The 277,248-nt window shown below is 51.1% G+C and overlaps 13 protein-coding genes and 1 non-coding gene across 28 annotated transcripts in view; 8 read left to right on the top strand and 6 right to left on the bottom strand.

Moving 5' to 3' along the window:
* Positions 1 to 5,030, top strand: part of ZDHHC4 (zinc finger DHHC-type palmitoyltransferase 4) — a 10,700-nt gene extending 5,670 nt beyond the window's left edge. The window contains exons 6-7 of the mRNA XM_042864109.1: positions 1 to 238; positions 3,502 to 5,030. The exon at positions 1 to 238 is cut by the window's left edge and continues 759 nt beyond it. The gene's annotated coding sequence lies outside the window, so the exon portion shown is untranslated. The remainder of the gene's footprint in view (positions 239 to 3,501) is intronic.
* E4F1 (E4F transcription factor 1) lies at positions 1,116 to 8,668 on the bottom strand. Its single transcript, XM_042864108.1, has 14 exons — positions 8,521 to 8,668; positions 8,251 to 8,381; positions 8,056 to 8,152; positions 7,503 to 7,708; positions 7,182 to 7,302; positions 6,745 to 6,897; positions 6,250 to 6,416; positions 5,601 to 5,828; positions 5,195 to 5,300; positions 4,652 to 4,869; positions 4,119 to 4,317; positions 3,531 to 3,691; positions 2,836 to 2,898; positions 1,116 to 2,205 (listed from the first exon to the last, which is right to left on the bottom strand). Exons 1-14 carry the CDS (start codon positions 8,666 to 8,668, stop codon positions 1,858 to 1,860), a joined length of 2,346 nt encoding a protein of 781 aa, XP_042720042.1. The 3' UTR covers positions 1,116 to 1,857.
* Positions 8,669 to 9,135: 467 nt separating this feature from the next.
* On the top strand, positions 9,136 to 12,440 carry LOC122176001 (phosphoglycolate phosphatase). The gene is made up of 2 exons (XM_042864110.1): positions 9,136 to 9,748; positions 10,150 to 12,440. Exons 1-2 carry the CDS (start codon positions 9,136 to 9,138, stop codon positions 10,473 to 10,475), a joined length of 939 nt encoding a protein of 312 aa, XP_042720044.1. The 3' UTR covers positions 10,476 to 12,440.
* Positions 12,441 to 13,849: 1,409 nt separating this feature from the next.
* On the top strand, positions 13,850 to 17,812 carry BRICD5 (BRICHOS domain containing 5). Its single transcript, XM_042864779.1, has 6 exons — positions 13,850 to 14,176; positions 15,069 to 15,200; positions 15,551 to 15,703; positions 15,950 to 16,057; positions 16,752 to 16,905; positions 17,348 to 17,812. The coding sequence occupies exons 1-6, from the start codon at positions 14,138 to 14,140 to the stop codon at positions 17,440 to 17,442; spliced, it is 681 nt and encodes a 226-aa protein (XP_042720713.1). The 5' UTR covers positions 13,850 to 14,137; the 3' UTR covers positions 17,443 to 17,812.
* Positions 17,611 to 22,429, bottom strand: MLST8 (MTOR associated protein, LST8 homolog). Of its 3 annotated transcripts, XM_042864776.1 has the most exons (8): positions 22,255 to 22,429; positions 21,974 to 22,025; positions 21,745 to 21,907; positions 21,593 to 21,668; positions 19,486 to 19,638; positions 19,192 to 19,316; positions 18,843 to 19,006; positions 17,611 to 18,327 (listed from the first exon to the last, which is right to left on the bottom strand). In XM_042864776.1, exons 1-8 carry the CDS (start codon positions 22,381 to 22,383, stop codon positions 18,209 to 18,211), a joined length of 981 nt encoding a protein of 326 aa, XP_042720710.1. In that variant the 5' UTR covers positions 22,384 to 22,429; the 3' UTR covers positions 17,611 to 18,208. The 3 variants fall into 3 exon arrangements, with proteins under 3 accessions (XP_042720710.1, XP_042720712.1, XP_042720711.1); XM_042864778.1 differs by lacking the exon at positions 21,974 to 22,025 and having other exon boundaries at positions 22,328 to 22,387; XM_042864777.1 differs by lacking the exon at positions 21,974 to 22,025 and having other exon boundaries at positions 22,315 to 22,386.
* An 829-nt stretch (positions 22,430 to 23,258) lies between these two features.
* On the top strand, positions 23,259 to 28,519 carry LOC122176209 (hexosaminidase D-like). Its single transcript, XM_042864551.1, has 15 exons — positions 23,259 to 23,280; positions 24,788 to 25,096; positions 25,263 to 25,359; positions 25,467 to 25,692; positions 25,778 to 25,887; positions 26,167 to 26,254; positions 26,450 to 26,614; positions 26,690 to 26,873; positions 26,970 to 27,041; positions 27,168 to 27,372; positions 27,450 to 27,532; positions 27,614 to 27,692; positions 27,785 to 27,886; positions 27,989 to 28,078; positions 28,180 to 28,519. Exons 3-15 carry the CDS (start codon positions 25,265 to 25,267, stop codon positions 28,361 to 28,363), a joined length of 1,683 nt encoding a protein of 560 aa, XP_042720485.1. The 5' UTR covers positions 23,259 to 23,280; positions 24,788 to 25,096; positions 25,263 to 25,264; the 3' UTR covers positions 28,364 to 28,519.
* Positions 28,520 to 30,925: 2,406 nt separating this feature from the next.
* Positions 30,926 to 59,944, top strand: CASKIN1 (CASK interacting protein 1). The gene is given in 22 exon segments (XM_042864750.1): positions 30,926 to 31,048; positions 44,130 to 44,181; positions 45,792 to 45,889; positions 46,123 to 46,268; positions 46,403 to 46,498; positions 46,747 to 46,877; positions 46,956 to 47,064; positions 47,264 to 47,372; positions 47,486 to 47,580; positions 47,662 to 47,779; positions 49,093 to 49,308; positions 51,082 to 51,189; positions 51,297 to 51,415; positions 52,430 to 52,517; positions 54,112 to 54,209; positions 54,530 to 54,640; positions 54,715 to 54,816; positions 55,220 to 55,358; positions 55,433 to 57,535; positions 57,642 to 57,712; positions 57,714 to 58,036; positions 58,309 to 59,944. Coding segments are annotated over 22 exon segments (4,623 nt in total). The 5' UTR covers positions 30,926 to 30,954; the 3' UTR covers positions 58,406 to 59,944.
* A 665-nt stretch (positions 59,945 to 60,609) lies between these two features.
* TRAF7 (TNF receptor associated factor 7) lies at positions 60,610 to 89,162 on the bottom strand. 7 transcript variants are annotated; one of them, XM_042864318.1, is made up of 22 exons: positions 89,051 to 89,161; positions 86,275 to 86,336; positions 79,874 to 79,992; positions 79,563 to 79,620; positions 78,391 to 78,482; positions 74,718 to 74,834; positions 73,314 to 73,406; positions 71,621 to 71,654; positions 70,210 to 70,393; positions 69,390 to 69,524; positions 68,355 to 68,572; positions 67,884 to 67,957; positions 66,796 to 66,844; positions 66,203 to 66,330; positions 65,029 to 65,111; positions 64,512 to 64,551; positions 64,069 to 64,185; positions 62,939 to 63,061; positions 62,062 to 62,181; positions 61,772 to 61,903; positions 61,530 to 61,649; positions 60,610 to 61,283 (listed from the first exon to the last, which is right to left on the bottom strand). In XM_042864318.1, exons 3-22 carry the CDS (start codon positions 79,952 to 79,954, stop codon positions 61,269 to 61,271), a joined length of 2,013 nt encoding a protein of 670 aa, XP_042720252.1. In that variant the 5' UTR covers positions 79,955 to 79,992; positions 86,275 to 86,336; positions 89,051 to 89,161; the 3' UTR covers positions 60,610 to 61,268. The 7 variants fall into 7 exon arrangements, with proteins under 7 accessions (XP_042720252.1, XP_042720253.1, XP_042720251.1 ...); XM_042864319.1 differs by lacking the exon at positions 89,051 to 89,161 and adding an exon at positions 87,322 to 87,371; XM_042864317.1 differs by lacking the exon at positions 86,275 to 86,336.
* A 439-nt stretch (positions 89,163 to 89,601) lies between these two features.
* On the top strand, positions 89,602 to 89,688 carry LOC122176399. The gene has a single exon (XR_006177733.1). It is a non-coding gene; the product is annotated as a small nucleolar RNA SNORD60 (small nucleolar RNA).
* Positions 89,689 to 91,652: 1,964 nt separating this feature from the next.
* Positions 91,653 to 110,562, bottom strand: RAB26 (RAB26, member RAS oncogene family). Its single transcript, XM_042864406.1, has 9 exons — positions 110,377 to 110,562; positions 108,519 to 108,629; positions 95,269 to 95,310; positions 94,613 to 94,679; positions 94,479 to 94,531; positions 93,658 to 93,723; positions 93,181 to 93,237; positions 92,889 to 92,965; positions 91,653 to 92,761 (listed from the first exon to the last, which is right to left on the bottom strand). The coding sequence occupies exons 1-9, from the start codon at positions 110,560 to 110,562 to the stop codon at positions 92,659 to 92,661; spliced, it is 762 nt and encodes a 253-aa protein (XP_042720340.1). The 3' UTR covers positions 91,653 to 92,658.
* An 11,069-nt stretch (positions 110,563 to 121,631) lies between these two features.
* PKD1 (polycystin 1, transient receptor potential channel interacting) lies at positions 121,632 to 207,679 on the top strand. The gene is made up of 46 exons (XM_042864009.1): positions 121,632 to 121,894; positions 155,210 to 155,281; positions 156,367 to 156,438; positions 158,121 to 158,290; positions 159,761 to 160,429; positions 160,730 to 160,913; positions 164,636 to 164,850; positions 166,185 to 166,297; positions 166,380 to 166,506; positions 168,110 to 168,387; positions 168,889 to 169,638; positions 170,725 to 170,856; positions 171,858 to 172,033; positions 172,447 to 172,580; positions 172,892 to 176,514; positions 177,497 to 177,643; positions 179,710 to 179,853; positions 180,823 to 181,102; positions 182,012 to 182,228; positions 183,272 to 183,422; positions 184,122 to 184,274; positions 186,456 to 186,600; positions 187,451 to 188,053; positions 188,534 to 188,690; positions 189,986 to 190,238; positions 190,894 to 191,089; positions 192,127 to 192,297; positions 192,483 to 192,626; positions 192,938 to 193,148; positions 193,499 to 193,625; positions 194,485 to 194,601; positions 195,026 to 195,075; positions 195,501 to 195,703; positions 196,271 to 196,376; positions 196,532 to 196,650; positions 197,761 to 197,963; positions 198,274 to 198,468; positions 199,258 to 199,397; positions 200,240 to 200,367; positions 200,735 to 200,903; positions 201,050 to 201,175; positions 201,352 to 201,526; positions 201,876 to 202,163; positions 202,821 to 202,955; positions 203,280 to 203,594; positions 203,987 to 207,679. The coding sequence occupies exons 1-46, from the start codon at positions 121,632 to 121,634 to the stop codon at positions 204,587 to 204,589; spliced, it is 13,149 nt and encodes a 4,382-aa protein (XP_042719943.1). The 3' UTR covers positions 204,590 to 207,679.
* On the bottom strand, positions 207,173 to 238,507 carry TSC2 (TSC complex subunit 2). Of its 6 annotated transcripts, none has more exons than XM_042864010.1 (42): positions 238,481 to 238,507; positions 237,540 to 237,704; positions 236,606 to 236,692; positions 235,852 to 235,962; positions 234,989 to 235,133; positions 234,739 to 234,856; positions 234,248 to 234,296; positions 233,718 to 233,843; positions 233,324 to 233,397; positions 232,878 to 233,004; positions 232,095 to 232,238; positions 231,735 to 231,872; positions 231,420 to 231,523; positions 230,527 to 230,608; positions 229,491 to 229,646; positions 229,064 to 229,180; positions 228,424 to 228,546; positions 228,087 to 228,193; positions 227,490 to 227,643; positions 226,701 to 226,823; positions 226,237 to 226,371; positions 225,558 to 225,747; positions 225,040 to 225,133; positions 224,612 to 224,714; positions 224,319 to 224,413; positions 221,661 to 221,792; positions 219,775 to 219,939; positions 219,021 to 219,173; positions 218,724 to 218,836; positions 218,027 to 218,248; positions 216,992 to 217,207; positions 215,796 to 215,864; positions 213,772 to 213,932; positions 213,111 to 213,613; positions 212,210 to 212,285; positions 211,987 to 212,073; positions 211,563 to 211,749; positions 210,935 to 211,074; positions 210,654 to 210,732; positions 210,206 to 210,297; positions 209,842 to 209,940; positions 207,173 to 209,474 (listed from the first exon to the last, which is right to left on the bottom strand). In XM_042864010.1, exons 2-42 carry the CDS (start codon positions 237,675 to 237,677, stop codon positions 209,307 to 209,309), a joined length of 5,502 nt encoding a protein of 1,833 aa, XP_042719944.1. In that variant the 5' UTR covers positions 237,678 to 237,704; positions 238,481 to 238,507; the 3' UTR covers positions 207,173 to 209,306. The 6 variants fall into 6 exon arrangements, with proteins under 6 accessions (XP_042719944.1, XP_042719945.1, XP_042719949.1 ...); XM_042864011.1 differs by having other exon boundaries at positions 221,661 to 221,789; XM_042864015.1 differs by lacking the exon at positions 221,661 to 221,792.
* Positions 238,508 to 238,627: 120 nt separating this feature from the next.
* Positions 238,628 to 243,711, top strand: NTHL1 (nth like DNA glycosylase 1). Its single transcript, XM_042864756.1, has 6 exons — positions 238,628 to 238,691; positions 239,069 to 239,289; positions 240,167 to 240,337; positions 240,872 to 241,031; positions 242,486 to 242,591; positions 243,229 to 243,711. The coding sequence occupies exons 1-6, from the start codon at positions 238,628 to 238,630 to the stop codon at positions 243,350 to 243,352; spliced, it is 846 nt and encodes a 281-aa protein (XP_042720690.1). The 3' UTR covers positions 243,353 to 243,711.
* Positions 243,712 to 244,261: 550 nt separating this feature from the next.
* Positions 244,262 to 272,448, bottom strand: SLC9A3R2 (SLC9A3 regulator 2). 2 transcript variants are annotated; one of them, XM_042864753.1, is made up of 7 exons: positions 272,172 to 272,448; positions 267,418 to 267,675; positions 251,864 to 252,040; positions 250,284 to 250,437; positions 248,395 to 248,438; positions 248,014 to 248,076; positions 244,262 to 246,553 (listed from the first exon to the last, which is right to left on the bottom strand). In XM_042864753.1, the coding sequence occupies exons 1-7, from the start codon at positions 272,379 to 272,381 to the stop codon at positions 246,395 to 246,397; spliced, it is 1,065 nt and encodes a 354-aa protein (XP_042720687.1). In that variant the 5' UTR covers positions 272,382 to 272,448; the 3' UTR covers positions 244,262 to 246,394. The 2 variants fall into 2 exon arrangements, with proteins under 2 accessions (XP_042720687.1, XP_042720688.1); XM_042864754.1 differs by lacking the exon at positions 272,172 to 272,448 and adding an exon at positions 269,877 to 269,944.
* Between the last annotated feature and the right edge of the window lie 4,800 nt (positions 272,449 to 277,248).

The following is a 277,248-nucleotide window of genomic DNA, read 5'->3' as shown; positions in this document are numbered from 1 at the left end:
TTACACTGTGTTTGCCCTGCAGAGAGATCACAGCTGACAGCAATATTCTAATTAACAGTACCTCAGCAGAACTCTATTTTAAAGTTACTCAGTGAGAAGCTGTTAGAAGTCCTGGTAACAAACTTGCTGACAGGAGGTGCAAGTGTGGACCAACAGACTGCAGTGAATCTCTCCATGCAGGAACAAGGGGAGAGCTAACAAAGAGCTGCTGTGAGCTCTGAGGAAGCTTCATCTTTTTGTGAGTACCTTTGGCCAATGTTTAACCTATTAACAGTATGTAGGAGTTGCATATATTCAGCTAAAAAACAGGAATACTCACATTCAGCAGTTTGCAGAACCAGTGTTACACTGCAAATTTGAGTGAGTATGGAACTCCTTATTTTCAGAAAGGAAGCTACAAGTGCTGCTGAATCTCTTTTGATGCCCGTTCTCAGCAATTTCACAAGGTGTTGCTTTAGCATTACTAAAATGGTGGACTTCTGTTAAAATTTCAGCATCCTGAAAGAGTATTAAAAATGGTGGTTGAGCTCTGGAGATGCAGATTCTGGCAGATTACAAACTTAATCCTTCTGGCATTTTTCATTTTCATTCTGCTGTTTGAAATTCTAACCCTGCTGTAGGGATTTCTTTGCATTTCTGGCATTTTTCTGCAAGGGAAATTAACAGCAGCTGAAGCTGTTTCTTGGGCTGCCCTCCTGCGTTCACAAAATGGACCCCATCAGAAGTACAGCAGTAATATGGGTTTCCACTTCTGTACTGGAAATTCTCTAGGTGAACTCTGAAGGGCACCTTATCAGTGGGCTTCCAAAAAAAAAAAACCAAAAAAACCCAAAAGCACACCCTGTGACTTAAGTATCAAAGAGAGAAGTAAATTTATGGCCATGAAAGTAACCTATAATCCCTCTGACTGGAATTTTGCTGTAGATCACTTGAAAGATCTCTAAAAGCAGACAGGCACAAATCTGAGCTTGTAGAGATTTGCTAGGGGTGAAAACTTGTTTTTGACTCACCAAAGGATGAGGGTTTCTTAAGCATAATGTTACATGCCTTGTTCTTTTTTCCTTCCAGAAATTCTTCTGAGTGATAAGAGAGCAGAAATAATAGGAAAAGCGTAGTAAGAACTTTAAATAACTTTATTTTTAAAAATGTATTTACATGCCTAATCTGTACAGTATGCAATTACAAATCCATACATGGCTGTAAAAAATTAATGTACAATATGGCTTTACACACCAACAGACTAGCTCTCAGAGTAGCCTGTCTGGCTTTGCAAGGGTTGCATTCTTTATAGACCAGTACATAAGGCTACTTGTCCAGGATATAAAATACTTTAAAAATATATATATATACTGCAGTACCATGCCTTAGGAGGAGTAAAGTAGTGAGGTTAAAGGCATGAAAGCGTTTGACTGGTGGTAAATGCACACCAGAACTCCTTAGGTTTGGTTTTCTTGGTTTGTTTTAAATGCATATGATTAATTTTAGTCATCTCTCATGAGACCTACATACTTGCTTCACTTTCTGAATCCTCTTAAACACCAAGATGCTACTGTTCTGTGGTCAGAGGTAAATGCTTTGCAAAGGAATTTCCTTTATTTGAGGGAGCTGCACAAAAAACAGACTGTCAAATATGGCATAGTGGTCACTTTCAGAGTAAACCCATGCAGAGGGCTTTAACTACTGTCATTTCCATTTTAAACAGAAAACACCTCAGGGCTGTACCACCCTGTTAAGCCATTTACTTATAGAAGCACTCCTGCTCTGAACAACTGTAATGGCAAACCTAGGACTGATCAAACTCCCCAGCCTGGAGGCACACAGTAAGTGTAACGTCTGTCAGTAGCTGCATGCTGTTCATTACACAATCACAGTCTGGACTTCCACCTCCCCTTCCTGGGAGGCAATAACAAACTCTCCTGTATGTTCCATTATTTCAATGTCCTCTGATGCCACCATTGTCACTGTTGCTTCTTCTGTCTCGATGCTGCCTTCTGTTGTCAGCACTGCTCCTTCTCCAATGGCAGAAGCCAGGGTCATAGCGACCTGCTCTGTGAGGCTTTCGGGGGTTGCAATGGTGATGGTGTCTGCAGCATCTGTGGTTACTTCAGAGTTTTCTGCTACAGTGACGTTCTGTACGATGATCTGGTGACCAGAGTTTGCTTGATTTACTATTTGTTGCACAACCTTCATAATGTGACTGTCAACCTACATTATGAGAAAAGTGGCCGTGTTATTTCCTGATGTGTTGCACTGTTAGAAGTACAGTCGTCATCATAGCTGAAAACCATGTCTGCTGATCAGCAGTGCAGTACAGCAAGCAGCATTTAGTTCCCATTTCTTCCAGCTGCTCCCTGAAGCTCTCATGAACCCAAGAAAAGCAGAGTCTTATAACACGTACCTTGTGTTACTGAAGGTGTTTTGCCAACAGGGTACTTCCTGGACTTAAAGTACTGTTTGTGGCAAAATCTTAACAGTGCACACTTAGTTGTTCAAGACAGGCTGGCTACAAGTGAGGAGTCTCTGATTTTGCAACAGCCCCTATTTCTAGCCTTCAGGAATTCATAAAGAGGATAATTTCTCAAGGCTGAAGTGGCATTGTACAATTCTACTTAGCAGCTTCAGTCTCATGTACTAAGAACTACAGGTTACTAGCCTCCATCACTGAGAGGATCTGGGGTTAGACTGAGCTTTGTTCAAACTCGGTATGGTCACTGTTATTATTTTATACAGACAGGTCTGCAGAACTGCTTGTTTAGCATGACTTCCAGACACTCAGAGGAGCTCATAACACTCAGAGGGGAGTCACAGAAAGAACAGTTTAAGTAGCTGCTTTACCTCATGTCTTGTTCCCTCCATTATTTCAGTAGCTTCACTGGTCTCCATATCTTCAGCAGCAGTCTTGAAAGACAAAATAGCATGATTCCTTTTTTAGATTATTAGGTTGTTGCTGTTGTTGTTGTTTTTTTTTAATTCCAAGATAAAAAATATCAAGATCTTTTATAAAATCATCCTGTTTCCCCCCACAATGCAGTAACTACTCTAGAGACAACTCCTTAAATTTTTCTCCAAATCCCATTATAAATGGCTACTTCACAGTAATGCAGAGTGCTCAGAAATAGCTGAAAGAGGACATCCTCTCTCAGCAGGATTCTGCCAACTGGCAGATTTTTCTCCAATTAGTAGCAGCCCCAATGTTTACTATGGCAGCACTAAACAGACTCAATGAATGGACTGTTATTCTGCATAGATAAGAGCTGGCTCCCTGTCACAAAGAAGGAGAAAGTGAAGTGCATCAATTGTTGTTTTTTGATGGTCACAAAAACTGTTTCAGACAAAATAAGCTAACTAGAAATGGGAGAATAAACTGAAGTTGAAGGAAAGCTGAAGCAAGTGTGAGAGGTCAGAAGATCTTGAATAGTCAGAAGTTCTTAGTTTCAGCCTTCTAATTAACTACTGCCAGCCTTCCCCACATCCTCATTTTCCTGCCTCAATTATGTGCAGGACAACAAGGCTGCTTGCTCGCTTCTTACCTCAATGATGTATTCCTGAGTGTCTGCCACCACTGAAGAAAACTCTACCAAAACAGTATGAGGATCTTCAGAGATGACTGTTGCAGCTAAATTGTCAGCTGACTGGCTTTCCTCAGACACCATCACTTCCTCCACCTCTTTCAAAGCCAGAAGGCAGCCACCTGAGTGGAATTCCAAAAATGCCGTAAAAAGACAATTTACATAACCAACACAAATATGGGGATACCTGGCAAATGCTATGCAATACTAATGAGACCCCTTTAACAGGATACCACTGACAAATGGCCAGCAATCAGCAGGCTTTAATCCCACCAAGCCAATTAATGATTTAGAAGAGGTCCATGCTTCATTACTGATTAATGTAGATTGGGAAATAACAAAAAACCAACAAGTCTGCATCCCCTCTTTTGATGCAACAGAGATGCAGATAAATAAATGGCCTTTGATGAAGATCATTAGAACCACTCTGAATGTTTTGCACCCAGAACAATCATCATCATTCTGCCAAGAATCAGCTCATCCAAACCTGATCCCAGAAGAAACGTGCATCTGCCCTCACTGCAACAGAGATAAACCTGGCCATCCCACCTTTGGTCTTTAAGTGCCTGTTGAGCGTGCCGTGCTCTGCGAAGCCTCGCCCGCACTTGTAACACTTGAAAGGCTTTTCCCCCGTGTGATGGCGGATGTGGCGGACCAGGGAGCCCTTTTCCCTAAAGCCCCGGCTGCAGTACTGGCACACGTAAGGCTTGTCCTCCAGATGCGTACGGAAGTGAACTTGCTGAGCGTTCTGTAGAGAGAGAAGTACCAGTTAAAGGGAATGCCTAAATCAAGCAAGCAGTGTTTTAGCTTTCAACGTGAAAGTCAGCGTGTTTGAGGACTTCTCACCTAAGGCACGATAAAGATGTTTGTATTATTTGTTTTCATACGTGAAGGAACAGTTTCCTCAGAACTAGGAATTAAGACTGCCTTTCTTGTCCCTACTGATACAAAAGTGTCTTCTGCTCTTGTAAGAGGAGAGGAGCTGGCATTTGTTTGTTCAGCAGTGAAGCCTCCTAGCTTATCCCAAACCCAAGCTCTGGGAAGGAAACTCTCAGGGCGAGCCTGACACAAGGCAGACACACCTTGGTTTTGTACCGCTTGCCACACTTTGGACAGGAATACGGTCTCTCATCAGAATGCACCCTTCGATGCCCCTTGACGTGTGCAATAGTCTTGTAGAGCTTGCCACACTCTCCGCAGCGGAAACGCCGTTCGTTGACGTGCACCTCCTGGTGCTTTTTTAACAGGTAGCCCTTAGTGAACTCTTTGCCGCATTCTTCGCACTTAAAAGGCTTGTAATCTAGAGAGAGAAAAGCATTTCTGTCATTAACAGTCATTAATCTGTCATTACTTTTCACAAAACTCTATTTCTGCAGATGCCAGGCAGGTCCGGAAGCATGGAGCCTTTTTGTTAAGCTCTAGAACAAAGTGTAAAAGAATAACAAAAACCATTGCTCTGAACTTTTCATGTTTTGTGTTAAGCATCAACAGAATTTGTATGGCTGAGGTTTGTCTAAAAGCAAAGAATGTGAAACAGTGAAAACTACATTGTGTTCAAGATCACAAGATCTTGAGAGAGTAAGAGAGGATGCATTTGAGACGATAGCTGGGCGTTACAGCCTTACCTAAATGTCCTTTGATATGCGTTTCAAGGGAAGCAGCTTCACTGAAAGCTTCAGTACAGTGAGGACAAATGTAACTTCTGTAGCCATTTGTTCTTTCTGCATCTGTCTATTGGAAAGAAAATGGCACGGTATATATCTTTTTTACTGCTCTGTAATTATTTGTAACTAAATTCCCAATTAAATATTCCAGCTTTCACCCCCATCCCTCCCCAAAAAAGACTGATATTGATAACAGGAGCTTGCACTAACATGCATGAAAAGCATGCAATAAAAGTTGGCACAAAGACAAAGGGACAGGGAGAGGTGCATGGAAGATAATGTGCAGGGTGGTCAGGATTACACTACTGTTCATAACCAAGTGCAGGCACAGAAGATTAAGAAATTAATCTACAAAGTGCAAACATACAGGCTCTGATGGTTCTACTTCAGCATGCTGTTCCCCACATGGCTCCTCTTCTGCTTCCACCACTTCATTTTTTATTTCTTCTGTAACAGCTACAGCGGGCTCATCTGCCTTCTGCATTTCTTCCACAGCAACTCTCTCTATCACAATGCCAGAATTCCTCATGGCCTGCCTTAGCAGATTCTCACTGTTTGTTTCCCCCTCACATGGCAGCTCCTTAGGATGTGACTGCTAGAGGAATAAATAGTCCAAAACTTGGTACAACAAATGCACAGGCTGCTTTTGACATATTTGGATGAAAAATCAAAAAGAGAATGATCTTCAACTGGGAAGATGAGACCAATCTGTACTCTTAAAACATTCAAGGAAAAGCTTTAGCTTCTGTCAGCATCCTGCAGCAGTGCACGATCAATGTAAACAGCTTCTCACATTTTGCATCATCCAGTAAGGGACCCTATGCATCTCAATGTATGCTCCACACTCAAACAAGGTCAAAGCAGAGTTTGCCTTCTTTGCTTTCAGATGAGAGAGGAGCTAATTATCCATTTATTTTTCACTGCACAGATTTACACTTAGCACCTAAGAAAAGGGTAAAACCCTTCAAACTACTTCTTGCATAAAATACACGATATTCAAGAGAAATAACACTCACATCTTCATCCAGAGATTTTGCATCTACAACAGGAAGCTCCTGCATTTGGACATGGACTTCATGAAGAACGTTGCCTTTTGCATCTGTCACTAGATGAATCACAGGTGACGTCTCAATGGATTCACTCGCTATTGATGGAACAGTTTCTGAGTTTGAACTACAGGATCCTTCAAGAAAAGTAGAATGCATCACCTGATGTACTGCCCACCCCTCATCCGTTTACTGCACCCCACAATAAATGTGTTTTAGAATACAAAGTGCCTGTTAAAACCATCCTTGTAACGGATTCTCGAACATTCTTTATAGCCTGGCATCAACTATGTGCACTTTGGGTTAATAGTTTTCATCTATATAAAAAAGGACTTTTTCTGGTGTAAAAGAGAAACTGACTATCAATGCAAAATGTTTCTTAAAAGAAAAACAACGTATAGTTCAAATGCCAGGAGCATGCTTGGTTTTATCAGACACAAGGCAGTTATTCACAGCATCACTGACCTGCGGGCAGATCATCTTTATTGACTACTATTTCCTTGTTCATGTTGAAGCGAATTTTTTCAGTGCAAGGTGTCAGAGATTTCAGATGCCGAGTCAACGCTCCTGATTCCCGGAAGCTTTTCCCACATTTTTTACATTTGTAAGGTCTTTCATCTGGGAATGACGAGAATCAAAATAACAGTATTAAACCAACAGCTGCCAGTTTAAGTTCTGTGTGACGGACTTACAGAAGAGTGCTTTCAACTACTTACAGCAAGCAGATTACGCTTATCTCACAACCCTGCACTGCCTCCCAGCATCCCAGACATTGGGGAACTCAACAGCCTCAACTCAGCTCAGTGGAAGATGGAAAGCAGCAATAAACTCCATTCTAAAGTATGCTGGATAACAACACACAGTGCGCCCCAGCAACAAGGGGCAATTTGAAGTTCTCTTACCAGTATGACGCCGATGGTGTCGAATCAGAGACCCCTTTGTCCTAAAGGAAGTTCCACAGAGTTTACATTCATAGTCCTTTCTGCTGCTGTGAGTGATCATGTGAGCTTTGAGGATGCTTGCCTGGGATAGAAATCACACTTTGAAAGAAGTCTCAACAAATTAAACATTTCTGTGATAAAGAGCAAAAGTGTTCTTTTTCAAAGGTTCTAATCTCAAAGTATATCACACTGTAGAAAAGCATGTCGTTATCAAATCTTGTCTTACTATAACAGCTAGCCTCAATTTAGTGCTAACCCAAACAGCGTAGAAGTTACACTTACTGTTTTAAATGTCTTCTGGCACAGCTCACACACATACCGCCCTTCTTTGTTGACCAGAAGCTTAACCTTTATCAGCTCTGTGGCAATATCCTGCTCCTGATCATCGGGGTTGCCTTGTTCTTCAGTGACATCGCCATCAACGTGACCATTTGGGTTTTCAAAAACGTGGTCTCCTGCCACGATGACTTCTTTTATGTGCCCGCTACCTGGGAAAAGGACACAGACCGTTCTGTACAAAAGGCAGCTTTACATGCCTACCTAGGATCAATGTATTGCTCCAGAATTTCAAGTGGTAGGAAAGGAAGGAAAAAACAGATGCTTTAACCCCGGAACGCTTGTCTTTGTAAAGTTTGTATTATTGATATTATAATAGACATTTTGGAGTGAAAGCTTAAATCTAAGGATGGCTTTTGCATCTTGAAAATAATGCCCAGCCCCGAGAGCATAACACAGAAATGTCATTTATGGGCCACAGCACAGACAACACAGGGAAGGATGCTGGAAAAGCGAACCACCCCCTAACACTGGGCCACAAAGGCAGCACCACGCTCACCTACGATAGCTGATGCATTGCCGATCTCCTCTGCTATCGAGGATGCTTCAACAACGATATGAGCAACGGTTATGGACTCCTCGACCGCGGGAACGACCTGTAGGGGCGGAGATGGTGTCAGCAGGAGGGGCAGAGCCCTCCGAAGTCACAGCGCTGCCCTCAGCCCTCGGGACGGGCACCGGTACCCGCTGTCACCTTCGGTCCCTCGGGGCCCAGGGCCGGCTCCGGGCCGCGCTGGCAGCGCTTCTGGATCTTGTGCTGCACGAACTCCTCCAGGGAGGTGAACTCCGCTTGGCAGCGCCCGCACTTGTGCACGTCATCCTCGTCTGCAACGTAAATTCGGTCGGCGGGTTCGGATATCGCGGGGATCGCGCCCAAACCGGAGCTGCGGGTGCTCCTACCGGGCCCGTAACGGCCGGGCCCCCGCCGCCCCCCGGCCCCACTCCGCCCGGGCCCCTCCGGTACCTTCCTCGCCGAAAGGCGCCGGGAGGCCGAGGAAGGCGCCGGACGCGGCGCCGGGCCCGGAGCCCGCGGCCGCCGCCCCCTCCCGCTCCTCGGCCGCGGCTGCCGTAAGCGCCGCCGGCCCCGCGCTCGTTGCCACCGCGGCCTCCATGTCGCAACGCGCCGCACCGCCAAGATGGCGGCTTTACGGCCGTGTCGTCATAACAACGGGCCGCGTGCCGCGGGACGGCGGCCACAGGGGCTCGGCAGGGAACGCGGCCCCGAACGGGGGTTCCGGGAGCGCTGTCGGTCCGACGGCCTTCGGGCGGCGCCTCCGCGTGCCCCCCGCTGACCTTTGACCCCGCGCCCCCATGAACCTGAGCCTAACGAGTTACTAGGCGAGGCGGCGGGGCCGCCCAACGGGCTCGGATGACCACCCGCTGCCGGCCAACCGCGGCGCGTGGGGGGCGAGGCCGCAAGGAGGGTGCCCAGTAAGAGCGGACGGAGGCGGCCGCGCGGAGAGGCGGGGAAAGGTTCGGGAGGCCGGTTCTGTCCAATGGGAGCGAGGGCCGGGCGGAGCGCGGCCAATGGGAGCGGCGGGGGGGGGCGGGCATCGCTCCGAAGCGCGGTGAGGCGGCCATGGCGGCGACGGGCGGGCGGCAGTGCCGGCGGCTGGAGGGCGAGACGGCCCGGGCTGTGCTGGCCAACGTCGACACGCTGCTGTTCGACTGCGACGGCGTGCTGTGGCGCGGCGAGGCGGCGCTGAGCGGCGCGCCGACAGCCCTGAGCCGTTTGGCGGCGGCGGGCAAGCGGCTGTGCTACGTGACCAACAACAGCAGCCGCACGCGGGTCGCTTACACCGAGAAGCTGCGGCGCCTCGGCTTCCCGCCCGCCGAGCCCCGCCACGTTTTCGGCTCGGCCTTCTGCGCCGCCCGCTACCTCCGCCAGGCCCTGCCGCCCGGCGCCTCCGCCTACGTGCTGGGCAGCCCCGCGCTCGCCGCCGAGCTGGAGGCCGCCGGGATCCCGCACTTCGGGCCCGGCCCCGCCGACCTGCCCGGCCCCGCGCCCGCAGACTGGGCCCAGGCGCCGCTGGAGCCGGCGGTGCGCGCCGTGCTGGTGGGCTTCGACGAGCACTTCAGCTACGCCAAGCTGTGCCAGGCGCTGCGCTACCTCCTGCGCGGCCCCGACTGCCTCCTCGTCGGCACCAACCGCGACCACCGCCTGCCGCTGGAGGGCGGCTCCGCCATCCCCGGTACCGGGCGCGGGGATCGGGGTGGGGGGTGGCGCCCGGACGGAGAGAGCCGCTCCTGTCTGCGGCTTTGCTTTGGGGCGGCGGCTCCTCGCCGTGCTTCTTGGTCTGGTTGTTGAGTGTTCCTGCGGGGAGCCATGCGTTGGACTCGATGATCCGTACGGGTCCCTTCCAGCCCGGGCTGTTTTGTGATTTATTTTCTTACGGGCGTGGCGGTCCCTGCTTTATTTCGGTGCGAGTTGTCCCTCCCCTCCTAGCAGGCTTTCAATTACTGGGAGCCAAGTCCTGAAGCCCTCTGTGCAAACCTGGGTTTTTGAAGTACCCCACATGATTTTAACCGGGTGCCATCTCCTGCGGGTGCTGAGAGTCCTTTGCAGTCCTTAATCGATATTTCTCCTCACCAGGGACCGGTTGCCTGGTAAAAGCCGTGGAGACAGCAGCAGAGCGCGAGGCTTTCATCGTCGGGAAGCCCAGCCGTTATATATTTGACTGCGTGGCCAGCGAGTTTGACATCGACCCTGCACGCACCATCATGGTGGGGGATCGGCTGGACACGGACATCCTCATGGGCAACACCTGCGGCCTCACCACCCTGCTGACACTCACCGGGGTCAGCACGCTGGAGGAAGTGAGAGGGCACCAGGAGAGTGACTGCCCTGCCCGGCAGAGCCTGGTGCCTGATTACTATGTTGATAGCATAGCCGACCTTCTTCCGGCACTCGAGCATTAATAGAGCAGAACGCTGGCAGTCTTGGGAGCCGTACCCCGAGGAGGGCCCCAATTAATCATCTCGTGACAGTAACGTACTTGCTATGATACCACCTGAAATTAGCAGCCCTTAGCATTTTAACCCTTTTGTCCTCTTGGTATGATTTTGTTTACATCTCGGTCTTTTAAAATGCACTTTGAAACAAAGAGGGCATTATGGTGTCACCCAAGTCTTGTGGGTTTGGAGTTTTTTTTGTTTGTTTGTTTGTTTTTTTTAAATGATAAGCAACACGTATAGCCAAACATTTGTGATACTCAGTGTCATGTTGTCCTCTGGACTGAGTTGGTGAAAGCAGAGCCAATAGAGCTGAGGAAGAGAACCCAGCAACTTGCAGCATGTCCTCCTGGACAGACTGTGGCTCAGTCTGACTTATTCAGGGAAATGACTTTTGGAGTGTCTAGTAACTTAGCAGCTGTGCTTGGAAATGCTTGCAGTGGCTGACAGAATTAGTATTTGGCCTTTGGATTGATTTATTTTTTTTTCCAGATTGGGTCTGTTCTGCAGTATGGCCCACTCTACGTGTGACTTAGGAACTGAAAATGGTCTCCTTTATGTGGCCGTTACAAATTGCACTTGTAATGCAGATTAGGGTGATTCCACATGCAAAATACGAGTGGTGTCTTCTGTATACTGTAGTTGTCCGGGTGTTGGGTGTATGTGTAAAGTACATGTACATACAAGAACTACCCTAATCCTAACTCTATATCAGAATATATTTAAAATATAAATTTAAGTATAGTATATGATAATATATCTTCTTTCCCAGAAGGGAAGCTATGAGGAATGTACTTCACTGATCACAAAAGTTTTAACTCTCATTAGCTTATGCATTTGGTAATGCAGAAAATATGTAACCATATAGGACTGTCCTTCACTCCTGCTGTCCCCAGCAGTAACTGGATTGATCAGACTCCAGGTTCGCTCCCGTTCTTCCCTCAGTGAGTCACAGCTCAGTCTACATCTGTTGAACCCCCCATTCCAACTCTCCACTGAAATAAACCTGGAAGAGAACCAACTATACATGACGACAGCACGTGCTTCCTTTAAATAGCTAAATTTAATATCTTCCTTGTGTGGCTGGTGTGGGGGCCTGGCACAAGCTGCTTGGCTGAAGAGTTTGCTTGCTCAGGTAATGATTTTATTTTGATCCCTAGGTAGCTTTTGTGTGATGCATAGCTCAGGCTATGGGACAGATTTTTATGCAGGCTAACTTGAAGGCTACGGTTCCAAGCTTTTGTATTGCAGAATCAAGTGAAAAATTATATATGCAAATAATGTTATTTTATGTATAGATTCAACTGTTGTTAGTTAAATTTAAGCACTGACCTTCCTTCATTTCCCATTGTTGGGTTGAATAGCTCTGGCTGTATCAATGCCATTTCCCTCCACTCAGACACTAGAAATGAGTAGATTTACCACCTTGTTGGTACAGCAATAACTGTGCAGCCCATATTGTCTTTCATTGTTATGAAAGTATTAGCTGGATCTTGTAAAAGACTTCCATAATTCAGAGTTGTGTAAGGAAGCACAAATAACCTCTTCCCTGTTCTCGTCTCTATCCAAGAAGGCTTGCAAAAGTCAGGAAAACTTTCATGTTACCTGGGTTACACAGAAATGGACATTGTGGGTTTACTGCAGGTAGGATCCGACTCGATGTGTTCTTCAGTTCACTTCCTGCATTTGGTGCTTCTAATTTCAGAATATGTCAAGTAAACCAGTACATGCCAGGTGAGGTGTTCAGCCTCTTGGTGCAGCACGCTGTCCCTGTTGAGCACTGTTCACTGTACAACCCATACCTCGATTCCCTTATGCTGAAATGTATTCTTGAAGGTGTCAGTTGTGCTTCAGAACTCTGTATCAACTTCCCAACAGTTTTTAAGCCTCTACTTCAGTTCACATTAAACTTGCAAACCTGCTTTTCCCTTGCATTGTCTTATTTTGTAGTCTCTTTTGTGTGCTCTGGTGGAAATTCTGGGAGTTAAGGAGATGTTTGTGTTGACTGTCTCTGCTCCTTATGTAGAGTATCAGTGAATAAAGCCAGCCCTCCAGTACATAGCTTCTGTTTGAGTGCCTGGAGCTGTATGGGACTCTTAGCATTGGCTTGAATCACATTTGTTCAGCACAGAGCTGAATGATTCCTCTTCATGCTGATGTTTTCACCACGTTTTGTAGATATTGTTTCATTCCTGTGCCTTAGATTAGGCATGGTATAAACTTCTTTGCTGCCTGGACATGGAAAGTCTCAGTATGGGGATCATGCTGTTTCTGTGTTGCAATTTGGGGTGCTAAGCTTTGCAGCAGAAGCTTTGCAGCAGAAGCAGCTGGTGGACTGCAGTGGGAGGTCTGCTTTGTGTCTTCTCTAACATCTCCATTTGCAGAAGAACTGGTGGTCAGACTGTTTCAGCATCGTTCCTGTTTGCATCAGAGAAAACAGCAGCACAGGACACCAAGTGTCTGAGATGGCTGGTTGGGACACGCTGACCTAGTGTTTGATTGCACCTGAGCAGTCACGTCCCCCAGAAGCAGCGTGCTAGGAGATTGTGCTGCTCTCTTCTCAAATAGGCTTTGACTTGCAGAAGGAAGCACAGAAAGCACGAGCAGAAGGGAGTGCATGGCTGTTGCTGCAGTGGTGAGAAGCTCAGGGCTAAGTCCTCTTGACTGTGACCCACCCTGGGCCATGCTTTTAAGGTGTCCAAAAGCTGTCATCCCGTTCAGTGCCACACGGAGGAGTTCTGTTGGGATTTCCCTTGCCTCCTTGGCTTTGGTTATTCATAGAATCATAGAATGGCTTGGATTGAAAGGGACCTCAAGGATCATCAAGCTCCAACCGCCCTGCTTCAGGCAGGGCTGCCAACGTCCACATTTAATACTAGACCAGGTATTCCTGGCTGGCAGCTCAGAAATACCAACCTCTCACAGGAGTTTCTGAACTGCCCAGGGAAACTGATCTGAGCTGGGAGCTCTTGTGAGGTATTTCCCATCACAGAAGTGTGTTTGCATGAGCACAGCTCATGTGATGGTGACTTTGCAGCTCATGTCTGGGATCAAGGCAAGTAAAGAATCGTATATGGAACACAAATGTGTGTGCAGCCAAGGCTTGCAGTGCAGCAGTCTGCAGGATAAACAGTTGGCTTCAGCCCATGGGGATCTGGCAGCACAGAGTTCATGCTGAAATATAGAAATAACTGATGACAAGGGCAGGCTGCCACTTTTCTCTATTCATTTTATCTCTTAATGAGACTCACCCAGTCCTGCTACTGGGGACTGCCAGCAGGGAGGCCCTGCACAAAGCCCTCAATTATGTTCCACCTGCATGCCTCCAGCTGGCTCACAAGGTAAGCAGGAAGAGTGCTTCTCTACCACTGACAGTATAACTCTGCACCCCTGGCTGTCCCCCCTCCTTCCTCCTCTCCCCTGGCTGCAGCTCTAAGGTTTCATCCTCCTCGCAGGTCTGAGCTGAAGAGCACCTGGCTGGAACTCCTTTGGCAACAAGGATCGCGCATTCACGTTTTGCAGGTGTGTGCTTAAGTTTCCTGAGCACGTTTGGAGCTCAAGATCATGCCCAGTCTGTGCATCAGCAGGACGCAGAGCTGCAGGAGCAAGGTTGTCATCTGAAGTGGAGGATGGAGGGTGGGAACAGCCCCAGCGACGCTGTCTCTGCAGTGAGTATCCCTGGTCCCTAAAGGATCACACAGGGCTCTCGTTCAGTGCTTGCTCAGTAACTATGCCTCTTCTCAGGGAGCTGAGTGTCTGCCTGCCCCTGTGCTCATTCGCTGGTTTCCCACTTGGGGGAAATCTGCTGGCTGTTGAGAATCTCCCCATTACTGTGGGCTTTGAGGCACAATTGCATTTGGATTGATGAGCCTCCAGCTGTGCACAGCTCTAACTTGATTACTGCTCGCTGCTGTCCTGGTGGAATATATCTGGGAATCACACAGTGCTGAGAACGATCAGTTGCAGGCATGGAGGCTGCAGAGCCCATATATGGGCCCGCAACAAATCTAACCCTGCAAATTGACTGAATTTCTCTGTTCTTCGGAGTATTTAAACTTCTTTTCTTTTTAAAAGCACAGTTGTGGTTTGCTGAAAGCACATTTCTTCCGCTTTGTAAAAATGATTTTGTGTGCCATTAAGTTAAATGGTTTAAATATAAAAATTAAAGTGATTCTTATACCAAGACATGGGAAGTGCTAGCATGACCACCAAGCTGTTTTGCTTCAAGTAACTGCTTGCTTTGCATCACTCTGTCTGTGGCCACGTCCTCCTCCAGCCTCCTGCAGGGTTTTTGGGTGCTGTGCATTCCTGGCTGCTGGGATGCTGTTTTGCCAGCATGGCACAACACACAGCAGGACCTAAATCACGTCCTGGGGGCTGAAGGCAGCCTTAGCACAGGGCTGTGCTGCAAAACTGCAGTTCTGCTCTCAAGCAACCCCAGCTGATTGCACAGTGATTTCTTTTGTGAGCAAGGAATTGTGTTTTGAATTTGGGAAGGATAAAAGCGGCAGAAGCTTTAATTTTAATTCCTGTTCTTTCCCTGTTTTCCTTGGCTCCTAGGGCAGGAGGCTTGCAGCACGATTCACAAACCCTCCCAGGACATTCTGGATCATCTTGTCCATCACATTGCTTTTTGCAGCTGTTGGCATCAGCGTTGGGGGGATTCTTGGCTTCTCCCACAGCTCTGCCCAGGTAAGGATCTCACCCAGGGCAGAGAGCTTCCTCCTGCCCACAGCCCACTCTGTGTCTGGCAGCTCCTGCAGCCTGCAGAGCGCTGCGAGCAGCAAGCTGAGCAGCTGCTGCTCACCCTGCAGCATTGCTGCCAGGAACCATTGCTTAAATTAGAGGAACTTCCACGCTTCATTTGTAAACCTAGACCCAAGCTGGCATTTTGCTAAGCACGCAGCTCCCAGCATGTTGCTGTATTTGCTAATGGACTCTGCCAGGCAGTATAGAACAGCAAAAGATTCAGGGTGGGTATGCAGGATGGTGTATGTGGGTGCTGAACATCTGATGGCACCACTGCCCTCTCTCTGTGCCAGGCTGGACCACAGCTCAGCCGGATCACACTGCACGGAGAGCAGGACGTGCCGAGGAACCAAACAGCCACGGTTGATGTGTCCAGGAGCACTGTCACCTATTACATCACCTCACGGAGTAACCGCAGTGCCATTGTGCTGTACGACAGCCAGCATGTGAGTGTGCTGCGTCGCGTCCTGCTGCTGGGGTCTGGGTGCAAAGCAGGAAAGCACAACCTGCTGCTGTTCTGTCTGCATCCCCAGCACCGTGCAGAGCTGCAGGATCACATTGGAGATAAGCAGCCACAGTCTGCTCGGGATGCACTGGGCACAGCATGGCCACAGCAGTTGATGCTTTGTTAGGGGGGAAATAATGCTCCTGGGCAGCACTGCTTGCTGTAGTAAGACACATCTGTCTCACAGGGCTACGTGTGCTACAGACCTGCAGAGCAGCATGCCTGCTACCTGCGCACAATGGACCCTGAGGACCGTGAAACCGCACAGGTGATGCTGAGTGCAACTGAGCAGAGGGTGAGCGATGGGCAGCACGAGTTGCTTGGGCAGAAGTGGGGACTTGCACAGAGCCCTGGCATGCTGACTGCCCTCCCTGCCAAGGACAGTGCCTTTTGGGCAATGCTTTGATTCCCACAGGGCTCTGAGGAAGGATGCAGACAGCTCCCAGTGTTGTTGAGAGCCCATCTGTGAGAAAGAGCAGAGCTGCGGGTTGGGGAAGGGGGCTATGTCCCACAGATGTGAATAGCAGAACTTTCACAGAACCCAATCCCACTGTATTTGGTTACCTGCTCAAAATTCTGGGGAAAAGGAAACAAAAAGGTTTTGTTAGCAGTGTGCAGGGAAGAAAATTGGAGTCGATCACGTATACAGACCCTCTGAGCAAACTGCTAATGGATGCATGGAGGGGGCAGAGCTCCTGTTTCAAGCAGCCAGATGCCTGCTTTGTGCCCCTGCCAGCTGCTCCCTTTCCTCAGACCAGGACTGCCCCAACCCAGCCGGGACAGAGAAACATAGGAACTGCCAGCTCTGAGTTCTAAAAGGGATGGATGGGGACGGAAGCAGCTGCCAGAAACTGGGGCTCCTTAATGAGTGCTTTCGCTTAATGTGAGGCACTTTTTGGGTGAGTTGGAAGTGGGAGCCGGGCTGGGGCTGAAGGAGCAATTAGGAGCTTGGGGGACATAACAGGGCTTTTTTTTTTTTTTTTTTCCAGGGTGACAAACTGCTACTCCGGAATAACCAGACCAAGTACTACAGGGAGTTCCTGGGCATTGTGGCAGGGAAACAAGTGGACCCCAACGGCCTGGGTGAGGCCATCCAAGCTCTCTGTGAGCAGACGTCCATCTTCTGGGTCCAGAGAGCAGATGGTAAGCTGCATCTCCTTTTGCAGAAGAGGAAAGCACCTTTGGTTGAGGACCTCAATAAGAGCAGGGCTGTGCTGCACAAAAGTGAATGGGCTGCCAAGGCAGGGACAGGTGACCTCTGCTTCAAAATCAGGCCATTGTTCAGCCATTGCTGAACTGCTGGCTCACACCCACAACCCGCAGTGAGATGCAGTGCTGCTTGGAGGCTCTGCGCCCCTTCCCTGAGCAGCACGGCTCTGGCTCTCAGCGATGCTGTTGGCTTAACACCTGTCACCTTCACTTTCCCTAGAGGCAATCTGCAGCTCTCACCCTGGCCTTTCTCCTGCTTTAACGAGAAAGGTCATTCCCTGAGGCATTCCACGAGTTTGGCTCTCTGGAGACTCATAGCTACAGGGCTGCAAAAGCATTCCTCTCACCATGTTTCTTGTCCTCGCTCATTTGGCAGGTCCAGGGAAGCAGCGGTTGATCTACCTTTGCATTGACATATGTTTTCCAAGCAATATTTGTGTGTCTATCTGCTTCTATTACCTTCCTGATTAAGCCCTGCAGCCACAGATGCCCTCTCACTGCTCTACATACTTGAACTGTATTCCTGAAAAGCCTCTGATTTCAGCAAGGAAGGTAACATCTACAACACTGCCTAAAAGCTTCCTACTGATTTCATGCTGCCGTTCAGGAGAATTTAGGTAAAGCAACTCTGCTCAGCGCTGTTGGTACAGAACTTTATTTGCCACTGCAACCCAGGGCTGCATCTTGTATGTAGGCAGTAGATCTAGACAGAGGAACCACATGGAGTAGCTTGTGTTTTGTGGCCACGTGCCCTGTTCAATACTGGGTTGTTATACTTGCTGGGGGTGGTGGTTTTCTAAGAGAGCAGATCTCCAAGAAAGTCTGTGAAATACATATTTGAATAAAGGGACTGCAAAACAAGAAAGCAGCCGCCTTTCCTCTCTGTTCAGCCCATTCCATCATTTAGAAAGGCTGATTTTTTCCACAAAAATCACAAGGCTGTCAACAGCAGAAGCCGCAGGGATGTCTCCAGCAGCTGCTCTGCACCCAGCTCCCCTCAGTGGCACTGTGCCTCCCATTCCCTTTTGTCCCAGCAGCCTCCCTGGGAGGCCAAACACGTTTCAGTAATGGTCTGCCTGAAGCTGAAGTCTGGTGTTGCTCCAGGCAGCTGCCAGAGTGAGTCCTCTCCACCAGGGGAATGGGGATGGCTATAAGCACATCTCAGGGTCCAGAGAGGGTGCTGGCTGTTTTCAGACAAGGGAAAACAAGCAGAGGTCCTTTTGTTCCAATACAATCGTTATCCCAACACGCTGTCATTGAAAGCAAGACAGACGACTGCTTTTTGGTGCCCACTGTATTCTCTCTTGATCTCTCCAGTCTCCACACACCACAGTCTGGCCAAGTTATCTGAAGAGGCTGGAACAGAATGAGAAAAGAGGAGGGAGAGATATTGTTACACTTCAAGTTTTTTGTTTTTTTTTTTCTTAGAAGAAATACTGTCCTCTTGCTTCATTCAACAGTTATGAGCATTGATGGTGACAGGCAAGGGAGCTGTGCAGAGCAAGAAACCTGGTGTTTCTGTATTGGGATTTTCAGTAATTCAGAGAGAAATTATAACGTTTTGAAAGAGCTATTGTACTGCAAATGCTGCAAGCAGCATGTCTACCAGGTGAAATGAACTGCACAAGAGGATCATCTCTCCAGTTTTAACAGAGCATCTGTTGCCTCCTATTATAGCACAGGCTGAAAGCTGAAGGGATTTCATACAGTGCAGTGGGCGTGAGACTGGGTGCTCTAACAGAGGAGTCTTCTTTTCTTACATACACGGGTGCTCTAGGGTTTGGCAGTGTTCCACCAAGAGAACCTGCTAGGTCCTGTGTCACCATCCAGCATTGCCCCACCAGGCTGCAGGCAGGAAAGGAGGGTCTCACCTGTGACAATGTACTGTGAGTCTCCAGAGAAAGCACAGTCCCACATCCAGCCACGAGAGGTTTCCCCTGGGTTATTGCTCTTAATGCTCAGCTCTGTCATCAAAGAGAAGTTTGAAGTCCTCCAGATCTTACATGTCTGATCTGCAGAACAGGTAGCCAAGAGCCTGCAAGGATAAGATAGGCACAGGTAATCTTATTAGTCATGCTGTACATTTAAAGGCCTCATTAATGCAGGCCTGGAACAATAATGAACTGAAGCCCTGTGTACTTAGTAATCAGATTTCTTTACCCCGTATCATCTGCCTTACGAGATTCAAGCTGAACTGATCTGGTGGAGGAGCACACTCACGTGGAGTCGGGGCTGAATTTGCACTGCAGGGCGTAGCGGTTGTGCGCTGGGATTTTGGTCTTGGGGATCAGCTGGGTTACCTCCTCTCCGATGCCACCTGTCAGGTTCCACACGTAGCAGTTTCCCTGGGAGGAGATGCGAGGTCTGTGGCTGGCTTTGTGGCCCTCAGCCAAAAGCAGCCCAGACTCTGCGTCCCATCACAGCAGAGCAAAACTCTGTAGTGCATGGAAACTGGCTGCTCTGCCCCACAAGAACAACCCAGAACTGTAAATCCCATCCCATGCCCAAGCTCACCGAGCTGTTAACAGCTGCCATGTAGCTGGCATCAGGGTCAATGTGCACAGAGTTCACGGAGACTTCAGGCTCTGGAATCAGCTGCTCATTGTGGTCTGTTTTCAGGTCCCAGATGTGAATGGCCCCACTCTGGTCACCCACAATTAGCTCAGCCTGCAAGAAAACAGTGACTGTGTCCCTCTGGGAAGAACCTCCCAAACAGCAGCCTTGGAGCCGAGGTCCAGAATCAGCCCATCCAGCACCAGAGCCCTGCTCTGCTTTAAAGCACTGGGGTCCCCTTCCAATGGACTACTCCATAGCAGAGCTGGGCCTCTGCTTGCTGCTGGGAATAGTTTCAAAGCTCCTGCTCGTAGGCAAACTGCAGCCTGCTGAGCTTCCCATGCGCTGACAGCAAACCAGGCATCAGTCTTACCTTGCACTGTGCAAAAAGGCTGTTTAACTTAACAGAAGCGTTTGCTAATTTTATAAACCCCACTGCAGAGAACAGGTGCCTGGTTTCCAGAACTGTTGTTTGGAGCAGAAGCTAAACAACATCAGCAAAGGCCAAATGATTTACAGCATGTCTGAGCAGAGAGCATGAGGATGTAGCTTGGCCAGTAAACAGCTGAAGCACTCAAGAGCATACAGATAACTAAAGAACACAAGCCTAAGTGGGTTTTTCTCTCTCTCCCCTGCTCCAGGAGCCAGCTGAAGGGCAGCAGCTCTGGCTCCAATCCCTGCTGCTCAGAGCAGCAGACAATGCTGGCAGCTCTCCATTAAAACCAGGACGTTTTATCGACAGACTTACACTGTCCATAATTTTAGCAGAATCCCTAGAGGAGATCAGGTCATCAGGTGCAGCTAATCCTGTACCTGTGACCAACGGCTTGCTTCTGGGGAAGACAATCATCCCTTGATATATTTAGCTGACCGTGTAGTGCAGAGGCATCTCCTGGGCATCTCCTACTCCACTCTTAGCAGCAGTTGCAAGAACAATTCTAACATTGCCATGGCTTTACCCAGGCCATGAGAAATCCCTCCGAGAGTCATCAGCTCCGCAGCATGAATTGCACAGACAGGACGGAGTTATCTGATTAAATACTGCCACCTCTGGGCTAACTAACTGTTCTGTTCACAAGCCATTGCTCCTTCAGTAACACAGCCATAGTGATTATTTTGCATGCATGATTTATGTACAATATTTGTTTTAATGCAACACATTCTGAGTCCTATGGTGCTGCAGCAGCAACATTTGGCTGAAGTCCGTTCCAAATGACCAATCTCACATTTAGTGCAGAACTCAGCATTCTGAGCTTTTATAAAAATCAAAAGCAAAGAAACATTCCTATTATTCATTTTTTAAAAAGGTTTGCTTTGAGAAAAAAAACAACCTTATGCTGCTTTGTCTGCAGCTCCCACCCTGCAGTACCATGGATACAAAATGGACCACATGCATTACAAACACTGCAATGATACGCATCGATTTTCACCACCATGCCCACTAATGCATCCCCACCACCCCCATTAGCTTCATTTCCTTAGCCTGAGCGACCTCTCTGACAGCTTCTGAACTGAGTGGTGGATCTCCAGCAAACCCTGAAGACACCACAGACCTAAATGGGGCTCTTGGCCTCTGCTTTTTTCTGCTGGCAGTGCTATCCCCTCTCATGCCACCTGCTGCCCTCCCATCACATCTGGTTTTATTCATGAGATGGTCTCAAAGGGATGAGAGTGGGACGAGAGGCACTGCGCTGTCTCCGTCCAACAGCCAGCAGGTTAATTAGCACAAACAAGCTCAGCAAAGTCCCATGGCTGCAGCACGCGTGCAGAATGAGCCGGACACAAGCCAGGGACATCTGCTGGCTGCCAGCCCTACTCGGGGATGTTTGCTCCCTGACAGGGGTAGGGACACACTCTACCTGCACCAAGCCTGGTCATGCAGCAGCCGCTCTGCAAGGGAGCAGATGGACGTGCAGCTGGAGCTGCTGCTGCTGATCCTGCAAAGCCACCAAGAGCTGAGTTCACGCAACCAAGACCATCAGCCTTCCCATGGGCTCAGTAATGCTTCAGACTCCCAAGCATTTAGCGAGCATCACGTTTTCCAGGAAAGACAGTGACAAATGCGTACCTGGTTGGGGTGCAGGCAGACGCAGTTAATGGGAGCATTCACTTGGAAGATCCGCTGGCACTGCAGGTTACGAGACCTGCAACAAGAAGACACTGAATGAGCCCACATGAGCCTGCAGAGGATCGTCCCCTTCCAGCAAGCCCTGTCCTCACCTGAGGTCCCATATCCGTGCCATGCAGTCCTCCCCACCCGTGTACATCCAGCGGCCGTCCTCGTGGAAGCCGACGGAGGTGATATTCTTGCTCACACCGTCGTAGTTGATGACGGGGTTGGGGTTGTTGGAGTTGAGGTCGTACATGCGGATGTGTTGGTACCCTGCGGCGGCAAACGGGGCTCAGCGGTGCGGGGGGTACCAGTGACCCCCAGCACCCCGGGGCTCACCTGCAGCCGCAATCATGCTGCGGTCGGGCGTGATCTCCAGGGCGTTCACCTGCTGCCGGCGGTGCTAAGGGCAGCAGCGGGACCCCACAGCAGGAATCCCTTGTCACACAAACACTCCCTCTCCCATCACACAGAGATCCCACTGCAGCACCACGACCACCCAAACCGGGCCCCTGTCTCAAGCCGGGACCCTCCCGTGTCACACCCTAACCCCGTGTCACACCGGACTCCCCCCTCCCCAGGTACGTCCCCTCCCTCGCGCCCGCCCCGTGGCAGGATACGGAGTCCTGGTGCTGCACGGTGCGGGTGCAGATGCCGCTGTGCGCCTGCCAGAAGCGCACCGTGTGGTCGTACCCCGCGGTGGCCAGAATGACGGGATCGCTGCCCACCGTGCCCTGTGCCGGGTTCATGGCGGCGGCGCCGCGAGGAGCCGCTCAGGGCTCCCGGCCCGGTGGCGGCCGGCGCGGAGGGCACGGGAGGCTCTGCGCATGCGCCAGGCAGCCGGCGGCCGCTTTGCGCGAGCGCGGGGCACTTTTCCTCAGGGCGCAGGCGCGCGATCGGTGACGTAAGAAGGAGCATGCGCAGAGAGCCGAGCGGTGAGCGCTATGCGCAGGGCGCGGGGGGGTTGAGGCGGGACTGCGGGGTGTAGTCAGCAGTGAGTTACCTGCTCAGCGCTGCCGCCAGGGGGCGCTGTGCTGGAAACGGCCTCGTCGCACCGAGCAGAATGGAGGGAGGGTGGCGGCTGTATGGGGATGCGGAGCACCGGGATGCGGGGTGGGGGCACGCGGGGCGCACGCAGGAAGCACACGGGGCACACACGGGGCACACGTCTCGGGGCCGGCAGGGCTCTGAGCCAGCGCGGAGTCGGGCCCCGCCGTGCCGGTGCCGGTGCAGCGGTGCTGTCGGGCCCTTTAAGGGCGGCAGCGGCGGCCGTGGGGCAGTGCTCGTACCCGCGGCCGTGCTCGCGCCCGAGGGCTGCCCGCCCGGTACCGCACCTACCGGTAAGGGGCGCGCTCCGGGGACTGGGGCTGTCCGGTGGGTACCAGGGATGCCATGTGGGCACCGCACCGGGAGGCGCAGCCGTTCCCCGAGGCGGGCGGTGCATCCATCTCCCGACACGGCGGGATTCGGGGGGACCGGGACCGGGCGCGGCGGTACCGGGGCTGAGGCGGGGATGCGCCGGGAGCGGGGCTGAGGGCTGGGCTCGGCGCCGTCGCCCCCGCACGCACCGCCGCGCTGCGGCAGCGTGGGCTTCGCATGGCAACGGCGGCGGGACGGCCGGGTACAGCGCTGCGCGGCTCCGGGAGGTAAGCGAGGAGCGGGGCCGGGCGCTGCGGGTGTGCGGTACGCGGCAGGTGGCCCCGAGGTGCGCGCAGCCATGCGCGGGAGCCGCGGCTGCCCTCGGTGCTGCTGTCCGGCACCAGCAGGATCTGATCCGGACAACCTGCGCTCAATTCGAGTTAGATAACGTATATTATAAACGCCCAGTCTTGGCGAACTGACAGCCTCTGTCCAAATATTTATACGCGCTCTGATCAGGAGCTGTGTTGCCATGGCAGTGCAATTAGCACTTGGTCTATTAACGGCCTTCCTGCGGCCAAGAGGTGCTGAGCTCCCCGTACCGCGGGGTCTCAGAGCCCCATGCCCTCCCGCACCCGCACTGCTCCTCCCACGAGGGCTGACGCATCGCTGCCGGGAGCATCCATCGCCAGGCGGGATGGAAATGGTGCAGGGATGGGATGGCACAGAGCGAGTGCCGCCGTTGTCCCCTGTGGCACACCAGGAGCATCACAAAACGCATCCATGCCACACACGAGGCACATCACACGAGCGCAGGGCACAACCTGCGGCGACGGGCTCAAGGATGCTCAGCACACACCCGCACGTTGCTGCCCTGCCCTGCCCTGTGCCAGGGCCTCGTGCTCTGGGCACAGCGCACCCCGTGCTGCCCTGCGGGATACGCTGGGTCCGGGTGCAGCGCTGCCCTGCGCTGTGCTGTGCGGGAGGAGGTGTCGGCAGGGATTAGGGTTGCATCTAGAAAAGGGCTAATTCGGAGCCCACGGCGCTGGGCGGATCGCAGCAGCTCTCCCCTGGTGCCACCGTTCTGGCAGCACAAACAAAACCTCACAGTCAGCTGAGCGGCTCTGCAGCAGCAGCGACCAAAATCTTTTTTTTTTTTTTTTTTTTTTTTTTCAGTTTCCAAATGCAGTCAGTGCTGAATTTAACCCTAAAAGGGGCCACTTGCAGCTGCCTCACTGCTGGGGGGTCTGATGGTTATGTGCAGGAATGGGTGCATGGGATGTGCTCTGCTTCCCCAAGGAAGTGCATTGGAGCTGCAGGTGTATGTGGGTCCTAGAGTGGTTCATGCAATGCCAGCTATATGGGAACCGATGTGACTCTGTGTCAGAGCTGGCAGCATCCTCCAGAGTGAGGAGGTGGCACCGTGGGGTCCAAGCACTGTGCCGTGGGTCCAAGCACTGTGCCGTGGGTCCAAGCACTGTGCCGTGGGTCCAAGCACTGTGCTGTTCCTCTCTGTGAACACAGAGGGGGCCGGGCAAGGGGAACCTGCTGTTTCCTGCATCGCAAAGGCTGCCTTTTCTTTGGGATCATTTTCACAGGGTTTAGTGGATCACCATCTCAGGAGTTCTTCCAAGTGGTCTGGGGAGAGGGCATGGAAAGACATAAAATGCATTTTTATGAATCTTAATGGTGACAGCTCTTTGGAAGGAACTCTTCCCTGTACCTCTCGTGTCCTACATGTCTCATGAGAGATCCAACATCGGTTTAATCCACCATATCTCTCCCACTCCGCAGTGCGTCCTGCAGACCCTGGACAGCACAAGGTGGTTGTGCTGTCAACCTTCTGCCTTCTGTGAGGAAAGCACTGCTCCTCCCACCGGGCTCAGACCTGAGGGTGTTTGCTCCTGCCTCGCTCAGAAGCTGAGCACAGGTCCTGGAGGTGCCATGCCTGCCCCGTGATGCAGCCCTGATCCCATCACTCTCAGCGGTGGCACAGGAGCACACAGTAACAGGACCTGCCTCACTGCTGCTGCCTTGTTTGCATTGGTGGAGCATAAGGAGGCTGTGCTCACAGGCAGAGACAAAGGCACTGGGGCGCACAAGGTAGGAGGGACATGGGATGGCTCCAAGTATGGCCCTGATGAGGACCAGGGTGGCTGAAGGGGTGTCCCCCTGTCCCTTTTCTCTATGTGCCCTGTGCTTGGGGTCTCTCTATGGCTGCCCAGCCTGGGTGTTGTGGCATGACCAAACCTCTTGTGTGTGCATGCAGCGATGGCCTTCCAGCGGAGCCACAAGCTGAACCTGCTGCGCATTGTTGTGCTGCTCCTTGTGGCCTTGGCTGGCATCAAGTTCCTCTTCCGTGACAGGTGAGGTGGGAGCAGGAGTGGGACACAAAATGGTGTCCCAGTCCTGTGGGGGCTTGGTGCTGGGGATATACCTCTGTGCCTCCCCGGCTCTACTCTGCCCCATGCAGCTTAACCCTGCAGCTTCACAAGCACATCAGCAAGGACAGCACATTCTGGGGGGATGCGCAGGACTCTGGCCCCCAAAGCCAGGCTGTGGAGGTCCAACCTGCAAAGATCACGGCCCCAAGGCAGGGACCTAAGCAGCAGTTCCCCAAAGACCTCAGTGCCACCGAGATGAGGCTCGTCCACCTGGACCTGAAGGGAGCTGCTCCCAGGGTCTCCTATCTGGAGCAGGTGAGGGTGCCTGGGGACTGGGCAGTCCTGGGGTCAGACTGACCAGGCTGTGCCTGCTTGCTGAGCTCACTTTGCCATCCCACAGCTGTTCCCACTCCTGTCCCAGCTGGGAGCCAATGGGATCCTGATTGAATACGAGGATATGTTCCCCTTCAAGGGGGAGCTGGAGGTCCTGAAGTCCCCCTATGCTTACAGGTGAGCGGGGCTGGTGCTGGTGGGGAGATGGCAGCACCACTGGTGGTAGTGCTGGGTGTGACTTGCGTGGGCTGTGCCCAAGATAGTCGTGCTGGAGCTGCATTCCTGCCTATTTCCTGCTGTACGGTGTCAATATTTGGGTCTTTAGTTCAGGCATGGAAATCCAGGAGGTGTGGGGTGGAGCAGGGCATCTGGGGCAAGGCAGGGCAGGGTGCTGCAGAAGGAGGGAATGTTCCCATACACTCTTGCCCCCATTGAGGCTGTCCCTGCCCTCCCCAGTGAGGAGGACGTTGAGTGGATCCAGCAGCTGGCAGAGCTCCACAAGCTGGAGGTGGTTCCCCTGGTGCAGACCTTCGGTCATGTGGAGGTAGGGGCCAGGAGTGCTTGAGGGGGGGCTGAGGGGTGGGATGGGGACCCCGAGTAGTGGAGACACTTCCAGGGTTGGGGCAGCCACAGCACAAAGTGGCTTGGGGCTGTGTCCCGAGTCCCCAGCACCTGTCTTGGGGATGGAGCCCTGGTTCTTGTCCTGCTCCCCCCCATGGTGGTTTTCCTCCCCACACAGTTCATCCTCAAACACACCAAGTATCAGCACCTGCGGGAGGTGGAGCGCTTCCCCAACAGCTTCAACCCCCATGTCCCGGACACCCTGGCATTGCTCAAGGTCATCCTATCACAGGTGATGGAGAAGCACAGGCGCTCCTCGTGGATCCACATTGGTGCAGATGAGGTGGGCAGGGGGTTATATGAGACCCAGACATTGCCTGGTGCCAGGCGTGCTGAGCATCCCCAGCCCCACATGCAGGTCTTCCACCTTGGGGAGGGAAAGGACTCCAGGAATTGGATGAGCCGCAACAAGGGTGACACAGGAACCATATACCTGAACCACATCAAGGAGGTGCTGGACTTCATCTCCACACAGTACCGGGGACTGCGGGTGCTCATGTGGGACGACATGCTGAGGAAGATCAGTGTGGGAGCCCTGCAGGGTGAGGGGCTGGGGATGGAGATGGGGACAATGTCTTGTCATTGTGGTGGAGATGTGAGTGGTGCCCAGTGTTCATGTCACTGTTCCTGCCCTACAGAGTCTGGGATAGCAAAGCATGTCTCACCTGTGGTGTGGTTCTATGCACCTGACTTTGACGCAGAGCAGATTGGTAAGGTGCCATGCCAGGACCCCAGGGCTGCTCAACAAGAGGGGACAGTCCTGGGGCTGGTGATGCTGCCACTGTGATCTGTCCCCGTCCAAGCTGTGCCTACCACCCTGTTCCCCGCTGCTGCAGGGCAGTTCATCACCAAGTACCTGGAGAGCGGCTTTGAGGCTGTGTGGTTTGCCAGTGCCTTCAAGGGCACCACGGGCCCTACACAGAGCTGGCCCCCACTCAGCTCTCACCTGAAGAACCAGCTCAGCTGGCTGCGGGTGCGTGAGGCCATGCCACGCTTCGCCCCGCTGCGCTTCCAGGGCATTGTCCTCACCGGATGGCAGAGGTGAGGGCCACAATACATGCATGCCATCCCCTACGTGACCCCATGTGAGGCCCTGGCACTGCGTTCCCATCCTGCAGGTATGACCACTACTCAGTGCTGTGTGAGCTGCTGCCTGTTGGCATTCCTTCCTTGGCGATATGCCTCCAGACCCTGGTGAACGGTGAGCTCCCTCTTCCCCCTCTTTCCACACTGCAGCATCCTTGGAGGCTTCACCCCTCTGTTTTGGCATGGCCATCTCCAGGGGGATTCACGGAAGAGACGCGGAGAAAGGTGCTGGAGGTGTTGGGCTTCCACAGCATGCAGCTGGAGCAGAGCACATGGTGCGTGGCCAGGCAGGAAGAGTACATGGAGGGATCGGATGCTGGGTTCACCACCCGTCCTGGGATCTCCCTTCTTCATGCTTTCCCTGCAGTGAGGGAAGGGGAGCGTTCCCTGGGGCAGAAATCTATCACATGGTGGAGCAGGTGAACAGACAGCTGAAGGAGAGCATCACCAAAATGCTGGAGGAAGAAAGGTAACACAGGGGAAGGCTCTGGTTATGAGCATCCCTGCAGCAGAAGGGGCCCATGGGGCCTGGTGCGGTCCCTTGCATTCCTATCCCCTTGTGCCTCTTCAGTGCCATCAAGGGCTGGTTCAGCCCCTACCACCGCAAGCACCAGTTTGGCAACCCTCGCAACATGGAGAGCTTTGGCAGCAAGATGCTCAAGTATGTGTGGGGGCTTGGAACACCCCCAGCCCTGCAGGGGGCTGGGAGAGGGTCCCGGTTTGTCTCTGTGGCGTGTTTCCACTCTGCTCTCCCCACCCCAGGCTCCATGAAGAGTGGGAAAGCTTTGTCCGGGACCTGCATGCCCGCCTGGAGAGTATCTACTTCCCTGACACAGTGGAGGAGTGGATGGAGGAGAATGTCAACCCCTACCTGGACCCTCTGCGGGACCTAGTCCGGGATTACCGTGCCATCATCCGCCTCAATGCCCAGCCCAAGGCACCTTAGGGGCTGTGTTTCCCCATGGACTGGGCAGTGGGGGCCATGGGAATGGTCTGTTTGCTGGCTTGCACCCTTCTTCTGTTCAAGGCATGACTGTGGTTTGTTTTGTACTGCACACAGTGCCCTGGTGTGCCCCACTTCCCAATAAAGTATTTTCGTAGATGCTGCTGAGTGATGGGGGGGCTGCAGCTGTGCTCCCTCCCTGCCTGCATAGAGGAAGTGGGGCTGGGAGGAACAGATCATCCCTGTCTCATCCTGTGGGGACCCCTGCTCCTCGAGGAGGTCTCAGCTGCTTGGGGCAGGGACTGAAGCTGGTGAGTTTGGTTGAAACATCTACTACAGGCAGAGAGGGGGCAGCCACTGTCCCACAGTGTAGCTGGGCTCCTGTGGCTGGCCATCTCCCTGCAGTACATCACCCAGCACAGTGAAAGTGATGCTGGGGGCAGAGGCAGCAAGGTGAGGGCTGCTCTGGGCTTTTCCATGCCTCAGTGTGCCTCGGTATGAAGGCCTGGCAGCGTCCCCCAGCACCTGCTCCACATCTCCATGGCTGCTTTCAGCAGCAGCAGCCGCCACTGTCTCCCTGATGGCTGGGAGGGAAGAGAGCAGCACTCACTTCCTGCACCGAGCTCTTCCCAAAGCCTTTCATCTCTCCCTTCCTCCCTCTCAGCCAGTGCCTGGAGCCTCCTGTGCTGGCAGTGCTCACTGTGATGTGCCACCCTCCTGCAGCAGTGCTGCATCTAGGGGCTCTGTGTAGTGGGGGGGCGGGTCCCATGTACCCCCAAACCCACAGCTCCCTGAGTGCAGGGCACTGATTGCAGCTCTCTGTGCACGGAGCAGGGATGCAGATGGTTCACTGCATGGATTTCTATTCTGCAAGGACCAAACAGACTTGGCAAGAGCCTGGAGGGAGCTGCAGGGATACGAAGTTGTCCGAGGCTGCTGCTGCAGTGTGGCTCAGAGGGGCAGGAGGGGTGCACAGCTTTGCTGCTTGGTTCTAGCTGCAGGAATCCTGGTGTCTTGGAGGCTGTGGATAGGAGAGCTTCACTGCAGAGGGCTGTGGGTACAAAGAGGTCTTCGTGGAGAAGACACGGTTATGTCCTTGCACGGTGGCAGCTCCCAGCCCAGGAACCCCGCAGCAGTTCAGGTCCCCACACAGCCATGCAGTGCCAGCCTGTTGGATTAGAGGACAGATTAGGCAGCGTTTTGTGCTGGAAACCTAAATGTCCTGGATTGGAAAGTGGGGGTGGGGAAAAGAGAAGCACCCTGGTGGGGGGTCACCCAGAGCAGGGGGCTGCAGGGAGAGCCAGGGGCTGCAGAAGGTGTCCTTAGGCTGCAGCCTGAGGGTATGGACAGGCCTGGGGTGGGCAGGGGCATGGCAGTGGCAGGGGAGCTGTGTTTATATTTGGATGTTGCTTTGCACTCCACATCCTTTCTTCTGCTCCATGCACCTCTCCATGTCCTGCAGCTGTCTGTCCCCATATGTTGCTCTCTGGGATATCCTGCAGCTGCTCACCCCTGCTGTCCTGCTGTGACCTGTGCATGTCAGTGGGGTGCCAGCCTTTTGGGGTCTGCAGATTGGTTATCCCTTCTGTCAGTGTGCTTCCAGAAAATGTTTATAAATAAGGTGATGGGTGCTTTATATATATAAACATAAATATTTATGTATGTATAAATAAGTTTGTATATAGGTTATTTTGCCAGAGCTGGGCCCTTAGTGAGGCTTTTAGGCAGTAACTCACCCAAGAGAGAGAAATTTGAGTGTGATTCTGTGCTGTGTTCAGCTCTGACCGGACACTGCTGGCACATTGATGGGGCCATCCATCATCACCCCATTTCCGAGCCTGTTTGCAGCATCTTCATATAGCCAGGTATCACCTTCCATGTCCCGATCATTTAGGCCACAAAAAATTGCACGGAGACATATGTCACCAGCTACTGCGTCCACGGCAGTGGAAAATTAGGCAGCAATCAGGGCTTTATTTAACGAAACGGGAAAGCTGCTCAGCCCGGTTCCGCTATCAGCCACCCGGGGGCCGGCGGCGGTGACTGCAGCGGTCGGGCAGAGCCGGGACAGGCCCTAGGCGGGTGGGGGGCTGTCGCCGGGCAGAGCGGCGGGTTCGCCCCGCTCCGGGGGCACTGATTGCTGCCACCTCCCCCGGACTCGGCACCTTCCCCAGCTCCGGGGAGGGGATCCCCGCGCCCCGCCCGCAGGCACCGGGGTGGCCCCCCCGCGCCTTCTTCCTCCCCCTCCTCCTCCTTTTCCCCCTCCTCCTCCTTCTCCTTTTCCTCCCCCCGTGCAGCCAGACCCCTCCCCGCGCGCTCGGGGCGGCCCCGCTCCTCCTTGCGGCCCCTCCCGGGGCTCCCCCCTCTCCTCTCGCATCGCCCCCGGGGTCGCCCCGGTGCGACTCCCGGTGCCCCCCGCCCCACCGCGCCCCGCCCCGCCCCGGGCGCCCGCCGCCCCCGCCTCCGGAGCGGACTGGGAGGGGGGGCCCGCGCCGCGTCGCGCCGTGCGGAGCCGAGCCGAGCCGCCCCTCGCCGCGCCGCGGAGGATGCTCGGGCCGTGAGCCCGCAGCCGGCAGCTCCGGCGCCGCGGAGCCATGGGCAAGGACCAGGAGCTGGTGCAGGCGGTGAAGGCGGAGGACATCGCGGCCGTGCAGAAGCTGCTGCAGAGGCCCAAACCCGGCAAAGCCAGTGAGTGCCGCGACGCGGGGCCGGGCCGGGCCGGGCGGGGGCGACGGCACCGCGGGCATCCCCCCTCCTCCCCGGGCACTGGCACCCACCCGCTGCTCCGGGGGCCCGGCCGAGTCGCGCCGTGCCCATCGCCAGCACCGCGGCACCGCGGGCGGGGGCCAGGGGATATTCCCGGCGGCGCCCCGGGGGCACGGCCCGGCCTGGAGGTGGGGGGATATGGGGGGCTGCAGGCGGCGGAGCATCCCCGGGCGCTGCGCGGGGCTGCGAGGAGCCGTGTGCGCTCTGGTCCCGGTGCGGTCCCGGTACGGCCCCGCAGCAGCTCCGATACGCCCGGGGCAGGCAAGCAGGCAGCGGCCGGGCTGCCCTTGTCCTGTGCTCGGAAGCAGCCCGCGGGGGGATCGGGAGGGACGAGGGGCTGCGGCCACAGGGTAGGGCTGGGGGCGTCTGAGCATCTGTGTACAGTGTGTGTCTGCATAGACCATGCGTGTGTGTGCATGGACAGCGTGTGTGTGTGTATGCACCAGGACTGCCGGTGCTTGCACACAGCTGCGTGTGCCTACGTGTGTGCAGCTGTGCTCGTGTACGTGCGTGTTGGGGTGTGCATATGTGCCCGTGTTTGGGTGCATGTCTGTGTTTGCGTGCCGGTGTGTGCCCTGGCATATGTGTGTTGGGATGCGTCTGTGTTGGTGTTTCTCTGTGTGGGGGTGTTTGGATGCATCTCCACGGGTTTCTCCCTGCGTGCAGCTCTGCATCAGGGCTTTGCACACCTCGGTGCGTGCACACCGATCTGTGTGTCTGTGCACGGGGCTGCGGGGGTGTAGCCGTGTCTTGCTGCGTACGTGTGTGCAGCTCCCGGAGTCTCTGTCGGTGTGCATGGCTCTGTTGAGGCGTTTCACTCGGGACTGAATTATTCATGGTGCTGATGCAGCCGCAGGTTTCTGGCCTGGTGTGCGGGGCCAGGGGCTGTCCCTGAGTACGGGACCACAGCACACGGCCCCACTGCCACTGAGCCCTGCATCCTTCCCTCCCAGCGTGCCCTAAATGTGGGCACCCCATGGTCCCAGTGCCATGTAGGTTCGTGTGCTTTCCCTTTTGTATACTGGGGTTTCTACTTGAGCAGGGCATTGTGCTCTCTATGTCCTGGTGCTGAGCAGGGCTGGCCCTCATGTCCCCTCGGTGCCATGCAGGGTAGTGGTTGTGATCCTGTGTCCTGAGCTGTTGGCATGGTGTTCCTTATGTCCAGATGCCACATAGGACGATTGTGGTGTCACACATGTCCCCGGTGTTGCCCAGGTGCTGTCAATGCTGAGGGCCTGTGTGGGGAGAGAACAAGCTCCAGCTGTGAGCTTCATTCATCCCAACCCACTTCAGGTGCTGCTGATTCTATGGCCTCAGAGTGGTGTGTGATGATGGGACTGTGTGTGGCCCACGGCACTGTCCCCACACTCCCCTCTCAAACCCCACGGCCTGGGTGCCCAGCTGGCGTTGCTGTGGCAACAGGCAGTGGTGCCAGAGTGCTACCACCTCCTCCTGCATCGCATTCATCTCTCCACAGCCCTGCTGCATCTTCCACTGCAGAGCCCATGGGCTGGGGTGGCTGTGGGGACTGGCAGTGCTCTGTGTGCTGGGCTTACAGGAAGGGGACAAGGGACATCCCATGAGGTCAAACCCCCTCCTGTCCCATGCCTAACTGAGCTGCATGCCTCCAGCTGTGCCAGAGCCTCTCGTGCTGTGACTCCTGCTCCTCACAGAACCCAACCTGTAGTGCCGTGCTCCTGGTGTGGGGACACGCGAGCAGCCCTGCATCAGGGCTGGGGGATGCAGAGCAGCACCGGGGTGTCCCATATCACCATCCCCTCTATGTGCAGCTTCCTTGCTCACCTTGGGCACTCCCTGCACTCTTTGGCACCAGGAAGATTTGTAACTCTAGCTCTGTTATCTGGATAATATCCTATTCATGTGGGGGTTTAATAAATGAGATTTTAAAAATCCCTGCGTGAATTAACACGGGTTACCATGGTGACGTGGGGCCCAATTTAGCAGAGTGGAGTAAGAGTTTGTGGGGCCCATGCCGGCCGCAGCGCGCACCGCGCTCGCTTCCCGGGCATCCATAATTGATGAGGTTGTCTGAAAGTTACGCAAATCAGATGCAGGGATTTGGCAGCAAACTGTTTCCCTCCCTGTCCCCTCCTCCCTGGTGCTACCTCGAAGAATTGTCATGACTTGGCGTTTTCGCTTCTGTCCGCAGCTTGGGCACTGTGGGGTGGGATGGGGGCCCGAGGTGTCCCCAGCTGGATCTGTCCTGGGGCGCTGGGCACCAGGAGATGGGTTTTGTTGTGTTGCTGCAGGGGACCCTCAGCATTGGTATTTTGGACAGGTGGGCTCTGTCTTTGAGATACTGCTGCCACAGTTGGCTCACCCGCTTTGGAAATGGCTTCTGTAGGGCCCCTGCCTTGACCTGCGGGATGGACCCCTCTGCCCCAGTTTCTCCCACCTGCTGGGGGTTCTGTGAATCACTTCTACATGCAGCAGGTTGTGTGGCACAGTTGTCCTGGCTCATGTCCCCATGTGCTCTGGGTCCCTTTCTCCAGGACACCTGGAGCCAGGCTCAGGAGACAGACAAGAGGCTCAGCACCTCACACAACTCTCTGCCACGGGGCCCAGCCCAGCTTAACCCCACTGCCATGGGGCACAAGCATCTCTCAGGATGCCTCTGCCCTGGACAGCAGCATGACTGTGTTGCTACCTGCACTCCGCACCGTGTCCTGTGTGGCACTGGTGGGACCATGAGTGAAGCAGCTGGTGTAGGAGCTGGGCAGCTCTGTGCAGGTTGGTGCATGGGGCAGTAAGCAGCATGGGTGGATGTTGGGACCAGGAGGCAACTGCAGCTCAGCAAACACTCTGAGGCTGCCCCACAATGGGCACTGCATTCCCGGGGCACTGGGCACCTCCAGGCATAACACAGCTTCACCTGCTGCTTCACCATGTGAAGGGGTCAGCAGGTGGAAGCCGGAGGCAGGAGGCAGAAACTGGACCCTTTGGGGCACGTGGGGTCCCCACAGAGCCGTGTCAGGACATGTGTCATCACGTGTCCTCTGATGCATCCTGAGAGGTGGCCAGTTAATTCTGCTTTTTTTTTTTTTTTTTTTTGCCTGCATTTGATTGCATTAATAATCTCCTCTGATAACAGTATTTAATAAAACCAGGCTAATATGGCGCAGTTAGGAAATGTCTTTGACATTTTACAATTCAATTTCCATGCAGTAAAAGGCAGGGCAGCTGCAAATCCAATTCTGGTGCAGTGCACAGGGTGCGCGTGGCCGGCGACTGCCAGAACAGCCCAGTTCCCCCCATCCCTCCAGCAACACAGGAAACTTCCCCATCCATGGCTGCTGCTTGCGGCTCCTGCTGTTGCATATCCCCTGAGTGCTGCAGGGATAGCCACGTGGGATGCTGCCCTCTGTATGTGTTACGGACCATGGGGAGATGCCCACCCCCAGCACAGGGGATGAAGTTGGCTCCCACTGCTGCAATGCTTAACAAGGTGTCAGTGCTTCCCTTATAAACTTCTTTTCAGGGTTTATAACTGCGTGTGAAGCCTTGCTCCGAGCAGGGACTTGGCAGCCGGGAGCACGCCGGCGTGCGCCAAGTTTCCTTCCAGAGGGGGATTATTACTCAGCTCGGGGTGACATGTATTTATTTTACATTTTCTTGCATCTCTCTCTGGCCAGGCCAAAGCTGCCGGCACAAACCCTCCCTTCCTGCTCCCGTTTTGGGGCCGACTGCAGGGTCTGGGCAGCAGGGAATGCAGGCTCCCAGTCCCGGGCTCCCGTGCTGGCCTGGATTTCCTCATGTCACACCGGGTGAATTCAGGGCTGCACCAATTAGTCCTTTGCTGCAGGCAGGCAGCCTCTTGTGTTGGGGCTCTCAGGGTGCTTCCCTCGCGGGGACCTCGTACTGTGCCACCGTGCTCCCCACAGCCCGGTGCTCAGTGGTGGGGGAAAACTCTGGGCATGGCCCGGACCAGGCTGGGCACCAGTGGCTTGGCGTCCTGGCAATGCCACCAAGAGCTCAGGGTCCTGGCAATACCATAAAGTTCTCGGGGTTGCAGCAGTGCCATGGGACCGGGTGCTGCATGCAGCCCCATCTCCCCCTTCACAGCCGCCGTGTGGTTTCCCGTAGCCAGCCTGGCGTCTGGCTCTCCTGCTCTGGCTGCTCTGCCTTTAACCCTTCCCTTCCCCTTGCAGGCACTGGGAAAGGCCATGATTGCATCTATGGATCAGTGAGCCCGAGTGTCACCAGATCTCTCTATTCTCCTGTGCCTGCAGGGCCCCACTTTGTGACCCAGCAAAGGCGATGCCCATGAATGTGACTGTGCTCAGCATGTGGCAGGCAGGAGCTGTGGGGTGCATCATGTAGGATGGTGATGCTTGAGGCTGTGTGTGTGTGTTAGCTTCCACATTGCTCCTGTTGCTGCCAGCATGCTCTATTAGTGCACTTTGTGTCTCAGGGACTGCTGCCCCTCCTGCTGAACACTCACCATAAACCTGCTCTGCATCCTCTTTGCAATGCAGGTCAGCTAAGGGTGCCTTTCACAAGTCTTCAAAGCACTGTAGGGAGTGCGTTAAAGAATGGATTTGCTGATGTTTAATGGCCGGTCTGCATTACTGCTGGACCAGGCTCCTGCAGGCAAGGAAAGGAGGCTGGGATTCAAAACCTGCTTGTGCTCTGTTCGGATGCTGCTGCTCTGTTGCTCTGTCCCTGCTTTGTCCCATTGCTCCAGAGGGGTGCTCTGTGCTGGGCCAGTTACCAAGCTTGTGTGCTGCACCAACAGCCACCTCTGCCTGATCGCTGTCCCACCCTGCAGCAAGGACATGTGCAGGACAGCACATCGTGCCCGGGCAAGGAGCAGTGCTGCCAACAGGTCAGCTCTCATGCCAGGCTGAGAGGGATCTTTAAGCTGTAATGAAATGTTAATAGTATTTTCCAACTCAATATGGGAGTAGAAAATGAGGTGTTTAACACTGGGCTCTGCAGCGACAGGAGCAATCAGCCTGAAAAATGGGAAGGCAGGGATGCAGCACCATCCCCGCGCAGCCTGCTGCTGTGGCTCTGTAACGGATGGGTGCTGTGCTCAGTGCGAGCTGCGTGTCCAGGGGAGTGCAGGGCTATGGGGAGCGGCCTCTCCTTGGGCCCTGCCAGCAAGGTCACCATGCTGTGTGGTGACAACTGTCCCTATTGTGAGGACTGGGGTGCTGCGAGCTGCTGGGATCCCAGCGCTGTGCTGTGCATGGGCCCCAAACAGCTGGAGAATGAGCAGGATGGGGTCAGCGTGCAGCCATAGTGAGTGCTGCCATTCTGAGCATCGTGCCTGCAGCTGGCTGCTCCGCACTGGCTCTGGTGTGCATGCATGCATGTGCCCCATCAGCATCCATGTGCATCACGTACCCTTGTGCATCTGTATGCATCCATGTGCAGTGTGCGAGCCTGTGCCTGTGTGCTCGCCTCTTGCAGCCATGTGTTCCGCATGCCTGTGGCCCCGGCCTGGCGTGGGGCTCGACACTGGGGCCAGCTCTCAGCAGCAGAAGCAGCCGCCGGCTGATCCCTTCCAGATGTGGCTGTCGGAGGCCCAGCTTGCACCGCCTCCTCACTGAGGCCCATGGAGGTCTTGTTCCACTGCTGCTGGCGTGCACAAAGCAGCACCTGCCCGGCTCCTGCATTGCAGCTGGGCTGTTTATGGCGTGCTCCTCACAGCTCCGTGCTGCTCGGCAGCAGCTCTTCTTCTGGCTCTCTTCACTCCAGCGTTCACACGCTCTGTGATTCTCTCACTGAGCCCTCACACCCCAGCTCCCAAACCAATTCCCTGCAGTATGTGCTGTTGTGGTGACACTGGGGATACTGGGGAGCGATCCTTGAGCCCTGCCTGTGCCCTGCAGAGCTGTGAGATCGTTGAGAGCAGCATGCCTCTGCTGCAGCCCAGCTGTGCATTCCCATGCTGTGCGGCGGGCATAGAGCAGTCTGTGGTGATGAGTGGACAGGGACAAATGATGGCACTGTGGGTGCCATGTTTGGTGCAGACCCCAGGGCTGATGTATCAGTGTGTGGTCTGGGAGCTCGAGTTATGGCCCTGCAGCAATGCTCTCTGCATGCACAAGTATGGGTGCTGCTGTGTACATGGGGAGCTCCCCACTGCTCCCCAGCGATGCCCACAGCTGGATGGTAGGAGGCCAGGTAAAAGTGTCTACTCATTAGTTAATGATGCTTTAAGGTGCACAGAGCTGCCAGTCCCCTCCTGCAGCCCAATTGGGCTTCCGGTGCTCCCCACCCTTGGGAAGGGAGCGAGGGGCTGGTAGAAGTTGTGTGGACATGGACAGGGCCAGGCAGGATTGTGTCTGTCCCATGCAGTGCCAGCACCATCCCCATCTCCGCCTCCCCCTCCATGACCTGTGTGTGCCCTCCAGTCCCGTGCCGTGCGGCAGCTTCGGCATGTTGGCAGTAACTCCTTCCAGCCGGTGTGATTACTGAAAATTACCTGTTTAACATCACCCTGGAGCTGGGAGAATGGATTTCAATTAAGGCTCCATGAAAACGGCACCAGCAGGGATTTGAGCAGAGCTAGGGGTGGGCGTGTGGCTGGCGCAGGGCTGCTGATGCTGAGCCCTGTGCTGCCCCTGCAGTGCCGGTGCCACCTCCCTGCTGCTGTCCCTGTGGCTACAGCTGTGGGGGGTGGCTTGGGGGCAATGGGAGTGACCCTGGTGTGTGGCTCAGCCGGGCTCCCTGGCACGTGGCAGAGGTCGGGTGAGGATAAGGCCTGGTGATGCGTAGCAGCAGGGATGCTGGTGGGGCCACTGGTGAGCGCAAGCTGGTGCTGGTGGGCATTGTGGGGTCTCATACAGGGGCCTGGGTTTTGTTGGTTTGTGCTGGGGGCTGTGGTCGAGGCAGTGGATCTGGCCCCAGCCATTGGCTCTGCACTTGGTGCTCCCAAGCTCCTCAGCGCCCGTCTCTCCCTGCATGCCATCCTCCCCCATTGGTGCCATCCCTGGCAGCCTGGAGGGACAGCCCGTCCTTCCTCCCTTTGGTTCGGAAAGTTTCCTTTTTATAAAAAAAAAAATTACAAAGGAGTCCCCGCTGCCTCTTGAAAGCTGCATTTAAGTTGCTTCATTCTGGCCCCAGGGGACAGCCCTGTGCTGCTGCAGCACCGTGACTCAGGCTGCCACGGCCTATTGATTTTGAAGTGCAGATTTCTTGGCTCCCTGGGGAAGGCTCTGTGCAAGGGCCGGGGCATCAGGAGCAATCATTGCCCACAACTCCACAGTGCCCCTCAGCGTCACCCTGGGCCTCTTTTTCCCTGGAGGAGAGCCATGCTGAAGCCGCCGCAGTCCTCCTGTACCCTGTGCCTTGTCCTGAGCTGTGTCAGTGTGCTGGGATGACAGTGGGATTGGTGACATGTTGGTGGAAAATCTAGGGTCTTGGGGGGCAGTTTGTGATGGGCAGTGGGTACCCAGCTGTGGTGCAATGGATGTCCATCCAGCTGTGACTGGCAGCTGTCTCATTGCGGTGGGTGCTGGGGTGTCCATCTGTGTTGGGCCGTTGCTGTCCAGCTGTGTTGAGTGGTGGATGTGCAGATGTGCAGAGCAGTTGTCATCCAGCTGTAGGGGCACCGAGTGCCCAGCTGCAATGGGTCCATCCCAGCCCCACTGCCTCTTTGCCCCAGGCAACCCCTTCCCACGCATCCCCGCTACAATCGCACCTCACCAGCAGTCCGCCAGCTTCCTGGTGCATTATTTATACCGTCAACATTGATCTGAAGACGATAATGGCTTCATTAGCATCTCAGCATAGCGCGGGGCTCGGTGCTTGGCCCGACCTTGGCTGCAGGAGAACATGTGCTGTGCTGTTGGACAGTAGTGAGGGGCGGTCTCCTATGGGCACAGCCTCCCCACTCCTCACCAGCCCCAGCCTTAGCACCCCTATGAGGTCCCCACGAGCACAGCCGCACACTCTGCCCATGCACACACCCTTGGGGACCCAGTGACACAGAGCAAATTGGACGGCTCTTTCCAGGGCTCCTTGTGCAGTGCCAGCTTTCAGCGCCCGTTGTTTGTGTGGCACTCGTCAGCAAGGATATAATTAAGAGCAGCTATTTTGGATGCTTCCTTTATCTGGCAGCTCACAGCGATGTTGCTGCAGGATCCCCCCACACCGTCTGAAATTATTGCTGTGCTCTCCAGATGGGAACATGGTGCTGGCAGGATGTGGCCGGGCTGGGAGTGGACATACGAAGCAAAGGGAATCCGTGGGGTCATCCCATTATCTTGGGCTCATTAGTGGCCACCGAGGTGGGGAGGCAGAGGGGCAGCCCAGCTTTCCCCTCATTAGATGGATGTTGATGTGGAGCAGGTTGGAGCCACCTGCTCGATGCAGACGCCTGCTCCCTGCGAGCTGGCACACTGTGATCACCCCAATGCAACCTGGCAGGAGCAGGCAGCTCTGGGGTGCCCAGAGCAATGGCACTGGGGTGCAGTTGGCTGGGCAGCATGGCTCACCCTGCAAATGCAGCCCTGCACATGCAGCTGCTCGTGCTGTGCTCACTGTATCCTGCCCTGCAGGAGCGCGTGGGGCGGGAGGATGGGGTTGGTTCCTGCGCACCGGGCTCTGAATCCAAGCGTACATTTAGCTACTGTGATCCCGTCATTTAAGTAAAGGCATTTATGAGAGTAGTAGCTGGGATTAGCTCCCCGAGGCGGTGTTTACATGCAGCAGACTCTGTTTATAGTCAGTGTCTATGGCAGATGTCTGCGTCTCTCTGCGTGCACAGCAATCTCTGGCTGGAGACAGTCCGGCTGTGCTAGGCTTGCTGGATCCCAGGAGCAGTGTAGTTCCTTCTTCTGATAGGGTCCTGCCCTGCCTCGCATTACCAAGTCCCCACATTGCTGCAGGATACACAGACATCAACTGCTGGGCCATGGAGTGAGGGAGAACAGGGAGCCAGGCCCAAGGAGCTTTGTGCTCCCACGTGGCACATCCATCATCAGGACAGTCCGTGGGGACATGGGGATGCCCTCAGGAGATGGTGTACTGCTGGAAAGCACTGAGTGCTTGTGTGCCTGGTGTTCCTCATCACTGCTTGGGTGCAGGTGAGATGCTGCGCAGGTGGCAGCAGGCTCAGCGGCTGTGCAGAACTGCACTCTCCTCCCCATCTGCCCATTGCCTTTTGTGTTTGCTCTTTTTAATTGGCAGCGCTCTCTGCTCCTTCTCTTCTCCCTCGTTAGTTGGAGTTTCCTGGTTCTTCTGTGCCATTAATGAGCTGTCTTGTGTCTTGCCCCCTCTGAGCAGTCTGCATCCCACGCCATGGCTGAGGCTGCAAATCTGGTAGCATGCATGGAGTGCCTTCCTGCTCCTGGGACATCCGTCCTACCCCAAGCCCCTGGATGCTGCAAGCATCCAGCCATGCTCTAGCTGCATTGCTAAACTTTCTGCACCATTCTGCCATACCCCGTGCCAGGATGTGCTGTTGGCTGCATCTTCAACTGAGAGCCAGCACAGCATCTGTACTAATCAAGTATGGGTCTTCGTTACAGGAAGGGCTTAAGTGTAGGGCTATGGGGTCATGTGTCCTCAAGGGTTTTTCCCACAGCCCCCAGGAGCCTTGGTGTTCCTAGCTGGTGTGGTGCTCTGCTAGCCCTGACCTGCCTGCTGCTGTTGCAAAGCTCTGGTAAGGGCCCTGGTGCAGGCACAGGGCTGGTTCTCTATTGGAGACAAAGCTGCATTGGCTCCTGCCATCTGAAGTCATGGTGAGGGCTGCAGGGGTGCCAGCCATCATCCGTGCACTCCACCCCTGTGCCAGATGGCACCTGGCTGCCAGCAGCACCTGGGGGTGCACTGTGGGAGGCACAGAACCACCCCCAACTGCTCCTCCTGGGGACACCGGCAGCCAGTCCAATTTCCATCAGCCCATTTGAGGATGTTATCCCATCAGTGTGAGCTGCCTCCCAGCCCAGCTGTTAGAAGCTGAGGAGTCGTGCTGGGGTCCGTGCTTGCTGCAGCCCTGCCAGAGTGAGGCGGGTGCTCCGCTGCTGCCAGAGCTTTAACAAAAGTCAAACCGCTGCGCGGCTGGAAGTCACTGACTAAGCACTTGGCACGAGCATTTATTGAAGTGCTAAACAGATTTTGGCAGTGGCAGCCTCTTCTGCAGGTGCAGAGAGAAGAGTTTCTCTGCTCTGGTTTATTCAGCATTCGGCCAGCACAGGTTTGGCCAAAGCTGGGGTTGCAGCTTGGGCACCATGTGGCACTGCCCTGTGAGGACAGGGCTGTCACTGTGCATGTCCCTGCACACAGACACAGCAGCCCCGGCCTGGGTGGGGACAGTGGTGATAGCTGCTGCCCCTCATGCTAGCGGCACTGCTGCTCCCTGCCTGCAGCTGAAGGCTGAGCTGCTGCATCCTCGGGGAGCTGCATCCCTGATTTGGTTTTAAAAAAGGCACTTTGGGTCTTAATAGGAGATAATTAGAAGCTGCTGGCTGGGAAATGAGCCTGTGCTGATCCCAGCTGAGATTGCAAAAGTGGTTGCACGGGGATCGGCATCATCTTGGCATCACTGCTGCACCCCACAATGTCAATCTCCTGGGGAAGCCCCTCACTGGGAGCAGCCTGTGGGAGAGGACAGGCCCTGCTACCACTTGTCCATCTGTCCATCTGACTGTCCTGCAAGCGGGGCCCATCCTGGGGCCAGGGCTGAAGACTGGACCCAGTGTTGCGTGCCAGCCTGCTGCCTTTGTCCGCCGGCGATTTGCATCTCGCAGGGCGGCTCGGCCCCTCTACTGGGAGCAGCTCATTGGGGCAGCAGCGGGCAGCGGAAGCAGCCCTGGGCACCTCTCCACCAGCCCTGAATGGCACCTTTGTTGGGGAGCCTGGCGGCAGCCATGGGCTGGCGGGTACCCACTCAGCCCTGGTGCTGGAGACTCTGCTGCAACTGGGATGGGACGTGGGGCTGCTACATCCCTGAGGTCTGGCTGCACCAATGGGGATTTGTTGCTGGAGGGTTTTGTTACTGTGTTAAGGAGGGTGGACTGCCAGAGCGAGGGGGCTGCCTTGCCATGGGGGGCATGCTCTAATGGTGTGGTTTTTGGGAAGAAGGCAAGTGGTCTGGTCCGGGTGTACTGGGGGCCTCTGGCCCTCCCCATGCCGTGGGGACCCTGTGGTGCCCCCACCCACCATGTAGCCGCCTGGTCACACTGTGCCAGGAGAAGATGCTGTGAATCTGATGGATGGGAGCTGCTATTTGTTGCTATTCAGAAGCCATCCTCTTTATCTATCATCCATCGGCCCTGGGCTGCGCTGTTGTTAGCAAATGTACGGCTTGTTGGGCTGTCTGGCGGCTGATGGAGCGCAGGAGGGAGCGAGGGCAAACAGTGCTTGGCAGCATCCGCGTGGGCAGAGAGAAACTTCTCCCAGTGCCTGGTACCATCCACCAGGCGTATCCCTCCCTCTGCAGGAATGAGACATACATGAAGGGGTCAGTTAGCTGGGATGAAGCTGTGGGGCCCATGTGGGTCAGTGCCATGCACAGCGCTGGCTATGGACAGGGATGGCAGAGCCTGATCCCCATCCCCAGGTGCCTCATCTGCATGCGCCTGGCCCTGTCTGCACCACACGGACTGGGATTTAAAATTCAATCAGGGCTTTACGTGCCAGGAGAGACTCTGGCTGCTCAGCACCGGCTTTACCTGCGTTGCAGTGAGACCTGTCCTATGCTGCATTGATTGAATGGGACAAGGCTGAGGGCACAATGCTGCTACAGGGAAGGGGGTACAGCCCCCCCCAACCCTGGTTCTGCATCCCTTAAAGTGTGCTGGTGGATTCCAAGAGACCCTGGTGACAGAGCAGGGTGCCTTTGGGGGCTGGGACCCCACTCTGAGCCATTAGCCACTGGCACATGCAGACCCCACGGTGGGCCAGCAGCAGCTGCTTGCTGCCCGCACCTGGCGAGCATCCCGCTGTGCCCGGTGTGCTGACACAGCCCTCTGTGTTCTATAACTGAATACTGTGTTCAGGTGCTGATAAGTATTGCAGCCTGCATCATGAGCAAGGATCCAGCAGCCCTTCCATAGTGCTCTCTCCTCCACCTGAAATTGCCCCTTGCAGGGCTGTGCCTGTGCTGCAGCACCTTACCTGGCTGTGCTCCCAGGCAGAGGAGCAGCCTCTGATCTGCTCTTCCTCAACCCTCAGTGAATGATTTCCCCAAGGCGTGGGGATGCACTGCTGCCTGCTCGCTGCACTGCACACATGGATGGCTACAGCTGGGTGACGTGGGCACCCCGTGGTCTGGGGTCACTGTTCCTCCTCCCCTGGCTGCACAGCCCTGGGCTGTGCCCCCCCACCTCAGAGGGCTGCAGCTCAGCCAAGCCTTCAGCCTCGCTCCTCCTCCTTGAGGCCCCAGGAGTGGTGCCACAGCTGAGCTTGGAGGTGTCCCATGTCCCCATGGCTCTGTTGTGTTCCTGCTCTGTTACAAGGAAGAGCACTTTCACTGAAAAGTCTGACTGGCGTTTGTGGATAAATCTCATGTAAATCTCACTCCATCCCTCCTTGCTGCGCTAATTGGATTGCTGCGAGGGACTCCATTCCCCCACGCCTTTGGTTGGAGTCGGGCAGAGCAGAGGAAGGCAGGGCAGCACCACGAGTTTTGAGGTGTGGCAGAGTCCTGTGGGTAAGGGAATGGGAGGGAAACCCCATGTCAGCTGTGGGGCTGTCAGCAAGTGGTGGTGGGTAAAGCAGCACTACCCAGAGCTATTTGCTTTGGGCATTTTGATGCTTGCAGGAGCAGCTTTTTCCTGGGCCTGAAGTGCTGTGCATGGCCACCCTTCTGTCCAGACCTCAATCCTTATGCTTGCAGCACCCACAAGCTTGGGGCAGCTCCTCACAGCCCTGTGCCACACCTGGCCCTGGGCTGTAGCCAGCAAAACCTACAGGAGAAGTTGCAAAACCCACCAGCAGCCGTGTCACCCTCCCCAGCACACTCTGTGCCCAGCTGTGCCACCTCTGCCTCCTGGTTAACGGGCTGTCTGCTCTTCCTCTCTCCCAGAGCTCCTTGGATCAGCAAAGAGAGTCAATGTCAATTTCCAGGACACCGATGGGTGAGTGTGACCCCGCTCCGGGTGTGCATGCTATTGAGTGTGTATGCTATGGGCTTGGCATGTTGTGGGGTGCAGTGAGTGGGAGATCTCATGCAGGTATCCTTGGTGCAATGCGGATAGCATGACTGCACATGTGCAGGTGGCTTTGTGTGTACCAGCCATGCATAGCAGTGGAGATGAGGGCTGAAGGACACAGTGTGCTGTGCTCCTGCTCTGCCGGCCCCTGCCTCTCATGCCCTGAGTGATGGTGGTGCTTTGGAAGCACCCATTCCTGCTGGGGCGTCAGCTCTGGGCATGTGTCTATGTGCATGAGTGCACACCAGCATGCAGATGTGCATCTGAGAGTATGTGTGCATGCAAGCGTGGCTGTACGTGTGAGCAATGTATGGGTATGCTGGGCAGCACCGGGGAAGGCACATGGCTGCATGGGCAGGATGAGGGGCTGTGTCACCCATGGCTCTTCTTTATGCAAACCTTCTGGGGGCTGGGGTGGTATAGAGAGAGCCTGCACTCTGCCTGCAAACTCCTGATGGGCTCAGGGTGTGCAGCAGCAGTCCTGCAGCAGTTCAGCTGTCCCAGTGCTGTGCCTCAGTTTCCCCGTCTCTGCAGCACTTGCTGGTTCCCAGGCTGATACTCAGGTGACCCCATGCTCTCATCGGGCCCTGCACAGCTCTGTAGATCTCCCTACCGTTGTGGGAGAAGCCTTCTAGGCAGCCCAGGGGCAGCAGGGAAGGGGGGGTGTTGTGATTTGCACCATCTTGAGCCGATTTGAGCAGGGCGCTGGAGCGGAAAACGCTGACATTTCCAGGCAGACGCTGGGGATCGGCCTCCTGAGTGAGCTGTCTGCTCTCATCGCAGCGCCCGACGGAGAGCGGATGGGGAATCACAGGCAGTGGGGCCGCGGTGCCATACCGTGCTGCCGAGCGGGGACGGGAGGATGTGACCCTGTGCAGCTGGGGGTCATGATGATTGCAGGGGTGGCAGGATTGCCACTCACTGCCCACAGTTTGGACGTGGGGCCTTCAGGGTCAGCAGATCCCATGCTTTGTTGGTGCTGAGGTAACCAAAAGAATGGGATGGGGATGCTGCCTGGAGCAGTGGGGCGGCGAGTGCAGCCTTGCAGAGGATGCTGCTGCCAGAAGCAAGTAGGTCAGTGCCTGCCGGGTGGGAGCGGAGCGGGGTGCAGTGGGACGAGGGGCTTTCCCCAGCTCCCAGCACAGGGCAGGGGCACTGTGGCCATCTGGCAGCCTGGGCCCCCCCTGCTGCTGCCTGCGGTCGCGCCGCTGGGGCCAGGCTGGGGGAAGTGGGTCAGCAGGGAGGGGTTCCCTGGTGCCAGCCGCTTCCCTGGCAGTGCCGGGCCTCTCGCCTCTGGTCCTGGGACTCACAGAGCTAAATGCTAAATAACGATAATAAAGCAAAATAATATGGGTTGGCTGAGTCTGGTCCCTATGGCAGCTCCTTCTCTTGGTGCCCACGAAGTGCAGAGGCATGCATAGGGAGGCTGGCAGGAGCAGGGTAGGTGCTCTGGGAGCTGCAGTGGGTGCAGGCTGGAGTGAACAGCCCACAGGGACAGTGCCTGAGCCCCTCCTGACACTGCGCCCATTCCCCAGGTTCTCTGCCCTGCACCATGCAGCACTCAATGGGAACACAGAGCTCATCTCGCTGCTGCTGGAGGCACAGGCTGCGGTGGACATCAAGGATAACAAAGGCGAGTGCCTGTGGCTGTGCCACCCTGGGTCTGGTATGCAGGGCAGAGCACTGTGCCTGGCTGTGAGCGCACTGGGGTGGGAAGTGAAGGATGCCCTTTGCTATGACATGGGGGCTGCATCCCTCCTGGGGTCCTGCCCCATGCCCCCCACCCTCTGCCCCCTTTGCAGTCTTTGCCCAGGAGCATCTCTGTGCCCTGCAGGGCTCACTGCTGCTCCTCCTGCTCACCTGTAGGCATGCGGCCCTTGCATTATGCGGCCTGGCAAGGCAAGAAGGAGCCCATGAAGATGGTGCTGAAGGCAGGCTCCTCTGTGAACATCCCATCAGATGAGGGACAGATCCCCCTGCACCTGGCAGCACAGCATGGGCACTATGACGTGGTACAGCGGGGCCGGTGGTGGGGCACAGGAGGGGATGGACAGTGGTGGGGCACAGGGGACAGCAGTGGGGCTGATGCCCTCCATGCCCCTGCTCATGTCCTGCTCTCACCGTACCTGGTCCTTCTCACCCACAGTCTGAAATGCTCCTGCAGCACCAGTCCAACCCCTGCATCATGGACAATTCAGGCAAGACGCCCCTGGACTTGGCATGCGAATTTGGCCGGGTTGGGGTAAGTCTTTGCAAGCTGGGCCCCCCTGAAAGGCAGATCTGAAAGCGGGTGGTGGGTTCCTTGGAGTGGAGAGTCCTGTAGGGTGGCATGGGGCAGCTGTGGGGAGGAACTACAGCAAGGGCATCTCCTGCTCTTGTGTCCTGCGGGCTGGCCAGGGGTAGGGCACCCCTGTCCTGGGTCTCAGGGGGCCATCTCAGGGCGGCTGAGCCGTCTTTGCAGCCCTGCTCCGTCTGTGTTTGCTGATCCAGGTGGTCCAACTGCTCCTGAACAGCAACATGTGTGCGGCGCTGCTGGAGCCTAAGCCAGGGGACACCACCGACCCCAATGGCACCAGCCCTCTGCATCTTGCGGCCAAGAATGGACACATCGACATCATCCGGTGGGTGCTCTAATGTGCAGGGAGCGGGCCGACATCATTCCCATCCCACCCTTTGCTGACCTATCTGTGCATCCACAGGCTCCTGCTGCAAGCTGGCATTGACATCAACAGGCAGACCAAGGCGGGCACAGCGCTGCACGAGGCAGCCCTGTGTGGCAAGACGGACGTGGTGCGGCTCTTGCTGGATGTAAGGGCTCCCCCAGCTCTGCTGTCCCAGGGAAGGAGTGCAGAACGGGGTTGACCCCAGTGGGATGTTACCTCCTGGTGGGAGGGCCTAGGGCAGTGAGCTGTGCCCATAGCAGCATGACTTCCTTCATTTTGGGTGGCCCTGGGGGTCCCAACCAGCTGTGTGCCATCCCGAGCTCTCTCTCCCCGTATCATTGCAGAGTGGAATTAATGCCCACGTCCGGAACACGTACAACCAGACGGCTCTGGATATTGTCAACCAGTTCACCACCAGCCAGGCCAGCAAGGAGATCAAGCAGATGCTGCGGGGTGAGGGAGCAGGGTGGGCACCTTGGGATCAACTGTGGGACACCTCCATCAGAGAGCCTCCAGGGGGGATCTCAGCACTGGACGCCCACCAACATTGCCCTCTGTTCCCACAGATGCCTCAGCTGCACTGCAGGTGCGGGCTGTCAAGGACTATTGCAACAACTACGACCTGACCAGCCTCAATGTGAAAGCTGGAGACGTCATCACTGTGAGTGTGGTTGCACAGGGCTGGGGGGAAATAATGCAGGTGGGGAGGCACAGCCCTGCCCTTACCACTCTGTGCCCATAGGTGCTGGAGCAGCATGCAGACGGGCGCTGGAAGGGCTGCATCCACGACAATCGGACCGGCAATGACCGCGTGGGCTACTTCCCCTCCAGCCTCGTGGAAGCCATAAGCAAGCGAACAGGCAAATACTTCCCCACCTGTACCTCCCAAACCAGTCCCAAGGAGCAGCCCAGCCCTAGGGACCCTCCTGTCGGGCTGGGGCTCAGGGGCTGCATTGCCACTGCTGAACCAAAGGGCAGTGTCCCCATTGTGCATGTGAAGTTGGTGTCCCCACCGCACAGGGTGGGACAGGTGTGTGGGGCTGGAGTCCCCATTGTGCGTCTCCACCATGTGGGCACACTGCTGTATGGGGGTCAGAGCCCCCAGTTATGTAAAGAGTCAATGCCCTCGCTGTGTGTGTGGGAGGGAGGTCAGTGCCGGCGGCCCAGGAGTGTTGGGTGGGCAGTGTTTTTGTCTGTGCATGGGGATGGTTTGGGGTGTTACGGTGGTTTAGGAACATGGTGCTCAGGGACGGTCCCAGCGGCTGCATGTGGGGCTGGGTACTGGTGCCAGGGACCTGGCACTGCCCCACTAGGACTTATCTGTGGCCAGGGACCGTATCAGGGAGAGGAACTTGCTCCCTGCCCTGTGGCTCCCCATCCCAAGGGGGTGCTCTTGGCTGTGCCCAGTGCCAGGAGCAGTGTGGTGGTGCAGGCACAGCACTGATGTGATGCACTCAAAGGCAGTGCACTGACCAGCTCACTGCCCAGGGCTGCTGCATGTTCCCAGCCCCATGTCACCCCACTGTACGTTTCAGTGAGGTCCAGGGGAGCGGAACCGTGCCAGACTGCACCAATCAGCACAGCCCTCCTTGCCTGGCAGCAGGTCGCATGCTAGTGCTGCAGAGGCAGGGACGAGGCCTGTGTCTCCTGGGCTTTGTTGCAGTGGTGTTTCCAGAGTGTAGGATTTGTGGCAGCTCCAGGAACACAGCCCCACATGGCACAGGGGCTGCTCCAGGGCTTGGCACAGTGGTGCCGCCCTTGCAGCCCCACTCCTGCAGCAGGGCACGTGGCGTCCTGGGAGCCCTGTGGGGACTCAATGTCCCCCAGTGTCATTGTGAGGTGTTGGGGGTCTGCAGGCTGTGCCCATGGGTCATGCCCTGCCCTGTGCTGTGTACTGACTTCTGCTGTTGCTTCGTGGCTCGGCTCCTTCTCAGTTGGGTCTCGGTTCCGCCTCCTCCAAATTTCTTTTGGTTGCTTATTTTGTTAGCTGTTTTTTTTAATTTTTATTTTCTTTTTTTTCTTCCTTTCATTCTTTTTTTTTTTTTTCCTTTTTATTTCTTCTTTTGTTTTTTTTTTGGTTTTTTTTTGTTTTTTTTTTTTTTTTGGTGGTGCTGAACATGTCTCTGTTATTTTGATTCTTTTCATTTTGTCTCTTGTTATGTTTTATTATCAGGTTCATGGGAGACTGTAACAATCCCCCAACAGTACCAAAAGATCCCGCTCCCGGCTTACGGGGCTGCTGTGCTAAACGGTGACGCCTCGTCCCATCCGTTCCATTCCCTGCCTCCACCTCCACCTCCACCACCACATTCCCATCAGACTCTTTTCAGTTCCTTTGGCTATCACAGGCTCTCCCCTAGCAGTGCCGACGAGCCGCGTTACGGACAAGGTAGTTCACCGCTCGCTTCATTCTCTCGATGGATTTCTTTCTTTTGAAGTGTGTATCTATTCTTTTCTTTTCTATCCGCTCGGCTTCTCTCCCCCGTGCCTTGGTGCCTGCCGTGTGCTTGCACGCGGGTGCGTGTGCGCCTGCAGGCGTGTGCTGGTGCGTGCATGCAGATGTGTGCATGCGTGTGTGTGTGCACGCGTGCATGCAGAGCGGCCCCTCTGCTGCCCTCTCCTTGCACTGCTGCTGTCACCCCGCTGCAGCCACATCCCATCCCCGGTATCCCTGGCCTCGCGGGCAGCTCTGGATGCGGCGCTGAGCCCCTGACCGTGTGCTATCCCACCCGCAGCATCCACCCCCAAAAACACTTTGCAGCCTCCTGGTGCCGGGTTGGGAGGGGACAGCAGGAGTGACGAACCCCTGCCCTTGTAGCATCCCCTCTTGGAGTGTTCAGTGCCCACAGGGCTGGGTCTGTGCATTCAGAGCGGGGCTGGCACTGTCCTGAGGGTGCTCTCAGGGCTGGATCCCCACAGGCAGTGACCAGCTTCGTCCTTGGGACTATCTCTGTGGCACAGGCGGGTGATGGGCACTGCTGGTGTGGGTGCTAGTGATGGTGACTGGGGAGCAGATATGGAGCCAAGGGTTCTCATGGTTGTAGCCTCTGTGCTGGCACACTGTGCCATGCCTTCAGGGGCCTCTGCCAGCTCTTTGGGGCTGGGGGTGCTTGCACAATGTGAGGCACACGGTGTGTTGGAGGAGCACTGGGCCACGACTGTGGCTTCCCAGTGTGATGAGGATGGGGATGCAGCACTGCTCCCTAAGATTTTCTCTTGCAGTGAGATGGCCGCAGCACACACAGTGGGCACATCTCAACCTAACAGCGCCGTGGCTGTCAGCTTCCTGCTCACGTTCCTACCATGAATTTATCACCTTGCACCATCTGCCCTGTGCTCCAGCCTGGCTGGGAGCTGGGCAAGTGGTCTCATGAATAAAAATATCTGCAGTGGCACAGGGGTGCAGCTTGGGCACAGCTCCAGCACAGGGCTGCTCTCCATCACCACGTGATGCTGTTTTACACCCTGACCTCACTGCAGGGGGTTGGTATGGGTTGAGCTCCGTGCTGGGCATCTCCAGCTCTGGCCAGTGTGAGCGAGATCCAGTGGGGCTGGAGGGAGCGATGGAGGAGCACATTGATGGAGCTGCACTTCTGGGGTGGGTTGGAGTGCATGGGGCTGGGTCTCATCACTGCAGCTGGGTCACCCCCGTGTCACCTACTGCTGTAGGGCACCCTGGGGAGCACAGCACTCTGGTGTCTGGTCCTGCAGCACCCTCGCATGGGGGCAGGTGGCCACATGGGGACAGCTGTGCTGCCTCAGCTGGGGACAGTGGGGTGGGGGCTGTGGTCCTTACTGCCTTAGACCTCACTGCTGCCTCCTGTCTCCTGCAGTGGGTCATGTTCCCATCCTGCTGTGCACAGGGACAACATAGTCCCTGTTTCCGAACTCCTGCAGTGGATCTGTCCTTCACTGGTGCCTGGCAGGATGGGGCCGTGTCTCTGGCCATGTGCACATGGTCACTCCATGCTGGCTGCTTGAGGAGGACAGGACCAAAGTACAGCGTTGGCATCCTCCAAAACCTTTGACTGTTTTTTTTTCCCCTGCATATGGTGGTGATGGGCCCAGGGCCAGGGCTCACCTCTCCCCACACCACACTGCCGTGAGCCCCTTCTGCTGGGTCACACCTGCCTGACACTGCTCTCTCTGCTCTGCCACCAAGGGTCCCGTGGGGCTGACATGAGCCCATCCCACCTTTCACCATCGCAGGGTGGATCAGCTGCACCTGCACCCACCGAGGAGATCTGGGTGCTGCGGAAACCTTTCACAGGTACAGTGGGCATTTCCCTCCTGTTCCCAGGGCAGCACGCATCGCAGCACCGCAGTGTCCCCGTGCCTGGATGCGGATCCCTGATGGCATCTCCTCTCCCTGTGCAGGTGGCGATCGCAGCAGCCTGGGTAGCACAGGCAGCGTGGCCTCAGCCCGCAGCTCCGGGAGTGGGCAGAGCACGGGCAGCGGGGCGCACGCCCTGCATGCTGGCTCCGAGGGCGTCAAGGTAAGGCCGTGCACCGGCACACAGTGTCACATGGCTCCGGCATCAGTGCTGGCTCGTGGTGGGATTTTGCTCCTTTGGCAGCTGTGATCCCATCCTGTGCAGAGCCTCTGCTGAGATCAGTACTGCACCTCGTGCTGCAAGGTCCTGTTGGCATTCAGTGTGGCGTGGGGAAGCTGGTCACTGCCTGTTGGCATTCAGTGCCGCGGATCATGGTTGTCACCATCCAGCCACCCTCTTCCACCCCCAATGCTGGCTGCTCGCTGAGCTCAGCCCCCAGTAGCGGTGCAGCATCTGGCCAAGGCCTGAGCTGTGCATCTCTGCTGCCTCTCTGAGGATGCATCTGCACTGCGCACTGCACCGCACACTGCACGCCGCCATCTGCACGCGGCCCACTGCAGCTACGCGCTGCACGCTGCCATCTGCTCGCTGCACGCTGCTGCCCAGGGCACGCTGCTGCCCACACGCTGCGCTCTGCATGGCACGCAGTGCCCACTGCACGCCACACATTACACTGCGTGATGCACATTCTGCACCGCACAGCGCACGCTGCACAGCGCGCACAGCACACCGCACGCTGCGCTTTCTGCACTGTACATTGCCCACCATTCATTGCACGCTATGCACTGCTCGCTGCCCCCTGCACTCCGTGCACAGCAGCCCCTTCCCATGCCAACACATCCCAGGGAGCCCCATGAGCCCACCTCCCCACAGGTGTGATGCTGTGACCGGCTGGGCACTGAGCGCAGTGCGTGCCCCCCATGCCGACGGCCACCACGGCTGCACCGTGCAGGGGGGGCCGTGCTGGCAGCCCTCTCCAGCGTGCGCCGGGGTGCCGCGGTGCCGCAGGCTCCCACCACCCGCGAGCACCATATGTGCTGCGAGCGCTGCTTTCCCCTCCGCAACCCAGATCCGTCGCGCTCCTCCCTGCAGCACCGCAGCGCCCGCCGCGCACCCCCCGGTTCCCCGCTCGCCTCACTGCCGCGTGCTCTCCCCCCTTCTCGGGGTGTTTTTCAGCTGCTGGCAACGGTCCTTTCCCAGAAGGCTTCTGCGCAAGATGCTGCCGTGGGCGATGGGCCGGCCAAGGCGCAGGACATCCCCGCAGGTGCGTGCTGCCGGCCCGGCTGCTGGGAGCAGGAGGAGCCCTGGCCCCGCCGCGGGCTTGCCGTGGGCTGAGTGATTTGTCTTTTTTTTTATTGCCGCGGCACCCGGCGCAAAAGAAGAAAACGTGTGGGTAAAAAATGACTCTCTCGCCTTTCGGCTGCTGCCAGGCCTTCTCCTGCCTCGGTTAGTGGGGGCACCGTGGGGAGGGGGCGGGAGGGGGGGGCGCGGGCGGGCGGTGGGGCGAGAGCGCTCCCCGGCCCCTTCCCCTCCCCGGCCCCCCCTCTGCCGCTGTCTCGCCGCCCAGGGGCTCGGCAGGGGGCAGCCGGGCCGGGGGTGCCCACGCCGCGGGGGAGGCACGTGGGGGACGCAGGAGGACGATGCTCGCGTGCCGGGTGTGCGTGCCGGGGGGGGTGCCCAGGCTGCAAGGGGGAGGTGCATCCATAGGGGGATGCAGGCGTTGATGGGGGTGGTGTGCACGCTGGGGGGTGCAGGTATTGGGGAGGGAGTGCACAGATGTGGAAGGTGCCCACATGAGTGGGAGATGGATGTGGTGGGGAGGCACATGGCAGAGGGAGGCACGTGTGAGGAGGTGCCCACGCGAGTGAGATGCAGACAGGGGGGAGATGCGTGCGCCTGGGGGATGCACACGAATTGGGGGAGCAGTGTGCACAAACACATACACACACAAGGAGGATGCAGGCAGGTGCTAGAGGGATGCATGCAGGCGCGCGCGCACACACACACACACACACACACACAGAGGAAAATGCTCCCGCAGCGTTCAATTACATACAAGGAGGATGCACTTACCAGCAGGGGGAAGGAGATGCTCTTGTTGATCTGGATTAGAAACATGAGGTTGAAATTTCTGTGCAACCTGATGGCTGCTGAAGGCCACCATCCTGAAGACAAGGGGTGTCTGAATGCCTGTGCTGAGGTGCAGGGGTACAGGGCAGCTAGTGGCAGTGTGCTGGGTCTCCTGGCTGCAGTGAGGCTGAGCCTAGCCCTGTGCCAGTGGCATGGCTGGAGGAGTGGGCACAGATGGCTCTGGGCAGCAGGACCTCAGGCTGCTGCCTGGGGCACGTGGGCAGACGAGGAAAGCAGCTCTGGGGAGGGGTCTGCCTCCTGCTGGGTCCATCAAAACACTCTGGCCCTCAGCCTCCACTTGGCTACCCCAGGTGAGCTCCATCCTCTTAATGCCCCAATGATGCCACGGTCTGTGGGAGCTGTGCTCGCAATGACATGGGGGCCAGGGAGACCTGGGTACTCTGCAGAGCTCTGTGCCAGCACAGCCTCCTCTGTAAGCCTGGGGATAGCCTGCTGGCCTTATTGGGCACCATCTGCACAGGGATGGTACTGTCCCAGGGAGCACAGCCCAGGTAAGGGTGCCCTGCTGCATGGGGCTGGATGTTGCTCTCCTCTGCCTATCCTAGCCTTGTTTCCCCTGGCAGTGGTTCTGCTCCCTGCCTTACACAGCCAGAGTCTGGGGGCTGCAGCTTAGGGATGCACTGAGGAGGGCCTGACCAAGATCCTAGAACCATGAGGCCCGGCAGACCAGTGGCCCCATTCCCCACTGACTGCTGCCCCCCCAGCAGGCTCGTCGCGGTCGCAGAGTGTGGCCAGCTCCCCCTATGCACCCCAGCCACCTGCCGAGCAGCAGCTGAAGAAGATGGAGCCACCATCAGAGGGGAAGGTGAGCGGGGAGCACTGAATGCACTGGGTACCCTGCGGAGTTCAGTGATGGGGGCATAGGCACAGCCACCCCCTCACCAACAGCTGCAGGCAGAGCTGTGCCACAGCCACCTGTGCTGACGTGGCTGAGTGCTGGTTCTGGTGCTGGCCATGATGCCGTGCCCATGGGATGCCTAAGCCAAGGGGCTACATGGCCCTTCTGCAGTGCTGACTGATCTGAGGCCAGCATGCAGCTGGACAGCCCATGGGGCTGTGACAAGAACAGAGCAACAGATCCCTGTGCCAAGGCTGCCCCGAGCTACGCCACTCTTCTCATTCTAGAGCTCAGAAGCTGTGTACCAGTGGCTGTGTAAGTTCCAGCTGCAGCTCTATGCACCCAACTTCATCAACGCCGGCTACGACATCACCACTATCAGCCGGATGACGCCAGAGGTGAGGCCATGAGGGCAGTCCTGGGACTGCCACCTGCTTGTGGAGAGTGATCCTGATTCTCCTCTCTCCCTCAGGACCTCACGGCCATTGGTGTCACCAAGCCAGGGCACAGGAAGAAGATTGCCTCTGAGATCAATAACCTCAACATCCCCGAGTGGCTGCCTGAGTACAAGCCGGTAAGGGCTGCGCGGGGCCAGGTGCCATGGTGCCACAGTGCCACGTCCAGAGCGGTGCTGGGAGCCCTGCAGCAGGTTCCATCCAGGGAGGGCTGTCACAGGGGGAGTGGCAGTGGGAACTGGCTCACTGCTCCCAGATGAAGCCCATATCCCATGGTCCTGAAGCTGCACATCCCCTGCTGAAGTCCCTGGCATTGGCATCGGGCCAATGACAGCTGTCACCACATGGATGTGATGCTGTCTGCACCTTGATGTTGTCCCATCAGCTGGACCATAGTAAGGGGTCCTTGGAGCACAGAGGTGCAGGAGTTCCCTAGGCCCTCCCCGGTGAGCACAGGGACACATGTGGCACTATCACTGCATGTGGTGCCACCTGGTGCTGAGCAGTGTCCCACGCCCCCAGGCCAACCTGGCGCTGTGGCTCTCCATGATTGGCCTGTCCCAGTACTACAAGGTGCTGGTGGAGAACGGCTACGAGAACATCGACTTCATCACTGACATCACCTGGGAGGACCTGCAGGAGATCGGCATCACCAAGCTGGGTAAGGTCTCATGACACAGCACTGTGGTGGCCCATGGTTCCTTGGCTGACACTGATGCTTTGTGCCATCCCCAGGCCACCAGAAGAAGCTGATGCTCGCAGTGAAGAAGCTGGCAGAGCTGCAGCGGGCTGAGCTGGGCAAGTATGAGCCAGGCACACTGAAGAGGAAGGCAGCGGCATGCCCAGAGGTGCTGGCCATTGAGTCCCCACCACCTGAGCCACCCGAGTGCCAGTCACCCAAGATGACAACGTTCCAGGACAGCGAGCTGAGCAGTGAGCTGCAGGTGGCCATGACAGGTGAAGGCCCTGAGGAGACGCCCGAGAAACCAGCCAACCCTGCAGCCCCTGGCTACCGATCACCACCAGCACTGGGCGGCCGCGCCAGGCAGATGAGCAGCTCACAGGAGCTGCTGGGTGATGGCCCCCGTGCCCCTGCCAGCACCGCCATCTCCAAGAGCCAGGAGTACCTGGCAGAGGGGGCCCCCGAGGGTCCCCCCGTGCCGCCAACCAAGGAGCTCCGCCAGCCACGGCATGGCCACTCTGTCAAGCGTGCCAGTGTTCCGCCGGTGCCCGGCAAACCCCGGCAGGCCTTCCCATCTACCGCTGGGCACCTGACACCACCACAGACCCCTGGCAAGCCACGTCCACCCTCCCCACAGGGCCCATCAGCACCCCACGCCACTGCCAAGGTGAAGCCCACTCCACAGCTGCTGCCACCGGGTGAGCGCCCCGCATCACCCCGCTCCCTACCCCAGTCTCCCACGCACCGTGGCTTTGCCTACGTCCTTCCGCAGCCCACCGATGGTGAGGGGGCCCCCCCAGGGGTGCCGGTCCTGCCTGTCTCAGTGCCAGTGCTGTGCCTGCCACCAGCAGGTGAGGGTGAGGAGGAGCCGGGGAGGCCGAAGAAACGGGCACACAGCCTGAACCGCTACGCCACCTCCGACAGCGAGCAGGAGCGGGACGAGCTGCTGGTGCCTGACGCGGGGCCTTATGCTACCGTGCAGCGGCGCGTGGGGCGCAGCCACTCAGTGCGGGCACCTGCCGGTGGTGACAAGAATGTCAACCGCAGCCAGTCCTTCGCCATCCGCCCCAAGAAGAAGGGGCCCCCGCCACCACCCCCCAAGCGCTCCAGCTCTGCTATATCCAGTGCTGGCATGGCCGAGGACTTCCCCAAGGATGGTGAAGGTGAGGTGGCCGCTGGAACCCCTGGCACCGAGGGGGAGAGTCGTCAGGAGCAGCGGCGTGCCAGCGATCTGGGTGGCAGCGTGGACACGGGCAGCGCCGGCAGCGTGCGCAGCATTGCAGCCATGCTGGAGATGTCCTCCATCGGTGGTGGGGCGCGGGCGCTGGCCCTGCAGAAACCACCTGGGGCTGGTGTGCCTGGGAAGGGGCCCGATGGGTACTATCTGCAGCCAGGAGCTCCCCCAGGAAGCCCTGAGCGTGCCCGTGTGGCCACCGTCCTGGCTACCGTCAAGCACAAGGAGGCCATTGGGCTGGATGGGGAGGTTGTGAACCGGCGCCGGACCATCAGCGGTCCTGTCACCGGGCTGGTGGCGGCCGCACGCCGCGAGCGTGCTGACAGTGTGCGCTCTGAGACAGGCGCTGATGGCCCCAGCGAGCGTCTGCGGGCTGAGCGTGGTGGCTCTCCAGACACAATCCCCTTTGCTGAGGAGGGCAACCTCACCATCAAGCAGCGACCGCGTGCCCTGGGACCAGCCCGGGTGGAGGCAGGAGAAGGGCTGTCCCCAGCGCACCGCCATGGAGACCTGGCCAAGGTGGAGGCCAGTGCCACACTTAAAAGGCGCATCCGTGCCCGGCAGAGCCAGCAGGACAGCGTCCGCTTCATCCTCACCGAGTCTGACACTGTCAAGCGCCGGCCCAAGGCCAAGGACAAGGAGCCAGCGCTGGAGCAAGCCCCTCTTGTCGTCTACCAGAATGGCACCGGCACTGTCAAGCGGCGGCCGGCTTCAGAGCTGAGTGGAGCGGAGACTCCCCCAACCCCACCGCCTGCCACCCGCCCCGACGGCCCTGACTTCACCCCACCGCCTGCCGAGCCCAAGAAACCATTCAAGCCACCGGTGTCCCCCAAGCCTGTGCTAACGCAGCCAGCGCAGAAAGTCCCTGGGCCACCAGTGCCCATCCCCAAAAAGATGCCCATCCCAAGCCCAGGCAGCCCAGGTAGGTGTTTGTGAGCATTGGGGATGGTTGGCTGTGGGGAGCCCCTCGGGGCACTGCACCGTCACTGCAGCCATCCTACCCCATTCCCTCTCCCTTCTCTCCACAGAGGTGAAGCGGGTCCACGGCACACCACCCCCGGTATCCCCCAAGCCCACACCACCCCCCACGGCCCCCAAGCCCCCCCAAGCCCCATGCCGCCATCCAGTCAGTGAGCGCGGGCTCCACGCCAACTCCGTCCCCCGCCCGGCAGCTGGGCACTACTGCCAAGCCCTCCAGCACACCGCCCTCACTCTGCTCCAGCCCTGCCAAGCCCCTCTCACCCGGCGCTCAGCCCCAGCAGGTGCCAGTGAAACCACCGCGTTCCGCTATCGCCGGACCCTCTGTTGACAGTGCCAGCCCTGAGCTGGTGCAGCAAAAGCTGGAGGAGACCAGCGCATCCTTGGCTGCTGCGCTGCAGGCTGTGGAAGAGAAGATCAAGCAGGAGGACAGCCAGGCAGCAGAGTAAGGGCTGCGAGGATGCGGTGCATGGCAGGGAGCTGTGCGAGGGCTGGGGGCTGCGCGCTGGGCTGCGTGGGGATGGTGGTTTGGGAGGATGAGTACCACGGACTGGCGGTGGTGGTGACACTGGGGACAGGGCACTGGGGCATAGGAGGGCACCGGGGCTGTGGTGGCACTGGGGATGCTGACTACAGTGGGTTAAGGCCATAGCACAGGGCAGAGGTAGCCACGTGGTCCCAGTGCATGCACTGACCCAGTGCCCACCACTCTCCTAGCTCCACTGCAGAGGCAAAGAGCACAGGCAGCATCCTGGATGACATCGGCAGCATGTTTGATGACCTGGCCGACCAGCTGGATGCCATGCTGGAGTGAGGGGCGCGACGGCCCCGCGAACCTCAGGGCTTACGTGGGCACAAGGGCACAATGATCCGCGACCTCCCGGCCCCACCATCCCCTTTGTACAGCCGTCCCCTCCTGGACCTCCCATCCCTCGGGGTTTGCACAAAGAAGAAGATACCTCAGGATTGTGCTCACGGACTCGGCGCCCGCCCGCCACGGCTCCGGCAGGACTCCCTTCTGCAGAAGCAAAAAAATACAATAGAAGAAGCAAAGCAACACCACCCGGCCTGAAGCGCCCTGCTCGCACCAGATCCGGGTTTGGGGTTTTCTCTCCCTACCCGCGGTGGCCCCGTGGTTGCCCTGCCGGCCCCGGTCCCCGAATGTAGCACAACCCCGGTGTGGCACTGCTGGCATTCATCCACCCGTGCCCTCTTGTTCTGGTGGCGAGTCCGGATGGGCGATGCACTTAGGTTTCTTTAATTTTTCTTTTCATTTTCTCTTTTTGTCACTTTTTTTCCTTTGTCGTTCGCGAGCATTGGGGTGGGCACGGTGCTGGGTACCCCCACAGCACCTGGATCCCTGCACCCGCTGCTCTCCAGCCCCGCGCTGCTGCTGTGGGCTCTTCACGTCGGGGTGGGAGAGGGGCTTTTTGTCGGTACCGTTGCAAATGGATGAGCTCCTGCTTGGGGCAGGTGGGGAGCAGCAGGTTGTGCCCCTGCCCAGCCCCTCGCCGCCGGGGGAGAGGAAGACATAAGCTATAACGAAGTATTAATTTATTGGAGGGGAAAAACGACTGAGAGATATAAAGCAGTATTTCCCCCATCTCCCAAATAATAATAATAATAATAAAAAAAAAGAATAAACTTTAACAAATATATATTTAAAAGATTTAAAAAAAAAAATATTAGCAATTATATATAAAGCAGTTTAAACAAAAAAAAAAAAAAAAATCAAGAGAGAACTGGATTTTAGCTTGAGAAAAACTATTAGATTATACTAAGCTGTGTGTCTTGTGGCAAACTCATTCTCCGAGTAGCACAATATTTACCTTTATCTGGGTGGAAGGTACGTGCAAGCCGTTCTGTTCGGGTTTTCCGTTGGGTTTCAGTGTACCGTCTTTCTTTTTACACAGTTAAGAACTCAAAGGATGTGCCTTGTTTTATGGAGGTTTTTGTTAACTCTTCTACTGGAGGTGTTTCGTTTCTTTCCGGAGTGTCTTCAGGTTTTCATTTGACTTTTTTTGGCATTTCTCTGTGTGTGTGTGTGTGTGTGTGTGTGTGTGCACGCGGTGTATGCGTGCGTCCCGGCGCACGGCTGTACATTCATGTATAAACAGGAGTCTGGTTCAGTCGCTTGAGTTCTGATGAATGCATCTTTTTGTTTTTTGCTTGTGGTTCCCAACAAAGTGTTGCTGTACCTCTCTTTTCCCCGAGCCGTGCAGGCTGGGCTCGCCCTCCCCTCCTCCCTCCTTCCCATTGTGGTCGCTGATCCAGATGTGTTTGGCACAACTTTGAAATTTCTTTACAAAAAAAAAAATTAATTAAAAAAAATAATAATAAAAAAAAAATCACAACACACACACACGCAAAAAAAAAAAAAAGACTTTAAAAAAAAAAAAAAAAAAAACAAAAAAAAAAAAGAAAAAAAAAAGTCACCCGCCTGAAAATATCTGTTGAAAGGAAAAAAAAAATATGTATCTACCAAAAAAAAAAATCCATAAAGTTCTACATGATGGATATATACATATATATATTTTTTATGATTAAGTTATGAACTCTGTATCGTATCCCATCTGTCAAGCTATGCATCTTGGTGCTTTCCCTGCTCTTCTGTGCTTAGATTTCACCTCTACTCGTCTTATTCTTCCTATTCTGAATAGTAGATGGCTCGTGGTGCTGTGAAGAAGTTTGCTCCTATACAAAGTCTGGCAACAAATATTTAAAGAAAAATAAAAAAAAAAAATAAAAATAAAACCCTGCCGGGCTGCCACCCCTGTTTGTGACCCAAGAGGTGTCTCCTGGTGCGAGGGTCCTGATGCCATCGGGGCTGGTGGGGGCACAGCGGTGCCGCAGAGCTCCCAGTCCTCATTGTGCAGAGCTGGGTGGATATGAGGCACAGCCCAGAGCTCCCCTGTGCCTCTGCCCTGGGGGGAGCCAGTGCCAGCCTGGGGCGAGGGGCTGTGGGGGCTCCCCACCTGACTGCCCACCGTCCTGCAAAAACTCACGCCGGCCAGGAACAACTCTTTCGACTTTTATTGTCAATGAAGAAATAATCAAATCTATATTACAATCTTAAAAACAGTAGAAAATGTGAGTAAAAATGCAACAGAGGCTTTTTCTCTTTAATGTGGAAACCATTATTACAGGGCGGTGAACAATGGGCTTGTGTTATCTGAGAACTAGCAGTGGCGTAAAAATCGTACCTGGCTACTCAAGAAAACACCTCTTCTCAGATGGATCAGCCTGACATCTTGGCAGTAAAATTAAATACTAGAGACAGAAAGGGCTTGGGGACCTAACCCAGGGCACGGCCTAATGCTCAGCTCTACCATTTACATGGGACCACCTCCCAGCCCCCACCTGCGCCCACCCAAACCACTGGGTCCCAGTGCTGGCCAATATGACCGGCACGCTGCGGTGAGGGCACCATGCAGCTCTTCTGCATTCCCACGTGGCAGATCCGAGGGAACAACTGGAGCATCTGTGGGCCAGATCTATCCTGAGAGCTGCCCGCCGGGGTCCTTGCAAGGGGGAGAACCGCAGCTGACAGGCAGCAGCGGGCAGTGCTCGGTGCACAGAGGAGCTGCAGCAGTTCTTCGGAGTGGTGGCATCACCCAGCAGGCCGACGGAGGGAGGCATTTTTGGTCTTTCAGTGTGTAGAACTAGGGTGGCTCTCGCTAGCACGTCCAGACCTGGAGGAGACAACAGCAACCCATGGTCATGACAGTTCTGAGCAGCTCCACTGGCTTCTCTTCGTCATCTCATGGAGTTTCTCTTTGGGTTTTCAGCCCCCACAGCACCTCTGCCAGGAGCTCAACCTCCCACCCGCTGAAACTCATCTCCTTGTTTATTTAAAGCCAACTCCTCCTTCATTTAACACCCAAGTTCTAGCACTAAGAAGAGACCAAAGCATCACGGAGAAGCCTAAGGAAACCAACCTTTACAGTGCTGTCCACAGCGCCAGAGAAGAGGCGGCCCCTGGAGACTGCAAGGGCAGTGACACTGCCCTGGTGCCGCAGCAGCGTCTGAGTACAGATCATGTTGTCCATGCTCCACACCTGTGGGCACACAGAAGGCACGAGACAGAAGAGGATTACTCATCCATCCTCTCCCTTCTAATGCTGTGTCACAACAACAGTGCCAAGAGCATAGACCCAGCTGCACAGCCCCGGACACGTACCCTGAGAGACCGGTCATACGATGCACTGAAGACTTTGGTTTGATCTGGTGTGGAGATGACAGCAAGGGCATAAACTGTACCCACGTGACCAGTCAGTGTGCGGACTTGTTCCTTGGTCTCTATGTCCCAAACCTGTGGAAGGAGAGCAGGTCATCATAACCTATTACAAGATGTTCATCCACATCTCCAAGCTCTGGGTGCACTGTGAAGGGACCAGCAGAGCCAGGCTCCCAAATCCTTGCCCCTCTCTCCCAGCCCAAGACATACATATTGAATCCTGCAGCCCTTACATGGATGAGGTTCTCGTAGGTGCCACACACGATGTGGTGGTTTGTAACAGCAATGGAGTAGACGCTGCCTCCTGATGTCTGCAGCACATGCACACACTCCAAGTTTCGGATGTCCCAAATCTGAAAGAGCCACCAGAGTGAAGGATGAGACCCACAAAGGCACCATTCTCCAGGAGGGAGCTCTCTTAAAACCATCCCCCAGACACCCAGCCCTGCTCCGTGTTACAGACTGATCTGTCCAGCTGGGAACGTTCAGTGCCAATGAGCAAAGTCCTGCTGTCTTATTCAGCTGCCCAGCTTTGGATATCTAGGCTGAAAAAATGGCGGAGATTGCATGCTTTGTGTTTGTGACTGCACACACGTGCACAAATCTGCTCCTGGGAGCACAAGAAACCGATGCGGGCAAATTAATGGGGATTTATTAATAAGGGAGGGAAACTTCAAATTCTCTCATGTCATCCAGATGCTGAGAGGTGAACTATTCATCAAAGCCTGAGCCAACACAGATGAGGGCACTTTGCAAAGCACGTACAGATTTATGGTAACTCTAGAGCCAGACAGTGACCTTCCCCTCTTATCAGCAGCACTGTCAGCACAGATAACGCTGCGGCAGCTGCAGAGGCAGTGTGAGGCGCCACGGCTGCGTGGCCGCTTTTATCTTAGCGAGCATCCCTGGGCAGCTGCACTCACAAGGAGCAGCCAGAGCCCTGAATTAGTGCCTATGAAGATGCAATCAGTAAAAGCTAGCATGTCAGCAGTGCTGCAGCAGTGTTCTCACTTCCGAGCACTGCCTTCTGCCCTGCTCAGCCAATCCGTGCTGCAGAATACATATATGTATCAGGGACAGCCTATGGCTTACAACTGCCACGAGTCTCACCTTGATGGTTTGGTATGATCCGCTGTACAGATAGTTTTGAGAAGCCACCAGTGCTCGCACCCAGTGATTGAGACCTGTCAGTTCTTTCTTCAGTTTGAGCTCAGTACCCACGATATCCCAGACCTAAGGACAGCACAAACACACGCAGAGGAGAGTCAGTACAGGGCCCTAAAAGTTCACACAGTGGAATCCTGTGCTGGTTCTCCAGCCCCATGGGAATCAGCTGAACCCGCTGGCTGGCAGATACAATAACTATGCTGAATAAGCATGTTCCCAAGGGCTGGGAAAGTTTGAATGGAGCCTGCATTATTGCTGGCACAGACCCTTCCTTAGCAGAGCTATAGGCTTGGAAAACCTAAACCAAATCCTGCACTGGACTTCTCCTCACAGCCTGTCTATTCCCACAGCTCCTGGAAAATGCTGGCTGAAGCCCTCTGAACACAGGGATCAATGGAGCTCCAAACAGCACTGCTGACCCACTCAGCTCACGTGGCAGAAAGTGGCTGGGGATGAGAAAAACAGAAGGCCCCATGTGCTGTTTTTGCTTAGTGCTGTCACTTCCAGCCCCAAGCGCTCTGCAAAACCACTCCAGGCCCAGATAAAGAAAAGAGCATGTGCTCTCTTACAGATGGACGGTCCCATAAGCCGCCTCACCAGGAGCTGGAAGCAGAACCAATGGAATCTAGCCAAGGCTTTAAAGGGCAACTTGCAAAGCTGTTCCCTGATTTTTTGCATGCTTTGGGAAAAGAACACTGACTCAAGATCCTTTGGAGGCGGTTTCAAACAGGCAGGTTGAATCCCCAGCCAATTCTGGGCACAAGGCACAATTCCCAATGGTCTGAGTAGGTGTGTAAGGAGCCCAGGGAATCACACATTGGGGAACTGCCAACGTCCTCCACCTGAAGCCTCAGGTTTACAGAATTAAAAGGAACAAAAGGGTCTTTTCAGTCAGGTCTCAGAAAATCTCTAACCGGCACACAGCACACTACTGGCTGTTCTATGTAACTCCAGAGAACAGAGTAATAAGATACAGACCAAAATGTCACTTGATTTCTATTTGGAAACTGCTACCTGACAGCCTGCAGCATCAGTCCCCAAGTGAACCAAGAGGAGCTACCCCAGAGCTCTACCTTGATGGCTTTGAGGGAGCCACTGAACAGCATGTTGTGCGAGGAGACCAAAGTGCAAACAGGATTGTCATGCGCTCGGATCGTGTTCACTTTCTGCAGATTTTGGATATCCCAGACCTGCAAAGGAAAGGAGGAGAGCCTATGAGGGGCAGGAGCAGACCCTGGTGCTGAAGCCCTTCCTCTTTCCTTCTGGAGTGAAGCAAAAACACAGGCACCGGCGTGAGCCACCAGCCTGGCTTGACGAGCAGCATGTGCCCAGTCTGCAGGGAACACCCAAATCCAACCCTTGGGAACCTTGGTTAAAGGCTTGGCATAAAGCAAACGAGATACCAATCCTATCACCAGCAGCTGAAAAACGTTACAGAAACCAGGATGCAGGTCCCTGCTGCCCTATTAATCCCAAGTCTCCACTCCCAAGCACAGCAGGGGTCCCAGGTACTCACAATAATGGTGCAGTCAGCAGAGCCACTGTATAGCTTGTTCCTGTAATGTCACCACAAAACAAAAGAAGGTCAGCGAGGACAGCAGCCAGCGCATGGCCTCAGCTGGTTCCCAGGCTGTGTGCTGGGCCAGGAGCTGCAGCCCTACAGCTTCACTGGGACAAGTCCCAGAGCAGCAGCAGCCTCAGGAGCAGGGCTGGGGCTGTGTGGGAGGCTGTGCTGGATTATCAATTCCAGCAGCAGCCCAGCATCATGCTGGTGAGCAGGGAAGGAAGAAACCAGGACGGCAGCAGGAGGTGGTTTGTCATTTTTAAAAGATGTGAGACTTATGAAGGGTTCCATCTAAAGGTGAGATCCAGGACTTTGGGAACTGATGGGGCTCCTCTTCCCACCACCCCCAGCTCCAAATGCACGCACAGTCCTGGCACATGCAGGACTTGGGATGGGAACTATAAGGGTGCACTCAGGAGGCTCAGTGCTCACTCCTGGTCCTGCAGGGCAGGTGTCCCTCAACACTCACCCCTGGATACAGAGAGCCAGTACAATTCCATCGTGACCTTCCAGGGTCTTTTGGCACTTGTATGTGGTACAGGTATCCCACACCTAACAGGAAACACAAGGCAGCAGAGGGTCACATGCCTGCACATACAGCAGCTGGGGGCCTGGGCAGGATGTCGGCAGACCACAAAGGCACGGAAAGGAGGAAACAGGCTGTCATCTGGGCACCTGTGTTCCTGTCTTCCAGGCAGAGATAAGCCTGTCTAGGAGAGGAAGTTTACTGCAGAGGGTCAGGTTGAAGTTAACAAGAGACACTGAAGAGGAGCGCACACCAGCCCTCTCCAGCACTGCCTTTCACAGCCCCAGGCCAAAACAACACTGCTGAACCACAGAAGCAGCTCTCTGGCTCCTGTTTTAGCGATTCACACCCTGTCCCTGGGGGCAAACCACACAGCACAGCCTCCTCAGTCTCTGCCACCACAGAGCATTTCCCCACTAAGCTCTCTCTTGTCAGAGAAAATGTGAGAATGTCGTGCTTAGCTCTGCTCTGAGTTGCCCAGAGCAGCCAGCACTGGGGAGAAAGCTGTTCTCCTCCAGTAAAACACAAAAATATCCATTCTCTTCCATGTGGCTTTGCTCTCCCTGAAACAACCTGACCCCAAGTGGCTCCCCAGCTCAGCCAGCAGCCACCACAGTGACACTGGAAACTGCTGCTTAGGTTGCACTGGAGCACTGCTGTCAGTTTGTGCTACTGAAAACAGGGCAAAGAAAAACAAACATGCCAAAAAAATGAAAAAAAAGGCTCATTTTATCAGGGGAAAATGGTGGGGTTTTTTGTTTGTTTGTTTGTTTTTTGAGGTGACATTTTATAACAAGGGAAAATATAATCAGATGCTGAACAGGGCTCAGATGCCTTAGACACCATATAAAGCAAAACCACAGAAAGCAGGAATGAGATTCTAATCAGGGCTTCACAAGAAAACACGATTTATCTTGATTTCCCTATCACTTAGCACTTCCCTACAGCAAATCTGAAGTACATTTTGCCTAACTATAACCATAAAGAATCATTAAGGATTTCAGGAGGAACATTGGGCAGTAATATGCCCCTCAGTCTCCCAGCTGAACTGGAGCTCAGCTTCTGCCTCACCTGGAGCACATACAGAAATGCAAAGTGGAAGAAGCAAAGCTCTCACCTTAATGGTTTTGTCTGAAGAGCCGCTGAAGAGCAAATCTCCTATGGAGTAAACACATAGACACCAGACGGGGCCCTGGTGCCCCACAAAGGTCCCCTTGCACTTGAAGATCTGCTGAGGGTCATAGGCTATGGAAAGAAGAAGGAAGGTAAGCATGGGAAAACAGCCGCAGCACTCTGAGTGACCGTGGAGGGAACAGAGCTCCCCCCTTCCTTGAGCTTCAAGCTGCTGCAGCAGTCTGGCTGGAGGGTCCCATTCCTGCCCTTACAGCTCATTGCCTTATCACTGCTTTGAGCCCCAGGATTCTCTTCCCTTATGCAACTCCCAGGTTGGATCTAGGGAGGGCAGAGATGCAGAGCCCACTTGAGCCCAGCAACCAGTAAACCTGCAGCGCTGTCAGTTAGCCAACCCATTAACCAACTCTTCTGGCAATCATGTCCCACCAGACTCCTGCAACAGTGGTGGTCCTGTGCACAAATCACTGCTGCAAACAGAGAAAACTGGTACTCTGCCTGCCTGTGACTCAGCCTGAAAGAGCTCACTGCCATCACCCAAAACCAGCTCAAGCAGATGAAAAACACAGGTATACTCACATCCAAGGATGCCCATGTTGAGTCGAGCATTAATGTGGGAGAGCTCATCCTGAAAAACAGAACAAACTGCCTGAGCTGCAGAGCTATCAAGACCAGCCTGCCCTTCTGGGCACTGTCCCCATCCGCTGCTAAAACAGCTCTCATGTTTGGACAGATTTTGACTCCCTGTGCAGGCTGTCCCCCAGCAGCTGACTCATTTTCCAATCAGAGATGTCCTGCCCTAGGACTGTATGTCTACATCCCTCTGTCAGCTTCCTCCAGGGACCACAGGGATCTGACAGCGCCTCAGTCCTGCACTGAACTCTTCAGTATTCATGCAGGCACAACAACACCTTTCAGAATATACTGTCCTTGCTCTGCCATTCACCAGATTGCTAACTATAATCAAATCAGTTATGAGGGCTGCTTGCTCAGCTTGGCTTTTGAAGCCCACACTGTTGGAGAATAACTGGAAGATCTCTCTGCAGTCTCCTCCACAGCCCACTTACTACTGTACCCATGGGGATTCAGTTCATCAGTACGCTTAGGTAAACCAGAGCAAGCTCCTCCTAATCAGTACAGCCAGTGGGATGCAGTCTGCCTGAGGTAAGAAAGAATGTCTGTCCAACATCAGTGCCTGAATAAGATCCAAAATCATGAGACATCTCTCACTCCCAGCTTGTTAGCAGGGATTTGCTTATTTGCCTGCTTTCTCTGAAGGCAAGGAGGACATGTTGTCCCTGGCCAGTATGAAAAGTACAGCTGCGTTCAGGCTTTGGAGCAGAGGGCTCCCTGTGCAGCAGGTGTCCTTTACTCTGGTTACACCTTCCAAGAGCAGCAACAGGCTAAGAAAAGGCAGGAGAAACAATTAAAAGAGCAACCTAGATGCAGTACCTAAATACACCCACTGAGCTGCCTGTAATTCAGCCTAGAGGAAATCTTTACCCACACACCAGTTGCTGTAAAAACAACCCAAAGGTGGGGTGTGCAGAGTCAGCAAGCTGGAGGGAACCCCAAAGACTCCCCCCACCATAGGAAAAGCCCAAGGAACAGCAGAGGCAGGATCTGACTGAGTGCGACCCTGCCCAGCCCCAAGGCCCCGTCCTCACATTCAGCATGGAGGCATCCCTGCGGAACTCCATCAGGTCCTCGCTCAGCTTGCTCTGGTTCTCATCCAGCACATCTACAAGGGAGTGACAAGATCATGGTTACTGCCGAGGCCCACACAGCACCCAGGAGAATGGAGCAGAGGACACACACTGACATCTAACTTTTGGAAAGGGCTGGGCATGGCACTCCAGTATTTTTGGCTATTCTACTGATCTTTATGGGGAAGTGTGCCAATGGACTACACAGAAAGAAGCCACAAAAGAAAGGTGGTAGCTGTCTGCAGACATTCCTAGGATTTGCCATAAGAGCAGTGACTGGAGGCCCCATGATTACAGGCAGCACAGAAGTCAATAGGACCCCTCTTTGTTCCTCCTGTTTTAAAAACAGAATGAATCCTGTAACATAGCATCCTACCAGTGCTGCCCTGTCCCTACTGCTCCAAGCAGACAGCTCATCTGGTGCAGACTCACCAAACTTGAGTTCCAGATTCTTCTCCAGCTGGTCAATCTTCTCCGAGAGCTTCCCCAGCATGGAGCGCAGGAAGGCAATTTCCTGGTCCTTCTGGGCCATTGCCACCTGCATCTCATGGAAGCGATCATCTGTCTGCTGCAGAAACTCTTTCAGACCCTCAAACTTGCACATCTCCAAATGGGTCTCATAGGTGTCTTGATTTCCTATGAATGTACACCTACAAGGGGAAGGCAGACACCAGTTTGGAGCAGGTCACACTCTGGGAAACCTACTTGCTCAGTTGGCTCCAGGCTTTTGTGAGCCCCAGCTATTTGTCCCCTACAAAGAGCACTGGTACTGCAGTTCACCATCATGCTGGGTTACAGAGACCAAGTAGCTCCCATTCTTCTGGCCAGGGTACTGGCCCCAAAGTGGTTTGCCTGTCTGTCTACCGAGGTAGAAGCAGCAGATCTTAGGCAAGAGACACGATGTGGTGTCCACTAGTGCTCACCAGAAGCCCAATCTAAGAGCCATCAAAACCAGTGGAAAAAACTGCTGCTGACTTCAGGTGGTGCTGGCTGCAGCATGGCAAGGAGTAAAGACTGCTTTGTCAGGAGTTCCTCTCTCAGCTTCTGCCAAGACATCATTACCACAACAGAAAGTTTAGCTGTGCAGCCTGCAGAGAACTCTTAGCCCAGGCCACACCTCTGCTCATGTGGCAGTCAGCCTTCTGAGCAGTCCCCAAGTCCTGGGAGAAAGGCTGGCTTGCAAGACACTGCCACGGTACTTGCTCTGTCCTCCAGCTCATTCTGCTGCTCACACACCTCATCCCAGCTGCCAGCAGAGCTTACAGTTGGGTGGCATGAGCTGCCTGTTCTCAACAAGAGGCCTGGGGGCTGCCTTCTGGAAGCTCTGCCAGCCTAATTGCAGTCTAAGGCACTGCAATGGTAGAGCTGTTCACAGCCCATGGGGCTACCACAGGGCTGCAATAGCCAAAAAGCAGCTTGGAAATGAGCTCAGTGCATCCCTCCCACTAAAAAGCACCAGCTCCTTACCCATACTTGGAATGGGGACACTTGATGTGTTCGCACTCTTTCAGATGCGCCTCCAGGTTCATTTTCAGGAGAGGTGGGCAGCTGGGGTTATTGGGGCAACGAACTGGCCTGTAATCACAGCTGCTTTCATGATCTCTGCCCATGGAGAAAAGCAAAAGGAAGGAAAAATCAGTGACAAGCAAAAAATTAACGGAAATCACACAGATCATCAGGAAAGGAGCTAAGCAGGCCTGTGATAAAAAAGCCTGCCATTCTAATGCCATAATTACAGCTTTAAACTTTTATTTGGTCAGCAAGTTGGGAGCAATAGGTCACATTTATGCAGGGAACATTAAATTTTGCAGCTCATCAGTTGAGCCTTCAGCTAGCTATTAGCAGCAGGCAACAGCCAGGTGACAGCAGGAAAGTGAATAGATACAGAATAAGGAGAGAAATGAATTTCAGAAAGCACATTCCCAGGATACAACCAGGATGACTCTTTTTACAAAAAGAATCCCTGAGTCCCTTCTTGACCACAGTCACAATGTTCCACCCCACAAGTGAGGTGGCTGCTTTCACGCTGCCTGTCCTGATTCTGATTGCCAGGTAAGCCACGAACACAGAACAGCACCTTTTCCCCAAGACCTGACCATCTGTCCCCATGCTCAGATTGAGACATAGTGAAAAGAACCGTCCCCAAGTCCTTCTGCCTGTTTCCACATCTTTGCATAACCAGAAGAACGCTGCAGGTGGGAGCTGTGCTGTCCCAAGGGTATCTCAGCAATTGCTGGTGGTGGGGGCCCTGCCTGGGGAGGCTGTGTGCTGGTGACAAACCACTTACTTCCTGACACTCAGTTTAATTGTAAACGGGCATCCACGGGGGTCCACCTCAAAGGCAGCAGGCTTACTGCTGGCTGCAGGCCGGCAGCCATACTTGCAGTGAATGAAGAGCTCCCCGATCTGCTCAGCCACCGCAATGTTGTTCACCACCACAGTCAGCTTGGCGTTGTCCACAGGGCACTTCTCTGCAGGTGGGGAAGAAAAAGAGTCAGTGAGGGCTGAGACGCTGCGGGAGAACTTCAAAGAGTCTCTGTGTGTGAGATTTTATTCTTTACCCTTCCCTATCCAAGACGGCCAGCTCCCAAATCGGTGACAGTGGCATGAGCCATGAATACTCACACATGGTCTGCAAACTGCCAGCTCTGATTTGCCTTGGAGTTTGGTGAACAGTTCTATTTTGTGTTAATTCAAGGCAATTCAAGATAATCATCAGTGAAGGAATGCCACTCTCCTTGAAGCAACCTTGTGTATGCTGAACTGCAGAAGTATACATGGAAAGTGCCCACACATCTGCTGATCGCGCACACATAATCCCATCTCCCACCCCAGCCCAGAGCTAGCTATAGCCAACACAAGCTGAGGGGACAGGAACAATCCAGGGCTACAATTGCAAAGCCTTTGGTTGCAGAAGTGTTGGTTGGGATAGATACAGTGACAGAGAAATTGGTATGCAAAGCAGAGTGAATCGCTGACATGCAGAAGATGAACATCTTAAGGCAGAAAGAGCTACTGTTTGCTGGGCTCCTCAGGGAGCTTCCTCAGGGCTTGCTGTTCTGGTAATACAAATGGCTTTGTGCTGTAACAAGAGGGACACAGGCTCATGCCAAGGGAAGTAATTTTTGGAGTGCAGAGACCAAACCAAGAGGGAGGTGGTCAGGCCAGGCTGTCAGCCAGAAGCTGGGGCTCCAGCAGGCTGCTGGGAGAGTGGGGTGAGCTCCAGCAGCTCTGCTCTGCAGGCGGAGCTGGCACTGAAGGGATATGCAGACAGAGAGCTGGCACTAATGGGTTGGGGGAGGAGGGCTTGGTGATTTCTTGCCAAACACAGCCCCCTTGTTCCCTGGATGGGTAGCCACAGAAAGCTTTCATTCTGAAATCAGTGGGTCAACTCTGGGCAAGACACGTATTATCCTGGGATTATCCACTGCCTATTCCTGGATTTGAGAACATCCTGTGCCCAAAAGCTGGGCCCAGCCCTCCAGTGCCCATGCTACACTGCATACCACCAAAGCTTAGGGCAGCTCAGCCACCCGAGTCCCAGTCCCTCACTGCTGCAGTGGTAGCCAGGGACTGACAGCTTGTTTAAAGCCCTTCAGATATCATTCTAAATGAGCAGGTTTCTTTTAAGTGAAAGCAAACAAACCAGAAAATGACAGCATTTAGGCTACATCACACAAGAACAGTTCTGTACTCACCAGATGTTAAGGCACATCTTCTACAAAACGTGTGCTGTGGAAACAAAGAAGAAAAGCAGTGTCAGCATAAACTATATCAGATAAATTATCCCCTGTGGCTAATGATGGGAAAGGTTGGAGAGCCCAAAGCCAGTTGCACAGGGATCTCAGCAGCTGTTCAGTCTGCTGTGTAGCTCAGTGTGCTCTTGGGTCTGTAGAAGAGAGCAAAAACAGGCTTAGAGGGGCAGCTGGTACAGGCAGCTGAGACTCCAGCACAGCTCCTGTTCCTGATAAGCACTAAGTACGTTTGATGCTTTGAGGATCCTGCTCTACTCAGATCAGGATACAGACATGTCCTGCAATACTGACATTCTTACCCTCCAAGACCACATGGGTTTATCTACTTTGCTCTCCATTTTAGTCCATGCCACTTCTCTCCTTTTCCTGAGCTCTCTCCAAGCAGAAGAGCATCAGTCTCTCCCTGCCCTTGGCCAGTCAGCCCATCACACACCCTCTTCTGTAGCTCTTCTAATGAAGCTGTCCAGCTGCCAGGTGGACGGGACAGCTAATTTGTAAACCCATTAAATACACTGTAAGTTCTGCCCCTTGATATAGCTCACTCTCCATTTTTACAGCAGAAATGTATGGCAGCTATTTAACCTGATAAAGTAGCAAATTCAATCTAACGTGCTAAAGAACATAAAGAAAGGAACGATGTCTGCGGCACTTCATGGGTCCTGAACTCACCCTGGTGGGGTCCTGGGGACTCCTCAGCCACATTTCCCTGCCCCAGGGCTTGGCAGCAGCACTGCAGGTACTGCAAGGCACTCTTCAGAGCGTTTCTGCAGCCCTGCTTACATGGCCTTTTCCTGCCCTGCACAGCTGCATGCTGCTCTCTCCAGAGCTGCAAAACCAGAACTGCAAATGAAGCCACTCTGCTTCCTGCAGATTATTTTTTCCAATATTAACCAGTAAATCTTTGTTTCCACAAAGAGCTGCTTATTGAAATGATGCAGCAAAACTGAACCAGCTTCCAGAACCTCCAGGGACAGCACCCCCTACAATAAACAATCCCACTCCGAGCTTGTTGTTACAGCTCTATTCTAGCAATCTGAAGCACATCAGAAGCATTAGTGAGCCCGTCACAAAACCATCTTTCTTCAAACATAGCACAGAAGCAGTAATAATATACAGCTTCTATTAAAATCTCAATAAAATGGAATATAGAAGAATATTCATAATACTCTGTGCCTTTCATTAGAGGATGCCAAATCCCTCTGCAAGCATTAACTAAATGAAGCTTCAAGCCATTCCTGTCTTATAGAAAACAGTTTTTTAACAACTGAAAAGCAACTGTTTCCAGGGTGCCCAGAGGCAGCAACACCCTGCAGAGCCCTTCACACAGGGAATAGGAGCTTTGACATCACTGAAGCCAAACCAGGGAGACCGAGTGTGGCCAGGACTGGCAAGCTGACAGTATACTTCTTCAGGGAAAAGCAGACCAGTTGTGAACAAGCCTTGGGCTTCTCTGGCTAACCGCACTGCCCTGCATGCTTCATGCAGACAGGTTCAGAGCTGCCTTTAGGAAACCTGCCACGTGCTCAGCAGCATCTCTGCAGCCACTGACAGCCACTGGGACAGTCATGGCTTGGCTGTGGGTCACCTAAGACATCTGTGGAAGCCAAGCTCATGATCTGGAAGAGTACTGCCTTACCCCACAGGTTGTGATGACTGGATCCTTAAACACACTACAGCACAGTTGGCAGCACAGCTTCACGGATGGCTGTTCAGCAAACACCAGTGGCTCCTAAAGAAGAGAGAGAAAAGGACAGAGAGCAGAATTAAAGCAAACCCAGGAGCTTTCAACTCTGCAAAACGCTCAGCAAAGCAACTCTTCAGGGATGAGCCAGGGGCCCAGGACACACTAAGGATGTCATTATCTCTAAATAAATATTAGCTTGGATCTGTTTATTTCCAGCATGCAGGAGGCAATGGAGGAATGACACTGGGAATGTCTGGAGACCCTCAGATCATCACAGACTGGGAGTCACTTGTATCTGGCTGGACTGGAACACTGACAGCAAACTGCAGAGACCATCTTTGTGTGAAAAATTCAAGTCACCAGAACTGCATACACTGCACTGCCTGGTACTCTCTGCATGGTTGGACTCAACAGTGTGGTGTCAAAAACATTCTGGGTACTAAGCCTGAAGTTTAAAAGCCATTTTAAAACAGCTTGCCCTTCTGTATTTTGAAACACCCTGAAGGAAGTGTTCTTTCATTCCCTTATGATACAGAAATAGCACTGCCCTGCCCAAATGGGCCCAGCTCTTCAGATTTGTTACCAACAGAGACTGCTGGAGCAAGGGCACTGGGCACATCCTATCTGATTGGCACAGCTCAGATCAGAATGGGGCTCAAGGCATTTTGAACCAATCACTGCAGCATTCTGAACCAATCACTGCAGCTTACTCTGCCTTTTCATCCCACACCATTCTCACAACTGCAAACATGACCCCCTGGGTTCCTAAATATGAAACACAAACTTTTATCCTCGATCTGTGACAAAACGCCACTTGACCTTTCGTTCATCCACTGTGGGCTTAGGCACTGGGTCACAAGCTAAGCACTACTCAGAAGTGCCTTCCCCTACAGGGAGGGACATGAGGGCAATTCCTTGCTCCCCCTTGGGGCTTACAATTAAGTCAGTGGGGTGCCACACAGCCCTAAAGGCAGGATGGGGCTCTGAATCAGGGAGGAATTGTGTAGCTTGTCTGGGGCTCAATCACCAGCTTCAAGATTTACTACTCCCTCCTGCTCTATAGCAGAGCCAGGGAGTCACACACCACTCTGCAAAGCATTACAGTTTTTCAGAGAAGCAGAAAAGACTCACCATCATCCCCTCTTTACATATGGGGAAATGGTCCACAAGGAAGCAAACTAACTTGCAGAAGTCAGTAGGGAAAACAAAATTATAACCACGAGTCCTGAACCTTAGTTGCCAGACAACACGAAAAGCTCCCCGTGCTAGCGGTATGTACTCACAGGAGTCTGCTAAGTTACTCTTTTGACACTGAACTTCCTAATACTGCTCCTTCCGACAATCCCAAATACCTACTGGCTCCTCCTCTTCCTCATGGAGTGAGAACGTTGAGCGCAAGGACATGTTGGACTCAGAGTGCAATGAACGGACGGAGATAGCGGAGTCAGAGCGGCGTGGGGTGCTGATCGGAGGCTTCAAAGAGATAAAAACCAATTCTTGTTATTGCAAATAACTCCCCCTGCTCCAAAACCCTACGCACAGAGAGTTCAATTCAGCCCCCCCCTCCACCAAACTCAGCTGCTCCATTTGTTCATCCACTTTGCCAAGCTGCTCTGAATGGTCTCTGCGTGCCTCCCTGCTGGGGACACCACGCCGCGCAGGGACAGGACGGCCACCATCCAGCTCCAACTCACTCAACTAAGCCGACATCCAGATTCCAAGCACGTCACTTTCTCAAAGGTGCATTTGTTTGGATACTTACTGCGCCCACCCGCAAAGTAATGGCTTGGAAGAATTAATCCTGTGCAGAAAGCTGTGTAAATCTCCCCCAGAGACAGCTACCAGCCCCTGCAATTTCTCTAATCTCTGCAGCAGCACTTGTTGTTTCGTTCGCGATCCAACTTCTGCCAATTTTTTTGCGTAAGTGTGCAGACTTCCTTCTATTCAATTCAGCAACAGGCTGACTTTGTCGCTTCCTGCTTGGGAGGGGAGAGCTCAGCGGACACTGCGTGCACCAATCAAGAAAAATCCCACTGGTTACGGCAGCCCTGGGGTTGGTTTTGAGGGAACGCTGCCACTGGAATATTAACCAGCAACACATCCCAAAGGGTGCAATATCAACCAGCAGCACGTAGCCGAGATACAACTCAACGTCAGAGCCAAAATGGAGACTTCAGACCACTGGGACTAGGGGGCTAGAGCAGCTGGGAACTCAGCTACTGCCACGTAATTGAGGATCTCCAAGCAGACCCCACCACACTGGGCTGCTCCCTCCGCTACCCTGCATAAAGAAAATGCCTTGCTTGCGTTCAGTCTGCCCTGGGTGAAAACATGGAACATCACACTCAAGAGCAAGTGAAACCAATGAAAGAGGCCAGGAGGGGCAGTCAGGAAATTCAGCAATAAAAGATGCAAAATGAGCTTCAGAGAGAGTGCACTGCAGGGGCAGTACAGTCCTCACCGGGCTGCAGGAGAGGAGCAGCACAGGATCCTGCTGGTTCTTCACACTGCTCCGCTCTGTAATTTTTATGATCCTGGGATCCCAGGAAATCAGCAATGCTGCATCTGCTTAGAAGCCAAAGTATAAAGCTCTTTCTATAAAAGGCATGTTTATTGGCTAAATATGTAAACCTCGAGGAAGAATAGTTATGAAGTAAATAAATTCTATGCATATCCATTTATTATTTTCCCCCACTAGTAACACAAGTTACCACTCGTAACACAAGGTATTAAAACAAGAAGAATGACTGTGCATAGCTTCTATTCTGGAAGTGAGACAGAGATGAGGGCAGCAAAGGCAGGCTCTGCAGAGGCAGTTTCAGCAGCAACACAGCCCATGTGCATCATCAGGCTGCAGCCAAGAGCATTTCCAGAAGGCTGGACGTAAGCCATGGCCTGGCTAGGTGTAAGACACCATCTTCAAACAACCCGAAGGATGGAGTGCTCACACATCTTTTGATTGAATAGCCTGTGGCTGGCTGGTTACTCCGCCACAGGCAAAGCTCCCTGTGAACTGCTGAGAGCTTGGACAGCCACAGCAAGCCCATCATCCAGCCGTTCACACTTGCCCCGATATTCAGCTGTAATCTTTAGGGCAGAGTTCAGAGAACCTATTCAGAGAACAGGTCGTCTCCCACCCTCTCCATGAGTGCTCCAATACTGCCCTTGCTCCTGCTCCCCGAGGCTGGGAACACGTGGCACTGTTTTCAGGGAGGATGACAGCAGATGCTCACTAATCCCTGCCTTGCACACAGAACGCTCTGCTCTGCTTTAGGTTTCATTAAGAGAAACTTTAAAAAGAAAGAAGGGGGAGAGGGGTCATAGGAGGGCTCTGACTCCTCTCCAGCTGTCTCTGTGATGGCTGACAAGCCCTGGAGAAGGATAAAACATAGTAAACATAAGGACTAGGAAGGGAAATCCCAGATTATTTCTTAACAAAGCAAAGAAAGCTTCATAGAGGGGTTAACAAAAATTTGTCTGGAGCAGCAGGCAGAGCAGAGCAGCTCATGGTTTATTAGCATCTCATGCTTCAGGCTGCTTCCTGAACCACTCATTACTCCTTTTGCTATTTTTGCTTAACAATACTTAGCACTCCAGGAAAGGTAGACCTGATGCTGTCCAAGAAAGACAACTGAGAATAGGTCCTAGGAGAGACCTCCCCTACTGGCTGCACACCTCATTGTGTAACACAGGTTTTCAAAGGAGCCACGGAGCTTTTCCATCAAACATGGCTAAACGTAGTGTCCCCAGCATCCATGCTCTTCAGGAAAAGCCTCATCTCTACTCCATAAGAACTGCACAAGCCATGAAAAGAGAGCAGTGAGCACAGCACTTGGCCCACTGGGTTGGTGCTGGCAGCCCAGGGGTTCTCTGAAGCAGTGGTTCAGCACCCTGAGGTCAGTGATGTGATGGAGAGCTGTGTCTGTCAAGGATATGAGCCAAATGTTCAAAGGATTTTTTGAAAAACAAACACATGCTCACATAAAACACAGCAAGATCTCTGAGCAACAGAAGGAACTTTATAGGATGCTGACAATAAAGCTCTTTGCAATCTGGTGTCAAATTTATTTTAAGAAGTGCTGCTGCTCCACACTGTTGCTGCAACCCCAGGGCCTAAATGAATCAGCAGCAGTGATCAGTTTCCCAGACTCTGAAGCTGGGTCTCCTGACCTGACAAAGTCTACATGCACTCACTTCAAATGGAGAGGTTCCTACTCACATGCCTAAATCTAAGTAGGAGCCTGTGGTTGTGAACTGGGGCTGGGGCACCAGGCACCTGATCAAGTGCTGCTTTTGTTGCTGAGGTTTGCTTTGCTGTTGCCAGTCTTGATTTAATTGATTTATTCAATTTCATTTCTCTTCAAGCAACTAACGCTGATGGCTGCTGGGTCACTAAATTGCCAAAAAAGTAGTGTGTAAATTGAATGAGGAACTGGATACAAAACCAGGCAGTGCTTCCCTGCAAAGACACCGTGGGACATGGGCACATTTTTCTGAGGAGACCTTGCTGATGTAATCCCCAGGAGCTGAGCTGCCTGCAGGGCTGTACATCCCACTGCAGGTTTCAAGCTTGCTCCCTGTGGTCAGAAGCCCCACCTGGAGGTGGAAGGAGGAATGTATTTTCTAGTCATAGCTGCTGGATCAGCTGTGCTGCTGATGGAAGTTTACACAGCCACAGCTACCAGTGCCAACAGCCCAGGAAGGTCAGGGCATTCTGCTTACAACAGAAGGCAGGTACACCCTTACCAGTAGGTCTGTGGGATTTGTAGCTCTCAAACTCTGTAACAACGTACTGCTTTCAAGCAGTCTGAAAATGAGGCCCAGCAGACAGGTCAGAAGCAGCCTCTGCTGCCCCACTGCCTAACCATGGAGCAGCCAGGAAATGCCAGCTCTGCTCCTGCCTCCACCGCAGCCATCTGTAACTGATATAACAGTGCATGGGAATGTAGAGGGAGACAGAGGAACGCCAGATGTCATTTGAGATACAACCAGCTAAGCCAGTCACGAGGGGCCTCTTGGCAACACCTACCATGCCATCGTCCTCATCTCGTGGGGAGTAGGTGAGTGTACTGGAGGAAGATGGAGTCCGACGATGCTGCTTGAAAGTATTGGTTCCATCAGCTTTAAGGCAAACGAGAAGAAAGAAAAAAAAAGCTCCTTAGTAACATTTCTAAGCTACAGCTTTCTGTAGCTGTAAGTGCTCCTTGGGAAAAGAAAAGAGTAGGGACTCCCCTGCGTCAGTTCCTGACCTGAACACATCAGCACACACAATAATCCTGATCTCTGACAGCTTGCTGAAGTGCACGCAATCCTTTAAAGGGAGCTTGCCCAACAAAAAGCATAGATAATTTCCTCCCAGGCCTATAGGTTAAAAATGCTAATAAAAGGAAACCTTCCACACCCACAAGTGATCAGTCAGATCACTTAGATCTAGGGAGGTTTGGATACTTCTCGTAGCACAACAGAATCATGCTATACTAAATCAGAGGTTTGCATAAGGACAGTATTACTGACTAGCACAAAATTTTAGATGTAAATACTCAGGAGTCCAAAATGATCCAGAGTTTACACATGTAATCCAAACATTTCCTCCAGGAAGGTCATTAATTTCCTTATCTAGATCGGTGTCAAGTGCCAGTTTCTTGTCTTTACTAAAGTAAGGATATTTTTATTCCAAAGTGAAACCAGATCTCTTCCCACATTCACACTGAGTGCCAGAGCTCAGACTCCTCTCCTGCTGGGCTTTGAAGAACAAAGCAGAAGAATTCTAAATGAGCAGGTACATTCACGCCCCCTCCTGTCTGAGCTAAAAATGACCACAGAGATTTTACCAAAGTGTACAGAGTGACAAACGGGCAAAGATCAGAATTTTCAGCCCTGGTAACGATTGCATGAGAATTCACACGGATAAATAAGATTTGAAACTAAGCTTTGTATCAGATCCTGTTGTGCTATCCTAATTTCAGCAAGATCTTCCCAGCTGTTCTGCTCATGCTCATTCCATCACTCCTGGTGAACAGATGTCGTGATTAAGTAACACTTGAGCTGTGTAATACTAACAACACTACTCTGGCACCTGTCTGCAATGAACACACAGTGACTGTACCAACAGCTCTGTGAGCTGTGAAACGACGACGAGAAGAAGCCTAAGATTCTTGTCCAGTGCTCTGGGAAGAAGCCCCACACATGAAATGCACTCACCCTTTGTGATAGTCGTCACAGCAGAGTACGCCGGCCCAAAAGTTGTTTCCATTCTTGTCTGAAATATAGACAGAATGAATGTCACTGTATCCGTGCAGCACAGCCTGAAGGCTTGCTACTTCTCCTGAACTGGCAACTATATATATGAATATAGCCTGTATGCATTCTTCAGTTTCATTTGTGGATACTGTGATTTTTCAGGGGAAAAAGTATCAAATTTTCCATCATTGTCATCATTTTCTCAAAAGAAAGGATGAGAACACGAGAAGCAGCCCCAGCCCCTGCCCAGTGCTCACGGCACCCACACTTACCCCGTTAGTGTTTTCTGAAGCAGTGATGTTTGGTGTGCCACTGGAGAAACGATTGAAGCGAGCGTTCTTGTTTGAGCTCATAATCTAGACCAGCACTTGTTAGTCATGGGAAGTTTGCTCTGTGGAAGAAAAAAGACAGAAAGAGAGTTAGGTTCACTGTACATCTTCCAGGCTCAGGGAACACTTTCCTCTAGTATGAAATCCAAGTATTTACCTAAACTCACATGAGCCGGGATTTTCAGAAGCAAGTGGCAAGGTCAAAGTCAGGCCCCTTCAAACCACTCCTGGGAGAAGCATTCAGCATTTTCCAAAAATCCAGCATTTTTTAAAATGACTCCTTAATCTCCCATATACTGGAACACTCATCATCATTTCACAAGTGTACAATCACTTCAGTTGCAGATGAGACTCCTCAGCAGTCAAAGAAAGACAGCATCCCACTGTCCCACTATCACTGTTCCAAATGAGACCCATAGCATGTGCCAGCTGTGTCTGACAGTCCCAGCACAGAGCACACCACACCCCACACAGGCAGACAGATCTGAGCTAAAGCCTTGGACAAAGCCTGAGCCTACAGGGTGTCAAAGGAGCTGCGTGTGCACGGAGGGCAAAAGGATGTAAAGCTGTACCAGCAAAGCCCTTATCCCTCTAAGAAAGAAACCTTACTTCAATTAACACACCTGTGATTCTGGATCTCACTCAGCTCCTGTTCAGAAACAGCCCATATATCATCACCCAAAGAGAGAAATCCCCTCCCTCAGAGGGCACACTGCTCTTCTTCAGCTGTTTACTGGGTTCAAGTTTGCGAAGTCAAAGCATTACACAATAATAATCTGTGGAAGCACATGGAGTTTGCTTTCTTTAACTTCTGCTGAAACCTGATGCTGGCTTGAGAGTTCTATAAGAACTTTAGGGAGGGGTGCTGAAGCTGCTCCCCCAGGAAGGAGCTGCAGCTCCATGCTGCCATTTTGCCTTGGACAGAAGTTCCCACTGTGGGCTCAGCACAGCAGGGAGCTCTGCTCCTTGGCTGCCCCTTCATTCTCGTAGCTGGAAGTCACTGCTGGCACTCACAGCCTGTCCCAGCCCGCACAGTGCTCCAGGAATAAGCTGCTGAGGAAAAATCCCGATTAAGGATCCCTTTTTATCCAAGGTACAGTTAAATCTTGGTGTTCTCCCTGCCAGCCACAGAGTCCAAGGGCTAAGCAGGCAGATCAAACAAGAACTGACTGGCCAGACACAGTTGACTAAATACACAGCCCAAATCCGTTTTTTGCTGGTGCTTGGCTCTCCTCCTGCAAGCACCATGGGCTGCAGCTGGGCAGGGCAGTGGTCCTGGTCCCACTCCTTGCAGGAACATCTGCCTGCAGCCTGCAGCCAGGTTGGGGCTGCTCCCCATGCAGCTTCTCCTGCTGCCGGCTCATCAAGAAGCAAGGGCTCCTCACAGCAAAGGATCTTCTTTTATCCAAGGGTGACACATCCCAAATCTCCAAGCACTTCATAACAGTGTGTGATCACCTCTTTTATAGATGGGGAAACTGAGGCTCAAGGTGTGACACGACCAAGCAGTGCAGCTGGGACCCTTCAGAGCTCCTTCAGTCACAGCCCAAAAGCCCCTGCTTTGCATGCATCCTATGCTCACATTTTAAACACTGCAAACATGATGCTGGAGTCGTCCCCAGCCCCTGCTTAAGTGCTCTGCTGCCTGGCACAGCACACTGTGTCCTGCATGTGTGCATTCAGCATTCATAGAGATCACTGCCCTTGGAGCTAAACTCTTGGGAAAAGCTACAGGATAAAAAAAAAAAAGAAGAAAAACAAACCAAAACCCAACCAAAAGCAATAAACAAAAACCCCCAAACCAAGCTCAGGACTATCTCAAAAACACAGATCTGAATAATGTTTTCCAAACATTATGAAGCTCTGTCCTGGCTGCCTGCAAATGCCAGATCCCTTAGGAAATGCTAAGCAGAGTTGCTGATGTCCAAGAACAGCAGGAATGAAGCAGGACCGTGCTGCTGCATTGTGCAGATCAAGGAGCTGCCTCCCAGCTGCAGTGCAGCTCCAACAGCTCCAAACTGCCTGCAGCAGGGGCATTCAGGGGCACCTCCCCAGTAAAATGCACATTCCCTCGCTCCAAAGCCCACCTAGAGGCATGCAAGATCCCACTTCAACAAATCATGGATAAATCCAAAGCAAGGAAAGGAGCACGGGTTGGAACACAGGGATTTTCCACTCCTTGCTCATACCCCAAACCTTGCAGCGTGGCTGAGCAAACTACCTGTGAGCAGCAGGAGGTAACCTGCCCTCCGTTTCCTCTGAACAGAAGCTAGGGGAATGCAAGCAATGGAAAAAACATCAAGTGGAATATTTGCTAATGTGCATAACGCCAGCTACCACAAAAACAGCCAACCTCAGCCCAAATCTCTGCCACTATCGAATGCAGGAGTGACTTCAACAGAGCAGACATGTCTGTAGAGCAGCCTGCCAATGCACTGTCACGAGGCACTGAAAAAGGCCTTTGTCAGTTGACATCAAAGAACTTAAAAGGAAGCAGAGAAGAGATGGTGTTCCTGATGTTACTAGCAGCTTCCCAAAGCACTTACAAAATCCCCTCCAGATCTCTGAACCTTGGCTTAGCACCTGGACCTGTTGGATCTGAGCAGAATCACATCCACAGGAGATGCTGACAACCACACAGTGAAAGCCTGTGTTACCAAAGACATGCACTCTGTGACCTACAAGGAGTAACTGAAAAATACTAGCAACCACAGAATCCTTTGGGTTCCAAGTCTTTCTTAGATAACCAAACACAAAGGGGCTGCAAAAATCCCAAGCATCTCCAGCAGCATCACAGAGCAGCAGGTCGGCAGCGCTCACACAGAACACAGCATCCAGATGTTCCAACCCAGGACTCTGCAGGGTCTGCTTGTGGCTGACAGCAAAACAGCAGCCACAGTAAGAGGGCAAGCTCCCTGTGCATGAAGAACTGCTAGAAGCCCTTGTGTGTCCAGGCAGCACAGCCCTGCACGGACCCGCCTGTGACCCAGGCATTCTGTGCATGGAGTGGTGTTTATTTTTGACAGTAAAAAGAGGGGGGAAAAATCTCCCTTGGAAAAAAAGATGCTGTGGGAACCCGTAATTCACTGAATCACAAGGCTGATAGCAACCAGATGCAAAGTAGGGGAAGGGCTAACTTTCAGCATTTGCACAACACAGGGATCAACACAGGTTTTGGAGATTCAAGGAGAAGAAAAGCCCTAAAGTTCCTAGTTTTGTAATCCTTGCAAGGAAAAACCCAACCAGCAGCAGCTGCAGACAGCTGGGAAAGGTAGCACTCCTCCCATCATAGAGCCCAGAAAGACACCAGCAGAGCCATTCTCTGCTGGCTGTTTCCTGCTGCTGCCCTAACACTGCACCTGAATGAGGGAGGGCCCTGCTGAGGGATTGCTGCCATAGCAGAGGGCTGATACCTCCTGTTGCAAGGCATCGCACAGAGCTCACCCAGCGGTTCCCAGTGCTCAGCAGAAGATCCTTACACCCTTAAGAACAAGGCCAGGGCTTTGAGGGGATATACGGCACAAGTAGGGATGGCAGAGGGCACAACCTCCACGGATACTGTGTAATTTACCCTGCAGCCAGTTCCTGGTGTGGGCACCACCCTGCGGGGACAGTGGCAGCAGTGAACTTTGTGCCCACAAAGCTCAGCTGTGTGCCCTGTGTCTGCTTTGTTCTTCCTTCTTCCTCTCTCCATTCACTGAAGCTATCTCTGAAGCTATTCACCCAAAGCAGGGCTGGCAAAACCATACCCACAGGGGTGCTCACTGGCAGATGAGCCACGATGTGTTGCTGAAGGCAGGTGTGGGGCTGCCCCACAAACTGGGAATGGGCTGCACTAAAGTGAATTTCCTTATTTCACAGCCCATGTACTCGTGGTAAAAGACAAGTTTCTGTTCCTCTACTACACCGCAGCAGAACAGGAAGGGTTACACATCCTTTAGAGGATTGGTACATCACTGGGGAAACACTTACAAAGGTTGAAGTCAGCTAAGCTGCTCCAGGAGCCCAGCTCGGCAGGACATGGAGCACCACCCCACAGAAGGTGGGTGCAGAGAGCTGGGGACTCAGACCTCTCCTTGCAGGTCCGGTTTGGGCAGACTCTGTCCACTTTGTTCTGTACTAATGAGGTGTTCTGGTTGTTTTCCAGCTGTGAACTGATTCTCAGTGGTCCACAGCAGCCTGAAAGGGGAGGGCTGTGCACGAAGCAAGCACAAGGCAGGGCTCATGAGCTCAAAACCTAGTTTCTCTGCATCTCACAACACCGGTGCAGTCACTGGCTTTCTTGCTCAGCGTCTGTGGCGGAAATAGCATTCCTTCATAAGTGCTTGTGAAATTCAGCAACAGCATTTAAATAACACCGTGATTATGACAACAACGAGCATCTAGTCTGACCTGTAGGACACAGCATAGGAAGGAGAGGGTGCAGCTCCTCGGGTGCTCCTCAGGTGATCCCTTTGCTTAGGAAAGGAAATCATTTTGTACTACACATTCTTCTCTTCTTTAAGGTTAATGATTCCTTGGGATGTTTGCAATACTTGACACCAAAACCTAAAACAATAACTTTCAAATACGAGGTCCCCAAGAAGCACTGCTGAGTAAGCTTCACTCACCATGGTCATCTATGGAATAAGTAGTGAAATCTCCAAGGGTGCAGATTGTACAAACTCTCCTGTGCCAATTAAGATTTACAAAGTCAGGAAGCCTGGGAGTAAACCAAACTTGGGCCTGTTATTTGCCCAGCCCTCTGCCACAGTGTGCCCAGTGAACCTAGCAGGAGGCTGATCTAATGCAGGCAACAGGAAGCATTCCTTCACCCCACTAACAGGGAACACCAGTGCCTGTTGCTGCTGCACGCTGTGGAGAAATGCAGTAATGACAGGTTCAGAAAGGACTGGACTCAGTAACGTGCAACAGGTCTATAAATGGACATGGAAGGATCCACCGAGGACATGGCTCCTCACATTCCTAATCCATCTGCTCTGAATCTCAGAAATCATGAAGCAAATGGATGCTGGAAAGGGGTTGGGCTCACATGCTGACAGCCTTCATTTGCAGGGCAGCCGCACAGAGCTGCAGCTGAGCACGGAGCTGTGGGCACCTCCTGCACCCCTGGGGTGACCCGAACACGGCCAGCCACGTGTGCTGAGATGTGCGTCAGTGCCAGAAGATCAAACATGAAATGAAGCTCCGTCCTACCAACAGAGCTTGGCACTTCCAGCTGGTGGTTCCTCGCTTCTGCGGAACAGAAAGGCTTTTCATTGTGCACAAGTCTTTTCGTTGCTTTTAAAAGCCCTACAAACTTTTCTGAGCTGAAGTGAGACCAGAGCTGCACAGTGCTGTCATCAAGAAAAATAAATGTGACGCTTTTAATTGCTGCTGCTTTTACCAGTGCTTCATTTTACAGCGGAGCTGAGAGGGCACATCCAGCAGTGTGACAGAAGCACAGCTGTTTGAACGCTGCCATTCCTTTCTGCAAATATAGTTCAGAAAAGGAAATACTTTCACAGTAAATGTTCTTTTCTTCCATAAGGTTAACGAGCCCTTGGGACAGACTGGCTGTTTGCTATACTTGACACTAAAACCTAAAGCAATAACTTTCAAATGCGGTTGTAACAGGATCAAAACCAACTGCTCTGGTGGAACAAAGCATCTCATTTTCCCCAAAACACTAGAATTGAGTTAGAACAGAGCCATAGTTCAATGCTGTTTCCATGTCACAAAAGCCATACTTGAGGCTTTACTTCCATTTTAGGAAGCATCCACCTTCCACACCATTTTCCTTGCACACGAAGCTGCAGATGAAGTTTGGCAGTGCCTGGCCCTGGTTGGTGCTGGTTGAGTGTCTGCACATCACTGCTGGCATGGCTGGAATGGGCACAAGCCGAGCTCTCACACCTGGCCCTTACACACAAGGAGCCTTAACACTGGCCCTAAAACTACAGCGCCGCATGCTTCAGATCTTTCCCTTATTCTCACTTAAAGAACAAAAATCCAATAGATAGAAAGACTCCAATTCCTTCACAGTCCTGGGGGCCACTGGAAATGGCAAAGGGCTCCCACAAGAAATGCACAATAAAATTTGTAAATAGCATTGGTCAGGCTTGGAGCTCCCTACAAAGCTAGCAAAGCCCAGTGAAGGGAATAAGGAATTCCCCCAACACACGCATTTTATATATGAGGAATTCTATGGCATACCAGGTAAGCAGCAAAGCCCAGGGCATGGAGCACTCCTGCCAACATCCTGTCGTGGCAGGACAGCCCATGAGAAAGGAAAGCCTATGCCTGGAAGGCTTCAGTGAGCAGCACAGCAAACCTCTCCAGCAGCTTCTGACTGCCTTGCTCACCTCTCATCTCTGCCAGCACTGTGCAGGTGGCTGAGGCCAGGTTAGTTTGCACTTCAGCAAGGCTGCAAGAGAGAAAAACAGAAAGTAACCTGGCCAGGTTAAAGTCACAAGAAATCTGAGCCTGTCATCATTACTCAAAACGTACCAAATATCACACTTCCTTCCCCTGCTCTTCCCAAACATCTTCCAAAGCTTTGAAACTCGATGACATGCTCCTGTTTGCCTTCTGGGCACAATCAGAGCACTTTAAAGATCCATCTGAAATGCATCAGCTTCTTCCCAAATAAAAGGTCCCAGTAAATTTCAGTCATCTGTGCCCTTTTTGGGTTATTCTGCACAGTTTTCCACTGAGAACAAGCTGGGCACAATCCAAAGCTGCTAACACTGCCAGGAACTCTTAGCTAGCAACCCAGAAACTGTAGTGCTTTACAGGCAGCATGAGAGCAGAGTGATGTCCTGCCCTTAGATAAACAAGCTCCAAATCTTTGATTCCTGAGCAATCAATAGAGATCAACATTTCAATTGTGGCACATCCACCAAGCACTGAGCACTGAGCTTCAGTGTCCCACACCATGCTAGGAAGGCTGTGTTTAAATTACCCCAGCAGACAGTCAGCAGCTGCACTGCAGTCACAATGGTTTGGGACACAAGGGAGAGGCAGTGAGACGCTGCCTCGCCTCACCAGCACCCCTGCTTTAAACAGCAGAGGGTTTCATACTTCTGAAACCACCTGGAAGAACCCCAGAAAACACTCGCTGCATTGGTGCACACATATTACGTGTCCTTGCAAAGGAGGATCACAAAACTAGCTCAACACTGCTCCAACTAGCTGCAGGCAACAGGCACCTGCTTATGAGCCTCAATTGAGCTTCTGAGCTGGATTTCAAACACCTCTTGCACCTTGTTATGGCACAGGCTGGAGAACAGTTCCTCCGCTCTGCTGCCAGTGAGCACCATGCCTGATCCGTGGGATCCAGACGACACGCACGTTGTGCTGCCCTGCTGCTCCCATGCTGTGCTGTGCCCACGCCACCCCGCAGGACTCACCCCTGGCAGCCCCAGCACAGCAGGGCCTGGTGACACACCACCATGATCCAGTTACTGAGCTGCAGACAGGCTTCCCTCAGTCAGAATGCCTCTTCCGCTATCTGGTGCTGTGTATGTGTGTATTGCTCCCCAGTGATGTAAACAGAAAGGCATGCAGAGCAGTGGGCGACATGTAAATTCGGCTGGAAAATCCCACAGCTCAGCCAATCCTCGTGCTGCCCTGCGCTGCTCACAGACCAGAGGGGTTAAGCAAAAACAACCTGAGCACGCACTGCTTTATGCCTCCAACCTGAGAAATCCGCAGAAACAGGATCATCCACTATTCACACTGAAGGGAGTTTGAGTGTCTCGACCTCTTGAGGTAGTTCTCAAACTTCATAATACTGAATATTGAGCAGCCCAACAAAGAGTGACATACTCTGTGCTTGCAGAGACGCTCCAGGGAAAACCAGATAACTAAGTTAACTCATTAGCACAGAAAGGAAGAGCCCTGAGGATGGGGGTCCATGGCACAACAGCTTCCTCCAGGCAGCTGCTATGTCCCCAGCCAGCCCCAGGGCAGGGGAACACGGCCAGCACGGACCTCACTGCCCATGGTGAGGGAGTGCACAGGAGGGATGATAACAGGAATAAAATGGATGGAAGAGATCTGACAGCCTGAGCGTGTTCACATTACTCAAGTGTTTGGTTAGTGAAACCAGGATTTGCTCTCAAGTGCCTTCCTCCTAGCACAGCTGGACTTGGCTTCAGAAAGTGCCAATCTCGGCTACAAGGTGCCTCAGGCTCAGCCAACGCTCAGCCCACGAGGTGACTGCTGAACATCACCCAACTTCAGCCACAACTGCAAAATGTCCAGCACTCAGGACCAGCCCACCCAGAGCTTTCTGTGAGCCAGATTTACTCTGCATTTTCAACCCCACCTGGGACAGAAGCACTCAGGGACACCCCAGGACTCATGGGCACTAAGCTGAGCCCAGATTCTACATGTTCCTGCCTGACTCTTGGGAAACCTCCAAACTCTTTGATTTCCTCTTGCCAGACGTGCAATGAGGACAGCACTTTCTGTTCTTTTTGAACTCATGGTCAGTACCCCCACACAATACACATTTCCCGATCTGCTCCTCTCCTCACACAGCTCCTGCAGCCACCGTGCAAGCAGCCAACCCCGACATTGCCTTCCTCCCTCTGTCAGGGCTTTCACGGCCATCTCTCACACACTGCGACCGAACTGATCACTGCGGCTGTCCGCAGGAACCAGCGGGAGAAATACGGCCAACACGCAACAGCTGTTTCACAGGAGCTCGCTGCTTAGGGCATGCTGCAATACCTCGCTGCGGGGAAACGAAGAGGCACAATCAGCCTGCCGGGGCTGGAGCAAAGAATTGCCTCCCATTGCCAGGCGCGAGGCAGAGGTGCCCAGAACCTCCTCCGAGGGCAGCACAGCGCTCAGCCCGGCCTGCTGCCCCCAGCCCACACCCCGCTCTCGTACCATGCTTCTCCTCGGCTCCAGCAGAGCCTGAGCCGCCGTCTCTGACGTTACGGGACAGCCACGGGTCTGGAAGGCGCCCACGCTTCCGTACAATGTCAGGAACGGCTCGGGAGCGGTGACAGAAATCCACCCCTCCGTGTCCCACACTGCGTGAGGCCCCGCAATCCCCGGCCCGGCTTTACCCAGCGCTCCCGCAGCTCCGCGCCGGCCCCGCTCGGCTGTGGGCTCCCCCAGCGGTACCTGGCAGCGGCGCCGGCCGAAGCGCCGGTCCCCGATCCCGGCACATCGCGGCCCCAGGCCTCCCTCTCGCTCGTCTAGCGGCTCAGCTGCCGCCCGGGCCAGAAGAGCGGCGCTCTGCGCTCCTCGGGACTTGTAGTCTTGTCCGTCCGCTTCTCGCCGCGCCTCTGCGACGCTGGGACTACAATTCCCAGCAGCCCTTTCGGCAGAGCGGTGATTGGCGCTCCCGCAGTCACTCCTCACTACAATCACTGTTACTACTGGCTTCTCCTGACTCCCCGCGGGAGCCAATCGGGAGACAGCAGACCACGCCTCGGGCCACGCTGCGCCGCGCGGCGCCATTGGAGAGAGGAAAAACGTCGACCAATAAGCGTTGGGAGAGGCGGGCCGGCGATCACCTCAGCTGCTCGGGATTGGTTGGATCCACAGGCATCCTGACCAATAGCGGCGGCGGGGTATGTATAAATTCTACAGCAAGCGCATGTTTTGGCCTTTCCAGGCTGGAGGTGAGTGTGGCTGCAGTGAGCTGCGAGCGGGCGCTGCGAGGCGGGGCGAGCCGGGGATGATTTCTGCTTTTCTGACACCTCGTCTGAGGGCGGCGGGCGGCCGCGGCCACTGCTGACGCTTTACGGCTGAGGCTCGCGGCCCCGCGGTGGGGCTGGGCCGGGCGGTGCGGCTCGCTCTCACCGCGCTGCTTTTTCTCTTTCAGGACCTGCCGGGATTCGAATCGCAGCGGCGTGAGGGGCAGCGAGAGCCTGGGCTGCTTCCCTTAGCGCCCGGCACGCTTCCCGCGGTGGACGCGTGCGGCGGTGCGGAGCGCAAGTGCGGGGAAGCGAGGGCTGAGCGCCGGGGGGCCGCACCGCTCGGCGGCCTCCGTGTTTCCACCGGAGCTCCTGTACCGGGCTGACTATAGCTTACAGATTCAATAAAGCTTTCAGAAGACTTGAAGTTTTGCTTCTGTTCCTTTTATGCGTCACAAGGGAAACTACAGACCGATTGTACTTCTGGCTCTGGGCACACAGTGAACTTCGCTACTTAAATGATTAACCAAGTGGGGTATGTGCCACAATAGCCAAAGCACCACCGTAGCCACGGAGATTATTAAAAAAATTTATTAACAGGAATGAAATAAAAGCTATAAACGAGCCAGCGCGAATGAGAAGTGCAAGTAATGCCGCGTTGTCTGGCCTGCGTGGTGCACTGAGTACTGCTCCATCGCTGGGCGGCAGTCGAGGCCCGTGTATAAAATGGCCGAATCTGAACAAGGGCTTCAGCAGCGGCGCTGCGTGCAGGCATTGGGAGCGAGTAGAGCGTGGGCAGTCTGTGGTGGGACAGAGGGGGAGTTGCGCCTCGTCGAAGCTTAGGTGTGTTAGGAAAGGCCACAAGTACAGTTGTGATGTTTATGCTGGTTGCTTAGGTGCCAAAAGGTACCTTCAAGGAGTAGCATTTGCATCTCCTCTACTTCACTTTTTTTTTTTTTTTTAGCTTGCTTTTGGTTCCCCCAATAAAGAACCAAGCCAGTAACTGCCAGCTTTTTCATCAAGGTACAAGGCGTTCCTGCCCAGAGAAGGGGGGAGTGTCTGCAGGGATTAGCAGCATGGGGCAGGGACTGCTGTTACTGCTATGATTATTCTGAGAAAATACAATCCCGAAGGCAGGCTTGGGAACGGATCTGGGTGTTGGAGCTGCCTGTCTCCTGTGCCTCTGTGGAAATTCCCAGGAGCTGTACAGCCAGGATACCAAAATGCTGCTCCTTCAGGCTGAGGGCTGTAAAAAATTCCACTCTTTTTTTTTTTTTTTTTTTTTAACCTCAGCTAGCAAGCATGTGCTACAGCCCAGAATGAGAATGAAGGTAGCTGTTAAGCAGCATCATGAGAGGTACTGATCAGGTAGCAGCTGCAGGAGCACAACAAAGCTCAACAAAGCAGCACAAAGCAGTTCAGTAGGTTTCCACTCCTTCATAAAGTCTGATCAGAGTGCAGGGCAGCTGCAGTGATGCTCGGAGGCTGCCTCTGCTGAGGCTAGACAGGACAGGGCGATTGCTAGGGAAGGAGTGACTGACAGGGCTGATGAGAAAAAAGAGGCCCTGGCTCTGTTCCCCAGGTCCTGTGTGCTGGCTGCCAGCAGGGAGCAGGCACTGCCTGGGGATGCATGGTGGCAGGAGGCTGCGAGCTGCAAACATCCCCCAGGAACAGGTTTTTAACAAAAATAAGAGAACTGAAAGACATTTCTCCCTAAAAAGCTATTTATGAAAAGTTTTATTTTGGGCTCTGTTATTACTGTGCTGGACCCGTTTCAGCAGTTGCTCTGCACGTTGCTTATTTTACTGCAGCTCACTGAGAAGTGCAGCTCCGAGGGGTCTCCTCTGTCACTGCCTGCCTGGCTCCTGTGCTGAGTGCCCTTTGGAAATGCTGCTGCAGCTCAAGCTGGCACAATGAGGGGCAGCTGCACCCCGACTCACTGCTGAGAAAGCTGGTGTTTGGGAAGTGAAGGGTGGGTTGACTTCAGTGGTCCATTTAGAGCAGTGCAGGGAGGTTCAATGCAGTGGGCACCTGGTGTTAGTGCATGTGGAATTGCTGAATAAGAAAATTGCCAAAGGCCAAACACATCATCCAGATCTGTACTTTGAAGTGCAACTTGGAAAAAAGCAAAAGCCAAACGCTTGGCACCAGACAAAAGGGGTGAGGAGTCCATTGAAGAGAGCTGGCAGAAGTCTTAGACCTGTACAATCAATGCCTACAGCACTCTCATCTTTCTTCTGTTAGAAGAGAGAGCTGTCCCAAGAGAACTTCAGAGATAGCAAAGCATTGTTGTGGTCTAAAAATGCTATCACACTTACATAAAGGTATTTAGAATAAGCTGCAGAACATTAGCTTTCTTCTCATTAAAGTACTAGAAATGGCTGTAGTAAGAGAACCAAAGCCTTTACCAAACAGATAAACAGTCAGATCTCTGTACAACAGATGTGTTTGCAGGAGCTCACTCAAACAGACATCTAAGCTCTGTCTTCTGCGGGGAAGAGGAGAAATCTTCATCGAGGAGGTATGTTACAACACGGGAACAACTGACAGGCAGAAGTAAGCAGCTACAAAAATGATTGCCTTGAAAACAAAGCCTTCCTGTGTGCCCCAGAATCTGAACAGCTGAATTCCAAAGGTGTGGGAAAAGGGAATTCAGGATTTTTTCTGCCCAGATGTTTGGTGGGGAGCAGGCACTCCCCCACATCATCACTCCTAACACTAACACACCCGAAGACGCTCTGGGCTAAGGACTGTCACTGCTGAACAGATGCAGGAACCCATCGTTCCAGGAGCCACAGCTGCACTGGGAAGTGGCTCTGGGCAAGGCAGGAGTGGAGCAGCTGCGAGAGGTGCTGTTTCTCTGCAGGATTGGAGCACAGCGGGGCTGTGGGTGCTGCAGGGCTCGGGGAGCGGCTGTGGTGCAGCACGGCCAGCCTGTTGCCAGCCTGAGGAGCTTCTGCTGCTTTCACCCCCACGTCTCAGCTCACCTTTTACGCAGATACAGACACAAGACAGACATGCACACACTGTCCACGAGGAGAGAGCGCACAAACACGTGGCATGAGTCTCTGTACAAATGCACCGAGCGTATCAGAACCTGCAGCAGCCCGAGCCTCTCACTTCTTTCTTCACGTAATCATGGAGCTTGAATTTGGGTTCGTTGGGCAGCTTCATGGACCTGTGTTTCAGTTCTCTGCAGGAAGGGGAAAGCACTTTACTTCTCTGCCCATACAGCCTGCTACCAAGCTGTGTGACACCAGCCCCTTCACAGTGACTGGTGCTGCATGCCGTCCTCCCCACAGCCAGAACCCCCCCCTTACTTTGCGATAGCTGTGAATGCTAATTCCACATTGAGGCCGCTTTTGGCGCTGGTCTCCATGAAGGGCACCCCGTACTCCTGCAGGACAAGACAGCATTTGTACAGAGCTTCAGAAGAAATGTGAAGACATCGAACCAAGGAGGGCAGCGGAGGGTTAAGGGATGAGCAGATGAGGGAGAAGAGAGGGAGACAAAGGATGAAACCCACTCTGCAGTTATCCCTATGGCTTCTGTGCTGCCTGCCCAATCTGAGCATAACAAATACCCACATGCAGCAAAGAGTACCTCCCATACCTTAGCCAATTTTTCTCCATCTTCCCTTTTCACCACTCTGTCCTGGGCTGAATCCACCTGCCAACAGCAAAAGAACAAAGGGAGATTATTTGGAAGCTCAGCATTAGATAAGCCCCATACCCCAAGAATTCCGTCCCATCAGCATAAGCAGCAATGCCCTGGCAGCAAGAGGGATCTGGGACTCAGATCCACAGGGTGAGCACAAGACACTGCTTCATCTCCACACCTCAATTCAATGCAGCATCCCTGGGAGAGACTCTGCAGATCATCAGCATGCAGAGCAGGAGTCAGCTTTGCGCACCAGGAGGGAGATGGGCAGGACCACGGCTTTGGTGATGACTGCATCCCTCCCTGGGACATGTGGTCACTTTCTGCGCCTCTGCTGCCCCAAAACCTGCAGCTGCATGGCTGCACTGCACCCACCCCTGCCCACATCCCTAGCATCCTGGCAGGACTAGCTCCATGGGTCCAACTCACCTTGTTTCCCAGTAACATGAGGACTACATCCTGCTGTGCATATTCGTGGATCTCTGTCAGCCATGCCTGGAGGGACACAAGCAGAGATGGGCTGCAGTGAGATGGGCTTCAGAAATAGGAAGAGTCAGCTGGGGTTGCCCAGCCCTGGGCACCAGGTGCCATGTGTGGGGAACCTGTGGGTCTGCAGGGAATGAGGGACAGTGGGATGTGGTCCTCTCCTCTGCCCGGGTCTGCTGCCAAGGCAGTGGGGCAACATGGGGACGCATTGCAGCAGAGTGGGGACAAGGGAGCACCTCGCTGCTGGCATTTGCTGCCCCTGATCACCAGGAGCAAGCTATCCACCTGGTGCTGTAATTACACGTGGCATAAATCTGTCACTGAACCCAGTCCATCGACCTTTCTGGTTGCCAGGAAAGTGAAAATGTTCTCTGCGTGTCCTCCGGCATCTTCATCAGCAGCCCCTCAGCAGCTGCCAGCTGGGCACACGGCACTGACTGCAGCCCTTTGGGAATGCCCACAGCTCGCACAGCTGCCGTGCACCTCCCACAGTGCCACCTCCCACAGTACCACCTCTGCTGTGGGGCAGCACCAGCCACAGCTCCTTCCAGCTTTCTTTTTCCCCAGGCTCCCTGAACCCCATTCATCTCCAGCACAGAGCATCGTGAAGGCTGCCAAACCTCCATGCCACCTGCAGCCAATGACCACGGGTTTGCTCTGAGCACCAGCTGGAGATTCAGGGCTTAGGGAGCAACAATAGCACCCCAGAAACACGCAGAGCTGCCCGAAGCCATCAGGAGCAGTCTGGGAGGTGCCGCACATACCTGGATGTTGTCAAAGGATGCCTTGTTGGTGACATCATACAGCAGGAGCAGGGCTGTGGAGAGAGTGGTAGGTGTTAGTGCTGGCACCATGCTGTGCTCCCCAAGCCCCCCAGCCCTGCTGGGGATGTGCTCACCATGGGCATCCCGATAATACGCGTGTGTGACACTGCGGAAGCGCTCCTGGCCAGCCGTGTCCCAGATCTGCAAGGCAGAGGAGAGAGGTGAAAGCATCATGCCACCACTCACAGGATGGAAAAAGCACATGACCATAGCACACTGCAACCCCACAAAGTTTTTTCAGCATTTTGCTTCTAACAGCAACCCAGGGGCTGATCTATTTGCACATGAGCAGTTTGCAGCTGCAGAGGAGCTCGCTGAGGATGGTGAGAAGTGACAAGTGCAATAAATACGTAAGCAGCACATCCCTGTTCCTCAGCACATCCGACCGCAGGGACATGGGTGTGTGACAAAGGGCTCGTGAGCTCCATTGGAAATCGACCAGCAGAAGGATGCACAGGGACTGTGCACTGAACTGATCCGGTTTTAGCACAGCGATGTTTCCAGAGCACTGAGCTGCTATCAGGGGAAGGTGGGCACTATTGGCATCGCTGGGCTGCACATGTACACATGTGCACATCCATATGCCAACACAGCTGGCGAAGTGGGGACACACACGATGGCAGCTTCCAAACATGGGACAGAGATTGGACTCTTGGGGCTGTCCCCAGCCCTGGAGCTCCGAGGGGCTTTACCACACCTGAACACTGTAAGCACAGCTCCAGGGACTCACCTGCAGCTTCACCTTCACCCCATCCACTGTCAGCACCTTGTTCTGCAAGACAAGACAAAAGAGAAGCAGCGCTGAGGCGGGGAGCTGCTGCCCCACACCAACTCTGCCAGTGCATTGCTGATATTCTCTCCCCATTTTTTAAACTTGCACATCGCAGCCCAAATTGTTGGAGCAATTTGTATTTGCACAGCGAGAAGATCATTTCCTGTGTTTGCTGCAAGTTACATCTATTTGGATATTTAAATCTTTGTGTCTGCAATGCTGATTTAATGTGGTGTGTGGCTCGGGCTGGATCACCTCCGGCAATAAATTAACGAGTGCCAGCATCCCATCTTAGCAGCCTTCAAAAGGCACAGCAAGCGACTCCATATTCAGTTAGCAACTTACACAGATCTCCTTTTCCTGCTGCTTTTACTTGTTGTTCTCCCAGCAAGGACTGAGCTCCGTCCCCACAGCCATCTGTGGTGAGGTGATGCCCGCTGTGCCCCAGCTGGGGTCTGGCATGGTGCTGGGTGCCCTCTTCCTGCATAAACAACTGCAAATAATGATCCAGCAGCTCCCACAACACCACCAGGATGCTCAGCAAATTAATTGGCCCCAACAGCGATTGCTTTGTGGACCGACTCCAAGGTGAGCCAAGAGTTGTCACCATGTGATGTGCAGCAGCAGCGCCTGACCAGGCAGGCACAGGACACACAGATATCCCTGGCACCACCAACCACAGTTTTCCTATTTGATGCCATGAACTCCCAGACAGATCCAGGACTGCAGCAGCAAAGCATCACCAGCACCCTGGATGCTGATTTTCAGAGCCCCACTGAAGCCAGCAGAGTTGTAGGATAGGCACAGTGAGGCACTCAGCATCCCCAGTGTGTTAACCAAACCCAATCCTAAACATAAAGCAGTCCCACAGCTAGGAGCAGAATTCCACAGAAATTAGCACAGTAATCACCGGAGTATGATTAAAAAAGCCCCAAGCAATGACGGGGCCAGGTGGGATGCTGGTTGCACCTGCTGTGATGCCAATCCCATTGCTTTCCATTAGAGCATGGCCATGAGGATGCGGATGAGGAGGATGGCGTGGAGCAAAAAAGCACGCTAAATTTACACTGTCTGCTGAAGCCAGCGCAGGGAGATGAACATGGTTTATAAATACCTTCAAAAGCAGTGATGAGATGAGGGAGAGGAGTGACTCACAGCCCAGGAGTGGAAGAAGTGGGCAGCCTGGCTGTGGCTGCAGAGGGGAAAGCGAAAGGGAAAGGCAAAGGGAAAGGGAAAGGTGCACAGCTGGAGCTGCTGATGGATCTGCTGCATCACAGCTTCAAGCAGCAGCAATGTGAACACCTAGCCCAGCCTGGAGCTGCTGCTTTCCTAACAAAGCATCAGAACATTTGCAGTTTGCCTTGATAGGATGTAGAATACCTTGCAATAATTGCACATTATTTTTCCAAGATATCTGTTCATTTCTTCGTTGTAATCAGCCAGCTCTCACTAAATATTTCATAGATTTATGCTCATTGCTCGACAAAAGGTAAACATTTGCCAGCAGCCACAGGTGATTTCCTGCAGGCGACAGCTTGCAGCTGCCCACAGCAGGACGGCTTGGGGACCTGCAGAGCACTGCCCTGTAGCACAGCTCAGGCTGATACCCATATCCCAGCCATGCTGCAGACAATAGCTGTGCCTGGCACCGAGCAGTGGGGGGCAGCAGCCAGGGTGCATGTGGCAGCTCCTCGACCCTCTGCTCGGTGCACGATGCCCAGAGCACAGCTGTGGGTTTGGAGCACAACAGGCAGTGGCTGTACTGCAAACCTCACCCCACAAACCTCACTCTGCAAACCACCTTCTGAGTGCTGACACCTCGTTTAGTACCTGTTCTTTGGAAGAGCTTAATTAAAAGCAAGAGAGCAGCAGCAGGATTCACACTAATTACAACTGCCCTACATTTTGGGTTAGGGGAGGATTCTTAAGCTTAATTACCATCTGGAAGAGCAGCAGGGAGCTGTGCATCGAGGTGCTGCTGGGGCAGGCTGGGGAAAATGGATGAATCTGCGAGGCTGCAGTATGAAGCTGATACTTTTGGTCACCCACTGCAGGACATACTCAGGACAAGTGAGGGAGCACTGCGCTCGAGCACAGGCTCACACAGCGCACTATAGCAGACGTAATGCTTGCAGCAAAGCTGTCCATGCAACTGATCTCTGCTGTCGCTCTCTGCATGTTCAGGAAAGCAGTTCTTGCACAGCTTCTCACACAGGCTTTGACAGTGCTGTCAAAGCATTTTCTAGCAGAGCTTACAGTGTGGAACACTCTGAGAGTTGCTGCTGCAGGAACAAGAGGTTTGTAAGTGAAATTGTCCTCAAGACATCAGATAAATAAAGCTGGAGCCTCACAGATGCAGGGGCAATGCTATTATCATGCAGACAGACCTCAGTGATGGGCAGCATCACCCACCCAGCGCTGCCATTGGGAAGCAGAGGAAGGGAAGACTCACAGGTTGCTCCCCACAGCCTACTGCTCTCCAACATTGTGCTTGCAGCTGCTGCTGGGGCATTGCCCGTGGAAGGATGTCCCACTGGGAGCCACATGCATTGCCTACCACGGCCGGAGCACCAACTCGTGGTCAGTTATCGCATGGACAACCCAACCCAGTGTTCTCTGCCTCCCTGCAGCTTTTCTGCACGTTTGCTCATTAATTAATTAAAGCCTTAAGCGTTCAGTTGGATACATGGATTAACTCGCTTCACAGTTAAACTTGACAAATCAAAATCAGTGCAGCTCTCCAGCATGGGGAGGGGGAGAGCCCCCTCTGGTTCCCCCAGCACATCCAAGGGCTCAGGGTAACCCAACCACAGCATCGCCTCCATGCACAGCGATGGTACAGGGACACCAATGGCACAGGGAGACTCAGGGATGGGGACGTGGTCACTCCCTGAGAACCCCACTGCAGGGGCAGGCACTGAGCCCAGCCCGCAGCTGGGACTTTAACCACAGGGTGGACACTACAGCCACCCCTGCATTGAGGCTGGAACAGAATGGCACCAAATGCCTTCAGTGCACAGACCCCAAATTCCTCCCCCAGCACAGACACCCCACAGTCAAGCAGGAGTGCACCTACAGACAGACACACACACATTGTCTGTGAGAACAGCGATGGAAATGGATGAAGGATCAATATGGAAAGCTGCCCAGAGCAGCAGGACACCACAATTTGCTCATTAAAACCCTGGAGTTTCCCCAGGGAATACACACGTGCTGCCAGCGAGCTCAGCAACTCCAGCCACAGCAGCCCGGCCTGGGGCAGCACAGATGCTCTAAGAACAGCCCTCCAGAATTCAAGAAGCCTCAGTGGGTGGATAGGGAAAAGGAAAAAATCCAATCTCTGCTCACTTGCAGCCCAGGACGGCAGTTTTGCCACATTCTGGCATGCAGCTCACACTGATAACACAGCACTGAGCTAGGGCTGAGCACAGGATGCTTTAAGGGAGGAAAGGTCCCAGGTGAGAATGCATCCCATACCAGAACTGCTGTCACCATGGCCCTGAGCATCCCTCAACCCCAAAGCATCCCTCGGCCCCGCTCAGGGCCAGCCCTGCAAGTCAGCTAACTGTAAACCTCCTGTGGTGTCTGATGGGGGAAACACAGCAAGAGTGCAGCAGGCAAACACTGCTCATGGATCTGAAATCAACATCTAAACAAATACTGAAGTTCCAACAACTGCAAACAGACACTGGAGTAGCACAAGCACTGCTGAACCCTTGCTACAGCTTCACATGAGCCCTCAGAATGATGCCAAGTTGGTGTCTCCACGTTGAAGAGCAGCAGACAGGCATAGAACCAGGCAGTACCTAACACCCAGCACAGCACAGGGAAGGAGCCCACCTGCCCCTCTCCTCCAGGGCCACGCACACTGCATTAAAGTGCAATTAGCATCTCCCTGGCTGCCAGCCCCACAGCAGATAAGAGTCAATCCTCTTTTTAGAGCAGATACACCAAAGAATTAGGGGCTTATCAGCTTTTATTCACATCAGTCTGCACATAAAAGGTTTTTCTGGCAAGAAGCAGAGAGACACGTCTCAGGGGCAGATTAGGGGTAAGAGGATCTGTTGAGGATCATAGATTTTACAGTAAGGCCCTGCTCTGCTCCTCAGCATCCTCCCCCAGAGCCTCCCCCATCCCAGCCCAGCAGTGCCCATTTTTAAGATAGCCATGCTGACTTCCCAACCAGGAGCCTTGGAAACAAAAGGGTAGAGATGGCTCACGCCAATCTGTGCCAACACTGGGGATAAGTAACATGGTGCTCAGCGTATTTATCTTCATTTTCCTTACCAACAACACAGCATGCTGCAAAGCAGAACAGGAATCTCCACAGCACATTTATTGTGGCATCTATTCTCACGTACAACATACACAGCACCTGTCAGTGCTATGAGGATGAAAAATGGGTCATCAATTATCGCTGTACAGGGAATTGTTTGCTCTGCTCCTGAGGGAAAACAAAACCTTGCATCAGTTTTTATGCTAGAGAAGCATCAGAAATGAAACAATCTGCTTTGTTCAGCTTGCTCTACAACAGCCACAGGGTGGGGAGCAGCCCTGATTGTAGTCCCAGTCCTTGGATCAGGGTCCTGGGAGTTCCACCTGAGCCCTGCAGCCTTGGGGCTGCACTGACCTTGTGTGGCCGCTGCTGCAGGACTGTGCCTTCCTCCAGTGCAGGGGATGTGCCTCAGCTCAATGGAGATGTGCCCAAAGAAGGCCCCCTGGCTCCATCCACCACGGCATGCAATTAGCAGGGTCTGTAATTACAGCTGGAGGTGCAGCCAGGCTTCTTTCTATCTGGCACCCAAAAGGATGGAAACCTGCCTGAAGTTTCAGAGATGACTTTGCAATCTAATTAAAGGAAATAAGGAAAGAATCCTGGCAGCATCTGGCAGTAACGGAGCATCTTCTGCAGACAACACTGCAAACAGCATCATTAAATAGCACTTCTCATCCCTAAAAAAAAAAAATAATAATAATTCCACAGATCTGACAAATGGATCTGGAGCTTTTTATCACATCCCAGCACAAACACACTCATCCTTCACCCACGGCTGCACCGCCAGGCAGCTCTGGGAAGCCAAGCTCCATCTAAGCAGGAAACCTGGGTCCAGCTGAGTCTTTCAAAGGAAGAATTTAGGGAAAAGAGAGCAACTAAATGACTGCAATCTATCTTCCATGATTCCACTGGCAGTGGCCCATACATACAAGGTCTTGGTGCTTGGAACCCATGCCTACTGCAAGCCAGCACTGAGCGCACGATCGACTTTTCTGCTTTACAGCAATATCCCCAGCTCTTGCATTCCTGTTGCTATCAAAGCAGGATCTCTGCAAGGTTTCTACATCAGTTTGGAGCTGCCAGCTGTGATCCCAGAGAGACTGCAAGGAAGCAGCTGGGGAGCACTGGGGGCAGAACCCGTGGCCCAGCCCCACATGTCCCACAGCCATGCGGGACCCACGGTGTTGGGCAGCACTGCTGAGCACTGGCACATTTCAGATGGGGAAGAAAGAAACAACACAGCTGTGCTACAGCGCTGTGATGGAAAGCAGGTTGCTCTGGTCTGGGTGCGAGGCTCAGAGCAGGCACCCTGCAGCCCCTCCCAGACCTATCTTTGGCATCTCGCAGCACCTCGGCAGCAATTATAGCAATGATGCCATCTGCCAGGCACAGGCCGTGCTGCAGTGTCTGCACTGGGAATGGAGCTGATGGGCACCTCCTGGCATCCACAGCTTTGGTCTCCTCTTTCTGCCAGCTCCTGCTTCCCCTTTGCCAGATTCGCCTCCGGTGCCAACACCCTGCAAGCAAAGGAGACTAGCGGCTGCCACTGGGAAAATGTTCTATCTGCAGGCAGTGGAACCCCAACCAACCTTCAGCTGCTGTCACAGCACAGACGCTACCAGCAAAAGTCAAATGAAAATGTCCAGTAAGGAGCCACAAGTCACTGCAAACACAGACCTGCTGCAGGTTCGGTGCACGCATGCAACCGCACTGCAGTTCCCAGGGGACTACAAGGTGCTGGGCACAGCAGGCACACTGCTGCATTGCACTGCCACAATAATCTCCATCCACAAATCTTTTTTTCTCCAATAGCAGCATCTGCCCAAATCCTGTACTGCTGTCCCAGAACCAGGACAGTGCTCCACTGGGCTCTGCTCCACAGAGAGGGTGGAAGCCCTCCTGCAAATAAAACTGAACCCAAAGCCGCCTGCAGTCACCTTGGTGGGTTTTGCTTGGGTCTCTTGAGCGAGCTGTGCTTTTAGCACAAATGTGACCTCATGTGTGTCAGTATTCAGTGGGTAAAAACACATATGCCATGCAGTAACACTTGCTCAGGAACAAAGTTATTTTGGGCGCTGTCAAGCACCTCTCACATTAATTCATGCACATTAATACATGCGGCATGTTAATGGGTTCAAGAAAGTCCTGCACGGCACAGCACCCATGTTCCTGCCAGCCCTTCCCAAGGCTGGCACTGCTTGAGGCCGCGTGGGCTGCCCAGCACTGCTGCCAAAACCCACGCTCAGCTCTAAAAAGAGGCGCTGTGAGTAGCAGTGAGCCCTCAGCATTTCCGCTACAACGGCAAGCGTGCAGTGAGAGGGGCTGTGTGCACCGAGGAGCCCACATGAGTTGCTCCAACACCACACAGAGCACTGCAGGGAAAATGCAAAGTGAGCCAAAGGTATGGGGCAGACACAACCTGGGTGAACCCAGAACAGGGATGGGGCTGACTGCATGTGCAGGACTTCACGGGTGACACCGACCCCTGCAGACAGACTGGTGCTCCAAGTCCCATCACCTTGGCTTGGCTGCATTAATGGATGCTGCACCTTTCCACCACTGTGCCACGTCTGCAGCCATCAGCATAACACCAGGGAGCAAAACACAGCAATTCCAATCCAATGCTCAGCGTCACCACCCAAGCAGCCAAGCAAGGTCCTTGCCAGCAGGGTCAATGCACCCCAAAGAGGGGCTGGTTCTGCCTGGCAGCCCCTTCAACCTGGATTTGAGGGAGGCATTCATGAATGGGCATTTTTTTAAGGTTCAGAGCAAAGGACATGGTGCTGATGCCAACAGCTCTCCATGGCAGGATGGGAACAGGGAATTATAGATTCACTGAATCAATGAATCACTCATAGAATCATTGAACCAGTGAATCAATTGTAGAATCATAGAACAAATCACAAAATCATCAAACGCCCAGGGTTGGAGGGGACTTCAAGGACCACCGTCGGGATAGCAGCGCAGAGCTGGGCTGGGTGCAGGGGGCAGAGCTGCACCATTCCCATGGGGTGACAAATCCTAGCACCAAAAGCCATGGCAGCACAGAGGGGCTTCACTGATCACAGGGCCAGAGCCCTAACGGTGCACGTTCCACAAGCCCTTCCCTTCCCTCAGCCATCGGAGCCCACTGGTGAGGGGAGGATGGCGGAGCGGTTTCCATAGAGACACCCGCGTAAGCAAAGCTGGAAAAGCAAAAGCCTCCATTTCCCAAATGTGTCACTTGGGCATAAGAACAACAGGGCCTGAGAGCCAGCAGGAAAGCATCCGGAGCTGCACTCAGGATTCAACCAAGGCCCACAAGGTCCCGGCTCACTGCAGGTCCATGGCTTCGCTGCAGGGCATGGAACCAGTGTGGGATTGTTTGCACAAATGCCTCTGAGCACAGATACCCTCCATTAAACAGCTTTGACAAAACTTAAAACAAAATGAAACAAAACCTCACTGGATGTTCACAACGGGGCCGGCTGCATCCCCACAGTGGTGCTGTGCTGGTGCTGACACTGTGGGTCTACTCTGTGTCCTGGGATGTTCACCAACCTCCAGAGCTGCACGAGCTCTTGACAGATATTACTTGCAATCAGGGAGAAATATTTTCTCCCACGCAGGCATAAATATGAAATATTTGCTGTTGTTTTAGAGAGGTTTCTGAAGTCCTTCGAGGTAATGATTTGGTGCTTAGCCAGGGTTAAAAATACTCCGTGCCCTCGTTGGATGAACAGAGCCATGGAGTGCTCTGCATGGTGACCACTGGGATAGAGCCGACAGGCAGGGATGGTACAGCTCTCCTCCAGCTCTGACCAAAGGCAAAACCCCATGGGGAGGGCAGGGATGTTCCCATGGGGTGGGCAGAGATGTCCTGCACAGAAAACCCACCAGCTCCCACTGCCCATCCTCATCCTCCTCCATCCTCCTTGTCCCCAGCAGCCACCAGCACGATGCTCAATGTTTGGTTTCCTTGTGGCAGAGCTCTGCAGGTAAACAAGATCTCGATCTGCCCATTTCCCATTTCCATAGTAACCAGTACCCCCCCCCCACTGCCAGCCAAGGACGAATGGACAATGGCTCAGGCACAGCTCCTTCCCTCCACAAACACAGCTCCCATGCACTCAGATGGGATCCTTTATTAAAAATATTTCCATTATCCAAAGGGGTTGGGGGGGGGAGGTTTTTTGTTTTCTATTTTCATCTGAAGGGAGATGACCATTGGTGGGCACTGCCTGTTCCCAGTGCTGGAGCACAATGAGTGCCAGGACACGATGCTCTGCCAGTGCCATACATTGCCAAAACCCATTCCCTGCCCAGACATGGGGATGACTGCTGGAGCCTGACTGCTGGAGCCTGACTGCTGGAGCCTGACTGCTGCAGCACCCACTGCACTCCCCCAAGTGTTGGGTTGCTGACTGCATGGCCAACATCACCAGCACCCGCCGAGCTCCGCTGCGCCGCGCTGCCCCAAAGGCTCATTTACTCCAAAACGTGCAGCAGCCTGCTGGGGGCAGATAATTAATCGGCGGTAACGAATGAGTCAGCAACAGCTCAAGGAGAGGCAGCCCACGCTGTCTCCATGCTGGGTGCACGTGGACCCGCAGCACCGCACCCAGGACCCCGCTGCTGTCAGCGCCCACCGTTCCCAGGGGAGCTCTGAGGGACGTCCCCCAGCAGCCAGCACTCAGACAGACTACAAGGCCCCATTTCCCTCTGCTTTCAAAGAAAATCCCAGTTCTGCACCTTTGAATTCAATATTTTATCACAAATGAAAGATGAAAGTGAAATTAAGCCAAATTTATTCCATTAAATATTCAGACCGTTTAGACTCGCTCTGGCCCTATTTCAATGTTTTATGGGCTGTGAGCCACTTCCTTGCAGGACACAGCAATGAGCCGGGAGCAGCGATGCCTGCAAAATCCACCCCCTGCCCCAGCACTCTCACTGTTGGCTGGGATGGATGCAAGACTTCACAGCTGGGTTAGGTACCAAATCCATTATGGATCATAAGAGAGCCCTTTGTGCACTGAGATCACCTTCACATCACCATGCAAACTGCATGAGAGTTTTCTTGCCTGAGCTCTGGGGCTCACGTAAAGAGCAACTCGAGCACTTTTCTGCTTTGAATGCAATCATCTCATTTCTTTCTGCCTTCCCCAGGGCAGGAATTTAGGCTGTTGCCCACTGGGATTACCAGCAGCACACGGGCGTTCACAACTCATCGACGTGCTGCAGAACCAGAGCACACTGAGGTTTATTATTTTCCAAATGCGAGAGCCAAAGGGACATGAATAAAACACCGGCAGCTGGGAGGGAGAGGGTGCAGCCCGCCAGGCTCTGCTCTCAGCATCTCTTGGCAACTGAGCCCTGCATGCAAATGACAGCTTTGCCTTCGTGTGATCGGGAGCAGACTGCAAAGCTGCATCTCTCTGCAAGGGAAAGGAGCACTAGCTGAAAGCAAAGCAGGGCTCGGCTGTTTGGGAATAGCGACTATTGGAGAGGCTGTCCTGGGAGCAGGGAGCAGCTGCACAATGGCTGCTATCCAAAGAATCGGACATGAAATAAATCAATAAAATAAATGTGGGGTCCCTGAACAGCACCACAAGAACCCTCTGAAAGCTGGCAGCAGGGTGGGAAGCTCCTCTGGGCAAACGGATCCCAGCTCTCCTTACAGCAACAAAAGCAAAAGTAGCAAATCAGCAACTGGCTTCTATTAACATCCATACAGCAGCGAGAAATGAAGCAGAGGAAGAGCCACCGGAGGGGTGCATCCAGTGTAAGGCTCCCTCCGAGCCCCAGCAGGGCACCGAGCACCAGATGATATGGGCAGTGCCCTTTGGGGATGTGAGCTGAGGACATCTCCCTGTCCCCACGCTGCTGCTCACAGCACTGCCAGGCAGAGCACAGCCCTCAGCCCCTTCATGTGAACACTGCCTGGCACAGCATACAAACAGAGCCGCAAACAGAGATGCAACTCATATCTTATGCAAAAAAAAAAAAACCCTATCACACATCACTGATCGCAGCTCCGGAGCAGCACAGGATGTAACCACAGCCCCTCACTGCTCAGGGCCACCAGTGACAGCTTTTATTTACCGAGCGTGGGAGCTGTTCCTGGGGGCAGATTAACAGCAGTGCGACCAAGGCTGAGCAGAGCCGTCCCTGCGAGCAGGGCTGGGTCGGGGCTTCGGGAAACGTTCCCTGCGAGGGGCAGCCCACGCAGTGGCGGAGCGGGGCCGCAGCACGAGATCTGCACGCCCGCAGGGATCGCGCTGCACGCGTCGGGAGAAGGAGCGGCAGAGCTGCTCCCTGCAGACCTGTCTGTAAGGCTGACTGACACAAAAAGCATCTCCCCGGCTCAGCGCAAAGAACCTCATTAGAGCCTCTTCCCAGGGAGAAAAGGCTCATCTTGAATTTTCTCTTTTATGTTCTCTCCTTTCAGGTCCAATTAGCACAGACCCCTGAATTCAGCTGTGCTCCACGGGCAGCCCCATTTGAACTGCTCCAGGTCAGCTGCCACCCATTCCTGCGCACACTTCTGTCACATTCCCAAAGTGCAGATGTTACAGCCCCACCAGGAAAGGTGGGATTCACCCCTCTGATTCCTAACATGGTTCTGTTCCGGGGCACCTTTCTGCCTGAAACTCCTAAAGCACAAAGTTTTGGGGAGCTCCAGGTGAGGCGAGCTGCACAGATGCTGGATGGGAGCTTTGGGGACCCAGATGTCCCACGGGACCTCAGTGCTCAGGGGGAAGAAGTAGACTAGTGCTCAGCACGGCCCTGGCAGCCATAGCTTGTGGGAGGCAATAACTGGGTACCTATTGTCCAGCAAGGGCAGGGAGCCCAAAGCTGACACTGTCAGAAGTGTTTGTTTAACATGGGTGTGCTCCCTGGGATGGGGAGAATGGCAATGACAGGCAGAGGTGTGGATGTACGGAGGTGTCTGGAGCCTGGCACTGACTCCCAAATGCTCCCATCATAGAATGGATCACTACAGGATACGAAGCTGAAGGGCATCTCTGAACTGTGAAGGTTCCACTCTGATGCGTTTTTTCCTAATGCTAACATTGCAATTTCCCCAGTCTGTTTGGAAAAGGAAACGCTGGTATTTACATCAACATCCTTGTGTTTGTTTAGGAGACAATTACAAACAACAAAACATGAGAGACTATCCGTAACTTAAACCAGTAGGAGGGAAAAACCTAGGGGGTCATTAAGAATTGTAATGCCTGATTAATTTTATATGGATTTCTATTCATTTACATTTGCTCAGGCAGTACCATCTTTCAGCCATTCGCCCAGGCAGTCCCAAAGGATGCAAGTGAGGGCTCTGGGTGCCCCATAGGGACTGGATGAGGTCAGAGCAGAGCAGAGCCCATCCCAAATCCAGAGCCACCCATTGGCACATATGGGCTTGGGGGCTTCAGCCAGAAACCTGGCTTTGAACTCAGGGATGGCAAAGGAAGGGCAGTGTGACAGCTCCGTTATTAGCTGGATGCTAATTAAACACCAAACCTGCTTGTGCAGCAGAAGCCTCTGGTGCTCTCAGCCTGGAGTTCTGTAATTGTGCATTGTAATGCAAACAGCAGAGGGGCACAATTACTTGGCGCCTGCAAACAGGATTATCGTAATGGCAGAGGAGATGTACAATCACAGAACTATTTCCATGTCCCTGAAAAATGATGAGCGTCTTACTGAGATGGTAATAATGAGGTTTAGGACACACTCCTGATGTCTCCCGCTGCATAATCTGCCCATTTCAGACCCATGCACCTCCAGCAGTTCTATTACAGGAGTAAATTAACCCTAATTTGATTGCTGCTCAGTGGCACTTGTTTCAGCACTCTGATCAATAAGTGACAGGTTGTAAGATTGCCCTTGGTATCAATCACTGTGATCAGTAATACAATGCTTTCCTTTTAAGAACACTCAAAATATGGTGTGATTATGTTGGAATACGACTATGGGCTTCAATCCACCAACATTTGTGGCCCCCGTGGCCTCACTCTGCATCAAGAGCTGCAGTGCAGGACATGCTCACATGCAAGGGGTAGAACTGCAGGAACAGTGGCACCAGAGCTTCTGTCTGTGCCCAGGACAGCATCTGTGCAGCTTCTGAATGAAGAAAGGCAGCTGGGAGGGCACAGCACAGCCAAGGGCACCACTCTGCATCATCAACCCATGGAACGAGCAGCACAGGGGCATCCACGGTGCTGACAGAGGAACCTACAGCACCACTGTCCCACACTGTGCCACATGTCCCAAGCTGCTGCAGGGAGCAGGAAGGGGCTGGGATCCATCCTGAAACCTCAGTCCATCCACTCTTCTTCCAACTGCTGCTTCCAGATTGACATGGCCCATCACCACCCTTTGGGGATGCTAGTTTTGCTTGCCTGTTTCCAGGTCCCCCATTCAATCCAACACCCCCACCAAACAACAGCTGGAAGAGCCAGTCACCAGCTCCCAACAGAGTACCCGAAGGCAAAAGCATTAGAAAATGCTGCCTGGGCAATGGCCACCGTCCTCAGTCTGGGTAGGATGGGGCTAAGGATGCGCAGCTCAATCAATGACACAGAGCTCCTGCACCGTGCCCCTAAGGTTTGCTTTGGAGATGCCTCGAGGAGATGTTGGGTTGCATCACTTTGTTATTGTTTTCTATCATAGTTTTTAAAACAACGACATTGGCTTAGGGAAATATTTTCGCTGGGCAGATGGTCAGAGCCAAACAGTTGTGCGTACACAAACCCTCCCCAGGGCACACAGAGGGAGGACTCACTCCCCTTTGTTATGCAGAGCCATAATTAGACGCTGCTGCAGCCATCAGCTGCCTCCTCCACCCGCAGCCCCAGGGGTACGCACCGGTGCAGGATGCCGAGCTCCACATGGCTGGAGCAGCATTTTGGTGTTCTGAAGACAGTCACCAACCTGGCACATCTCAACTTACCCTGAAGTCAATCCCCACGGTGGAAATGAAGCTGCCCGCCAGGAAGGCGCCATCCTTGAAGCGCACCAGCAGGCAGGTCTTGCCGACCCCCGAGTCGCCCACCAGCATCACCTGCAGGAGGGAGGCAGCAGGGTTAGGAAACGTTCTCCTGAAGCAGCCCCACCACAGCCATTACCCCTCTGCAACCCAAAAGCCCCATCCTGGATACAAGCAGCTGCTCAGCCTGGCTGCACTAAGGCTGCTGCACCACTCCATTGCACTGCTCCACACACCCAGGGCACGGTGCTGCCTCCATGAGCCCGACTGCCATTGTCCCTGCAGAAATTGTCAGCCTGTGACCAAATATCAACGATTCCAACACAGGCACTGCCCTGGGTCAAAGCAAACCCACACAGGAGCCAGCAGCACCAACCAGTGCCATGAGCTCTGCCACTCCACCCGAACGGAGACAGCCCCAGACATGGATGCCTCTCTTCTGGGGCTCATTCCGGCTCTTTTCCTGGGGTGCCCCACAGCAGCTGCTTGCTGCAACCGCCCCATGCAGCCCTACTGAGAGCCATGACACAGTGAGCTCAGATAAACCTATATGTATGTGTGTGGATCCAGGGGATGAGGAGAAAAAAGTCTTGTGTGTGTGTGTGTGTGTGTGTGTGTGTGTAAAATTTTAGTACAAAACAGCAGAGCTGATTTTTTTTAAAACTTTCCAACACCAGTGTGCCCACCCCTGAGCCCACCACTCCCAGCAGCACTGAGGCTGGGATCCCCCCAGCAGCTCTGCCAGCTGGAACTAGACCCATGCCTGCCCCGAGGGGCTACTGCTGTCTGTGGGGCAGCTCAGCAGAGGGAGCAGGGGAAGTCCATTAGGTTAGGCTGGCATCAAACACAGCATAGCATCCATCAGTGAGGAACACCCGGACACAGAGCAGAGCCCTTTACTACCCTGCATAGTTGGGTTTATTTGAGCTCAGGGCAGCATCCATACGAGGTCAGCTCCATATAAGCACAGCTGTTGCACTGCTGCTGCAGCTGTACCAGCAACCACTGCCTCCCAAAGAATTGAACCAACATCTCAAATCCTTACAATGCCATGGCTGCACCACAGGTGCTGCGCTCCTGGCACTGTGCACCAACACTTGGACCTCGCCAGAGCAAACACCACCTTCCCTGTAGCTTAGAGCTCCATGCTGGGTTACAGAGAGCTGTGTTGGAAATGAGACTGGCTCACAAGCCAGAACCCAGAGCAGCAAGACGGAGCCAGCTGAGCCCTTACAGGAAAGCACAAGCTGGAGATAGTTCAACAGCAGGCAGAGCAGATCCAATGCGACGCAAAGAAACTGTCATCCTGGTTTATAACCCAATTCTTTATCTTGGTAAAGAGGGAGCAGAAGGTTATGGTAACCAGTCTGAGCAGAAAGCCATCTGTCACCACTTGTAAAAGTTGAGCAGGAGCCCTTTGGTGGAGGGCTTTCCACGGAGCCTCCTTCAGAGCCACCGGACACACAGCCTTGGGTCGGGTGGTAGGGCTGAGCCCTGCAGATGTGGAGTAGGGGATGGCAGCGGTTAGCGGGCGGCCAAAGCACGGAGTGTGGGGGGGTGAGGGCACGACGGTAGGTGCCCTACGGCCCCCCCATCTCCGAGGAACTTTGCCGGTGGCCGCGGGGAGGGCTGCTGCACTCAGCACGGCGTGGAATGGAACGGCTCGGCTCCGAACTGCACGGCACGGTTCGGTTCGTAATGGCACGGCACGGCACGGCACGGCACAGCCCCGCGGACCCCCCCACGCCCCCGGGCACCCCACGCTTTGCTCCGGCCCGGCCCGCCCCTCCCCGGGCAGTCCCTTTCCCACAGCCCCTCGCACCTTGAAGGTGAGGTCGTAGAACTCTCCACTGCTGCTCAGCGAGGGCCGCCCGGGCGCAGCGCCGCCGTTGCGGGGCAGCTCCGGAGCGGGCGCGGGGCTCCGCGGGGCGGTGGCGGCAGGGGGAGGCAGCGCGGCGGAGGGCGCGGAGCCGCCGCCTTTGCTCCGTGCCGCTTTCTTCCGCGACATGCCGGGGCAGCGCGGCCGCGCTCAGGGCGCGGGGCCGTACCGCCGCCGCCGCCGCCTCCCCGGGCCCGGCCCCGCTTCCAATGGCAGCGCCGCGGAGGCGGCGGCGAGGGCCAGGCACACTCCGCTCCGCGCCCGTTCGCTCCTCCCCGGCCGCGCTCCGCCGCGCTCTGTGCTCCGAGCGGTGCTCGTGCGGGAGGGGAGCGGAGCTGCGGGCTCTCACAAGTGCGGGAAGGGGCGGCCCGAGGGCACCCACTAAGGGAGCAGCGCACCGTGAGTCTGCACCTACGAAGAGAGCAGCGGCCTTCGTTTGCCCCCAGGGAGGGAGCAGCACCGTGCGTTTGCAGGCACGAAGAGAGCAATGCACCGTGCATTTGCACCCACGAAGGATGCTTGCGCACCGTGCATCCACACCCACAAAAGGAGCAGCACACTGCGCACTCACATGTGCTCTAGGGGTGCAGCACGGGCGCGTTCACTTTTGTGGGTGCTGTGTTCCACACTCTGCCTGCTGCCCCTGATCTGCTGCATACCCCAGTCTCACAGCAGTGCATGGGGGTGGCTGCTCTCTGGGTCTGGGTCCATATTCCGGCAGCTGGAGCTCCTGCACTGCTCCACAGCTGGCAGAGCCATGGGCAAGAGACAAGCACAGGGAAGAGAAGAGCAGGCATAGAAATTGGGGTGGCAGAGCATACTCTGGGGGGCAGCGGGTGCTGTCTGCTCTACTGGCAACTTGTGCTATCCTCGGTGTCTCAGCAACTGGTTTCAGTGAGGAACGCTTTGCATCTTTCTGGCTGCAAATGAAGTGTCACCAGAGGCACTTGCGACTCCCTCAACTGAAATAAATGTCTCTAGCTGTGTGACAGAGTTCCAGCGGCACAGCCTTATCCTTCCTGCAGAAGGAGACTCGAGCAGTCCTATCGGAGCAGGAGAGGAAAATAAATGTCCCTGGTGAGAAGCCAAGCAAGCACACAATGAAGGCATAAATAAGTAACAGGGCTTGCACAAGCCCAGGAGGAGCTGATGGCCAATACAAAGGAGCTCACACCAACCTGAGCCATGGGCAGAGCCCAGAGCGCACCATGGTGACACTGTACTGCTGCTACAGTCAGAGTGAGCGCTGCTCTTTGGGACCTTCGGTGCCCCCAAGGGCTGAGCTGCATAAGTGGGCACCTCAGTGAGCCCAAATCCTCTCCTCCCCTCCCGGACCTGCAATGCCCCCGGGGCAGTGCTTCTCTGCATGCAGCAGAACAGCTGCTTTGAGTGCATTTAAAGCTGCAGTGAATTCCTGTTCTGCTCTCTTAAAACATTCCCACTGCGGAGGGAGGAGGCAGAGAGCAGAGCTCTGAGAGCTTCTGTCATGGATGGGGGAGATGAGTTGGGCTCAGTTCCCCCTGAGATCCCCTTCTGCCACCCTGAGCCACACACACAGCCATGGCTGCAGAGCTCTGGGCTCCCTTCTGCTGAGGCTGGAGATAAAGATGTCATAGCAGAGGCTTCTCGCCCTCTTCCTGCCATGATCCATCCAGGAGATGGAGGACCTGACTTGGCAGAGCAGACTTGGTGCCAAGGCTTTGCTCTATAATCTGATTTTCCAGTACAGTTGTGGTCAATAGAGGTGGAGAGAGCAAAGTACAATGCTGTGGAGCTAGCAATGGCTCCATGGGATTTTTAGCTTGTCCCCATGCAGCAACAAAGCGGCTGGAAAGGTGCGCAGACTCCCTGGGACCAGCACTACTTTAGCAAAGAGACTTCGTTTTTCCCCCATCCCCACTACAGCTGATGACGATAGAAGTCTTTAAGAGTCTCATGCTCAGAGCAAACAAAGCCAGCTGCTTATCGTCGCTGCATCTCAGCAACGTGGCACAGGGATGGTCCCTTATTGCAGGTAGCATTGGGGACATTGCCTGCTGGCTGCTGCTCTGCCAAAGGTCGCATGCTGCAGAGCTTGGCTGCATGCAATGCGGGCGCTTGGAGCCACAGAGCCATGGGAGCACAGCGGGAGGAGCAGCCCCAGCAAGTTTTTCCCTTTGAGAAAATGCATGTGAAGAGGCACAGCCTGCTCACAGCTCTCAGTCATGCCTGGAAATGTTGCTCCTCATATAGTTACAGGAACTAATCAGATAACTGCTGCTGAAATAAGGGGAATGTGTTTGCTAAAAATAGCTTAATGGAACAACACACGCCTGGAGATGCAGCGTGCCTCAGGGAAGCAGGGCTGCAGAATCTGGCAGGCTCTGAGTGGGGCCGGCAGCAGTCGGTTGTTTCTCCCATGCATCTCCATGTAAGTGGATTTGTTTCTCAAGGCAGCCGATCAGCACAACCCCATCAGGACCATCAGCCCGAAAGCTCTGCCGTGCTGCAGCACACACAGGGACCACAGCTCTCAGCCTCCTGCTAGACCCAGGCAGAGCCTTTCCTGGCAAATTCCAAACCTGTGGTTGAGACCTTCATGGTCTCCTTTCTGGGGGTGCTGGCAGTGCCCTTCCAGCAGCCTGAGCCTGCTGGTCTCTGGTTCCATCGCTGGCTCAGGTGGAGTGGAGCTGTCCTTGTGGCAGAGAGTTTACAAGGATGTGCTCTTCCATCATGTCTGCTGCCTTCTTCACCGGCTGGCTTGGAAGCTGCAGAGAAGCTGATGCAGGCTCCTGCCATGCTCTGCTTGCGGCTCAGCTTTGTCTCTGCCATCACCTATGGCAGTACCTCCAGCCAAGTTTCAGTTCTCCCAGCTGCTCCAAGGCCTGGTATCTCACCCTGCTTTTTCTGCTCCTACAGGCGAAGAGCAAACATAGCTCTGACTCCAAAGAGAAGTCACAGAAAGAGAGGACAAACATCACCCGGATGGGAAGCCCAGGAGAGCAGCCAGGCAAAGGTAACACCATGGTGACAAGGCCAACACATTGCCCATGGTGCTGCCATGGTGCAGTAGTGACAGAGAACCTGGGCAAAACACTGAGAGCTCAGCGCTTTCCCTCTGCCTCCATGCAAGGGGCCCAGCCCACGCAGAGCTGAGCACTCATTGTTCCCCGCCTGCCACTTACTGTTCCTCCCTCCCCATTGCTCACTTACCTTTGAACACTTCAATCTCATTGCCTTTGTCAGCATCACTGGCTTTTAATTGAAATTCCTCAGACATCTCTTCGTCAATGCAGCCCATCAGTTATTTTCGTGTGGGAAGTGATTGTTTTCCATTTGCAGCTGTGAAAGTTAAATTCCAATGTTTTGCTGGGAGACTGTTTTTGTCTTTCCACTTTCTTTTGTTGCCAAGTCAAGTCTTATTTTGCAGACCTCCTTCCTCTGTCTGGCTACTTCATTTGCTGTCTCTCCTATGCACAGTCACTCTGTTTCCATCCTTAGCCCACCTCTCTGAGCCCTCCTTCACCCCCAAAGCACATGCACCATACCCAGCAGCCGAGAGGCTGAGCTCAGACTGTCACCCACTGACCAGGTACTGGGTTCTATTCCTGCTCCCCCAGCAGGACAGGGAACCCATTGGTGCAGCTGCCAACAATGGGGCACTGCTTCCCCTCGTCCCCTTGGAGGGGCAACCTGGTGTTACCCACTCATGGCACTCGATGTGGAAGCTGTCCCCAGGATGAGCAGCTCACAGCATGCACGGACCTCATTGCCCTCACAGGGCTTTGCTCTCACAGCTCCATGCCCCACATCACCACCAGCAGCGCTGGGATGCAGCAGAGCAGCCTTGGCACCACCCCATGGGCATCCCTATGGAACCACCATGCTGCACAGGGCCCAGCCAAGCCCTTTGGAGCACATCAGGGCAACCATGCCAGGTCCCAGCAAGTCTGGGCTGGGGCCAGGAAATCAGTTTTCCTTGTGCCAAGACAGAAACGAGCCATGATTTCAGCCAGCAGAGCACCGAACACATGAGAGCCCTCAGCCTGGCTCTGCTCCAGCAGTCACCCACGAGAGCTTTCAGATGTGATGAAGTCAAACATTCAAAAGTCCTTTGAAATGTGTCCTACAGAGAGAAGGCTGAGTAACAAACCCTCAGCCTCCTAGACAGAAGATACTTCCAAGCTATTTAGTATATTTCAAATGCTTCTCAGATACGCCACAGACATCAAATATTTTAGAAATATCTCCGCTTAAAACCACCTAAGATGGTTTGTAGTGAGATACAGAGACATCCTGCAGTGAGGAAGGTCTGGGCATGGGGATGATTTCAAAAGCAAGTGTGCAGACATCGCACAGTGTCAGCTTTATCAGTACATGCGCAGGTAGGTTTGCAGCATGTGGAGCAGGGCAGGCAGCAGCTTCATGCCTTCTTCGTGGTGCTCATGTCCTCATCCCAGCTGAGGCTGTGCTCTGCCAGATCTCAGGGTGCTGCAGAACACACACGGATGCACAGCGAGCGCAAGAGCGATGGTGTACAATGCAGGAGGGGTGCAGAGCAATGGAGAAAGCACCATGACTGAAGAGTGCAGAGATGGCCGAGGCTCTGGATGCAGACAGCATGGTGAGTGCTGAGGGGCTGCTTGTCCTCTGAACACATACTCCCAGAAATATTATTTGAATTTTGGGTAGGCCTGTGCAAAGCCAGAGGCTGGACTCGATGATCATCATGGGTCCCTTCCAGTTTGGGGTATTCTCTGATCCTCTGACATGTGAGTCAGAGAGAGGACAGACTGAGGGCTGTTTTGTGCTGCATCACCCACAGGATCTCACCATCAGCACTGAGTAGATAAACCCCCATAGCTCACATTTGCACACTATGTTTTAGGCACTATGAGGCCAAAGTCATCTTGGGGCCAGCTACAGTTCAGTGATACATGCAGCACTCCTTGGGGCCCTGTAAAACAATAAGCAGTAGTAATAAGTTAGCACAGGGGTGTGCAGAGGCTCATCAAGCTGCTATCCAGACAGTAGATGAAGTGCTAAGTGCCAGGGCTGGGAAAGAGCCCCTACTGGAGTGAGCCATTACACTGCTGCTCGCTGTTCTGCACCATGCCTTGGCCAGTGGGTTGTGCATCAGGGAAAAGCAGCCTCACCTCCCTGATTGGGGCAGAGCTGTGCTCCTGTGTGCCAGGAGATACAGCTCCGTGCCCACATCTCATTCAGCCATCCATCAGAGCAAGGCAGTGTGCTGTTCTGAGGCCAAGCAGTATTTATCAGCCCAAATCAATAGCTTCTGTCTTTCTGCTTGTCCTCTCTCACACTTGCAATGATGCTCGCCCATGGCTGTCAGCAAGCAGCATTTCTCCAAGCAATTAATAAACTGGGTTACAAAGGTGCAGAGACATGTGCTAATAGGGTTTGTTAACACTTTTTGAGGCAAGCTGAGTGTTTTCAATTAACAGAACTCTTGTGAGTTTGGGCAATTGCATTTTTCTTGAAAATGACAGTGAATGAGCAGCACAGGCAGCCCAGAGCTGGGCATATGAAGGTGCCCTTAACTCTGTGGATATAATCAGCTGCAATGGATTCATGCAGTCAGCACTTTGCTGCTACTGCTTACTGTGATTTTAAATTTCCTGCTTTGTTTGAAAGTGTTTCTTCTTTATTGCTGGAAACATCTTTTTCCCCAGCAAAGCTAAGGGCTGTCCTAGCTCTGCAAACATTTTGTCTGCAGGCAATTACATTTGCATCAGCTGTCCTTCTGCAATCAGAGGGACTAATCACATCTGAACAGCTGAGCACATGTGGAAGCCATCAGGTCTGCCTGTGAAAGGCACAGCCAACTGCAACCAGCCACAGCCAATTGGAGGTAATATCATCACTGCCAAGCGATTCCTCCAGGCTAGAGCACATGGTCCCCCTGCCAGCTGTGCTGGGAGCCGCCTCAGGCCACCAGCACCTGCCCTTCCCCAGGGCCCAGCAGGTCCTGAGGGCTTTGAGTGCACTTTTCTGCCTCTGCGCCTCTTGCTGGCTGCCCTCTGGCTTCAGCTTCACCAGCACTAATTAATGCACAGTTATTTCTTTTGCATCATTGCATTACAAATGAGCAGCTTTTGAATCCTTGTTAAAAAAAAATAATAATAATTCAATTTTCTGAAGTTTTGAAAGGCAGAGGCACAAGTGTGAGCACCATGCAGACCTGGCCTTGGGGATGCTCAGCAGCATCACCAACCTTCTGGGTGACATTTGTGTTTGTGTGGGTATGATCTATGCAGAAAGGCAAGTGAGGGTGATACGAGCAGGGAACAAGAGAGGAGATGCTTCCCATAGCTCCTGAGGTGTGGAACAAGCATCTCCAGCCACCTGCTGACTGCTTACCCAGCTGAACTTGCCTCAATTAAAAACACCAACACCACCGCGGTGCCTCCTGATGGTGCGCAGACATCAGCATTGCCATAGCAACGAGCAGAGCAGCAGCAATTTGGGGGGAAGCAGTGCTCGGCCCCTTGGGCAGCCCCTGCATCATTCCCTGAATTCCTGTCACTTGGAACTTCAAACCCTATGGAGAGAGGGATCCTGAAGTTCTGTTTGCTTTGAATGAGCGTTTGGTGAATAAAGCCAGAAGTGACACCAGTTGGATCCTGACCAGAAAGCACCGTGGCTGAAAGAGCTCAGCTCTGGTTTGCATTCATGCTCCATCAAATGGATGAAAGCATTTGGTGTGAATGAATTCCCTTCTTGAGCTGAAAACACCCACAAAAATCATCCAGAAAAAGCCCAACGGGGGCTCATCCTCCTGCAGCCAAAACCCAACACTGAGCCTCAAGTCTCACTGAGAGCACCGCCCCAGATACAGCTGGTGGGGTCTCAGGCTTCCAAGGATGAGCTGGGGGCACTGCCCACACATCCCATAGCGTTGTGGGCATCCTGTTCTCATCATCTGCATCCTGTACAAAGTGAGTGCTGGTGTGCAAGCCAGGAGCCCTCCGGAGTGGGGGATTGCTGCTTAGGTCATCCCGTGTGGATGTGTCTGATTTTAGAGACAGTTTGGGGTGTTTTTTTTTCCCCCCGTTTTTGGGTTAGTGCTTTTTGCTGTTGTTGTTTGATTGGGTTTAATTGGCCGAGCGGGGGGGGTGGGGGTTGAGAAGCGGAGCGGCAGCTTGGCGGGCGGTCCTAGGGGGCGCCAGGGGAACACGGACAGCGCCGGGAGCGGAGCTTCGGCCGAACCGCCGCGCTGCTACGGGGCTTCGCGTGGCCCGAAACAAAACCCTGCCGGGGAGCGTTCGCAGCAGCCCAGCGGAAGAGCGGCCCAGCATTCCAGTAGTTGAGCTTCCCAAATATCCAAGCATCCCTGTACCCCAGCAGCTGAGCATCCCAGTAGTTGAGCATTCCAGCATCCCAACAGTCAAACATTCCACAAGCTAAATATCGCAGTACTTGAGCATCCCAGTACCCCATCAGCTGAGCAGCCCAGCACCACTGTAGCCAAGCACCTCCACAGCCCAGCAGCCCACCTCCCCAGCCACAGGCTACCCCTGCCCACATCCAGGCTGCCTTGCTGCCCCACTGCTCACAGCTCAGATGCCGAATGCTCCATATCCTCAGAGACTTCCTGTGGCTCGGGGCTGCAGTGCTGCTGTCTGGGGCACAGAGGAGGTTCCCAGGCTGGTATTTATTGAATTGACACTGTGGAGTTGGCAGCTTCTCTGTTTTTAATTTTCAGCCCTCTCTGTGAGGTGTTACATCTAACAGCTGGTATATGAGGAAATCTGTCTCAGCTGCAGGTCTCAATGCTGCCACACCAGCACACTGAGCCAGCAGATGTGCTTCATGCTCTGAAGTCATCTAAAGAGCTCTGCTCAAATAGAAAGATAGAATGGAGATTGGTGGTGGCAAATATAAAATAGAATGAAGTTTTCACTTTCAGCTGTCCTCTCCCCCAGACCTTCCAGGCAAGGAAAATATTATGTCTGGAGGAAAGGCAGCGGAGCATGAGGAGGTGGCTGCAGTCATCGGGGTCGTGGATAACAGCTGGGAATGCTTGTGTTGGCTGCAGGAGGTGGACATGGGTGGGAGGTGATGGCTCTGCTGGGGTAACTCCAGGCTCCTCCTCATGGGACTGGCCATAGTGTTTCACGTTGGCAACCTGCAGGGGTGGAAACTGCTGCTTCCTGCTCAGAGAAAATAGTATCCTTGCTTTCTCTGAGGTACTCATACCCCACCTAAAAGAAAACGTGACAATTCTTCCCCGCCTGGGTGTGTGCTGAGAGTACACTGTTCTCCTCCTGCAATGCAGGAGTATCGGTTAAGATGGAAAAGAAGCGCTGCTGCAGACGTTCTGGGTGCATTCAGCCTGTATTGCTGGTGGGATGGAAGGGGAGAATTAGCACCCTCTTAGTTGGGTTTTAATTCTACTCCAAGTAAATAGTGTTGGGAAACTCTCCGTCCGCCTGCCAGTGGGAGGAACCAGAAGGATCCCTTCCCCACAGCACGCCCTGCACTGAGCCTCCCCGCCCCATAGCATTTTCCACTCCCATCATTTTCCACAGGCTGCATTTTAAAATCCATCCCAGCTCAGTGCAGAGAACTTCCTCCAAGATCAGAAATTACAGCTCAGTGTGAACAAACTACTCTCCTGCCACTCAATCACCATTTGCCATCTTCTTCCCCACTCGCTCCATTATTTCCCCATTTGCTGCCTGTGTTGCAGCTTGGCAGCCCCACTTGGGGGAAGAGCCCTTAACCTCGTTACATTCACTGGATTACATTAGCCACCTAATCTGATTACCATCCATACACAGGACATTTTCTGCCTGCTGTTATCTTTAATAATATGGACATTGCTGCCTGCACCAATGGTTAGGAAAGAAAAACAGAAAGCAAATTGCAGCTGAGAGAGCAGAAGCAAATACGCAGTGGTCACACGAGGAGGCAGCAAAAATGGAGCTATTTGGGGCACGATGCATCATGTAAAAGACGATGATGTGTCCCTCAAGTCAATTTCAAGTTCAAAAGGCACAAAATGTTTTCAGAAAGTAAATTCTCATATACATTAAGTGCTATGCCAAGGGGTGAAATAAGATGCTGTCAGGCTTCTGAGATAAGGTATGTGTAGCATTTAGATAAGGAAAGCCAGAAGCCAGCTAATACAATCTGCTGTCACTCCTTTAGTTTCAACAGGATGATGCATGTACCTAAAACCCAGCAGGATTTAATGGACTTTATAGGATCTGGACCATCATAACAGGCAGAGCAAAGTGAGCAGCTCTGGAGGGATATGGACAGATGCAAGGCTCACGGATCAGTCCTTGCACTTTAGGGAACCCAAAGCATCTGAAGTCACACAAGTAAAAAAAATCCTGCAGGAGACACAGGCCTGTCCCCACAGCCCTCCTCCCCCCACCCTCATGTATCCTCAGGCTTTTAGGCTCCCATCCTCTTTCTGTTACCACCCAAAAAAACCCATTCTGCCTCCCTGCAGCTCGCACCTTCAGATGCTTGCAGCACGTCCCACTCCTTCATGTTGTGGTTTCTCCCTTGAAAGCTCCCAGGCAGATTTCTTCAAGATCTGGCCCCACTGACACAATGCTGCAGCAGCTCCCAGCACACTCACTGTGAAACGCAGGGGTTGACATCCCCAGCACTGAGCAGCACCAGCAGCAGGAGGCTTTGCAAGGAGACCAGCCTTGGGCTCCATGAGCTGCTCTCAAAAGCACCAAATGCCCTTTGCTTGGCACTGGGCTGCTGGAAGGGTGCAATATCAGCAGATCATGGCTCATACGGAGCACACAGGCATCTCCTGCGGGATGGATACCAGGGCTGAGCCAGAGAGATTTCCTGCGTTGTAACACTCAACTCCAGCGTTACATGCGAATATTCTAAAGGTGCAAAGGTCTGTGAGAATTAATGCAGTCGCATAAAGAAAAGAGTCGATGGGCGCAATGCTGAAAGATACGTCTGGACTGACAAATCTCTCCCAAGGAGAGTGTGTCTTTTCTGGGCAATTCAGGCAGAGCAGAGTAGCGCCTGGTTCGGGCTGTGCAGGGTTTGTCCCTCCATTCGCATTCCCTGCCCCAGCCACTCGCCCTGGGCACGCTGCTTCCCCCAGACCCCTCCCATCGCCCCCAGCAGCGCGCCGCCTGTTGCCACTCTTCCACCCTACGGCACACATCTGTTGTGTTTACAGTGAGAAATCCCTGCCGGGCACGGGCCAATGGCTCTGGTATCCAAAGTGATGGGGCACTGAAAGCAGCTCAAAAGCAAGAATTCTTTCTGTGTTTTATTCAGGCTTCCTTCTGTCCTCCCCTTGGCTGATGTTCTGTGCATATCACACAAGGTGCAAAGGGCACTAAGCAACTAGGGCTCCTGTGAAATTTCCAGGTAGCACACCTTCTCCACTGTTTACAGATGGGGCTGGGCTTGGTTTTGGGGAGACCCTTTGTGAGGACGGAATTCTGCTCCCTTTGTACATGGGCTTATTTTAGCTACGATAACCTGGGACCAGCCCTCACACGGAGGAGCTTTCAGTGCAAATCTCAGCGGCCCTGGCCCGGCCTGAGCCACGCCCCGTGCCAGTGCCACGGTGCGCAGGGGGCGAGCGGCACGTGGAGTCCGCTGACCTCCGCATAGCATTACAAAGCAGCCCTGCGAAGTACGTGCCTTCCTCACCTGTCTGAACCGCTGCCGCGCTGCAGATGCCAAACGCGCGGCTCTTACAATATCCGATACTGTAAAGCTGCAGCGGCCCCGGAGCGGTGCCCTCCCCCGTGCGCCCCAGCCCGGCTGTTTCCGTTCACCCCTCACCGAGCGGTGCCGAGCGCTCCCCGCACCCGCAGCTTCGCCGCAGCCTGGATCGGGAGCGGTGCCGGGGCCGGGCGGGGGCTGCCGCGGGGGCGGGCGGAGGGGCTGGAGCGGCGCCGGGTTTCCGCCGGGCGGGAGGCGGAGCGGGAGGCGGCGGGCCGCGGCCCGGGCGGAGCGCAGAACGGAGCGGAGCGGGGCCGGGGCTGTCAGCGCGGGGAGCGGAGCCCAAGGGCCGGGCCGGGCGCCGCCGCGGGAGCAGCGCGCACCGCAGCGCCGGGGGGAGCCCGCCATGCGCTGAGCCCCGCGGCGCGGGAGGAGCGGAGCGGCTCGGAGCGGAGCCGAGCGCGGGGCGCGGCCGGGCCCGGGACGGGCCGGGGGAGAGGCGGGCCGGGGCCATGCCATGCCCGTAGGAAGAGATGCCTTTTGGAAATGGAGACACTGGAACACAGCGCAAACATGGCGTCCCCGCGGCGCGGCTGCCCCTCTCGGGCTGGTGCCTGCTCTGCTCCCTGCTGTGCGGGGGGCTGGCGGCCGCCAGGACCTCTCCGGCTCCCTCCTGCCAGCCCTGCGCCGCCGACTGTACCTGCTCCGGGGGCCGGCCCGGAGCCGTCTGCGTCGCCAACTGCTCCGCGAGGGGCCTGGAGCGGCCTCCGGGCGTCCCGACCGCCGCCACGGCTCTGTGAGTACCGCGGGGCCGGGAATGGGGCCGGGAACGGGGCGGGCACGGAGCGCCGCTTTCCAGAAGTTGTTCGCGGCGTTTGCGTTGAGTCCACGAGCCGTTTTGTTGGAGACCCGTTGCATGACAGCGGGGACAAACATGGAGACGGCTGAGAAAGTTTGGCGTGCGGAGGTGGCAGCGTTAGAGATGTGCAGAAGTGGCCCAAGTCACGCAAAAGGGAAAACAACTCCGGGGTGAGGGACACGCGGGTCTCCACCGACAGTGGTCGTGGGGGTGCACTGGGCTCTGCGCCTGAAGAACGGTTCTGGGGTTCACCCCGAACTGCGTGATGCTGTAACTCTGCGTGGGTCCCATCGCAGCCACCCACGGGCACACAGCGCACGCCAGCTCACAGGCACTGCTCCCCGTGGAGGAAAAGGTTTGCTATCTGGAAAGGCACAGGGACACTAATTAGTGTTTAATTGTGCCTTTTGCACTGTGGCTGCATCCGAGAGAGCTGGGATGCTGCTGCCCCAGAGGTGTTGTTCTGCTCTGGGGGTGGGTACAGAGGGAAATAGCTGTGTTGTGACGTGAGCAGCTGAATGTGGTTTCAACGCCGCTCTGTTAACAGCAGATTTAAGGGACTCAATTAGCAAGTTCACGTCAAAGTTTGGTGATGAAAGCTCTCAGATGAGATGGGTGATGCTCGTGTCACAATACTGACTTTGTTGCTTTGGCGCTTCAGAGAGGTGTGTGCCATGCAGGGCATCAGTGCGGTCTGCATGCAGAGCCATAAAGTTACTGTATGATGTGAAAAACAGAGTCAGGGCAGAGTGGGGAGGGAGGATTGTTTTGAACCTAAATTTGTTTTCTAGAGGGAGTAACTTTTCTTGAGGAGATGAAAGCTGTGAGTGATTGGTGCAGGAGGGATGACACGGTCTGGCATGATGGAAGGATCTCACAGGAGCAGAGTTCTGCTGGGTTTCAGTAGGATGAGGACCTGCTTTTCTGGGTGTCTGCTTTGTACTGTTAGTATAAAATAAAAAGTATAGGAAAAGTTGCACGCAGCACGGTAAGCATTAGGTTACAGATCTAAGTAACTTCAGGAAAACACACACATCTGTAAACACAGCACATGAGGCATTTCCAAGTGTTTCCTTACATGACATGCATGACATGCTTTGGGTTTTCCAGACAAAGCCATGGGTATTTTATTTTCTGTTTGGCAGTAAGTCCCCAGCCGGGGAAGGTTTGGTGTCGTCTGGGGCTCCCTGATGCTGTCTTATCTGCTGTCGGCTGTGCAGCTGAAGTCCCCCTGTAATAGGAGTGGGACGTGCTGGTGCTTTGCTGCTCCTTTCTGAAGGCTGTGATGCAGTTGCTCATTTGGCTTGTTAGGGGTTTGGGGTTATGTCTGTGTTTTTAGGATTATTAATTTTGAGACCGCGTTTTGTTTGAGACTGCTGCTCTTATTGTTGTTCGGAGGAGCTGAGTTGTAAAAGCTCCCAGGACATTTTGGGTTAGGTCCTGTGACACAGTAACAAATTGAAGTTAGCCATTCAGCTCTCACCGGTCCCCAGAACAAAGCATGGGAAGGGGGAATCGGCTGAAGCTGCAGGCTGGAGTTAGGGGGTGCAATGTGGCTTTTCTTTGCCTCTGAGGAATGGCTGGCAGCCTGTAGGGCTGCACGGCTGATTGTGCACCTCAAGTAATGAATGCATGCTGGTGATATTCTGGGGGTGGTGAGGTTGTGCTGTTGTGGATTTCCCTTAGGGAGAAGTTTCCTGCCCTGTTCTACCTCTGGCATGAGAGTAAGGACAGCTGTGCTTGCATTATTAGCAGGATGGATGTACAGCTGAGTTTGGTTTGGGTGAGGGGCATTCCAGCTTATGGTGCAGTTCTGTGATCAGCTTTATCATGTACTTCAAGTTCCTTTTATTGAACACCAGCACATAAATTGTGCCTTTAGCAATTTACTGCTGGCTCTCTCATTAGATTAAAATATAAATATATATCTCAGCAGCATGTGAGTTTTTAATTAGTCTGAAATGAAAACAGCCTTTGAGAAGCAGAGTTCAGAATTCCCAAAGCTCCCAGTTGTGCAGTAGCTGTGTGCTGGCCGTCATGCTGACCACTGTGATCCCACGGCTCTGATGGACAAGGAAATAAGTTCTTCTCGTATGCACGTCACAAACAGAACAACTTTCAGTAAGAAAATGCCAACTTGGGCAGAACCATTTCTGTCAGCTCAGGAGCACCTCCACATGCAGGGCAATACACAGCACTGCTCTCAGCCACGTGCTGAGCAGGCAGCGTCTCCAGGCAGCCCTGGAGGGCACCAACCCCATCCCACTGCTGCAGCCAAATTCTCTTTGCACTTCTTTGGACAAAGCTTTGCACTTCTGAGCTTCTCCAGCTGAGGAATGCTTTGCTCTTCTCAAATGCTTCATTTTCAGGCGCTGGGTTTTGCTTCACGGTGCGACTTTGCTGTTTTGTGGGATGCTCCTTTTGTTCCTCAGCCAGGAATGTATCTCATAACAATTTTCTGACTTTCCCTTGCAAATATTGACTGCTTCTGACACATCGTTAGCATCGTGGAAGTTTTGGAGTGGAGATAAGAATCTCCATTTGTAAGGCCGTAGAAGTGAAAGTCCCTTATTTTTCCCTCATTAATGCAGAGCAGCATCAGAGGGGCTGCTGAAGCTTTGCAGATCTGGGATTGTGACTTTCATCCAAAACCCAGCGGGGTGTTTTTGTAGACTTGATGGTAAGCCCCGGGATTGCACTGCCCAAACCTAAGGATAAACAGATTTTACAACTTATGGGCTGTACTACTTGAAATCAGAGGAGCTGGCGGTGACTGTAGGTGCTGGTAGTATTACACGAGGCAGTGAAAGCTTTTTCAAGGCTCAAGGTGCCTTCAAAATCTATTGGAGAAAAATAATCCAATTAAATCTGCAATCCAGCACAGGGATAACCTCAAGCAGTGGAGTGTCTGTACCGTGTTGTCCAGCCCACAAAGGGAAAACAGATTAATTAAAAAAAAACTTAATCTGGAGTGCCAGTCACATAAGAAGCCGTATTCCCAGAGAAAACAAGGCCTGTGCTTCTCTTTTGTAAGGAATTTTGGAAGGGGGAAAAAGGCCCAAATGAGGTGCTAGAAAAATATTTTGCAAACAAGGTTCATTCAGCCCAGGGAAGGGACTGATCAGTGAAGTGATTGCAAGTGCAGTTAAAGCTCCAAACAAGGAGGCAATTCTGTATCATTCTGTCTGAGCATAATGGTGTCTGGTGTTAGCAGAGTACCTCTGTAATGGCATCTCAGCAGCACGAGGTCTGGGTTGGATGGAGAATCTGGGAGCTCTTATTCACTTTGGAGAGGTTATGGGAGTGTGATGACTTGTGATACTACTAGAGGGGAAGGTTGTGTCAGTGCCCACCTGATATTTTGAGGTTCCTCTGAAATCCGGTATATTTTTTACCAAGTCTCTCTCAGGTTTCTCCCAGCTACTCTCATTGTGCTCTCACATACTGTGCATTTAAAGAGCAAATCACTGCATCAGAAGGCAGGGTTGGAAATCTCATCTGGTTTGCTAAAGCCCCTTCTCTTTTTTGCTAGTTAGTGGAATTCCTTGTTTTATCTCTCGTCATGCTGCAGTTTCCACTGTGGTTTTCACACTACGTCTCTGCGTCATCCTTTTTTCATTTCTTCAGGCTTTGTTGTCTTTTGATTGATCACTGCAGTTTGGCCTCATTTTGTGCCTTGCTTTTATCTGTCCTGTGTTTCCCCAGATGTTTCTCAGGGCTGCAGCGACTGAGGGCTGAGAGCAAAGCGTGCGTGCAATGGCCAGGAGTGGGCTGGGAGCTGCATGGGATTCGAGCATCACAGAGTGGTTTGTGTTGGAAGGGACCTCTGAATGCTGTCTGGTCCCACTCCCTGCACTGAGCAGGTTCACACACAGCTCCATCAGTGCTCAGAGCCCTGTTCAACCTGACCGTGGCTTTGTGCAGGGATGGGGCACCTCCACCTCTCTGGGCACCCTGTGCCATTTCTCACCGCCCTTAGCATAAAGAAATTCTTCCTTATATCCAGTCTAAATCTCCCCTGAGTATCACCAGGGCTGGAAGCTGCACTGGGGCTGGACTCACCTCCGTGCTGTCCTCTATGCTGCTGCCTGTCCCAGCACTTTGGGCCTTCTGGGCCTTACTTTGTAACATGCGTTAAAGAATGAACTTGTTTTTCACATCAAAAAGCTGATGTTTTTTTAGACAGTGAATCTGTGCTGACGTCTTTGCCAAAACTAAAAATATCAAATTGAAACATAGCATTAGTTTTTGCTTTACAAACAGCACAGAAAGAAAAAGCAAAACAAAACAAACAAACAAAAAAACCCAAAAAACAAAAACAAACAAAAGCAACACATGATTATAACCATTCTTAAGGATAATTATCATCAGGAAGAGCCTCAGCAACATGCAAGCTGACAATCCATAGCACTTGTGGTGAATTATAGGAGCTGTGACCAGCAGACAGATTCTGTCCTCGCTTTCTGGCTCTCTCTTCTCCCAAAAGATTGCTGCAGTTTTGATGATGTGCTGCCACTGCATTTAAGCGGAGAGAATCAAAACAAAGCTGAGCAGTATGTCTTCAGTCAGCTGCTTCCTGCCATCTGACAGTGAAAACAGTTCCCCTCAGGTTAGGAACGAGCCCGTCTCTTTGGCTCCCCAGCATCAAGCCTGGTAAAAACTTCAGTGAGCTGAGATCAGAGAGGAGGCTTCAGATGTGGTGTGCTGCCTTCAGTGCAGCGTCTCTTTTAATTTAATGAGAAGCCGGTGTGATACGCTGGCTTGGTAGCAGTGCCTGAAGGAACGATGCTCAGCTGTAGCGATGAGCCTTCTGCTTTCAGTCGGGGTACATAGGTACTGCTGTGCCCTGCGTTACCTCCACCCTGGGCTCTGCATTCTGTACCCCCGTGCAGAGAGCTCCTTGTATCAAAGCCCACCCTTGGCTCAGGTCTGAGATGAAGTCAGCAGCTCTAATCACTGGTTTGAAACTCGGATTTGCAGGGTGGAGTTTGCAGCCCATGCTGGAGCCCATGCCCGCTTCCTGTGGCGGGCGTCACCGACGGCGCTCACAGATTCTCCACTGTCGCCTCCCTGCTTCCATTGCAACATCTGCTGGCAGCATCGGCCCTGGCTGCTGCTCAGTGCTCCTTGAGCAGGGAGGTGGAATTGGCAGATCCCAGAAGCGAACTGAGTTTTCTCTGCAGCTCTGTTTGAGGCGGGCAGAGGAGCCTCTCCTTCCTTTTCATTGTGGGTTGGATGGGACTCTGTGAAGAGTTTTGCTGCTTGGTCAGGGGGCACTGACGGTGCTGGGAATGGGTTAAAGAGGTTCTGTTCCAGCCGACTTAGGCAGAGGTGGGAGTGGCTCTCTAAAAAGAGAATCTGGGGTGTGGATTGAGTCCTCCTGAGGGAGGGACTGGGGAACAGCTAAGCCTGGGAAAGCGAGAGCCGAAGCGTTGTGTTGGCCAACATTTTTAGTTTCTCTCTCAAAGCCACGCCTTGGGAAGGGGGTGGAGAGAGCATGGCCCAAAGCATGCAGGTTTTGGTGGAGGTCAGGTTGGTGAGAGCCCCTCCGAGTCCGGGCCCTTCGGGGACCTCATGTGGGAGCCACGTGTGACCCTGTGGATCCGCAGTGGCCAGCTGTCGGGCTGCAGGAATGTGTTGTGAGTGCAGCACAGGCAGTTGGGGGGATCCTGGGGTCACACTGCAGCAATGGGAGCTCACGAGTCCCTCTGAAAAAATTAAAAAAAAAAAGCAATTGTTCTTCTTTGTGTATTTATTTTTGTAGGGCAACCTCGTGTTGCTTGAAAGAGCACTCCACAAGCGGCTATTTTTGTACTCCTCTGTTCATCAGCTTGCCTCGCAGCTGGGCTGGGTGCCTTTTAAGAGTTGAATGCAGTTTAGCCTTTCCAAGCGTGGCTTGGATTAAACAGATGTTTCAATTCCCATCCCCGCGGCTCATGCTCCCCCATGCCGCATTTCCAGCAGGAGGACATCAGCTCTGGCATGCAGGCCCTGGCAGAAGCCCTCGGGGCTCTTCAGCTCCCCGGTGTCCACATGCTGGTGAGGATTGCTGCTAGCGTCGATGGGAAGCACATGATCCTTCAGCAGCACCTGCACGCAGCCCAGACCAGCACCCCGTGTCTGGCTGGCAACGGACACCGGCGCGCCGTCAGAATGGGAATGTTGATGGGTTTTGCCTCATGAGTTGCTTCTGTGCTATTGCTTAATGGCTTTCACATGCAAAGAGTGTGGAGGTGTTTGTGAGCAGGCAGAGCCATCCGAGCCAGGCTCTTCAACCAGTGTCAGGCTGTCTGTGGGGCGATAGGAATAATAATGATGGGCCCCATCCTGCAGTGTGTGCTCCCAGCACAGAGCCCGTGTGCCACATTTCCTCTCCTGGGGCTTAGAGAGCTGCGGGTACAGTTGGAAACCTCAATGAGATGCAGAGTGGAATCTCCAAGAAAAGCGTTGCAGCCACATCTGTTCCACACAGCTGTGCTTTTGACTCCTTAGACACCTCTGTAAGCTGGCTTTCGTTGTCACAAAGAAGAGGACAGGGGCTTGGGGACAGTGCTTTGCCATTGACAGACACTTCCTTGCACAAGAGCATTGTGGAGACCTGTTAGAAATGTTTGTGCTCAGTCTGAGCCTGTACAGCCAGTGTTTGTGTGCCACTCACGGCACGGAACTGGCCCCAGCATGGCTGTATTGCACCCCTCCACAGACAAAAAGGCTTGGAAAGCCTTCTGGAAAGAGTGAGTTTTTGGAAGGGGAAGTTTGGATATGGAAAGAGAAGTCAACCTGCACGTCTATTATTTTTTACTGCAGCACCACTTCTCGTAGCTTAGGCACTGTACAGATACAGCCAAGAGACAGGTCTTTTCCAGGACATGCAGATGGTCCAGGCAATCCTGCAAAAGCGTAAGCTTGGATGTGGGCACTTGGCTCTGAGATATTAACATGCCTTCTGCCATTCCGAAATTGGTAATGGTTTCAGCAGGTCAGCAATTCGTGTTGTGAAACTGCCCTTGCACCTAAGCATAGCACAATTAAAAAGAAATCATCTGCTATTTTCTGAAACAAAATGAAGCTGTCATAGAAATATGATGCAGGATGATTCCATGGGAGAAGAGCTTCCATTGGAAAATATCTTGGCTCCCAATCAGACCTTTTAGAGGATGGCTCATTTTTGCTACCTTAGTGGTTTTCTAGGAGAGAAATGTTATGTAAGCAACAAGTTGATGGATCCATAGCCAGGACTCCTCCTCATCTATTTCACATGTTATTTTTGCTTTTTGTTTGTTTGTTTGTGTTTTAATAAGGGTTTCCTGTCCTCCTAGATCCAGGAAGCGACTAAAAGTAGCCACTAAAATGAACAGAGTGACGTTGGCCAGAGATTCATAAGTAATGAATTAAATCTGTGCAGATCAAAGGTTTCTATCAGAGTGTGGGAACGTTATTTTATTCCAACAGAGGGAAAACAAGTGATTGGCTTTATGGGCTGAACTCTGTCAAGATCTGCAGTCTCTGATTGCGTGCATCAGTGCAAAGTTTGTATCTTCAATATTTAGTGAAGACAAAACTGTGGTAGTAACATGAAAGCTAGGAGAGGCCTGGTGTTGGGCTGTGTTAGTCTTTGTGTTGTGTACACAGGAGAATTCACTGTAGCTAACGTAAGTGGTAGATTGGGGACACAATGTAACACCAAAGTAATGGCTTTCCTTAAGAAAGAGGGAAAAAAACAACAACAAACGGCTGCCACTTTGTGCGGTAAAACTGTTGCAGGTTGCAGAACAAGACTGGAGAAACAAAGCTTGGGTGGTCCTTGTGGCTCTGCTGGACTGACAGAATACAGTTCCTGAGTTTTAATTTGGGTGGAAGACACACCTCATTTTTACAGGGGGTCCCAACAGCATCATTCATACTCGATTTTGTATTTCATATAAGGCAAAACAACTTCAGTAGCACTAGAGTCAAAGCCTGAACTCTGAGGCTGCTGGCCCTTACAGCTATCCCTGCTCTCATTGCATCCAGCAATAAGTCATTGCTTGAGCATTTGTTGCCTTAACAGTGCTTTCAGGAGAGTAAACTGTAAGGATAATAATGTCACCATCCATGGACAGTTTAGTTTCTGATTACGTGCACATATTGCATCTAATATTTCCACCAATGTAAGTTGCATTGCCTCAGCTCAGTACTGGAGTGCTATGACCCGTATTATGCACTCAGTCAGAACGGAGGATTACCCTCTGGCATAATTTAGAATTTGAATCATTTAAAGTGTTAATTACAGCTGGCCATCAGATCTCTACAGCAAGCCAGCAAAGCCCTCTGCAACATTCTGCCTTCATTTGGACTGACTGTGACACCTCCAGATCTGTAGCTTGATCCCATTACTCTGGAGAGAACTGAGAGAGGAAACTGCATTTGGAAATGAATCTCCCACTGGACACAAAGCTTCCTTCAGAGCAGATAAACTCTCAGGCTGCTTGGGAAGGACGTTTACAAGTCACTGGGGTGTCTTGGATCACTTGAAGGCATGCAGGCCTGCCTCAGCTCCTCTCCTCTTGCTGGTGGTTGGTCCCATCAGCAACATGGAGGCCTTTTGTCCCTGTGCTCGTTGACCTCATGTCCTGTCTATTCCCATGGAGTAGGGAAGTGGAAGTGGAGTGTTGTGCATTGGCTTGCCATGCAGTTTCTGGGATTGCCAAGTTCTGCGGGAGCCATGAAAGCTGTGTACAGCACACACAAGGCCAGGCCTTGTTGCCATCTTTGTCCTCCCCTCCACAATCAGGGAATTGATGTGCATGCATTAATTTGGGAAGAGTGCTGGGCTGCTGGAGGAGGTGCTGTCCTACAGCAGGAACATGGGGACATGGGACATGTTTCTTTTGTTTTCAGCTCAGACCGTGGTTGTGTGGGCTGGGTTGTCACTGACTGCTGCGCTCCATCTCCCCTGTCAGAGCAATGAGGTTGATGGTTCCTGGCCTTGCTGGAGAACTGTAGTGGTTATTTATGTGAATTAAGTGCTTGTGGAGGGCTTAAGTGCTTGGCTGCTGGATAAATGCCCTGGGGTTCTAATCTGTACTTGTTTGGTGCTCTGCCATCCTTGTGAGAAGGCAGCAGAACATTGTCCTGTACCAACGCTCGGGATGCTGAATCTGCAGTCTGAGCAAGGCACAAGGCAGGGTAGCAAAACGCCCCTGCTTGCTTGTTTAGCTGGTTTATTTGTAACCTCTGTCCTGCCCTCCTGTCCCTGTTTTTGCTTCACTTTGCCATCACCCCCAGAATGCAGCCTTTTGCTTTGCCTCCACATCCTGTGGCAGGTATAGCAGCCAGTTGGATCTCATTGTGCTGCTGTAACCATCTTTTTTCTTTTGAATGCAGCTGAACAAAGAAAAGTCTGGTTTTCTGCTCAATTTTATTTTAGATTAAATCCAGTGCCATTGGTTTTCAAACAGAGACATCCCAGCCCCAAATCTGACCTGAGTCCAGGGTGCCAGCTCCTGAGAACACATATGTGCTCTGCAGGCTCTTCAGGGAAAGGACTGGGATGGTTTTCCTCACCAGCAGCATCCTGAGCAGCCAAGCCATGCAGCCCCAGAATGCAGATGCGGAGATGGTTGTGCAAGGCCAGGGCCATGTTGCTGGCACAGGGCATCCTGCGCCCACCCAGCAGACCTACAGCCATGTCTGTGGGCCTCACTGCTCTATGTGGAGAGAAGGGCCTGGGCTGAGCCTCCAGGGCTGCTCCCAGAGCAACCTGCTGCAGTTGGGCACCATTTTGCCTCTGTTGGGTGCCATTTTCTTGCACTGTAGGCTATGACAACAGTAGAATGAGGCTTTCTTGCCTCTTACCTATACCTACACCAGTCTATGTGAGGTGCTGGAACAGGCTGCCCAGAGAGGTTGTGGATGCTCCATCCCTGGAGGTGTTCAAGGCCAGGTTGGATGGGGTAGGTGGCCTGGTCTGCTATTAAATGTAGAGGTTGGTGGCCCTGCCTGCAGCAGAGGGGGTAGGAATTTGGTGATACTTGAAGTCCCTTCCAACCCAAGCCATTCTGTGATTCTATGATGAGGAAGAAGCTGGTGGAGTAAATTCCTGACGTATCAGCAGTGCTGGCATTCTTTTGTATGTGAAGCTCAATTTAAAATGCAGAAATTCATCTGTATCTTTGTACTGTGCACGGTATGTGTGGGCTTGCAGAAAAGACCCAAAGCTCTGAAAATTGTTATTTGTACATGTAGTCCCAGGCAGGACCTCGTAGTGCTGGGCATATGCAAAGATCCTTGCAACAGAAATAGATAAGGCAAGAGGAGAGGGAAGTCGTCTTGTTTTACGGCTGGCTAAGACTGAAAGCTGTCTGCACATAGTGTGAGACCTGCCTGGGGTCTCACAGGCAGCGTGTGTCAGAGCCAGGCCTGAGCCCTCCCCCTCTTCTGAGGTGCAGCTGAGTGTGATAAGCACGTGAGCTTGCACGTGCATGTGGGGCCAATCTGACATGAAGATCTCGCAGTGTGGGACGACTTGCTGGGGGTGCGCATGCTTCAGCTGGGAAACAGCTGCTGGACTGGGCCGACCAAAGCAGTGGTTCCTGTCCAAAAGAGACTCCCAAACTGTGCTGGTCAACAAAAAGCAGTAGTGTGTCCTGCTGTGTGTGCAGTACAACATAGTATGAACTGCAGGACTGGAGTCTGAATGTAATTTATTTACAAAGCTATGGTTTATTGTGTTGGGTAAGGGGAGTTTGCTGTATTTTGGATAGAACTGTACAATGAAGGGGTATGCTTGCTGAGATATGTATCTTCATCCAGGTTTACATCTAGCTTTCTCTACTCCGGAGCATCTTCAAAGCAGGAGAGCTGTGTTCACTGTTTTGTCCTAGTTCCAAATGTAGCACATTATGGCTTAGCTCTGATTCATTTTGCTGTGAGGGGAGCAACACCTAGTCATTGTATTGTTTTGCTACCTTGAAAAGAGCTGTCCTTGCTCCAGACCCTGTCCCTGGTGTGCATGGTGGGCCTACCTCTGCAGCAGAGAGCGTTCCTCCGTTGTGACCTCCAGGAAGCAGGATTCATTTAGGGAAATTTGGTGTGACAGGAGGAACAGTGTTTCATCATGAGTTTGCGCTGGGGTTCAGGATTAATCATTACTGCATTTAATGTGTTTTAGCTCAAAGCCAGAACCGTCCGTATCACCTGACCATTCTGCAAGCAAAACCAATGGGATATCAGATTTTGGCATGGCTTTGCTACCCGGAAGTGGGGTTTCTGCAAAGCATGAGAGAATGGAGAGCAATGGTTAATCGGCAGGATGGAGTTAATCATTCACAGAATTCCTTAGCTGCAAGCTCTTTCCTCAGTAATTTTTTGGTGCGTTGCTGGAAAGGAAATGGGGGTATGTGAAACAAAACCATACTTAACAAGTCACAGTAGCCCTGGTGTGTGTAGGATTTCTTGCTCTCTGCTGAGGTGGAGCTCTCCTGTGGGAGGAGACGCTTAAACGAACTGATAGAGCTGAACAGTGCTGGTCAATTTGATATATCTGCACCTTTCTCTTTGGATGCGCATGCCAGAGATGGAGATTGAAGAAAGAAACGTCTGGCCTTTCACCTGTGTGAGACCCAAGGCAAATAGCTGGGTTGTGTTTTTTGGGTTTTTTTTTTTTTTTTTTTTTTTTTTTTTTTTTTTTTTTTTTTTTTTTGCATCAGTCAGTGCCATCACCAACATCTCAAACAGAAGTGGGAAAACTTATCTTAATAAACTAGCTAGGATGCAGTTACTCACAAGAGTCTGGCTCCGCCAGCCAAAACATGAGTCAGCCACCTCTCATAAATCTCAAGATTAAAAATAACCCAAAAGAAAGCCAAATGTTGCCTTGAGCCTAAAGTCCCGTGTAGGAGACATTTGGAGGATGTAAAAAAAAAAAAAAAAAATCAAGAAAATTGAGAGAAAAAAAATGAAGATTATCATTTAATGTCATGATTCCAGGAGATAGGCTTAGGGAGCCCACTCCTCCTCATATGACTAAGCTCAGTACATCCTCTAAGCCCCTTTTTTGGGTAGAAGTGGGTTGGGGAATGATCGTTCGGAGCCTCGTACCATGGAGCAGATACAGGATTTGATAAGGAGTCAGGTGAGGTTGGTAAGGGACTGCTAAACAGGCAGCCAAAATCAGAGTCATTTTTAGGGGATTAATCATGTGGTCAGATAGATTATATGACATTTCTGCTGTTTAGAGGTAAATATTTAATCTGTAGGTAACCCAAGGCTGAGCTGATTTCTGTGCCAGATGGAGCTAGCCCTCCATCCAGGAATCTGAGTCTGCCTTCCTTCCTTCCAGCTCCAATTCGCCTCCCAGACACCATTCAGACCTTGAGAAATTCTGTTCCTGAGCTTCTGGCTTTTTCTTCTTTCGGCACAGACTGGTTGTGGAGTTGGTGATGTGACATGCCCAGCAGTGACAGACCTGCTGTCTTCTTCAGAAGTACTGAGTGTCTGTAAAATGTGTGACTGCAGTCAGGGGGCTCGATGATTCAGGCTGTATTTCATGCATCGTACCAAACTGAAGTGGCACAAAGTATTCAGTAGGAAGAAATGTTCAACTGCATACTGTAATCTTGTTCTACAAACACATAGGTAGGAGAACAGTTTTAGATTTCTGTGCTGGTAGAGCTTGTGAGCCTTTGACTGCCAAGACCAGTGAGTTCTGTCAGCCCCTCGGGGTGTGCACATACTAGACATGGACTGATTACTTTTGTATCTGCTTGTTTCCTACTTGAAATTGCAAAGAGTGATTGCTCACTGTAAGCTACCCAGACTCCATGTGTGGCATCTTATTAGCTAGTGTAGTTAGCAGGAGAACAGAGGAAGCATTTTGAAGTGCAGTGGATGAACTAAGAAAGAACTAAGTACAGATGCCATTAGATGGGGAACTTTTGCTATGGTTATTTTCCCTACATCTGAGCCAGAAGCTGTAGTTTTGGGGCAGACATGTATGTGATTGCAAGAAAAGGGTGGATTTAATTTGCTGGATTGCGTGGCTTTTTTTTTTTTTTTTTTTTTTTTTTTTGAGACTTCTCATAGCTAACATTTTCATACAGGCACAATGTCAGAGTGCTGCAGTGGATTCAGTAGATATTGCTGCTCTGGGAGCTCTGCTTTTCTCAAGTATCCAAAGCTTTCAGTTTCTAGCCTCTGAAGAAGCTGTTTTTGCCTGTCGAATGTCTGAAAAGCCTTATATAAAATCTTTGCGGGATGAGATTTCTTGCTTCTGCTTCCCTTCCTATCCGAATTCTCTCCACTCCTGCCTTGTCCAAGAAGCTGCCCATGGAGTGGCTTTCTGGGCTGACAGCTTGCTGGCCATGGAGGCTGCAGTGCTGGAGCTCTCTGCTCAGATTCTAGGTAGGATGAGCATGCCAACTGCTTCCAGGATCCTCTGGGAGCTGCTGTTGTGCAGGGAGGGGCTCCTGGAACTGTTGCTGTGGTTGTGTTTCTTGGGAAGTCTCTCCCATTTCTTTCCATGCTATTAATGGTGTTCCCAACCCAGTTTGCCTGCATTGCAATGAAGCCGCAGTCTGGCAGGGGAGGGAAGAGGTCATGGAGGGAGAATTCAGAAAGCACCAAAATCCAGGATTTAGAGACAGCTAGTTGCGAAAGACACTTCCTGATAGGGGAAAATCTTGGTTCCATAGGGTGTTTGATAAAACACAACCCGTCTCCTGGGCCTGCCTGTCCCTGCTGCCAGACTGGCCAGTTAAGTGTGTGCCACTGACCAAGAGTCTGATGGTGACTTTTTTTTTGGGGGGGGAGGGAGGGTGGGTGGAAGTGGGCAAGAAAACCCCTGATCTCCTAAAAGTACTGGGCAAAGTGTTGCTAAATATTGCTTTTAATAGCACTGGTACGAATGCAGAAGGGCCTGGCTAATATAGCCAAGGTACTGCAGCTGTTTTCTGAGCAATGAAGGCAGCTTAGTGGGCAGCCACCTTCCTCCTTCAATTTCTGTGGTCTCTATTTGTCCTTCTGCTATTGTTTCTCCCTGCTGTATCAGTTGCAGCTGGCCTCACTGAATCAAGGGATGGCACCACTTGTCCCTATGGCCTTTCAGTAACAGAGTAGCTGGTGAGCTCTTATCCCTGTTGTGCCCACATCCAGAGCACTGTTTATCACTCACCTGGGATTGTGCTGCTCTGTTCTGCTCTGCTGTCTGCTGTGACAGGCAGATGGAGCCAAACCAAGCTAAATAAGAGGGAAAAATAACCCAGTCGGTGTTAGTCAGGCTACAGAACACGTTAGCAGATCAACAATGGCCTTAAACACCTAGTGGGATCCAATTTAAACCCATAAAAGCAAGGAAGTTCGGACTTGGAGCCTGTTCTACCTCTGTGAGCAGCCATACTCATAGTAGCTGTGGCACAAGAAGGCTAGAAGGCATTGGGATTTTGTTGTTGTTGTTTTTTTTTACCCCATTAAAGAATTGTCATTTGTTTCCAAGGATTTGACTTTATTGCTCCTCATATTTCATACAGCAGGAAATTAAAGAAAAAAAAAATACAAGACACCTCAGATGCAGATTTTCATTTGCTGAAATTGTGTTGAGTGTAGGAGCTCAGTGTGGAGTGAGATCCAGGTGGCATCCTAAAAGTGGTGTAATAATTGATGATTCGGAATGTAATAAAAATATATGAAATTTGTGCTAAATGCTTTGACAGAAGACCCATAAACCGAGTTGAAGGAGGGAAGATTTAGGTTGGATGTTAGGGGGAAGTTCTTTACTAGGAGAGTGGTTAGGCCCTGGAACGGGCTGCCCAGGGAGGTTGTGGATGCCCCGTCCTTGGACGTGTTTAAGGCCAGGTTGGACGGGGTCCTGGGCAACCTGATCTGAATGTGTATGTTTGGTGGCCCTGCTAGGCAGGGGGGTTGGAACTACATGATCCTTGGGGTCCCTTCCAACCCGGGTGATTCTGTGATTCTGTGATCTGTGATTCTGTGGGAGGTGTCCTCTTTTGGTGTTTGGAGTTGAAGGTGTTTCCTCTTCTGATACTGCCATTGAGAGAGGGTTTCTTTGGAAAAAAAAAAAAACAAAAACAGAAACAAAAACAAAACCCTGAAGTTAACTGGATTGTAAAGAGTTTAATCCGTGGGACCGAGGAATGGCTGTGCCACTGTCCTGGCCATCAGACTGATCAGTGTATTGGACTGACTCCAAGAAATGGGTCGGGTCATGCTGGTAAAGATCAGCAAATTCTGTTCCCCAATCCCTTTTCCTTGGGAAGAGTTCAGGCATCTGAGGTCAGGAGATCTGTATTTGTGTGATGAGAATGCCAGTCACAGGTATCAACCCCTTCTTGCATTCTCAACCAAGCTCTAAGCACTCACAAATGGCTTAGAGCAAAAGGCTTCCAGGCTCCATGGGATCTGGGGAGCTGGTCTGCCTGTGGAGGACCCAAAACTCATAGCACGCTTTGCAGGCTCCCTAACTGTCTCCTATTAGAGGTATTGCAGGAGTTGCAGTCCCTTGGTGCAGAGTGAGGACGGAGCTTTGCAGATGTCCTGCTGTGTGCCTGCCTGCACTAGCTGGGGGGACTGTGCAGTAGGAAGAACTTGCCAGACATGGCAGGCAGCTCTGAGTTTTCTTGGCAGGAGGGTGTGGAAAATGTTGGAAAGGAGTAATGGAGCAAAGGCAGTCTGCAGCTCAGACTGCCTCGAGATCAGATGTGTGCGCTGGGCTGGGAAGTTCTGCGTCACACGTTTCTCAGTCCTTCTGCCTGTGTGAAATCCCTCTTCAGTCCCTGTGATACTTATGGTCCCTACATGCTTCTAATTTTGTTTTATTTTGAGGGAGACAGTAGCTCTCTGACGGCCTTCCAAGGGATAAAAGGGACATTGTATTAATCTGGAAAACCCTCAGGGTCTTTGTCTTCCTGAACCCACCAACTAATACACAGCACAGCTTCCAGCAAGTCTAAGGTGCTCTTCTATGGAGAGAGAGAGAGGGGTGCAATCAGTGTGGGTTGTTGCTGTTAGAACAGGTGCAATTGGGCAGCATGACTTGGCTGAACAAAGGACAGTTTTTGTCTTTTCGTACAGATCCCAGGGCCTTTTCTGACCATAGGTGCCTGGACTGTGATTTCCTGTCCTGCTGGAATTCAGCATTTCATGCCATTCTGTTCCCCCAGATGCACACAACGTGTCTGTTTGTCCGTCTGTTGACCTGAATGGAGATAGCACAGTCCTGATGCTCTGGCATTTGCCGCTGTCACAGAAGGATCTGGGCTTGGTCTCACCAGCAGAAAGCATCACTGGCACCTGGCAGTGGGTCAGGTTCACATCAGCAGGCTGAGGGAGGATTCTGGGCTTGCTCTGTGGCATTGCTTTCCTATGGCACTGGTGATTCTTCTGTCCAACTTAGCTCTGCTTTAGTGTTGGATTGCACCGTGAAGTAGCAGTGGTGTTTCGGTGGTGGATGACATAATCCCTGTGCGTGCAGAGGGTTTCAGGGAGTTACGCTGGTAATGTCCTTTTGGATCTGAGAGGCAGAGAGGTGCTATGGAAACGTAACGTATTATTATTATACGGGAATGAAATTTCTTATTTCCCTCTTTTGCCTCAGTTTGTGATTACACCGCGGAGCAATTTTTAGCCTTGGCAAGAAGGTGATTTAACATAAGACCAAAGATGCGGCTTAACTCAGCGTCTACCATAAATCCTGAGAAACGATGATGCCGTCTGAGGCTCGAGAAGTGGTCAGATGTTCTTTCTGCCAGCAGAGCTGATGTAAGGTCTGATTTATGAATGCAATACTTCTTGACATTGCTGCGGTGTCCAAATATTACCAAGGATGTTTACCGAAACCCTCTGGAGTCTCAGCGCAGAGCCTGAGAAGGAATCAGGCTGAATTTACACGTTCTGCTGTGCCAGGCCTCTCTTGGTAGCCTTCCAGTCCTGTTCAGGGCAGAGCACTGGGCATACTGACACCCGCTTTGCCAACCACACAGTGTGGGATTGCAAGCTGCTCACCTCCGCTCATCCATGGCCTCTGCCCTTAGTGCTTCGGGGGCTTGGCATTGCTTGGATTCATGCTCTTCTTTCCGTTTTAAACAAAGTAAATTTACTGGTGGTTTGTATTTACCACTAACACCCTCTTAAGCAATCACCCTCATGTTTTTGTTCCTTTTTTTTTTCAGTCTTCAGCTTATGAAGAATGGGACAGTCGTTTTTAATGCGATCAATAAGTTGAGCCGTGGTTCACAGCAGTTGTCTGTCTGTGTCTTTGGTGTTTCATTTTGAGTAGCACTGCGTCAGACAGGGGAGTTGCTCTGGTTTGCTGTTGTGCTTAACAGAAAATGGAACAACAACAAAATAGTTCATTTACAGTAGAAAAAATCTATGAGATGGAAAGGATGGCCTTTTTTTAATGGTGTCTGTCTCTGCTCCAGTGACATGGGCCCTGTAGGGCCTCTGCTGGCCTGCTTCTCCTTTCGTGCTGTGTGCTTTGATAAGTGTGTGATGTGCAGTGGGCATTAGCCAGCAGTGAATGCTGAGGTGAATCAACAGAGACCTGTTTCTGGGAACTTTGGAAAAAGCCCGAATTGGGGAAGATTTCAGATGAATAATAAGGGAAGAATTTCTGAGTGCAAGAATCAGCTCCAGGGGAAAGCCCCTTTGCTGCAAGCCGTGCATCCACAGCTGGGTTCAATGCTGGGCTTCTGCTCTGAGTCTGCACTGGTCCTGGTGAGTGCCTGGGGGAGAACACATAGTCCTTGAGCAGATGTTGCTGTTTGATGTGCATGAATGCATTTACCTGAGAAGGACGCATCTCTTGGCTTCGCAAATGAAAAGGACAAAAAGGAACTTATGTGGAATAGGCTGCCCCTAGATTCACCCTTGTGCACAGAGACAGCACAAACACGTGCCATGAAACCACTTCAGCCTTCTTCTGAGGTGTGGAGAGAGATGCAGGTGTTTCACAGGCCTTATTCTGGTCTTGTTCACCAGGAATGCTTAACCTGAGATAGCTGAATCACAGCAGTCTTTGCCAGGGATGTCTCACCAGGGCTTCGGTATGCGGCATGTTGAGTAGATGCATAAATGTAACTGTGGGCTCTGGGATGTCTCCTGCCTGTTCTTCCTGGTATGATTAAGAAATCAGGGAGGAAAAAGCATCACAGAAACTGCAGGGAAGAGACGCTTGCCAGAAAGGAAGAATAATTAAAGAAAAAGGGTGGCTGTAGTAGTAGAAAAATGCTGATTGTGAATCATCAACTGTCCGTGACTTTCCTGCTGTAAAAGGTTGAGTGGCCCAGTCTGTGTATTTGTGCTGGCAGTGAGTGATCTCTACAATAACAGCCATACCCTGTTTAGCTTTGCTACTATTTGGAGGATCTGTGCCAGGACTTATTGGAATCCCCCAGGCAGGCATTTAGAAGTCTTTAAAAATCACAGGGGACGGTGGGAGCAAAACCCCTACTCATTCTCCAGAGAAATTGGCTTTGTTTAAAAAAAAAGAATAATCCACAATAAGACGCCAAAGTGTGGTGAGACTTTTAATAGGAGAGCTTTTAATGCGATCAGGAAAGGAATACCTCCCAGTAGTACTCACAGGTATTAAATCATTAGGAAGATTAACAGAGTTGCAAGGCCATTTTTTTTTTTTCCCCTAGACAGTTTATTCCACACAATAATGATATAAAAAAGGGCTGTAGGCATCAGCCATGTGGGAGAAAGGAACAGATTGTAGTGATCCTCCCTTTAACATAACCTGTAGTATGAAATGAATGAAATTATCCTCTCTGTGATTCTCTCACAACAACGAAATCAGACCGAATCTGCATTACTTACTTACAAAGGACAGCCACCTCTTTTCCAAGGCTGATCAGAGATAGCAGTCTGCAGGAACAGAAGGAAGAAGTCTATTGAATGACTGCTGTGATTTCCTCCTGCCTCTGCTCAGGCTGAGTTCAAAGAGATGCTCTAGAGATGATGTGTTCTTCACATGCTGACTGTATATATATATATATGCCAGGGCAAGGGCTGGGCCTGGCACTGAGCTGTGGATGCTGTGAAGGATGAGGGCCTTCTGTGCCTTTCCCCAAGGAAGTACAGAAGTTCTTCCTCAGAAGAGCTCATCTCCTGCCTTCTGAGCAGTTGGTGGCATTGGAACGCAGCCCCAGTTTGCCCACTCTGGGGCTGCAGCATAAGCCCTTCTTTGCAGCAGCAGTAGAAAGAAGTTGCAGTTGCTGGAGGTCTTGCAGTAAAGCAGCACAGAAGCTTAGCTAAAGCCAGCAGAGGCAAGCCCAAGAGGGCTTTGACTGAGCCAGAGGTCAGAGGTAAATTGTTTTCGTGGCTCTGGACAGGTGGAGGGCAGTCCGTGTTGAGGGGGAGAGCTGAGCTGAGAAGAGCAGTGCAGGAGCAGGTTACCTCGAGGTCAGCTGTGTCTTTCCAGGATAAGCTGATGACTGGACTGGAGTATTCTTCCAGAGCTCTTTCCAGGGATCTGTCCTTTGGTCTCCACCCCGTATACCCCCAGATTTGCCGCATTGTGGATTTATCAGCCATTAATATTTGGCAGAAGTGTGGACAGCTATTCTTCACAAGCAGATCATGTTAAAGTCTTGGCAGTCTCCTATCTAGAGTTTAAATTTTCCAAGGAACAGGCAGAGAGTTTGATGCACAACTCCTGTTTAACCCATAGGATCCAAACGTTTCCTTCTGCGGTGTCGGGCTCAGATCATCAGCTTCAGCACTGCTGGTGTGGCAGCTGTGACATCTGCACCCTTTGCACACTGAGAAGCTGCTAGCATCTCTTCATGTACAGCGCATGAAAATGAGTGGATCCCTGGAGGGTAGGGCTGTTGACGTCAGGGATGAATTTGGCCCATCACTTCTCGCCAAGATTTGTTCTAAAATTGCTTGCGATTCTGGTGTTTCAGTGGATTCATCAGGGAAAAGTCCATCTTCTCTGATAAGGGAAGTATGACTAAAATCCAGAATTCAGAGAGTGCTAAAACCAGGAGGGGTTCAGAGGAGGACACCGAGCAGACTCCTGTGCACATGAATTCAGAAACAAGTCAGAAATGCGCATCACTTCCTCTGGGCCAGGCACACCATCTGACCTGGGGAGGACCTCCCTTGTGCTGGCAGTAATATCTGCAGACACAGAGCCTCGCTTCTTGCTGAAGCATGAAGTATGGGCAGTGACCAGAGCGAACCCCAGACTGCTGCTGGCTGGTGGGTCTGACCTGAGTGTTTGAGGAGCCTCAAGAGAAAGATTTCCATCTTTCTGAGAAGCCTGTGGTCAGCTGTCTCTGCTGAACCTCTGTACCTAAACCAAGAGCAATAGATGGCTGAGGATGAAGAGAACAAGGGCTCCTCTGCCCAAACGCTCTGTAGTTCCAATAGCAAATACAGAGATAGGGAGAGGAAAAAGTGCTGCAGCCTGCAGTGACCACATCCCCTGTGCTGGAGCAGCAGGAGGAACTGCCAGCCCTTTCCCTGTGATGGCAAAGAGCTGTGCTTCCTGCCAGCTTGTGCAGAGAACAAATTGGTGATTGTTTCCCATGTCAGTTTGCAAGGTCTTACGAAGGGGGCAGCTCTGCCTCAGAGCTTGGGGCCCTACTGGGCCCAGGCAAGCTGCTGATTTCCCTTTATGCCTACTTTGGGGCCTCTGAACATCCGTGTGTTTTGGAGTCAAAATATTCAGGCTGCGTTGCAGAAGACTTTCTAATGCTAAAAGGAAGCAATGCAACCACACAGATTATTAATGCCAGAAACACGCAAATCCATTTTGTCCTGGACCCAGCAGATCTATATTGGGTTCTGATTGTTTTTTGTTTTCAGAAGTAAGATGTTTAAGGATCTGTAGGGAACGTATTCCAAAAACACTCAGAGCTGAGCCCTCCAAACCAAACAACCACCTTTGACAAAGAAATAAAGGGGGAGCTCATATCAGTAACAGCACTGGAACACGTGGATTAAGGAAAGGCATGTCCTTGGGCCTTCTGTAGACCATTCCCCTTTTCTCCTGCCGTCTGTCTGCCTGTCTGCCCTCACAGTCGCTGAGCAGACTCGCTCTGGGTCTTTATCTTGCCCTGTGATTTATGGCACATAACAGCAACCGAAGCTGCTGTTTCAATGAGTTCTTCGGATGTTTGTGTTCCAATAGGGATTCATGGGCCTGTCTTTGAAATTACCTTGTCCTTGTGCTACAGAGGTGTTTACAGCGAAGCAGGAGGCTGGAAGCCCTTTATCCCTGGGAATGATGGAAATGCCATTATCTCAGACTCCAGCAGATGCAGTGGAATGGGGAAGCCTCCAGGTGCAGCCCACCTGCTGCCACGTGTGCTGCTTCTGCTCAAGGTTTAGGATGTTTGGTTTAGGATGCTTAATTAATCAGATTTGCTTTTCCTCCTTTAAGTGAAGAAAACCTGTAAGGTTGATTCTGAGTATTTGTCAGGCAGACCAGAATGCTAAATGTGTATTTGGACAGTTTCTTCTAATGTGTTTAGCTGATAGACACAGCAACTCATGCAAAACTGTTGCCTGGATCTTTTAACAAAGCACATGCTTAGGCATTTAAAACAACAGCCTTGGATTCATTTGTTTATGCATTTGCTAAAACAGATTTGAATAAGAAAGCCCCTTTGGGGGCGAAATATCTGTTTGTCTGTCTCTTTGTGTATGGATGTATCTGTCTATCTAAGTTCAAACCTGGAATATTTAGACCCCCAGGAATCCAGGGAGCATGGAAGTGAGCTGGGAAAGGAAAGCGGATGTGCTCTAGGAACTAGCCCAGGTGATTTTGCTGGATATGGCAGCTGCACTCAGGAGCAGAAGAGATGCTGTAGGCCTGAATCCATTGCCAACGTTTCAGAAGTCACCATGGTGTTGGATGCCTAGCCAGAAGCAGAGGAAAAAGACAAGGGTTCCATGAGCTGTCATCTGCAGAGCCAAACTCCTGTGCCAGACTCAGCAGCAGCCTGTTGTGTCCCAGCTGGGCAAGGCTCACAGCAGCCCGGCAGCATCTGAACCTTTCCTGGGGCCACCCAAAATCTCCCTTGTGCCTGCTGTGTGGTTCTGGCATCTGTGCCAGCCCACCTGCAGCCTGAGCATGCACTTGCCTTGTGACTGCTTACTTCCTGAGGACCTGCAAGCTTTATTTCTCTTGTTGCTGTAGCACAGGACTCATTTCCCTCATTGTACTCATGTCACTTCTTGCTGTTGGTATAGACTGCCAAACATTTTGTTTCTACCTCCCCCGTAGATATGTCTGCATCCACTGCTGTTTATGTTCCTGCTTTCAGTTAGAGGGTTGTTTTTTTGTTGGTTTTTTTTTTTAACATTTTTTTTTTAGTATGTCAGTTGCATTTGTATCCTATTTTTGTTCTTGCTTATTATGAATCATTGTACTACAGGATAAGGGAGAGGACACCATACAGACAACTGCAGTGCTGCCTTACCTGGCTTATGACCATTGTGTATGCTGGGGTTTTCCTTCATGATACAGGTGGGGGTACCTGGAAGAAACCTGGCTGAGGCCACATCTCCTTGAAGCTGACTCTTCTGGGATGCAGCTGGTGTTGGTGGCAGGGTGCGGGTGCCCCTGCTTGGGGAGCAGGGCCAGCAGCGGGTGGAGGTGGGCCGGCGTTACATAACGCACCGCTCTGCTCCAAAGACACATCCAAGTGATTAATTTGAGGCTCTGGCAGCCGCTTCCCTGTAATAATATTTTAAACATTACTTTTCCACTGCTTCTTGCCAGCAATCGTTATTTTGCGCTGTGGAGGCTGTAAAATTTCACTTCAAGGATGGGTTTCACTCCCGTTACAAAATGTGTCTGGAATGTGCAGATGTTTCCTTCGGGGAATAGAGAGCCAATCCGCTGTAACACATCATCCCCACAGGGAGGACTCAACGTGCTAAGCAGCCCTATTCACAAAATCACAAACAAACAGACGCACACAGCACCCTGTGGAGCTGTGCCCGGGCTGGGAATGTTGCTCAGAGCCCTGTGGGTGCAAGCAGCCCAATGCTTGTGCCCCTGGAGCTGCAGATCCTGCTCTGCAGCCTGGACTGTGTGTGCAGCTCGGCTTTTACACAGTGCTACATCTTAGCATTTACTGGAGGTGGATTGAAAGAACGATGAAAATGTTGGCTTGTTGGGTGCATATATCCTGCAGGCAACCAGTCTGCTGGGCATGGGTGCTGGACCAAACCCTGCCTGTAGCAATCTTCTGGGGCTTGTAGCACTTCTAGAGAGAATCTCATTTAGGCTGTTAAGATTTTGGTGATGAGGTCTGCCTTGATTCTGCTGTGCACCTCTGTGTTAATACAGGGCTATCTTTGCCTCTCCGTACCCTGCATAAAAACACAGTGGAGCCGGGAGAATACATGAAGGAAGGTATGGAATGAGTACACAAGGGAACTGTTGATAGCAACAAGTATGGGCTTAGAAGACAAGCCTGTCGAGCACTGATAAGCAAAATACAAGGAAGAGTCTGTGGCCAGCAAAGCTGAAGAAGTCGCACAATTATATTGGGAACTAAAGGGATATTGGTCTGTTAGTAAACAATCGTGATCAAATTATCAATGAAAATACAGAAAAGGCAGTAAATATTTGTTTTCTATTTGGAAAAAAGCCATGTGATGTATTTGTATCATATGAGGATGATGAAATACTTTCCACTCCAACAGTAACTGAAGAGGATGTTAAACAGCTGCTATTAATGTTAGACCTTCTTGAACTAGCAAGTTCAGATATTTTGCATCCAAGAATTTTTAAAGATCTGGCCGAGGAGCCCTGTGGGCTATTAACGTTCTCTTTTAGGGAATTTTAGGGCAGCAGGGAGATTCTTGAGGACTGGAGCAAAATGAGCATGATACCAGTGCTAACAGAAGGTAAATGGGATGGTGCAAGTGTTTGTTAACCTGGTGTCCTGATTTTATAGCCTGAGGAGAAACAATGCAGTGTACAGCATGGACAGAAGCTAGAAGTTAAAGGGGATAGTGTCATTAGTGGCAACCAACATGGAATATTCACTTACGGAAAATAGATCTCATGAATGTCTGCCTTTTAAGTGAGTTTACAGATGGAGTAGATGAAGACGACGATGTTGATGTAATACACATATGACTTCTGTAGGTATTTGACTCAAAGCAACATATATTTGTCAGGAATTGGAAGGAAAGAAATCAACACATATATTGAAGGGATTAAATACTGGCTTCAGAATGTAAGAGCAAGCTGGAGTCATCCCAAAGAGCTGCGTTGCAGTGAAGTCTCAGAGACTGATTGCTGAGTGCCTCTGTAGCATATATGTCAGCAGGCTGGGGCAAACAAAATGCAGCAGTGATGCTGTACTCAGTCATACTGCCACATACTGCAAGCCACAGTCCTGTGGCTTGCAGTATGTGAGTTGCTCTCATTGCTTTGCATTAGTGTAAGAAGCAGACTACCAGAAGGGAAAGGTGAGTGGCTTTGTGGCCCATTTCCCTCTCTTTCCCGAAACCAGCTCATGCACTGTGTAGGTCCCAGAGCTGCAGTACATCTGGAGAGCCTGTCCCTCATTTAGGAGACTACAGAAAGCAGGCACAGCGTCAGGACTGCAAGGAAAACACAAACCGGACCGTGCTGCAGTCGTGGTTTAGCCAAGTCTTGGTCCTGAGCATGCTGCACTTCTCTTTTTCTTCAGACTCTCCAGTCTGTGGGTTGTCTGTTGCAGGCAGTGGGCTGTGAACTCTGTGGTTATGCTTAGCATCATTGTTTTCACAGAGCAGCTCCATTTACTTTGTGCTATTTTTAAATATATCAAGTGCTAATGTGACTGCCACAAATCCCAGAGTTTTCTGCCTGGAGGAGAAGAAAAGATGAGTGAGGGGCTCAGCATCTTTCATCCGGACTGTGTGGTCCCGTGCTTTGCTTCTCATCCCTTCTCCACCTCAGCTTCCTCCATCTGGCAGCCTATGCTCGGAGCCCAAGGGTGCTGCTGAGAGCCTGGAGCAGGGAGCATCTTAAATGTGTGAAAATGCTGTTGGGAAAACATATCAGAGGTGAGAATCATTTGACAGACACAGTTAAAACACACACCAAAATGTTTTTCTTTAGCAGCCACCCGGGAAACTTGGAAAACTTGCTTGTCTGTTTGAGATTGATGTTAGCTAAAGGTCAAACAAATTCGTACTGTCAGCTACAAAAGGGAAAGCATCTGAGAGAGCGTTATCACCCGTGGGAAGTGACTGCAGAGATGTGGCTACTGGGCCAGCCTTGTTGGTGCTGGAAGGAGTGACTCTGCTCACACATCCAGGAGGGTGACACTGTGACACACGGGATGGTGGCACGCCAGGTGGTTGCACTGCAGGCAGCTGCTGCCCTGTGCCCTGCAGTGTGTTTGGGCTGGGGCCTCTCTGGTGCTCCCTTTGGCAGTGACTGATGAGGAGACCACCACAGAATCTGTTAGCTCTGCTTCTCCCTTGTGTCTGTGCTGCTCTGGTGATAGCAGGTCTGAAGCAGGGAGCGCGCCTTGGTACTGCAGGGTGTGGAGGGGATGTCAGCAGAGGGCAGTGATGGTTGTCGTGCTGCAGGCAGCTCTGCAGTGCTTGGCCCTTGGACTTTCCCTGTCTGTTTCTCAATGCTTTGGGTCTGGGTTGTCTGCTTTGCCTAGCACGCATGGGTAACTTTGGCTGGGAGGTGATGCTCCCATCAAATCATCAGTCCTTCCGAATAAGGACTATTCCGAATATGAATCCGAATAAGGCCCCTTTTTGCTGCTTCATGGCTTTGCACCAGCACCACAGCAGTTGATGCTCAAGTTGTTTCACTCCTCCTTTTGGGATGCTGAACACAGATTCCCCAGAAGGTTTCCAAGGAACGAGCTATGCAAATATTTTTTCATATTGTGTCAGTGTTTGCAAACCAGACGTGTGCTTCTAAGGAGACTTTCTTAGAGTTCTGTGCTCCTCTTGCCTCGGCTGCTCCAGCACAGCAATGTGCTGTTGCTATCGATTCAACATTTAGGGATGTGACTTAGTGGCTATGGTGGTGATGGGTTGGAGGTTGGACTTGACCTTAAAGGTCTTTTCCAACATTTATGATTCTCTTTCAACTGCCACCTGCAAGCCTTTGGCTCTCTGTTGTTGTGTACAGCAGGGCTTGCAGTGCTGGAAAAGAATGGTGTTGTGTTATTGTCTGAAGGATGGCTATTAAGGCTAAGGCCTCACATTAGAATAAATACAAATAGAATTAAAAAAAAAAAAGAAAAGGACCTGAATATCATCTACCTCATCCTTTATCCCAATGGTGAATTACTATCACCAATGCCTGAAGTTTTATTGGAAGCTCTTCACTTTGTGAGCAAGGTTAAACACTTGGTAGCTCAGTTGTGTAATTCTTAAATTGCAGCTTAGAGAGGGCTCGCATGCCATGGTAAACTGAAATGTCATGGGGCTCTGAACATGCTGATGTGGGCAGGCACTGGAGGAGCCATGTGCCAATGCGTGGTGCCCGTGAGCATTGGGGCTCCCCTGGCTGGAGGTGTTCTGGAGAAGGAAGTGGTTATCTGCTTGGAGAGCAGCTGGACTTGGGCTGCAGGCTTCAGCATTGTCTCCTTGCTTGAGCTGTGCCACGTGTGCTGGGAAGATGCTTTGTTTTGATGGATCTTTGGGTTTTTTTTTTGCAAACTTTCCGTGAAACTAACATATATTTGCAGGGCTGACATTTAGCTGGCTGAAACTGCAGACAGCTTGTTTATGTGCAGCACTAATTATGGACATTAACTTTATTTAAATATTTGAGTTGCTGCTTTCCCAAACTTAGCCTTCTTTGCTCTGATCTCTCTGTGATGTTACAGAGGCCAGGCAGGGCCGAGTGCCTTCTCCTCAGTGATATTCAAACCTCACTGCACATCAGCTCAGGTCACCTCTTGGTGGAGGGGCGCTCCACTTGCAGTGCCAGCAGTGGTCTCCACAAGTGCACAAGGCCCTGGGGACTCTCCAGTGCCCCTCCTTGCATGCATTTCCATTGTTTAAATGTTGGGAACAAGGAGATGAAGTCAGTCACAGCCTAAAAATAGCTTGTAAATCAAGCAGTTCTTGTGGGTCCCTGTGCAGACAGCAGCGCTCCGGTTCCTGGGAGCCTCGTGTGTGCAAGGCCCCCACCCAGCACTCCTGACTGGGGAGCGGAGGGATGGAGCGCGTGATGCCATCGCCTACGGGCTGCACTGCCAGAACATGACATCACTGCATGAGGTAACACATCCCCTTTGTTCGAGTGGCTTCATCCCTGGTCCTGCTTATAACCATATTTGGGAAAGTCTGAGAAAAGCTCCCTGGCTGTGGGATGCGAGGAGCCGCTCTTTGGGTCTCAGCTGTGCTTCAGACAGCTCCCACCTGGAGGTCGATGCCTTTGGTTGTGCTCAGCAGCACTGCATCCCCAAACTTTCCCCAAGCTGCAGGCACAGCAGCCAGGAAGGGTGAGGGCACAGCTGGGCCTGGGGTGTCCCGAGCTCAACTCCGTTTCATGCAGAGCTCAGATTAGTCCCATTCTGCGCTGCTTGAAGCTCTTGCAGCCCCTTTTCCTGGGCTGCCTTAAGGAACCCAGACACCCAATGCTCAGCTTCACCCCTGAGCTCACCCACTGTGCTAAGAGCTGCAGGGTATGTTCCATGCCACTCCGCAGCATCTGCAATAACCTGTGCCCAGAGCAAAAAGGATGAGCAGGATTGACTCCTGCAGCTTGGAGCGCTCTGAGAGAGGCTTGTGCAGGCTGCAGGGGGAAGGAACCCGGAGGGGCAGCAGGAGCAGGCAGAGATAGGGCTGCTCTGTGTGCTCCTGGCCCTGCAGTGGGCCTGCAGCACTGGACATCGTGTCTTGGTCTACTCAAGTCGAACCTCGCTGTCTCCAGGCTGAGCTGCCTTGCAAGGACATATGTGAGAGTGTTTTGCAGTTCTCCCAGGAGAGCACAAAGTGTACGGAACATTGCAAAAATGCTTGTATCCTTGCCTTACATTTTCATATCAACAATTATGATTTTGCTGTGGGAAGAGAAACATTTATTTGTTAGATGAATATTTGTGAAAAAGTCTTTTGGGGCAAATTCCTTGGAGAGAGCTGAGACTTGAGCCAGCATTTGAAACTCATAAATTCAAAATGAGCAAATAAATTGTCATCATGCTGTGACAGCCTTGTGGAGGCGAGGGTGCTCCCCTCTGCCTGCCAGCCGCAGCAGCAGCTCTACTCGGACCTCCAGCATCTCTCAATGAGCCTTTCCCTAGACCCTGCTGCATCTTCATTCTATCTCTGGCAGCTTTGCTATTCTTTGCAAGGTGATCTGTGCAGATGAAATGCAGCCTCGGGGGCAACAAGTGTGGGTTTGCAGTGCCTCTCTGCTACATGGCTCTGGGCAGAGGGTGAAGCCTTCTTTTCCTGGCCTCACACAAGGAACTGAAACCAGTACCTGGTGATGAAAATCTCCATATGCTCTTCTGCTCCAGTTTGTGGAGAAGCACTGGGAGCTCGATGTGCCTGGGGGCAGTTCAGCGGCTGGGATGCCCCTGTGCTCAGTGCAGGACTGCAGCATTTCCCCCACACTCCCAGCTCTGCACATGAGAGAGCCGGAGTTCTTTTTTTTACATTTCCTTAGCCACTGTGGCATGAATCTCTATTCCTCACTATGCACACAAAGTGCTGTTACTTCTGCTGTGCTTCCTAGAAGAGGTGCAAGCCAAAATTCGAAGTGAAAAAGGAATCAGATCAGCAAAAAACTGTAATTTTCCTGGCTCAAGCATGCAAAAACACATAGGGTTTTTCCTCCACTTTTCTGGAAAGTCTATTATGTACGTCAGGCACGGCACTGTTGCAAGGGGTACTGTGCTGCCTTGTGTTCCTGGAGCCCAGCAGAGCGTTTGCCATGGTAACACGTCAGACAGCCCAGTTGCGGCTGGGCTGCCTCTTGCTGCTAAGGAAGGAGTGGTTTGTGTCTCACAAACTGTTTCCCGTGTCCTTCTGTCACTTGCCACACTCTGTGAGGTGTGCATGCTGCAGCCTGGGTGTTGGGGACCGTCAGCCCAAGCACCCGGTGTGTCTGGGGGCAGTGAGGTGTGTGGAGTGAGAGTGCTGAGGTCAGAAACGGGGAGCTTTTTCCACTGGAAGTTGTGCTTGAGTAAACGAGGGCTGAGGTCATCCAGGAGAGGCCTCTGAAATCAGGAATGGTACAGAGAAGATAAATAAGAGCAATTATTCATCATTTACAGAGCAGAAAGTAAGGCAGTGTCCTGTGAAATGATTTGTCTAGCAGATTTAAACCAGCCAACGGGAGCAGTGGTTTTTTGTTAAAGCGCGTGAATGATGGAGCTTATTGGCTGAGGAAGGTGCTAGGCAGCGTTGTCTGCTTTGATCCCGTGGGTTCTGCTATCCTTGTGGCCGCTCCTGCTGTTAAAACGCAGTCTGGACTAAAGTGAGGCTGGGGGATAGGTTTTCCCGTGACTGTGGGATGGTGTGCATGGTGTGCTGAAGGCCAAATGCTTTATCCTTCTCACACTGCTGTGAGCCCCTTCACAACCATTGCAGAGGTTCCTGCGCGCACTGGATGGAAACACGAATGTGCCAGGCTGCCCAAGCACCTCTGGAGCTCCACGGACCTCCAGCACTTAGCTAAGCTGGAGCTTACTGGCCTGGAGCTCCCTTTCTGATGAATTGCTGCTGCCTTTCCCCAGCCTGCAAGCAGGCTCCTCTCTGCACAGACATTTCTCCCTGTCTGTGGATGCTTTTCCCATTACTGTGCTGGCTGGGCTCCGCACACCAAAAGGGCTGCGGAAGGCACGAGCCAGCACTGCCCCCTTCCCTTCCCTCCCTTCTTCTGTGAAATGAAGGCAGAGCGGGCCCGCAAATGACATAATGAGAGCATGATATCAGGCTTGGCAGGCGGAGGCGTGCTATACCCTGCTAAACATTATATGTTCTGCGGGATTAAGAAAAAAACAGCAGCGCACCAAAAAAAAGCCCGTGCACCACGGGCTGCAGAAATAACCACCCAGCTCCCCAGGCTGCCCTTCCTTGTCCGCCTCCTGCCCGTTGGAGCTCTGTGAATGGATGCTGGCAGCTGCTGCTTGGGGTACACAGGTGCCCGGTGTGTTTAACTCCCAGAAGTGGTCCAGCTCCATCCACAGGATGTCCCTGGCGTTGTTAGGGACTGGTGTGTACTTGCACACCATCTGTGAGGTGGATGCTGTCCCTGCCGTCATCCCGCCTCTCTCCCTGCAGTACACGTGGCTCTCCCAGCCTCAGGCAGGAATTGGTAGCAGGGCTGGGATGGAGCTGCAGGCTCCCAAGGTTCAGGCTGACGCCCTCATTACCAAATATTCCCTTACCCGCAGCTTCGCCTTCCCCACATGAGTGAGCCCGCTTCCAGAAGTTTTCTCAAAACTTCCTTTGCTCAGCACATATGTCAAATGTGTCTGTATTCTGGGAGGTATTGTGGAGCTGCATGGGGAGCTTTCTTTAGGGGCGTCTTTCACACAGCTCCTGTTCGGTTCCATAGTCACTGGTGGTGGGTTCTGATGCCTCCGCTCTCAAGAGCTCTTCAGAGGAGCAGGCTGAGCCCTCCCAGCCCCTTTGGTAGCACACAGTTCCATTTTACAGATGTGGATGGGATCAGGAAGCTGTGACTGGCCTCCAGCTGCCTTCTTCCAGGAGCACACCGTGTTCCTGGTGCCACGTGCTGCACAATTAAACACAATTTTTCTTTCTCCTCGTGGGCAGAGCAGCAGTCAGCATGTGTGCTGCCTTTCAATGGAGAGCTTTGTTTTCTGCTGGCTTCAGCCTTGTCTTGAACCTGCTCTGAATTTCCTCCAGCCTGGCAGTGGGCTGGGAAAATAGTCGTGGCAGTTTGTGGCACCGAGAGGCTGAGCTCTGTCCCACAGCCTGTGCCTGGGGTTTTATTGGTGAGTAGTTCTTTCCTATCCTGATTTTATTTTTTTAGCCTCCTTTGGTTTACAGCCCTCTTTCCCATGCCAGGAAGGTATAATGTTATTTTCCATACAAATTGGAGAGGGAGCAGTAGGAGAAGGCAAACAGGTGGCTGGAGGTGGCAGTCGCTGGCACCCGCCACCACTCCTGGCTTCTGCAGTGCTGGGCTGTCCACGGGAGCCTGGCTTCTCAGCAGACTCCTCGTGGAGGTCTGGTGAGGTGGAAAGCCAGAAGGTTTTATACTGATTCTTCATCAGATCGTGTTGGCAAGGTTGGAAAATAGCAAAGGTGTTAGGCTTTTGATTTGTAGATTGCCCTCTAGTGACTTGTCCCGTGGAGAGCATCAGCATCTTCACCAGGTCGGGACGTGAGCTCAGGCTGTGAGGTTGGTCCTGTGTTTGACCCCAGGAGCCAAGGGCTTGGGCTCTTAGCCCACGGCTCATCCCTTGGTTAAAGCTTTGAAAGCTTTCTTTGAGGTGAAATGGAAATAATGAGAAGGGATATTTGTGAAGAGCTTGGAAAGGCTCAGGACGGAGCCCTCCATGCACTGCAGGGGGATGGAGAAGAGTAGGCAGCTCTGTTGGAGTCCTTTGCTTCCTCCTTGCAAAGCGGCAGGACGGGAGGTAGAGGAAAGCAGAGGGAGCTGCAGGGACAGCAATGGGCTTGGAGCTGTCCCAGGACACCACATGGCTCCCAGTGCTATTGCAGTGTTGAAGACCTTTCCCTGCCCAATGCTTATTGCCCTGGCTTTGTAGCAGCAGGCAGTTGGGTTTGGAATTTCTCTTGTCTGAGTGAGGAGCAGGAAGGCCAAGGCATGAGACATCCGAGCTGAAAAACTGCTTCCTTCTGTCTGGTGCCTGAAAATTAACTGGGCTATTTCCATGTGTCTCAGAGGAGAAGTAGAATGTTCTCCCTGTTACACCGGGTCACCCATGCCCAACATGTGCACAGCTCAGCACGAAGATGCTAGCTTCTGGCTCTGCTCACCTGCCCAGAGCCTTCTGTGCAGGCTGCATGCTCAGCTGTTGGACTTGCTTTTCTAAGTGTGTTTGTCGAGCTTTTATTTTGCACATTTCTTGGCCTTCTTTATTGGTGTTGCTGATGTATTCTTCTGAATCCACTCTCAGCTTGGCAAAGAGCTCCTGGACAGCAAAACTGGGAAAAATAAATCTTTTAAAGAGACATCCATCCCTGTTACTCATCCCCATGGTTTCCTGGAATCATAAGTCATTTTTCTGCCAGTTTGGTTTAATTCTTTTCATTCAGATAGATTAAATATCAGATCAAACCAGGAATTAATTTATTAGGGAACAAAAATAAAAGGTGGGACAGGAAGGAGAGATTATGAGAGGTGCTCTTAGGAGAAAAAGGTGAGGAGGGAGCTGGGACTGTGTGCAGTGTGGCTGCAGGAGCTGAGCCATGTGTCCAGATCCATCCTGCAGAGATCCTGGTAGGAGAAGAACCATTGCCTCGGGCTGGGAAGAAGAGCATTGGTACTGCTCAGTGACTTTAACCAAAGAAGATTCATCTGAAACCAGGGGCTGGAGTTTATAGGGAACAAGCAGAGACTGATCAGTGGAATCTCACTTCTTAGCTGAGTGTCGTTTTACGCTTGAAAAAGAGGACATGAGGTGAAAAGAAAGAACTGAGCCAGATGACAAAAAGAATTTTGATTTGGATGAATTGAAGGATGTTGGTGTTACGGGGAGGGAATTAAAGATTTTTTAAACTTTGTTCATTTTATTGTGAAAATTGAGCTTGGTTTTAACCAGAAAATATTCTTAGTTGCTTCTCTTAAGCTTTTTCAGAGAGATCTTAAAAAAGATCTTTAAGCATTAAAAGTTGAGTGCATCAATTTTGTGATTAATTTCCTGTTCTTTGGTGTTACAGATGGATGTGGAAGTTCATATTCTTTTTCTTTTTTTTTTTTTCCATAAGTTAATTGCTAACTTAGTCCACATTACCTCTTGATTACTTCTTTGAACACGTATTAGAATTGAATAATTTTTTTGAGGTATACCTCAAATTCAGTAATACATTGATTACACCTGTGATTGTTCTAGGAATGCTGTAGAATGGTATGTGTACAATGGTAGGCCAGTCTGTCCCTACACATTATACAGTGCTGGGAGCAGTGCATGCTTTGTAGCTGGGAGAGGTGTTTTCTTTGGCTGGGAGAACCATTCCACATTAACACACTGAAACCTTTCTGTCTGCAGTCTGGATGGAGTTTGGAGAGAGGCTCTTCTAAACTCTACCGATGGAGAAATGACAAAAAGTTGAACAAAAGCTGAAAACTGTTTTTTCTTTCTCTAGGGATCTTTCCAGAAACAAGATCAGTGCTTTAGATGTCCAGATGTTCAGAAGCCTGACTTCTCTGGCAAAATTGTAAGTACATGCTGCGCACTTGTAGTCCTTCAGCTAGCAGAGCACGTTTGGGCTGGTATCATGACATGCTCACGTGTCGTGAGTAAGCCTTGCTCTTGGTCAGCCTCGCATTGTGCCCCAGCTGTATGTGTCCATGGCCTCCTTCCTCGAGGCGTTCAGCTGCACTGCCCAGTGAGGGCTGATTTGCCGCCTGGTGCTCACAATCAGGCAGGATCTGGCACGCTGTACTGAGTGGAGGGGAGATGAAGGTGAGAGAGCAAGTGGTATCGATCACAGGGTGGATTGCAGAATGGGAAATGATGGTAAAGCTGCGCTGTCCAGATCCTACTTCAGAGGGAACTGGGTGCTGAGGCTGTGGGACCTTGAGGAACTCAGCTGTGGTGAAGCAAAGTCCTGCCTTCACGTCCCACTGCTCCCAGCACCCTGAGGAAACTGCCCAGACTGAGTGGTCCAGGAGGAGAGCAGAGCTTTGACCATTAGCATGCTCGCTGGTTGAGCTGCTGGTCAGGTAGACTTGCACTACTACTTACTGTTGGTTCCTAGAGAAGGTTGAATGTATTTTAAGAAAAAATGGATTGTCAAATCCAAAAATGCTCCAGCACCCAAACCTGATTTGGTGGTTCAACCTGGGTAGCTGATAGCCAGGACAGCCTACCATCATTACATTTCAAAATCTCCTAGAAGGAGAACAACTCTTTGGAGGACTTGAAGTGCTAGAGCTGGACTTGAGCATAGGACCAGGCTGCCCAGAGAGGTTTGGAATCTCCTCCCTTGGAGATGCTCAGAAGCTGTCTGGATGTGGTCTGTGCACACCACTGCAGCTGGCCTGGGTTGAGGAGGGGTTTGAACCAGATGACCCCCAGAAGGTGCTTCCAACCTCATACACCCTGTGATTCTGCCACTTAATGCCTCACAGAAAATTTTGCCAGTGTATGTGCATAGCTTTTGAGACTGGGAGTGATCAGAGGGCAGGTGGCCACCAAGCAGAGCTTGGGACTGAGGTTGATCATGTTTTATTGGCTGGGAAGTTATTACCAGTACAATGAACAATTTTTAAACTTATTTTTTCCTTTTTTTTTTAACAGAGATATAAGCCACAACAAGATTTCTACATTAGAAGAAGGAATATTTGATAATTTATTTAATTTAAGTGAAATGTAAGTTCCTCCTCTTTGTTTCCTGGTTCCCTGTTGAGACCTTCCCTGGGAATTAAGTGCTGCCTTAGGGAGATCTGGGCCCCATACCCCACCTCATCCCCACCATGTGTAATGGCACACACTTTGTTAATGGCACACATCTGTGTTAATGAGGGAACTAAAGCCCTTAGTGCCCATTCACCCATCCAGCCCTGCCTGCTTGCCAGCTGCTTCCTTGGTGAGTTTTTGGCAGTAAACCTCATCTTTCTCTGTGTCATTCTCAAAACTTTTGAGCATTAGGAAACACAGAACTGGTGCAGGAAGCCTAAATCTGCTTGGCTGCTGGAGGGATGAGTCGATGCACTGACTCCCACCTTCTCATTACCAGGCCTCCCAGGTGTTACCTCTCCTCTCTCCAGCTGCTGCTTCCTCATCCTCCTACACCCCCTGCAGTTGCTTTCTAGACTCTCTCCTCTTTCTTCCTCAGGCTATGTCCTGCTCTTGGATCCTGTTGGTGCCACTTGTGCCTAACCTCCTCTTAGACTTCGCTTCTGTCTCCTGGATACCTCAAACCTCTGCTGCCACCCTCTTGGTTCCTCTACTCTTCCACACCACCTCTCCTGAGGTTGTTATCTCCAGTCACACCCCCCCCGTTCCTGCTGTATGGTCACACCTTGGGACCAGGAGAGCTAATGAAAGGACAGTGACCTGCCACACGTGTGTCAAAGTCATGAGAAGGCCCTTGAAGATCTTCTCCCTGAGTAATTCAGGTTCTTATGCTTATAATGATTTTTAACTGAAGTAATTGAAATCTGTGTTGATATGGGAAAGATATGTTTCAAAGGGATACCACATATTTCCAGGAGAGGTATATAAAATCACAGCACAGAATGACATTTCTGTGTCTGGAGCCAAAGAATCAACCCTCTGCTGTTTCTAAGCAAGCAAGAAAAAAAGCTCAGCTACACATTCTCCATGAAGACAAGGCACAAAGGGCATTTTCAGCTTTGCATTTTTGCTTGAAAATTGCACTAGAGAGACAGAAGGGATCCCTGCTGTGTCCAAGTGAGCCTGTCCCTGCTGAGGCTGGTCTGCAAAGTGGTGCTTTTAGTATAAAAATCTTGGGTTCAGCCCCTGCGGCAGCCCAGCCCAGCTGGCGTCAGCTAAACAAACATCTTTCCATCTCTGTCCTGTTCGCAGCTGAGTGCCAAAGGCTGTAATTTGGATCAAGCTTAGCTGCAATTAAAGTTTCCATCTTTTCATTAAACTGCCACATGGAAAGATTATCATTGACTTTGCATTTCTTTTTTGACAGATCAGTTTTATTCTCTTAGCTATTTTTTAATGGAGCTGTAAATAGTCTCCCTTAGCTGCAGAGGCTGCCATTACATCCAGTGGCTGTTAGATGGCAGGCTATTTTAAATATAAGATTGTGTCTGTAATTTGCTTCTAATTGCAACAATTATTTGTGGAGTGAAAAAAGTACTTGGAGTACTCGCCTAATTCTAGCCTCTAGAAAAATCATGTTAATTATTGCTTGATTCCCTATTCATTAGCTCCCCTAGCAGTACTCTCCGAAGCATTTCACTGGAGCTGCGCAGATGGGAACAGCGAGGGATCTGCACATTGCTGTAATTAACGCTTAGCACATGCTTCCCGTTGTCAAGTGAAGGCGTAACTTTCCTCTGATCTCCCTGTTACAGAAACTTAAGTTGGAATCCATTTTTTTGTGACTGCAAACTTTCCTGGTTGCCCCGCTGGGTGGAAGACAGAAAAGTGACCGTTATCCAGGCATCAGACACACGATGCGCACACCCTCCTGGGGTGGCAAACCTTTCTCTCTTCAGTGTTTCGTTCATCAATGCTTCTTGTGGTAAGGGCCGTTGGTGGGGAAGATGACTGAAAGGGTGGAAAGCTCCAAGCAGCCCTCAGATGGTTCTCGCTTTAGGCTGTCACTCTCTCAAGCCGTTAACAATCTGACTTTAAGCATTGGAATATCATTACAGTTGGTGGGACCTGAGGACATGATAAGTTGGATCTCTGCAGATGACAGGGCTCCATGTCAGGAGTTGTATAAACTCTGCCCTGATAAGCAGGCTGTCACTGTCTCCTGGTGCATGTTTCTGCCTGCCTTGGCCAGCACAAACATGGGGCACTGATTGCTTGGCAGGTGGGGAGGAGCAGCCCTAAAAAACTCAATCCTCACCAAGTGCTCAGCTATCTCTCTGAGTAAAAGGTAGAAAGAGTGCTCCTCAATCAGCATCAGACATCTCCTTTGATGCAGGGAATGGGAGCTGGGGGAAGCTAACTGAACTGCCCAGCAAAGGGCAACATTCCTCAGGAGCTCAAACCTAGCAGGTGGCTGTTCTGCTTTCCCCACAAATCACCCAGCACCCCAGCAGTACACTGCTTACCTGCTGCTGGACTCACTGCTGCTGTTATTCCCCTTGATAGTGAGGTGTTCCCCTCTTCATGTACCTCAGGTTAGCGTGGAAACAATTATGTCAGGCTGTCTTCTGGGGTAGTTCAGTGTAACGAGGATAGGTTGGAGAGAGCCCACCAGCTACAGTTCTTCCTAACAAGCTAAGGAATACGGCCAGATGGGTGATAAAAACAAGGTAGTTCTCATGTCATGGCTCTCCTCACAAGGGACTTTTGTTAAGAAAAATGGCTTAGCATTTGCGGGAAGGCCGTGGAGCAAGGCCGGACAGTTGGATGGATTCGATGTGGGAAGATCACGCAAGGCCAGGGCTGTTGAGATGTTTGGGGGGAAATGTTGTAGCAACAAGCAAAAACACACAAGCAACTGTGACTGGTCTGCGTGGGCAGAGCTGGACAGGAGGCAAGGCTGTCCCAGCTGGGCTGCGGCTGTGTGTGCTGCAGGGGCCATGCATATGTGCTTGGGGCAGGGCAGTGTCCCATCCCTCACAAGCTGGTGGGGGGAAAACAAACTGCAGGGACAAGCTGTTGCTCTGAGAAGGGTGTTGTTGTGGTTGTCATCATTGTGCATGCCTGTGTGTCCATGCATGCGTGCACTTTGTGCTCCCTGCAGCCAGGCACACGTTGTTTCTGTACATCTGTACACATTATATACGTGCGTCCTTCTGCACCACTCAGTTGCAGACTGTGCAGTATTGACCTTCCAGTTTGTTACTGGAAGTGAAATATGCTGCACCAGCCCAAGCCTTGGTACAACCTTTGGGCTCTTTTGGGCTCCTTTTAGGGTAGCTCAAAGCAGCTCCATGTCCTGTGGTGTGTCCTGGGTGGTGTCCCTTTGCAGGGTTTCATCAAAGCCATGGCTTCGGTGTCAGTTTGCAAGAGAATTTTCTATTCTCTCCTCCAGGAGCTCAATATGTTACGTGTCTGACAAGCAACCACACGGGTGAGGCTGAACTTGTCATCCTCTTCACATCTTCTCACCCTGGGAACCTCACTGAGGAGACCTGCAGTGCCCTCTGTTATGCTGAAGACCAGGAATATGGAGGTTTCAGCCCCCATGGGCAGTGTCTGTGTGGTACTGCCCACGAACCAAACTCTTCTTCCAGTTGTTTGCTGTTTTGCACTGAGCATTCATCTGGGCAGGCCTGCGGTGACCCATCCCTCATCCACTTTCCCTTCCAGGCACAGCTGTCTGTGTCTTTCGTAGGACTCAAGCCCCGGTATAGCCTACACCAGGCTGTGCTTTTCAATGTCAGTATTCCAATTGCTGTCAGCACTTTAATGTGGGAATTTGGGGACCAAACAGAGGTTCTCAACACCACTGGAAATGTAGCTGTCCACACGTATGCCTTACCTGGGCAATACAATGTCACTGCCACCCTCTTTGTGGGCACCAAAGTCTCGTATGTGCAGGCAGAAATTGAAGTGGTGGCTTCACCCCAACAGCTGGAACTGCAGTGCCCTTCCTTGATCAAGACAAACGAGAGTCTGAACATAAGGATCCGCAACAGAGGTGGCACTGGCCTCACAGTGCTATATGGAATCACAGCAGAGTCTGGAGAGCCTGGTAGAGGTAAGCACAGTTGTCTAGGAGGCCAGTGGGTGCTGGGCAAAGGAGGGGGTGGCTCTGGGTCCTGGGGCTACCCTCTCTGTTTCTTCCTGGTGAGGAGGAAGGGATGACTCCTTTGGCCATTCCTTTCACCCCTGTGCTTTGCCTGTGCTGACCAAGCAGTGCTTTGCTGTGTCAGTAGTACAGTTCAGCAGTGAATGGGATTTAGTGGCATCAAGAACAGGACAGGCATCTTGCTTTCCAGACTGAAATGTCTGGGCCCATAGGAAGAGCATCATGCCTTTGTTCTTCTACCTCATGCAGCAGTTCACCCTATGTGTCCCCATGATGGCATTGTCTTCCCGGGCAACAATCACTGCTATCAGCTGGTGGTGGAGAAAGCTGAATGGCTGGAGGCCCAGCAGCACTGCCAGGAGTATGGCAATGGAGAGCTGGCTTTTGTGAGCAGTCCCGAGATCCAGAGCTTCCTGGTCACTCACGTTATCAGGTAAGTGAGGAGAGTGAGGGTTAAGATTTGAGTGAGAGTTAAGATTTACCTGCTTCTGGATTTGAACCTAGAGAAGGAAGAGCCCAGCAGCAGGCAGCCATCTGCAGTCAGGCTGGAAGGAGATGTGGGTACAAGCTGAGTGTGGTACAGCACAGGGCAAGGCTGTGAACAAAGAGGAGGAATAGGCAGATTAGAGCCCTTGCTGTGCTTAACTCCTTTGCTTAGAGGCTGTGGAGGAAAGAAGAGGAAAGGGGCAGAAAGACAGGAGGTCAGAACCGGTGTCTGTGGGATTGCTGCTGGTGAGCACCTGGCAGTCTGTGTTAGTACCTGTGGGTGCCTCTGATCTGAGGCTCAGTGCAGGGTCAGGAGCAGGCATGGCTGAGCTGAGCAGACATTCCACCCAGGGTCCAGCACAATCTGCAGACTTAGCCTGAACAGTGGAGAGACAGGTGCTGGTGTCCTCAGGGTGCTTGGCTGCCTGGCAGGGCTGGAAAGTGACCTTACAACGAGCTCTCTTGGTCAGCAGAGTCACAGCTAGATCATCTGGTGTGGGACACTGTGACATGGTATGGGACTAGCAGCTGCTCTTGCCAAGCACAAGCCAGTACTGTAATCCTGCCTGGGAATCTCACATCCTCCTGGACACACAATTGCAGCCTGCAGCCCAGACCACTTCCCCTCTCCTTTTGCATCCTGAGAAGGAGCAGTGCTCCTCTCTGGCCCCAGAAACATCTGTTACACATCAGGACTCGGACTCTAATAAATAGACAGCAGAGAAGTGTCAGCCATTGGTTATATGGGCTTCTCCAAGTGCCCTTTATGCAACCAACCAGCATGTGGAGAAAATGAACAGGAAAGCTAGTAGGGCCTGGCAAGGTTTTGTCAGCGCTCTCAGGTGCAGAGGTTGGAGATGGCCACATAATAAATGTGACCCAGAAATTACTCGTGAAAGGAGTAGCTGCTGTGATATTGTCTTTGAATGGGCCTGCTTGAGAACTGACAGCCCTTCTTGCCAAGAGTGCGTCCTTGCCTTGTTCCCTTTGCACTGAGCTCTGTGCTGAGATCACAAATGTGATCCCTGCTTTGGAGAAGAGAAGTCTGTCCTGGCCACTCGGTGCGCTGATTTATCAGGCGTTGCGTGCAAGGTTTTTGATGGACTGCAGCACAAGGAAATCATGAGACCTCAGAAGAGAACGAGCCGCCCAAGCTGTTTCCCAGCTGCTGCCCCACGTTGTTCTCTTTCTCAGTCCCCTTTATTTCGTCTATTTATTTTATTAATCCATTCAGATAAACATGAATGAGACAGTTCCAGGATGCGATTTCCCTAGTGATAAAAGACAAATCAAGCAAGCCGCGGGTTTTTGGAACATGAAGAATCCATAGTTTCTTGTGGGAAAATGGCAGAAGCAGAAGTCTGTTTCCCATTAGAGCACGCACCGCAAGGACTGCTCTCTTTTCTCCTTTGCTCCTATTGCTTGGTGACTTCCCCAGGAGCAGTACATGCTGAACTGATCCCCTCTCCTCCTCCAGGAGCAGAGTGCTCCAAGTCCACACCCCTCATGAGACCCTATCTTCCCCTCGGTGTGCAGAGAACCCCTCTCCCCTTTCAGGCCTCCTCAGACTTTGTTCTCATCCTGCTTCCCCAAGGGAGGCAGCTTGTTCCTTCCTTAGAGGAACACCCACACTTTCCTTCAAAGAAGGGTGTTGCCCTCTCCATTGAGCCCCGTTGTTCCTCTCTGCAAGGTAATGTGCCAGCCCATGGGGCAAGGATGGGAAGCAATCCAGGCAGCCTTTTTCTTTTTTTTTTTTTTTTTTTTGTTTACTTGCACTTAGATCATAGCTGGAATTAGAAAAGGAAAAACTCTATTGGGTTTTACTGATGGCAGCAAGCAGGCGGTTTCCTAGGCCATTCTCCCTAATCCTCTGCCAGTGGTTCGGGAGCAGAGCACAGCAGTTATTTATTTTTTAATCTTATTTGCAATGAAAACTACTGATTCACAGAACAGCTATTTTTGTTGTCGTTTTTCAGCATGACCTCATTAATCATTTCATCCGGCATGAGCCTAGTGGTAGAGAGACACCAGTTGTCTCCCTTGTGTGCTCCTTCCAGAGCAGCTGTACCAGGCTATGCGTGCATCGGAGCAGAGGGGCACAGCAATGCGGAATGGACTGAAGCATGCAGGAGGGACTGTGGGGAAGAAGCAGGGGGTTTCTGAAGGTTGCATGCTGAGGCTGTTCCCCCCAGAAGTTAATGTGGAACAAATGCCTCACTTTCTGCTGGGTGCGATTAGAAACAGTTGTCCAGGCTGTTTGTGGCTATGAAAGACCACTCAGCACTTTCCACCAGAATCTCTGCTGGGTTTCAGCCAGTTTCCAACTGTGGAAGGGACATGTCATTTTCCTAAAATGGTCCTGGCAGTTTCTCCTGTATATGGAGTTCTTTTCCCTGCAGAGTTTTGGCCACTGCTGCTTGCCCCCTGCTGCATTTCTGCTTTCAGAAGTGATTGAGCAGTTTATTATCTCCCTATGTCTGCATCGAAGGTCCCTCAAGTTGAGCAGAAGCTCCTATAACTGGCACTGTCTGAGGTTTAATCCTGCCCAGGTATTAGTTCCACTTGCAGTGGAGAATCGACCAATGGCAAATTCCACAGGTCTCCAGAAAACGAAACAAAAGCTTTCTGAAAGATGCAGGTTTCTTCAGATAGTTGATTAGAATCATAACGTTCCTCTTAAGTCACAACAAAATGGGCTTAAAAGTATCTGTGAAGGTCATTTAAACTCTAATGCAGGCAGGCTATTTTAACAAACTACTCTTCTAACAGGGGGCCTGAGGTTCAAGTTAACCTGCTGATGCTTCTTAATTTGCAGATAATCCCACTCATCTGTGTTGTGCTGTGTTTGCTCAGCTATGGAAAACTGCTGTCAGCCCTTCCAGTCCCCATCCTTATGAGTGGGGAAACCAGGCTGTGTCTTGATAAGGGCAAACAAACATCATGTTGCTTGAGAGAAGCTACTCTAGCCTGAGGAAGCAGATGTGTGCTACTGGAAGGAGTCCTGGGAAGTTCTCAGACAAAACCTCATGACTCTTACATCCAGTTCTCACGTTCCAGTAGCCTCCTCTGATACTTTGTGCTGTCCCAGTTGTGGCTGAGATGAATCAGTGCTTACAAGTTTGTCATGAGTTCTGTGGTGCTGATGGAGCCTTGGGTCATCTTGTAACCTGAGTGAGCAACCTGCACTTTGGGAATGGAGTGACTCAACCTGAAGACCAAGAGCAGAGATTTCCAAGGGTCTGAGTCAGCTGCACAGTGATCCCCACGAGCTCTTTCTCCTTCCCAGCTCTGTTTCACTGTAGCATATTGTACTGTTGGCATTGACGGCTCTATCCAGATCCTTTTGGTGCAGCTCTCTCCTCAGTACATCAGAGGGCAGTTGGCTTTCTGTACCTGTAGATCAGAGGTCAGTTTGTAGAAAGGAGGACGGTGTACCATCTGGTGGCAAAATTTATTCTGAAATCTTTTAGTAACTAAAAGACTCCTTTAAATGCAGCCTGTGACACCCGGATGGAGCTGTTGTTAAGATTATTATTTTCATAGAGAACCATAGATGGCATCTGTCCCAGATCTTTCTAATACTCGTGATTTCCTGAAATCCACCCCCTTTTTTTATTTCTTTTTCTTCTTCTTCTTTTTTTTTTTTTTCTTTTTTTTTTTTTTTTGAAGGAGCCTTGATGTCTGGATTGGATTCAATGATTTTGGAAGCACTGAAGCACAGCAAAGAGGCGAAGGATTTAATATAGAGAGCTGTCAGAACTGGCTTCCAGGAGAACCCCATCCATCAAATGCTGATCACTGTGTCCGGATGGGCCCAACAGGCCAGTGTAACACAGACCTGTGCATGGCCAAGCACAGCTATGTGTGCGAGTACAAGCCAAAAGGTGGGCTCTGCTTCTCTCCTGCTCTCAGCTGGCATCGTGGGCAGGCAGGTCTGTTGGCATGTGCCAAGGAAAAACAGGGCTGTGAGGCGATGCTTGTCCAAACCATTGCCCCAGTTGAGTGGGACCAGCAGCAACCGCAATATTTCCACTGTGAAGAATTTGGCCCACCCCAATCTTTGCTATCAGTGTAAGTGGAGAAAGGAGTGAAGCTTTGATGCAGAGCTTTGGAAAGAGCATCCCTCTGTTATTTGAGGAGTCTATGCTGCTGCATAGGTCAGAGCTGCCGTCCTGCCATGATGTCTTCTGCTGTCTTTCTGTGGTATCTTGCGATCTGTGGGTTGTTGGGGTATTGTGATTTAAGAGACTGTAGGGCCTCGAAGATTATTATGTGAGCTTTTAAGTGGTGTATAATATGGTGTGCAGATGTATACAGCATCCCAAATCTGGTTTGGGAGATACAGAATAATAGAAAATTAGAAGCTAAGAATAGAATTGGAAGAATTAGAAGCTAAGAATAGAAGTTAAGTTGGGTTTAAAACAAAGGGTCAGTTTTGGTCCTCTAAATTAAGGCCGAAAGAGATATATCAGCATCTGTTAACCTCTTGGTCAACATCAACCTACTTTCCTCATCTGGCCCTGTGCAATTTGGTATAAGGGCTGTTTCCAGAGATAGATGGTGCAAGTGTTGGTCTGTTGCACTGCTTTGAGGACCCTGTTTCAGGGAGGCTGTTAGGAGAAAAGTCAGTTCCTGCATCTTGGGCAGCCACTTCCCCAGTACAGCAAGGTGTATGGAAAATACATTCCCACCTTCCAGAAAACTAATGCAGCAGGGGGATGTCATGAGTAAGAAGAAGTAGGAAGAACAGTGAATACAGGGTGTGATTTAGGTAAGAAGGAAAAGTCAGATCTGGGAAGACGGCCCACTGGCCCTGGTGTGAGGAACAGCATCAGCTGGTTGTGCTCAGTCCCCAGAACCTGACCTGACTGTGATGGAACCAGAGCTGTTTGCCAGTGATGGAAACCAGCTGGCCCTGGCCACATTTCCCATGAGGCCCAGGAGGACAGGGGATATGGGGAGTGCATTGAAAGCAAATTATGGGGTGTTGGCATTGCTCCTAGTAGTTAAAGTTGCTGCTTATACCTGTAAGAAGATGGTATTTGCAGCATTACAGCAATTGTGTCTCTATTAAAGTTCTAGTTATAGGTTTTTGAGTGGACCAAGCCCTGCTTTAGTTCTGTTGTGTGGAATAAACAAACATGAGCATCATGGGGAGGATAGCTTCAGGACCTAGTGAGTCTCATGGGCTTTCTTCAAATACTTCCTTTGCAAACAGGAGTTCTCTTAAATGCTGAAAACTTCTTTGTGGGAGACCCTGTGTTTGACACACACGTGGCTGCAAAAACCATGATGGAAGATACGCTGTCATCTCCACTGCAAGCTGTGGAGGTAAGCAGGATTTGCTCATCCTACTGCTGCAGGGAGAGTCCAGGAAGATGCAGATAGGTGAGAGCTTTGCTTTACTTTGCAGGTGATGGTGTTCCCTGAGCTGGCATTCAGGCACGATGGATATTTGTCTGCCCTGGAGTTTGTGACACAGGAGCTGCATCAGCCCGTTCAAATGAGGTTTCAGGTGCATAGACCAGTGGATGGAAAAGGTGAGGCATCTCTTCTTAATGCTTTTGGTATCATTAGAGCAGGTGCTCCGAGGGCCATGTCAATCTGAATGTGTGTGGCTCTGTCTTTAAGCAAAAACTTTGAAGCCCTAAAGAATTAGAGATTTGGTTCTGTGTTTTGAAAAGTCTCAAGTGCAGAATCTGTGGGTGTAGTTGGACAGCCTGAGGTTGCTTTTTAGAAGTAGGTGTCCTGGAGAACTGAACAGGGGGAGAAACTGAGTGGATGAACTTTACATCAACCTGACAGTTTAGAAAGGGACAGAGCCACAATTGTGTGGAACAAAGCCAGAGATCAAAGCTGTTCTGTTGCAGCCAACCAGCACAGCTGAAGAAGAGATTTCTGGATGGAGACGTGGTCCTAGAAAAGTAATGAGCTGTGAATGGCTGATGGTTCATGACCAATATGCAAATAAATAATGACTCTTCGTCAGTTATGGTAGTCTGATTAGTGGTGGGTTAACAGTGGGGATTGCAGATTTGTGACCTGCATCTGTGACAGTGTTGGTACAGAGGGACAAATTTCCCTTGGCTGCTAGCTGAGTGCATTGCTGGAAGTGTCTCCTCTCCCATTGCTTCTGTGACCGAAATCTTAAAACAGAGGAACACTTTTCTTCTTCAGAAGCTCTGGGTTATATCCAGTTTTCCTCCTGGCTATCACTAATTAGCCTCTCCTGCTCTCCTGGGCCTTTGTGTGACAACAGGTTCAGGCACATTTGTCCACCTGCTCTGACTTAAAGCAGAATGTTTGAATCAGACATCAAATGCAGAGGTGATAGCTATAGAAATACAGGACCTTGTGTTTCTCTGTTTAGTTTAAGCTGACCAGCACCTGCAACTTAAGAATGATACTTCTTCCCCACAAAGATCCCAAGTAGTTCCTTATGGCAATGTTACCTGTCTCCACGCATCAAGAATAATGAGAGTGTTTGAAACGTGTGTAGAAGGAAATTAACCTTCTGAGCTATACTTCTATGCTTTGGGAGGACATAATACGTCTAAAGGGAATGTGTTCTGGTCCATCTGGCCCCACAGGTTAATGAGGAAGAATATTTTCTTGAGTCCATTTGTTCCTGATGGATGAGATGATCTAATAAGCCTTGTATTCCTTGTACAACAGCTCAATACTCACAATTTTGGCAACAATTAATTTTGCTGCAGATTTTTTGCTATAGCCATATAGTTGGCTGGTTACAAAAGGGTATTTTTTGACACTGATACTTTAACATGGAAACAGTAATTTAAGAAAAGTTACTTAATGTGTTTTCAATGTCAAAGCCAGCTCTGCTTTTGCTTGGACTAGCTTTCACTTGAACACAGATCTCTCTTAGATTGCAAATTGGCGCATTCTCCCTGGAAAAGAGACTAACTTTGTTTTTAACAAACTCTGTGCCTTTGTGAAATTTTCCAGTAACACTGGACTCTTCTGACTTGCATAGCACCACGATGCATTGCAGTTGCAGCATTGATGATGAAGTCATCATCAGTCACAGGGAGAAGAATATGGTGAATTTGGAGCTGAATAGAATTGCACTATAAGTATTGCCTGTTAAAATGGTAATCTTTGCTTTCTCTTCACCTCTTCCAGAGTACCAGGAGGGACAAAATGCTACAGAACCATTTCCTACTTCACAGGACGATGGGAACTATACTCTAGTTGAATGTCCTTCTGGCTTCCAGTGGTGTCATTTGACTAATTTGTGCTCATCAGCAAACAACTGCTGCAACGCGACGGAGTGTATCAACAGTTCTTTTGCCAGCAGCCCTATCCCTGCATCCCCTCAGCACAATGGCAGCCAGCTCAGCTACGAACTCATCAAGGAATTTCTCTTTACAATACCAGCTGGCCCTTCTTCCCCTTATCTGGTCAGTCTTTATTAGCTGCTGTAACTAGTGAGTAGGTGGGGCAGTTTTCTCTGAATGCTTTGGGCAAATTAAGAATTTATCCCAGTCTGCAGATGGAGAAGCTGAAGTCCATTCAGATGAAATGGCTTACCCAGGGAATACTTAGCAGGCCTGGCACAGAGCTCATGCCACCACTTTCTGTCTTCTTTTCTGTAAGCTGCAAACTCCCTGTGGTAACAACAGTAGGACAGTTAGGCAAAAGACTGTGCAGATGCTCTGGGCTATTCCCATTGCACTTGAGAAGTGGAGATAGAGCATAAAGCTGTCTTCCATGTTAGAACACTTGGTTCAAAGTGGCCAAGGAGAGCAGAATGGTGAATTGTTTCTGCATGCAGTGTTTGGATCTGTGGCTTTTCTGTGAGTTTCCTCTTGGCCGTAGATCCAGCTTTGCCCAGGCAAGAGTTAGGTGCTGAGTGCTCTGAAGTTCATGCAGCAAACCAAAAATGTCTCCTCTCCCTGCAGGTCACATTCAGCAAAGATGATGTTTTTGTGAGGGCCATGGATGTCTTGAGTATCCAGCACAATGCAGGCGTGGGCTCATTCCTCCAGTGCCAACCAAGTACCACGTCCCCTTTCAGAACCAATTTTTTTAGAACAAACTCTTCGGATTGGGCACTTGGCCTCCCTGCCAGCTCCATCGGTGCCACCTGGATCCGTAACACTGTTTGCTCTCTCCGAGTTCTCTATGCCAAGGAGCAGCTGGTCCCAATAATCAACCCCCAGAACGCAGGGCTAGCGCATCCAGGACTTTACACAGTCAGCGCCAGCGTGGACAATGGGATCTTCAGTGCCAATCTGTCGTGCAATTTCTGGGTTGCTTCCCAGGTTTCAGGCCTGCGTGTTGTTCACCCAGTTCCTCAAGGTGGCAAGGTGTATGTACCATCCGACCACGTCACCCTGGTGGTCAAAATCTCCTCAGGAATGAATGCAACGGCACGCTGGCTGGGAGAAAACCACACCTTCCCCTTTGAAGGGGCCTGCCCACTGACTATTGCACCGCTGACATCGGACTGTGCCAGAGAGAACAATGACACCTGGTTTGCTATGGTCAGCTTGAGCGGCCTGAAGGAGGGGACAAATACCCATATACTTGTTGCAGAGAATGCCATCAGCTCCCAGAACATCACCATCACAATAAAAGTGGAACAGCCTATCCGTGGGCTGAGGGCCACCCCAGACCCTGAGAGCAGAGTACTCCTAAATACTAGAGTGGTGAGTAGTTACTGGTGCTTCTACTTAGTCATTTTTAGCCTTTACTGCTCGTGGTGTGGGTTTGACTCAAGAGGAGGACAAAGGCTCTGTTCCACACGGGGTCAGGGCGTAGCACTGCTTGCTGCTAAGTGCTGGCTCGTGAGCCATGCAGTCAGCACTGCTCTGGTACATGCATGTGGCAGAAACCACTCATGCTCTCTGGCAGGGAAGCAGCTCAGCTGTATGCTCACTTTAATTCCCTCAGAGATAAGGCAGCGCTTCCGGCAAAGGCAATACTGGCTTTTCATTTTCCCAAGGATTTGATTGGAAAACTGATGCATTTATCAGAGGCCAGTGCTTACCTTGTTTTGATTTGTCAAGGTAGTTCATTCCTTTAGCCATTTTGATTTGCTCTACTGAATCTTTACACCAGCTGACGGAAGTTAGAGACATGTTTCATCCATCCATCAGGGGCTTGGACTTGCTCTGATGTCTTCGGTCTTTTTTTCCCCTCAAATTCCTCATCCCCAGAACTACAGCCAAGCCCTCAGAACCTGTTTAAAAACTGCCCGTCATTATCTGTGAAGCACTGTGTTCAGTTTCTGGCTGCTTATGGCAGAACTCTGTGCCTGCAATTCCTGTTAAGTCTCACACTCCCTGCTCAGGAGGCACTGTAGGAGTAAGGCACTGTTTGGTGCAAGGCAAATATTTTTGTTTTTGGGACAGGCAGCATCTATGGACTAGGGGCAGAGATTGAGTTTGCAGGTGTAGGTAAAGCTGAGCTATTTCTGCAAAGATTTCGGAAAGTTTTCTAGCCAGCAAGAAAGAGACCTGATCAGAAGAGCAGAGCACTAGGATGTGGGAGCAAGTAATACAGCTTTTGCTCCCAGCTTTGTTTTTGGTTTATGGAGTCGGGATCTGCATTGCTCTGTCAGTGGCAAAGCCACAGGTGATCCTGCACCTGTGTCATGCTCTGAGAGCACTGTCTTATGCGTGTGTGATGCCTCCCAGTCTGGCTCTGCTCCTTCTCCAGTCCATCTGGAGATCTGGGAAGCAGTGTGCATGCTTTTCCCTTGCACTAGTATAAAATGTCCTCATGCCTTTCAGAGCTATGTCCCTGTGATGGAAGCCGGGTCAGATGTGACTTTCCGATGGACGGTAGATGATAAACCATCTTTCACTTTTTACAATGTTGTCTTCAACGTTATCTACCAAAGCCCAGCTGTGTACAAGCTTTCGGTAAGCCGAAATACCATAATACCATTTTAATCCTGGGTTTCCATTTCATCCCACAAGCTAAGCAGGAAAAGGAGCAGGGAGAGAAGGCAGCAGAGCTTTCTGCAGACAGCCTGTCCCATTCAGGAGCTGTCAGTAGTGCAGGTCCATGCCGTGTGCTCCGGTTGAGTTGAGGAGATTTTCACTGTGCTCCTAACAAGCTCATCTGCTCTTCCTTGCAAATGCACATATTAAGTTTCTTCTTATGGCTTCCTTTCCTGCTGACTTCTCCGTCTTTCTTACCTTTGCCTTCTCCTTTTTTTTTCCATCTTCTCCTTTCTGATCACTGAACATCTGTCCTTATTCCTTCCCAGTAAGCATGAGGCAGTGAGCCCCACAGCAGGAGATGCGCATGCTGAACCATGCAGGGGTAGAATTCAAATGTAAGATCTTCATAGCCAAGACAGAGCTTCTGCCACGAGCTCTTCTGGTCTTTGTCCTGTCCACTTTCTTCTAGTGCAGTCAGGAACACCAGAAGAAGGATAGAGCAAAAAGTCTAGACAGAGGAAAGTGTCTCCTGTGGAACAGGAGTTTATCTCTGGCCAGAACACCTTTCTGGTTCTTGCTACGTACTGCCATGCAAAGTCTTGGTCTGGCTAAAGGCTGCTTAATATGTTTGTGAGTAGTGGCTGAAGAGACACCAGCCCTAGCTCCGAAGGCACATTTGCACTAATTTTCTGCGTACTGCACTATGCTGACAAGTCCTTCCTTGGAGTAGTATAGCATCAAAAGTGTGGGTCTAGCAAGAGGTGGCTTTGCCAGATAGGTGACCTTCCAGTCTATGCTGCTTTCCAGAGCCTTTCAGGCTATTGCTTCTGCCTCCCTGTCCCACAGGCTACTCTTCTCTGGCCTAACCTGCTGCCTGCCTGGGGGGATCTCTTCCACGCGGTGAAGCCCCACTCTGAGGAGAGGGCATCATGGCAAGGAGATTCCAAGTGCGTTCTTTGTCCCACTGTCCTCCCCAGCTCACCGCCTCCAACCACGTCAGTAACTTTACAGTCAACTACAACGTCACAGTGGAGATGATGAATAAGATGAAGAACCTGACTGTGTTGGGCATCCCGCCGGTCCTCCCTCAGAACAGCACCGTGGAGTTTACAGCAAGAGTTCAGGTTGATTCAGCTGTGGATGCTATGTTCCTGTGAGTCCTTTGCAAGTTGCCTGAACGTAGGATCTTGCTGTGCATGGCTTACCAGCTTTCCTGTGTTATTTCTTCTCCCTGGGATAGTTGATTTCAAATGTCCGTTTCTTCATCTGCTGTCTAGGTAGTTCCTGGAAATCTGATTCAGTCTCACTGGTTGGGAACTGTACTTGAAGCCTGAAATAATTTTCTTTTAAAGGATTTCTATATTGCTTCAATATTCACTATCTCTTCTTTTTAGCAGTGCTGTGCTCCTCTGACAGCCATGGCTCTGCAGCATTGGCATAGCTACTTCTTTGATATTTGGTGTTACACTTGTTGTGTTTTTTTCTGAAAACCCTCACCTAATGCCTGAAAGACTCAGGCCTGGGGCTTTTGTGGTGTAGTGCAACGTGGTCTGTATGTTTCTCCAGGTGGGATTTTGGAGATGGCATCCAGGAGACATACCAGTTCACACCTCCCTACAACAAGTCTTTCCTTGTTCCTGAACCCAGTGTCCACGAGGTTATAATTGAGCACAATGTGTCACACATCTATGAATACCCAGGTAAGCTCAGGCTGGTTGTTTAGGGAAGAAAGAACTCAAATGTTTTTGTTTCAATATGTCACAAGGCATCTTCAAATAAAACAGTAGCTTTGAAGTCATTACATTGTTCCTGAGCAAACTGCCACATTGCATGGCCTGGTGATTCCTGCTTGTCCTGGAACAGAGGAGGGAAGCAGAGGGTGTGTGCGGTGCAGGAACAGAGCATCTCCCTGGAACTGCCCCTCACATTCCCATTCTGTTGCGGCACTGAAAATGCTGTTGCACGAGCACTGCTCTCATCACTGTTCTTTTTCTGTTCTTTTCCTGTGCAGGTGATTACATCCTGGTGGTTCAAGTGTCAAATCAGTTTGAGAACCTCACCTGCTTGACCCCAGTTAGCGTCCACAGTTATTTGGTTGATGTGCAAATAGAAACAGTGAAGGATGTTTTAGTTGTAAACCGTTCGGTCACTTTCAGAGCCATTCCACTGCCATCTCCCTATGGTGTCTTGTACACCTGGGACTTCGGGGACGGGTCCTCACTGGTGACAGAGAGCCAGTCTACGGTGACATACAGCTACTCCAGCAGGGGTGTATATAATATCACTGTGTCAGCAAACAACACCGTAAGCAGCGTGGAGACAGTTGAGTGTTACCAGGTGTTTGAAGAGATAACTGGGCTCCATGTTTCAGCAGATGAGGTGGCAGAGGTGGGTGCAACTGTAACCCTTAATGCTTCAGTACAGACTGGAGACAGTATCACCTGGATATTTGATATGGGGGATGGGACGGTGCTGAGGAGTCAGGTGCCAGTGGTGGAACACGTGTACACAAAGGACATCAACTGCACTGTGAACGTGACAGCTGTGAATCCTGTGAACTCCGTCTCCCAAACTGTTCCTGTTTGGATATTTGTCCTGGAAGTACTCAAAATAGACCCTACTTCTTGCATTCTTGAGCACCCAGATGTGCAGCTCACTGCATACGTGACAGGGAATCCCAATGAATACATCTTTGATTGGACCTTTGGAGATGGCTCATCCAATGTCACGATCAGCGGGGACCCTGTAGTGATGCATAACTTCACACGAAGTGGGACATTCCCCTTGTCCCTGACTCTCTCAAGCAGGTTTAACAAGGCTCATTATTTCACCAGTGTCTGTGTGGAGCCAGAGATAGTCAATGTCACGCTCCTCCCTTCCAAGCAGTTTGTGAGGCTTGGTGAGGAGTGCAGCTTTCAGGTCAGTGCTATGCCCCTCTACCAGTACCGATACCGCTGGGATTTTGGCAACAATGAGTCCACTAGGTCGAGTGGAACTGAAGTGAGCTACAACTACAAGAGCACAGGGGTCTTCCTGGTTACAGTGACCGTCTCCAACAATGTCTCTTTCAACAATGACACGGCGTTTGTGGAAGTCCAGGAGCCAGTTGGGGTAGCAAAGATTGAATATAATGGGACGAAGGTTTTAGAGCTGAACCAGATCTACCTGTTCTCTGCCAGCATGAATGGAACCAAAGTGAATTACTTTTGGGACTTTGGAGATGGCATTACCCAGCCTGGTCAAATCACTACCCACTCCTACAACAATACTGGCCATTACACTATTAGTGTGACAGGCCAGAATGATGTGAGCACTAATGAAACCAGGATGGACGTCACAGTGAAACATCGGCTACATGGGATTACCATCAATGCCAGCAGGACAATTGTGCCTTTAAATGGTTCAGTGAGTTTTGTGGCCACGCTTGCAGCTGGCAGTGCCATCCGCTACTCTTGGATCCTCTGTGACCGGTGCACTCCTATCCAAGGCTCCTCCACAATTTCCTACACCTTTCGCTCCGTGGGCACATTCAATGTCATTGTGACTGCAGAGAATGAGATCAGCTCATTGCAGGACAGTATCTATGTCTACGTCTTGGAACAGATTGAAGGCCTGCAGGTGGTTAGCAGTGACCTGGTGGAGGATCTCTATTTCCCAACTAACAAAACACTCCATCTGCATGCGGTAGTGAGAGAGGGAACAAACATTTCTTATAGCTGGATAGCCCAAAAAGATGGCAATGCTGTGCAGACATCCACTGGGAAAACCTTCTCCTTGAATGTCTTAGAAGCCGGAAACTACACTGTCTATCTGAAAGCTACTAACATGCTGGGATGCGCAACTGCCAACAAGACATTGGAATTCATTGAAAGCCTTGGTCTTCTAAAGCCATATGCCTTCCCCAACCCAGTCGCTGTTAATACATCTGTTAACATTAGTGCCACCGTAACCAGCGGCACTGGTATCATGTATATTTGGTACCTGGAGGATGGCTTCTCTCCTGTTACATCTGAATCCTTTATCATACATTCCTTCCAAAGCCCTGGAACTATGGAGGTTGTAATTGGAGCAGAAAACAAGCTGGATTCAACGAACGCAACAATTAGTATCTATGTAGAGGAGGTCATAGAGGAACTGAGTATAGGGACTGCAGAACTGGACTGTAGGTATGTCTCATCAGGCTCCACTGTGGTCTTTGAAGGAGAGCTGCAGAAGGGAACTGAAGTGATGTGGCTTTGGGAGGTACCGAATGGCACACTGACAGGCCAATCCGTGGCAGTCATGTTCCCCACAGCAGGGTTTTACACAGTCTATCTAAATGCATCAAATGACATCAGCTGGGCTGTAGCCAGCAGGAATATCTCTGTGCTTGACAGGATTCAAGGACTGGAAGTTATTGCCAGCAAGAAGGTGGTAGAGCCAGGTGAGCAGGTCACCTTTGTGATCAGGATGTCGTCGGGTACCTCTGTGAGTTACTTGGTGAGCATAAGTGGGGACTATTCCGTAGTGCTCAATGGGTCCAAGTATACGCATGAGTTCACCAAGAGTGGCGACTATCTGGTGACAGTGACAGTGCAAAACCAAATCAGTATTGCTTATGCCCAGGTGCTCATCTCGGTTCTGGAGGCCGTCCGCGATATCAGGCTCCTAAACTGCTGTGAGCGAGGCATTCCCACGGGTATGGAGAAGAGCTTCAGTGCCCAGGTGGGGAGCGGCTCTCGGGTGTTGTTCTCCTGGCAGTTCTCCCTGTGGAAGGAGCAGGGCCGCTCCGTGGTCACTGCAGCAGGAGAAAGTGTTTCCTACACTCCAGAAGCTGCAGGGCTGCTTGAAATTCACCTCAGGGCCTTCAATGACCTGGGAGGTATCAATATCACCAGAACCATCCAGGTCCAAGACCCAATACTCCAAGTCTCCCTCACTGCCTCCAACGCCTTTGTCAATAGGACAGCGCTGTTTGAAGCATCAGTGATGCCCAGTGGCAGGGGTGTTGAGTTCCTGTGGACGTTTGGGGATGGCTCTTCCACTCAAATGACCAGGGTTGCAGTGGCCAACTATTCTTACCTGAGCCCTGGGGATTACCTGGTGGAGGTGAATGCCACCAACCTCATCAGCTTCTTCATAGCCCAACTCACTGTCACCGTCAAGGTCCTGGAATGTGAGGAGCCAGAGGTGGAGCTGGCCTTGCCCCCTCAAGTGGTGATGAAGCGGTCCCAGAGGAATTACCTAGAGGCACAGCTCGACCTGCGGGGATGCATCAAGTATCAGACGGAGCACCTATGGGAGATATACCGAGCACCCAGCTGTCTGCACCTGGATGACTCCAGCAGGATCCATCTGCCAAACGTTGATGTGAACAGGCCGCAGCTTGTTATACCAAAGCTTGCCCTGGAAGTTGGGAGCTACTGCTTTGTCTTCATTGTCTCCTTTGGAGATACTCCACTGTCCAAAAGCATCTTTGCCAATGTGACCATGATACCGAGTAAGCTGGTCCCAATCATTGATGGGGGGTCATACCGTGTATGGTCCAACACTCAAGACTTAATCTTGGATGGGGAGAAATCCTATGACCCAAACTTGGATGATGGTGAACAGACTCCGTTGTTTTACCAGTGGTCTTGTACGTTCTCCTCCAAGGTAAGAGCATTTTTGCACAGCCACAGAGGTGATCATTTGGGAGTTCTGGCTGCGTGTCAGCTTCAGTATATATGTGTTAGCATCTGTGTTGAAATAGTGTCAATGGGAGCTATTGTGAGCATCTTTAACAAAGCTGCTTGGGAAGAAGGGTTGCAAATACTACCCAATTCCCAGCTCAGAGCAGTGGTACAGAAGTTTTTGTGAGGAGCTGTGCAATGCAGCCCACTGTAGTTCAGCATTGCACACCCTCCCTGTGTGCTTCAGAAACATTTGCACTGGAAGCCAGAGGCATTCACTTTGCTGCTTCCTTTGTTCTTGGCTTCTGCTTCAGGTTCAGTGTAACATCTTCCATAACCTGAAGGAATCACAGAGCTGCTGACTGCTGTCCAAAGGGTGGAGGACTCTGGTCTCTTTTCTGTGAACAGTTAGATGTCTGATAGCAACAGTTAGACTTTAGAGGAGTAGGCACAAGCCAAAACATCGTGCCTGTCACCCTCACACTGAGATGATGTGATGCTGTAGTGGATAAGGGGCAGGGGAGTTGTGCCCTTCACATTTGCATGGGCGATTCTCATCGGGAGAATATTTTAACTGAATGCAGGATTATTTTCCTTGGACAAGATTATTGTTTTCTATCTTTACAAAGTGAAAATATGTGAAATATGTGTGGATGAGACTTTCAAGTTTAATTTGTGTTGTTTAGCAATGTTTATGAAGTATTTGATGGAAGAGTCAGTTGCTATAAATGAAGAAACTGAAACTTGGAAGCAATGCAGGAGTGTTCATACTAACCTGAAGAGTAGGTTAATGCGCTTTGTCATTCACACACCACCCCGTGTGTCCCACCCTGGTGGTGGCATTGCACAGACAGCTTTGTGATGGTAACTGGGCTTGGTGTGGACCTGAATGTTTTGGCTGTGGACTAACCCGATGTACACCCGTATCAAGGAGGGTTTGAAAGTTCTTTTCTCCTTGCAAGCAGAGCTCGGCTGCAGGGTGCTCTCTGAATTTCAGTGCCAAGGGAGGAAATGTCACAATTCCCAAAGCTGTATTAGAAGCAGATGTGGAGTATACTTTCAACCTCACTGTCTGGAAGGAGGGTATGAATCCTGAGGCAACAAATCAAACCGTACGTATCACAGAACTCTGTTGCTTTCTGCCTGTGTGTGCCCATTGCTGCTTTCCCAGCCTGATCCCAGGGGCAGTACCAGTTCAGCTCAGTGCTCTGGAAGGCACTGGAGTGCCTCAGAGATGCAGGGGAAATTGAATTTAGGGCATTGCTGGGGCTACGAAAGCAATCCTGTCCTGGTCATTGGCAGAGACAGGTGCAGATGTTTCCATGATATATTCACCTTACGCAGCACTTTTTTCTTGTCCTGCCAAGTCCCTGTTGTTCCTTCCTGCAGACCTTGGGTTAGTCTCACTGTACAGCCCTGGTGTTCATGACCCAGCCCTGGGCTGGCTGCGGTTCCTGGGACCAGGGGTCTGCAGCAACACATCTGCTGTGGGAAAACACAAAAGATCCCGTGGTCAGTAGTTGTTCCACTGCTATACGCAGTCCTGAGCTCTTCATGTGAAGGTTACCAAGCTCTTCCCTGATTTTTGCTTCCTAAATGCTAATCCTTAATTTCACTGTCCTTCTGGATGTTATTAAGGGAGGATTTCTTAAGTGCATGTTGTTTATGTCAAATTAAACCTAACACTGAATGCATCTGCAGTCCGACAGCAGCTATGGTTTATGTCAGTAACATTCATCATGGTGTGTTTGGCAATTAGAGATATAGTTAGTCTGAAAGTGGAAATTCTTACTGCCTGGGTTTTAAACCAAAGCTGGAGGATAAAAAGAAAAAAATTGAATTGATAGTCTTTCAAGGACATTCCGTACTATCTGGTTTCCATGCATGAGTGCAAAACAATGATTCCAGTTTAATAGGAAATTTGCGAATACCGTAGGAATGAATGAAGCTTCGATGCACTCCGGCTCAGTGCTGTGGAATATTTATTCTCTTTTAAAAGTTGCCATACTGAGTAATGTCTTCATTACTGTCTTTCTTTGACGTTGGAATGTTCATTATGCTGGGGAGGAGGGTTCTGTCCCATGCTGGACGGCCCCGTTTCCTAGGGGATCAAATGACTTTAGGCAAAGAATGGGGATGTTAGCCCCAGCTCTCTGGAGAAGCTGGCTCTTCCATCTGCGGAGCAAAAAGCATTTGATGCATGGTGGGAGTTGCATCTAGCTAATTTTGCCATCGTTTCTGTTTCTCAGGGATATGAATAGTGTCAGAAATGCTTACACAAAGCAATCAAGAGCCCAGGGGTCAAGACATGGGATACAGCATGTACTTCAACACCAAGCTCCATAGATCAGAGCAGAAACTGGGAAGGTGGCCTCTGTGGCCATCCTGGAGGGAGCAGGTGCTGGCTTTGCACAGCAAAGAATGTCCTCTGCAAACTCACGCTCTCTGGCTTGCCCTCAGCCCTCTCTTATTCTGAGCTGTAGATGCTTCCCACGTAGCAGCCTTTCCAGGACCCATGGCAGAGACAGGTGCAGGTGTTTCCATGATATATTCACCTTACAGTGCAGAGCACTCGTGCTCCTGGGTGCTCTGCACAAAGGTGCAGTCCCTCAGGGCAGGCACTGCATAGCTGCAGAGATGAGGCCAAGAGTTTGGCCAACAGAAAACAAAGGAGAGTTGCAGTTGCTTCCTGGAGCTGGTGCTCACCATATGTTCAATGTGCACTAAAATGGAGGCTCTCCTCCTCCTGTTTACATTTCTCCAAGCTGCAACACAGATCCCTTCTTTGTAGGACTGACAGCTGTTGAGAGATGGTCAGAACAGCGAAGTGCGTCAGGTAGCATCTTTCCCACCCTAAAGGACAAGCAGGGTTTAGGGCAATTTGAGAATGAGTTATATTTAAAAATATAAATAAAGTAAACCTAGAATCTTCTAGATTGGCCCAGCTTGGCATTGTGTGGCTCTCAAAAATTAGTGGTGGAAGAAAAGTGATGTAGCTTATGTCTGACATGAATTTCTTTGGGAATCCCTTTCTGCTGTTTCCATAGCACATACTGGGCTGGTGCAGAGCATCTCCTGCTTGAAAACCAGGTGCTGCAATGTCTGTTTACTTGTTAGATGTCTCTATTCTTGTCCCCCAGCATCTCTGATCTCCTGATGGAGCCTCTTGCTTTCCCAGGTATTTATCAAGAGGGGAGGAGTCCCGATTGTATCCCTGGAGTGTGTTTCTTGCAAAGCTCAGTCTGTCTACGAAGTAAGCAAAAGCTCCTATGTCTACCTGGAGGGGACCTGCCAGAACTGCCACAATGACTCCAAGATTGGGGTAAAGTGCTCAGCAATGCTGATTGTTGGTTTGCATTTGGTAGACTTCAGGGAGAAGGGGACAGTCAGACAGGACAGGGCAGAACGACCAGGTCCTCTGGCAAGCTGTCAGAACATGCCCTTCCCCAGGGTTGTGCTGGCTGCATCCTGGTGGAGATGTCTGCTCTGGGGGTCTGGAGGCTGTGGAACACACAGCCCATCACTTCTACATCAGTCTCTGCCTGCATCTACTAAGGACAAGTCCTGACTTAGCCCAGGCCATGAATGACCAGCTCTTTTTACACAAGGGCACTTTTTTCCCCTGAGAGATCAGTAAAGCATTTTCTTCTCCCTGCTAGTTGGTGTGTTACACGTTATTCTGGTTGTTCAAGCAGAGGTTGTTCAGTCTGTTCTGATTCCCTAAGTCCCTTGTGCTCTCTAATTATAGATTCCACTAAGCATCATCTCTGCAACCTGTTGAGTGAAATGGGTCTTAGAAGTGGAAGTCCCATTGTGTGTGCTAAGCTGTATTGCTCCCAGCAGGCCAAGCATGTACCTGCATGGCATTTTCTGGCTGGCTCTCTCAGCAGTCCTCTTGTTATCACAATTGTGCTATTAACAGTAACTGTCCAGGACACGTTCAGCTTACAGCACATAAAACATGGTGTCCCATGGAGACTCCACGAGTACTTAATTTATTTCCTGTGTTTTGTATTCTGTATTATGAAATATTCTGTCGGAGGGTGATGTAATCCCAGAGACTACAGTAGATCTCACAGTGGAAATATTCCCATCAGACGTTTTGGAAAAGTTCCAGTTCTTGTTGCCGTAGCACACGAGACTAAGGCTGAATTATCAACTGCAAATTTGGCAGACGCTCCCACTAGAAATCTGTTGCTTTTTATAAGAGACTCAATCTGAAAACATTTTAGGGACATAACTTCAGATTTAAACAAAACCTCTCCTGTCTTTCCCTTCTTCATCTCTGTAGAGATGGGCAGCGCACAGCTTTAAAAACAAGTCTCTCATCCTGGACAAAAAAACTACCTCCACTGGTGATACGGGAATGAACCTGGTCTTGAGGCAAGGGGCACTGAAGGATGGGGAGGGCTATACTTTTACCCTTCACATCACAGACCTCACAACAGGGGAGGAAGGGTTTGCTTCCATTGACCTGCTCCCCAACCAGCCGCCCATCAATGGATCCTGCCAGCTGTCTCCCAGAGGACCGCTCAGGGCACTGATGGCAAAGGTGCACTTTGAGTGTACAGGTGAGTGTGCTGGGCGCTTGCCAGCCCTTTCCTATGCCTTGTGAGTTACCAGCTGCCTTTATTCCCACAGTTGTTTTGTTTTCCCTTAGCTCATACCCCAGGACATTTTAAGTGAGATGTGAGTTCAGGAGTGGACCTTTCTTTCACTGTTCCCCTAAGCTTGGACCACGAGCAGTTGTGCTCAAATTAAGGCACCCTGTAGAAATCATGGTGGCAGAAAGGCACTTTTTTTACACCTAACCCATGTAGTTGAATAGCAGTAGATGAGCCAGGATAGTGCTTGTGGAAGAAAGTGGTGTTTCAAGGGCAGGAAAAAGAGGATACATGCCCAAAACAGTCTCACAGATCTGTGAAGAGTAAAGACAAAGCACTGGGCCCATCTCTGTCATATGGGCTAGATATTCCCATCAGCAGTTATCTTCTCGACCAGCTGCAGAGACAGCAACAAAGAATCCAGCTTTGGAAAAATGGCCTGGCTGATGGTCTGTAGTTTAGTGCCAAGTGCCTCCAAAAGCCTTCTTTCCCCATAAGATTAGAGGTTAATGTTCTCTGTGCACAAATACTGGGAAGCCACGCCACAGAGGAAATGACGAGTTCTGCTGGGTCTGGGAAGGCTGCTCCCTGATGCACAGTTCGAGTAGAGGAGAAGCAGCAGTAGATTCCCTGTGTTGTGGCTGCGACTTTGGGCTGGGCGATGCAGAACGATCATGAAATCAGTACATTTGGTGTGGTGGGAATTTTAGGTTTCTGCCCAGTGCAGCAAGCCCTGACAGAGCCACGCGCTTTACACTGCAAGCCCTGAAAACACTGTCCAACCTGGTGGAGTCCTTAAGCTGTCCCAGCCAAGGGCTCCAGGGTGGTGACAGCAGCTCCCCAGTGCCCTTGAGTGTGTTTGGGTTTGTTTTGCAGGCTGGCGGGACACAGAGAGTGCAGAGGACCCACTGGTGTACATCCTCCTGGCGTCTCGCCACCGCGCTGGGCACTACCATGAGTTCTGTGTGTACAAAGGCAGCCGTGCTGAGCACAGCGCCTTCCTGCCTCCGGGCTTTCACGAGAGTGGCTTCGTGGTGTCTGTGTCAGTCCTCGTTCAGGACCAACTGGGAGCGACTGTGGTGGCCATTAACCAGTAAGGCTGGGGAGGGGCTGGGTTGAGTCTGCACACAGTTCCTGAATCACTGCCTCGTGCCTGAACTGCTAGCTCCCTTTTTGAAGGGCTCAGCATTTTCTGGGTGAGATATCTCCAGATGAGTCTCAACAAACAGGAGATGATGCTGCCACAGACAGCCCCAGTCTTTGTGGATCATCTCTAAAAGGGCAGCCTTTTTCCCTAAAGTTATTGCTTTCCTGACCTCCCACTTAATTTCCTGATGGCACTTTGATTTGATTATGGCACAACATCATATTTTTGGAAGACCTATTCGTGCTCTGCCACCTTTCCTGCATCAAGAGCCCACCAATGAAGTTGGCAGCAGCAAGCACAGGTACTGTGGGTGGTCTTGCTGTGCTGAGAGCCAGGGGAAATTTCTGTAGCCGAGGTGAAGAGCACGTAAGTTTGAATAGGCTGAAAGGGATTGCAGTTCAAGCCTCAGCAGGGCTATAAAATCTCCTATCCAATGGTTTCCAGCATGCTCCATGCAGGTGACAAATGCCCAGGAGTCTTCAGGCAGTGTTCTGAGCTATTCTCAATGCTTCCTGGTGTAGCTGTGTGCCTGCTCCTTCTCCAGGCTGATCTGTAGTCCCATTCTCCTGAGAAGGAGTGTGTAGTTCTGCAGTGCCTATGGAGGAGAATCTGTGTCCCAGCTGTTCCTCAGACCCCAGGGAGTGATGCCAAAAATAGTGCAGTTCCTCCCAGCACACTGGCCCTATTTAGCTGCTCTTCATGCTCCATCAAATTAAACCTGAATTCTTCCCTCTGAGTTCAGTGCACCCCCATGCATCATCTACTTCCACCTTTGCAGAGCTGCCCCAGCTAAGAAGCTTCAGGCTTGTGGAGCTCCTGCATTCAGTGGAGATTGGGTTACCAGGGCAGGTGTTAGTTATGCTTTCACTACTGTTTAACAACCTTTTTCCCCTTTATTTTCCTTCCCAGCTAAAGGGCAGATTCTGCTCCCTGCTCCGAGCCCTGTTTGAAAATATGCACATCAACCAAATGACTCTTTTCCTTGGCAGATCCATGGAAATTGGCTTACCTGAGGGGTTCCCCAGCCTCTCCTACTGGCTCTACAATCAAACGGACACAGTGCTCCAGGGCTTAGTGAAACAGGGGGACCCTCAACAGGTCATTGAGTACTCTCTGGCACTCATCACCATCTTGAATGAGGTAAAGCAGCACTCTGCACAAGAGGGACCTCTGGAAGCTCTTGCAACTGCTAGTAATGTTCTTTGGACAGGTTTTATACAACTATGTAGGAAAATGACTATTGCTACAGGTTTTTTTGTATGTGTAAATCAGCATATCTGCATGCTGGGAGCTGAGATGGAGTTATTTTTTTGTGCATCAGAAGGAGTAACAGCCTCCAGACACACAGTGACCAGAAAAAGCTAAGGTGTTGTAAGATAAAAGAGTGGTCCCAGGGAAGGCAATGGTCTGGACTTCCATCATGCAGCTTTCATTTTCAGATAATTTTTCCTCTCTGCTGCTAACCTCAGGTGTAAACACTGAATTTAAAGACAGAAATATTGGCCCGAATTCTCCCACCTCCTCCATGCTTCCCTGAGGCAGCCACCCTTCTTCACCTCAGCATCCCCATGAGCACAGGCACTGTGCTTTGCTGGGTAGGGACAGCGCACTGCTGTGCTACTTAGCTGTCAAGTGCAAGGCTGTTCAGGTAATTGCTTGGAGCACACTTGTGAACTGGAGAAAATTCTGCTGAAAACCCAGCTCATTAGATCATCATCTGGGGAGAAAAACAGGTAGGAAGGAGATGTAGAGTGCAGGAAAGGTGAATTCAGTGCAGCTCATCAGCTTCTAAAACAACCTGGTGCATTTCCTCACTCTGCCTGCTTTGATCCTCCTCAGTATGAGCGGTCAATGCTTCTGGAACCTGAGACTGGGAATGAATTTGAACTCCGGACTTGGACTCGCAACAATATCACAGAAACCCTGAACTCACTGAATGTGAACACAGTTGATGATATCCAGCAGATCTCAGCAGCGCTGGCTCAGTGCACAGTACGTACTTATCACTACCCCCAACCTTCTGCTCTTCCAGGAGCAGCTTAGATGCTCTTCAGTTCTTTTGTTTCCTCCCCTTTCTCCCACACACAGACCACACAGGGACAGTAGGTGTCATTTGTTGACATCATTAGGGTCTCAGTGGAGATATCCTAAGTGTTATCAGCTCTGTTCCTTGCCATGCCACTGATCTAGAAGGCGTGGATAAGGTGATGTATTCGTGTGCTGGAAGACAGCACCTAGGAACTCTGTGCTCCTTCTCTATACCAGTGCTGGTAGGGCAGCTTACTAGCTCTCTTAACTAGCAGATGGAGACTGTAAGAAAGGCCTCAGCAGGCTGGAGAAGTGCTGGAATAAATTACTGGGGGGTGCTCATAATCTCCAAGGACAAGCTGGTCTCCATCAGGAATAACTCAAGTAGAGTCAGACCTGCCTTGAGAAAGGGAAGCAGCCAAGGACTGATGTTCCTTCCAGCCTTATTTCTACAATACAAGATTAGAAGCACTTCTCTGCTCTGCAGTTGACTGGAAGCATTGTGTTCCCTGGCCAGCCAGCAATTTCAGCTCCCTGGTGCTGGGGCTGCTGCCTCTTGGATTTAGGAGTGGTTTTCTGTGTTTTCTCAGATGGGCAAAGGGAAGAGAGCCCAGTTATATAACGTGCTTGGGTTTTGGTGCTCAGCCAGTCTGCTCTGGCATGCTGTTTCTTCCCCGCCCTCCCAAGCCTTTGCTTTTTGGGAGCACAGTCAGGTACCCTGGCATTGGTTGCACATTGCCTTCCCAGCCAGGTCAGCAACCTTGCTGACTGCGAATGGGTGGTCATTGAAATGATAGACAGACTACTGCATGCCACCCACAGAGTCCCCATTCCGCTCCTTTCTCTATTTCGAAGTCTGTAAACCTCAAAAATCACTTCTTTCTGTTCATCTTTGCTCAGGGATTTGGGGTTCAGTGTATCCCACTCTGATGCCATGTTGGTTTGTTTCTGTCTCTCACACATGCTCTTGCCTTGTGACTTGGTCTTGCTGTGGAAGCCTAAGTCTAGAAATAGAATTCTTGTTCCATGGGAAAAGCTGACATTCTAGGATTAGTTTGCTCTGGGCTGAAATGAAGCATTTGTAAAAACAGTAATCTAGAATTTCCCAAATGGTTGACAGTTCCCAGCACAGAGCTCACAGGCTTCCATTCCTGTGGAAATGTCAATCACTGGTGATACTTCTTTGGTTTTACCTACGGGTAAATGAGAATGAATTTCTCTTGGATACAGTAAAAGAATCTCAGTCTTCAAGTAGTTTCTCCTTTCTTCCCAACCACCTGGATATCTCGCTCTGTCTTGCTATCTCTGATTTACTTAGCGTATCTTCACTTCTCATAGCTTACAAATATAAGCAAAAACAGGAGAGTTCTAGACCTGCAGATGCTGTTTTGATTCTTTACCAAAACATATGGTGAATCACGTCTGAATCTTATGATGATTAAAATGAAAAGATGAATAAGAGCTAGGAACTGGATTGTGGTAACAGCTTCCATGTGTTGCCTCAGTCCCTCCCATCCAGCCCTTAAGAGTGCTGGGAGCTCCAGGCCATGGCTAGAACATTCTGTTTCTTGGACACATCTGGGAGCAGAGGGAGGGCCATCCATCACGCCTGAGTGGCAGGATCCCTCCCACAGTTTTCAGGAGTGTTTGGATACTGCAATGGATTCAGTTAGGGCCAAATCTTACTTCTACTGAAGACAGCTGAGTTTATGGAGGCGTCCTGTACAGCTCCTTGGGAAAAGTGGCCCCAGAGGGGTGCTCATGAGGTGCAACAGCAGGAGACATGCTTGGCCCTTACAAATGATCTTCAGGAAATTTCAGTGTGCTCTTTGTTGTCCTTTCCAATCTAATGCATCTTCCATCAGTTCCTAGCGTGTCTGCCTGTACAGTGGCAAACTGTAACATGAGGGTAGATGGATGGAAGGCTCCCAGAGACAACAACAACAAATTCTTGGCATCCCTCAGTGTGGAGAGAGCAACTCTGGTCTCTACAGATACCTTCCTGGGGCTGGAAAGAGCAGGGATAACTTGCAGAATGCAAATAATGTTCTCAGGTCTTTGGAGGACTGAGCCAGCATAACTTTCCTGTTGCTTTCATCTTTCACTTCGAGCGTTCCTGCTGAATCAGACAGTTTTCCTTTGCAGGTGGTAAGCAAGGAGCTGGTTTGCAAGTCTTGCCTGACAAGGACCTTGAACAAACTGGAGAGCATGATGACCATTCTGCAAGGAGAAATGACCCAGGGCACTGTGACACCAACTGGCATCGCTGACAACATCCTCAACATCACAGGTTGGCTTTTTTCATGCAAGAATAGATGATATTTGACCAGGCACTGTTGAGGGCACAGGTCTGCTTGTGCCGGTTGCTGGGCTAAAAGCAGACTGATGGAAGTTCTGTAGGCTTGAAGCCATTAGAGCTTGAAGCTCATGCCTTTTCAGGATTTTAGGGAAATAGTGTCTAAGATTTAGAGCATGGCACCCCCATTGCTTTATTCTCCCTGCACTTTTCCCAGGGTTAGCTTTGGCAATTGTCTTTGTGGATATTTAAATATGAGAGTTGTTAACAAACTCACCAATACTTCAGGGAATTGTTACTTTCATAAACAGTGAATAACAGATATGGCTTCCAGATGCTTGCCTTCCTGGTTGCAAGCAAGGAGAGTACCAAACTTCACTGGGACAGCCCTGAATCTTGTATGGAAATTCCAGTGTAATTACTCTAGTGGGAAGCAGAATACCTTCTTTGCACTGCTCATCATACATTTCTGAGTGCTTTGCACTGTGTAATGCAAAACCTTAGTAACGTGCTTGATTTATCCATCCCTTCACTGTTTCCCAATCTGCTGTTGCAGTCAATTCCCAGGAGGAAAATAAAGCCTGTGGTGATTAAGTCTTCACCACCAAACATTGTAGATGAGCTGAGAAACTGCAGGAGGATTTGGCAGCTCTATTTTTAGCCACAGGCTACTGAACATTTCCAGTGTGGAAGGTCATGTGCACAGTGTAGAGCTGCGGTGAGATGACAGTAAGGAAAGACTTGTCTGATTGTTTTGGGAAGGTGACAGATATTATCTAGACTCTTGCAGTTATCTGACTATTTACCAGTTCCTCTGTTTGTGCTCTTGTTTCTCTTCTGACAGGCGATTTAATTCACCTTGTCAATACCGTTTCACAAGAATCCAAGCCCCAGGAACTGCTTGCAGATTCCCACAATTTGCTGTTAGCTCCCAAAGCCTACAACCTGTCTTCCAGCCTGATGCGCATCCTCATGAAGTCTCGAGTGCTGAATGAAGAGCCCCTTGAGCTGGTGGGAGGAGAAATTAAGGCCACAGGCAAAAGGTCCGATCCCTTCAACTTGCTTTGCTATGAAAACATGCCAAACTGCCAGTTCTCCATCCCCCAGGCTTTCAACACCACCCTTTCCAACCTGACGGATGTCATTCAAGTCATGTTCCAAGTGGATTCCAATCCTTTCCCTTTTGGTTACATCAGCAACTACACTGTGTCCACAAAGGTAGCTTCCATGGAGTTTCAAACACACAATGGAGTGCAGATCCCCATTGGCAGCCTGGACTCAGAGAGAGCCATCACTGTAATGGTGTCAAATAATACAGATGCCGACAACCTGTCTGCTGGCACTGAAGTCATTGAGGCAAGAACATCTGTGAACCTGATTGTGACTATGGAGAACAACATTCGAGAAGCAGGACTGCACTTCCGGCTCACTTACAAAGTCTTGAATGGTAGCTCAGGCTGAGCCAGCCCTCTGTGCAATTTGCTTTTTGATTTTTTCCATGGGAGATGGGGGCAGGGTGTTGCAGCAAAGGAAGGCTGTGTCAAGGGATGTGTTTGGCAGGAGGTGTCAGATCAGTGAGTGCTGCACTGCTGAGGTTCCAATTGTCATGGGCATTATCAGTCCCTGGTGTAATTCTTGCTTGTGCTTGTGACACTGAGAAGCCTTTTGCTTTTCCCAGCTCTTTTGTGAGCCACATTAACACTGGAGAGATTTTGCCCTTTCTCTGGGTCAGGTCCAGTGGTATCCAGAGCCTCCTGCTTAGGAATCCTTTGAACTGCAGAGACTGCAGTCTGGAAAAGCAACTCTCCCAACTTTCTGCATTCCTCATATTCCTCGCTGAGCATCCCCTGCTGGCAGCAGGCATGTGATTGAGCTCTCCTGGCTGTTTATAAAGTACTTTTTGTTCTTTCTCTCCCTCTCCATGCAGATCGCTACGTTGCAAGTGAGCCTGAGCCGTTCATCATGGCCTATCTCCACCATGAACCAGAGCCCAATGAGCACAACTGCACTGCCTCGAAGAAAATCAGCCTGGAGGCCCTGTCTGGAAGTGACCACAAGCTCTACACTTTCTTCACTTCACCACTGTAAGAGAATCCTCCCTTGTAATCCCTGCCATTCACAGCTCCCACACCCCCTATGGATGTATGTGAGAGATGCTCAGGGCCTTGCCATGAGTTATGCCAGACTGCTCTGCCAGGCTGCTGTGGCTGTCCACAGTGTTCCTCTGTGCTCAGAGGAGAAAGCTCTCCTGGACAGGCAGCTCCAGGTTGCCATTCCTACACTCCAACACAGCACCTTGCTCACCCTGGCTCTTTCTCCTTCCCAAACATCATCTGCTGCTGGTGTGAAAGCAGCTCAGTGCTCTGTGGTTTGCCTTTCACCTGAGGTTTATCCTGGTGCTGAGTTTCCCCTTGCTGACCTTCTTTGTGCTCACTTGCCTACCAGCTGATACAGAGTCTTTGATTGTTGCTTGTCCAGACTTTCTTCCCCGCTCCCAGAGCTGCCCACCTTTAAGAGATCTGTTGCCCCAAGTGACTCACACTGACCTTTGCACATACAGGGACTGCTTCTTGCATCTCATGAAGGCATTTCCTGGAACAAAGCACCATGCTTGTTAGTCCAGTTCATGAGTTGTAGTGCAGCCTTCACAAAAGCACCTCAGTTTTCTAGAGCTCATCTTCCCAACGCAGGAGGAGAACACAGGCCCCCTCATGAGCTGGCTCCCTTTCCCACTGCTTGCCTTCTGCTTGGAGTATGCTGGGACTCATTCCCACGGTCGTGCAGTGAAACTCTTATTTTTATCAAAGCAATCATTCTTGTAACTTCAGTTACTGACTTGCTGCCTTTCTCGGGAGTGTGTGTTTGTGCCTCGTGTTATTTAGGAGCCATTGCTAGGCATTATCTAACACAGATAGGCAACTTGGGAATAGGTGGAGCAAGAGTGGAGCCACTGTTGTGTAAGTTGACACAACTTCCATGGCTTGTGGTAATAGCATGCTCAAAGAGGGATTAATAGTCCTAACGAGCAAATCTGCTCACAGCCAAGAATCACAGTTGCTATGGAAGTATCCTGGGGGTCAGTGGGACATAGGGAAGAATGGGCGGGAGAGCCGTGCAAGGCTGCCAGCACAGAGAAGAAAAGAGGATGTGCAACGTAGTGCTCCCAGGTACTGAAATAATAGGAAGAGTGGAGAAGAATTAGTGATCTGTGTAGCTCTGGAGTTCGTACGGTCTGAGAGTTGTGCAGATTATACTGTGCTCACTGCTTTTTCTTCTCATCTGTCCCTGCAGGGGGGTGGGCGCTGATCCATCAGAATGGATTTGTATCTCTTCAGCCAACAGGCTCATAATGTCTTCTTGCTGTCCTTTCCTTTTCCAGAACTGATGACACCATCCAGAAGTATTACTTCAACATCACGAACCATTTCAGCTGGTCCCCAGTGGAGGTGACTCTGGGGTTGTACACCTCCCTGTGCCAGTACTTCAGCGAGCGGGAGAAACGGTGGAAGACAGAAGGCATCATCCCCCTGGAGGAGACCAGGCCAGACCAGGCTGTGTGCTTAACCCAGCACCTCACTGCCTTTGGGGCCAGTCTGTTTGTCCCACCCAACTCGGTCCAGTTCATCTTTCCTGTGAGTAAAATAAAGCAGATGCTGTGTGGCATTGTCACATCTTAGCAAATTTGTCACCTAGAAATCTTGGGATCCCATCAGCTTCACATTCAGGTTGGATGTTGGTTGGCCTGTTCCCAGATGGCAGACCAGCACACGTACCTGAGTGCCTTTGAAAACTCCAGATGAATACAGCTCACAGGGATGCTGTGTCCTCTAATCATGAATCCTAGTTGCTGTTGCTAAAAACAGACCTTTGCAGATGGTTTTATTCTTTAATCTGAACACCTTGTAGTGTTCACTTGTTTCATGAGATGGCAAATGCTCCTCCCAGCTGTCACCCAGCACTGTTCTATCCTGGAGAGTCTGCACCTGCCAGCTGCTCCCAGGTTCCTAGGGATGTTCAAGCTCTTTCCATCTCTGTCAGTGTGACGTAGGTGAGAATAGAAAGAAAGCTCTCTGCAGCTGCTACAGCAAGCTTCAGCTGGCTGCTGCAGTATGCTCTGCAGTGACTGTGAGCAAGTGAGGCCTGACCACACAGTCTGCACGGGGACAGGTCTCTGTTTATATGTGGTACTGCATGTGAGTGATGATTATAGCCAGCAAGGAGGCAGCACAGCTCCTGGGGTCCTCATGGGGAAGGAGAGTGACTTTCAACATGGTTCTTTTCTTTCAGGCTCCAGGCTCAGGTCTCAACTACATCGTTCTGCTGACGTGTGCTGTCTGCTTTGTGACCTACTCAGTGGCTGCACTGATTGTACACAAGCTGGACATGATTGACATTAACCGAGTTGGGGTGATTCCCTTCTGCGGGAAGAATGGGCTGTACAAATATGAGATCCTGGTGAAAACTGGCTGGGGCAGAGGATCAGGTTAGACTATGGACTTCTGTGCCTGATTGCAGGGGTGTCATCTGTGTAATTCCTTGAGATCTCCCCTCCGCAAGCACCCAAATCTGAGCTGATGGTTGGTGGAGCACTGAGCAGCAGTCTGCTCAGGGATTCCCCACAGCATTGAAATGTTGGGTTTTTTGTATGACAGTCAAGAACTGTGGAGAAAAGCATGCTGTCTCTTCTCTTGCTGTCAGTATGGCTGCTGCTAGAGGGAACCGCCCAGTACAGAAATATCCTTACTGCTCACCATGCCTGCAGGAACAGCCAAGAGATATTGATTGTTCCTCACTGCTGGTCCTGTCCTGCAGAAGTATCCAGACTTGCGGGCATTTTAGATTGATTATTTTACTGTCCACTCTCATCCATTGTTTTGTTCTTGCCTCTGAATCTTTCTCAGCAACATGAAGGCAGAAAGCTTTGCTTTCTGATCTGACTCTGGGTTTGTAGCTAGAGCAGCCAGAAACATGATTCCAGGCTTGGAAATACTGGGAGCTGGGAGGTGGAAGCTACAGTGGACATAGAATGCCACCGTATCACTGCTGGAAATGTGTTTCCATTGATCTTAGTGTGAGCAGCAATTTCATCGAGAGCAGCTTTGTTCTGAAGTCACCCAAAAGACCGTCCAGGTTGAAGAGGTGGACTAGGGAGCGTCTAGCAACCTCTACCAGAGAGAAGTCAAAGAAAACAAGTCTTTTGACTGCTTAATGGAAAAAAAAACCTGGAGTAAACATTTCCTCCCGTTAGGGTGTTAGCAAGTCAAGGAATTTCAGATTCAGTCCCCTCCAAATAGGCAGATCCATGCACCAGGCTAATGCAAACAGCTGCCCTCCATGCTGTGTGTAACACTCTGCCTGGGTGTGGGATCTCTGGTCAGCACATTCCTTCCTCCTGAGTCTCCAGGTGACCCCTCTGAAGGAGCCCCTGCATCTGGTCCCAAGTGCTTGACAGGAAGGCAGGGCTGGGAAGCAGATTACCTTGGGTGAACTTCTTTAACTGAACCCTGTTAACTTTGCCAGGCACCACGGCACATGTGGGGATCGCACTGTATGGTGTAGACAATAAAAGTGGTCACAGACACCTGGATGGAGAAAATGCATTCCACCGCAACAGCCTGGATGTGTTTCAGATCGCAACAGAGCGGAATCTGGGCAGCATCTGGCGCATCCGCATTTGGCATGACAATAAAGGTGAGATGGGAGTGGGCACGTGGGGCTGGGGCAGCTGTCAGACATCACAGGACAGGGCTGGGCCCTGATCTGACTGGTGCAAGGGCCAGGAATGACCAGGAGCTTCTTTTGTTGCCTTCTTGCTTTGCAGGTTCATGCAGGGAACATCTGCCATGAAACACATTTCTTTCTCCCTTAACTTTTAGGACTCAGCCCTTCCTGGTACCTGCAGCACGTCATTGTCCGGGACCTGCAGAGCAGCAAGAGCTACTTCTTCCTGGTGAACGACTGGCTGTCAGTGGAGAGTGAAGAGAATGATGGCATGGTGGAGAAGGAGGTTTATGCTGCCAGTGAGTGTTCAGCTCCTGGGCATGGGGCTGGGGTGACTGGGCAGTATGGCAGCTCTCACTGTTGAGGAAATGCCCACAGCAGCAAGCCTGCATGCTGATACTGTCTGACTGTGCTAATGACTTGTGCAGCCAGGTGCTTTGCTGGGTACTTTGTACTACAGGACAAGCCATGGCCAGGATCCAGTTGTGCAAGAGAGACCATATAGATGCAGTGTGAATACCTGCTGAATGCCAGCCTGCAAGGAGGGCCAATGCCAATCCCAGCTGGCTCTCCTCTGCTGTGCTGCTGAAACCTCTCTCTTTGTGCTCAGGTGAGACAGAGCTGAGGAGCTTCTCCCGGATCTTCATAGCAGAGCTGCAGAGAGGTTTCTTTGAGAAGCACGTCTGGCTGTCCATGTGGGACCGCCCGCCTCGCAGCCGCTTCACCCGCGTCCAGAGAGCCACCTGCTGCTCCCTGCTCATCTTCCTCTTCCTCTGTGCCAATGCTGTGTGGTACGGCGTGGTGGGGAATGTACACCTCAGGTGCGCTGTGCCCCTTGATGCTCTGGCCAGTCCCCCACCTCCTTGGGGCCCCTCTGTGCTTCCTGTTATGTAGGACAGAACAGACCTTACATCTGCTGGAAACAGGAGCCTTGCTTGTGGTCTCGAGTCTGCCCTTTCTGTTGCAGAGAATGTGGGATCAGTACTTAGGCTACTGAGGACCAAGGAGAGCCTGATCAGCTTTCCTCCCTTCCTGTTAGCACAGTTAATGCCCATTTCTTTTTCTGCACACTTGAAGTGCTCAGTTGTGCTCTTTTCTTGTTGTTTGCATGGCTGGCAATCCTGGGTGCTCCTGCTAACACCAATCTCTGATCTCTCTTGATTCTTTGCAGCAGTGGGGCTGTTTCCAACCTGATCCCTGTTAATGTGGACACGGTGGCTGTTGGTCTGGTGTCCAGCGTGGTGGTCTACCCTCTCTACTTGGTCATTCTATTTCTCTTCAGGATGGCTCGTGCCAAGGTAACATGAATTAGTTGCAGGCTGCACAAACAGGTGTGATGCCACCAGGTTTGCTTATCTGGGCCTGGACTCTGCACTTTGTTGTGCATCACTTCTCCAACTCGTTGCTTCCCAGCTGACTCTGCACTGCCCTGCACCCTCCACACAGCCTTGGATTTAGCAAAATTCTGTTTCCTTGTTGGGCTGGGAGCAGGCCTTCACCATAGGAGGAGAGATCACTGCCTAATATGTTTGCTGTGTGATACTGGATTCTGTCAGTGCCAAGGCAATTACCAAAGGGTCAGATTCTAAAAGCTATTTGAGCATGTGGTGTTGGTTTTGGTATGTGATAGGTACCTAAATGCTACTGAAAGATACAACCCTTTGTTATATTAGTAGGAGCCTGAGAGATGCTCAGTCAAGCTTTTCTAATGAAATACCTGCCCTGGGTACAAACTCAGCTGTCTGAACAGAGCTGTGGTTAGGCAGCTGTGGGAGGATTAGTTGGGGATTTAATGACTAGTTAGACACAATTAGCAGCTCCATTAAGTATTGCATCCTGCTGCTTGGTGACTGATGAGCAGCAAATGTGTCTGATAGTTTTTTTTCCTATAAGTACTCCTTGCTTTGCAGGACGTTGCACACTTGGGAACTTATGTCTAGGGCAGGTCAGATGCTAATGGGTGGTGGCCAGTAGCATCTGGGAGCAGGGAAGGACATGCCTTCTGTCAGACCCACTGGGCAGCCCTTTGTGCACAAATGTGGAGCTCCAGTGGAGTGGTGGGCAGCAAAAATGTGCTAAGCAGCAGAACTCCAAACTGCAGTCACACTGTCACCTCCAACCCTCCCTGTTCCTCTCAAGCCTTCCTGTTTCTTGTAGGTCTCCATCAACCACACCGTGACTCACTCAGACCAGCAGTCCTTGGAGATTGACAACTACCTGGACTCCTCGGTCCTTGACAGCTCCTTCCCCACCTTCCCTGGGCTCCGGGCAGAGGTAACCTGCTCCATACCTGAAAGCCATACAGGCTGCATGGGTTTGTGGGCTCCCTGCACTGACACAGCATGCATCCAACACTCAGTGTCAGAACTGAAGGTGCTGCTGGCACCACTTCAGATGCCACTGACCAGCACTGGTGGTAGGGGACACCACAGCCCTTTATCTCTCGCCTGCATCTTTGCTCAGGTCAGTCACAGGCTGTGTACAGCCACAGCTCTGCATGTGAGAGTATGGTTCTCCTTGCATGCTTGGGCATCATTCTGCTGTAGCAGAACAGGGTCCAGGAGGTGTGGGACCAAGGCTCACAGTGGCTGGGATTCCAGGCTTTCAGTGACCCCTGCTGAAGCAATGTTAGCAACCTGCTGTTTTACCAGGCGCCAGCAGGTTTCACATGCCTGAAGTACCTCCTCTTCCTCCACAGGCCTTCTCCGAGCAAACCAAAACAGATCTGTTTTTGGAGGACTCCAAAAGGTAAGTAGGCTTCTTGGGTCAGAGCAAGGAGGAATTCAGTGTTGTTTTCTGCTTTGAGTTTCCCACATATTATTTCTTCCTTTCCAGTGCCACAGGCCTGCAGATGTGAAACAGCTTCACAGCTTACATACTGCTCTGGGAGGGAAAATAGGGGGCCATCAAAGTTGCCTGCAAGCAGTGGAGCTCTGATGGCTTGTTTTATAAGTGCTGGTAACTCCTTGTTGCCAAGGGGTGGAAAATAATATCCATCACCACCTTTGTTCTGAACAGTTACCCAAAGCACTCTGCAGGTCTCAGTGCAGCCATGTGCTGGTAGACTGTGGCAGTTCCACTTCCAGACAGGCCTGCCCGCTAGCACAGTTTCCTTTCTCATGCTTCCCTTCTTCATACACACTTGATTGAGCCAGTCCTCTGCTCTCCTGCAGCCTCGTGCGGTGGCCCTCCAGCGAGGCCCTACTCAGCTGGCCAGATCTCCTCAGTGACCCCTCCATCATGGGCAACACCATTCAGAAGCTGAAGCGAGGCCGGGCCAGCCGTCACCTTGGTCTCGAGCCCCCTCTAGCAACTGAGGAGGACAGCTTGTCACTTGGTGTTCATCAGGGACAGCCCAGATATTTCTCTGCCTCAGGTGTGTAGCATTGCTCTGTGCCAGGGTCTGAATGCCACAGGGAAGTGCAGGAGGGACAGTCCGGTCCTTGGGAGTCCTGGCTCAGGTTTGGAGAAGTTGGAATAACAGACTGCTACCTGGCTTCAATTTGCAGGGCAGAAAAGGGGGGTTATGTTTTCTGGGGAAATGGGATTTCAGTCTGGGGAAGCAGAAATTGTGACGTGGGTCAGTTTGAACCGAGTGGGAGCAAGGAGAGGTTCTCCTGGGATCTGAATGTTGCACGCAAGTAGTACTTCTTCACTGGCTGCACGGTCACTGTGTGTCTTGAAACGTGTGTAAGTGTCTGAAAAAGAAGAACTTGGCCCTCCTGTACCAGGAATTTCATGTCAGAATTCACAAACACAAAGTGGGGATAGACAGGAGCTAGAAAACCAGGAGGAAGGGAGAGCTGCTCTGGGGGAGAAGGGCCCCTCTACTGTGTATTGACTGGCTCCATGAGTGTGGCTGAGCCTAAATGATACATAACCATCTCAGTGTGTGGGACTGCATGCTGTTCTCCTCTCAGTGCTCTTTGCTCTGTTTCCCCAGATGAGGATCTGATAAGGCAGATACTGGCAGATGGAGCTAGTGGCATCTCGCACTCCCAGGACCTAGGATCGTACATGAGGGCTGAAACAGATCTGATCTCAGGCCTGTAAGTACTGGGGAGTAGAGTCCCTCCAACAAGGCAGACAGTTTTTCTGCCTGGTCCAGGGCTGCTGTTCTTGTAACAGCCTGTTTACTGCAGAGCCAGCACCAGCTGGGGCAGAGCCTGCACTGCTCACCAGTGCATCCCCTTTGCCTTGGCAGCTCCAGTGTGTTTGGGGAGAAGGTGGAGACGGTCATGATGCAGAAACTGAATGACAAAGGCCAGAGCATGGCAGCCCCTCCCAGGGAAGTGAGCAGATCAGCTAAGTCGACATGGACAGGTACCAGGGCTGCATGGCTGTGCCAACCATCATCACCAAGGGCAGGGATGGTGGGTATGGGCAGGGGGCTTTGCACATGGCAGCAGCTGGGAGGGATGAGCAGGTAATTAGCAAAGGAGCCTTAGGAGAGGCTGCTCTGAAGCTTGGGTTGTACTTGCTATTTCCTGCCTGAGTCTGAGCAGACCACAGAACACCATTTGTTTTGTTATATATCTCATAACATGCACCCTAGGGAAGCTCAGCTTGATGCTTCTTCAATTACTCTGCAGACATCAGTTCATTCATTCTGCATAAGGATGGAGAGTGAGAGTCTCTGTACATAACCAGAGGGGAAAGAGGCAAATGCCAATGAAAGTTCAGACTGACTAACAAAGCAAAGCAGAGGAGAAGAGATGCTTCCTACTGGGTCATGCAGCACAACAGCCAGCCAGAGAGTGTTGCACAATGCAGCAGACAAGCTGTCAAGCCTTGTGGAGGGCTGGGTGCCCTGCACAGATCCTGCAGAGAAGCTGTGTCAATTCTCATAGTGTGAGCTCTTGGCTTCTTGAGGCATAGCCTCTCTAGGGCAGGCTGCAGCACAGAAAATTGGACACAGGAGCAGTTCTCCTGGGTCTGTTAAAATCCATCAGTTCATCATGCTTGATGAATGGCTGCTCTATCTTTATGCCAGCAATGGTTTGCATGGGTGGATGAAAGCAGCTGTGCCCAAGCAAGCCCCAAGGCTGAGTAGCTCAGCAGATTGAAGGCCAGCCACTGTGACAGATCTGTGTGGCTTTTCGTGAGTCTTGACAGCAGCAATTCCATTCAGGCTGGGCATTCCCAAATTCCTGGGGCCCTGATGGAAAGTAGGGAACTGACCCCTCTGCCCAAGTCAGGATCCCATCTCCTCCTCCTGCCCATCCTGCTGCCTGCAGGTAGGGGGCTGCTGTTCTGAGGCTGGCTGTGTTTCAATATGCTTTCCTTGTTCCCTCTGAGTGTGTGATGCCTGGGATGATCTCTCCAAACTACTCAGGACTGGTGGCAAGCTCTCTGCTGGGATGAGGGATATGCTCAGCCTTTCGTGTGCCTGTTGATATCCTTTTTCACTGACTCTGTTTTCTCTCCTTCCAGTTGCAGACCAAACATTCAGGAAGCGCTTGCTGCCATCCTGGTGCTCCTATCTGGCTCATGGTATCAGTTTCTTCCTCTTTGCCACCTCCACGGGGGTCTCCGTGTGGATCGGGGTGGGCTTTTCCTCCAGCGTTGCCCTCATGTGGCTTATCTCAGGGATATTCAGCTTTCTGGCTTCCTTCTTGGTCTGGGAGCCCCTGAAGGTAAGGAAATCAAAAGGACTACACAAGCATGTATCTGTACAGGTGCATGTATTAGCCGTAATTAGCATCTTGTCCAGTTACTAATCAAGTTGTATCAGACACTAATTGGACTGAATGCTGTGCAGGGGGAAGGGTAGACATGATAGCAGCATTAGGGGAAGCAGGGCTGGTGGCAGTTTGAGGTAGTCGAGCTGCTCCAAGGCTCTGCCTGCTGTCTGTGGCTGTGCTGGAAGGCAAACAAGAGCTGCTGCCCACGGTGGTTCTGATGGCATGGCTCACTCTGCAGGCCCTGACATGCTTGTGTCCTCAGGTTCTGCTGGAAGCCCTCTATTTCTCACTGGTTGCCAAGCGCTTGCACCCAGAGGAGGATGATACCTTGGTGGAGCATCCATTTGTTGAGCATGTTTCTGAGAAGATCAGCAAAGTTCGACCCCCACAGGGGTTTGCCCTTTTCCAGGCCAAGGAGGAGGCAAGGAAGGTCAAACTGCTGCACAGGATGCTGAAGGTAAGACATGTTCCTTGATGTCTAGGGCAACTGGCTCCAGCAGTTGAGGTACACCCTTGTTTGGATTCTCCCAATCCAACTGTCATCTCCTGAGATAATAGAAGTCTCAGCCTCAATTTTCCCATCTGTAGAAGGCAGACAGTGACATTCATCTTCTCTGTGAAGCTTTGAGAACTGAGGTGTGTGGGAAGCGGGGCTGTAAGGGGATTGACTGTACATCCTTGGTTTGGTATGTTTGGGTGTTTGAGGTTAGAGGGCAAAGTTTGCAGCATCAACTTGCACAAGAAAATTAATTAACAGTGTCTTGTGAAACAGAACAGAACAGAACAGACCCCACCTAGGAGCAGAAGTTTCAGTTTCTGTAGATTGTCCATTACTTCTCCTCCACACTGGTGGTGGGAATGCACAGCTGCTGTAGAGTTGTCAAGTTATTTTTAACTGTATGGTATTTCTTTAAAGGATGGAAACTCCCTTCACTGTTTTTACAAACCAAACTTCCAGCTATAGGAGCTGCTACAGGGAGGTTGTGCAATGCGTATCAACTGAAACATGTGGTGTTGGGCTGGCCTCTTCAAGGAAAAAAAATATAACAAAAATTACTGTTACGTGTCTGTGGTCTGGGTTTCATTTTAATTTGCTTCCCATATGGAAAAAGAAAGACTTGGGGTTCTGATCCTGCTTCATGCCAGCCAGCAATCAGTGGACAGCGTTAATTTGCTGCAGAACCGGGACTGGGACCAGGTCCCACCCTGCTATTGGCTGCAATCCCTTTCTATTCTCTGTTTCCAGAATTTCCTGATCTACATGATGTTCTTGCTGGTGATCCTGCTCACCAACTATGGAGATGCCACCCGCAACAGCAGGGCCTTCCTTCTGCAGAGCTCCATCAAGCAGCAACTGGGCAGCAGTGAATTCCTCCGCATCAAGAGGTAACTGTGAAAGTCCTGGGCACTGAGGGGAATGGAATACTGCTTGAAAAACAATAAATTCACACATGGGCACAGAGTGGCAGTGAGCAGGTCCTTTCCTTTCCCCATGGTTCTACTTCTCACCTGGAGAGCAGAGGGAACTATGAGGATTGAGAGCTTTAACATATTGGAACTTCAAATACCTCTGCTGTGTGAGTTGCAGGTGTTGATCTTTCTGTATCTGGTCAAAAAGACACAAGTTTGCTCTGTCTACAGAATCTACAACTTAAAATAAGGTTCGGTCATAAACATGGTCATGAGAACCAAAAATAACATCTCTCAGAAATGCAGAGTCTTTCCCTTCTTTTTGCACACATGGTTTAGCTAGGTTAAAATTTCCCAGCTGCATTTCCACATTGCTGTAAACTCCAGCAGAAAGACACTGGGACAGCTGCCTGGGATTAACCATGCCTTTGAGCCCTTCTCACTACTGATCTCGATTCTCCTGTGCCAGCAGCTTTGACTTGCCCTTGTCACACGGAGTCACAGAAGTTTTGATTCATTGCAGCCTGAATTGGGAATGATTTCACTGAACTCAGAAGGAGAGCAGATCCATTCACCTTTAGGTCTTGCCCATCAAATAACAGTTCCTCTTGCCCCACCCGAGCAGAGCTCATGGTGGGTGGAAGTCATGTCCCTGCCTGCTGACAGAGCTGGGAGGAAGGCAGCCCAGTTTACTATCCAAAATGCAGTCCCTTCCAGGTGAAATTCGTATGACCAGATCCGTGGTGAGACATGCAGAGAGGCTGCCCTAGCAGAGCTGCCCCAGGAGTTTTGCTTCTCACACCTTTTCCCTCTTGCAGATCAGATCAGTTTTGGGTCTGGATGTCGCAAGTGTTCCTTCCTTACCTCTACAACAACCAGTCGGGTCAGGAGAGCTACAGCACCACACTGGGGGTGGCCCGGCTGCGCCAGCTCCGGCTGCAGGAAGGTATGGGGCAATGGCCCAGGGCCTCACTGTCACCTGCTGGGGGGTGGCACTGCCTGGGAGGAGGAAATGGCCGGGACTGGATGCAGCGAGGGGCTGAGTGAGGCAGGGTAGGTTGTCGAGGCACTTTTCTCATTGCAGCACGTGCATCAGTGTGTCTGGGTCTGCTGCCATCAGAGATTAAATGAGGATGGAAAGACTTACACTGAAGAGAGAGGTTCTTGTTGTTTTTGGAGGTGTGACTGAGGGCACAGTAATGGAGGGGGCTTGGGAAAAAGGGGGATGCTAAGTGTAAAAGCTCAGCTGTGTGCCCTGCACTGTTTATCTGCATTCGGATGCTGATGGGGTGGTGATGTTGGTCTCCTTTCAGCTGAGTGCCAGCTCACTGCACAGGATGTCCTCCACGGGCTGGGCACAGTTGCCAGGAAGAACTGCATCGACTCACACAGCTTCTCCACTGCTGACTATGCAGCTGGCTGGGAACAGGCAGCTGTGAACGTGACAACTGCATGGTCCTATTCACCACCTGACCTCACAGGGTAAGGAGCTGCACCCGCAGCCAAAGCTCTGCCCTGCGTCCTAAAGACATGAGAACTTCTCAATTGATTTGGTGCCCTGCGTGGTTGCTAGGGGCTGTTCTGTTTCAGTCTCCAGCACTCATTCCATGCTTCCTCTTCCTCTGCAGGGTCTGGTACTGGGGTTACATCTCTTTCTATGATAGCGGTGGTTACATCCAGGAGCTGGGGACTTCACTGGAGGAAGGCAGGGCTCAGCTGAATTACCTTCAGCAGCACAGCTGGATCGACAACATGTAAGTGTGGCAGCGGCAAAGGAAATGTTTTCTATCACCTGGATTTTTAAGGGGCACTACTGAGACCATCACCAGAGGGACAGAGAATCTAAGATCTTACAAAAATGATGGCACCAAAGACTGAGGTTGTTGTCCCTGCGTTGTCCCAGGGCCCTGAGCTGTTCTTACCTCCCCAGGAGCCGGGTCATCTTTGTGGAGCTGATGCAGTACAACCCCAGCGTGGACCTGCATGCTGCCATCACCCTCCAGCTGGAGTTCCTGGGTGCAGGCCAGGCTGTCACCACTGTCACCATCAGCCCCTTCCCACTGCTGCGACTCAGCAGTGGTGTCACACTGCAGCTTCTCATGATGGTGAGTGTGGCACTTCCCTTTCAGTCGCTGCACAGAGGTGCTTTGGTGGATCAGACTAAACCTTCTGCTGACTGGGTCAGGGCTAGATGCAAGCAGAGCAGTCTTCCCCTGGGCATTGCCACCCTGCCATAGGTGCATTGGATGTGGTCTGGGGAGCTTTGCTGCTGTGACAGGAAGGAGGAGGACAGAGTGATTGAGAGGAAGGCATGGGAAGACTTGCAGAAGTGCACTGCAGATGTAGGATCGCAGAACTCAGCTTAATATATGGGGCTTTTACTGTCCTAGGGTCTCCTGGTGCAGCCCAGTATTGCTCTCTCCCTCCATGACAACCTCTCCATTTTTCCCCCAGGTCTTTCTCATGATGTTTGTGGTCTACTTTGTGGTGTCTGAGTCACTTTCCATCAAGAAAGAAGGCAGGGCCTACTTCACCCTGTGGGGCAACTATGGCCAGTGGGTCTTCATCCTCCTCACCACCTGCACAGTGGTGGTGCACCTCAGCCAAGCCACCCTGGCTGACCAGCAGTGGCTCAAGTACCTCAACAACCGCAAGGTCTTCACCAACTTCTACCAGGTGGCCTTTCTCAACACGGTCTTCAGCACCTTGGCTGCCTCCCTCCTCTTCCTCCTGATGGTGCAGGTACGGAGAGGGCTGGGTGGATGCAGGATATGGTCAGAGATGTGTCCTCTGCTCCTGTGCCAGGTTGTCATTCCTGCGCAGTCCTGAAGTAAAAAACATGCACATGACTGATTCTGTTGTGCCAGGCACTGATAAATGCAAAGTGGTTGCTGCCACATTCTTCCACATCCATAGCAAGACAGAGGTGCTGGACAGTGTTGTCACACACCCATGTGCATCTCTGCTGCAGCACTCTGAGTCTCTTAAAGCCTCTCAGCACCCAGTTCCCTTGGAGAACTGTGGCTGATGGGATGATTTTGTCCTCAAGGATCCCTTGGACTAGAATGTCCTCTGTGCTGCCAGAGTTTGCACTTCTCAGACATGTTTGAAAGACTCTCAAGAACCTTAAAAGAAATGTGTAAAAGGAGGGCTGAGATGGAGGTGTGGGATTTTAAGGCAGGACACTCCCACGTCCTGAGCTCTTGGGCTCTGGTATAGTGCTTGTACAGGACTTAGGGTGTGCTGCCTTCCCATTGGAGGTCTGCATGTGCAGTCTGAGAGCAAGTGGTGTCGCAATGCCCCTTCCTCTGCCAGGGCAGGGAAAACAAGAAAGACGCTCTGCTGTGCTGGGCAGATCACCTGAGCCTGTTGTAACACCATCCTCTCATTTGGTCCTAGGCTGCCCAGCAGCTGCGCTTTGTCAGGCAGTGGTCCGTGTTTGGGAAGACTTTTCAGAAGTCCTTGAAGGAGCTGACTGCAGCAGGGCTGGCTTTTGTAGTCCTCATCCTGGCGTACGCACAGCTTGGCTTCCTGGTAACTACCTGCACTCCCTGTCTTGTCTCACAGAGGGGCTGGTTGGGGGTGAGGCCCAGGGTTGTGTGACCCCCTTGTCCCTCACTGTGCTGCAGCTGTCAGCAGATCCCAGCTGGCTCCCAGTACAGGCAGTGCCCAGGCTGTGCCAAGTGCTCAGGGACATGGTGGCTTTGGCCATGCACTGTCTGTGGCCAGTCCCTGTCACAGCTGATTGAGGAGCTGCTCCAAAGAGCTCGTGCTTTGCAAGATGGAGTAGTGAGTGTCACGAGATACTGTGCCATCAATGGATCTCTTTTCATCATATCTCCATTGTCTCCTTTGCAGCTTTTCTCCTCTTCCTCGGAGTCCTTCCGCAGCGTTGGCAGCAGCCTCCTGCTGCTCATTGCTATGGTGCGGGGCAGTGTGAGCCTCTACCCCTACCCGACTGACTCTTCTGGCCTCTACTACCTGTTCTGCACCAGCTATATCATCCTGGAGGTGTGGATCATGCTGAGGCTGTTCACCGTGGTGCTTGTCTACAGCTACCGGGAGATGCACTTTGAGCTGTACCGCCCTGCCTTTGAGCCCCAGGACTATGAGATGGTGGAGCTCTTTGTGCGCAGGCTGAAAATGTGGATGGGCTTCAGCAAAGCCAAGGAGGTGAGTGCAGCTTGGGACAAGGGGTCAAGTAGCACATCTTAAGCTGCAGACTTGTATAGGGAAACATCCACTGTCCTTATCCTGCTTTGACTCTGGCTGCTTTCAACTGCAGTTGACAGTTGGATGCTTCTGCCCCTCTGGCAGTGGCAGATCCTGGAGACCAGGAGCTGGTTTAGTGGCAGGGCATTGCAGGGATGTAGGCTGCCAGTTCTCAGTCCCAGCATTTCAGCTGATGTTATTTGAGATCTGTCCCCAGGTCTGAGCTATAGCCTGACCCACCAGGAAAGGCTAATAGCAGCACTGGGGCTATTTGAAGCAGGGCAGATGTTGTGGCACAGCATTCCCATGTGGCAGCTCCTGAAATCACTGAGTCCCCTGTCCTCTCCTTCCAGTTCCGCCACAAGGTGAGGTTTGAAGGCATGGAACCACTTCCATCCCGGGACTCCAGCGACTCCAAATCCATTCGGGGCCCCACTCCCAGCGCTGCCTCTGACAGCTCCAGGGCCTCCACCTCCTCCAGCCAGCTGGATGGGCTGAGCCTCGTGCTGAGCACCCGGGACAGCTTGGAAGTGGACGCTGACCTCCAGCGGCTCCTTTCCCTCTTTGAGATGCTGCTAGCCCAATTTGATCGGGTCAACCAGGTGACGGAGGATGTGTACCGCATCGAGCACCAGCTGCAGGGCTCCCAGAGCCGCCGCTCCAAGAGGAGGCACTCTCTGGTGCCGGAGGATGTCTTGAGCAGGTACTGTGCGGGCAGTACAGAGCGGGGGCCCTCACCCGAGATCTCCTCCACCACGGACCCGCAGCTCCCACTGTCCTCCCACTCTCCTGGCAGCAGGAGCTCTGTGCCCAGCCGCCTCATCCGTGCCAGCAGAGGCATCAGCGTGGCGGCTTCTGCGCTCCCCCCGCACAAAGCACACTCTGCCCTGGCTCCGGCCGTGAAGAAGAAGCGGCCTCTCCGAGCCAAGAATAGGGTCCACCCCACTGTCAAGTAGCTGTGCTGGGGGCATCATGGGGAGCAGTGCCCCTAGGAGGGCAGAGAGAGCCTCGGAAGAGGTTCGTGAAGGCGGGCTGTGCCTGCCAGGCAGGCCTGGAGCCTGGCGAGCTGCTGCCGGTGTATGGGGCTGCTGCCTGCAGCGGGGCTGGTGCAGCCCCCAACCTCCATGCTGTGCCCATTTCCTCACCAGTGGTTTCCAGTACTGAGGGTTCGCTGGGAGAGGCTGAGCCTTTCCTCATGGACAGCTGGGGAAGGCTGCACAGGTTGGGGTCAGCGTGCAGAAAATACCGGTTACAGTAAGGCAGTATTAAAAAGTTGTCTCTCTTTTGTTAAACGGCCCCGTCTGCAAATGGACCGCGCAAGGCGGCTGTCACAAGGACACTTTATTGGGGACTGGTGTAGGGTGAGTGGGCCAAGGCTGTCTCCCCTTCCTGCTGGCTGTGCCAGGAGAAAGGGGGAGAGCTGAGCCCTGGCCTTGAAGGTCTGACCTTGGATTTTGCCGACCAGACACACTGTGGAGGAAAGCTACAGGTTTCAAGAAGATATTTAACCTTTTTTTTTTTTTAAGCATAAATATATATTGATATAGACAAAATGATATCTATGCCCAGATCAGTTAATTCCAGTATTGGTTCCTTTTATCCTCCAGAAATTGGTATTATTTGTATTTAAAGAAACCCAATATTTAAAACCAATGACATTGCAAGCTGCAGTGAGCTGCCTGCCTGCTGTCCCAGGTGGAGTGCAGATACCCGGGGCTGCCTTTGGCTGTCTCCAAGCAGGGGGTGCCACCGTGCTGGCTTCGCTGCGGCCCCCCACCCCACGCACAGACACCCCATGGTGTGTGTGTGTGCTGCTGGCTGCTTGGCTTTTCTAACCCAAGGAATGTATTGACCTAAGTATATGTATTTCTTTTTGGTTTACTTTTGTTCGTATGTACTGCCCAGCACTTTAAACAATGCTTTCCTCAGCTAACGACGACACATGCGATCTAACAAGAACAGGATAATATATCAATATAAAGCAGTATTTTTGTTTGTTTGTTTAAATCATAAATTGAAATGAGAATGCAATGATAAAGTGAATGCAGCCACCCAGCTGCACCGTTACCTCCCCGCATCTTCATGATGAGAAGCACAAATGCACTGGGGGAGAGAGAGAGAGAGAGAGAGAGAGAAACATCCCAAACCCCCACGGCAGCCACTCCAGGGTCTGTGTTCACTTTGTCATCACCATTTCACATTATGTATAGTGTAAGTAATTTATATGGTGTTTTGTTGTTTTTTTTTTTTTTAAATGTATATATTTTTGTATGTTTGCTATATTTTCATAGCATCGGTAACGTGTTTGAAACATGTAGATAGGAGACAGAATACTATTGTCAGAGTTATTTAAAGGATGTACCAAGTGCTTCTTTCTGGGAATGTCCCATGTATATAAAGGTTCGGGTGTCTGTGTGCATGTGGTGCGTGTGCTCTCCAGGTGGGGCAGTCCCTGCAGGCAGAGCAGAGCACAGTGGGGTACCTTTGGAACGGTATGAGGGCTGAAGGGAGTGAAAGCAGTGCCCCAGGGAGCAGCAGTGTTACTTCAGGGAGTGCCGTAAGTAAGCACAGCACTGCAAGGCCCTGGCCAGCTGCAACAGAGAGGTTCAGAAAGCTCCTTGGCAGCTTCGTGCACCTGCCCAAGTCCCTTCCCATGGGTGCTCTGGTGGAAATTGCTGTTGAAAAACTTGGTTGCTTGAAAGACAGAGGCTGTGGAAAGTTGCAGAAGGCTGCAGATAGGCAAAAACAAATGTGTGGAGCCTGAGGGTGAGATGAGATGGAGGTTGGCCTGTTGGTCTCCTTGAAGGTTGGTGAAAGCAGATTTCAGAGCAGGAAGTAGAGCGTGGAGCGGAGAAAACCGCTGTTAGTAACCGAAAGCTTTCCTAAAGGGACAGAGGAGGCAGGCTGAAGAGGACGCAGAGAAGCGCCTGGAGCTCAGCAGAACTGAGGCACCTGGTCCCTGCATGGCTACAGGCACCCGTTCTCAGCTGCATCCCCAGCACTGGGGGTGGGACAGGCAGAGGGACTGTGCAGGGAGGAGAGCGAACCAAGCAGGTCTTGGAAATCTCTTGCATTGTCAAGAGCCAAAAGAAGGGCTGTCCCAAGAACCACAGCAGAGGGCTCAGCCCCTTCCCCCCAGCGTGGTTTGAATATGTTCAAAAAATAAAGTTGTTAATAGGAGAAAGAGAGGGGCAGCAGGGAGCAGGGACCTACGTGCTCAGAAAGGCCTTGAATAAGCTACAGTGTGGGCTGGACGAGGATGCTCCCCAGTGAGGCACTGGGACTTCCATTCCCCAGTGGCTGTTTCTTACCCCATTTGCTTTGTTTGTGTGCGTGATTGTGAGTTGATGCGCGTGACTTACCAAGTGCTTCTTCTAATCAAAGAGGAGCAGAAACAGGCTAGGACAACTGCCCTACTTCTCACCTTCATTTGAAGTACGGAGAGCAGCTCTGGAACCCACACAATTGTTTCCTGATAAGCCAGACACCTCACTGGGGGCCTGCGTGCTCAGCGGGCACCACAGACAGCTTCCAAGCAATCACAGTTCTCAGTGCAGCATTTATTTGTACAGACTATAGCAACACTCACAGAGTTCCTTCACTGTCACAGCTGAGGTACCACGTAGACACACACTTTGCTGCAGGCAGTTAGCATGGCGTTATACTGGCGGCAGCAACAAACTTGACGTACAGCCCTAACCAATAAGTACTCCTGAATGTATATTTCTGTGTTTGTAGTCACCAAGAGTTGGTTTTTTATTTATTGTCTTAAGTCTCGTAAAGATGCAACAGTATCAAGCTGCTTCGATTAAAAAAAAAAAAACAAAAAAACCACAAAAAACTATCCACTAGTTTAAAAGGGAGTGGGAGGGACCTCTATATAAATGCTTTTTTGTTTTAAAAAACAGATGATTGTGACCAATATGCCAAATGTTACCATCTGGTCAGCATTTACTGCAAAGAAAAATGCCGTATTTTGTAACTGTGGGGATGTTTCTTAAAAAAAAAAAAAAAATGACAAGGTCAAATAAAAGCTGACTGCTACAGACCGGCTCCATTGCTTTTGTTGCTCTCTCAGCCCCACAGCTGCACAGTGACCCACGCACCGCTACCGGGAAGAGCTCAGCAAAGGCCCAGGGGTGCACGGTGCTCACCAGAGCCCATCCCTACCAACCCAGCCTTGTTCCTTTTGGCTGTGACCAGAACTTCACTGGCATCTCCTGCACAATACAAGACACTCTGATCAGCTTGGCCTATTAGGGAAGCTTTGGTCTGTAATTAACTACAACAGCTCGTTACTGAAGGGTCTGCAGCCAACACAAAGGCAAAGTGCCTGCGACATTATTATTTGAGACTTCCCAGGCCAGCAAAAACCCACTGACCATACAAATACTTTATTTCCTTCAGGACTTACGTATGAACACTCAAAACACAACATACACTTAGAGTTCCCAAACAGCCCTGCATCAGTTAGTAGCTTCACTTTTGCTCCCTTGGCAGTCGCTCTGCAGTTCCATGTGCTGATTGCACTGCATTTAGCTCCACTGCAAGGGCTCTGTAATTACTGTTATCAAAAAGCCACGCTTCCCATTTACTCACGAAGCAGGAGATAAAGTACTCACAGTATAGTCCAGCTTACATGATGTCTTCCAGTTTGGTAGTGTAGTGTCTGATGAGCATCTCAGCACAAGGTGGGCTACATAATCCCAATCCACCTGTACACACTTGCACTGAGAGGACCACTGGTTAACTACAACAGCTGAGGTCCCAGGAGGAGATACTGACCTCGTGTGTTAGTGCAATGGGCAAAACTCCTTCAGAGACGATGCTGCAATTGGTGGATATCCTGCAGATGAACCTAGAAATCACACCTGGCCTCAGTCCTCACTGTCAGCCCCAGTGGATCAGAGCAGTTCATCACCAGTGGCCCATGTCTCAGCACTCTGCCATTCTGCTGCTCCACTGAGTCGCTCCCATCTCCCCGCTTTGCATTACTTCTGGCAGCAAAAAGGGCTCACTGACTCAAGGAGACACCATCCTTGGTAATTTAAACAGTTCATCCTGCAGATCACTTGAGAACCTGGATTAAGCCTTACCAGAACTGGCAGGAAGCCTCACAGTCTGTAGAGTTCAAGTGCCGTGAGGCACCAGGGTCTGGAGAGGAGCAGAGATTCTGGGTTGCTTAGAAACAATGGCTGGAGCTTCAGTACTTTGTATTTAACTCCCAATAAAGGTGTGACACTTTCCCCAACTCTTGCAACTTCCACCTATGTGATGAAGTGCAGACTATCAGACTTCATCTGCCCCCACCAGACACTGGTGTTGTGGGAGCCCAGAAGAAGGTTCTGCCAAGAAAGTTCCCACCAGAGATGGAAGCTTTAGAGAAGCTCAAACCAAATAAAAACAAAGCATGCGGAGTTGGTTCTCTTTTGGAGCATCTGCTGGGGATACACAGTCTTTTCATCAGACAGCAGTGGCAGGTTGGGGCAGCAAAACGTTCAATCCTCCTGGTAAGTAAGGTTCAGTGCCGAGTCCACATGAAAGCAGCACAGTCACCCTGCGTGTGCCCAATCCTTCTCCTCTATGTCCATGCAGCTGCACGGAGTCAGCACGCAGGTGTAACACATTCACTGCCTTACCCATCCCAGAACAGACACACCAACCCACACGGACCTACACAAACTCAGTGAAGTCATCAACTGAGGAGATCAGCCGCTTCCTCTGACCGGTCTCGTAGGCTGGTGGTGGGTCCTGAGCCATCTGGGGAGAGGGCTTTGTTGGAGCAGATGGGTGCATCTGCAGGGGAAGGCCAGGAGTTTGGTACTGGGTTTCTTCACGTAGCTGAAAGCCAAATGAGAACAGATGAGCTCCATGTTCTCTGCAACTTTTCATACTCACACTCCATTTGGTCAGAGCAGGACAGGTTACTCAGTACAGCTTTTCCTACATTCTCTACTGCAGTGCTGAGCACAAGCAGATCTGTCTTCAAATATCAGGGCTCCCAGTGCAGTTGCTGCAAGGGGAGCTGTTTGGAAGCTCGCAAGTCCCTACACTCCTTGTTCCCACAAGAGCTGGATTCTAATCTTCATACAGACTTTATTCCTCCTATTTGTCAAGTTCTGTTAGCTGATTCTATCTGCCTTATTTGTAACAACGCTTCGTAAGGCAGAGATTAGTTCTCAGCATCCCTGCAGACACCTTCACTTACCCGGTGCCTCAGCCGCTTGATGTGCCGCAGCCGAGCGATCCACTTGGAAGGGTAGGTGTCAGTAGGGTTGGATCGACTGTGGTGAACCTGGGAAGCCATCTGGTTTGGGAAGAGTGCGGAGAAGCAAGGAAAGAGAGAATGCACATTAATATAACCATGGCAATAAAATCAACTGAATGTTTCAGTCCAGTCTGACAGCAGCTGAAATACAGCTCTAACTGTTCACGTTACTGACTCGAAGGTCGACAAATAACTGAGGCAGAAAGTTGACTTGCTTTAGCAAGCCCTTCTTGTCTCCTTCATATCTGGTGAAGGAAGTTGCCAGCTGAAAGACAGAAGGTCCCAGAGAGCTCAGGGTACTCACGTTAGCATGCAGGGCCATCTGACGGGCAACGAATGGCAGGTTCTTGTCAGAGATGATCTTAGCAACACTCGTGTCTACAAGCCCCTCCATGTCTTTATTTTAAAGGCAAAACAAAAATTCTTGTCAGTTAAGAGAGAAGATGAGGACAAAAAGTTGCCAGTAACTAAACCTGAAGGATTGCCTCACAGAACCTCAGAACTTCCCACCAAGCACCACAGCTCCAACTGTGACAGACAGAACTTACACTGCAACTGAACACAGCTGACCCTATGGCTGCTCTATAGGGGAAGATACAGAATGTATACAGATGTTGCTATGCAGCAAATTGGTTTCAGAGAGTTCCTCTTGGAAGCATTTACTTTTGGAATGCAAAAACATTGCAAAGTGATGTCCATTATTGCACTGGCAATAAAAAAAGACTGAGGAGAAATGCTGGGGGGATTCCTACCTTTTCGACATTGCAGTGTGACCAGGTTGCAGTCGTAGTCAAGTGGTGTTATGATGACATGAACAAAATTGAACTGGCCCTAATGGGAAAACAACAAAACAGTCAAACACACGTTACTGGCAGCTGTCATGACTCTGTTGAATGCCGTGTGCTAGCATGCATAAACCCACCAAGGCAAACAACCTCAGTTCATGATCACTGTTTACCCAAAGAACACGTCAAATCAAGGTTTTACAGCCAAATGCCTGTTTTATAACAGGCCTGGAGGTAAAATCCTGTACCTTTATTGTTCCCAGTTTGAAGTCCTCACCAGAATCATTGTAAACAATAGAAACAAAATCATTCCCAAGGTGCCTCTTCTTGTCACAGCGATATTTATCCAAATCCTTTGTGGGCATCAGTGTAGCAATGTGAAAAATGGCTGAAGAGGAAACAGAAGGACCCTTAGGCTGAGCTTAGCTGCAAGCAGTAATGTTTATCTCAGCATTTGCCTGAAAGACAAAGTAGTATTGGCAGCACTGTAATGAAAAGACCACACTGTGTTCCCTTGACAGGTTCGTCCCCGTTTGTGACAGCTGAATCCAGTGCTACTGGACTGCTCCAGCAGTAGCTGAGCACAGAGAACAGTGTGCAGCTCTGCCAGGGAAGCACAGCATCTGCACCTGCCGCTCTTTGGTGCTGCCCTCCATGGTTCGCTCCAGCAGCTGGTGTCTTTTTTTTTACAGAAGGCATGTATGCACCTCTCCTGAACTCACGGCTTGCAGAGACTTCAGAGAGATAACAGAGGGAAAACACAGCCCCAGGTCATCCTCACTGCACCCTCAGAATGGAAAAGGTTTGTAGAAAGAGGCTCAGTCTTAAAATGAGAAGAAATCAGCCTTCCACTTCTGCCTTCTGGAGATACCATACCTTGCATGATGTCATCGTGCCAGCAGTAGGTAAACTGCCCGTCCTCCCCACACACATCCAGGCCACCGAGGTAGATTTTATCTGGCTGGCAGTCTTTGAGCTCGATGAGCTTCCCTAAGCCTGTCAGGAACTCGGTGTAGCGATAGGAGCCGTGCTCATTTGACAGAATGGCAATTTCATTGTTGCTCTAGGAAACAAGAGCACAGAGCCCCACAATGAATGCAAAGAGCACTCCATCAGCATGAGTGATTAGGCCACCACCTCCCCAGAAGGGATTCACACAGGCACTGATTTCTAACACAAGAAACTAAGGAAAAGCTCAGCTCCTGCAGCAGCAGTGCAAACCTCACTGTTGGGGTAACAGTGCCTGCCCTTCTGCTGAGATGGAACCATCAAATGCTGAATGCACCTGCATGCAACTCACCTGGCCCTCTCCAACGTACAGCACTGCGATCTTGTGGGTGTCATACGAGGGAATTTGATCCAGGAGCTGCACCGATTTTTCAAACGTCTACAATCAAAACATTTGTCACATCTTTAAAAGCAATCATCTCCCAACACCCACTGCTCTCCCTAAAATGTTAATGGGGTTGGAAAAATTAACTACAGGACTTAAAAAAATAATAATAATAAAAATCCTTGCCTACCTCATTTGGCAACAGGAGGGGCTTGTTGTTTTCATCACCAAAGAACGGGGAATGGTACAATTGTAAAAACACAAAGCTAAGGGAGAGAGGGGAAAACATGTTCTGTTACCATAAACTTTCAGTTCATTTTGACCTGCTGCATATAAGAACTTTCTGTAAAGAATTAAAAATAGGGGCAATTAAAATTCTAGCAGAGTATTACTCACCTTCTAGAGCCAATGGGTGCCTGACTACCTATGGCCTATAATAAACCCCTGTCACAAAAAACAATCAGCATGTCAAAACAGTGGCAGCTGCATAAATTCCCCATTCAAAAGGCAATCTTCACTTGTAACAAAGGAGCAGGAACACACTGCTGCCTCACAGTTACATGGGGTACTTCCAGCCTGCAGCACAAATGATTGTACAGACACTTGCACTTTACAGAATGATCTTCCCCTCATAAGATGAAGATTGTCTCAGAACACAATCTGGGGGAAAACTGAATACCTGAAGTTCAAACTACCATATCCTATCATCTTCCTTTTTCATAGTATTTTGCACGTGACATTTCCCAAGCAGCATGATGGGCAATTCATCCTGTTCGCAGCAGTTGACTCTATGGGACCTGAATAAACTGGGAACCACTTAGGAGACATATTTCCTAAGATTGCAAAGTTAATTTGGTGATAGTAGGTTCAACATCTCTATATTAAGGCCTGAGAAGACAAGCAATAATTATCTTTTTAACCAGTTACTGTTTTGTAGATCCCATAAAACCCACAGACACATTGGAACAAATCCAGCCACGGCTCCAGCAATTACAAGCTCATTAGCTCAAGTTCCACATCATAGAACTGTAGAACCATTAAGGTTGAAAAAGACCTCAAAGATTATCTAGTCCATATGCTCCTCAACATACCTTGGGTTTATTCCAGGTACTTTCTCAGCATTGGTGGCTGCTGTTCTGCTCTTGAAGGCATCTCTCTCCATCCTCTTCCCTCTCCGTGATGGGGCAGAGTCAGAGATGGTGTAACCCCTGGGCCGGTGCCCAGATGGGGAGCGTGGAGAGGTGGTGGGGCCACTGCCATCCAACCCCCCCGAGCCCACTGCTCTGGTGTCCTCACCCTTGCTCAGCCAACTGCCCAGTCCTTCCCCTTCCAGGTTCCCAGACTGAGATTTGGACTTCACTTCTGTGCTCAGCCTCCTTGTTACTTCTCTGCCATTTGCATCCTTGAGGATCTCCTGCAGAGTCTGCAGCTCGGGGGAAGAGCTCGACTTGCTGAGCGGCTGGGAGGGCTGGAAGGAGAGCTCCTCCAGTGCCCGGCCATCCTCTGCTGGCAGCACTCTCCCAATGGGAATTCCGCCCTCCACCAGCTCGTCTGACTTCAGAGATTTTTCATCTTGGCTAGAGGTCGAGGATGACTTAAAGAAGAAGAAACAAATACAAACGTTTTTCCTAATTCACAGAGCAGCAGCCGACAACAGTGACACTGAGGCAGCCCCAGGCAGAGCACAGACACCTCTCACACCTTTCTGAGGACAGGGCTGAAACGTAGCGCAGAGCCGCCGCTGCTGCTTACCCTGCTGTAAGACTCCTGGGCTTTACCAAACCTTTTCTCGCTCAGGATCTGCTCAGAACACGACGTCTCAAAATCCTCACTCTCTGGAGACTCAGCTGGGGACTCGGTTTCCTTCAGCTCCATTTCCAAGGGGCTCCCTTCCTCCAGCACAACCGCAGACTCTACCAAGACACAATGCAGAAGAACTGAAGTCTGCACAGAGGCACGGACCAGCAGGCCCCCATCCTTTCCTCTCAAGCACCAGCCTTTTCCCTACGGGATCTCAATGGAAGGCCATATGGAATGAGTGGTCTGGTTCTTTGATTTCGTGTTTTATCACACTTGCTCCTGCTTTCCCTTTTGTACAGAATCACTGATCGCCTTACCCTCATAGCAAAGGGCTGCAGCTGCTTTTGTCAAAACAAGTGCAGTTGTTTCCAATTGTCACTGATGAACAAGTAGGGGACAGAATGAAGGAAATGGGACCTTGTACATCAATGCTCAGCTATCAGGACACACAGGAACTACAGAGGTGCAAGAAAATACAAGACTGGTATTAAAAGTTCATCATCATCCAAGCAATGAAGACATCAGTTCTATGCAAGTATGCAAAATACAAGTTTTTCTTGTACACTCCTGTGCCTTGTAGTGGCCTAGAAGGAGGTAAGACGTTTTCCTAGGAGCCATTTCCTTGCAGTTTGGCAGTTTTCCTAGTATGTCTCAGTAGAAGCAAACTAGTTCAGCCCTAGATATGTGAAAGGACAAGAGAGCAAGAGTAAAACATGCACTGCAGCAATACTGGGAAACCTGCATGTGGCATCTGATCAGACAAATGGTTAACAAACCACACTGACAAGAAAGCTCCTTGGAAGCCCTGTCTGCGGTGGAGGAAGCTCTTGCAGATTTAACCTTGTAGCTACTCCAGGCTGTGCCCTGACCATAGGGCTGAGTGTGACCAAGGGCTCCTCCTGGCCTTGTTTTTTGTCCTGAGGAAAAGGCTGGAGAACAGGAGGCTTTCCATTACGCACACAAGAGACTGGAGGACCAATCTGAAAGGCCAAGATTTGTTTTCCAAATTAAAAAAAAAAAAAAAAAAAAGCACACACAAAAAATAAAAATAAAAAAATCAGCAAAACATTAAAAAAAAAAAAAAAAAGAAATCACTAAAGCAGCTTTTCCTGGATTGATTTCAGGTCGCAGGACCAAAAGTTATTTCAAAGAAGCAATTAAGAGTTAGCATTGCACACACATACCTTCTAAAAAAACAAACAAACAAAAACCAACAACCAAAACACGTGCTGATCTGGTTAGCTGTCCAAGCCAGAACACACCTGCACACACCCAGCATTTCCAGGCTCCTCTAGCTCTTGCATTACTGCCAAGATTGCCAGTGCTTTTGAATAAAGTGAGCAGTTGCTAATTATACTGTAGGTGGGAACAATATGAGCAGAGAGGAAAAACATAGAACAATATTTTACTGCAGCATCGCTACGATGCTTTAAGAGGCCTAAGTCAAAAAACAACAGTGGTTAAGAATACCCTGGTGCTCTACAGAGAGTTTTCCACTGAAGGAAAGAAGGCAGGAGGAAATGTATGCACACACACGTACATCAGCTTCTTTTATCAGATTCTGTGTCCCATTTTGGACTGAGTAGCACGGGACTTGATTTCTGTCCCATTGGATACGGCATGTTCTTCTCAGAAGTGAGAGCTTCTGCCTTTAGCAAAGCATTGAGCCAATTGTAAAATGAAGCTGAAAATAAATGATTACTTGAGAGGCCACTGAGCTCTGTGCCTCACAACTCACAATCCACCCCAGCTAAAAGGAAAGGTGTTTTTAAGAAATTATCTGCACTTGCAAATGTTGCATCTGGCTTGGACTTCTTCATGCTAGTCAGGATCCCATTTGTTGAGAGTAATGAGACCGGGAACAGACAGGAGACATGGAAGGGAAAAATGAAGTATGAGGGATATATTTTCTATGAATCAGAGGTGTTCTTCTATGGCAATACTTTTTTTTTTTCCTTAAAGATATATAAATATACCTGCCCAGGATATGCTCCTGTGCAACTTCCCTTGACAACTGGACTGGTACATGGAAGAGAAAGAGGCCACTGCAAAGGGAAATCAAGTGAGCAGCTACATCAAAAGGAAGGAGAGACTATATGAAAAAAAAATAAAAATTAAAAAGCACAGAGTTTAAAATGTAACCAAGAGCCTATTTAAAAATAAAAATAAAAAAATAAAATTTAAAAAACAAAGGAAAGAACAAGCTGGGATAAGCTCACTAGATGCAAAGGGATACTTCAAGGGTGCAAGGTTTCAACACGAATAAGAAGGCATAAACACATCCAAACAATGCAGACTCAAACTGCTCTCTTTGGAAAATGCATCTTTTGAGTTACAGAAACAGAAAATTGCTCAGTGATATCCTAGCACACACAGAACACTTGCCTGAGCTTTTCCTGAGCTATGTGCTTTTGGCAAAAGATCACTTTTAAATGCACAGAAAAGCCTGAGGAGCAGGAATGACCTAACCTCTTAAGGTTAAGTCATGACAGTCTGACAGTAAAACTCCTTCAGAACATTCACTTGACTTGTTGCAGCTGGCTGTCTGCTGCAGAAGTCGAGTTAAGAAGAACAAGGCCCAAAAGACTTTATCACAGATTGCCAAAGGAATGGCAATTAGGGGCTTCTTTTAACTCACCAGTTAAGGCCTATACACCATAGTACTGGCATTCTACTATCACATGTAAAAGCCAGTGGGAACTGGCCCTAGCTGGCAAGGCTGCATAGGCCACCTTCCTATGAACACAGCACTGCCAGTGCTCCAGAAAAACTGTTAAACTGAACATAAATGGATGCGCTGCATGGGAAGGTCTATCCAAACATGGGATGCTCAGATCAACGCCAAACAAATAAGAAAGGCAAAAGATCCATGACTTTGTTCATTTCCATTTGGCAAGCAGTTATCATGGAAGACATAACTCCTCCATAGAAGTTCCACTGCTTCCCTCTTTCTTCAAGGATGAGAGATGCTTTTCTGATGGAACATCAGAAGCAAGGAGGTAGGGAATGTTGCATTGCAAACCCCCAAGGAGAAGAATCCATTCCCCTTCTCATCTGTGTTATTCCTCAAGCTACTAACTTACTGTTCAGGAAGATCTGCCATAAATTCAACAGATGTGAAACAGCCTAGTGGCAGCTATGCTAGACACAAAGCTGCCTTGACATCTCTCACCTGTGTTGGAACGCTGGAGAAGCGAAGGCTTGGCTGTCCCAGTGGCCAAGCTGGAGGAGGGGACAGACAGGGACTTGTAGAGAGCCGTTTCTCGGTGCTCTTTAAAACGCTCTGCAGCCATGAGTGCATTGGACAGCTCTTGCAGGGGCATATTGTTGATGTCTGAAGAAAAGGGACTGAGCGGGTTCTCCAGACTCATTAGCCAGCTCGTGTTACCTGATGAAGACAAACAGGGAAGGGTGCTGAGTAATTTCACTCCAGAAAGTTCACAACTCACATTGGGAAGAAAAAAAAAACCAACAAAAAAAAGCACAAATTGTTTTGGATTATGTAAATAAAATCCAAACAGTGAAAGTTCTCAGTTTCTCTGACGCTTGGCAGGATCCCTCCACTGACTTCTAATTTTCAGTATGGAGCTCCCAGTACTTCATCCTCCACCCCAAGCTCTTCAAAAACAATCCTTGGTAAACTCATTATCACAGCAGGTTCCCAAAAGTGAAATACTCAGGTATTTTAATTAACAATACTGAGTCAGTTATTTTGCCAGGAAGGGCCTTCCAGCTGAAACTGACAATTCCCAGTTAATGTACTGCAGTATTCAAGAATTTTGAACTTCAACATCTGTCATTACTCCTTCCCTAACAGCAGACTCAACTCTGCAACTGCTCTGGCCATAAGCTTCAACCATCTTAACTCCAGCATGGGAAGATGAAACACACTGTAGAGAGATTGTCAAGAAAGATCACGCACCAGTGTCAGTATCAGCCTTACTTACAGACAGATAAACCACGATACACAACTTCTGCAGTAGTTCATAAACTACAATTATAAATCCTCACGCCAATCTTTTCACAGGTCTTTTGGAGTTAAAAACAAGAGTGGTTTCATAGGATCAAATATAAGATAAATTGCTTTAAAGAGTCAGTAAGCAATCAAAGTGATCAATTTGCACTAAAAAAAGGATTTTTCCTTTTCATCTGGACTCCAGTTTCTCAGCAAGCCAGAAGACCTCATTCCATACCCAGATCACGATACCTGTGGGTCTGCGCACGAGGATTTCTGCCCAGCCCTGTGTCAGCAGTGGGACATAAGCAGCTAAGTTTGCTTTTTCTTTCTGCAGAGGTGTCTGTGGAGCAGGATTAGTCTTCTCTGACCGAGATGCAGGAGCAGGGGGACTCTGTGTCCCTTGGGAAGTCGAGCCACCAGGAAAGTGGGAGGCTGTGCTGTCTAAGGCACCAACACGTAAGGCATGACCACCTAGCAAGACAGGCACAGAAGGGAGAGCCATGTTCAGCTGATACTAAGGATCTTTACAATAAGTACTTACTAGCATAGTGAACACAAAAATATCAGAGAAATTTCATAAATACAAAAAAATATTTATGAAAAATATCAGCAAGTCTGTTGAGATCCTCTAGCAGTTTTGCTCTTAATATTGGGAACCTAGGAGAGCTTTACCTTGCATCTGTTTCTTATAAACAATAAGGTCTGACAGATCTAGGCGATCCTCATTGCAAATGCTATTGCAGTGAGACTTACAACAGCTGCCAATTTTCCTGAGACGAAGGCAAGCAGGAAAAATACCAGCACTACTGAGGCCAACAGCTGCTGCTACCTGCTCACTATTAAATACCAGACAAGTTCAGATTCTCAAATGAGTTTAGCAGTAGGTGCTAGAACACTTAAGCCTGCAACACAGAGCCAGCAGTTAGACGCCAGGACAGGAATTTACCAGACATGGATCTGACTCTGTTGCGAGAGCTTCTGCAAACCTGCTGCCCAGCTTGAGATTCGAGTTTTGCTGGAGCTTCTTTAGTTTGTCTCACTTGCAAAACAGGGTCTGAGCTGGGGAAAAAGAAGATATCAGTGACACTGAGAGAGGAGTTGGTCATGATGAACAAATACAACAGTCCCCTTACAATAACAGGAAAACCTTTTAAAAACAACAACAACAAAACACAGTAATGATGGTCAACCATTCAAGTGCCTTTGTTAGGTGGAAATTTCTAGAACTGGGAGCAGTAATTACCCTGATTCTGTGCTGCTTTGGAGATCTCCAGAGTCTAGGCCAAGCAAGGACCTTGTCCCTGTTCCGACACTTGTAGTGATGGTCACCAGCTTGTTGCCAACCAGCCATGTTTTTGTCCTTCCTCCAGCCAACAGAAACTCACCCACAGGAGACCTAGAAACACATTTGTGATGAATGCAGCTCTCAGACTACAGAGCCTACACAGACAGCTGATTTCCTCTGTGTAGGAGATACTGTCTGCTTTTCTCCTTTTTATGGCATTTTTAGCACTCCTCAGTCAATTAACACATTATCCATCAGGACAATGGATGATCTGACTTTAGTAACAGCAGACAGTAGTACTACTACTACAATCCTGGACACAAATTACAGAGAAGTAAGGGTTTGTCTGAGCTACGTGTCTCCCTGGGAGGGTTTAACACAATAAAAAAGTGCCCTTGATTTGAAGCCAGCTGACACGATACCCAGCTCTGTAACAAAGACTGTGACCATCCAGCAAGGCCAGGGAGCAAGTCAGTGCTCAAAAACAGCTCGCCTCTGGGGGCTGCACAACCTTCAGTGCATTCCCTGGATGGCTGAAGGCTCAGGACAAGATTAAGCTAGAATGGACTGCTCTCATCAAACTTTGTATTCACACAAGCCAGCTTGAATCTGCAAGAAATGGGCCTGTCACAATCTCAAGGATGTCACAGCAATTTTCCACTAATAAGATGAAACACAAACTTCAAACCAAACCACCCCTCCCATCACTGACCTCTTAGGCACCGCGGTGAAGTTGGAGAAGACGTATCGGGCCATCATATCCAGACAAGTCTCAGTGAGTTCCAGATGGAGATTTTTTAAGTTGTCATCAGCCTGAGCCATTGAATTTTCATCTGCAGAGCCCAAGCTGGAACTAGTGATGGATGTCTGTATCCGACTGGAAGAGAACATTTCCAGCTGACAGATCACACTGCAAAATGTTTGTCCCCATCACCCAGCAGACAGAAGGACGCAGAACCACCTGCAATACATGCATGTGCCCCAACAGAGAAGTGCCAGACAGTAAACCCAGGATGTAAACAAAGTATTTTTGGATCACCCTCATGTTGTGCTTCCTAGATTTTTACTGGAGAATGTGTATTTTATCTTGAGACTGAGAAACATTCAAATAATTCAGCTGAGTGAGGCCAGTTCCCTCAGATGTCAGGAGGCCCATGGGCAAGGACACCAAGCAACCAGTGAGTGCAGCACCCTGCTTGGAGCTCACTATTCTACAGCGAGGGCAAGCATCCTGTGACATAAGCAACCTGCTGAGTTCCCCAGGCAGTGTGTTGCCCATGAGCCATAAACTGCATCTTTCTAGACTTCACTTTATAACATTGTGGCTTCCTTTTTCCTCTGCTGCAGCTCTTCCACCTACTGAACTTTTTTCTCCAAACTAGTTCAATTGATACATAAAATCAAATGCAATTTGAAACAGAAAAAGATTGCACTCCGAACGAGACGTTGGCAGAAGAGTAGACAGCAATTCTGCCTTCCAATTAACAAAATCAGCAACACAGTTTAAAAAACTTGCATTGGATTGGGATGTTTTTATAACAAGAAATCCTTATGCCATTATAAGGAAAAGGTACACTGAGATGCAGCCAAATTTTTGCAACACAATAACTTACTTGGTATCACTAAGGTTAAACGTCTGAACTTTTAGTAGCTACAATTCAAATAAAAACAGAAGAGAAGAAAATCACCTGATAGTTTAATGAGGACATCACAGAATTAAGTGCCAGAATTATATTCATAATCCAGCCACTTCAGCACACTTCTCTTGGCTGACATATAGTCAAAGGCACAAATACAGGCAACAAAGTTCTGTGGATAGGAATCCTTATGGATTGAGGCACAAAACTTCAAGCTCAGATTTCCAACCAATGTATTATTGACAGAAATTTAACACTCAAGGGAAATGATCCAGAAATGGGTTTAAAAAGCTAGCACAAGCCATTTCATCTTTTATGGGAGAAAAATCAACAACTTTTGTGATTAAAACTTGTTTTCTTTAGCAATGAAAGCAGTAGCTTCACATTGGCTAAGTGTTCTAAGAGTACAGTTCACCTTTAACTGCTCTATGGAGACACAGATGAAAAGGTTTTTATTACCTCATATTTTGGTCAAAATACTTCAGTCAGCTGTGTCAAGGAACAAATCCCAAACCCAGAACCACTGCTCTCAGTTTGGGAGGAGGGCCTGTCAATCAGTTAGCAGAGTACCACCAGCCCCTCCTGTGGCATCACCGCTTCGAAAGGTGTAGTTTAACTCTGATTTTCACTCACTTGCACAGAATGCAACGTTTTTCTTTTTCCTTTTTCCTCTCCATCACCACCTTTACTTTGCAAATAGATTTGTTCCTAAAGCACCAGAGCATAGGGAAAGCAGGCACACACAACACGGGGTGATGCGACCACTTGACAGCCAGCGCTAGGAAGCCACGGCTTATCCGTGATACCTTTCCAAAAACCAGTCTGTAGCTAAGATCAGGTTTGTATTGCAGAGTCATGCAAGCATCCCACATGCAAATCCACCCTGCTACCACCCACCCTTGCAGTAAAATTTCCAAGTGCTGAATTGCTCTTGGATTCTCCCCATTTAAAGTGCCTCTACCTGCGGACCACATGTTCAGACACACTGATGCTGCGGGATCGGAAGGCATCAACTGCAGAGGATTCTTTCAGCTCTTTCACTGGAGGAGAGTTATTCAAGCCTTGCTTTGCATTTTTTGCTAGTCTTAAACTACTAGGTGGAGAAGCACCAAGCCCCAAAAGAGGTCACAGGAAGGGAGGAAATCATTGTAGGGATGTAGGTTGAAAGGTCACAGGTCACAGGGTCAATATTGGGGGATCCCGGAGGGTGATGTAAAATAAAACAAATGCCAAAAAAGGAAAATAAAAATTAAAATGTACAAACAAGCAGAGCTGAAAGCTTTAAAAAGACAAACCACATTTTGAAAACAAGATTTTAAATGTGCTACGAAACAAATGAAATTAGTACAAGTTAAAACAAAACAAAACAAAAAAGCTGATTGAAATGACAGTTGGAATACTGAACTGTTAAACAAAGGCAAAAGCATCAAAATGCTCACTTGGCATAAATTTCTCAAGCCCAAGATGTTTCGTGCAGTTCGGCCACCTCCTCTTACCTCACCTCACTGCTTCAGGACACCACAAACACTGACTACTTCCACAAAGATCCCCAGATCTTAAAGCGCTTTTCCAAACCCACGCAGCAGCGCATTCTTCTAAAAGAGAGACAGGGATCTGTCTGCCCATCCCTGTGTTGTTAGGCCTGGTCCGAGATTGAGCTTCAGCTGAACCACAAAAACGTCCCAGGGTCAGAGAGAGGCGTCCCCTGGCTCAGACCTTGAGACACTGGGGGATATGCAGCCCATCTGAACGAAACTGACACTTCCTGCACGGTGTGGATGGAGGGAGAAGGGCAAACATTCCCTTGGCTGCTGATGCATGTATTTTCTGTCCCACAAGCTACCTTATTGCAGGTGGCACACAAGTAACCTACTTGACTTGCAATTGAAACAGAAAGAAGGTAAGCCTTCACTCTGCCTGGTGCTAAGCACATGTGGGAGATGACAGCACTTGAATCAGTCACAGCTGAGACACATGCCTTGCTGAGTCCAATCTGGACATAACAGTTGGTCCAGCTTTTTACATCACTGTACATAAAATACAGAGGCCAATTAACATTCCTAAACATGATTTACTTGCTGTCCTTCCAGTGAGCGATCACATTTCAGACAGCCACTTGGAAGGATTACTATTTATTTCTCCTCCTCTCCCTCTTACCAATCTCTGACAGAGATTTTGGCCACAACTGGAGATGTAACCACAGAGAGCAGAAGCCCATACTGAGTTTATCACCTACACCAACATCATGCCACTCAGCAGCCATGGGAAGTGTTGGGATCTTTGTCTCTGTCAACACACAGCACCCTACTTAAATGCTTATTCTTTGGGCTTACAGAGCAAAAACCAAGCACACAAGGTTTCTGAAGCAAGGAACAGATATCTACTCAAGGCTATTTCTTTTTTCATTTGACCAGAATCCAAACTCAGACTCAGAGACATCGCTGCCATTCTGGCGTTTCAGTTGCTGCCTGAGCTCACACTGCTTAGCAGAGATTTCTGGGGAGGCCATCCAGCAGCTATCAAAAACCTTTAGATACAGTAGTATTCCAACCTAGTTGAATTAAACAGGTTTTTGGAGGAAAAAAAAAAAAAAAAAGATTAGTTGAAATTCTAATTTGAGAGACGATTGTCAAAAGGCTTCTCTTCCAAATTTCTGAATGAAAGAAGAGGAGATGGGAGAGATGAAACACAAAACAGGGTTTACAGCTATAGCACCAGGGAAGGGGTGGTGTTTCTTCATTGCAAGACACTACTGAGCCTTGCAGTTAAAGTAGAGGCACTTTCCCCAGGGTTCAAATGCCACGGTATGCTTACTGCACATTAACACTGAAGCAAGTTAAGTGAACCAATTTAGGTATGTCCTAGGTAAAAGGACATTGAATAAATTTTGAATGCCTTAGAATAATAGAAGCATGGAGTAACCCAAGTTGGAAGGGACCCACAATGCCTTCCAAGCAATATTTTTCCATCTTTGCAAATGTTATTTTGAAATACCACTGGCAAGGTACATTCTGAATTCTACAGATATCAACTTTTGCTTCAAACTGACATACTGGTTTCAAAATTCAAATGAAATAACAAGCCATTCACACATACACAAGGCAGCTACCTGCCTTCAGTCATTTAGTCATGTACAATGACTTAATAGATATCCCTATGGAAAAACACAGATTCTGTTATCTCAGTTTATACTAATCACAATAATTTCCCTAGCAATCATTTATAAAAGTCACTGCCAATCAGTTATTAAAAGAAGTAAACACTATAAATACGGTTCTTTATTACTTCTACTACCCTTCTCATCCCTGGTAGCACTGTAACTGAAAGAACTGCTGCTTTCCAAAAACTAACAATAAAAGCAATTCACACTTAACTGTAAAAACTTACAGAACAGACAGCAACACTTTAATATGTACTATCAGACTGCCAGCTTGGTTTGAGTTCAACTTCTTACTAACCTCAGTTCATCTTTTACCAATTCCCTAAAGAGGTTTACTTGGCTTGCTTAAATGCAGTCATACTCCGGATAACTAGACAGCCTCCTTCAGAATAAACTCAGGGAAGGGTGTGAGCACTATCCGAGCAACACAGGACCCTGCTGGAATCTAACATCATTTACCTTTTTGGCCTCTCATTGAGGCTTGTACTACGAGCCCTGAAACTGTCCTTCTCAGGTGTGTCATCAAAGGAGAGCAGCACATTGGAACGCAAACCCTGTCAAATGAGACCAACAGACACAGGTTTGAATGAGTAGGGCTTGCAGCTGAAAGACTGCAATTGTGGGCTAATGCACAAGAACTTGCATGTGGTTTTGAAAAAGATGCTGGCTTCATACAGAAACCATTACATTTCTTGAACCAGTATCAGTCACCATTTTTATTGCGTGCTGATTGATTCAGTAGTATCCATTACCTTTGTAATATAGGGAACAAAGTCCTTTCGGAAGGGAAGGCGACACCGAATGAACCACATAGCTATCACATGGTGGGCCAGGCAAACAATGTACTGGTTAAACCTAGAGAGGCAAAAACCACAGTTTAATGTTGCAACATGATATCATTCCAGAACTGAACACAGGGACTTGTCTGTCTGAGAAATACAACTGTTCTTCTACCTACTGTAAATTAGAAAGAAAAAAAAAGAGAAAAGCAGACTTCTATTTAAGAAAAGCAGACACTGAATCCCAGGTGAATATGGTCGACCTTCAGAAAAGGCTTGGAGCCACCAAAATGAGCAATATTCCATAAACAATCTAGACTCAAGTGCTACAGAAAAGCCTATCTTAGCCTCTTCACCTTACAGGTGAGGTGGGGGATGAAGCAGATTTGCTATAAACTTACTTGGAAGGGTTTGTGTATGGCAGGGAGATGGCAAACACACTGGCGTACTGCTCTGCAGCAAAGTTCCTGTAGAGGTGAGGCAGCCTTGCTAGAGCTAGAATGGTTGAAGAAGAAAACCAACACAGGTGAGTTCTGAACACGAGCTATTCAATACCAGAATTTGGCTTAATTTGAATTGTTTTGTTTCTTCTAAATCATCAGCTGACATAGAAGTCATGCTGACCATAACATCATGGTTAACATCATAGTAATTTCACACTGCTTACATTATAAACAACGGAGGGAGCACAGCTTTCTATTTCCCACCCTCTACAGCTACAGTGTAAGCATGAGCAAGTGTCTTAAAAGCAGTAACAAATGAGATAACCAAACATTTACATTTCGAGGACAGTGAAAAGGCATCACCAAAAGAACAATAAACCCTCACAGCACGATGCATCTGACTAATCAAAACAGTCACACTCGGGTCTAAACGTTTATAACTGCAAGATCAAGCACGGAAGAACCTTACAACTTACTTGAAAGAAATTCTAAGAGAGGGATTGCCATATTGGCTGTAGCAGAGATGTGGGTTAGTTTGACTATTAAGACAGGAAGCGCCTTTATGATGATGTCAGGCATCTCAACGCTGCAGACAGAGAGCGCCACGACGCACTGGTTTGCACAGCGATAGATAAGCCCGTGTTCCAGGCAGTACACGATTTCACGCTGGAAAACAACAGGGAAAAAAAAGGAAAAGTCTTAACAAAGAGAAAACCTGCAAAATCCAATCTCCTGACTTCAATTAGCACTTCAGAACAGCTCACAGGGCACCACCACTGCAGTGCCCGTATGACACACACTATTGAAAATGCGCTAACACAGATCTCTAAGAAACGCTGCTTATGTTCTAGGCCAAATCTTTTGATGGAACTTGAACCACATAGAAGTTTTAGAAATTATTCCTTAAGTTTCTAACCAAACACAGAGATGTATCAGAGCCTTCTTATGGAAAATACTGTCTTTCTGTTCAGTTCTCACATTTACCAGGGTCTTCTAGCTGAAGGTAAAGCCACCCAGCAGTGAGTGAGCAGGGGAACAGGTACGGATGGACAACGGTAAAACCAACCAACCAGACAGAAAGCAAAAAAGAAAGAAAATGTTCTACAGTAAAGGCCCAGCCCCTGCTCCCAACACATCCTCTGGCTTTTCCTGTACCTGTTTAGCTTTGTCCAGATAATTATGATAAGATATCAACGCTGTCAGTACTGGGACTACAGCCAGGTGCAAATCGGTGCGGGAAAAGCCCTCTGGGGTACCATGGAGCCTGTCGGTCGTCTTCTTGTCTGTGAGCTGATGCATCATACATTAAGTTAGGATATCTGACATTAAGAATACTCTCTACAAGGCAGTGGAAAGGCATAGCCCACAGCTGCCTTTCCACATGTATACATATAGAATACATACACAGAGAAGAAAAACACTGATTACTAAACACCCAAAACGATCCCCACAAAAAGAGTAGGTGAGCAAGGACTGGCAACAGGCACGATAATCTTGTTATTACTAGACTGAAGCAAAACAAATGAGCAAACAGAAAAAAAATCTCAAAAACAGTGGCAAGTAAACAAAGGATATGTTTAAATATAGTAATTATACATCTATAGGGTGAGTGGCATTACCATGTAGCTCAGTGCAGAAGCCAGGAGGTCTATGTTACAAGGAGAGGTTAAAAACAGCACTTTATAGCGGAGGGATTCTGGTAGTTTGTTGAGGACCAACTTCAATACCTTCCAGTCTGTCTCCTGGAAAGAAAGAGAGTTTGGGTGGAACATTTTTGGATGATTTTCTTTCTGTTTGAAAGTAAGACTCATCGAATTTCAGACAGCATGCCATTTCCTAGGCAGACATGTGCCTTGGAATGGTAGCTACACCAAAAAAAATGACATTTAACTGTCACATGTTACTTCCTTTCTCTCATCCAGCTCTAGGTGCAATACTGGCACTGCATGCTGAAAGATAACTTGTATCCAGACTCAACAGAACTCAACCACACAGAGCCAGAGTTCAAGCCTTATAACTGCTAGTACAAATTAGCCTCCAGAGCAAGACGCTCTCTCAGAACGCAGCTCTGTCCAAATCCAACATTAACAAGCAATTTACATTTACAGTTCCAAATGCCCTTTCAGAAATAGGATGAATTCTTTCATCTTTGTTTAACAAACACATTTTTGCCTTTGTCCAACGTGAAGCAGCGTGCAATGAAAGTCTTGCTGAACTTCTGGAGAGCTGAACTAGTGCTCCCACTGGTGGTTGTAAAGTTGCACAGTTACACAGATGCCCATGAAGGAGGATTTAAGTCTTGCTTCTCAGGCATTATTTACATGCTCAGGGAGAGTGCTCTCTATCCAGACCTTTTAATCTGTCATATTTCACACAAAGATAACAACTGTCATTAAGAGGAGACATACTTGCTTCAAACACTGCAGAAGGACACCAAAGACCATTGAGTATGGCAAATGCCCTATTCGAATGGTGCTGTTCTGGGAAGGCACACTGGGACTGCCTGAAGGTGGAGAGAGCGTACCAGTAGGCTTCTTCTCAGAAGCTCTCTTCTCTGCTTCTCTACAACACATGAAGGCAGAAAAACAACATAAGGTAAACTAAAGAACAGAACATTGGGAATTTTAGTGATGTACTCTTTAACATATTCTGGAGTATGTTACAAAAAAAACCATCAGAGCAAGCTATAAAACTGGAATAGATAGATCTATACAAATCATTGAATCAAATCTCAACATAAGAATTGGTTCCAGGCAGGAAACTGCAAATGTTTTTGTTAAGTGTTTGTGACAGAAACAGAAATTCCATGTGTAAGACTGAGGGCTCTACAGAGGAGCATGTAGTCATTAGCTGGGACCATTCTAGGCTGTAACTATAGAATTGTCTCATAACAGATTCATCAGGATTTGAGCAATTCGGACAAACTGGAGATAAATTATTAAACACATACAAGAATGTAGAACAGTTCCAAAAACAGCACTTGCTGAATGCTATGAGAAACCTACACAAAATCACACAGACAGTAAGGGCTGAATCTCACTGCTCCATCCTTGTTAGAAAGGCCAAGACGGTGGAGGGAGTCAGCTCGAAGCATCAAGAGGAAATCAAATACCTACAACAGAGAAGACAATGGAGTAACTGAAAACTCAGGCCAGTGGAATATTCTCCCAACTCCCCCCTGCAGGTATAGACAAAGGGATTTTTTTCAGGATGCTGTAGTTAGTTCTGTACATGTACCAGCCAAGAAACACTTCATTTTGCTTCTGACAAGTTCTACATAACACATTTCCCACCTGCATCCCGAGATTTTCAGAGACAGCATGCATGTGTTACTGCTCATACCTGCAATCTGATGCTGCTAGCAACAGCAAGGCTGTAGGCATACAGATAGTGGCGCTGGATGTGGTGAATCAGCATCTCGTACACCCGCGTGGCATGGCTGGAAGGTAAGCTGTAGAGTTTTGTCTACAGAGGAACAGAAACACAATCTAAAGGCAGACTGATGCTAGTTATTCAGAAATCTGCACTGAGAATTCAAGAACGTTGCTAATTCTGGCTCCTGAAAGCAAGATAAAAGGACATTTCTGATCAGAACTGCTGCAGATTCCAGAATAATAACTGATTTCTGCAGAGTCCAGAACAACTAGCTCTTCACAACTGCTTAAGATGCATCTCAAGATATGCTGTCCAAACACAATTCAAGGTTATAAGCCACTCCCCTTCTACTACAATTTATGAAAACATCTGCCCTCCACACAAGAAAATGTTTGTGTATTTGCTGTGCAGTGGAAAGAAGAGAAAATAAAACATCTAGCAAACAGTCACACAATACCCAAAAACAAAATAAATGACCAAAAGAGTTAAATGTTAAGTGATAAAACAAAAGACAGAGCATTTAATAACAACACAGTTATGTAAAAAAGCTGCAGTCCGGTAGAAGGCTATTTGGAAGAGGATCTGTTTAATGCTCTTCCAGATTTACCTGAAGGATTATCAGAAGTCCAAGAACTGCTGTCTTTACATCCTCCAAAGAAGCTGAATATGATAGCAAATCCCTCTCTTCCAGCTCAGATGGAGATGAGAGAGAATGAGCAGCCACCTTTTTAAAACAAAGCAGAACACTTGAGATCTACGACACAAATTCTCCATAATTCTATCCTGAAAGGTCAAACAAGATTACAGCAAGTTATCCTTGCCAGAAATTCCGCAAGCCCCGTCACGTAGCTTGGATGGGTGCTGGTAAGGTTTTTAAAGTTCAATTCCACTGTCTGCATCCCACAAAACCCCGCGATTTTACAGCACCCATTGACCTATGCAAGTGATGACATTCAGTTTAGTCTCAGCCACAGCAGGAGGATCTGCCTAAAGCCAGTCTGATGCTTCTGACAGCTGACCAAAACCCACCTCACCTTCTCTATGATATCAAGCAAGCTGTTAAAGTGATGTGTGTTGGAGCCTTCAGCAAGGTCTACAAGTAGCTGAGTGGCCAGTTTTCGAACTTGATGGTCTTTATCCTCTGGAATGTGAGCCAGCTGAGAGATCACAACCAAGTTTATCAGCTCTTCCTGCAAGAGAACAGACGTGAATAATCCTGGACATTTTGCTGTCAGTTTGTCAATAAGCATGTTAAAGAGACAAACAGCATGAAAAGAACACTGGTACTGGGCTTGATTCTCAACTGCTATGTGCCTTGATCTTTACACTTCCCTCCAGCTGAGTATTTCTTTACACCCCTCTCCAAAATATGTATGGCTTTTTGCTGAACTCAGACTTATTGTTTGGCTTTTCATCTATCCTACAGATGACATCAGTCTATTTGAACCTGGGCTAAGGGAATTCTATGACTTGGTTTCCTGACGGGCAGGAAACATACAACAGCAACAAGTTTTCATAAACCCTCAAGAAATCCAAGAAGCAACTCTGCCCCTTCCTGCCCTCTGACACGCTCTGGGTACATTCCAGGGAGCTGAAGACATCCCCAAAGCTCTTGAGCAACTTCTCTTTCAGACAGCTTCTATCTTGGATGGTAACTGGAAGCACCAAGTCAAGTCAATCCACTCATGTCAGACCTGCCCAAACCTCACGTCTTCACAGAACTTTTATATCAACTCTGTCTCTCAGACCAATTCTGTTTTTCCAAACAAAACGTAAATGAAATCACTGATTTTAAAACAGGGAAGCAAACCCATAAGCCATGATGTCCTCAAAACATTTCACAGCACCTCACACTGCAACTTGCATACACCTTTATTTGGCTGAGGAAAATTAAAAGGTAACTCCTCCTACAAACATTTGGAAATAACATTTGTTGTGTGTCACGCTGAAAGCACACAATTCTGTGCACCATTCAGTGGAAGAGACAACACCACAAAATGTGCCACATCAAAGCCTTGCCCACCCCCTTAAGATCACACATGCAATCATCAGAAACAGATTAACACACACCTCATAGAACTGTCTGTTAATACTCAGTACAAAGGACAAGACATCCAGAACTTTAATACGAACAGCACTGCGACTTTCGTTCCTAAAATAGGAAGAGCAAATTCAAGATGAGTAAAATAAAGTTGCTGCTATTTAGGGGAGGGGGGGGAAACAGGGAAAAAAGGAAAGTAAAGCTAAAATAAACTAAGAAACTTTTTGAGTCAGAGCAATAAACATTAGAGATCAGTTCAGCCTTCAGTCAATATCTCCCTATAGAAGATCGGATTCAAGAACAAATGGAAACTAGAATCCCAATTCAGATTTTTCCCACAATTCAGCTTTTACTCCTACTGAAGACCTATAACTGCATTTTTTCCACTTCCAGTCCAAACTAGAAGTATTGAAGGGCAAGCACTCCAGTGAGCAAATTCAAAACCAAACAGACAGCAGAGGGAAGGATCTGCTCTTCAGCAACATTTCACAAATGAGACCTAAGTTTTTTTTATTGCTACATGATGGTATTTTAGAGCATGGAAGTACTTCTAGGAGTGCCAACTCAACAACAGTTATTACTTTAATACTGGACTGCCACATACAATCACGTGGCTGAACAGCAAAGTTTTGTTTGCTCTCAGAACTAGAGTGTTGTGCAGTGGAGCATGTAACTGCTTAAGTGAAGTGAAATAGCACCAACCAATGGTAATAAAGGACAGGGGGAAAAAAAGGGAACTTAACTCAGTGGAAAGTTTTTCTTCTTCTAAACAAATCCTTTCACATACTGTGCCCTGGAACTACTGTACTTCTTAGCAGTCATTCACTAACATTAGAACTTCAGAAAACAAAATTATTTAACAGGGAAAGGTGGCAAGAAACATTCAAAAATACCTTGTATTCATAAAGTTATGATTTCATACCTGAAGAATCTCTCCATTAGCATCTGCAGGTTGTGGATCCAGCCATCTTTGGCAGGATGAATGGATTGAGCTCTGTATGCTATCAAGTTTAATACGGAAGATTCCTTTCATGGAAAGATCAAGAATTTTTTTTAGTGTATAAGCAAAAGCAATACATTCATTTTTGTCCTCCCTCTAAGAACAAGGTTCATGCAAATGTAAGTCCTTGCTGAGGTTTTCTAACCACTTGCTATTTCAGGACTCGCTGTTTTCAACTGTACCAAGTAACAAAACAGTTTAAACTGACCATAAAGAAGCTACCAGGGAACGTCTTACCGGTCTCTGATCAGCACATCTTTCCACCAGCTCAAAAAATCTCTCCTCAGAACCATGAAATTCATTCTGGTCACAAAGTTCTTCTACTGTAGTCAAAAGATCATGTACAATGGACTTAAGTTCTTGGCTCTCTAAACTCTGAAATAGAGATAAAAACATTCCTGGAAGACTTACACTGTACCAGAAAATATCAACTGTTCACAAACAGAAAACTCAGCTGACAAGCACAGTATCAAGAATTGGACTAAACCTTCCTTTGACTTCAAAGGTCACCAGAGTGTACAAATGAGATCAATTCGCAGAAATATTTATGGGAAGGTCTTTTAATTGAAAGTGCATCAAGATAGGCTCAACACTTACCTGCAGCTGTTGCAGTAATCGCTCCATGATGTCCAAGAGGATATCCCAGGTTACAGCTTGCAGTTCCTTCCCATACTTCTTTATTAGGCGGGTGATGGACAGAACTATCTCATAAGATACAACTGCATTGGGACATGTCATGGCCTGGAATACAAAGTGCTTCAGTCAGTTAACAACTGGAAAACAGCGGTCAGAAACCCTCTTGAACTAAAATGAAACACGCCTTACTCATTAAAAAGGTAGCATGAAGGCCTGTGATAAATGCACCCAAGTCTATTCACACAAAGGCCAAAGCAAAGAACTCTTATGAAGCACAGTTACACCCTCCCGCAAGTAGCTGTCGATCAACTGCCAAATTCAGCCCTATCCTAGAAGAGTGGGCTTGTGAGGTTTTAAAGCTAGTAACTCCTGCTTGATTCTCCTGAATGAGAAAATTTTAAGGGAGCTCTGAAGATACTGTCCCTCAGATTTCTGTACCACACATTAGGAAAAGTGCAAGTTTATGCTTCATTATTATTTTTTAAGTTAGCATCCACAATGTAGACTTTTAATAAAGGGAATTCAGAGTTTGCGTTGCTAGCCAACAGTTACAGAAATATCCTAGAAGGAAGTCTCAGTTTTAAACCTAAAAGCTTTGTTGTTTTATTCCCTTACACATCACCCAACTGATATCTTTCAGCCACGCAAAGATCCCTTTGGTGAAGGGGATCACAGTTTTACTCTAAACTTGTACAGGTCCAGACACACAACTGATTAAAACATTTCTCCAGCATCCCATCCTACCTTGAGGAACGAAGGCAGCACAGAAGTTGGGGAATTCTTGAGTGAATTGAGGCGATGAGCACCCCAGAGAGCCATCCCAACAAAGAACACCGCTCCTCTCAGCAGGGCTGCATCTGCCATGTAAGCTCTGCAAACAGACAGATTATTTTGGGGCATAAGACTCAATAGCAATACACACTGTCATAATTTCCAGCTGTGCACATTAGAGCATTGCAATTTATAAACATAAAATCTAGAAAACCTTTTAGCATGATTTTATTTTTAAATGAAGGAAAACTACATTCAGAAAAGCTGAAAAATGAGCATTTCTGGCAGTTTCATTAGGAAAAGGATTCACTTCTAAGAACCAGAACTCCCAGCCTGTCCTACTGAGGTCAGTGGCTCCCCAGTTTACCTCAGTGGGACTTCTACTGAATTACTAGGGTTTTGTTATATGCTCTCTTTACCTGTCTTCCATGATCCTGCACATGTTGTAAATGGCACTGTGTCCCAAATGAGTTCCCAAAAGGTTGCGCATGAGCTGGAAGTGCAAAGACAACACTCACATATCCAACTGTTAAAACACTCGCGACCCTAAACGTGCATTCAGCTGGGTAATCATAACTGCTTATGGAAAATAAATGTGTTCCATGCCATTTTCATGAGAAGGGAGCCTGCCATATCAGCTGAAAGCACAGCTTAGTGCATGCAAATGGCAGAATTTACATGAACAATGTGCTGAGCCCTTGATGCTTGAAACAATTTAATTTCTGGTTTGTTTTTAGAAGCATGACATATGTTCACAGGCATGTGGCTCTTCATCTGCGAGGAAGAAACAATGAACTCATTAAAAGTTCTGACCTTCCAGCATGGCTCACAGAGTTCCTTCACATTGATGGTACGGCACAACGTGATAATAAATACTGGCAGGTTCTCTGACGGCAGGCAGTTATAGCAAACAACAGCATCTAAAACTTGCAAGGAAATCTTCAAGAGAGAAAGATAACATGGTTACACACTTCCTTAGGAATAAAGCAGGATAAATCCTAGGCTGACAGGCGCAGGAAATCTTGTGGAAGTTAATAAAGACTGAGATACATCTTTCTTCTTTTGTTTTTTTTTTTTAATGCAGGATAAAAAGTAACCCATAAAAACCACTGTTAAAAATTTGCTTAACAAACTTATGCATGCTCTGCTTCTTTTGGAATAAAATTACTTTTGTTGTAAGAGATATTCTGGCTTACAAATACTTCATAACACTGTATTAGTTCTCTTCTAAGATGAGAATAAACTGGGATGAGAGTCTGATGACCTGATTTTGTTTCTAACAGATTTGGTTTCAAAGAATTTCAAAGAACTCTGAAGTATTAAAACAGACTCAAACCACTGACCTCAATGTCCACAGATGATGAAGTCTGAATGCACAAGATGCATATCTTGCTGTTAAGAAAGAACATTTAATTATAATTGTTTGCTTAGTATAGATTTAAGCAAATTACAAAGACCTAAAACAGAAAAGTAAATTGGCATGCAGTTTTCTCTTATCACTCTCCCTACTTTGGCATTTTATAACATTCCTAAGGACACTGGACAGTACAACCTTTTACAAACTGTTAGCTTAAAGTTGCACTTGAATAACCTCTCATTATGCCTTTGTTAATAAAACAGCAGACATCATATGAAACGAGGAAATTACATGCAACATTTTAAACTAAAATGGATCCGAACATTGTAAAAAACTCAAATATTTGTCAGAATTGTCAGATATGACCCAGAACAAAAGAGATCCAGATCAGATTAAAAAGATTCCACTAATCTGCATATTTATCTGCAGCTTTGCCCTGTAAACAATTAAAGGGTAAAAAAAAAAAAAACAACTCACTGGACCATGTCAGCTACGTAGTCTTCCAGATAGCAGCTGTTGAATTTCACCAGGTTCACTAAAACCAAAAGGAACTCTGAAGACAAACCAACATCCATCCATTGCAGCACAAAGTCAGCTGAAGGGAGAAAACAAATCATTACAGCCAGCTTTCTGTCCAGAAGCATTATCTCTACTGCCTTTTTCTCACACTGCTGGATGCCTCTCACTTGGCTTATTACAGGCAAATGTTAGAGGAATAAATACTCACCTAACTCTTCTTCTAAGTAAGTGATGTATCGTCCATTTTCTGTTAGAGCCTTAAACACTTCAAGCCGTTCGTGCAAGTCTTCATTGGAGGGATAGTCCTTAATAACTTTAAAAAAATGTGCTCTAAGGATTCCTAATCTCTCACCCTTAGGAAAAAAAGAAGGGGGGTAGGGGTAGGAGAAGAAGGTGGAGAAATAACAATGTCACTAAAGAAGGCCCAGAGCTGATCAAAAGCTGTAGCAATAAACTCGATGCTTGACATTATTTTCTTTTTCTACAGGCTATAAAAATAACTCTCTGTCTCTACTGGCAATTGCACAGGACTGCTCTAACATTTCTTTATCAGCATTCAGGACTTGAAAGCTATTTTGTCCAGCACCACACAGACAGCATCCAATACACAAAGCAACCCACAGAAACCACAACTGACAGCACTGCCAGGAGAGCATTTATAAAACAGAGTGAAACAGAATTGATGCTTACTCTTTTCCTAAGCATCTCCCACTACCCTTACAGGATACAGCAAAGTAGAACTTTGGTCTGATACAGTCTTATGTTTGAACAGCACACTGTGACATCTGAAGAATTCACAGCATGCTTAACTTGGCCAGACTAGGAAAGCATCTCATAGAGAACTTGCTGCACTTTTGACATGCTGAAATGTCAAAAACTGCTGCAGACTGGGACTGACACGTCTGGACAAAGACTGTATGAAGTTTGCTGCACTGTGCCCAGATTTAAATTAAAGCACCAAAATAAGAAATGTGGAAAGTCGTAGAAAAAGGCTGCCCAATATCTTTTCACATTCATACTCAACACAAATCCAAGTTTAAGTATAGTGGTTTTTCTATAGTTTCTTTTCACCTGCCCTTGAATGATTGACTTTAGGAGATGAAGAACAGCATGTCTGGCTTCAGCTGGGCGCTCAGGCTGGAGCATATCAGCTACCACCTTCCATATTGCTTCCACTGCATGCTGCAAACAAACGTGAGAGGCAGTATAAGGAAAGGTAAGCTTCTTCTAGGAACTTCACCCAGCAGGTCAGCCACTAATTACGGCACGTTAATAAACAAGATCCTCAGGATTTCACGTCCAGAGTTCTCCTTTTGAGGGACACTCCCACCTGCCCGTCATAAGCTCTGGTGAAGGATGTGAGACACCAGTTCCTGGCCCGTATGACAACCTGCACCCAGTCACTGAAGTTCCTCATTCACATGACATTTGTGCAGAAACCTTCACCCAAACACACGGTGAGTTTAAAGCCAATTGGAAGTAGCTTATTAACAGGACAGGAAGCCAGTAAATGCCCTCCCTGCAGGATTAACATCATCTCCTGTTCACTGTCCTGATCAGACCAAAATATTTACAGCATTATCCTTCCATTTCATGCATAAAGCCCAACAGCTACGTGCTCTCTCCACCACAGCTGGCAGACTGAACAAGACTAATTTCCTTGGCACGTGAGCCATCTTACTACAGGTTTGGACAGCATAACATGTAGCTTCTGGGATTACCAACTTGAAAAGGCAGTCTGAACTACAGGAACTTCTTATGGTAGGCTAAGAGTTGCTGTTTACATTTTATGCTTCAAACACTCACTGAACACTTTGAAACTTACCTCTTCAATTTTTTTTGTTTTTGCCACTTCACAGATTTGGCTGATTGCTCGTATCCTATTACTTAATCCACATTCTATGCTCAGTTCCTGGAATAAAATGCAGAAATAAGCCAACAGTTTATCTTTCTAGAAACAGTAAGTCATTTCTCAAAGGGTTACAGGGCTGTTGAAAAAGGAATTAAGACATTTGCCCAAAATTATCTATTAGTCATCATCACTGGAGCTTTTCAGGAATCTCTCCAACAACATTTTTGCATGAGCACATGATGATTCACCAAAACGAGAACCTTCCCAGATCTGGAGCCAAGCAGCTTTTCACCTCCAGGACAGAACAACTCGATTTCTTTCTTCAGAAAATTTAATAACTCTGACGGTGGCATTTACTGAGCACACAGGAGGCAGGGAAAGGATGGACATAAGTCTCTCTCCAGCTTCCAGCCGGTAAAAGTTCAGCTGCTTTAGCACAGGCAATAAGAGATCCCGATCTCTTTCCCCCGTCTACGTGTCACCCTCTCTGTCTGCTAACTATTCCGTTTACAGACTCACCAGACCAATTACTGGAACCATTTGAGTTTTTCTTCCACAAAAATTTAAGCTTTCATAAAATAGAAATAGTTTTCAGCTTGCGCTAACTGCCACTACATAAACTTCATCAAGCTCAGACTATCAATGCAAAGGAACTTACTTTGAGTCTGTAATCTGTCACAACAGAGAATAACATCACCCTATAAAATATCTCAAAACTATTTGAACACTTAATTAAAACACTGTAACTTCTAACTCCATGAATTTTACATGCATTTCACTAGAGAGTGAATTGAGAGATAAGGTAAAAAGGCAAGAACACATGGCAACAAAGAAAGCAGAACAACTGACTGAGAGCCCTCTGCCTTCCAAGCAATCTGGACTACACCTTTATACACATTTCTCACACCTTGAGTATTTCTGCAGTGATGATGAATTCCGTTTGCTTGCCCTCTGATGACTTTGAACTTCCCCGGGATGATCCCAGCCCCAAGAGATTCTTGAACTTCTCCTTCAGCCCCGAATCCTTGCTTTGAGGCTTTGCCATAGCTGACAAGAAAGCAGCGCTGAGCCCCTGCAAACACAGAGCAGTGACTGTTCGGGGAGGCCCAGGCAGAATGTATGAAAGTAATGAAAAAAAAAACAAGCTTCACAATGCAGCATTTACAAACAGCTCTGTTGTTTCAAGCTGTTTACAGAGAAGCCCAATGTCGAGGACAACACTGAGCTGCCCAGGGCCGACAGCACTGAATAACCATTTGCTGGGAGCTCTGAGTGACCAACGCCACCACAGCCTGCACATGGCAATCTCCATTTTACCACCACTGAATTGATTTTTGAATCACAGACACACACGCTTTGAGGCAGGCATGCACCAAAGTCCTCACTCTCTTCAACCACGGGTGCCCCATCCCTGGAGGCGTTCCAGGCCAGGCTGCACGGGGCCCCGGTATGATCCATTGCAGACAACCAGCCCATAGAGGCATGGGGCTGGGGGGCTCTGGGAGCCTTTCTAACACGCTTTCCATTACTCCCAACCCAAAAGCAGTGCGTGGGTCCCGCTCAACCGGTGATATTACACGACTCCACGACAAAGCACGTAGCACGTTAAGCATGACGGCCTTCAGCACAGCGGGGCACCCTGCCCTCCAAGGGTCAGCCCAGCACTCCGCCCCCCACGTCAGGACACCCATCGCTGCGTCCCGGGGACACAGCACAAGCGCCGTAGCAGCCCCGCAGGCACCCAGACACCCAGCACCCCACACCCCAACCGCTCCCCGGCACCCCGGAGATCCGCGGCAGCCATAGGCGGTAGCCATAGGCCGCAGCCCCGCGCCCGGGGCCGCTCACCCGCCGCAGGCCCGGCCCCGCCGCCCCGGCCCCTCTTCGCGCCGCGCCGACCCCGCCTCTGGCGGAAGTCCCTCCAGACACTTCCGGTGCCTTCTGCTTCGCAGGGCATTCTGGGATTGGTAGTCCCGGATGTACTGGGCTGCTGCCATGTGCGCGGCTGCGCCTGGCGGCGGTGGGCGGGCGGCTCGGAGGCTCGGAGCTGCGAGGGCAGGTACGGGGTGGGGCTAGGGTGAGGGTCAGGATTAGTGCTAAGGGCTGGGGTAGGGGCTAGGCCTAGATGCGTATCCGTCGGGGTAGGGGGCGGAGTCTGGGACATTCTCAAAGCAGCAGCCCAGCTGGGGTTGTTGAGGGGTCTTGGGATGGGTTTTGAAGGGCTGTTATCTGTCTGTGGGGACACTGCCTCTCTGTAAGGGCCTTCTTTGCTCTCTTACGGTGCTCCCGATTTCGGCTGTGCCCGCACAGGAAGTGCTGCTGGTTTAAGGTTATGGGGAAGGTGTGTTTGTCTCCACTCAGAACACTGGCTGTAGGGCAGGTGATGGTATCTGACAGCACGTGTTGGCTTCAGGCATGAACATCTCCCTCTTGCAGGGGGCCTGGTCCCCAGTGCAGCCCCGAAGTACAGCAGGAGGGCAAGGCGGGTCCCTATTGCTTATGAAGCTGAACCCAGGCCTGAGTCCTCTGGCCCCACATGGGAGCCAGAGAACTGGCGGCAGCAGCTGGAGCGCATCCGGGAGATGAGGAGGCACCGAGATGCTCCCGTGGATGAAATGGGAGTGGATAAATGCTATGACACCAGTGCACCACCGCAGGTAATGGCATCCCAGGAGCATCACTAGGCTGCATAGTGCTGGTTTGGGCATCTCCGTAACAGCGAAATACAGAGTGCATCCAGTCTGAAGGCAGAGATCAGTCGTGGAGGAGGTTATGGCACAAGTACATGTGGGAGGGAGCTGGCTTATCCTGTGGGCAGAGAAGAGCCAGCTGCTTGCTGTCCTGTGCTTGGCTCAGTGCCTTCAGACAGTCCTTGTGATGTGGTTCTGGGTTCTCTGCTCCCATTTAGCCCATTCTAACTAGCAAACACAGCTATGAAATATGCTCGTCCTCTGCTTAAACCAGAGAGTTGCCAGCTTGAACCAACAGCAGAGGATGAGGCAAAAATGAGGTGAATTTGGACTTAGAGTGGAAAACTCAACAACATATTAGGGCTGTGCTTTCAGGGCTGGCTGGCATGGCATGAAGGCATGTCTTTCTTTCTTTAAAAGTCTCTGCAGCAGTCCAAGGAGGGTGCTCATCAAGATGGCTCTGTAGCACAGCAGAAAAACAGTTCAGGGAGAAGGTGAGAGCTGATAACTCTCCAACCTGCTGTTATGCTCTTAGAGCAACACAGAAGTGCAAATTGGCTTTCTTCCTTCTTGCAGCTCTCCTTTAAGGGGATGCCAGTTGAAAGACGGGGGCCTGCTGGAGTGGCAGTGTGTTCCCTCAGAATGGGAACAGTGGGGAAGGGGGGCATTTGCATCAGTACTAAAAACAAAGCAAGGCAAGGACACAGTGCAGGGCTCTGCTCTTTGTGCACTGGGGACATGGGGGACACAGAGGGAACACACAGGCTGGCTCAGCAGCGTTGTGCTGGGTGGGAGAATCCAGCTGCAAAAGGATCTCAGCCTTTCGGCGTCTCCTTTCCCCCAGGTTATGCGCTACCAAGTTCTGCTGTCTCTGATGCTCTCTAGCCAGACTAAGGACCAGGTGACATCAGCTGCCATGCTCCGCCTGAGGCAGCGTGGCCTCACAGTTGACAGCATTTTGCAGATGGATGATGCAACACTTGGGCAAATCATTTATCCTGTTGGATTCTGGAGAGTAAGTGCAGGATTAACGTTTGTGTGCATTAACCTCCTCCACCTTCCCCTGTTCCCATGCAAAGTCCTATGTCTGGGACTGCTTAGAAGCCCAGGAGAGGGACACAAGGAGGGTGGCTTGGCCTTTGCAGGCTGTATCTCATGGTCAGTACCTGTGCAGAAAGTAAGTGCTGAAGGCGGAAGGTGGGTGTGAATCAGCCCTGTGTCTGAGACTTCCTACTGTGTTCAGCCTTTATTCCATGCCCTGTGGTGATCTTTTCCCTGGAGTCAAGCTGAAGGCTGTATTTTTATGCTGGTTTTAGCGATTTGTATTCACAGTAAGATTGTTTGCTGCAGTGCCTGCAGAGTGCAGAGGAGGTTAGAGCTAATCAGCTTTCAGTATTTTGCTTTCAGAGAGAAATCTAAGATCTCTGTCACCTCTCTGCAAACTCCAGTACATGGACTCACACATAACCCACACCAAGGAATGTTTTTGTTTCTTTCCCCTGTATTGGAAGGCAACTTGATTTTTCTGCTTTTCCCTTTGGTTTTCCAGAACAAGGTAAAGTACATAAAGCAGACAACAGCCATCCTGAAGCAGAATTATGGGGGTGACATACCAAGCACTGTGGAGGAGTTGGTGAAGCTGCCAGGAGTTGGGCCCAAAATGGCCCATTTGGCTATGAACATTGCTTGGAACAGCGTATCTGGGATAGGTAGGTTGAACTGTGTTTTCCACATTTCTCTGTTCCTGAATCCTTCATGATCCATCCCTGAGCAGAGAGGGCTCATTGCAAGCTACCTGCCCTAAGGAAACCTAATAGCATCACTTGAGTCATGTGCAGAGTGCATGTTGTGCTTGGGTGGATGCAGGGTGCGATCCTCAACCATTCAAAGTGGATGTATTGCGTGGACCCATTTACTGTTTTGCCCAAAATTTGAAGCAAAAATCCCCAAGTGCAGTCACTCCTTCTGCTCAGATGCTGATAAGCAGAGCAAATATTGCTTAATTGGGTAGGCATCCAAAAACATGTGTCAGTAAAATAGAACTTTGAAATTTCATTGGTTTCAAGTGAAAGAGATAATTTTGTGATTTGCAGGTAGTTTTAGGGTGACCTGAGGCTTGGTAGGTTGCTTCTGCAAGCTGTTAGGAGGGTAGAAGTGTAGCTTAGTCTCTAGTGCCAATTGCTTGAAATCAGTTCAGTGGTTCATGATACACTATAGAGAGAAAGGGCTGCCCTGCAGAGCCAGCAGATGGGGCTGGAAGATCAGCACAACCCAAGGACTCTGGGGATGGATTAATATTCCAAGTGAATTTGCTGCTTAATGGAGGGCCCTGGGAAAGTCAATAGTGGTGCCACCTGATGAATGACTGCCACAACCCAAGGTCAGTGCGGGCAGCAGCTGACCCCTGCAGCTCCACTGGTGACTGTCAGCTGTGCAAAATGTGGCTCTTGTGTGAGAGCTCAACAGTGTTCAGGGTCTGTTGTTCTCTCCCTGCTATGGGGGAGGGAAGTCCACTGGGAGCCAAACTAGCCAACTGTTTTCCAAATAATTGCGTGTTCAGTTTTGATTTAGGAGGCAAGGCTTAGTCTTCCTGTTTACAGCAATTTCCTGGGTTTTGCCCAATTAGCCACAGAGACAGGTTTATCGCTGCTGATCTAACAATAATATACTTTGCATTCTGAGCTTTTTAGCTCAAAGCACTTTATAAACATTTGTTTAAACCTCACAAACCCTCTTGTGTTAGGAGGTATTATGAAATGTGTTTTCCATCTGGGTAAACTGAGGGGCAGAGATTGCAACTTGCGTAACAGCAGCTGAAATACCCGGAGGAAGAGAACCTGGGACAGGCTGCCCTGTGCCTGCTAGATCACAGTGCGGAAACCTTTGTAGGAAGGCTGCCTAAGATTGTGTGAGCGTGTTGCTAGCTGTGTGGTATGAGATACCCACCCTGTCTGCTTTTGGCTCTGAGCTTAGGAAGAAACCAACGTGTTTGTATTGTGAGTGAGCTTCCCCTTGTGTTTCACCTGCCCTATTCCTGCAGGGCTACAAAGAAAGCCCATTGCAGGGCATTGTACCTGGTTTGCTGTGACAGGCAGCCCTGGCTGTGCTCTCTGCATTCAGGCATGTATGTTTCCCACCTGAACTCTGGGCTCTCCTTTCCTAGCTGTGGACACCCATGTGCACAGGATCACAAACAGGCTGAAGTGGGTGAAGAAGGAGACCAGATACCCTGAGGAAACTCGGGTAGCACTGGAGGACTGGCTGCCCAGGTGAGGTGTGAGCCCCCAGCCTCCTTCTGCCTTGTGCTAGACAGAGGAGCCACATCTGCATAAATCCTATTGCGTTTTCAGTGGCTGCAGTGTGGATCTCCTTCTTATGGATGAACTCGTCTGCAGATGTCTCTTTGCTCTCAGGGTGTCTCAGCAGCATCTCAACTACTGAGTGGTTTCTTTGCTATTAAATGTGTCAGTCAGCACTAGTTCAGGAAAGTACCTGGAGGTCTTGATACCACACTGGCTTTCCTAGACAAACTTATTATGATGCAAGCCAGGTGCCTTTCTGTTTGGAGCCCTGCTGAGCCTAATGGCCATAGCAGTAGCAGGCCACGGTTGGATTCTGACCTTCAGTGATGCTTAATCTTCAGTATCAAGTACCAACTGACAAGTGGAACATTCTAATGTCACATCTCCGCATCTGACACATGCCTTAGCACAAAGAAATGACCACGTGCTTTATGTGATGGTCCTTTCACATCCCCCACACTTCAGAAGGATCAAGAGGAGCTAGAGCTGTCCCTAGCTTCCAGGTGGTTTGGGAAAATAGGCAGAAGGTATCGGTGTAATAACATGGGCTGCTTAACCCCTCTAAGCAGCTGCACTGAAAAGCTCGCTCTCTCTCTCACTGCAGGGATCTCTGGAGGGAGATCAACTGGCTCTTGGTGGGCTTTGGCCAGCAGACCTGCCTGCCTGTGAATCCTCGCTGCAAAGAATGCCTTAATCAAGACATATGCCCTGCTGCTAAGAGATTCTGAGAATCCATTCTGGCTGCCTAGAGTAAGAAGGCCACTTCAACCCAGAGCCAAGTGGTAGGAATGTTGTGCTTTGCATGGGGCTGTGTGACTGTAGAGAAACAGGAGGCTGCTGCAGCCAGCTCAGCGTTCTTAGGGAGGGGAAGCTGCTGTTGGTGGCTGAGCTCTCAAGAGGAAAAAGGGTCCTTCAAAGCACAGTAGTCCTGCTGCATCAGTGCTGCCAGCTCCAGCCCCCGTGTGAATGCTTGAGTGCGCCCCAACAGCGCAGCAGGCTGTGCAGTGTCAGGAACAGTTGGAGAAATGCAAGACTTCCTGCTGCTTGTAAATATGTGTTGAATAAAGGTGGTGGGTTATTTTTTCTACCCATGAGGTTTGCTGGCATCTCTGTAACACAGGGTGGGGGAAGAAGAGCTCACAGTGACCAGTGAGCTCATAGCAACCAGCCCAGCAGCTGAGAGCAGGCAGCTAAGTCTCCTGCCTGGCCCTGGCAGTGAGAACGATGGTCAGTAAGGTCCAGCTAGAGATGTCACAAGCCAGGGTCAGAGGCAGCCACAGTCTGAACAAGTGACCTTTGAGTTCTGCTTGCAGAGGAGTCATGGGGGAGGCACAGCATGGCAGCAGGTAACAAAGCCAGCTTCACACTCTTTGAATATGCTGACAGGGTTTCCAGTAGCTGCAGGATCCAGGTTAGTGCGTACCTCAGAAGCTGACACAAGGGCCACCACCACCACTGCGTGTGTTTTGTTCTTCAAAGAAAGGGCAACACTGACTTCAGTGCAGAGCTTCAAAGGGATCATTTCAGCTACACTTTAAACAGGCAAGGGAGGAAGCAAAGTTTATAATGTGCTAAAGAAGGCAGTAATACCACCCTCAAGTTCTCACCACACAGATGAGGAATGAGCAAATAAGTGGTACATGGGAAAACAAAGTTTATTACTGACATTACAGTGTATATTATGTTTTTACAATACAACTAACAGCCTTATACTTTATTGATTTTTTTTTTTTTTTCCAAGTTAAATGTACAGGAACTGAATAATTACTACTGAGCTACAAGATGTCAGAAATACGATAAGTGCTTTAACCAGGAGCAATTTCCATGGACTAAGCAGAGATTAAGATTTTAAAATCTTATCAGTATGCATTTGCACACCTGATTTCTTTAGATCTGCTTTCAGAACGACACGTTCTTTCTTTTTCCTCCCCCCTTAACTACAGTGGTCCAGTCTTGTATGAGAAACATGGTATTTACAAATGAGTCTTTGCTCTTAACGTGCATCATAGATTAAGCTCTTGGTGTACTGGGGAGCACTCTGCCCTGCACAGAGCGGAGTACTGTGGGGTTTGGCTATGCAGGCACTGGGAACAATGTGCATACCGTGGAAATGTGGGGCTCCTTCAGTACTTTCTTAGTTCTTGTAGAAGCAGATATTTCAGGGACTAAAATGAGAGGAGCTAATCGTCTTTGAAGTGGGGTAGGAAGGAGGTCTGTAGCTAATGGCAGAGTCCTGGAGGGGAAGAAAAAAAAAATCTCCCCTCATCCTGAGCCATCATCCTGCTGCCAGTCTCATCCTCAATAATCCAACACCTGCACCAGACCCTCTCCTTTTTTTTTTTTCCCAACCTATTCAGCCCATCAACAGTTTGCACTTTCATAAAAGAGAAATCCTTTCCTCTGCCCCTGAGGGTTCCGTGCTCCCTCCAGCCAGCAGCCAAGCGCTGGCCCTATGCTGCAGCCAGGAGAGCAGCACGTGGTATAAGGCACCTTTTAGTTCAGTGTTTAGGAAACACAGAGCCATGGCAATATCCATAGTGCACTGACTAATCCAAAGGCCTCTACCTTGTAATACAGCAGCTCTGGGGAGTAACAGAGCGAAGTCGCAGCCTCGTCTTTTGTTTAGATGAGTCATCAACACCCAAGTTATCGCTGCCCATTTGCATTCAGCTGGGGAACATGGCTTTACCAGATGCCCAGTCCCTCCCCACTGCTGCACGGCCAGCACACAGTGGAGCTCAGGGCTGCTGGGGGGAGCAGACCTCACAGCCGGACTCTCTGTGGTGCACTGCATTCCATTTTCCTCCTTCACAGCCAAAGGCAAGCAATAAAGAGCTTAAAACAACTTCAGCTGTCATGCTTTACATTTGGAGGATTTGAAAACATTCCTGGTATTAAAAGGAGGACACAAAACCAAAGCAATTGCCCCAACATCAAACCTCTCCTAACCAGAGTTTACTCCATAGCTGACCCTGTGGCCAAGGAGCACAGGGGGAGTGGGGCCAGGCTCAGTGTGCCCACCCCAAGGGCTCTGCAGTGACACACTCAGCCCTGCAGCATCTCTCACACTGTGCAGTTTGTGAGGTTGGTGGCATCTGGTACTGGGTTTGTGCTGTCTGTGCATCCCCCTCTGCAGCACTGAGAAGTGGAAAAGGGGTTGCCAGGGCCAGGACAGGAGTCGCTGCTGGGGAGGGAGGTCCCTACATTAACTGGAAACAGATGGGGTTTCATTCAAAACAACAGCAATGAGAATACTTTCATTCCCATAGCAAAGCTAGCGAGTGATTCACAGCCTCTGTCTGTTTTCCTATCATGAGGGGCATGCCAGCCCTCCACCACGGTGAGGTGCCCCCATCTGCACAGGAGCACAGAACATCCCATGGGGCTCAGCCTGGGACACCTGCAGACCCAGAACACCCCAAATAAAAAACAGTAACAAAAGCCTAAATAACGCAGGTAAGAAACAAGAGTGAAACTCTTCCAGTCCTTTCTCAGCAGGAATGGGGACAGCGGGAAGCCATCCAGGCTGAAAGCGAGCAAGGAAAGGAGCTTTGGTCACATTTGTCTTATGAGAATCGCTGGTGAGTAACAATAATAATAATAACAATAATAATAATAACAATTAAAAAAAAAAAAAAGACTTTAAAATACGCTTCATAAAAGCAACCAGTGAAGAGCAGAGCACAAAGCATCTCACGTGGACACTGCAGGAGAGCTGCGGGCACCTCCAAACGTCCGGGCAGGGCAATGAGCACTGCTTCCAGCAGGGCTCAGAAATTGCTGAAGATCTCCCTCTTCTTGTTCCAGTCCATCTGCGGAGCCCTCTTCTTCACCCTCTTGGCCCTCACCTTCTCCTTGGCCTCAGCTGCCGTGGGGCTCAGGCTCAGCCCACTCTCCTCAAACGGGTCCCTCTTCTCTGAGTCTCCATCCTGCAGGGAGGAACAGATGGAATCAGCAGATGATCTTATTGGAATTGTTACTCTGGCTGTTGGAACCACTGAGCAGCATCCAAGCCCTGTGCACCTAAGGCTCTGTTAATGTCAAAGGATGAGGAACGTGTTCTCTGGGCACCTTACCTGGAACACTGGCTCTTACGTCTGATCAAGGCTGGGAAATCAGTGCAGTAATTACCCTGCCCGCAGCAGGGGATTGGAACTGGATGATCTTCAAAGTCCTTTCCAACCCAATCATCCTATATTCTACGTCACACACAGTGCTAGGTCAAAGCCCCTGCCCTGTGCTGTCTGTGATTTAACCAGCACAGCAGCTGCAGGGCCACAGAGTTCATCACTACACTGCAGCCAGTGGCTCCTGCCTGCCCACCTGGCCTTGCCCAGTGCATTCTCCTTTGGGCACTGTACAAAAGGGTGCAGCTTTCTATCTGCCTGATAGAAGTGCTTTATGGGAAGAAAATCAGTGACTTTCTTTTAAAGTCACTGCCACTGCTGCAATGTGCCCTCAAGCCAAAAGCCCCCATTGCCCGTCTAATTCCTGTAAGAGGTTAAATTTGACAAACACATTGTACCCTGGGGTACAATTAATACGCAAGCCCAAATGCTTTGTGCTAAACACGCAGCACTGGGTTATCCCAGCCCTCACCTTTCCTTGGGGTCTACAGGGCAAAGAAGGACTGACCCTGCTGGGTGCTGCACCAGAGCTACTTTCAGTAGGTGAGCTCCAGAGCAGCTGCAATGTGCAGCTCCTGCTCTGCACCAGCACATCTGTGCCATGGTTTTGGCACACAATACAACTCCTGGTCTTTATGCCTGCAGAAGTGCCCTAGTGCAGTGCTTTGCATGCACCATGCTCACATAAGCATAGCAGGCAAACACAAAAAACAAAGACCTTCACTTTTAACATCTTAAAGGCTGTCCTGCTCTCTGGCATTGCTGCCCTAATGCATACACACACGGTGCTTCCTGCAAGAGGACCTTTCCAGCTTCGCTCTGGCTCGCAGATGCAAACCGGTTCACATGCACTGTGCAATTGGGCCATGCATTATTTAATGCTCAGAGCAAAACAGCTGCCAGCCTGCAAGCGCCTGACTCTGCCCTGAATGCAGCTGCTGCTCACAGCCCCCCTGCCCGGCCAGCTCCGGGTGCTCAGGGGGTGCATCCCTGCTGCAGAGCACTGCTGGGAGCACAGCCATGTGGCACTGCACATCTTCACCCCTGGTGAAGGGGAAGGAATGCAGTCATTCACGGCTGCACCTCACACAGATTTACAGGGCAAGGCATGACAGAACTCCCTGTATTGATTGCTGGGTGGATGCAGGCGTTCCTAAGCCTACAATTTGAAACTGAAATTTTATGTAAATGTGTTTTTACCATGGCATAAACATGTACATATGTATGGGAAAAAAAGGCAGCATGTGTTTGGGGTTTTTTACCTCAGATTCCTTCCCAGGACTCTGAAGGTCACTGTGAGATGAAGATGTGGATCCTCCATTCAGCTGTAGGAAATGGAAACATTAGCTCAGGTTGTGCAGGGGCAGAAACAATGAAAGCCAATAACCACGTGGGGACAAACTTCACAGCCAGCCCCCAGTGCAGCACTCCAGCGCCTGCAGGGATGATGGCACATGCAGGGTGCCATTCCTGGGGAAAAGGCACAAAAGGGGCTGAGCCCAGCCTTGTGCAAGCCTGAAATTAAAGCTACGGCAGGACGCAATTCTAATTAGCCAGCAGCGGCTAATTGAGCTCAATGAACCTCGGCAATGCTCGGAGGTTCCCTCTGCTCTGAGGCAACCCGGGAGCAGGTAGGGACTCACCTGCATCTGTGCAGATCCGTTCGTCATGGGCTGAGGTACCACACCTGCAGAACAGGCAGAGGAAACAGTGAGTGCACTCATGGGGACTGCCAGGCTGGGCTCCATCACAGGGGCTGCAGTCCCAACATGGCCCCAGTAAGCCCTGCATGCCCCCTGCCCTGGAGCTTCAGCCAGACCCAGCATGTGTCCCCCAGAACCATGTTCTGCAATCCCAACCTTATTTGATTGCACCCTGTTTTCATCACAACTCCCCTACCAGGAGGTGGACTAAGCCACTTCCTAAGCTGCACTCCCAGTGCATTCCTGTTTTTGACAGTGAAATCATTTTTCCTGGGAATTGTTTAATCGGAAATCTTACAGACCAGCCCAACATTCTTTGCTGAAATCAGCATCTTGGTGTTGCAACAGCATGTGGCAAGCAACCCTGCTGCCTTTCATGGACCTTGGCACATTATTGCCCACTTCCAATAATTTGTGTTAATAATGTTCCATACAATGGCAAATTCAATGCAGATGAGCTGCCAGTTCCCACAACCAAGTCACTGCTCAAGGCAGCCTGGGACAGATGAGACACAGTGCTACAGATGTGCTATTTGTGACAGGGTTAGTGACTGAATTATACTTAGCACAAAGACTTTCTGCGGGCACAGACCCCATTCTGTGCTTCTCTGTCGCCCCAGTGGGACCCTGAGCAGCCCCAGCCTACAGCAGCCGAGCAGAGAACACCACTGTGTGCACTCATTGTGCAACACAGCACCCAGTGAAGCAAGAGCAGTACTCGGTGCCAGAGCAGCTTGCAACTGCAGCAACCTAGGGCTTCTAACTTACAGCTCCGCAGCCACTGTGCATCATGGCATCAGTAAGGTTGGAAAAGACCTCCAAGATAACTAAGCCCATCCCCACCTCATCCCACCATGCCTACTGACCACGTCCTTCAGTGCCACATCACAGTTCTTATCACCTCCAGGGTGGTAAGTGTCAGTGCTGGCGTCTGAGCACTCTTTCAGAGAAGAAATGTTTCCCAATATCCAGCCTGAACCCTCCTTAGCGTAACACAAAGCCATCACCTCTCATTCTATTGCTGTTACCTGAGAGAAGAGGCCGACTTCCCCCTCACTACACCCCCATCCCCCTGGTGCAGGAGCAGGGAGCCAGCACCCGGCACTCGCGCCCTGGCTGTGTCCCTGCTGCTGAGAACAAGGTCCCCTTTGTGCTCGTGCCAGCAGACAGAGCTCACACCGCTCCTCTTTGAGCCCACTCAGAGCATCTGACACCACTTTCACCTCTCAGAATGCTTTGACTCTATTTCTCTGAACCAATCTTCCCACGGAGCACCTGACCGAGCTTGGTTTGGATGGTGACAGGGTGTGGAGTGGACAGACTGCTTTCCCTGCCAGGTTCCAGCAGCAAGGGAAACATTCCTGCAGCGGACATCTGTGTGATCGCTGCTGCGTGAAGCCCTTCTCTGCGTGTGCACATGGGGGCTTCTCTGCAATTCTCTCCGCACCCTCAGGCTCCTCTGCCAGGGGTCATCACGCCCTGCAGCCCCACAGCAGTGTTCTGCTCTCAGACTCCAGGCAGCCCTGGGATGTGCCACCAGCACAGCATCCCCACAGCTGAACCACCTGCACCGAGTGCTGCTGCACCCATCGCCACATCCCACAGCATCATCACCCCACAGCCACCTTCTGGCAGCCAGTCCCTTTGTTAATTATTCACGGTGTAAAAATAATGAGTTGTTTTGTGGCTGGGAGTATTCTCACTGTTTATAAATAGCTGGGTGGTGCTCAGGAAACCACTCAGGGATAAGACAAGGGAAACATGACTCTGTCACTCCTGAAATCCCACCCGTGTCCTGGTGAGTCACAGGGGCAGAACCGGGCTCTCACCTTTGGTGTGCTCCTCAGTGGGGGTCACCCCCAGCTTCTTGAAGTACTCATCTGTCTCAGGGTCCACCACCAACAACCTGGCTTCGCTCTCTCTGGCCTTGATATGGGACACCACTTCTGAGTGCCGCAGCCCCTCCACGTTTATCCCATTCACCTGCAAAGCAGCAGCGTCAAGTGGCAGCAGAGACATCTCTGACGTCCCCAAAAACCTCTGCACATGCTCCATCTGTTTACTGCAGGAAGTTGGCCAGATGACCTTTAAAAGGTTCATTCCAATTCAAAGGATTCTGTGGTTCTATCTCCTGAACTTCACCGGGCCTCCAGGCTCTGCCACCTCCTGACCTACACGAGTGCTCAGGACCTTGCTGGTTCCCCTCTAATGACTTCACCTTCAATTTGCTCCCAAAACCTCATCCTGCCTGAGCTCATCTGGGTGTCCCTCTCCAACAAGGGAGGATATCCCGTGTCCCAGTGGCCAGGCAGAGCACGGTGCTTGTCAGTCCCTGATGTATTGACTCATTTTCCCTTCACCGCACGCGACCTGGGAGCCACCAGCGGATGGGATTTCTCCTCCCAGGCAGAAAGGGAACAATTGTGATTTCTAGGCATTGTTCATACTCAGAAATGAACACACCCATTGCCTGGGGCTGGCGCAGCCCCTGCAGTGCCAGCATTTAGACCGCAGGAGACAGAGTCTCAAGGAGCCAGCCCGGCTTGTAGCCATGCTCCACCCTCACCAGCACCCCATAGTCACACCACTTTCACCAATAGCATCCCACGGTCACCCCACCATCACCCCACAGGCCCCACCATCACCCCAGTCCTGCCCTAGGGTTCACCCTGTCTACACTGACCCATAGGGGGACCCCAAAGGGGGCTGCCCCTGCTCTCCCACCCCAACACTGTACAGCAGGGCCGGGAGCATCGATTATTTATCAGAGCCCCAAAGAGCCGAAGCGGGGGCATCAGGTTTCCAAGCTCTCTAACTCACCCCTTGCTGCTTTGTGTGTGCTGGGCACTCGACCAAGGGATGATAAATAAATAACAAAACCCCTCGCTGCTATTAACCACAGCCATGGGTGTCCCAGCCCCAGCATTAAATCGCCACGGTGCTGGGACAGAGCCAGGCTGGGGGCACGGTGTGGTGCCCAGCTGGGAACAAGTGCTGTCTGTCCATCTGTCCATGCCGCTTTGAATGGGGGAACTCATTCTTCAGTAAAAACATCAAGAGACAAACAAGGCGAGGGGAGGGCGATTCTGTGCAACATCAAAAATTCTGTTGTTCAGCACTAAGCGGACAGGAAATCGCTTCCAAGAGTGGTTTTTTTTCCCCCCATCTTTCACAATCCTATGCTTTAAGATCTCTCTGCCAAGTGTTTTCCCTGGCTCCAGGCTCCTGCCCTGCCCAGCAGCATGATGGATCTGATGGAAAAGGGCACAGGACTGGGGCTGGATTCAGCATCACGCTTCCCAGATAAGTATCACATCCCTTCTGCACTCCATCTTCAGGAGGACCCATGTTGGTAGGACCCAAAAACCCAATAAAAGGGCCTGAAAGCACCATGCTGCATGTGGGTTACCTCCACCAGGCGGTCCTGGGGCCGCAGGCCTGCTCTGGATGCTGGTGAGTCGGGGTCAACCGAGCGGATGAACTGCCCTGGGCGGGACTTCTCACTGTGCAGGTTAAAGCCATAACCATTGGGGCCTTTCTTCAGGTGGCAGAGGCGTGGACACAGCTCTTTCTGTCCGTTTAAATCCTGATTTAAAAAAGAGGAGGAAGGAGGGAGGATAAGATATTGTGTTGGATTTATAGGCTTTGGTCAGAATTAAGTTGAGAAGGAAGCAACATATCTGCACACCATCCCCTCCTTCCAGCTCAACAGGGACAGGTTAACAAATGGATTTCCTCTCATTGAGTTTATTTTAGAAAACTGATTGTCCAAAACCATTCCAGAGAAATTGAAACAACAACAACAAAAAATGCATTTCCTCAGCCAACAGCAGCCCAGACCCACCCACCCCACCCTGGGGCTGCCACCCCACGGCCACCTTAACCCCCAGCACTGATTGATGGCAGCACCGTGCCTGGCTCCCAGTGACTCCAGCATGGCTCAAGGTTTTCTCCTCACCTTGCTACTGGTCCCTCCCTGCAGGGATGCTCTGAGCAAGCTGGGTGATGCCCAGATCTGGAGCTGCATCCTTGGCCACCGTAGAGATGGACACCAGGGGATGGGCAGCCCTGTCCTGCAACCAGCTCAAAAATGACCACGAATAACTGGGAGTACTGAGCACACTCAGTGCAGAGATGGATCATCTGTGTGCCCACCTGGAGCCACGCGGCACAGCTGCTCTGCTGCCACTTAGCAGTGAGCCTATGGAAACACTGAGCTGGGCAGAGAGGGAAAGCCCTGCAGATGTCTTTGCAGAGCAGCTGGGTTTTTGCAGAGAGGAAGCACCATCCCTGCACACGGTGCTGCCCCAGGTGCCCGCAGCACATCCAGGCTGAGGTCACTGCAAATATTACTGGAGCATGTGAGGAGTTTGGCGCTTCACCTCTATCACGTGCAAAATGCTTTATGGCTCCTTGGGGCTAACAGGGAGCAGCACACAGCAGGTTTTATCCTTCTGCTGTTCTCATGCACCAGGCACAGCGGCACAGCCATGTCCTGGGCAGGAGCTGCTCAGAAATAGAAATGCCTTTGGCTTTTTTTTTTGGTCTGTGGTTTAAGGAAAACATTCCCATTTTAAATCTGCATGGAAAGCGACACTGCTCCCACCTGCTATCAGACCTCAGATATCTATCTATCTATCGGTAGGACGATCTCTTACAACCTTTCATTTAAAACAACTATAAAAACATGTGAAATTTCCCCCAGTGTTCCCAACTTGGCCAAAAAAAACAAAACAAAACAAAAAAACTGGAAAAGACATCCCTACCCCCCAGCTAAAGGCAAATGGTAGAGGTGGGTGGGGACCTCCTTTGGGCACTTCTACCCAAGAAACACCCGGGGCTTCTTTCACCCTTATACACCCACTCAGCAGCGACCCCTCCACACACATTTTCCCCAAAGGAAAGCCCCCATACAGCACACACGGTGCGCAGCACTTGGGGCTCATTGCAGGCTCAGCCCTGCGTTCCCATGCCCCCACACTGTGGGTTCAACCCATCTGCAAACACTTCCAGCTCTGCAGCAGCCGAGGAAAACAGGAAATGATTCAATGCTGGAGCGGGTTCGGTGTGACCTCAAGGGATGCGCAGGGCTTCGAGCGCTGGGAACAGAAGCTGCAGAAAGGAACACGTCCAGAATCACCTACTGGGGCATAGAAATTACCTTTAAGAGCCATTTTACTTCAGTTTTAAGGAGTCGTGGCTACAGCAGCAGTTCTAAAGCACCAAACAGTCACCCAACGAGCACAGCGCCACTGGGCTCTGCCAGCTTCATCTCTAAAATAAATTGCACAGAAGCTGCTTGGAAGAGGACTTCTGCAGCAGCTTTGTGGGGTACTCAGCACTGTGCCCTGCATGGGCATGCTCTGCTCTCACCACCGTGTCCTGAAGCCAAGATCCACCACTGAGATGATCCAAAATCTTTCTCATTTCAGCCCCAGCATCAGCTCCAGAACTTCCCAGGAAGACCTGTCTGAGTGCTGTCACTGATTCCAGAGTTCCCAGCTGTGGCTGTCTGCAGCTGCTGGAACCCACGGGGCTCCAACAAACCCCCCTCTGGGTATGAGCAAACCCAAGTTCCCCCTGCTCAGCCTCAAGCACACAATGAAGCTCTCTGCACCGATGTATTCCGTTCCTCCTGCCAGCTCTGCTACTCATTCTCTTCACAACTTATGCTAACATTTCCCTGTTAGGACGATGTTTCCTGAGCTCCCAGGGGTGTTCTGCCTTTGGGACACCCCAACCACACTCCCACCTGACCCCAAAGTCCTGCAAAAGTTCCGCTCCTTCCCACAGCTGCACTCACACAATGCAAAACCAACAAAAATGACTTTGTATTTCTCTCCTTGCATGCAATCAGCGATCTTCTTTGGGGGCATCCAGGCACAACAGCACCCACTGATCTCATACACGGGATTAAAAAGCCATGGATGTCACATTTGCCCTACATTGCTGCTCCATGCACATACTCACTGGTGCGGATGTGTCCGTGCAGATAAGAGCTGCACCAACACAAAGCTGCAGTGCCACAGTTCCAGGCACACCACCACCATACCAGAAGGAAGCCGTGCAAGCCAGCTCCATTAAAAAGGCACAAACAAGACATTAAGTAACAATGAAACACTTCCAATTTAAAAGGGAAAATTTAAAATAATAATAATAATAATAATAATAATAATAATAATAATAATAATAATAATCTCTTTGGGCGCTGCCAGTTCTCATTATTTTATTGCAGCACCTGCTGTTTCAGCATTACCATCCCCAAGTTTGGAGCAAGGGCTGTGGGAGCAGCATCCCACCCTGCAACAAAACCCATTTGCCCCATGGAACTCCCGGAACCCATCATGCCTTCATGCAATGAGGCTCACCCTGCTGGGATGCTCAGAATTGAGCACTGCTCTAGCATCATCCTCCCACTGCTCACTCTTTGTGGGTGAACACTAAAGGCTAAAATCCCTTACAAAGCCATGCTATAGGGGTTATTCCAGAAATACATCATTGCATCCAGAGCTGTCCTGGACAAGACAATGAGGATGGAGCACACGCAATTCACTCCCATGGAAAAAGGACAAAATGATGGAGCTCCTCAGTACCAGGGTGCCCCAGCACGAGCCCCCAGCCCTACACCCACCCCAGCTAGGGTCACTGCTCTTTATCTGGTGCAGCCACACCATCCCCAAGTACTGCTATAGGAGATGGATACCCTCCAAGTGCAGATCATCCCGCGCCACATCCAGCTTTTCCACCTCTGCATCAGTGGAGTTGGAGAAAACACAGGCAGTATCACTCCTGTCTAATTTGCATTGCTCACATACTTTTTTTCAAGCCAGCTCCCATGGCGTTTCCTCTCCTTTTGCACACAGTTTTGGGCAGAAAATGGCCCCTTTGCTTGCCTGCTTTGCTCTCACCCCAGGTGACAGCACCAACACTGGAGATGCCATGAAGGGGAAAACCCAAAGCAGGAAGGGCTGCAGCACATAGAACAACAGCACAGGGTCCCCGCACACAGCATCCCCAGGTCCACTCAGTCTCTGCCCCTGCTATCAGCAGGGGTTTGCTGCTCAGCTTCAGGAAGCACAGGAACAGGATGCTGCACGGCTCCCCGAACCCCTTGACAGTCCCAGATGTAACCCAGGGTGCTGGAGGCTCCCTGCAACTGCACATTTCACCCAGCTTCATCCCACAGCCCTGGAGGCAGCCAGAGCCAAACACAGCTCCAGATGTTGGTGGAAAGCTATAAATAACAAGGGGGGAGGGCCAGTTGGATGTCAGTCCCATGAAGCACAGCAGATGTTCCCCCCTTGTGGTGCCGGGGAGGAGCTGGGACACATGGACTGCTTGGAAAGGCTTTGGGGAGGAAAGTGGCATTTCCAGCACCCAGAGGTGCCACAGCCACAAGGTTCACTTTATTGGCTCTAATTGAAAGGTTTTTCAGCCAGGAGACTGCTGCTCTCTCCCAGGCCAGGAATAACCCCAGGGTAGGAGCAGCTCAGCCTCCACACAGTAATCACGCTGCTGCCATTTTTATACAGCCATAGCCCTAATTATCACCCTGCTCATCACCCAAGGTGTCCTGGCTCAGACAGCCACAAGTGTGGAGCCAGGAGTGAAAATCTTACTTTGTTCTGCAACCCAGACCCAGCAGCTGACTGACAGCAGCTCTACAACTCCTTTCCTTAAAGCGTCCTCCCCACACCAGCACAGCACTGCAGCCAGGAGAAAGTTCTGTGCATTCCCCAGAGGACAAACATCAAGAGGAAGGCACAAAATGCTGAAGGAACGATGCACAATGGGTACAGCAGTGCTAATGGCACCCCAAAACTGCAGCCCCTCTGCCCAAAATAGTGCTGAGGGCAAACAGGCAGAGACCTGTGAACGTCCCAAATCAGCCAGCTGCCACCACAAAGCCTGGACATCTCTGCCACCATGCATCTCAAAGGGGAGGAGACAAGCAGTGTGACCTCAGGATGCAGCGTCCCCATCTCTGCCAGCCCCACAGCTTTGCCACCACTGCCCCAAAGCGCAGCACAACACCACTGCCAGCACCAAACATGAGCTCTAGGCTTCTGCAAAGTATCACAATGGCTTCCATTATTCAAATTGCTTCAATTATCTCAATTGCACCAGCTGGGTTGGAGCAATAGAAGCACCCCCCAAAAAAAGTATTTATTTATTTATTTATTTAAGGGCAAAAGTCATTATACAGATTTGCACTATTTTCTTTAACATCACTCCTCCTGCAAGCAGCCCTGCAGCAGGCAGGTGCTCCAGGAACTCGGTTCTGACAGTGCTGCTCCGGGCGCTGAGCACAAAAACGAGGCACGGCGCCGGCTGGATGCTGCCCAATGCACAGCACAAAGGGAGCAAACGAGCATCGCAGGCAGGCTCACAGACAGCAAAGTGATTCCAATTAGCAATGGAAAGCATCCAACTCGGGTACTCAGCAGGACCTACAGCCAAGCTGCAGCTGATAGTGGAATTTGGATATTTTTGGTGAGTGAGGTCTCAGCTCCTATCAGGACTGATGCAGTAGAGAAAGCGCTGAAGTCAGAGTGGTGGCAGCACTGTCTCCATCCAATTGCATATGGGGACTGACAGCAAGCTCAGCCCACAGCCACAATGCCCCCTGAGAAGGTTTGTCCCTCACCTGGTCCTGCTCTGGCCTCAGGCACAGCCCTGCAAGGATGGGATGAGCCATGTACTGAGCACTGCAGGCAGGAGGACACCCATGTGCAGCGCAAGCACTCTGGTACAGCGCAAAGCCCCTAAGCCTCAGCTGCTCAGGGCTGCATGTTGCTGTAAGATAACGCTCCCTGCGCCTGCCAGCCCCAACCCTGCCAGCTCTCGAGAGCAGAGGGAGTGCCAAAATAATGCGCTTCCTCGAGAGCAGTGGGCACCTCGCTCAGATCAGCACCACACTGTGCATCACCCTCCCCAAGCCATGCTCTGAAGCACCCAGGTCTCACCTGAGCTGCATCATGCTATAACACAGAGCTGAGACCTGGCAACAGCCCCTCCTAGGACACCCATGGTCCCCTCAGAAAATGCCAAGCAGGAGGGAACATAAGGAGGATGCAAAGGGAAAGAAAAGGCAGTGATGGAGCCTCAGCCCTGCTGTGACTGTGCTGCCAGACTCAGGCACCCCATGGGCATCTCACACCAGGGAGAACGATAGGGAGAGCATCCTACTGGCAGCCTGCCTTCCACCCACGTGTCACCTCCCAGTAACTTGCTGCCAAAGAAACAAGACCATGGCCTCACTGAGTGCTGATGCCCTAAGCAGCAGGGTTAAGCCTGGATTCACTTCTCTCCACACCCCCCAGCACAACAAATCCCCACACAGCACAGGGCATGCAAAGGATTGCCATAGCCAGCATCCCCTGGTGATGGCTGCATGTCCCCAGTAGGGACATGCCAGATAGGGAGCCCAGGGCAATGCAGCTGCCCTATGCTGGGCACCACCATCCTCTCCATGCACCATGAGCTCAGCCCAGCCCTGCTGATACAAGTGCCAAGCACTGCAATCTCCATGTCATTTCTCAGGAATCCCTTCTAGCTGGGGAATTTCCCAGCAAGACACTGCAAGATGCAGCCTTTTTCCCTCCCCCTTGGCTGCTGTTGGAGCAGATTCGGACACTGAGGGAACCCCTCTCCCCCAGCACATGCATTCCCGCCCGACGGGGCGGGTGCAGCAACGCGTGCTTGGCAGGGAGCAGCTGGCCCCAGTGGTGGAAGAAAAACGGAGGGGGCAGGACGGAGAAACAGAAAACGCCACGTGCATGTGTTTGCTTTCAGAGAGAGAAACTTTTCCAGTGCAATCTGCCAAGGAAACACACAGTCGAGAAGCCCGTGAGCTCCCTGCTCCAGAGGGGAATTGTATAGGATAACAGGGCAGTAAAGCAAGTCCTTGTGGGCTGGGAATGTATTCACAAAGAAAAACATGGGATCGACATTCCAGCAATACAGCAGAGCCAATGGAGCTGTGTCTGTGGGTAGGTGGAAGGCAAGGAGCAGTGGCTGCACTGTGCCAGGCTAAGGAAAGGGGGAAAATGTCTTTCCCACATCCTTCCCACACCCACCGTAAATCCCACTCTGTCCCAAAGCCCACTGCCACCACGTCTCCACGCCCCCAGCACCTCTCCATGTGCAGGCAATGGAGCACAGACCTGCCACCTCACAGGGCAGAGCTCCAGCACATCCCACACGTGGGCTGAGATTGCTGACAGAGGAGCTGGGACAACAGCTCTTGCCAGAGCCACCCCCGTAAAAGCACCGACCTCACAGCATCAGCTGCCCTTTGGACTCCCCAGCTTCTCACCAAGGCCAAGTCTTGAGCAATCACTGCATCATTCATTAATGCTGACCCCGTTAACTGCCTTTAATAATCCCGGTCATTAGCAGGAATCCAGTCTTATCAGCTTTGTGCTCCCACTGCATGGGGGGAGCACTGGGTGTCACCGCAATGCCCCCAGCCCCGCGGCGAGCAACATGCCCTGCAGTGACCACAACTGCCCAGGAAAACCCTCCTGGGAATGGCAGAGCTCCCATGTCATGCTGCGGGGGCTCCCACCATGAATGGACACTGCAAGGCCACTCACTGCTAAACTCCAGTGCCTGCAAAACATTGCATAGGGCACGTCCCAGGGCTCCCACCCCTGTTGACCCCATGCAGCCTCCCCCAGCCCTAGGGTAAAGCCAAAGGCAGAGCCACGGGTGCTGTTTGCAGCGCAACCCATGCCTGGTGCCCACCCCACAGCCCCAGTGCCCAGCCCCATGCACAGAGCAGGGGAACAGGCGCTGCTCTGTGAGCTCCGGGAGCACCGGGGAAGTTCAATAGTTTACCACTAATATTTGTCTTGGCCAGGCGGCACGGATCGCTGGAGGAAACGGGGCAGGGGGAGGGCTCCCTACATCCTCTGCATTCCTTAGAATGAAAGTAAAGGCAGTACTGCAGCACCCATGCCGGGGGGTTAGCTCACTGGTAGGCCTTTTGGTTTTAAAAAGCCATGCAATAAAATATCCGGGGGGTGCAGCTCCCACAGAATGAGGCCCCTGGCTCTCAGCATGTCCCACTAACTATCCCCTCCTTCCCAAGCCCCACAGCTCATGGCTTTTGCACTAAACCTGCCCACAGCAGAGCTGGGCACACCACCCACATCCTAAGCTTTGACAGAGCCCCTCCTCCATGTCTGTAACCCAGCCTCTTCTGCAGTGATGCGAAGGGATGCAAGCTGTCACTAGCATTGGGACCCAGGACTGAACTGAGAACTGACACGATGGGGAACAAAGCTACTTCCCATACAGCTGTATCACTCTGCTCCAAACCCTCATTTTAAACCCAGCTCCAAATGGCAGCAGAAGATCATAGAAGGGCTGGGGTTGGAAACAACCTTAGCAATCACCTTTAAGGCTGCAAGGCATCAAGCATTTATCACCACCAAGGCAGCCGTGCTGGGGCAGATAAGGGGCAGCTGTGGCACAGCCCTGCATGCCAGACACGTGCAGCACAGGCACAAGGAGGCCTGATAACCACTGGTGCCAGCACCGGGCCCTGGCTGCAGGCAATGATAACCATGGGGAAGTGAGCACATGGTTCCCAGCAGCCCAGTGTTTGGCTGACACCATTTTCCCTTTCTGAATCCCCCTGCTGCAGGCTGCATCTGTGGGAAGAGCAGAATAGAAATGAGAGCTCCAAAGCAGGACCAGAAACAGCCTCCCCAGGCATGGCCTGGGCTGGCAGAGAAGGGTCAGGGTTCTGGGATGCTCAGCAACCAATGGACAGCTTTTACTCCTGCCTTAGGGATGCCCCTCCAGCATACTGCACACACATTCCATCCCCAGGGCTCACACAGCCCCTATATCAGTGCAAGCCCTGTGCTCATACACAGTTTCCAGGCAAGAGCAGGGCGCTTTTCTAGGCAAAGTACTATTCATCCTTCTTAGTACAAATTAGGGCTTGTCTTAATTAAATCCCGCTAACTGTGAGCGCCCACAGGGCCAGAATTAACCGCTTTACCTGGGATGCTCTCTGGTTGCTCATGAGGGATGCTCAGCCTGCAGGGATTCGGAGCACTGAGGCTGAATGCCACGCATGGCAGGAGCAGCTGAAGCCCCATGAGCCCCATCAGGCACTTGGGGGGTTATACAGTCCCATTCCCATGGAACACACCGGGGCAGGAGGTCAACCCACGGAGTAGTGAGCAGGGATTAGCCCACCCGCTGCCCTTTGTGCCGCTCATTTCTTCAAGGGGATTAAGCCCTGTAAATCCCTAAGAGGGTTTAGTGACATAACGCTGCAGGGACTCCTGGGGGGACAGGGGCTGCACTTAACAGGATTGGCAGCTCCGAGGGTCTGTGTCAGAACCCCACCAACTCACTACTGCCCCATCCCCTCCATCTGCCTCTCCAGCACCTTGGGGAGCACAGCTCAGTGCCCTTCAACAGAGAGGAGGAGTGCACAAAGCCACCCCACACGCTGCTGCAGCACCAGTGCCCATAGGAAACAGCTCTTTCCCTGCTGGAGACACTGCTTTGAGCGTAGCTTTCAGGACTCACTGCTAATGGATCTTTGCACTCACCCCATAGCAGACTCATGCACGATATTAGTGGGAAAAGAGAGACTTGGCCAAAAACCCAGCTCCAAGTCTGGCTATGGCTCAAGGGCATGCAGCAGTGGAACCAAAACACTGGGGGGGTACAGGCAAGAGCAGCAGTGAAATGAAATTACAATATGGATCTTGCCAGAAATAATTATGTCTACAATCCAGATTTTAATTCCTTACATATAGAAACATATGGAGCAGGAGAAGCCCAGTGCTGATTAAGAGTTTAGTTTTCTCTTATTTTCCAACCTGGAGCTTCCAGAGGCCACTGCCTGTGAAAGCTCCATGCCGAGAGACAGAGCCAAGCGCTGAGAGCCAAAACTGGACCTGAAAAGAATGCGCTGAGCTCTCCTACAACATTGGGTAAATCACTGAACTTCTCAGTCTCGGTCTCCCCAACCAAAGAGCAGAACAAAACACACTGAGAGGCATTGAGACAGCCATGGTGTCTCACTTGTGCACTGTGATGGCTGCAGTCGGCACAGGATACTGCCCTGCAGATTAAAGAGAGCTCTTTGAACCCCCATTTGGAAGCAGCATGCCTGCCCAACAGCTAGAAACCGCAGCCCCCTCCAGCCCAGGAACGTGTGCCACAAAGCCACCATATGCTGCATGTTTGCTCCACGTGTTTCCACTCCCCACAAGCACTGATGTCACCCTGACACCTTCCCCCACACCTGCTGCCTCCCTTGGTCACAGCAAATCTCCAGTCCCATGCACCAACACGGAGCAGGGCCGTGCCCAGAGCATCACCCACAGCAGCACCAGCACGGGAGCCAGGCACGCATTGCTGGGCACTGGGGATGGTGCTGGAGGGACAACACGACTGCATGGTCTCCACAGTTCATTTTGTGGGGGCTTAGGAATAAGTAACACAGCACAAAAGCAGTGTAGTTTAAAGGAAGTGAGCTCTGAAGCGTTGAGCACATTAGAAATCAAAGGACTTACAAAAGCAGACTGCTTTGCATACGAAAACAAACTCATCACAAGAAACATGTTGCAAAATTAATAAATAAAGTCTGCCCTGCTGATTTCCAGCTCCATAGCTTGTGCCACTCCCCAGAGCTGCAGCCCCTGCGCCACAATGAGACCACCACCCTGGCCCCAAACTGCTCACAGGGACACAGCAGTCACAGCACAGAGACAGCACTGCTGCCAAGGCGCATGCAGAAGGCCCAGCTCCTGCCAGAACAATTTCAATTTATTGGAAACCATTTAATAACTGTGCTATTGAACAGAACCTCCAAGCGACTGGCAGGGAGCAGGCTGTTATTAAACCAATCTGCTCTGAGCATCCCCATGAGCAAGAGGAGCTGGGGCTGACTGTGCCAGAGCACACTGCGCTCTGAGCCACTCCCATTGGATATTGGTGTTTTAAAACACGTTGAAGGAAAGCCTTCAATTATCCAGGGATGCAGATGGGAGGGACCATGGGATGCAGGGCCCAGGGGATGCAGAAGGGTCACATCTCCTGGTATCAGCAGTGTCACCACTCCAGGATGCGCTCACCCACCCGCACTGCTGTACCCTCACAAGTCTCCAAGGCTGACCCCTCTGTCCCTTTGGGAGCACACAGCCCCAGGAACAAAGGCACTCGGCAGGGCGCAGCTCCTCCTGTCTCTATCTGCCTCTCACTTTTGTGTTTCACTAAAAATATCCCCCGGAGGAAGTTTCAGCCACGGGGTGGATGCTCTCCTCCGGGGATGGGCTTCCTGCACCACCCGGCATGAAAATCCCCCCCAGTGAGCTGCACGTTGCCCTGCAGAGCCCCTTCTCCCAGTGCTGTGGCAATGCCCAGTGAACCCTTCTCCTCTGTGGGTTCATCACAGTCCAAGACTCCAGCACATCTCACATGCCACAGTGCCAGCCTAAAGTTGACAGCAGAACAAATAATGTCAGAAGTTAACAGATTGCTGATGCTCAAGGGGAGAACAGAGAAGATTGGAAAGCACAAGGATGGGATTGGACCTGTCCCCAGCGAGGCAATGGGACAGAGCCCCAGACTGCTCAGACCCAAACGGCCCTCAGCTGCCTGCACAGTGCTGCACTACAGAGAGCTGCAGAAACACATCCAGTTCCTGGAAGCCCCTAACGCTTCTGGAAAGGTAGTCTGAAAAAATATAGGTTTCATCCCCCTCCTTTTCACTAAGCACCACCTTCCTGGGTGGTCAGGGAAGACAATGGTCTGAAAAATGGCTATTTGTGTGCATTTCCCCAGTTCCCATGTCGCTGTGAGCTGGAGCTGCTCCCATGTCGAGCGACACACGATGCCAGCGAGCACAGCTCCATCAATAATGCAGTGGGGTCAGCGCTAGCACAAGGCTGCCGGCTTCCCCACATGCCAGCTCTGCCTCTGGGACTGGATTAATATGCTAATCCCAAAAACAAGCCCAGCCTCAGCTCCCGGGGCTGAGCTCCAGCATCACAGGGCGCTGCCCCCAGGCTCCTTGCAGCCATTTCCCCTTTTCCAGCAAGGGCATAGGACACCACACTCCATCTCAAACCCACAGCACACAGCAGAGCAGTAACCCAAACTGCCAATGGCATTGCTGATACAGCAGCTCCAGAGCAGAAATGGCTTGGTAAGGTTGGTGCTTGTAAGGGAGTGCTCCTGCTGCCAGGCTGCATCCCTACACCACGCCAAGCTGGGATCCAGCTGCAGCCTGAAGCAAACTCAAGCAGAAATAAAGCTGCAACTACCGCAGTGTCCACAGAAAGATGCTGCACGAATAGCAGGAAACGCAACAGGGATGCAGCCATAGCTCCCCTGCTCCATGCTGGAGGGTTTATCTGAGCCTTTACCTGCCCTGGGCAGGGGAACCAGGGATGGGTCCTGCTGTTCCCTCTGCTCTCAGCCACTGAGACTGAGCAGCACAGGATGCTGTAGGGAAGTGCTTTAATTTAAGCCACACATTTATTTAAGTTTTGTTGCTTCTTTTTTTTTTTTCCCCTCCTTTCTCTCCAAAGTTCATAATTACTCCAGACACTTCTGCTCATGTTAGGCTTTATTACATCTCTGTGGTTATTCTACAAGCCCTAAATTTTGGGCCTCAACTGAATTGGCAAAGTTCTCCAAAAACATCTGTGCTATGTTACTCCTTTCTCAGCACTCCGGCAGAAAGCTGGCGGCACGAGATGTTGCAATGCAGAGTTTTGTTTGCAATAGAAACAAAGCTCTTATTCCTGACCCCAAACAGAAGGGTAAATATTTACCCCCCTGAAGTCAGCACTGCTCACACCTGCAGGACCCCTGGGCTCAGTGCTCCTTGGGGAGCAGCACAGCCATCTCCAGGCCCACAGCTGTTCCTGGTACGTGGTGGGCTGGTGGCACACTGCACTGTCACTGCAATGCCCTAAGTCCAAAGAGATCACCCATTTTCCAGCTGTTTATGGCTTGTGGAGCAAAGCTAAGGCTGTACCACTCCCCCAGCAAAGCCAGGCTCCTCCAGGATTTCCAGTATCAAGAGCTGAAGGACACCACTCAGCAACTGCCCATATCACTGCTTGCACTGCACACAGACTGTGTGGTGTGGCAACAGGACCAGACCTCTGCCTGCAGCGCTGAGCCCATCACCCAGCTGCAGGGATACAGCCAAGCCCAGCATGCAGCACAGCCCCAGCATTTCTATTCAACACCTGGACACGAATTCCCCTGCATAAAAATTCCCCTGTGAGAACAGTAGGCTGCTTGAGGCCAGGAGCTACTAAAGATGTGTGCTCACTATGCAAATGATAAAGGTGTCACGGCAGTCCCTTTGCATTCCCAAATCATGCTTTGGTGCGACAAGAACAGCAGTGAGAGAATTGCACCATTCCAATTGCATCCCAAAGGCCTTGCTGTTCTTGTTTTTCCTGCAAACACAGCTGGAGAACAGCGAGGCACCAATCCCAACAGCCACAGGCAGCCCTACACCACAGCCCTGGACCTCAGCTGCCTACGCACTGCAGCACGCACCCCTGCTGCCTCGTCAGCCCAAGCATTCATTTAACAGTGCTGCCCCAAAGGCACCTTTGCAATAACAGCAGCTCCCAGCAGGCACATACAGCAACGTTGCAGAGATGGAGTCACATCTCACCTCCCTGTGGGAGGCGTCGGGGTAACCAGCTTTGTTTGCCTGCAGGGAAAACTGCACCTCAAATTCACAGCAGGATTCTTCTAGAGAAGATTTTGGGCACTCAGGTGCTTCTCCTTCAGCAGTAAGGAAGGCAGCACTGCAGAAGTGGGGCCTTGCAGTCCTTGTGGCACCACAGCCCTAAGTCCCCATGGTGCTGTGCTCCACCGGGCACACACTGCTGGCAGCCAGCCCTGCCACCCTGCTCCCTGATTTTAAATAGGTGCTGAATTATTCATAGCACTACAGTGCTTGCTGGAGGCACTGCGTCCAGCACACCAGGTCACACCTTAACCTCACTGCCCACAGCTGCTGGCACTTCTTGCTCTAAAACAAACATGGGGGGAGGCTGGCAGAGCTGTGCCCACCCTGCCTACTGCATCACACCCCTGCTGCCACATTTCCCTCCTCATCTCCAGTTGCTCCTTGCTGTATTGAACAACTGCCCAATGCCTAGTGCTGAACAGACCTGATTTAGGGGAGCCCAACTGTAGGGCCGTCTGCCTGCCTGAAGCCTGCACTGCAGGATGCAGGGTGCTGCCTCCCTGAAGCAAGCTGGGCTGCAATGCGCAGACCAGGTCCTGCAGCTCCAGCCACCTGTGGCCCCAGTGCAGCAGTGACCTTGAACAGGAAATCCCACAGCACTCAGCTGTTCGAAGCGCTGCTGCAGGAACAAAACAACTGCAGAGCCACTGCAAGTGCCCAGCAGGCTCAGAGCTGCTCAGCAGCCCCACAAAGAGCCCCATTGGGGGCAGTGACGCTCCAGGAGCCACGGCTTCTGAGGTGTCCCCATGGATGGTATCTACCTGGGACAGTCCCACTGAGCTCTCCCCAAAGCAAAGCCACCACAGGTCACTAAGTCCTGTTTGGCCATTGCATCTGCTGGATGCCAGCACGGGTTCTGGCACCACCAGCCTCAAACACAACGGTTGCTCCATGTGCTTACCCCCACCAACCCCACAGCCTCTCCGCAGGGGGGTCCAGGCTCTCCCCCCACACTGCACCCCCCTCCTGCTCAGCTCTCCCTGTCCCACCCTCTCCTTGGAGGAGCCGAAACCCAAAGGCCGGAAAGGACCAGCCCGTTCCCCGCGCCCAACTTCCCGTCAGCACAAACTGTTGGATTTCACCCAGCAAAAGGAACAGAGACAGGATAGGAAACCCCCAGCCTGGGAAGCCGTGCATGGCCCTCCCCACTGCAGCCCCTCTCTCCCCGGTTCCCTTCTCCTGTCCCACCAACCACCCCAGGGGGTTATAAGTCCCACAACACTAACTTCCATTGTCACCCAGAGCCCTTAAGATACCTTCACATCACAGCCTAAAGCACCCCCAGGAAGGGCGGCCCCCCAGACCAGCACAGCCCTGGAACAGGCAAAGCCCTGCCCAACACAAGCAGCTCATACAAGGGGGGGAAATGTCAGAGGCAGAACCCCACTCATAACTCCACTGCCTGCTCTATGCCTCATCCCCATGCAGAATTTGCTTGAGCTGTTACCCCACAGGGGCTCCTGAGGGCAACAAGTGCTAAAGCTGGATTTGGGAGCAGGGAAAGCCTTGCACAGCCTGGTTGTAAGCAGCACCACAGGGCTGCAGGGTTCACCCCCTCAGTGATTCAGGTGGGGACAGCCAGCTGCATGGTGCTGACTGTCATGTTCACACCCCATGCATGAGCAGTGCTGGGGCTGAGTGCTGCATATCTGTGCGTGCAAGGCTGTGCCATCACCGCCCTCCCAGCAGGGAGCCAGCCATGGAAACTGGACATCTTCCACCTCAAATTCTTTCCTTGCTGAAAAGGAGTTTACCAATAAAAGGCGCTTACTGCAGAATCACAGTCCAGATTCAGACCACTTGAAAAAGAGCTTATTTCCTTCCTATTTCAGCAAAAAGCTGAGAACACATTCAACCCAGCTGTTCCCTCCATCCTAGCAGTAACAGAGAAGAAATGGACTGAGTTAAGGAGCACAGCTTCATCACATCCACACCATGAGCTGCCTGCCCCCAGACAGGGACAACGACATCAGCCAGGGCAGCCTGGTTGTCCCCAAGTCTGGCTGCTCTCTGTAGGTCCTCAAGGAGCAGCCAACACTGCTTCCAGCAGAGCAAACAAGGCCATGGGGCAGCTCACCCACAGCTTTGGGACACACTGAGTTCCCCAAAGCCACATACAGAAGGTTTTGCTGATGGGAAGCACGCTTGCAATGGGACACATCCTGCTGTCCAGCCACACATCATGCCACCAGCTCTGCCCTCACCTTCCTGCTGCCGTGTGAGGAGAAGCTGTGTGAGTGTCGCTGCAGGCTGCCCGCATTCAGCTCCAGCTGTGGCTTCCACACCTCCCCGTTGTCGCTGCCCACTGACTTAGAGGGCGAGATGCTGGAGCCCAGCAGGATCCCACTGTGTGCCATCTCCTCTGTGCATGTCAGACGCAGGCTGCACAGGTACTCATCTGTCTCCTTGTCTACCACCAGCAGACGGGTCTCTGTCTCCACTGCTTTGATGCGCTGCACCACCTGCAAAGGAGAAGAAGTGAGTAGAAGCCCAGAGATTCCCCACTTCTTGGGGGGAGCTGTATCTCAGGACCCTCAGCCCATTGGTGCTCTCCTGCTGCTTCCATTTCACTGCAGGGTACACATCCGTTGCTGTCTCTATAGGCAACAGGGGAGGAGAGCAGAGATTTGGCATCCTTCATGACGGCACAGCCTACGGCCATGGGTGACAGTGACAATTCCTTCCAGCCCAATCTAAATGGTGGATCTGCCCAGCTGCACACACACTGCTGGACATCATCCCCTCTGCTCCACTTGCAAGTGTGCTGCTCCATCATACAACATGCATTCTGAATCCTGCTTGCTGGCTTCATCCTTCACAGGGACAGCACAGTTCCACTGCTTAAAGAGCCCTGCAAACCCTTACCCCCCTTTCCTCCCCCCCTTACCTGGGGCTTCTTTCTCCCCCCACACCCAGGGACAGGGCAGAGAACCAGACACAAGGTGGAAAACTAGGTTGCACCAAGAACCAGAGCACAAATGCAGTGTCTCAACTGCCTTTGCTGCACTCTCAACATCAGCATCCTGACCCCCCTCCCTCCCCACCCCCCCCACATCCCCCGAGCAGATTTATGAAAGCAACAATCTGATCCGTGCATTCATCCCTCCGTGCGATGGGACAGCAGAGATAAGGGAAACCAGCACCAGGAGATGAGCCCGTCCCTGCTGTTCTCCAGCTCCAGGCACAGCTGAATGGGACCATTGTCCTCATACAGCCTCACTTTTTCACTTTTTTTTTTTTTTGTGACTGCAGATCCTCTGAAAGGAGCTGGCGGTGTCAGCCCAGCAGGGAGGAAGGGGAGCACAGGGCAGCTCACACGTGGGAAAGTGGAGAGCTGCGCTCAGCTCCAGGGCAGTTGAGCGGGCACATGAGTACAGCACAGCAGGATGGGGTGGGAATGGGGAATAATCGAGGACATGTGAGGGAAAAGGGCAGAAAAAGACTCCAGAACCCTCTGCCTGCAGCCTCAGGGTGGTAACTCACTGGGCATCACCTGCTGCCTGCATAGGCCTTCATTACGAAGAGGAGGATGGTATCACAGCTCTGCCACCCTCCCCAGCTGCAGGGGGACATTGCCACCTCTCATGGCCCTGTGACAGCCTGCATTTGCTGGGGAAGCCCTGAAGCAGAGAAGGGTTCCTTACAGCTCCTGCCCTATCTAGGTCAGGCCAGCCAGATACTGCAACCGCCAAGGTTAGAAGTGACAAACGAGCCTAATGTGCAATTAGCCAGCATTTATTTACTCCCCTGCAAGCTCCATTCAAGGTCAACAGAGCCAGTATCTGCAAATGAAAAAAAAACAACCAAGATGAAATTTATAGACTGCAGACATGGCTGCATGTGCTGAGCAAACCAACCCAGCGAGCACCAACACCTGTCGCCCCACACCAGGAGGGCTCCCAGCCATAACCTGTCTGCAGGCTGCTGCTCCACCGAGCCCCAGAAAACCCATCTGCTCCTTTTCAGATCCACTTCTGTGCAACACCAGGTGATGCTGCTTACACCAGTACCTGTGACAGGGCACATCTCCAGAAAGGCACTGGGAGCAAACAGCTGATGTGCGGGGGTAGGAGGTGCAGATGGGCAGAAAGGTGGGGAAGCATGCAGGAAAAGCAATGGTAGAGTCCTGCACATTCCTCCCTCCTTCTCAGGCCTAGAGTTTGGGTCCTGCAGGCACCATTGCAGCACAGTAGTTCTCACTACTGGCAGCGAGAAAAGTCGCACAGATCCGATGTAGCACAGAAGATCTGCCACTGGCACAGGAGCTGGGCTGGTCCCTGCCAAGCACCACACGCTGGGGAAACCACAGTTGCCAGGGCATGTTCCTCAAAGCAGCTGCACAAAGCAAAGTGTTCTCCTTTTCGGGAAACCCCCAGACTGCCACTGGAACTCAAGCACCATGCAAACTGCACTGTGAGCACTGGGGAGCTCATATCACAAGCCCCCCAACAAGCCCCCAAGTCCTTCCATACAGCTGCAGCACTGGAACAGCAAAGCAGAACAGGACAGCAGAAGCATCCCAACCCAACACAGGCACTACGAAGCACTGCCCATGGTACAACAGCCAAGCTGCCTCCAGCTCCTACAGGAGCTACATCCTTAGAGATGGAGTAGCAGGGTTGAGAGCAAAGCAGGTACCCAAGCAAAGCACCCCATCTCCTACCCGCCTCCGAGCCATGGCCAGGACCCAGACCCGCAGCTCTGAGGACGGTTCAGTCTCCACTCTGCATCTGGCACCTCTGGATCTGTTCCGCACAGCTCCCTGCCCCACATCCTCCACGGCTCCACCCAAACCCGCTCCCACCCTGGGAGCCAGCACTGGCCCAGAGCAGAACCTTGCAGCTCCAGAGAGGGTGCTGGCAAGGGCTCAGTTTTTCCCTTCCACTCTGGATGCACTGCCTCTATGCACAGAGCTCTGGTGTCACCAGAGTGGACCTAGAGGCTTTCCCATGCCACCAGCACAGCTTGGTCACCTCTGGGCTTGCTTTGCTGGTGCAGATGCATGAGCAGAAGAAGGCATTCTACCCGAGACCACCATAGCACAAGCTTCCACGCACTCCTCAGGATGTGCCATAGCCACACAAAGGGGCTGCTCTTGGTCACTAGCACTGTGGGCACCCCATGAGCTGTCACAGCCACAGGACACAAAGTGTCCCACACACAGCCCCGTTTCAGCCCCCTCCAAGGTTTCGCTGTGCCACGGGATCCGAATTGTGGCATCCAACTATTCTGCCCACCACCAGAAGCAGGCTGCAGTGCTGCATCCCTGGCAGAACAGGACACCGTGGGAACACCTCCTGCTCCTTATAGAGCTAGCTTTGGCCAGAAACAGTTACACTGAACAGCAAAGCCTTGTTTGCTCCCATTGCCATCCTGTTGCAGCTTCAGATGTGCATGGAGAAGTGTTACTTGTCCAAGGACAGCAATCAAAACAGTGTGAAGAGGAGAGACTGCAGCAGTGCTCAGTTCCAGCTGTGCTCATGCACCAGAGCAACATAACCCATCCTGCAGCATGCCCTTGGTTGGCATTTTACTGGGGAAAGTCATTCTTGGCTGGGCAAAAAGAGCAGGTCCTGGGGCATGCTCAGGCACTGGTGTCATTGCAGCAGGAACAATCTGGGCCTGTTTGCTCCCCAACAGCCCCAGCCCCATAGGACACCCCATCCTATGCTCCACAGCAGTAATGCCACAGCTCCATCCTTCTTCCACCAGCTGGAAACAGGAGAGGGAAAGTCTCCCCTATTCCCTTTGGCCTTCAAGAAGCCCCTGCTCATTTCAAAGCCACAGCAGGCCACCTCGGATCTGCTATCGCTCTTTCCCCAGCATCCGAATTCCAGCGGGGAGCTGCAATGCTTTCCAACAGGAGAGCACCACCCGCCTCGCTGCCCAGCAGGATCAAAGCACAGAGCCTCCTCGGGTGGTTTTGAAATCACATTCAAGACAAACATCAACTTTCACAGAGCTGGCTCAGATTATCCAAACAGGCAAAATGAGCATGGGAACCTATGAATCTAAGCACGGGGCGGGGAATTGAAGGCTTTAGTGGAGACACCCGAGCTGCTCACCGTGCCCTGAAAGGTTCTGCCCTGGAGAACACCGTATCCATGCCCGTAGGTGGAACTCAGAACCCATACACACACCCCAAAAGAGTGCTGGAACCGAAGGCTGCACAAGGCACAACCCTGCTGTGCAACAGTGCATCACTACCACAGATGCCAGGTGCCTGCACTCAAGCCTTGGACTCAATACACCATGGTGCTATGCAGTGGCTGCCCCAGACTCACTGCTTGTTCTCTGTGCTGAACTATTTAACAAACATTTGGTTTTATAAACAGAAATGGACACGGCCTGAAGCATGCAGCTCTTCCTGCAGAACTGGGACCCGTCTTACTTGGATCCCCTCCAGTTCTGTCCGTGCCCTACAGCAGATACTAAACCCTACAAAGCCCTATCACCTTTCAGCCACTCAAACCGCTGAACATCTGCAAGGCTCTATCTGTAGATTTTGAGGCATCTTTGCCCAGTCCAGGCTGCAGCAGCTTGCCTAAAGTGGCCGAAAAAAGCACCGAGCAGAGCCGGAAATAAAGCCCGGGTCTCCCGATTCCTTTTCGCCGTAGATTGCATAACACAGCAGCGCCCTGCCCATGCCAAAACACCTTCAGCTCTCCCACCTCGCTCTCCTGGCTGCCGCGATTACAACATCCCCCTGCAGCGGGGACACGGCCGTTCTCGTGGGAACGAGGTGTTCCGGGCTGCAAGAACTCCAAACAGGCCGAGACCTGCGTTGGGTCACCCACCCTACCGGGCACCCCCGGCACCGCACTGGGACGGGATGCTCCGATGGGATCCGGGGTGATGCCCGCACGGCGGCTGGGGAACTCAGCCTCGGGGGATGGGGGGGGAATCCCCGCACTCCTCCCACCCCTCCTCCCCCCTTCCGACTCCCGCAGCCCCGGACCTGGTGGTGCGTTTCCTGCTCCACGTTGAGCCCGTTCACCTCCACGACTCGGTCCCCAGCGCGCAGCCCCGCCGCTTCGGCGGGTGAACCGGGCTCCACTTTGCGGATGAACTGCCCGCTCTTGCCCTTCTCGCCGTGCAGGTGGAAGCCGTAGCCGTTCTCCCCTTTCAGCATATGGCACAGCCGCGGTTTCAGCTGATCCTTAGCCATGGCCGGGGCGAGCGGAGGAGCGCGGCGGAACGGAGCGAAGCGGAACGGGGGCGGGCGGCCGCGGGGCCCTTTTATGCGCGGCGCGGGGCGGGCGCGGGGCGGCGGGGCGCGGAGGGGCGGGCCCGGGCCGGGGCCGCGGTCGGGGCCGGCGTTGGGGTCGGGGCGCTGCGCAGCGCGGCCATACTGCGCGCTGCCCGGGAGCGCGGAGAGTGGGGAGGGGATGGGGACGGGGATGGGGATGGAAGGGGCGGAGCTGGGGATGGGGACGGGGCGGGCGGAGCCGGGAACGGGGCGGACGGATCCGGTGGTGTCCCGGGGGCGGGTGGTGAGGGGATGCCCGCGGAGCGGGGGTGTCGGGGATCGGGGCCGCCCGGGGCTGCTCAGAGCGGAGTCGATCGGGACCGTGCGGGGAGCGCAGAGCGGGGCCTCCCTGGGCTCTGCTTTGGCTGCCGCGGCTCCCGCGGGGCCGCTCGGAGACCCCCGAGCTGGAGGGAGCAGGAACTCCCTGAAGGTACCGCAGCAGTGCCAGAGCCAGGCCCTAGCCCTAACCCATTCTCCCCAGGGATGGGGACGCATGGAAAGCAGCGCAGAGCAGCACAGCTCTCCAGGAGGAGAACGGGAGGGAATGGGGACCCCTCGCTCCCAGAGAGCTGCTGAGATGTGATGGGTTCAGAGAGGGGAGGCTGCAGCCCAGCCTGGAGATGGAGAGCCCTTTGGGGATGTCTGCTGGTCCACCCAGCCGGGCACCGGCAGAACTGCTGGCCTGACAAGCTCCGGATGTTCCTGGGAAAGAGTTCTGAGATGGCACACAGCTATTTCACCAAGGACCGCCATGGGCTCAGCTGCCCCAATGCCCTCCCCACATCCCGCTTGTCTCTGTGTCTGCAGGGCACTGAGGTTCCCCCAGCCCTTTCCCCACCTTGGTCCATGTGTAGCCTCAGACAAAAACTTAGTGTCCCCCAATGCCAGGCTGCAGGGAAGGGCTCACCAGCTCCAGCTTCCAGCAGCAGAGCTGTGCTGCACTCGTTGCCCGGCTGAGCTGCCCTCAGCTCACTGGCATCAGCTGTGCTGAAACACAGAGATTCCCATCTTCACCCCTTTGCATCTCTGATTTCATTTCCTTGAGAGCTTTTACAGGAGGAAATAACCCAGATCTGTTGTCACAGCACTGGTGCTGTGGGTCTTGTTCCAATGTCAAGGGCTTGTTCCAATGCCCCAACTGCTTTCCTAGCAGATTTTTATAGAGGAAGGAGAGGAGAGGGCTTCTGCTGAAGTTCTGCATTAAGCCACTTTTCAATGGGATGTTCGAACCAAAGAGAATTAAAAGAAAGCATTATTTTTCTCTTTCCACCCACATTTCCTGCAGGCAGTGTGGATGTTCGGGTGCTGCACACCAGCAGGGGCTGTGCTGGACACAAAGAAGAGGTCGCAGTGCATTGGGTGCCAGCTCAGCTCCGTTGGGTTTGTCCCTGCAGCACTGCTGCTGCTGCAGGCAAGTGGAGAATCCAGAGAGCATTTTATCTGCTGTACAACATAACTGCTCCCTTGAGCCTCTTTGTGGAGTCCTGAAGCTTTTTTAATCAGTTTAGAGGAGTGCGAATAATTGATTTTTCCGCTCTCTGGCCAAACCAAAAAAAAAAAGAAAAGAAACACTGGAGAGAGGGAGGGAGGAGAAGGAATTGTTTCAAGTTTATCTGAACCAAAAGAAGTTTTTATTCAGTGCAATAAAAACAGAAGGGAGAAAATCTTTTGGGTGGTCGGGTGGAACGTTTTAACCCTTTTGAATATTGTTTCTAGGAAGGGTTGGTATCTTACAAAGTAAAAAGGGAGGGAGAAATACTGTTTCAACGAGGTAAAAATGAAATGTTTGAATGGTTCCCAAGTGCTTATTTGTTTGAGCGTAAACGTTTTCTCAACAAATTTAGGTTCTCAACGTAAATTTGTTGACTTTTTTTTTCAGGCTTATACCCAAAAAGCATAAAAAAAAAAAAAAAAAAAAAAAAAGAAGAAATTAATTGTATTAAGTGTAGAGAAGTGAAGTGGGGTCTGTCCTGGCACTGAGTGCATCAGGTGTGAGAAGATGCAGCCCAGCACAGATGCTGAGATTTGTGAGAGCCGCTCTGGAAAAGCCTTTTGCAAAGCTGAAGGCAGAGCTGACAAAGGGCAGCAGGACCCCAGGAGCTCAGATATTCAGCAGATATTGCACAGATTAATTCTTATTCCATTTAAATTTTGGTGTGTTCTGACTCATCCCAATATCCGGATCCTAATTGCGTTCCCCTGGAGGCTGGGGAAATTTATGGGACCTTTGTGCTGGGAGGGCTGGGAGCTCTTTCCATTTGACATCTGCTTGCAGCCCACTCGCTGTGTGCTGCAGTTACACGGAACTACACCTGTGTACAGCTCTGTTTGCTTTCGGTCTGCCGACGTTGTGCAACCCATGTGAAACACACACACCACAATGAGAGGTTGCAGCAGGGCAGCAATGTGGGCAGACCGGCGTGGGAGGAGCAGGACAGTCTCATAGCTCAGAGGTCTGCCTACGTCCAGCACATCTCTGCTCTGCAGCCCTGCCTTTGAGGCTGTTGGAAGGGCAGCGGGGTGAGAGGTGGAGGGTGGTGTCCCAACGCTGATGATGGGCTGCAATTTCAATGCAGTTCAGCTTTTGCACACCTTTGGTCCTGCTGCTGCAGGTGGGAGGAGGGTGATGAAGGCTCCCAGTGCTTCCCTCTGCAAATAGCACACATCAGAACCAGTTTGCACCTCTGGCGTTGGAACTGGCAGCTGCTGCCGGGGCGATGCTCTTCCTCTTCCTCCCCTCCTCTGGCTGGTGCCGGCAACAGTGTTCACTCATCCTCCGCAGGCAGTTGTGGATAACCCATTGTCACTGCTATAATTATCCCAGGCCGTTAATAAGCGCAGTCCCAGTGAAACATTTGTGCTGCAGGAGGGACAGGAAGGCTCCTGAAATGCATCGTCTCGTTTTCATAAGGTTTCTGTGTGTGGCACTGTTGAGTTGTAAACAAGTGAGGTTGATAGGGATAGAAGGAGGATTAATCAGCAGGAGGATTAATAACATGCTTTGTGAGTTGTGAAAGTCCAGACAACTCAGTGATGCTCCCAGGAGCTGGGAGATGCCTCTTTCACAAGCTGGCAGATGGGAATCTGCCCAGGTCAGAATATACTCAAATATAGTTCCAAGGAAGGCATCCTGCACTCTCCCCATATGTTATGTTGTCCATATCGTTCCAGCACACTATAATCAGGGAAAACGGCACTAAAAGGGCTGTGAATTCAGTTGGTGCCCTCAGGTGGTGCAGCAAGCCATAGCAGGAAGGGCCCTAGGCATACAGCAGTGCCAGGGTTCAGTGAGCCCATTGGGATGGCCGGTGCCTTTCTGAGCCTTGATGCAAATGCTTGCAATTACCACCCTGCTCAGCTTGGCACAGCACCAAGAACAACAGGCTCTGCTACTAAGCAATTAGCCCTGTTCATTTTATTAAATAGCCATTCCATGCTAATTGCTTGCTTTGCTTCAAGCTCAGTAAATCAGAGCTAGATGTGGATAAAAAGGAGAGCAGCACCAGACCCTGCAGTTGGCTCCATCCCTGGAGCACCCGTCCCTAGGAGTACCCATCCCTGTAGCTTCCACCCTATGGGCATCCACCCTATGGACACACTCCCTGTGAGCACCCACCCCTGAATGCACCCATCCCCAGAGCACCCACCCCAGGCGAGTCTGGCAGCTGAGCAGCACAGGTGACCACGTCCACGGAAATATCAACAGTGTAGAGGGGAACTCCCAGGGCAGGAATGTGCCTGCAAGGTCATTGCCAGACCTGGAAGAGAAATTCAGCGTTAATCCACATTTCACTCAACTGTAGCTGCTTCCTCCTTGCATCTCAAGCCATAGGAGCTGCATTGGATCCAGAGCCTGGGTTAGACGTGTGGAAGAGTAACAGAAGCAGTCTGAGCTGAGGGGGGGGGGGGTGTCTTGGGATCAGCCCTGCCCCTTGCAGCTGGGGTGCTCATCCAGACACAGGATGCTGAGAGCATGGAAGCTCCATGCTGGTGGTTCAGCCTGGATTTAATCTCGGTGGGTTAACCCCACAGGCTCAGCTGAGGGAGATCTCTGCTCATGTCTCTGAGCAGCTCTATCCTTATCAGCACTCTGGACAACTTTGGAATAGGCTAAAGCACAGAAAGCACAGAGATAGCGTTATCTCCCTGCTCTGTACATCTCCTACTCCTTATCTCTGGCCTTTCAATTTCCCAAAGCAGCATAAGCGTGATGGTGTGGACAGGCCACAGGCCAGCCCCACGGCTGCTGCAGACCAATGGGGCAGGGGCTGCAGGACCCAGCATAGCCTGGCACCACAGGGACATCCACCACCAATGGGACTACCAGCCCTGCCCAGGGATCTCCACCCCCTCCATCACCACACCATAGCAAGGCTCAACTCAGCAGGGTGAGGAGCAGATCTAAGAAGGGAGGAAATTCCTTGGGGAGTTTTCTTCCTCCAGAGCACACGGGGCCCTACGTCCATTGTGTGCGCGTGGAGACCACGGCGGTTCCTCCTGGGCCGCCTGTTCCTGCCAAGCCTGGGCCCTGCTGTGCCCACTGCCCCGCTGGATGCTGCTGGGCTCCTGGGAGAGGCCAGGAACCGGGAAGGAAGCGGAGCCGCCCCAGACTTGGACTGGGTGGGGTGAGATGTCTTCCTGCCCGCTGCAGCCCCCAGGGTTCGCCTGCTGCAGGGCTGGAACACAACGCGCCCGCTGGCATGGAGGGGTGGGTGGCAGCATCACTGTGTCCGCTGGAGCCAGGCTGGGCATGCAGAGCCCCACATGGCACGCAAGGAGCCCCAGA

Source organism: Lagopus leucura, unplaced genomic scaffold (assembly GCF_019238085.1).
Source record: "Lagopus leucura isolate 7727_CA_CO unplaced genomic scaffold, USGS_WTPT01 Super-Scaffold_760, whole genome shotgun sequence".
Lineage (NCBI taxonomy): Eukaryota > Metazoa > Chordata > Aves > Galliformes > Phasianidae > Lagopus > Lagopus leucura.
This window is presented reverse-complemented; position numbering and strand designations above follow the sequence as displayed.

Excerpts from the sequence above, each read along its gene's own strand:
- E4F1 (XM_042864108.1), bottom strand. The coding sequence starts at position 8,668 with ATGGAGGCCGCGGTGGCAACGAGCGCGGGGCCGGCGGCGCTTACGGCA. Across the intron at positions 7,303-7,502 it reads GCCAGAAGACATTTAAAACA|GCAAGCATCCTCAAAGCTCA; the intron begins GTAAGTGTAACT and ends TTTCTATCCCAG. Across the intron at positions 4,870-5,194 it reads GCATATCAAAGGACATTTAG|ATTACAAGCCTTTTAAGTGC; the intron begins GTAAGGCTGTAA and ends TTCTCTCTCTAG.
- LOC122176001 (XM_042864110.1), top strand. The coding sequence starts at position 9,136 with ATGGCGGCGACGGGCGGGCGGCAGTGCCGGCGGCTGGAGGGCGAGACG. Across the intron at positions 9,749-10,149 it reads GGGCGGCTCCGCCATCCCCG|GGACCGGTTGCCTGGTAAAA; the intron begins GTACCGGGCGCG and ends TCTCCTCACCAG.
- BRICD5 (XM_042864779.1), top strand. The coding sequence starts at position 14,138 with ATGGAGGGTGGGAACAGCCCCAGCGACGCTGTCTCTGCA. Across the intron at positions 15,704-15,949 it reads TGCTGTACGACAGCCAGCAT|GGCTACGTGTGCTACAGACC; the intron begins GTGAGTGTGCTG and ends TCTGTCTCACAG. Across the intron at positions 16,058-16,751 it reads TGAGTGCAACTGAGCAGAGG|GGTGACAAACTGCTACTCCG; the intron begins GTGAGCGATGGG and ends TTTTTTTTCCAG.
- MLST8 (XM_042864776.1), bottom strand. The coding sequence starts at position 22,383 with ATGAACCCGGCACAGGGCACGGTGGGCAGCGATCCCGTCATTCTGGCC. Across the intron at positions 21,669-21,744 it reads GCACGGATATGGGACCTCAG|GTCTCGTAACCTGCAGTGCC; the intron begins GTGAGGACAGGG and ends TTCTTGTTGCAG. Across the intron at positions 19,639-21,592 it reads TCTGCCTGCACCCCAACCAG|GCTGAGCTAATTGTGGGTGA; the intron begins GTACGCATTTGT and ends GTTTTCTTGCAG.
- LOC122176209 (XM_042864551.1), top strand. The coding sequence starts at position 25,265 with ATGGCCTTCCAGCGGAGCCACAAGCTGAACCTGCTGCGCATTGTTGTG. Across the intron at positions 25,888-26,166 it reads AAGTCCCCCTATGCTTACAG|TGAGGAGGACGTTGAGTGGA; the intron begins GTGAGCGGGGCT and ends TGCCCTCCCCAG. Across the intron at positions 27,533-27,613 it reads CCTCCAGACCCTGGTGAACG|GGGGATTCACGGAAGAGACG; the intron begins GTGAGCTCCCTC and ends GGCCATCTCCAG.
- TRAF7 (XM_042864318.1), bottom strand. The coding sequence starts at position 79,954 with ATGAGCTCAAACAAGAACGCTCGCTTCAATCGTTTCTCCAGTGGCACA. Across the intron at positions 65,112-66,202 it reads CTTCAGACAAAACCATTAAG|GTGTGGGATACCTGTACCAC; the intron begins GTGAGAGCTTTG and ends GTTTCCTGTTAG. Across the intron at positions 64,186-64,511 it reads CTGCTGACTGCACCATTATT|GTCTGGGATATCCAAAATCT; the intron begins GTGAGTACCTGG and ends TTTCCTTTGCAG.
- RAB26 (XM_042864406.1), bottom strand. The coding sequence starts at position 110,562 with ATGTCGCGGAAGAAAGCGGCACGGAGCAAAGGCGGCGGCTCCGCGCCC. Across the intron at positions 95,311-108,518 it reads CCGTGGGGATTGACTTCAGG|AACAAGGTGCTGACAGTGGA; the intron begins GTAAGTTGAGAT and ends CTTGTCTTGCAG. Across the intron at positions 94,680-95,268 it reads GGGTGAAGGTGAAGCTGCAG|ATCTGGGACACGGCTGGCCA; the intron begins GTGAGTCCCTGG and ends TCTGCCTTGCAG.
- PKD1 (XM_042864009.1), top strand. The coding sequence starts at position 121,632 with ATGCCTTTTGGAAATGGAGACACTGGAACACAGCGCAAACATGGCGTC. Across the intron at positions 160,430-160,729 it reads GTCTGGAGAGCCTGGTAGAG|CAGTTCACCCTATGTGTCCC; the intron begins GTAAGCACAGTT and ends TACCTCATGCAG. Across the intron at positions 166,298-166,379 it reads CTCCACTGCAAGCTGTGGAG|GTGATGGTGTTCCCTGAGCT; the intron begins GTAAGCAGGATT and ends TTTACTTTGCAG.
- TSC2 (XM_042864010.1), bottom strand. The coding sequence starts at position 237,677 with ATGGCAAAGCCTCAAAGCAAGGATTCGGGGCTGAAGGAGAAGTTCAAG. Across the intron at positions 235,963-236,605 it reads AAACAAAAAAAATTGAAGAG|CATGCAGTGGAAGCAATATG; the intron begins GTAAGTTTCAAA and ends GTTTGTTTGCAG. Across the intron at positions 218,837-219,020 it reads CAAAGCAGCACAGAATCAGG|CTCAGACCCTGTTTTGCAAG; the intron begins GTAATTACTGCT and ends CTTTTTCCCCAG.
- NTHL1 (XM_042864756.1), top strand. The coding sequence starts at position 238,628 with ATGTGCGCGGCTGCGCCTGGCGGCGGTGGGCGGGCGGCTCGGAGGCTC. Across the intron at positions 239,290-240,166 it reads ACACCAGTGCACCACCGCAG|GTTATGCGCTACCAAGTTCT; the intron begins GTAATGGCATCC and ends CCTTTCCCCCAG. Across the intron at positions 240,338-240,871 it reads ATCCTGTTGGATTCTGGAGA|AACAAGGTAAAGTACATAAA; the intron begins GTAAGTGCAGGA and ends TTGGTTTTCCAG.
- SLC9A3R2 (XM_042864753.1), bottom strand. The coding sequence starts at position 272,381 with ATGGCTAAGGATCAGCTGAAACCGCGGCTGTGCCATATGCTGAAAGGG. Across the intron at positions 267,676-272,171 it reads AGCAGGAAACGCACCACCAG|GTGGTGCAGCGCATCAAAGC; the intron begins GTCCGGGGCTGC and ends TCTCCTTTGCAG. Across the intron at positions 250,438-251,863 it reads CCCAGGACCGCCTGGTGGAG|GTGAATGGGATAAACGTGGA; the intron begins GTAACCCACATG and ends GCTGCTTTGCAG.